The 288,358-nt window shown below is 39.9% G+C and overlaps 3 protein-coding genes across 6 annotated transcripts; 2 read left to right on the forward strand and 1 right to left on the reverse strand.

Moving 5' to 3' along the window:
- Positions 1-25,297: 25,297 nt before the first annotated feature.
- ZFYVE28 (zinc finger FYVE-type containing 28) lies at positions 25,298-176,885 on the reverse strand. Of its 4 annotated transcripts, none has more exons than XM_031048431.2 (14): positions 176,665-176,885; positions 101,735-101,875; positions 80,889-81,026; positions 79,623-79,825; positions 77,840-77,929; positions 76,268-76,357; positions 73,959-74,060; positions 66,653-68,014; positions 56,109-56,213; positions 40,839-40,990; positions 39,970-40,086; positions 39,054-39,158; positions 28,553-28,656; positions 25,298-27,604 (listed from the first exon to the last, which is right to left on the reverse strand). In XM_031048431.2, exons 1-14 carry the CDS (start codon positions 176,701-176,703, stop codon positions 27,473-27,475), a joined length of 2,880 nt encoding a protein of 959 aa, XP_030904291.2. In that variant the 5' UTR covers positions 176,704-176,885; the 3' UTR covers positions 25,298-27,472. The 4 variants fall into 4 exon arrangements, with proteins under 4 accessions (XP_030904291.2, XP_012984363.3, XP_030904292.2 ...); XM_013128909.3 differs by having other exon boundaries at positions 40,839-40,993; XM_031048432.2 differs by lacking the exon at positions 56,109-56,213.
- Positions 176,886-180,398: 3,513 nt separating this feature from the next.
- On the forward strand, positions 180,399-229,728 carry CFAP99 (cilia and flagella associated protein 99). Its single transcript, XM_034064856.1, has 15 exons — positions 180,399-180,524; positions 188,749-188,893; positions 191,760-191,854; positions 196,867-196,979; positions 199,101-199,275; positions 203,171-203,251; positions 205,356-205,421; positions 206,586-206,645; positions 210,551-210,639; positions 212,867-213,071; positions 214,160-214,301; positions 215,451-215,602; positions 218,990-219,195; positions 226,803-226,965; positions 229,286-229,728. Exons 1-15 carry the CDS (start codon positions 180,405-180,407, stop codon positions 229,451-229,453), a joined length of 1,980 nt encoding a protein of 659 aa, XP_033920747.1. The 5' UTR covers positions 180,399-180,404; the 3' UTR covers positions 229,454-229,728.
- A 3,127-nt stretch (positions 229,729-232,855) lies between these two features.
- On the forward strand, positions 232,856-246,875 carry RNF4 (ring finger protein 4). Its single transcript, XM_031048439.2, has 8 exons — positions 232,856-232,895; positions 238,996-239,163; positions 239,634-239,754; positions 240,847-240,926; positions 241,513-241,522; positions 242,961-243,126; positions 244,785-244,833; positions 245,175-246,875. The coding sequence occupies exons 2-8, from the start codon at positions 239,155-239,157 to the stop codon at positions 245,322-245,324; spliced, it is 585 nt and encodes a 194-aa protein (XP_030904299.1). The 5' UTR covers positions 232,856-232,895; positions 238,996-239,154; the 3' UTR covers positions 245,325-246,875.
- The last annotated feature ends 41,483 nt before the right edge of the window (positions 246,876-288,358 follow it).

Genomic DNA, 288,358 nt, shown 5'->3' on the forward strand with positions numbered 1-288,358 from the left:
TTTGGGACCAGCCGTCCTCACCCCACGTGGCTTTGGCTGGGGTTTCCACTGAAAGGGAAGATCCTTTCTCTGTTGTGTACAGAAGACAGGGCACATCCTTCACCAGGCTGCAGTACTTGCAGTGCAGAATGCACTAATGCATTAGAAATAACCACAAATTCTGAATTAATTTACAGCTAAAAGGAAGTTTAAATCCTAAAAATGTCCCTTTTATCTTCCTTTAGTTCTCTGGATATTTAATACAAGAAAATCTCAGTTGAAACTTCTAAGATATTTTGCTTCATCTCAATTCTTAAATATATCCTAATCTAAGGGCAGTTGTGTGATGTTCATCCTATAGCATCTTTCAGGCTGTACTGCAAATTGCAAGGGTTGAAAGTCTGCATGAACAGCTCTTCCCCTGTACAGCCGCTCTCATGGACCTCCTTCAGCATCATGGGAGCCTGCAGCAATGGTGAAAGAAGGAAGGGTTTCTGATGTGAAAACCTAACTTTACAATTACTGCTGGTACCATAGGCACTCACAAGATGCCTGTTGGGAAGGAAGGAAGGAAGGAAGGAAGGAGTAGGACATGCATATGCATGCAGGGCACACCAGAAGGGATGGGTACTGGAGCTAATGTAAACAGAGCCCTCCTGAACATACAGGTTTAACCATTTGTCTGCATTTTTCGAGCTTTTAAGCACCTGCATTTAAATAATTCACACCATATTCTTTCAACTCTGTCTCTGTTTCAACATCTCTTAAATTAAGGAATACAAGGGTAACACAGTACAACATATTAAGCTATTTATTTATTTAACTGGGCCCTGGGTTTGCCTCCTCCTGCCTTGGACAGGTCCCTGCCATGCATCAGCTCCTGGGGGTTTACTTCTGTGGTCTGCACCCATCTTCCCCTCTCCTGTTTAACTGACAATTTATAAAATGCTGTTTCTGCAGTGATTTTGTCATTTTCCTCTGAAATGAAACATGGAAAGAACTCATTGGCTGCACCAATACACGAGGTAAAATGGATGGAGATTGCAGAACAGCAAAATAATAAAACCAAAGACACCAAAACCACCCTTAAAACAGAAGAGAGCAGTATTGGGTAGGGAAGAGATAAGCACCTAGTTCTATATACTCCCCAAGTGCATTTTCTTTGGGGAGAAAAGAAAAAATTAGAGTTCTGGATCCTAATACTCTCATGGGGACATTAGAAGATCATTACACTTGTAGACTTTGTGTCTTCCCTAGTCCATTAACATCCCATTCCCACACCTCCTGCAAGATTTCCCTGGAGACATCACCTTCTTTCATCACATCTGATATCTAATAAAGACATGAGAGAATTTAATAACAGACTGCACAGGGGAGACTTCTGCTCGAACAGCCAAGGCTGCTGCTGATGTGTTGTTATTAGAGATGCTGAGGAGCGATAAGAGTGACCAGGAAGCTGTGGGGTGTTTAGTTTTGGAGGTCATGATGGTGAAGCCTCTGATATCACCCAGCCACCCCAGACTTTGCACTAAATGAGGCACAAGACATTTCTCCAGCCTTTTCAGCTTTGCCTGATCAAGTCTCATTCCCTGTCACTTGGCTCTACACATTCTGGAGGGGGAAGACCTGCTCTGGACCTTGAGACAACACAGCAAGTGAAGGAGACCAAAGTGGTCAGAGTGAATTTGCACCCAGTTTAATCACACTCACTGCATTTAACAGAATATTCCTGGGTTGCCTAAAGTATCTGCTGCCTTACTTGAGAAAGCAGCCCCAAAAGGTAGTGTTTGGTCTCCTACAAGAACAAGTATTGCATGAAGAACATGGTGCTTTTATGGCCCTGCTCTCCCAGCCACACTATAGTTTCCACAGCCAAATTTTTCAGGAATGACCATTGGTTTTGTGTGCACAAAGTGAAACATCTTAAGAAGTTAATTCTTTTTCTTAATCTGGAGATGAGCGAGCGCTTTCACAGCAGCCGGCTTGAATAAAACCACTTTGAGTGGGAAAGCAAAAAACCAAGGCTGCAAAAATACCACATCACTTCTGAAAACTGTGGCAAGCTACAACAAACCATACTGACCTGATGGCTGGGCCTTGATGTTCTTATGGGGCTTGTTCATGCAGTGCCTGCCAGGTCCTGTGTCAGTCAGTCCTGGTGCATCTTTTACAAATCCATGTTTGCATATATTCATCTTACAGAGATGTGCTGGGACATCTGTAAATGCTTTGATTGCTGGTGACAGGTGATTGGCTTCACTGCAGATTGTCCATGATTCTTCTCAGGTACGTGTTTGAATAGAGAAGAGAATAAGTCAAGTACAGACAGACGCTTGGTTACAAGTATATTATATACATATACACTATGAGGTAAATATAGACAAGAAATGGAAGATGTCTATTTGCTGAGAGCAGAACCAGGTACCCAAGGGTGATGTCAACTGTGCCCTTTAGAGCTCACCTCTCAATTTTGGCACTGTTTTCCTGAGAAGGAGATGCATTCAGGATACACTGGTAGCTGCATCAAGGTTTTTAGTAAGCAAAGAACTTAGAACCTTTTCACTGCCTCTTTCTCACTAAATCCGTAAGTTTGGGTTTTGCTACACTAAAAACATCTCAACTTCTTCTTTTTAACTATTTAACCTAAATTGCAAAATTTCTTACATGCTTCAGGAGATTCCCTCCAAAATGGAGTACAGTTGAGATTCATTTCCAAGCTGTTTTCTTCCAGCAACATCACTATATTTTTCATGTTCATGCACACGTTTGTTGCTTCCCACACTTGGTGTTCTCATTCTGCCTATGGAGACCCATCCACATGGACCTGCTGCATCACCCACTCCTACAGCTCCAGATAGTCCCCACCACTTTGCTGTTGGAGCAGGGACCCACAAGGAAGAAGATGTTTGTGGAGTCCAGAAATAATCTTAGGGAGAAACAAGGAAATGCTGAGTGTTGGTTACTTGGCAAAGGCTGCATGTTTGCTGCCGCTGTGGAAAACGCCTGGGAGGCACCATTAACCTAAAGCTCATTGCTACAGCTTGGCTTGTGTCCACACCGCTAAGGACCAGCACTCTCTGAAGGGCAATGGTTGCCTTCATGCTGTGAGCTCCCTACAGAGCCCCACACACCCTGGGTCAATAATTATTGTATCAGGAACTCCTTTTCTTTAAAGTTTAAATTCCCCAAGTGATGGAAGGACTGGGTGGCAGCCTGCCAGCAGGATGGTTTTGCAGCTGGATGTGAAGGTGTTTGAGGCCCTGAAGCATGGCATGGAGGTTGGTGGAACATGATGTCTCCTGGGATGGTTGGAGGATTGTCCAGGGTAGAGTTCAAGCCAGCTCAGGACAAGTTCTGCTGTCTGTGCAGCCTTGGGAAAAACAACACTGAGAGCCATGTCGAGGTTTCTCCTTGGGAGAAACCAGTTGGTTTGCTCCAGAGCAGAGACAGGAGGGAGCTCATATGCATGCCGTGGAGACAGCCGGTGAGCAGAGCCTGGGGGAACAGAGGCAGCCAAATTGGCTGTGTAGACAAAAGGTGCTTTCATACCCCTATCGTGGTCTCACCAAGTGAGATGCTAAATAGAACAAGCAATGCAATTTATGCTCACCATCAGCCGGGGCTGGTCCATCACTGCTTGCTCACCACAGTCACAACCATCTGTCTGGAGGTGTATATGGTCCCTGGTTTTTCAACTGCTGTGAACTCCTAGAGCTTGGCCAGATGAGGACAATTGTAGTGCATTGGCTCTGCAGCTTTTAAAAGTTAATGTGACTCAACAGCAGCTCTTCTTTGTCTCATTCAATTGCCCTAACCTTTGATTTTGGGCCTGTAGAGGAGTTTAGGCTCAGTTTTAACCTTGAGATATAAGATACGTAAAACACTTCCATAAAATCAGATTAAATAGCACACAACTGACTGATTCCAACAGTTCCCTATCCCATTTATAGTCCACATTTTCACTAATGCAGCTGTGGCTGAAAAGCAGTATAAGACAACCTCATTCTCTATTGTACATAGTCCATTTAGAGCAATACATGAAAATGTTTACTTTAAAATATAAATGTAATTATAAAGGTATAATTACAGATAAGACTGTGCCTCTTGGAGCCACCTCAAATTATAGCTTCAAATTATAACAATAAAATAGGGTCAAATAAATGACCTCAATTAATTTCATTATAGAGTGGAGCAAACACCACTCGGCACAGGATAATCTTACAGTGCCTGACCTCATTTCATCTGTCCTCATCCCCTGCCACAGAAGAGTGCCTGACAGCACATCAGGTGAGCCCTTCTTCCCAAAGATGTTGCTAAGCAATCAGCTGCAGTGTTATAAATGTGGAGTGCTTAATATACAGTACATGGGAGTAGGGATTAACTTTAGGGTTTTTTCTTTCCAGGTGCCGAGGGAACTAGGATGTCTCAACTGAACTGCCCTGAAACAGTTTGGAATCAGAAATCAACCAGATTTAAAGCAGTCATCAGTATTTGCGTACAGATCGAACTGATTTATCGTGCGTGCTATGTGCTGAGTTGCAAAACCTTACTGTATTAGTGATTTAACAGGAGGAACAATTTGATTTGTCATTACTAATAGGGATGTAACCAAATTAGTCTCCCACATACTTTATGCTGATGAGGTCATGCTTAGATTTCCCTTTGTAGATTTACATTCTCCCTAGCTTTAATCACAGCTAAGAAATATATCATCTGAGTAACACTGTTATGAAATACTGAAGTATTTTCAGAGGGGTTTAGAAAGCCAAGAAAATCATGGAAGTAAAAATCAAAGATAAGCTTTAATATTCAGCCCTATGTGGTACATTTGATTAAATATTAATTCACAGCCATGTGTTGGGTACTTACAACCAAGCTCTCTTGACCCATTTGAAATGCACGGTCACGTTTATAAACTTGGCATTTGAAAAAGGACAGGTCAATGCTGGAGATCCTGCTTAAACCTTTCCTGCAGTTCTTGCTTAATTAGTGGCCTAACTCTACCCTTATAAATTGTTGACTTGATCGCATTTGTGGAGTTAGGAAAATATTGCCCTGAGACAGAGGCTTTGAAACATGCACTCTCTGCAATACTTTGTTTTGTTGGTTTTCCTAGCAAAGCAACAAGGGATGAAAGGATGGCAGCTGAATTCTGGTTTATTCAAAGGATCTGACTATTACAGAACTGCCATCTGAATGAGAACATTGGGGTTGGGCTGCTTTGTAGTTAAAGAGAGGAAAAAAGAAATAGCCACTGGGTACAGCAGCTTCCTGAACTACACAGTGGGATACAATGTGGGATAAGAAGCAAGAGGCTTGTAGTGTGAGCTGGGATTTGGGAAGAAAGATGGTGCAGAATGCTGCCTCTGCTTCTGCCCTGCAGCTTCCCAGATGGTACCTTACATCCTTGACTATGGCCAATACCTCCATAACTATCAGTGAAGGATTTGTTACCATCAGCCCCTGCTTTGATCATCAAATAAGGCCAGCTCCATCCCACAGAGCCAGCTTTCCCCCATCCACAGCCATTGCTTGGTTCCAGCATCTTGCACTGAAATGTCTTGAAGGTGTTTGCTTGTGCAAAACTCTTAGCGTTTCATTAGGTATCAGGGCTTTGATCTCCCCACTTGAATACTGCATTAATCCAGAGCTCCCCTGGGTGCAGGAGTTCACAGCATTAGTTAACCTCTGCTGGAAGTCCCAAACATGATTTAGAAATAACTCTGTGCATTGTGACAGAAACAAAAACTCGTCCTTAATTAAAGATATAAACAAAAGGGACTTCTCTCCTTAGCCTAACCGGAATCCAGACACCAACTCTTTGCACTGCTTTTGCACTGCATTGAAGCATAATTGCATGATCAGCCTACAAGTCTCATTTGTGGTTGGAAAACAGGACACGCTCCTGAATACCACCAAGCACCTGTGAGCAATGAGCTAGCTAGATCCTTAAAAGATTCAGATGCAGAGCTGGCTGAAGCCTGAGCTTTCCACCTCTCTTCCCAACAGCTATTAAGTGTGTCCCAACCACTAAAGGGGTACATGGTGACTTTATCACCCAGCGCCAGAAGGCAGCTTTTTGCTAGTGGTGGTGGTCACTTCTGTGTAGGACTCCAGTCTGTACTTGCTGGGGTTTGGTTGGTTGGTTGGTTTGTTGTTTTGGTTTTTAATCTAATTACATTTTTATGTTATGTTTCCAGGTTCTGATCTGTAACATTCAATGGAACGCTGCAGTCACTAAGGTCTGTGCTTGGTTTCATGTTCATCCTTCCACCCCCATGATTCTTACCAGCCTGGGCAGGATTCTGTGGGGTCAGCCCTGCAACCCTCTGACCATGTCCATGGGCTGGCAGAGCCTAGAGCCCACATCTTCTGGTCCAGGATGGGTCCTACCAGTGCTCTACCATTGCATGAAAGCAAGGCGCATCACCACTAACACATATAGCTTTCTCCTACCACCGTGCCGCTAAGGTGGCCTGAATCCTAAGTTAAAGCCACTACCAATGTCTCCTTATCATCTCAATGGAGAAACAAACCCCTCTTTTGAGTGGACAGGGCTGCCACCTGGAGGCACCCCAGTTTTCCTACATAGTCAGTGGAAACGAGGAAGTGCCAGTGCAAGACGGACTGCAGGCTCCAGAGGTATTCAACTGGTCACATAGGACATCTAAGCATCCATTTATGCAGTCAGGAGATGGCAATTTTGGCACCTCAGTTAAGCAGATGTTCTGTGCTAGCACCTCTCTAGGGCTAAGGATTCAATCATGGAGCAGGGTGGTTATTTGCTCCCAAACCCTCAGGGGGTTTCTCCCCAAGGCCTGGGTTCAGGAAGGATCCTCACTGCCACCTCCCCACTGATGTAACACTGTTAAATACACCAAGATCTAGTGCACTTCCATCTTCCCCTGTGACCACAGCCCCCTCACAACCCCCTCATCATTAACTCTTTCCTCTGGTCATTACCACACTCTGACTTGTTCTGCAGAAGTCTTGGTGTTACCCAACAGCACCAGCTTCCCACGGGGACCGGCAATGGGTGCAGCAGGGCTGTGACAGGGCTTGTGACACCACGGTGCTGTGTCAGACCATGTGCTGGCCAACATCAGGAGCTCTGAGCAAGAGGAAGCAGCCTCACAAACAGGTTTCTTGAGAAGTCAGTGGCAAGGCAGAAACTGAAGATGAAACCCAGTACCCAGAAATTCACCCCATCTGCACACAGCTGCCTCCAGCCCATCACCCCTCTCCTGCCTGCACCAGGGGATGGTCAGCACAGAGCTGCATGGGGCTTTTCTGTACAATGTTCTGGGCAGCAAAGTAATAGAGCAAGGAGGTGGAGGGGAGCTGTGGTGGGGCTTGTTGTCCCTAACACCTCACCTGGTGTGGTGGCCAGGGTGTTTCCTCCACCTCTGTGTCCTGCCCCTTTTGCAGTACCTGGAGCAGTAAGTACCTGTTCAGCAGCAGTAAGGAGAGGGGTAAGGAAAGGAGGGAGCCTCCCAGGAGAACACAGGAGATCTGTGATGGGAATGGAAAACCCTTCAAATGTTCACATCCCATTAGAAAGCCACCACCAGCCTCCACCATTCAGGGGCATCCCTGGGAGATGCACCCAGTGCAGCCACTTCAGCAAAAGGCTGTTCCCACAGAAATGTGGCTCTGAGGGTTGATTGTGGGTTTTTTCCCCTAAATAACTAATGTGGGGAAAAGGCAAGTGTAACCATGGAATTTCCAGAATCCATGGAAACACCATCATTTTGGCACCCATTTCTGTTTCGTGTGCAACATGGGGCAAATAGACCCTGTTACCTTCACATGTTTTTAGGCTGTGCCTTACTCCGCAGGTGACGTTTTGTGCACTGTCTGTCAGGAGATGCTCTAAATGAGCAGAGATGTTGCAAGCCATCACTTGGCAAACAAATCAGTGGCTGCTTCTTTGGTTGCCCAAAGAACAGATTTATTTCCCCATTCCCAAAACATTGGATGAATAAAAGTTTTCCCTCAAACCTCACAGTTTGCATGACTTGACAGGGACCTATGGCTCTGTTCCCAGAGGAGAGGCTGTTTTAACCCATCTCCTCCAAGCCTGGCAGTAGGAAGCTCTCCCAGCAGGAAGCCAGCCATAGACCACCATGATGTTAGCAAAAACAGAGGGGGGAAAAAGAGCATTTTCCAAACCTGTCTCATTTTCAGTTTTCAATAAAAATGATGAAGGACGTGAATTTTTGGGCAGCCATCAAGTAAATTCACTAAGCTGGTGATGGGGTTCAATTCTGACTGTTTTACTTGCCTTACCCAGAGCAAATCTTACCTTTTGTCTTCGCTGCCCCTTGCCTTGCTCCTAAGTTTTCTGTCAGCACCAGTTTCACCATGGGAAATTTCCCCTCTTTCCCTGGGTGGATTTCTTCAGTTTGCCAAGGATTCTGCTCCTTGTGCTAAAAAGTCCATGTGGAGATAGAGAGCTGAACTCAACCCAGCCAGCAGCGAGGGGTGGTTAAGGACTCCAAACCCAAACCTTCATTTGAACATTCACCACCACATCCCTTCCTGCAGAGGCAAAAACCTTCTCAGCTAAAATTGCTTCTTGATGGCCCCACTTTGCCCCTTGTATGTGGAGGGTTGGAGCAGAGGTCAGTTTGACCCCCTCACTAAATGGAGGAACTTCAGATGAAGCAGAGGATGTCAAATCATAATGTTAAACCAGATAATAGACTAACTCCATCCTGGTCTCAGCTCAAGGTGACAGCACTGTTGCATCCCTGGCAATGATAGGTAGCACTGTAATGTACCACAGAGCACTAAAGAGCACACTTTGCCCACCAAAACACCCTCTCTCCAGCTAGTACTTCACTACCCTCTTACAGGACTTTCCGACATGAATTGCTCTGCTGAGCAATAATCTTATATACAGCCATTAAGGCAAGGTTCTTCCTGTCTGTCCCAGGGTTTATGCAGCGTTTCCACTGCTCCTGCTAATGCTGCAGCTCTCATTCAAGCACCCCCCTCTTCTTCACTCAGCTCAACGCCATCAAAGTCCTTCTCACACCAAACAGCTGAATCTCTGCACCCAACAGCAGAGTAACCCATTGCCAGCAGGATTTTACCCCTCATGCTCACACACTGTCAGTGTGCAAACCCCGAGTTCTCCAGTTTGTTTGAAACCAGTCAGTGCCTTTTCCATCATTATTTCACATGGTTTGTGGATCACTCCTCTCAGCATCTCACTGGGGCTGGTTCCTCTCTCTTCACTGGCAAGCACTGCCCTTGCAGCCAGGGTCTTGATGCTAATGCTAAAGGAGAAGCAGTTTTAAATTCCCTTTCTATCTATCCTGAAGATGGGATATTATGGAAATACAGAAATATAAAGGGAGTGTAATACAATAGCATGCATGGATTTGGAGAGCAAGTACCAAAACAAATCTTATTCTGAAATACATTTACCAAGTTCTTTTAAAAGGAGTGAAGATTTCCCACCCCATTAGAGCTTGCATCCTGGCAGCAGCCCTCCAGGGGAAAATCAGAACATAAGGGGCAAAATAAATAGTATTTTTCCACTCAAAATAGGCCAATGATAGAAGCTTTATGCTCTATTGCATCCATGCGGTAAAGGCAGGTGCCCAGCCTTTACTTGCCTTTACCTAGAGCAAATCTTACCTTTTGTCTTCCCTGCCCCTTGCCTTGCTCCTGCTGTGTTCAAGGGACAGTTGTACCATTTAGCTTTGCTGGTCTGGAGGTTTAGTCATTCAGCAAGTGCAGTTACTTCCATGAATTAAAATAAACCAGTAAAAGAAAAGGTGCTGTTATATTCCTGCCCCAGGGTGAGGGGTGGGTAATGTGATGCTGCCGATCGGCCCCATTGAGTTTTGTTGTGAGACACTGTTTTCATCCTGTCACTGCACTGTGGGGTGCCCTGGGGCAACGTGGCCACATCAGGACAATGCTACGAGATGAAAACCCTAAGGCCATGCAAACACCCTGTCTGGGGCTGGGGATTTAACATTCGGTTTTCCACCATTTTTACCTTAGCCACATCCACAGGCGTTTGGAAAACCAGCATGAAACTGTCCTGCAAGGATGCTGCTGGATGTATTCCACAGAGGAATGAATCCAGCCACATTCAGTGCTCTGTGGAGATGCCCCTCTTGCACTGTCCTTGCAGAGGGTGGGCTCACTGCACCAGGCTTTGATGGGCAGGATGGAGGAGGGATGCTCTTCAGATGTGAGCTGATGTGCCTGAGCAACGGCAGCAGCAATGGCCTTAAAAGACTTTTCTCTTGTTTAAATAACACATCAAGGTTACATTTTTTCCCAACTCCATCCCGTCTTAGAAAGAAGCCCCTGTGTAATTTCCATGCTAATCAGATGAAAGCAAAACACATCTCCTTCAAGATGTAGGGGCATGTATTCAGTTAATTCCAGGTGACCTGTGAATCTGACAGTGACACACACCATTTAAATCCATGCAAATGAAAACCTTGCCCACGCCACAGGCACACTCCTTGCTTTTCCCATGCTGCTCACATGGAGCTGGAAACATTCGATGAGTGAAGCCTTAGTGATGCATTCAGCAATAATTCATGTGCTATACATAATTTAGGACCTCGCTGCAATCCCCCCCCCGTAACACACGTTGTACAGCGTGTACACACAGGGGCAGACAGCAGCTCTAAGGAGGCTCTAGGCGTAATCCACAGCAAGAAGAGGTTTGATCCATCTCCAATTTGCACCTGCCAGATCATGAAGAGAGCTAATTGGATTAAAATATTGTAATTATCATTTCATTTATGTGCTCCAAAACCTTAGGGAAACGTTTTAAATGGCAGAAACTTTGAGGATGCAGTCTCTGATGTCTGCTTCATAAAAGCCTAATGCTCTCTCCCTCCTCCATTGCCTGAGACTGGAGTTTTATTCCTAGGAAGAAGTGAGCTTGATGGGTGATGTGCATGTAGCTGGTGTAGCTCACAGACCACAAAACACTGCTTGGTTTGATCATGGTCATATTTACCAAGGCTACTTGGATGCCTTTGATGATATCAGTTCACAGTGACTGTGCCCAACTCCCCTTGCTGCCCCTACTCAGGCAAAATCAGCTTTAGAACACTCATAAAGGGCTTGGCTCTCGAGTCCAATGGACACCAGTTGCAGGGGCAACTGTAAGTATGCTACAGTAGCAGCCCCATGTCTCCACAGACAGTCGTTCTGGGGCCAAAAAGCTGCTCCTGGATGCCCCAGTGAGGGTAAACCCAGGAGCAGCACCCAGCCCCACAGACCTACCTCACAAGTGGGACACATCTCCAGATGGGGCTGGAAAACCACCTGCCTGGCACATCTTCCAGGAGGAATCCACCAGGTCCCCCCAGCCCAACACTGCCACAGCCTCTGAAACTGTGGGGAACAGGGATGATGTGCTGCCTCTGTGCTGATGGATATCACCAAAGAGCAGGGAAACTACTCACACGTGGTGCTGTGCAATCAGTTTCAGAGAGTAATGAAGCAGAATACAAGAAAGGCCAAAAACAACCCAAGCCCATGTCTCCTCACACCTCTTTTGGGGAGATAACTTTGCGTAGGGCAGCAGATTTGCCTGGCAGATTTACAAGCCAGACTTGGGCTTTCCCCACTCCTGCATCAGCCTGGATCATGTCTGAAGTCACTCCTGTCAGCTTGTTCAGTGGTAAGTTCTGTGTCAGAAGACATCTCATTAACTTCTGTATTTCTTCTGTGATGACAATTCAGGAATAAGCAGTCACGGCCATCATGGGAAACAACATGCAGTGTTGCAATGCTCGTGTTTTCACAATAGCCTTAGGGTCTGCTCTGGTTTCCTGTGGAGCTAACATGGAGCTAATGATCAAGAGCAACTTTAAGCTTCACAGAATGGCCAGGCCTAAGTGTGCAGGGGTTCGTGTGTTTTATGTTGTTCATCAACAGCAGAAAGGTGACAACAGAAGAATAAATAGCACCCTTACAAGGGGAAAAAACTGGAAAGAAACTCCATTTTAGAGAGTGTATTAGCCCTTTACATGAGGACACGAGGCTTGGACAAGTCTGGTTTGTAACTGAGGTCCTGCTCATGTCGACAGTGAAGCTGGGGAGCACACAAGGGCAGCTTTAGCAGATGCGTCAGCACCTTGCATGACTATTGGCAGCCTGGAGCGTGCCGCTGACACATTTACCTGATCTCAAGGTTACGGTTTCTCATTTCTGGGGCAGCCAACCCAATACACAATACAATGGATCTGATTTTCAAAGGGCAAGCACCCCACCCTGTCTGGAAACCGGAGACTTTGTAAGACACATCCTATTAGACAGGCAGAAATCAATGCCTGCGCAGGCATTACTCATCTGGAAACTCTGTCCTGTGAGTCAGCCAAGGCGCCTGGTGTACCTGGTGAGCTGGAAGGGAATCCGGTTTTGGGATTGTTTTTCTTTCCATCACCCCAAAGTTTCCAACCGGAGCTGCACAGGCAGCAGTCAGCATCCCTGGGAAACTGCCTGGCCAGAAACGCTGTATGAAACCCATTTCTGGTCTCACTGCATCACATCTAACATGTCCAAAGAACATCAGGCTGATGAGTTCCCTCTCTCCAGAAAAACAGCAAACAAGCAAATCTGACAGGTCTAGACTGGATTTCTGTTCTCCAGCTGCCATCCCAGAAAACCATCTGATCTGCCCATTTCCAACAGGTATAGCCCGCTGTGGACTACAATGGAAAGCTGAGCAGCATAGTTCTTGTTAGCAGAACAAACACAACTGCCATGGACATACGCAACACGTAAAGGTATCTTACAACCATGACTGCTTACTGCTGAACTTCCTTGCCTTGGCTGGACACAGGGAAGGAATTTCACCATTCCCAGGTTTAAGCCACCAATACACCTCTGTTCACAGTCAGTGCAGCCTCCAGGGGCTGGAGCACCCAGCAGCTCTTTTACATCCCCACTCAACAGGCATTTGCCAGTTCTGTGTCCCACTTGCACTATAAATACATGTTTGGTCTTTCAGGTCTCCACACTTGGACACTGTTGGTATAAAACTGTCTTGGCTACAAAAGACAAAGCAGGTCAATGGAAATAAAACTTTCAACGTTTAGCTGTCAAATGCATGCTGATCATGACTTGTAACCCTTGCATTTCTATGAACCTAGGGATGTGACCTAGGTGCTTTGGAAAGGAGAGGATGGCAGCCCATCAGCACAACTGTTGTCTTAGTTTCCTTGAGACACAACAGCAAGTGCCCGTTTCAAAGCACAGTCTTCTGGTGCCCAGCAGAGCTGCTTAGGTGAGCATCAAAGCATATGGGAAAGCTGACATAACCCTGAACGTCAGGGATCCAGCACAGCAGGGCTCTCCCAGCTTGGTTCAGTATCACTGCACTGGACCATCCAGTGGCAGAACTGTCAGGGAGCCACAGTATGACTGACTCTCCCTGATAGTGGATGGCTGCAGAGCCAAAGGCTGTAAAACGTCAGTGCTGTGCTGTTCTAGACATCCCAGAGCCAGTGGTGGTGATTCGAGCGCTGCACTCACGAGGATACAATTGCTATAAAGAATCATCTGAGATTTATGCCATGATAATGTTTCCACCACCGCTGGCTGTAGTGAGTTCCATTGCCTGGCTGCAGTCCCAGCCAGGATCAAGGGACCATTTATTCACAGATGCAATGATGCTGTGCAGGGCAGAGCCTCGGAGCACGTGCTGCTTTGCCTCACTAATGACACAGCTTGCCTGCTGTGCTGGCTGCTGAGGGATGCTTGAACAAATCTTTAAACATCATTAAGTCTTTAGCACGGCTCAGAAGCAGCCGAATCTTTTCTTTGTGCTGTAATATAGCTCAATAACTTTTTTCACCATCCTTAGCATTTACTTAGCAATGAGACTTCCCCACCTCCTCTTTTTCGAGGGCATCAGTCAGATCCCCAGGAGATTGCTTCACCAGCAGTGCATTTATACACTGTGAAATGTGGATTCTTATGATGGGACAGGGAAAGGAGGTAGGATACAACTGGGACCTGAAAATAATATTCTTTCACATTGAAAGGAAAATGTGACAGCTAGAACAAGACTTAGCCTCCATCTAGGGATATGGGATATGATAGGGCTACGATCCAGCTCCAAGCTGCAACAGAGCCCTCCTCCTTTTCACAGGGAAGGACGAAGAAGTCTGCTCAAAGAGACACAGGTGGCCAACCCTGCTCCTCTGGGCTTCAGAAAGGACACAGACATGACGAGGGAGCCGCTGTCTGCTACCCCACAGAAGCATTTCGCTCACAGTGCGGAACGGATCACTCAAGGTTAAACTGGACTGAACAGTTACAGCTCCACTTTCCCACGTGTGGTTTAAGTTTAAAGGATATACATCTAGTGGAGAGCTATTAAACCCCTCCTGGCAAGGAGAACTCCTCTCTGGAAGGAAGAAAAATGCTCTCCAGGTTTGCAAGCCCACAGGGAAGCCTGGAGCAAAGTTATCAGTGAAGCTTCCAAGCAGAGGTGTTCAATCAGTGGTGTCAGAGCAGGAGCCCTGCAGAGCAGCCGGGCCCTGCTCTGCCCTATCAGCTGCTCACCAGGTTCATCGTGGTCAGTGCCGTGGTCCCAGGCGTTGTGCCCAGCAGCACAGATGCTCTGGAGCAGAAGCTGAGCACCGCTCTGCATGGTGCATTTAGAGAGAGCAGAGCCTTCTGGGCTGGTGCATGGACACGTTTGTGAGTACTTGTCAGTGTAAATTAACAGATAAGCAGCATGGGAGGCCTGGAAATGTTCTTCTGTGAAGTCCCATCCTTCTGTAAAACCTCATCTGTCCAGTTTCTCCAGGAATCTTCACGTGATGTAGATGTAGAACGTTACAAGGAGTTTTGGTATAGGTCACACAGAGATGATCACAACTCTCATGCACATGGATGGCCAGTTCTGTGTGGCTACTGCTCCCTGCTGGGAAAGGGAAGCCCTCCAAGAGGAACATCTTGCTCTATTGCTTCCTGAACCCACTGACTGAAAGCAAACAACTGTAAGGAAGAAAGGCCTTGTCCAGGTGTCTGTGCAGGGCAGCAGAGCAGCAGACCTTCCTCCTGCTCCCCAGTCCAGGAGGGAACACGGAACACCGGCCGCAGCAAGGACAGCACAGCAAACACTTGTTCTGTGCTCTCTGAGCTCTACATCAAGCCTCAGAGGACTGAGCTGCAAAATGTTCAGAGCTGGTTTCTGTTCCCAGCTGTCACAGCCCAGCAGGAGCAGCACTGGCCCACGCTGTCCTGCTCCATGCACTTCCCAAGCCTTGCACATGCTGTTGGAGCAGATGTTCACATGCCACTTGGGTCTCTTCCATAGCTGAGTGGTTTTCCAGCCTGAGGTCTCCCTCATCAGCCCATGTGGGCATGGCCATCATCTGTGAGAAAATGAAGCACAAAGCTCCTGCCCTCGTCCTTATGCAGCCAGCAAGGAGATGAGGCAGCCTTGAGTGCTGCTGGCTCCACACAGCCAGGACATGGAGACGAAAGAGCGATCACTTTGGCCACTGAGTCTTGACTGACCAACCCCAACTGCTGATTCCCATTTCAAGACGTGCTGACATTGGAAGAACACTAACCTACCTCTCACCTCCAGCTGTAATTCCAAGGGGATTTAGAGGCCTGGCTACTTACGGGACTCACTGCTCTTTGCCCCATTTAAACGCCACAGTCAGCACAGGGAACCACGGGTCAAACAGTGCTGGAACCTCTGCTTATGGAGGGGCACCGCTAGTGGCTTTGTGGCTATATGGGCTCAGGGACTGTTGGAAGGAGTAAGGTGAGGGCCAAGCTCTCAGATCTGGGCACTGGAGCCCTGTGCTCAGCCAGCAGTGATTAGCTGGGGAGCATCAATCCAGCCCCGGTGTCAGAATGCACCTATTATTATTATTGTAATAATAATTATTATTAATAGTCATTAATTATTATTGTTGTTATTATTATCATCATCAACACGGCTGCAGGTTCCGGGGCTGCAAGGGCTGAACGCAGCGGTGTTTCGCACTCGTTACCCTCTCTCCCAGCACTACACCGGGCGGCCGCACGGTGTCACACTGAGCCCGGCTCCCGGGGTTTAGGGGCCGAACCATCCAGCTCCAGACCCGGACGGTGCGGCTGGGCAGAGGGGACAGGAGAGAGCTGCGGTTTGTTCCAGAGGGGTTCGGTGCTGCCTTCATCCTACCCGGAGTGATGCTCCCTGCCCCAAGGGCTCGGTAGCGTTCACGGCGCAGCTTGTGGTCTCCAATGGGTTCACGGAGCATTAGAAATCACATGGAGTGTCTCACTTGAACAGCAATCACAGGGGAGCCAGGGCTTCCTTCGGTGGCATCATCAGGGAAGCAGAGGCTGCTAAGGTGCTGGTGCTTGTGCCAAACCCCACAGCCACAATGCTCCAGCACAAACCGCCCCACAACCACACTAGGGACAAGGGCTGCCAAGAGCCTCGGGGGAAAACTTTATCCCTGTTAATGTGCCAGGTGGGAAAGTTCTCAGGACTTGAACCGTCTGCATTTGACTCTAATATTGTGCTTTATGTTCGAGTATGGAGGCGTTAGCACTCCCGTGTGGAAGTTAAGCAGAGAGTGGAGGATGGGGTAAGGAGGTGGCTGGTCTGTTCTCCCAAGTAACAAGTGATAAGACAAGAGGTAATGGCCTGAAGCTGCATTAAGAGAGGTTTAGATTGGATATTAGGAGCAATTCCTTTCCCCAAGGGTGCTCAGGCATTGGAACAGGCTGCTCAGGGCAGTGGGGGAATCACCATCCCTGGAAGCATTCAGAAATGCATAGGTGAGGCACTTAGTGACATGGTTCAGCAGGGGACTGGCAGTGCTGGGGCAATGGTTGGCCTCAATGACTCCAGGGTCCTTTCCAGCCTGGTTGTTTCTATGACTCAGTGACTCAGTACCCACTCCCCAGTGCAAGCAGCTTCCACACTGCTCAAGCAAACCCTGGCACTGTGAAGGCAGGTAAAGCAGGCTGGGTTATGGGAGCACTGCCTGCTCCCTGCCCTGAGCTGCTGGGCTGTTACAGGAGAAGCTGTGATTTGGCAAGACTTGGCTAGGATAGCTTTGCTGCAACTTAAACATGAAACGTTTGCTTTGTTGGAAGGTGCCAGACCAGGCCTTAAAACCCTTCAAAGGTCCCAATGGAGAAACTATAAAAGAGAAAGAAATAAACCTGGTAGCTGCTGGATGCAATCAAGTCATGCCCCAGCAGAACAGGGGGTGATGGTGGAGCTGGGAAGGGAAGCAGTTTGCACATGGCAGAGTTGAAAGGCGCACACGGATCTGTCAGGGCAGTGCAGGGGGCTCTGCACACCCAAAACACACCAGAACAGCGAGGAACCGCGGTGGGAATGACACAGCACAGCAGTAATGTGCTGACTCAGCAGCACGACCTCCTGCTCCTGTGGGTATGGAGCCACAGGAGCACGGTGCTGTGCTGGCAGCTCCAGTGCTCGGGCATCCCCCGGAGGAGCCGGCGCTGGCACAGGCACCTTCCACTCTGCAAAGCGGTGCAGGAAACATTTAGCACAGAGGGCTGGTGAAACAAGGAGATAAAACACGTTTGGAAAGCACAAACCAAGCCAAGAAGGAAAACTGAGTGTCCTGGGAACCGAGACAGCTTGGATGTGCTTACACAGCCTGCGATCTGCGGGACAAGCCGCTCAGATGCTTCCCCGAGCAGCTGGGCAGAGCCAGCCATCACCACATGCAATTAACTGCTTCATTACCATCTGAGCAAAACAAACCCATCAATCTCTGCTGCCTTTACCCAGAAAAGAGACTGGCATCGAGACAAACACCACCCTCCAGGCTGCAGCCGTGACCAGCAACCTCCAGCCTGGCTCTCTCTGGCACTCCTGGGGAGCAGACTTTAGGTGTCCTCCCCTCTTTCACACCCCAGCAGTGAGCCAGTGCTCAGCATCCCCATGAGCTGAGCCGCCTGCAGTGTCAGCAAATACCTGCTGAGATGGAGCTGAGACCCAGTGCGATGTGATGAAGATGAGAGCAGAATTCAGCCTTCAGACGTGCACCCTGACCACCAGTGCCTGTGCCTGATGTGTCCAGCAGGTCTAGGAAGCTTTAACCAGACAAATAAAGGTCAGAGACTGCTTTTAGGATGAGAAAGCAGCCTGCCAAAGGGAAAGGGAACCTACAGCACATCAATTGCTTTCAGAGGACCAGGAGAAGCTGTGATTTTCAAGCTGCAGCCCAGAGGTACTACAGGCCTCAGCTTACATGGCACAACACTTCTTTTACAGCAGCTTAGATGTTTCTCACAAGCTCTCTTCTTCCCACCAGACCCATCTCCAGATAAGGGTCCAGATGACAAGCAGAGAGCAAAAACTCCCCTGGCATACAGGAGGAATGGGGAGGACTCCAAGATCCAAGGTTAAGCTTCAAAGAGCCACTAAAAACAGACTCTGGAGACTTCAGCGTCTAAGGCCTTCAGTCTACTGAGAAGATCAAGTTCTGAGTACAGAGAAGAAAACCACACTTACCTCTGTGATGAGGCACAAGTGATTCATTAGAAGGATTGTTCCTGGTTGTTTGAGATAGCAGGATCGGATGATCCAGTCTGGTGTTTCCAAGTCTTTTAATAAACTCTTCTGTAGGACGGAGATAACATACCCACAGTGATGACTTTGGCACTACGGTTAGCAGGGGAAGATAAGGGGCACTGTGCATTGTGCGGAGTTGAGGGAGGCATCACTCTACAATATCCTATAGACTCCATTACAGCACAGTATTGCAAAGCCCCTGGTGTGGGGATGCCCAAACCAATGATCACAACAGTCCCCTCAGCCTGAACATCTCTGGAGGAAAGGGAATTGCCCATGGGTTGAGACAGGGGTTTGGCAGCAGTGGTGCAGGTCCAGCAGTCTGCTCCCTTGGGCAGGGGAAGGGCCAGTCCCATTGGGCTGAGGTGCTCTGCTGGGTGAGAATATGAACAAATCCCTTTGGTGTAGGATGTTGACTTGCCTCTTCTGCTGTACCTCGTGTAAGGTCTGTGCAGGGTTGGCCACTGTGTTCTGTGCCTGGCTCCTCACACAAAAAAGCTCCCTGCTCTGTGACAGGGGAAACTGAGGCACAGAAATGATTTTGGAGTCTGAGGCAGTGACCCTGGAAGTGGCTGCAGAGGCTCTGCCTGAATCCCAAAACTGACCTAATTCACATGGGGAACAGGGACATGACTCAGCTCTCCAGATCTCAGCTCCCTGCCTTCATCGCCCAGGGCACAGCTCCAACAGCTATAAGGGCAAATGAAGCAGCAGGATAATTTCTTCTTTAGCTGCAGGCTGGGCTTGGGAACACAGTGCTTTTACAGCCCCTGCTCAGCTCCCCATGTGGCACACGGACAGTACCCACAGATAGTACCCACAGACCAGCTTGGTTGGTTGCATGAGTGACGCTTTCAGTGTGACACCAGTATTGTCAAGTGCTAAGGAAATCGCAGCCAGCTCACAAGGATGGGAGAACTGCTGTTGGCAACCTGGGAAGCAATTCCTTTAGCTAATTATGAATTGCACATAAGGGAATTTTTGTGGTCAGGGAATCTCCCTTCCCCTTTAGACACTGGGCTCATAAATGACAGCGTTACTTCCCCCTGCTTCCTTCCTCATAATCAGAATCTTAGAATGGTTTGGGTTGGAAAGGACCTTAAAGCTCATCCAGTTTCAACTCCCCTGCCACAGGCAGGGACACCTTCCACTAGACCAGATTGCTCCAAGCCCCATCCAGCCTGGGCTTGAACACTTCCATCTTCCTTGTGTTTGATCTGTTACCTTGTTATAGATTCTAGTGATCTTAAGGAGAGAGTTCACACAACGTGAGTTCACTCCTTCAGCAGCTGACCATCCACAGGAGAATTAGCCTCTTCTTCCTCATGTGTTAAAGTTGGCTCAACTTTTAGCTGTTGGTTCCCATTAGACACTTGCCAGCCAGATGGAGGAGCGCTGTGTATCTGATTAGTGCACCCAGCACAGGCATTTACAGGGCAGTTGTGCTGTGTGTGCAATTAGTCTTCTCTGATACACTCAATATGTCGCAACCCTGAGGATTTCCAATCCCTTAGTCATTGCCATGGCTTTCCCCTCACAGTGAAGCACTCCAGAATCACTGTTTCTAGCAGCACTCCAGCTCAACACCTTCCCCCCTTCAGCCACATCTTCCTTTTTGGCAGGTGCTTAAACCAGTTTATAAATACCACAAATGAAGCGGCCCTGCAGAGGCTCTCAGAGCATCAGTGCTGAACCCCAGCAGCACACACAGCAGCAAAGGAGATACGATTTGGCAAGAAGCAATTTCCTCTGGCAGCTAAAGCCGTGACAACATCTGAGCCTTGGGAGGGCACTGGAAAGCCTCCAGGAGCAGCAGAGAGGGTTTTATCATACGGTGCTGGTGTGCTCCATGGCTCCTGAGCTGTTTGTGTGCAGGGGAAGAGATTTGTAATGGCTTGATTTAGAGTGAATGATTTTTCTGTTTAAAACCAAACTAATATGAATGATTGGTATTTATTTGCACTATGCAATTAGATCACATTATGAGAATTATTTGTTGCATGAATGGGAATTTGAGATTAAGAAATTAACACTGTTTGTTTTTCTTTTCATTTCTTATTGCAGCAAGCAAGGAGGAAAAGGATTAAAACTATGATCACCAAGCAGAAACCAGCAGCCTCTCTACATCCCCTGCTCCTGCCAGGAGTGGATGAGGGATGAGTGGATTTTCCCTGGAGCTGCTTGAAAATGCCCTCAATGCAATAGTTAAGAGAGCATCGCATTCCTCCAGGGATTTGATGTTAGCAAAACAATGGGGAAAGCAATCCCCTTGGGTTGTGTCCCTTGGGATGGTGGCTCCTTGCTTCTCACTTCAGCCTGGCCAGGGTCCTGCTGCTGCTGCCCCACCAGCCCCCAAGTCACAGCTCAGGGCTGCACCCCTGCAGGCTTGTACCTTGGGGTGGCTGAGCTCAGCTCTACTTGGGTGACTGCAGTAACCAAGTCTCTGCCTAAGAAGCCCTAAGCCTGCCTGCTTTACACCAACTGATGTTTGGTTTCTTTACTGCAGTAACTACTATGCTCTTGTTCCAGTGTCAAAAGTTGTGCAGCAGCAGCACCTAAATGTAAATCTGCATCCAAAACCTCAGCTTTTCGCAGTGGAAGTTTTTGAGACTGACGCTAGTCAGAAAACAGCCATGTTCCAAATGCTGTCTATGGGACAGAAACAGGGAAGTATTTTCCATGAGACTAAAGTCTAACTCCAATACTTCCTTTAAAGAGGAAAAAAAGTAAGAAAAAAGGCAGAAAGGAGCATGTGAGTAATGACCTGATGGAGAAAACCTCTTCAGTACAGATGGGCAAGGTTTTCCTACTTTGTTCTCCAGAAAAAGCCAATGTCCTGTCCTGAAACCAACTCAAACCTGTGGCAATTAAGAGCTATAATATTGTCACTGAATGAATTTGTGGCTGCTTTATATTCTTTTCCAACACACCTGGAGCAAGTTAGTTGAATTTCTGTATTTGAAGGCAGCTTCTTTACATGGGGAGTACAGCAGTTTGCTTCATTGGTTTGCAAAAGGAAGACTTACTTCTAGGCAAAGATGAGCTACAAACACTGCCTTAAACTTTCAATATTTGTTCCCTTCTAGAGAGACCATTTCCCTCATTAGATCCACATTACCCTTTCCACTAGTGACAAGAAGTCTTTCCAGACAAAAGCAGACAGTTCAAAGACTGACATCCAGGACTTTTGAACCACTTGGGGTTCCATCTCCCAGCACTTGAGACTCAAAGGATCACAGGGTAGTTCCCTTCATAAATATAACTTGCAAAAGTGATGATTTTTCTGTTTATAGCAATTATTAATTTCCAGCTTTCTGCAGATAAAGCCAAAGAAAGTGGAATGAATTTAAAGAAATAAGACCAAAATAACCCCATACCAGCAGGCTTTACTGCTGCACAATAAACAGAAAAGCTGCTAATGAAGCATCAGTCACAAATGGTCTTGGACAGAAAAAACCTATTATCTGTCAAATGGCTCAAAACGTGATCTCAGATGCTCCCCAAACACAAAGGGAAGTATTATGGTACACATCCTTCACTGATAAAGCCCAGACAGTCTCGCTGCTGTTCATACTCTTGACAGGCAACTTCTCAGGACTGAGGATCTATGTCTGGGACAACCCATGGTGGAGCCGCCATCCCAACCCTCAGAGATGACTTCCTCCAAACAGCTTTAAAAGGCTGAAACACTTGAGCATCATTTTCAGACACATCTTTTAAGACTGACATTTTGCAGGACATCAGATAGAAGCCAACACAAATGCTATTCAGGACTATTTCTTCTCAGCATCTTCCCCCAGTACTGACCAGCCCATTGGTACTGCAGCCTAATTCCAGCTAAAAACCTGAAAGTTGGCCACTGCTCAAATATAACCTAGAAAACACTTACCTCAGCACCCTCCCTGCTGCTGTTTTATTTCTTCTTCACTATTAACTCAGTGAATAAAAGTCATGGTGCTAATAATGTTTTACTGCTCTGTGAACAGCTATGTAAAAGTGCAAAAATAGATTAAGTCTTTCTAGAGTAAGACATGAGTTTAGTACCTGGCATGAGGTTGTTTGCAGATAATAAATCTCTGCAATATCTAAGGTACTTAGAGCTAAATGCTGGCTGGTTCTGCCATTCCCAGGCACCATGGTCCTTCACATCATGGGCTGTGTCAGGCATCTCATGCTCCTGAGAAAGAGCAACTGGCAGCATTGCTCAGCAACTGGACACAAGCAACAGACCCTTTGCAGCTACCCCATGCTTGGGATCATTGGAAGCAGAAGGCAGGAGGCCTAAAGGCCCCACGGTTGGCTGCATCAACTTTGAATGCAGAATTCCCTCTTCTGCAGACAAGCTCAGTCACAGACTTAACAGGCTGGTGGTTCTTTGCAGAGAGAAGCTGAGAAGACAAATCAACTTCATACCTTTGAGTGAAACATGTGGGAAGTTCATACTTTACACTTCAGAGCCTTCATGTTTAGTGAAAACAAGAAATGAAATGAGTTCATGAAAGACTAATTGCCCAGTTTGTTTTATGCATGAGCCCCAGCATTCCTAACACATGCAGTTACAGCTTGTTTTCAAAGAGACCAATTACTTCATTAAAACATCAACTTCACACTCGCAGATTTGCTATAACAAGTCTTATCCTCGTCATCCTTTTTGGCCTAATATTTTGCCTTTTTTTTTGGTTTAGGAGCAAAGAAAAGAGAGCCAAATAAACAAATCAGTCTTTGCAGTTAAGTTACTAACAGCTATTAAACCCCAGGATTTAGGATCCACCCCTTCTCCATTAAGTAAAGGACCACTGCAGGACTTCTAACGCCTTGGTGCAATACCCATGGCAGCTCAGGCAGCCAGGAAGGACCATTGTGGCAAGATGCTCTTGCAGGTACAAGGACACAAATGAGGGTTTGAAAGGAGCCTGTGCCTGGGAATTCAAAGGGCAAGATCAGAAAGCAACAGGGATGTAAGCTCCTTGAATTGGCTAATATTTCACTATCTGGAAGATACCCAAGGAGGCCACATAAGACATCAAGTTTATGAACAGCAGAAACTGAAAGCTGGGTAATGGGGTTGGGGTAAAGGGTGAAAGAGAAAATAGCTAAAGAACCCTCAAAAAGGAAGCCTACTGAGATTTCTTCCAGACAAGCAATATAATTAAAGCAGAATTCAGTAAAATTTTATCATCAGAAAACAGAGTTCACAGTAAGCACCTGACTGTGCAGCATAAATCTTCGTGACAAATAAAGATGTTTGAGTGATCACAATCCCTGACGAAGCAGAAAGCAGAACCCTGTGTCCCTGCCTGTGCCGGGCTGGAGTGCTGCAGTCTTGGCACTGGGGGAGTGATGCTATCGGGGGGTTGCCACGGAAACTGGAGGATGCAGACCCAGCAGCTCTGACTTTGCATGAACAACAGGAGTTCAGCTGGAGTCTGGTGGTTTCCCCTAGTGCCCAGGAGGATTGTGATGGGGCTGTATCTGAAGCTTTCCTACAGCCAGGTCTCCTGCTTCCACAGCCCAACCTTTCACATGCCCCCACCTTCACAGGCACAATCACACACACACACACACAACCCTGCTCTGTAACCTCCTGGGTTAGGCAACACAAAGGTCATTTTCCTCACCCGTTGCTTCCTTCCAGGTTCCTCCTCACAGAGCTGCTATGTGACAGCTTTTAAGTATTTCTGAGTTTTCTGGACAGGGGTATAGCCTGGAAGCAGAGGGGATGTTTCTATTGGTGTTCCTCTCATTGCAGAGGGAGCCCATGTATCCCATCTGCCTTTACCAACCTGGAGTGAGCAGGAAATGCCGTGTGACTTGCACAGATCTAGAAAGGATCACTTCAGAGCTCACTGTGATTTTGTTTTTCCCTAAAAAACAGCCTTGATTCAGAGGGGTCACACAGGAGGCTCCAATACCAAGTGAATTACTGTCACCTTTGGCAATGCTGATCTTACCTTATTATTCTGTATTGCTCCTGTTGTCATATCCTGAACAGGACAACTGCTGTGGAAGACACTGTTGTAGTTTGGAGAAAAGAAAACCCCTCCTTCCCCAACTCTGAAGTGATATAAATTTAATATAAAAAGTCCCTTTAGGATAAATTCCTACCATTCATTTATTTATGCACACCTTAAGGCAGCACTATTTCCCATAAACATTATGTATATTAATTCAAATGCAACTTCAAACATGCGTGCAGGCTTCCCATAGAATTTTCCTGTTGTTGCACCACCAAAACTCTAACCTCTCAGAGCTGTAATATGGTTTTTCTTCCGTGAAATGGCATCCCAAAGCCATGCATTAAGTCCTCAAGGAAATAAAAGTTAATCATAAAACCTGCAACAGTTGTATCTCACACACGGAGCAGAAAAACTCAGCACTGGGCATTTATGCTTCGTAAGAATAACTGTGCAGCTGTTTTAACTGCAGATTTGTATTCCCCACAGAAAAGATTATGCAGATGCCACAGGGGCAGATCAAATATGCCTCAATGCGAAGTGGCCACTGACACAAGGGATTTTGGGAAGGGACATTTCCAGCCAGTGGCAACAGATAGCACGAGGCAGTAAATGACGGGCTAGTGCTCCAGCTCTGATTTACCACCCCTGTGCTATATGGGTGACTTCCATTTTCAAATCCAAACTCATTTCTTTCATATTAGTTTGCAAAGTGAGAAGGACTCAAGGCCAGCTTGTCTGACAGGATGGCAGCTGTCACTCCATGTAGACAGACCCCGAAATGAAAGAGCAACCCAGCACGTGGAAGTAGAAAGTCCTGACACTTTAATTATCTGAAGAGATTACAAGATGAAAGCCTTCCTCAAGGCAAATGTATATTAGTATTGATATAGTCGTTGTGCTTTTCAGTAAGAGAAATAGGAGTCTGTATTTACATAAGAAACTATAGTGTCTGAGATCTTTAAATATCATATTTATGGAAATGATTCTGAATTACAGCATTTACAAAATAAAAACAAGCTTGAATAAATATTTAGTCCATTAAATAAGATTTTCTTTTTTCACAGAAGCAACTTTTTGTGCATATTTATTTCACAATTGAAGTTTGTTGTATTTTTTTATCCTATAAAAGAAGCATTAAATTTGTTGTTTATTTTTTTCTTTATTTTTCTCTAAAAATAAACCTGCAATAATCATTGCAATGTGAAGCCTGAGATTTAAGCCTGAATAAGTATCATTGCTTGCACCACATGACCCACCTCCCACCAATCACCCAACTCCACACCTTTCCAAACTCTGGTGAATGCTGACACTCCAATTCGAGGAATCCATGGGAAGGATTTCAGGGAAATAATAAAAAGATAACTAAGGTGAGGATAACACATCGTAGCTGACATTGTCTACAAACAGCATCATAAGGCTTGTGCATTACACATAAACTAAGTGAAGCTGTTTTATCTGGTTCAAAACGACAGTAGTGCCAAACTGTTGTACCCTTATATGGCTCATTAACACTGAATAATAAACCACTTAACAAAGGGAATATCCCCCAAAAAATAAATTAACAAAGAAAAAATCAACACTGGCCAGTTTTGCTTTATGATTTTGAATGACAGCCCCTCTCAAGCACGATACTGCCAACAACGTCCTCGTCCTTTTTTGTATTTATCGCTTTGAAACAGTGTGTACCACTGTGAGTCAGGAAAGGGGATACAGCAAAGAGCTCTTGATCTCATTTCCTCTGTAACCACAGCACACACTGTCTCGCTTTTCATGTGGCTAACTCAAAGCATGTCCAAACGCCTTTGAAACCTCAGTGCTCAGGGTGCTCTTACTGCAAACTGTTTGTGCAAGATCATAGCACGAATCCATGAGTCTTATTTCTTTCCCCTTCAAGTGGAGATGAAAACTAATCCCTGGTGTTTCAAATAAATACAAGCGTCTTCCGAGCTGTTAGCATGAGTGAAGTAACAGTATGCAGTATTTTACACAGTTACTCTGCCAAATGTGGACAAGAAGTACCCTTCTCTGGCTGACTGCTCTGTAAGACCTTTTGAATCTATCACTACATATTTGCCTTTTAAGAACCATTTAAAAAAAGCAATACAGGAGAAATTATTTGTCACATCTACTGAATTTTGCTGCTAAACTCTTTCAAAAATACGTATTTTAATATTTGGTAACCTGAATATTTGGTAACTGAAGTCTGTTAAGTTTGAAATACTGATATAGAAACCAAAGCTCTCTGTCAGGCTTTTATTCATGGGATTTAGTATATTTTATGCAGATTACAAATACTTCCAAAAGCCCAAAATATGGAACTGGAAGTTGTAAAACTGAACTTTAGAAGACGACTTGGAGTTATTGCTCTGCTCAGTACATGAAAGGCAACAGACATATACTGCTTCAGGACCTTCAGTGCTTCCTATGTGATTCACAGAAGATTTTGCCTTTTAAGTATAGAATATGGATTTGAAATTGTTTTCCTTTAATTCTAGCATAGGTAGCAAAAATCTAGTAATGGGAAAGTTAAACCGCAGCAGGAGGGAGAGCGCTGACATCCACAGCCATGCTGGTATTCTGGTGAGCACAGAAGTGTCGGAGCTTTGGGACTGATTTGCTGGGATGGACTGGTTAACTGGCTACTCTGTTCCTAGCGTGTAAGGTAAGCAGCAATGCTTGTTCGATTCTTGGAGCCCTATTTCCTTCCACACAGTGCATTTGTTCTGCATATGGCATCGTAACATCAATGTTATAAATTCATGGAAGACTGTACTTTAGCCTTAGAGCTACAGTCGCTTCATACTTCCCTTTAGCAGCTTAGTAAAATGCAATAAAAACTGTCTGTACAAAATTTATAATAATGGATGTCAAAGCCTACATGCCCTCACGGGATCCCTCTTTAAAGTTAATACTTGGCTTAGGTCAAATATATCAGTCCGTGTAAGACCCCATGACACACCAGTGGTTTAATACATCAGATACCAGCTTTGTCACTATAGAAAGGAGTGACATGGAACACGTAACAGTGAGTGCAAACACGGACAGGCTTCATCTGACCATAACGAGGTAATGGAGCAGAGTGGGAGGAACAGCGGGAACAGAAGATCTGAAAAACAAAAGGGAGATTTCACTTTAGTTCCTTGTAAGGGCTGGATGGGACAAAATGGATTTCAAGAAAGGGCAGAGAAGATGCTGCTGGACTTTTGTGTACTGGCAACACCACCCTCCTCAGCACAGCAGATGAAAGCCCTCTGCAGACAATTCATAGCCCAATAGCCAATTAACCTGACTGTGCTGAGCCTCTCTGACACAGGTACCCAAGCACTGCCATTAGCCAAGGCAGGCCTGTCTGGCTCTGCAGGTCACGGAGGAAGGCAGCTCCACCACAGATGAAAAGAAGCATCTCTCTCCCTTGGTTTTAAAGAAAGACTAGGAGAATATTTGTGATGTGTGTGTAATCTCCAGGGTTCCTGCTCCTCCAAGCCCACTCCAAAGTTAACAAAAACAGCTTCTCCACCCTCTTCATTTTTAAGCTGTGCGGGAGCCAGCAAGCGGAACAGGACTGCAGGTCTCTGGCTTCCTGAGGCACATGACTGCTTTTTAATTCCTCACTCCCTCTTCCTCCCCCACAAACTCACAAAGCAGCAGCTCTACACACCGCAGTCAGCCTGCAAAGGCTTAGGAAGAAAGCAAAGGGACACACCATCCGTGCAGCTGAGCTGTGTACCACCCCTCACAGTGGAGGCTGCTGTGGCTCATGAAAGCTTACAGCAGTAGCTCAGAGTGCCTTTGGATTTGGGGTGTTTGTTCCAGGGTCTCAACAGGGAGTTCTGATTTTTAGCAGAGAAGTGCTTATTGCTGTATAGAAGTCAAAACCTCCTCCCTACTTCCTAAACATAACCCGAGCAGTTGACAGTCAAGACATATGAAACCACTTGTGACTGGAGAACGCTATGGAAGTGCACCCATTCTGCTGTGCAGCCGAGTTTTGTTGTACACATTAATTTGCTGTTATCTTTGGCAGACTTTCTCACTTGTTTGACTGAGTCATTACCTTGCCACAGCTCCGACAGTGGTGCTTCCTGCGAATGACTGTGAAAGGAGCCTTGCACGCAGTGCAGTAGCTGCAGACTTCATCTGGAACCCAGTCAGGAGGATCTGTCAAAAACACAGCAGCAAAAGGGAACATAAATCAAAAGGGAATAAAACCAAACTTGCAATTACCAAATCCTCAAGGGACTAAGGAGAATAAAATGTAACAGCAGCTGCTTTCATTTGAGCTTCTCAAGGTGCTTTGTGAACAGCTGGGTGAGATCAGGATACCCAGGAGGGCTCAACTCCCTCTTTTCTGCCAGGCTCTCACCTCTGGGCCAAGCACAGCAAGCACTGAAACAGAACACAGCAGCTTTGCAGTCAAAATGAAGTATATTCTATTCAAATGAAAGTGGCAGGGAAAAGGAGATAAGCAAAATGAAGTATGAAGACAAGAAACTATTAAAACAGAGCTGGATCACAGGTGTTTTTGTCAATGCACCCAATGCATCAAAATGAGCTTAGAGCTGAGATCATTCCCAGTCTCTTCAGCCATCCCTACACAAGAAAGGCTGACTGCTTCTCTGCAATTATGCAAGCAACCCCACAGATAATGAAGTCGAAGCCTGATTACTGTCTGCTGAACTATTAGGACTCTTACTGGAAGCCACCAGTAACTATAGAAAAACCACGAAATCAAGTGTACAAGACTTAGCAGAGAAAGAATTTGACCATTATCCCAAACAACATGTTTCAGTTGTCTATTTCTCCTGTGAGCTCTCTAAACTCTCATTAAAGCCAAGCAGGGAAATGATTTGGTTTTGGCAAAGCAGAAGGTATTAGGCTCACTTCTGTTGAGATGCTTCTGCTAGGGACAGGCTGACATGACCTCAGAGCATCTCAAATTACAAGAGAAGAAATGACGTAGTCGATTGCTTAACTAAGTTGTTAAAAATCTAATGAAGGGCAAAGCAAGTTTTATCTAAGAGCAATCCAAGGACACAGCAAACACAACTGCTGGATGTTATTTACTCAAGTTCCCTATATGCATCTTCTGAGTGTTATTTACAGTATGCAACCCATGCAATTGCTGATTTATAAACCTGACAAGCAAAATCTCTGCCTCAGGGAGCATATTATCAAGCAACAAAATATATGGTGCAGTTAATGCAAAGGTCAACAGGACTACAGCTACAGGCAGAGAGAAGATAATTAAATGAAAAATCCACTACATTGTTCAAACATAACCACGAGCAGTTTTCATGTGTTTGTCATACTGCAATGTTTGCCAAATTAAAAGTAAGAAGGAGCTAGCATTCGATGCAGAAAATGTTCAAAAAGCAGATTAATAAAAACAAACAGAACTCTGAATCTTGACTCAGCTTTTACAGGCTCCTCTGAACTATTTTGGAAACTGAAGTAGTTCAAAGAAGCAGTCTTTCACTTAATAAACAAACTGGTCTGATAAAGATCACAACTGTAGGGACAGCAACCAAAACCAAAGTCTGTGTGCAAAGAGATAACCGGTGTGGTGAAAAAAGGCCCAGAGATTGCACAGAGCAGCTTTTACCTCATCCCTGGGAGCAGTTCATGAGAAAAGGTTTTGTGGGGACACAAGGCTACAAATTCCTACTTCAAACGCAGGCTCCCTTCAGCAGCAGGGAGGAGCAGGACTGCCACATTAAGTCAAAGCATAAAGAGCAAAGAAACCAAGATGTTTTCCTTTCCAGGTCTTGTCCTTCTCTGTAAACTCACTAGCCAGTACATAGGAAGTGAAACTTATTCCTAATACTAGTTTAGGATGCTGATTTTGAAAGCTTTCCTGATTCACAGGAATCTGATCTAAAACCATGGCAAATCTGATGGCCTTGAAGCATCTCCATGTTCTCCATCCAGGAAGCTCCTTGGGTTATCACGTATAATCTAAACACACTGAGCCAATAATGATATTCATGTTTAAAACGTGCAGTTAGACTACTTAGCTATGATCATGTTTTTCAGGGATTTAACTATCCCATTGATACCCACTAATTTTAAAGACAGCAAAAATCAGAAAGTTACTCAAACTCTATGCTATCAGGTTTCCATCCCAGATGAACGCAGAGCTGATAGAAGCAGGTTTGGTAAGATGATTACTTTGCTACCGATGCTTTACCAACTGCATTATCAAGTGGGCTACCATGTTCACCTGTACCTAGGTTCCTGATTTTAATATTCGTAAAAAAGACAAAAAACACAGGCCCTGCAACACGCCAATATGAAGTGCAACTTCTGCAGCAGCCAGTACCTTAATCGCTCCTTCTCTTAGATCCTAGTACAGACACATCATAAGCTAACAAAACTCCATCACAAAGACTCTGGAGCTCATCAGAAAACATTTTTCTACTCAGGTATTTACCATTTGGGTTTTGCTTTATTTTTTCTTCTGTTATTGCCCTTGAAGTGCTGCATTGAAAAAATTATTTGTTTAATTGACCTTGCATGGGTCTATCTCCAGTGCTAAATAAAACCTGCACCCCCCGTGAGAAACAGCAAAGTTATTTTGATAAATAACAACCTTATAAACTGATAATAATCCTACAGTACCCAGTTCATAGCTCATGGTTGCAGAATTACTTGACTGCCAGATGAATTAATCAGCAAACTGTATTTATAACTGCATTTTTAAAAAACCACAACTTAGTGGTACTTGATGTATAAAACCAGTATAACCCTCTCTACTGAATGTTCTCCCACATTAAAGGGCCTCTTTCCACCTCCACACCGGTGTCATGTCGGCTGATTCACTAAATTAATACATCAGTGGAGTGAGCTAAAGGGCATGTGTTAACCCAGACAGTGAGTCAACAACAAAAGGCCCTTTGACAGGGTTACATGACCAGCCCCATACCCTGCTGGTTCTGGGGTTTAGTGCCCTCCTAGCATTCCAATTGCTGTTACCAAGATCTGCTGCACTGCAGCACACCCCCAAATAGTAACACTTGGTTATATAACAGCTTTTAACATTCAAAACGCTGTACAAACGTTAATTGCTTTGCTCCTCATCACCCAGCTACAGTCACTAAGCGTGTCGGGAGAAATCAGGAGAGAAATGTCTTGCCCAAAAATCATACAGCAGTGCAGCCTTGAAATAACATTCAAAATAAGAAACTTTGGGCCATTAGCCCTATGCCTTTGCATCCAGTCATGACTGAAAATGTCCTTACACTGAATACAAACAGACTTCAATTTGAGAGTATGCACTTGGAAGTTAAACACAATCCTGGCTGAAGCCAGTGTGCTCACAGTGGCAAGAAGGATGAAGCCTGAATGACTCAGTCTCTGAGCCAGTGTGAGCCCCAGTGGCAACAGAATCCCACCCTTTGGTCCCCCTCACAGGCCTCACTCAACCTTAGGAGCAGCCCTTCTGACTTAACATATATTAATGATTGAGTCATCAGGCTTTTTATAGAACAGGTTTTTGAAATACTCTCTGAAGAGCAGTCTCATGAGGGGATAAAGCTTCAATACAAGGAGCAGAGTGAGTTACAGATTAAACCCTTAGCATGAGCCTGAAGACATGCTGGAAGCAGGGCAGCAGCATTGCACCCGTAGGCTTTTATGTTATAGTCCTTCTCTGGGCTATGCTGCTCCATTAGCTCTGCATGCAGCAGCAAATGGAAACATTCAGTCTCTACAGCACTATCTGCCTGTGCTTCAGGGATTTGTACAAAGAATAGAGGGAAAACCTTGTTTGTGGGCTAACTGGCCCACTGCTTTATCATGCAATGTGAGTTAAGAGAAGTCTGCTGGGAAAAGGATGAAGACCATTGCACAAACATCAAAGAGGAGGAGGGAGGGAGGGAAGGGATTAACAGACAGAAAGACTGCAGAAATAAATTTTAGGAAGAAACATTAAAAGCATGTACAGGCAAAAAAAAGCCAGAGAAAGGAAAAGAAACAAGTATTTAAATGAATGAGAGACAAGTTTTGAGAAAGGAAAAGGCACAAGATGAAATTAAATAGGGCAAAGACTAAAAAAACACATTTTAAAAGGAGAAACAGTATTCCCAACTCCTAACTATTAAAAAAGCCTGGCATTATGATCTCTCGTAAAGCATGGAATTTTATGGTCTTTTTTATTAGATTTATGCTATAGTTTTTACAATTCACCTTTACACATCTATGCAACCTCATTAGCTGAAAAAGTTCTCTTTAAAAAGTTAAAAATCTCACATAAATCCAAGATGCTGGAGCCTTAAAACACACATCATCATGATTTAAAAAATCACAAGACACTGTAAACTGTTAAAAAGCACATGTGACTTAATGTTGCTTAAGCATGTGCAACAGACCTATTGCTGTTTCATCTAATCCTATAAAAAACAAGGAGAAATCTCAGTGTCCCAGAACACGAGAGGAAGAGAGCTTGGACTCAGGTCCCTCAATAGTGTTGACTGAAACAACATTAAACCAGAAAGCTTAAGTTCACTCAGTGGTGCTGAGAAACAAACTCAGGTGAGGAGGAAACAATCCCCACAGTTGTTGGAGCTTGCAGAAAGTTTAATGTAGCAAATCTAGACTCTGGTACAAAACAAATCAGAAGACATGCACACCACTGATGAAGAGCAGTTATAAAACCCTTAGCTTGTGCATTGTCACCAGACAACTGACAGAAAAGACCCTTCCTGCATCTTTTGTTTTGATCAAATATTCCTAATGCAGATAGCTCCTCCTGCATCGATGTGCATTAGGCTTTAGTGCGCTTCCATCATAACCCTGATTATGTTTTTACCAAACTAACCTGAAGAGGGCTGCTCAGCAGCCTGTGGAACTTCCACTGCCACAGCCGTCAAAGCACATTACCCTCACAGCTGCAGAAAAGGTCAGATGGGCTTGCTGGAGCTCTTCTGATGAAAGCAGGAATTCTCACAGTTTTAAGTATAGGAAGTAGAGAGCTCAGGTGATGTGACTTTACCTCTCACTTCAACTGCTACAGTAAGATGAACCTTTTTGTCCCTTATCACACGATTTTCTACATGTCATTCTGGTTAATCTCTGACTTTCATATAAGATTTCTGGGAGGCAATTGTAGCAAAGTAATCTACCCCTGCACAGTAGATTCACCGTTGAGTACAGCTGGCTTCAAGTTTTTCAATAGAAATAAATTTTCTGCTTCAAAAATATTGTTTGATGAAAATTTCAAGGGTGAGGAAGAAAACAGGCACAGACTTAATAGCTTCAAGTATAGCTTGTACCAGACAGCTTTCTTAGCATGGAGCTCTGCAGACTTGAGCTCAAGTATCTGCTCTAATTCAACACAACCTTGAACGGCAATGTCCTGTGTCAGTTCTGTACAAGTACATGATGAGCAGCTCATTCTTTGGCCAAAATAATTATTGATGTAAAATGGAACAACTGAGATAGAAAACACTGACTTCCACTGGGATATGGTTCAAATCTTTACTTCAAATCAGATGGATTGGAGACTTGGATCTTCCATACAAACATTACTAGGGGTCTTTCTCTGTTAAGAGCTACAAACCAATATAAACTAGAAGCAAGTTGATAATGTAGGCCTACTTCTATACACCAGAAGAACAGTCAATATATGTATTTTCAGGACAGACTAATACAAACCTGATCAAAATCCCAGTTATGACATTGTGGAGCTGAATAAACCCATGCTTTAAAGTAAATGTACAGTACTCTAGAGAAAGTTCGTAAAAAGTAAGTCAGATCAAATTAATGCAATACAACCTGAATTGTGATCAAAATTTGATAAGTTTACATGCACGAGTCAATATGTCTGGTTGATTGTAAAACATCGCCTCAATATAGAAAACTGGATGCTAGATTATTCTCTCTCACAGTGAGCAGAGCTGCTGGATAAGAAAAGAGTAAAAACTGATGTGGACAGAATAGGTTTGGCCATTGAACTGTGCAACAGTTTAACTTCTTTCATTGAGGAGGTTCTGCTGGTCATCATTATAAATAATAGATTAGCCATTGGCATATAGGGGAGGAAAAAAACCCTGAAGTATGCCACTAGAGTTGAACAGCTAATTCTAGAGTCACCGTGATTAGATTCTGCACATACAGTAGCATGGGTGGGATTTTTTGACCCTGTGACTTCTTACTGCAACAAGAGCTCGAGCCTTGTGAATATAAATTACAGAATTATGCTTGTGCTGCTGACTGGAGAGCAGAGAGGACTTGTGGCTAGACTAAAATGGGTGGGCTGGAATATTACGACGTGGAAAGGGATCAAGAAGAAAGAGCACGCTGTTGCACAGCAAACAGATCCTAACACCACTTGGCACAAACAGATTCTAACACCATTTGGCACAAACAGATATTTGTACTGGCAGCCACAGCAAATCCATTATAGCTGGAGTTATGACTAGGTGGTAGCAAGCAAAGCAGTTCTGTACGGATGCTAGAGGGATAAGGAGTGAAGATGAATGTATGGTTGCAGAGAGAGCCAAGATGCTACAGCAAGTATTTTCATAGAGCACCAACAGCTTCATAATGCTTTCTGTTTTCCTTTGAGAAAATCTTGTGATGCTTATTCTTAGACAAGAAATGTAAATCACTTTCTTAGCCCATCATGATATTGACCATTAAAAACATTCAGCTTCTCTCAATCGCAACAGATGAATCTTCCTGAGCAGTAAATTACCCTAAACCACATGTACGGTCAAACCCCCAGTTTGCTAAATTTCACTATTAAAAATCATCAAGCTCACAAAGATAAAACATAATGTTCTCAAATATGGGGAGCAGGGACTTAGGCTTGATCACATTTACAAACTGATGAAGAAATGAATACATAAAACCCCTTATCAAGACCAAAAAAAAAAGCTACTCAGTGTGTGTGCATATCTGTGCATATATATAGGAACCTGTTGGCAAATACAAAGCAAGTTTTGTGCTGGGGTTAGAGACATGATACCAAGCACCTAAATGGCAGAAGGACAAATAAATATGCCTCCTCAAAAAAGTCCTAGAGCACTAGGACAGCACAGATGAACACATACATCACAGGCTCAAAAATACTTTTGTTTGGAATGCCAATTTATCTGTAGTTTATTGTATTTCAACCTTCAGAAGGTCACAAGATTTAACTCTTACACCCTTGCCCATGTGAGCTGTCTCATAGTAAACATTCATATTGGTTTTACAAAGCAGACCAGCTGGTGGGTTTTGTGTACAATATAAATTGAGAAATCTGACAAAACCAAGTGATTCATCTTCATAATCCGAATATAGGCTGGAACCTTCAGTAGAATCTCAAAACCATTTATTTTTTCAGGTTGCTGGGCTTGCCTTTTTTAATTACCATTTATTGTACACAGTCTAAACATTCAGCACTTTTGGTAAGAGATATTTATTTGATAACTGGCAAATGCTTTCCTGGCAGGTTGCTTGTTGGACTTTCTCAGTTTGATACATGCTCCTGTTCTACCACGATGGCAGAACAGAGAAGCTACTGATATGTTTATTTGCTTTAAACTGGTTTTACTGACAGTTGAAATCATTGAGTGATGTGAAGTCTAGAAATGACGTACCAAAAATGATATAATTAATTTTGGTGCAACACTCAAGAATTTGAGATGACTCAATTTAGGGTGATAACTGCAGACTCCCATACTGGCCTGTGCCCAGATTTGGTCTGAAGGACAAAGCTATCAGGCTTGCTACAAGAAATAGGGCACAATGCTCATGCAGCAAAAGTTGCTTCAACCACCAGACATCTTCCACCTGCATCCAAACATCCGCCAGTATCATGGGCTTTTGCTTCCACAGTTACCAGCAAAATGAGGTAATTAGGAAGGTGATATAAGGAGGAAAAGACACATGGCTGTTGAGGTCAAAATACTGCTGTAAGTTTATACCTCATACTGGCTGCCTTAGGGACAGCAAAGCCATTAGCTTTCACTGCATATCTCGGCAGGAAAAGTCTGTACTGTGCTGCCAGCAGTGACAACTTGTGACCTGAAGGGACAGGGGCCTGGAATGTACTGTGGGTGAGTGGACAGACTGGGTGTTTTTATAGATTTCACAAATTCAAACTGACCCCCTTCAGACACCCCTTTTTGTAGACCTTCTACGGTTTGTTTTGGTTTGGAGGGTGGAGCTCATCTCTATGGTCCCCAGCACCCTCTGCGATACAGAAAATTTCTGCCCATCACCAAATTTTAAAGCCAAGTAAGAGTCTTACTAGTGTAGTCTTACTCCACTAGCCAGTTTACATGGTCAGAAGAGCTGTACTGATTTGTCCAAGGAGGTAGTTACAGCATAACTACTTACACACAAGCCAAGTAAGACCCCTAGTGAAAGCCTGCAAGATTGATTCAGACTTTCCAGTGATCAGGCACGGATATCAAAAGCAGATGACCTGCAGGCACGCTGGCTAAATGGCTTTGTTTAGAGGCTGTGTTACAGCATGGGAAAACATTGTGCCAAGGCAGACAAGCTTGTTCTGGCATCCATGTCTACTTATTCAAAAGGGACTTGGTTATGCCACGAGGCTCTGCTTTCTATCACGCAGGCATACATGAAACACCTGCAGGCAGGGGGCTGGTTTTGCTGTAGTTACCTGCATATGCTATTAATACTGAAGGCTGGGTTTTACCATTTGCTTAGGGTCATAACTGATACACACTGTCTGTGCACTGCAGGGACCCTTGTAACTCGAAAGACTGCCTCTTACCACACTCCTGTGTGGCCATAACACCACCTAAGCACCCAGACTGTTGTACTCTATTTCAATAGACAACATCCTAAGCCATAGGCTATGCTTCTCCAAACATAAAACCTTCCCCGTGCCAACAGCAGATGCCATGAAGAGCTGAATAAGATGTCAGGGAAGTGAAGACTGCCTTGACAAAATGCACATCCACTGTGAGAAGTTATTCAGCATCCTGCAGTTCAGAACACCTTGCTTTCAAGTTCTGCAAGTCAAATTCACTGACAGCATCAGGCATCGATCCAAAACAAAAGCATATGAACTGAAATGGTAGAGAATTATTAATCTCCTGCGCTCTTTTCCAATACAGCCTATACATGGTAAGGATTTGCTTAAAGATTTGTTCTTTACTGTACCTTCTGTGACATTCTGAATTATGACACAATGGAAAAATCAATTAAAAAGACTACTGAATAGCTCTTTATCTGCCACCAAATCATCTTCTTCCAGAAGAGAGGATGTTTCTACACTGCATTATACATGAATTAGCCCTGCTGTTCAAAACAGATTAGAGATCCTTTAGCCTGCAGCTTCAGAAAAAGGGTGAGCAAGCAAACCATGGGGTTTATATAAGCACAGAATAAGTTATGTAGCATTACTCTAAAACCTAATCTTGAAGAGCTTCCCCTGCCCCCATGATTTCTGATCTTTATTACAAACGACATGAACCAGCATTTCTGTGGGTCACCCTCCCATCCCCTGCTTACAGGCAGAGACAGCTTACCACTCAGCTCTCAGTTATCCTGCACTCAAAACCTCTCACTGGAAGAAAAATACTGTTTGTGGACAAACAGACAACAGTAGATCAAAGTTTTAAAGCACAGGGAAATTACTGCACACTTGAATTTCTGGGAAGCTCAGATACAGTTTCACAGTTGATGGTTTTCTTGTATTTCACACTTGACCACAGAGATACCACAGCTCTGATAATTGGACTCCTGGTGTGCTGAAACCACCACTTAGCCCTGAAGATCCAAGCTGATTGCTTTTTTGTTTGCTCCATCTCATACATCTACTTCCTTTTTTCTTATTCTTTGGCTGCAAGCACTCCAATACATTTTAATCCCCTTTTTTTTATACATTTACCATATCAGGGCTATAATCCATAACTGACTCTAAAGCGCTCCTGCAACAGCTCAGATTAAAAACCAGAGAAACAAAACCTTTAAGCTCTCAGAATTGCTTGAATCTCAATCAAAACTCCGAGACTTACATATGCACTTCACTTTTAACATGTATTCGGCGAGACTGGAGTAACCTCAGCTAACTTACCTAAAACTAACTTTTTCATTGAAGTAATATAGTGAAGAATATGAAAACAGTAGCCAAAATATTTCAATCAAACACAAAGTGAAGGAAATATGAGATGTACTTCTACCATGGGAAAAAAATATTCCACATATAGCAAATGATAGAAAGATCTCTTTAGATTTGCCTGAGAGGACCTTTCTTAAGGCTTTGCATCTTACACAGACCTCAAACTTGTCAGATGTTATACCATATACTGTATTAAAGCCTCTTCTATACAGAACTTTCCTCTACTGATACAAAGGAATTCATAGTGGATATGACAGTTTGTAGATGAGCTTCATGAGGCTGTTCGAAAAAACTGGAAACAAACATGCTTGAGTTCATCATTTGACTTTGTCTCTAAACCATACCATGACAACATTTTATAGTCACTTTCCAGAGCCAAACATTGAAAGAGTTTTCTTCTCATTTTAATGATTTTTTTATATATATGTACATACATCACTTGCCTCATTTTATTTCACAGAAAAAAAGAAAGTACCTTCAAAATCCCCATCTCTGGCTTTTGCTGCAAGTTCTGAGGATGAAATACTTTCTTGACATAAAGCACAATCTTCCAATGCTGCACTTCTTAAACCCTGATTAACTGCAAAACAAACCAAGAAGTACTTGAATTCTTCTTCTTCCAATTTGCACTCAGAGCATTCATGTTAGGACATCTGGATTAGATTATAGTAGCATCTATATGCACCTTCTTAGACATCTTGCTTTTTTTTTTTACACTGACAGAGAGTGATATAAAAGTCTCTGCTACTTTTCTTTGGAATGACAACAGAAATGAAAGATGCTGTTATTACAGGACATGCAGTCCTCTTAATTCTAGCAGTTTTGCTGCATCCTGTATTTTATTTCCCAATTCTTAACTTGGATCCCTTATAAAGAATATATTATGAGAACCAACTAGAGATTTCCTACGTGAATCACACACATGCATATCCCAAAGAGAAACTTCAACCCCCGATGAACGACAAGAATCCCTGACTTTTATTTATGCTGTCATTTTGTTTACTTTTGTCAACACCTTTAATTTTAATGTAATAGTCCATCCATTAGAAATTGGTCCAAGCAAGTACTATTGACTAACATATATTTCCTAGTGATAATTTTTTACAGCTCCGGGGTTTTTATTACTCTCATTTGAATGTTCAGGAGCTCTTTGATGCTCTCTTGAACAATTCTATCTAACCCTATTTTTTCCTGTCAATAAAAATCTCCAGTTTCTTTTTACATCATGGCATCCTGCTACCATAAAAATGTGGCAGTTTCAACCACAAATGATAGAGGACTGTAATTCATGTTGTGCATTATCCAGTTGCAGAGTTGGATTGGATCAGAGGTTTGTCTGCTAACTTAAACCAAAAATTCACTGCAGAAAACAAATGTTTATATGTCTTTACCTTTCTTATGCTTTTCCTTGTCTTCCGTTTCAGGTTTGGTAGCCATAACTTCAAACAAGGTCTTTAAGATACTTCTCAGATCACTAGCATAGTTTGTCTGCAGCTGGTCAGCAACACCTTAGGAATTTGAGAAAACAGATAAACCATTACTAGACTCTTACACCAGCCTTAAGAAAAGTATTTAGATTTGCCTGCAGCTATCAGTAATGGCCTTCTATTTATTTTTGAAGGGAGAATTTACTCATGTTATGAATAAAAATTAAACATTTAAACTAATTTTTCCCAAAGGCAAAGTTACATTCTGGCATTCATGCTAATTTGATACGTATCTTCTTTGTATTTTGCTAGGAAATCCTGATTCTTTTTGCATCAAAATACAACCACTACATCAAATTCTTCCCTTGAACACATAGGGCATCACCAAGAAAAAGAAAGCACTTTAAAGTCAAACCTGTTGCACGCCCTAACTCTTTATCACTACAGGTTTAAGATATCTGCATCTTGATTCTGCAAGTTCCCATCAGTCAACAGGTCCTTCTAGACCAGTTTGCACGTAAGGCCCTAAACCAATTTTCCTGCAAGGTCATCTCTAGTGTATTCTATCATAACTTTACATGCAGCCAAAAAAAAAGAAAGATTAATAGCTTTTATATTTACTGTAAGGGTGCTGAGGCACTGGAATGGGTTGCCCAGGGAGGTAGCAAATGCTCCATCCCTGGCAGTGTTCAAGGCCAGGTTGGATGAAGCCTTGGGTGATATGGTTTAGTGTGAGGTGTCCCTGGGGGATTGGAACTTGATGATCTTAAGGTCCCTTCCAACCCTGACTATTCTATGATTCTATGATTCAGAACAAAAGGCAACTCTCATACCTGAGATACAGACAAAAAGGCGGTGAATAAGATCATTACTGCCATGAAATCTGGATCTGATCTTTTCTCGTGTGGCAATTTTAGCAGCCTGCAAAGCGAGCTGGATTTCTTCCTGATCGATGTCATCAGATGAACAAGAACTTGTCATTAAACTGCTGTCAGAGGAAAAAAAAAGAAGTGAAGAAAAGTAATGTAAATCTTGGCGCAGTTGTTCAGGATGTTCAGCAAATCCTAAGGGGTTTATGACTCAGGGAAGGCTCTATAGCAAACTGGAACTAATTGCTGTAAATTCTTGTTGAAGTTAATCAACATGCAACTGATCAGCATCAGGTTTGATTTTCACTCTGTGGCATAGCTGCAAAAAAACTTTCAAGTAGAAAATCACTTGTCTGTATTTTATTGCATTTTCCTTAGCAATCACAAAGTGCTGCACCATTCTTCACGTTAACTTCTAAAAGCTCAGCCCTCAGACCATAACTCCACCAAAAACCTGAAAGGGGAGAAATGACCTAAAAATGCGAAGGCCAGTTGGGAAGTCAACTTCGAAATTTATTAGTGTGGAAGCTAATTTGAAAAAAAGGATTTCTGAATTATGTTACCTTGAAAGAGTGAGAATAGAATCTAAATATAGCCTTACATAAAGAAATATGGGAAGAACAGTGATAAAACATAATAGACACAGTAGAGAGGTAGATTAGTCTCCTTATATACCTAACTGAAGAAATTATTGAAATGTCAAACTGTTGTAAAAGAGTGGCTCATCTGCTCCGAAGAGATGAAAACGTGTCGCCAAATGTCTCCTACAGCCTTAAATTTTCTTTTAAAAACCAAATGCACAGTTACCAGCAATTTCCACCTCTTGTTCCTCCTCCACCTTTTTTGGAGAGAAAGCCTGAAAGAACCCAAGACCCCAGGGAAGCTTTGGTAGGAATCCAGTTACTTCAAATATCAGGAATTATCTAAATCCTCTGTAAATCAAGATTATTTTTATTTAGTTAGTTAGTTATTTTTAGTTAACTTAGGAAAAAGTAGCATTTTGCTGATAGAAAACCCCTTAAGTGGGAGTAAAGCACAGGATGGAATTACACTGAAGCCCTAAGGGATTCACTGTTGACCAAAGGAGGTATGCCTTTTCACTCTACTGTAGTCAGAAACTGAGGAACACTAAACCATTTTCCCACATACTGGAAAAAATGAATCTTACTAATAATTACAAAAATAAAATACTTATAATTGCACTTGGGCTGGCCAAAACTCCAGGCTCCAGTTTACTATGCAGACAACAACTATGTTAAAAATAAGTTACAGACTGACTAAATAGTGTGCATAATGAAGGAAATAGTTTCTAACACATTCCGAGTTCAATCTGCTCTTATTAGGTGCCAAAACATTCAGTACCTTGCAGATCCCATCTCTACGGCAGCATACATGAACAGTTACTGAAGGATAAAACACACAGGTAACATCTGTACTTATTTATGGGCTACAGTTTTGGAATTCAATATGTAGTCTATGCAGATAATCCTTTCAAATGTAAAAGGGGAATGACTAGACCATACAATCTTAAAAGCACTAGTAAAAACAGAACTGAAAAGAAATAAATACTGGAGATTAGTTATTAATAGAAATATCAATGGAAGATGTGCAGCGTAAGTACATTAACTGGCTTCCAATTCTTTCAGAGACACAGGTCTGCAAGCGACTCATTTTGTTAATGTTATCTATTGCTAACAACAAAAGCAAAACCTTGTAAAAAGATGCTAGCTCTGTTTACAGTTCCTTCAGCACCATGACTGATGAGATTTATTAAAGGTACTGAGAACTGCATGAGAATTCTCTCTTTCAATTTTTCCTTTGCTTTTCCATAGGGGATATATAATAGTAAGCCTGTCTGTGGAGAAAGATCTGTGTTCAAGACAATGAAAAGGTCATGTAAGAACATGGCTTATGAAGGAGTAAAATGGAAGGTACTAAGAGCCAGGAAGGAATTCCTGATTTGTGATGGTATGTAGTCAGATGATTGCCTATTCACCCAAATGCTCACATATGCAAATAAAAAAGCTTGCTCGCAACACAGCCAAGTAAGGCTTACTTTTTTACCCCTTGTATTTAAAATAATTGATATTACAATGATATACACATTTGCACTACAAACTGCTCTCCAAAGCAAGCATGGACCTCACAGCAGAGACAAATGCAGTCTGTGTCTCTAATTCTACATCCCCAGCAGAATGGTCTCTTTGAAACTCCCCACAAGCAAAAAACTTAGTGCAGGGGAAAGCTGGGGCACTGATTCAAAGATGACTCTTTCCCCCAAATCACAGTTGAAGAAATATTTCAAAGTAAGGTGTTAAGTGGGCAGAGAGCTGTGAAGAGCGCTTAAGTATCTAAACTACTTAGTCCTTTTCTGTTCTGCAGAAGAGGAGAAAGGCTCATTCCACAGCTCTAAGCTCTGAGCATTTTTAATAATAGTGGTTGCCCTTCCAAGCCTCCTCCAATTGGAAGGAATGAGTTTTACCTACTTCCTACTGCCTCCAAAGAATGTGTTTTTATCTACTCCTGTTCCAGAGGTTTCTGCATTAGATTTTGTGGTGTGTCATTGGGACTGCTCGTGTCACACAACATGACTGAATGGAACTTTTTGATCTAAAAATCCCTAAAACAGAGCACATATACATTGCTTCAGCACTGTGGGATGGAAGGTCAGCAAGTAGGCACACTCACATTTACAAGAGACATATGTGCAGTCATAAGTAATGTCCATATACAAGAGATTCAAAAAAGAGGATATTTTGTATTCAGCATCACTTATGCCACTGCAAAGAGAGAAGCGAACACTCCAAAATGATTTAAAACTGAACCTAAGAACCACTACAGAGCTGGAATCAAGTACTCTGTCTTTACCAACAGGACCAAGTCAGATTTAGACAAAAATTACTCTCAAAGAATGAGTAATGACCATCTGTTTTTTTACTTTAAAATACGTCTTTAATGTTAAAGAATGCAGCCAGAAAATTATTGTAGAGGCAATCAGAAACACTGTAAGAACAGAAACTTTGCAATTGTTTCAAATAAGCAGCAAAAGAGACAGCTTTTCTTATATCAGGGCATCCCAAACAGCAGTGACTGAATCTGTACAAATATTAAATATTCTTGTGATTTGAAACTGGTATTATAGAAAACAAACCCAAGTTTTGATCTACAGAGTTCAGCTTACCTTTTCTCCAAGTTACTCTTTCAAACAAGTTATTTTTTTAGTTCTATAAGGAATACTCTCCTATTTTGCTTATCTAACATGCATAATTTGGTTCAAAATTCTCAGCTGATATGAGATGTATAGGAAGCATTTCACTAATGTCAGATTACACTCATATCTGGAATGTTTCACTACCTATATCTGCAGAATCAAGTATCACTGCAGAATACAAACAGCCTTAGTAACTAACTAGAGATAAGTCCGCATTCTCTAAACTTCTGCGTTACCCAAGGAATTAGGTTAAGATGAGATAATACCAAACAAGCATGAACATTGTCAAATGTTTATCACATAAAAAATGCTTACCATGTATTTTTCTAAACATTGCAAAGTTAACACATCTGAAGGTGAATATCAAAAACAAGTTACGTCAAAGTTTCATTCCAACAGTAAGTCTGAAGGAACAGATACCCTTTGGCAGTTACAATGAATTAGCTTTTTACCTAACTCAGCCAGCATCTATCTAGAAACTTTAAAATTATTCTCCATTTGTCAGAATAGAAGAATAGCAAGACTCTTTCAACGCTTTAAAGATGTATCTCTAGATCCTTGCCTGGCTTGACTCTGAAATTTAGTCAAATATGTACAGGCAAACAAAAGCCAATACCATGTACACAATACCATCTTTCACTTGTGAAACCAATCTGCTTTACAGCTTTTAAGTTCCAAAGGATAGTTGTGATCCACGTTAAGCAGTAGTATCCATACCAACAGAAAACAGGAACAAGAAGGTTATTACTGACATTTTCAGAAGTGGCCAGTCACTTTAGGGGAAAATGCATGATAACATAGGCTTGGTGCTGTATGTGTTGGTCATTGACACTCATTCAAAATCAATAAAAGCAGCAAAGTCAAAACGAACCAACCAAGATCAGTTGATTCAAAGTTGGTCTAAATATAAATATTTTACACTTGTACTCAAAAATACTTAATGACATAGGAATCTGTGACCACTCAAATATTTCTTTCCAAAATTGTCTAGAAGCATTTGGTTCATTAAACCTGAAATTTGCTCTGAACTGAATGCAGAATGCATGAGAGAGTCTGAAAGAATTTCTCATTACTCACAAACAAATCCTCAGAGTATCGTAAGCATGCATTAAATACAAAGCAGTGGCAGATAAAAAGAATTTAAAAGCTCACTGTATTGAATGAACACAAAGAAATAATGTTTCCAAAAGAGTAATAAAAAACTTTTCAAAAAGTGGTTTTGTTTTGTTCCTTTGCCTTTAGAAATCTTAGATCAAAATCAATAGAGAGTCACTACTTGCAAAGGAGAAAAACCCAACATACCTATTCCACTGTATATGATGCGATTTTCTCACCAAACTTAAAAGGAATGTAAGACCAGTCTGTAAGTCTCTGATTTCAGGAAAGGTCTTTGACTGCAACTAATTATCAGGTACAGATTTTAGAAGTGATAATTTTAAACTGAGAAAGCCCAAGTTCCAACAAGGCAAAATCATCCCAACCAAGTCTAAGAGCCAACACTTAGAAACTGTATGAATGATACTACAAATATTTATTAGGAAAGTGTTAACACATAATTCAGTGACTATCCTTACACCACTTGTTATATACAAGTACCTGTGACATCAGTGATTGCTATTTACTTGCCCTGGAAATCTTCAAACTACACAAGCATATGCATAAGTAAAACACAACTATTTGCAACCAAACAGTTAACACCTTCCTGCTGTTGTGTGAATTCAAAGCTTGTAAATCCACTTCATAGTGAATTGAAACCCCATGTATTGAAAATGGTACTATTCTGATGCAGAGGTTTACCCATTTTGCAAAACTAGAAGGATACATTTTGAGACAAAGCTGCTCTTCAGGAAAATTTCGTGTATGCTATACAGTATCTGGTGAGAGCCCTTGGACAATAGCGAAATGTGAAAACTGCAATAGGTTTTTTTTTGCTTTCACACCTTCCTACTTCCATAGAACACCACTGCAATTATAAACCTGCTCAAAGTTCTTACAAATGGAGAGTTGTCCAAGTCTTAAATATCAATGTACCTCATTAAAAAGTTGATGAGAGACTGCCCACAAATTATAAACCAGTGCAGTTCCTTGGACTTCAGTGACATCAGTTCATTTGCACTAGTTGGCCTTAATGTATTTCTCACATCCATTACTTAAAATGTCACACATTTTGACCAACAAAGATAAAGATAAATACATGCATGGCTATACCTCATACATGAACTTCCCTATATACATGTGTGTATATTTGGAATATTCTAGTTCTTACAGTATTTCTCAAAAAACATAAATCATGAACTCCCATAGCTTCCATCTCTGTTCATAAAGAATTTAGCACAATGACCAACTTATGCTCAGTGTTCAATAACATTTTTTATTCAATATGTGGTATTTAAGGTTTTTTTCCCCCATTTGGATTTTTTTCATACTTTAAAGTAAATAACAAATAAAGCAAACCCAAAGCTTTTTCAAGCAAATCTATGTTATTGTCTGCCCAGAATTTCTAAAGCTACCTTAGTAACTGATACATGCAACCCACTGTTACTCATGCAGGCTGTAACTGGAAATCCCAGTGCTAACCTGTCAACCTGTCTTTCCTAAGCTATTAGTCTTACAGTTCACAAGGCTGTAGTCAATTCTGGGTTCCAATTTGCAAAAAAGAACAAAACTACTTCAAAGGCCATGCAAAGGATCAGATGCAATAGCTGGGGAAAGACAAAGACTGCATGCATGAGCAGTGGCAAGAGGAAAATTACAGGGGTTTGGGTAAGAGAAATGTAACCCCATGTCAGTAAGGAAGAAAAAAAGCTGAACAACAAACTACTTCTCATCCTGCTTTTTGCAGTACCTCTGGTGTTTCTTTTTCGATACTCTAACAAGAAACACAATGAAAAGCAGGTTAACCCCCTTTGGTTACTAACATGTACTAGTTCTGATGTGGCTGGGAGGAAAACTATGAGAATAATGGCTTCTTACGATTATTTCAAATGAAGGGGGTGGCCACACACTCAAATTTAGAACAATCCAGAACATGTCTTATTATAAGGGTAACAGCACACAGTTATTATGCTAAGGACTATATTTGAAGGAATGACCCCAGAAGCTGCATTTAAAGCAGACTAAAAAAAAAAAAGCTTTAATTTAGAACTTTATTTCTTGTCTTTCGAACTCTAATATTTTATTAAGTCAAGTGGGCTTTAAAATACAATCCTTTAGATATTTTCTCCCTATTTTAAAAGAAAAGGCTAATGAGAGAGAAAAATACCCAACCACCAACCAACCCTGGAAGCATTCCCAAGGCTTCAGCTTTGTCTCAAGAAACAAATAATACAACTACATACAAATCCCTCTACCAGGAACAATCTACCTAGGCACCACCGAAAGAAGTGGCTTTGACTGGATTACAGTATTATTAGTACCCATGCTAGAACATGAGCTTGAAATCCTCACCTGCTGTCAACCTGTTGAATTCCTCAGTAGGGGGAGTTATTTTTCATACACCATATGGATTTGCAGAAGCTCCCTTCTTTTGGGCCAGTGGAGATGGGCAATCTGAGGTTGGCTGATTAACATGAGGAATTTGGCTAGTAAGACTAGCCATGTGTCCTAAATGATACCTTCAATCAGAAAAAAATCCTGAGCTTTGAAAACTACTGAATTTGAAATCAACGGCAACAACTTCTGCTCCGTACCCTGGCAGCTTCTGCAGCTGTCCACTCCATTGGAAGACATCATCTTGAATCCTTCCTCAGCTTTTCAAACCTCAAACTGCAGAGCACAGCACTGTACTTTGCATGTTGGACTTCTCAAAAAAACAGAATTTCTAAAGCTACTTCAATAACTGATACATTCATCCCACTGTTATTTGTGTAGGCTGTTAACTGGAAATCCCAGTGCTAACCTGTCAACCTGTCTTTCCTAAGCTAGTAGTCTTACAGTTCACAAGGCTGTAGTCAATTCTGGGTTCCAATTTGCAAAAAAGAACAACCAACTACTCCAAAGGCTATGTAAAGGATCAGATGCAATAGCTGGGGAAAGACAAAGACTGCATACATGAGCAATGGCAAAAGGCAAATTACAGGGTTTGGGTAAGAGAAGTACAAAGACACAGTTAAAGCAGCATCTTGCAAAAGAGATCCACCATAAGAAACTCTACATAGAAAACTGGCTTATTCAAACTCATTACCACTCTGGCTTGAGTTTTACAAAGAAGGCAAAGATGCTGTTATTTCAAATGGGAATTAAAATAAACAGCATTGGCGATGCAGGATTTATCAACATTAACTTTGCTCTCTCCCAAACAGCTTTTTCAGTCATAAGTAAAACTTCTATAAGAGTCCTTATGAACAAATGACAAAAACACTAGTAATCAACAAGGCTCCTTTCAAACCATCAAATTTAAATGTCAGATACTTGCAAGCTACTACATTTACCATTTCTTTGAAAATCTAAACCAAACAGGAATAAAACGGGAAGATAAAGTTACTGTAAAATTCAAGACAAAACAGAACAGAAAAAATGTTAGAATATTTCTTAGGTTCTGCTAATATTTTCTCAATTCCACCATGACATTTATCCCCCTAATGCTTCCCTGTAATCAAACATTCATTTAAAGCTCTCAAATGTTCATTCCCACTGCAAAAGGGCAAATAATAAGATTAAAGCACAGAAATATTTGAACTTCAAAAAAATTACGCCTGAGCTGGAAAAACTGAAAGTGAAAAATTGAAAGAGTATAGCACTTATGAAGGATGGGTATGTAACATCAGCCCTGCTATCTGATACAGATAAAGAAAAGCATCAGTCCCAGCTTTTACACCTTAGCCAGAACTTGACACAGGAACAGACCTGGATAACTAATGCTGGATACAAATAATTCCAAGGGCATAGAGTGATTTCATAGAGCTCTTCAGCAATGTCCTCTGTGATATGCAAGCAAATATTCTGTATGGCATAGTAAAAAGTGAATTAATTGTGCATCCAATTCCAACAGATGCTCTTGAGTTACAACTCCTGTGTGTGGCAGAAACGGAGATGGAGAAACAGCAGTGAAAAACGTTTTCCAGCAAAAGGAACTCTGAGGCATGGGGAAACTTAGCACAATGTTCGCATATTGCATCCATCAGTTCCCTCACAAAGTAATACAGAACAACCATCTGAAGCATTAAAGCATCCTAGGGTCTAGGAGGACCCCACAGGAATCTGGTATCCAGCCTTGGGAGTCAAAGCTGAGGAAAGCTAATTGAAGTATTAGGTGGACCCTTAAAATTTTTATTAGAAAATAAAGCTTTCTCTATTTTTCACCTTCAATTGCTGCTTCAATGTATGAGGAAATCCTCTCTTTTTCCTCCGATATAATTGGGATTTTACAATACATATTCATTTTAGGCATTGACAAAAGCTCTGCAAAAAGTGCAGTTAGTATAGTGATTGTAGTTAATTATACATAATCTCAAAACTCCCAAACATGCTATTCTAAGGGTTTTTTTGGCAAAAAAGAAATCTGTAAAATAAAATCTAATTTCTGAAAGCCAGTAATTTTTGTTCTATTAGTACCACAGGGAACACTAAGTGACATTCAGCACCAGATTTTTACACATCATTGAAATGAACACTGTTATAAATGTGGACAAATTACTAAAAACGAAAATTACAAGTGAGCTATGTAGAAGCAAGAACACGAACCCATTATGATCACTTTGTCTCAGTCTCCAGCCAGATGATATGCAAATTTGTGGATGTATACTACTGTTACTAGAACAGACTTATTACCTCTGCCACTGATGCTAGTCAGCTTAAAATCCTGCCCTATTTCACTTGCTTTTACACAACTGAATTTTCACCTTCCCACTGTAAGAAGCACTTGTTAACAAGCAGTTCACACAAACTGCCTGTGTTATTCCTTGAGAAAATAAAATCTGCATCAATTACTCGTTAGAGAAGACAGATATGCATATAATATAGCAAAAAGTACCTTGTAGAACTTCCTAAAAGGGAATACTCTAGCTCAGAAAATGCTGCACCATTTGGAGATTTGACTTTTTTTTTGTCTTACAGGAGAGTGAAAAAGATAGGCATGAAACACATCAAGAAGAGTCCTGGCGATGAAAAACCAGACATCTGCTTCAGTCACATATGTCTCGTTAACTAAAGTCATAAGCAAAAGCTGATAGACCTCATCAACACTGACTTTTTTGTTTTGCTGGTACTGCTCAGCTGGTTGCTAGGGCAAGGGGTTTTGCAGCAAAGCAAGAAGATTGTGCATAGCAGCCTGTTTATGACTGTGTTAATAGTGCCCTCACACTGCTTGAGTGACAGCGCCGTACAAATCAGCACAGAGTCAGTGCCTAGAACATACACAGACAGTCTGCAGTTCAAAATCATTAGGCAGGAATGGCATCTGTAATGGAAGTAATTCTGATATGCTCAAGGTATAAATCCCTTTTCCCCCAAGCTGTTCTCACTGAGATCACAGTACTTGTAAAGCCATCACCACCAGCATTCTGGTTCTAAGCAGTCTTTCTAGAAAGAAGAGCTCTACAGAAAAGAAGGGAAAGAAAATCTACAGGAATTAATTGATCAAAACAAAAATGACAGCACCAAACATTAATGCAAAATTAATCTGTCATTTTGCATAGCTTAAACAACTATAATCTGACCAGGTTAACTGCAGAACAGCAGATCTGGAAACACAGCTGATTAGGTAGACTGTGACACAGCAATTAAAACACATTGTTACTGCATTTGTTGGCCTCCACACTATTCTCTACAAGATCCCCAGAGTAGTTGTAACCTCTTTATTAAAACTTGTGGACATGTAATTTGTGCTTTAGCTTTGATCTTGGGACCATGAGATGAAAGAACTGTATCCTAGTATAATTCAGAGTCCTGGCAAATGAACAAGTTATTTTTCCTTCTTGCATCGCCTGTGAGGCACTGAGTTCTACTGATGGAAAAGCACAATATAAAATCTGTGTTTTGTACAAAACTGTCCACCCATAAGCAGTTTGCTTGGTCTGTGAGATGGGCAAGAAACCAGCTTACAGGTCACACTCAAGAGAGTGCTGATCAATGTCTTTTTACTCAGGCTGGCAGCCTGTCACAAGTCAGGGATCCCCAGGATCATCAGTTGGCCCCACCCTTGCTGAAAGGGGCCTGTGGGTCCTGGTAGACAACAAGCTGAGCAGGAGTCAGTGCAACTGCAGCAACGAAGGCAAACTGGATCCTGGGCTGCATCTGCAGTCTACCAAGCACTACCCCTCTACCAAGCCCTGCAGGCCACACCTGGAGCACTACTGTGTTCAGTTCTGGTCTCCAGAACTCAAGACAGACACAAACTGGACAGGGTCCAAAGGAGGGACTTAACCCTTCAAGAAGAGACTGAAGGAGTTGGTTTCCACACACCACATACCCCCCCAGAAGAACCTCATCAGTGTTCTATTATGTAAAGAGTGGCTACCAAGAAGACAGAGGTTCTCTTGATACAAGGAGAGGACAAGTTGCAGTGGGAGAGGTTTCACCTCAACATAGAAAAGGAATATTTTAAACTAAGAACAATCCATCACTAGAACAACCTTGCCAGGTATGTGGTAGAGACCCCATCACTGGTGGTCTTCAAAGTGCGAGTGGACAAGATGCTAGAAAAATCTCATCTAGGCTCCCTTTCCCAGGACAGGTTGGCCCTGATGATCTTCTGAGGTCCCTTCCAACCTGGGCTATTCTATGGTTCTATGAACTGACTGGCAAGGTGGCTTCAGTCTCCTGCAAAACACACTCTATCTCTGAAGCAGGTACTAAACATTTAATCTTATCTATATACTAAGATAACCTTCCCTGCCTTTTTTCACATGTGTGTTAACAGGGATATACTCAAAATATGTAACAAAATAATCTATAACCTCCAACTACATCCAGCAAGCCAAAGATCTTGGGCTCTGCCCACATAGAATCATAGAATAGTTAGGGTTGGAAAGGACCTTAAGATCACACAGATATCCTAACACAAATAGCCAGATAAATATCGCACTCTTATTACTGGCAGAGTCTTGTTGCTTTGAGTCACAATACACTGCACATAACCTCTTTTTACAGACTGTCAATAACAGGCTAAAATTTCACTACCAATTTTTGTAAATGCCTAAAACTGTAGAAAAAGATACCATAAACCACCAATATTTAAGCCACAATGACATATCTAAGAAGAGTACCCACTGACCAGGGAAGGCATCTATTATATCATTAAGGTTAGTTTTAAACGTGTTTATATTTAAAGTTGTCATTTATTAGTTCATTATAACCTTATAATGAAGAAGTAGGCTTTTCCACGTACTCTAGGTAGGCAAACTCCTGAACACAGATTCAACAGTATTTCTTCCTCCTTGTACTCTTATACCACGAATTCCAATAAGGCTACTGCCTGTACTGCTTCCAGCACTCAACTAGGTAAGATTCCAGCAGCCTATATTACTAGCTGCCTACTTACAATTCGGTGAGCTATATCAGAAAAGATTCTAAAAATGATATTTATGAAAAGAAACCATTAAAAAAAGAAAATCTGGATGGATTGTTTCCTGAAACTAATCTGAACAATAGACCAATTGCCACTTCCCTGCTGTTATAAACTTCTCATTTTCACTGCAGTCAGCAGCATTATTAGAGTCACATGGACGTAACATAAGACTTCTGCATACTATTGCAAGTTCGCATAAAACCAGCTTCTCTGAAACCTTCTGAAATACATGGAATCCATGTATCCTTGGCTGAGAAAGCTGACTATTGATCTGGGCATCTCAAGCATGGCTACTGCTTAATGAACAATTTGTAGAAAATCATCTTCTGAAGTGGGCTGAACTTCTTGATCATCAGACCTCTGAGACAAGGAGGAACCTTCTACACAGATCAGGTATAGAATCATAGAATCATAGAATAGCTAGGGTTGGAAAGGACCTTAAGATCATCTAGTTCCAACCCCCCTGCCATGGGCAGGGACACCTCACACTAAACCATGTCACCCAAGGCTTCATCCAACCTGGTCTTGAACACTGCCAGGGATGGAGCATTCACAACCTCCCTGGGCAACCCATTCCAGTGCCTCACCACCCTCACAGTAAAGAATTTCTTCCTTATATCCAGTCTAAACCTCTGCTGTTTAAGATTCAACCCGTTACCCCTTGTCCTATCACTACAGTCCCTAATGAATAGTCCCTCACCAGCATCCCTGTAGGCCCCCTTCAGATCCTGGAAGGCTGCTCTGAGGTCTCCACGCAGCCTTCTCTTCTCCAGGCTGAACAGCCCCAACTTTCTCAGCCTGTCTTCATATGGGAAGTGCTCCAGTCCCCTGATCATCCTCATGGCATCAATGAAATAATCAACCTTTCCTTCGCAGAACTATTTGAGAAGTCCTCTGTACCTTGTTTTTTCCCCCCAGTTTGTGCTCTAAAACCCTTGAAAGTTTTAAAATGTGTTTCAAATTACTGCGTGAGCACAGTCAGTAATCAAAGTATGCACCCAAGGTTCTCATTTAACACTGAAAAATCTTTGGCCCAGACACATTTCAACAAATTACATGCTTAAGCAAGGCTTCTTCTGTTCTGCATTGACTAAACGGGGAACCTTCAGCAACAAAACTCCTAATTTAGATATATCATTTGGTGCCTAAAATCAGGTGGGATGATTACAGCACTAAAAATTACACAGCAGTGGCTGGTGATAGAGAACATCTAAGGTAGTAAATCACAGGCTGATGTGAAGTAGCCTCCTTTAATAGGTTCCAAACAGTTCATACTGTTCTAACAGCTTTTTCCTCCCAATTAAAACCAAAATGGCAAGCCATGCCCCATGGCTTGAACAGTGCTCTGGGATCCAAGGAGGGCAAGTTTTCTCCCTGGGTCTGCATTAGGAAAACAATAAGTGCCTACATATAGTAAATTCCATATATACAATACCTTATTGTTTTAAATCCATTCTGTCTATGATATTTAATAAACTCATTCAATGTTCCTTCAACACACTGTGCTACTCTGCCTATGCTATTTTGCTACCAGACCCCACCTGTTTGAAGGCACTTGGGTATTTCCAAAACATGCTGCAATCTGACAACACCACTGTCAGCCTCAGTATTGATTATTTAACAGCACAAAGGAATCACTTATGACTCAAGGGAGGTTGAAAGGCCACATAAATGCATTTCAGGAATTTTATGTTTAGCTAAATATTTTTCAGATAAAATTGCAAACGTTACATTTAAATTTCTAATTGGCTTTAAGCAAGAACAGTAAGAAATAAGTACATTAAAATGGCATATTTCAGATAAAAAATAATAAATCCCCACAATTTAGCTATTATTTTGGATACACACATGACATCAGGGAGAACTTAGTTATGTCAGAAAAAAAGTCCTTTAAAGAGGGCTAAAGAGATTGTCTTTGCAAGGAACATGCCTGTTGTAGTAACCAAATGGACAGAACTCTAAAGTAGCTATTTAATAGCCAAGACAATACAAGATAAACCAGGGGAGCCACTTAAAAATAACATATTCCAAAATATAATAGAAACACCGAATATTGTATTTCTATGCACATACATCTAGGAACATACTACTGTGAAGCAGTCAGACTTCTTAGCTCTTTTTTCCCTTCTTTAAGTTGTTAAAAGGAATTTAAGCTTTTTTTAAACTAAGTATTTTGAAAAGGGGAATTCATCAGTGTAGTTAAGTGGGTACTTAGGTTTTTTTTAATTGGTCTATAAAGTACAATAGCTAGATCTCTAGTAATATCAGATACAGAAAAATACACAACAGACAAGAAATCTTGCATGACACCAAGGGGAGATACAACTGCAATACTATCAGAGGCAGTACATGAAGGCCTTGAAAAGAGGTGAGCACCTAACGAAGACTTATTCTCACTGCTCTAGTTATTCCTGAAGAATAACTGAGGTTACTTCTATTGTCTGTTCAAACAGGCCTGTGTGAAACAGTCTTTAATATACATAGTATTAGAAGAGAGCAACTTTTGCGTGCAGGTGAATGACATTTAGTTTGAATAATAATCAAAAGGAAATATTTCAAAATTAAAACCATGAAAAAGTTGTAGCTGCATCTTTTTGACCTGAAAAATGTGAAACAAACAAACAAAAAATCGAACCTGAAGATGGGCACATCCTCCCCAAAATATGTATTATTATATGTACTATTTCCTCTATCACTATTAGAAAAAACATTTTCCCCCTCTTTCCAGCCCTAAAACTAGACAACACTCAGAATTCCTGAAGTTCAAATGATGTGCTGGGTAGAGATAAACAGGTGAAAAAGGGAGGACAAGCAGCAGTGAAAGAAGATGTACCTAGACTGAAACAGTGGTATTTCAATCTGCCTGTACCAGAGCAAAAATATTATTGCATGCAATGCAATAATCACATACATGTATGTTATGCAAACACTATAAAACCCAAATAATTTGTAATTTTGCTTTATTGTGGTTTTTTGCCCTAAACATTATTCTTCTACTACTCTCATTAAGCACTCTGAATAAAACTAAAGTTAGGACAAATTCTCATGCAGTTTTGGAAGATGTGAACATAAACTAATATTCTTACAAGTTTTGGCCAGCACCACTGTGGAAGTTAAATGACTGTTAACTGGAACCTCCCTTCATTTTAACAGGCAAAATAAACCAGAAAAAAACATATTTCCTAGAAAGCCAGGACCTAGTTAAGACAAATATTTGGTACTTTTCAAGTTGAAACCTGAAGTCTCTCTTAAGAAATGCTATATGGAGAAATAAATGGGAGAACATGGACACCGATAACTCATTGCTGTAAGCACTGAAACTTTTCTGTAAGTAGTTGTCTCTCAATTGGCACAGCACTGAAGAAAACTGCTGGGGAAAAAAGGCAAAAGCATCTGCTGCTCAAAAGGAAGAATTCTCAGAAGTGTTGCTGTCACTTCATTGTTAGTTCAATGTAAGTTTTTAACCAAGCATAAACCAATACCATTCGTCAAATCTGACTGCAAGTGATGTTATTACCTCAGAGCGTATATGCTGGAGAGACTACATGTAGTGACAGAAACACTCTCATAGTCACTGCTGGAGGTGGAGCTGAGGGGGGAATCACGTAAGCCATCCTGAGAACTGAAAAAACACATGGAAACAAAATGAACTGCTGAAGCCAACAAAGGTAAAAACAGAGCATGGTGATAACTCATGGCTTGTCATGGCTCATACAGAAATAAGAGTAAACCTGTAGTTGTTTTTTTTACTCTTCAGAAAACGATACAAACCTATTCTGCCTTCTTCCCAAAAGGACAGACAATCTGGCAAAGTCAGCGGGGATGCATCTTGTAAAAATCTTCACTTTAAATCATGTCATACAGTTAAAATATTCAGAAAAGAACCGAAGATCTTACATTTTCATGGGTTACAGCATGCTCATGCTGCTAATGTGTGGTTTAACGTTAGAGAAGACTTAACAAAATGGAAAGTCCATGAAGTTGCTGTGTGTTTCGAGCCAAGACACCTTAAAATTAAGCTTCAAGAACATCTGAAATATTGTGACAAGTCTGAGCTACATTTTATTTCAATGGGAAACACCTTTACTCCTCAGGAAAACACCTGAGAAAGCAGACGGCTGATTCTTCAGTGAAGCAGATGAAGATTAATACCCTAACCCTGTATTTGCTCAGTCCCTATAACTGCCATATATGTAGCTCAGATTTGGGCTTTAAACCAATACATGATCAGGAAGAAGCAGTCCAATGGCAAACCACTGACAATTCATTAGAGGAAATCCACTAGCTGCTAAGTAAAAGGATATGAATAATTTACATGAATGGTACACAACTTGTCTCTGCCATCCCTAGTCTAATGAAAAGCCTTTAAATTACATGTTATTTTAGATCTTACATCATATTATCAACAAAAATTGGGATTAGAAGGTAAGAAGTAGTTTCACAAGCACTGCAGAACCATATGAAAAGACCAATTTTTTGTTTCAGTAACAATTTACTGTTCAGCTACTGGAAATTCCACAAGCTGAAAAATATTAAATTATACTAGATAAGAAAATACGTGATCTTGAGCAGAGGTATCAAAGCTGTATTGGCTCTAGGCAGTGTGGAAGAATCATTTGAGCCTGCTGAACTCAAATGTTCAGTCAACAGAAATCTTTGGACAACGCAGAGAAATCTAAGAAACATCTTCAGTTAACAGAGAGGCAGTTATATAGGTCACGATTGTTTTACCTTACTTCACAATTACTAGTGGATCTTTTTATGCTCTTTTGATTTGTAGGCATTTAAGTGGTTCATATTCAAACCAGATATGTTCAAAATTCTTCTACCAAATTTACTATTGTAGATATTTTTTGCAGCTGGAAGTCTGGAAGAATGCTGAAGGGATATTCTTCAAAGCAGTGCGCAGAAGGTATGTGCACTAATCCCACTAAGAAATAATAGGATTTGTTTGCATACCTCCCCCTAATTACTTGGGAAGCATACCCCTTCTTGTTCCTCATTTCTGATTGCCAATTTGAAAATAAATCCCAAGTGTGCTGTGCTTTAGTTGAAATGGGAGCCGTCAGAACTGGGAAATAATTTTATCAGACTTGAACAAAAATCTATTTAACTTTCATTCGTTTTATGTAATTTCCCTTGCTAATTCTGCTCATTATGGAGAGATCTATGCATTTAAACAAAGGCTTACTCTTTTATAGCTCATCACCTTTACCCATCCAATCTTACAATATGGTCATGCTACTAAAATGTACTTTTACTATCTGTTTTATGGCAGCTAAATGATATTAAAAAACCCATTAGCATGTGATTTCACAGCATGATTGAGCAGGTGTGATGGTGCGCTCCCCCTCCTCCCCTTTTCTGCTTAAGCAATAGCCACCAGCAGCAGTTGCAATGGCTGCACCCCGATTAAGTTGGACTCTGGGGAGACAGACAACACAATAGCAAAGAACCATGTATCTTGCTCAGTGACTAAGGACTAGCTGAGCATGTGCCAACCAAAATACGGCTGCTCTGCAAATATAACTCTAACATCTTACTCGATGAATATTGGCCAGCCCAGGGCCTGTTGAGCTCTCCTGCTCAGCAGTGGGCTGCAAAACAGGATCTCCCCTTGAGTAGGGATGCCTCTCAAGGTTACTCCTCGGGGTTCAGAGATTTGGTAAGTGAATTGGGAATAAGTGTGTTAAAACATTAAAATCGTAGCTACGCGACATAAACAACTGATTGTGCATATATAATGCTTAGACAAATTGTTGATCAAGCCACACCTAGACTCCTCTCTTGGAAGAAGTTTGGAATACAAGGGGGCCCTTTTCTGAGCCCCATGACTCAATGGAATGGTCTCCCTCACAGTTCTGACCTTGTCCTATATGCAGCAAATACTCAAGTGTACCTTGTCATCAAACCTCGTTAAACCACTGTTGCAATTACCACTGAGCTTTAACTGTTTTAAAACTCATTGTTGCTTCTCTCTTGAGGGTGAAGTGCATCATTCTTTCCATGACAGCAGGAGAAGCTGTCTTGCAAAGATAAAATGTGTTGTTCAGAATAAAGTAATCTTTGAATAGCAGAACCAGGAAACAAGAACAACTAGCAAACTCAGCATCTTATTCTCACATCCCCACCATTCACAGATTCTTGCAGTGTTACAGTCCTGCCAGCTGAGTTGGGCAGTGACACTTGCTCTGACAGACATCAGGTTTGCTGTCCTTCAGTGCTTTCTGTGAAGCCCTGTCTGATGTATTTGAAATCAAGTCAAAATATATGTCACAAATAAGACAAAAAAAATTATGAAACTATTTATAAGTCACCATTTTCTTAGGCTTTGGTTTTATAGATGTTTTGTTTTAAAGAGTTGGATGCTTTCAGCTCATGCATAATGTAAAGGAACTACAAGAACTCAAAATTCTCATACATTTTTGGAGGGTTAAATGCTCCAAGTAAAAACAAAACCCAAACAAACCACCACCCTAAGTACCATCTCTCTATTAAGAGTGGATATTATTTATTCTCAACATTGTCCCAGGTCAGTCAGTCTCTCCTGAGCTAACGTGGAGTGGACAGTCCAACACAAGAAGCAAAACAATAAAGGCAGCACAAAGCGTTGGACCTTGACGACAAGTAAACCTGATGAGTAATCTGAACATTACGGCACACAAGCAGCTTACACTATCAACAGTCTCAGTGCTATCTTCATTTTCATCTTCACAGATGTTCTCTGACCAACTTACAAGCCTCACCTCATACCTCTTCTCCATAAATCTTTACCCCTCATTTGAATCCTGTCTGACCTCTAACCAGCCACTAGCTGCATACCTTCTCATCAGCTCCACTATCTCATCTCTTTTTTTAAGCCTTCTCTTAATGCTGTTTGCCATTCTGACGTGCTTCATAAGCGCCTTTGTTTTCCACTACTCCATCTTTTACCTGGTGCACAAACCTGGCCATGCTGAGCCAACCACTGATTTCAGGATTAGATATCCATCTGTTCAGTCATCATTTGGCAATGTAAACTGATTGGATGCACTTGACAAAGCATGCTCACAGAGGTTAGTTTATTGTTATAAGGGATGTCTAGTTTAGATAATTACAATGTGCAAACACTTTCTTTTTTTCACTCCTGTGTACCAATACAGATTGAATTTTTTTGGTACCAGAAATCATATTTATGGTTTACAGTGTTTATTTCTGGTTCCTATTCAGGCTGTAACTCTTCAAAGAAGAAATCTGTGTTTATTTAGTACCAATAAATAGGAATGCAGTAATGGTGACTTTGGTTTATATCTTCTCAGTGTTGTACTAAATAGCTTTAAAAAAACAAACAAACCCTAATCTCATCCGACCAAAAAAACAACCAACCAACCTCCAAAAACCCACTCCTTACTGCATTCCTTCTCTGTACACAGACTCAGAATTAGAATTTTCTTCTCATTAGTGTCTGCCTGAAGATTCGCTGAGCTTTTCAAAGATGCTGGTAGAACCTGAGGTGAATTGACCTGCTTTTCCCAACTCCTGATTCCTGTTTTCAGCTTATGATCACTCAGCACGCATGTTCATGAGCACAACAGCAAGAGAAGGGATGTGCATATGGACACATCCTGTAGCTAACAGCAGCTCACCCTTTCTTCCCATACCTGCCCATAGGTGACCTGACCTTCACATCTCATGCTCATTTGAAACTAATGCCATGTTGGATTGGGTGGGATTCATAGGAGTTTTCAAACTGTGTAAACTGGCAAAAGTTTGCTTCATTTGTGAAGTCTCCAAGGCCAACAGTGCTATAATTAAAGATTACATTCTAGCACAGGATAAAGCCACCATCCATGTTCATCAAAACAGAATTCTTCAGTACTTCTGATAAAAAGTACAGAATAAAGACTCGAGGCAACAGATTAAAGTGACATGGGGTAATGTGGCTGCCTCTTCATGGAACACTGGCAGACTGAACTAATGAACCATTTAAATAAAGCTGTTAGCCATTTTTTGTAACTACTCGAAGTAAACCACCAATCTGTATGACACCTTTATCCTGGTGTGTCTGCTCTTTTCTACCCTAATGTGTTTCCAGCCTCTCACGTTTAATAAAACCTCGGGCTGTTTCAGAGGATAGTTTCTTCATGAATATTAGTACTTGAGTTACAATTACATTCCACATTACATCAGTTAATTAGCACAGATCTCTGCTTATCTCACTACATGAGCTGACTTTAAAACCTCATATCACCTGCACCAAATTCACTCAAGTAAGTGGCTTTTAAAGCTGTTTTACCTGCTACACTCATTTCTGGTTTCTGTATATTGAGAGCTAATGCACTTCACTGTTGCTCCATTTGATATGTGGACCTAGTAAAAGGGAAGCTGGTATAAAAAACTGACACCTTTTATTTGCATGCTAAGGCTTCATAACAGCAGTTACATTACCGGATGCAGCACAAAAATCTGTGTTCAACAGGCGAGTTCAAACACTGACACTTTTAATTTGAGACTTGTGTTGTTAAAAAGAAGGGGAGGAGGGACTGAATAAACTCATTTACACTGAATGTGAATTTCACCAGTTGTACAAAGAAGGAACAGAATACCAGAAGGGGAACAGAGAAATTTCAATCAACCACAAATAAATAGCTGCTTAAGGGAAGTTTTGCAGTTGAAAGGCTGATATTTTGTTCCCAATCAGCTGTTTCCTTCTTGCTAATGAGAAGTTTTCTTACTCCTGAATAGCTAGTTAAAAGACTAATCAGTACAAGACACTAAGCAGACATGGTTTTGTTAACGTGAACATGCACAGCTGTCCATTCATTTTTATAGAAAAGGCAACTGTAAATTTTCCTAAGTCTTACTGTGATGGGAGTATTATAGGGAAAGCATGAATGTAAAACATTTAATCAAGTTAATTTGCATTGTAATATCAATTAATCTAGTTTTGATAAAGAAGCACTTATAGTCTATAGCATTTGGTTCTACAAGACAAGCTAGAAAGGTAATTTGTGTGGGTCTCGTTTCTTAAATGTAAGTGCTAGCCATCCCCAAAATACAACTGCTTCTCTCATGCATTTTTAAAGGTGGAATGGCTTAAAGTTACTGTACTGAAAATGTGCACACACATCACATGTTGCTAAGGAGCGAACAAAATGAAATACAGGCAGAAGAATCAAAATTAAAAGCCAACTGCATAAACCAGGGGTGTTCATCTTTTTACAAAGTCTCATCCTAAGATGCCGAGGAAATAAATTTTAAATGTAGTACAATATAAACTATTCTCATATGTAAATATATTACAATACATACAAATCTTGACTACAGAATTGAAACACTAAGAAATGGAACAACTTGAATACCAAGCTGGAGAAGAATAAATTATCCATCTTATTCTAGAATTGCAATACCAATCAGCAAACAGCAAAATGCACTTTTCCAAGGGTGCCTCATTCCTCCTCCTTACACTGCAAAAGCACATGGCAAAAGATTCTATTTTTTAAGCCCCCACAAATAAACGCTACCAGTGCCAGCTTCTACCAGCTGATGGACGCAGCTAGAGCTTGCAGAAGTTCTCACTACCAATTTCAGCTCCGTTTGCTAATTCTCTTGTGCACTAGAAAAGGCTTCAACAAGAGTACACTCACCAAACGGATCAAGGAAAATTACAAAAAACAAAGTAATTTATGTTAGACAGAAAGGAGAGCAACTACATTTAGCAATGGGTTTATATCAGAACGGTTTTAAGGTCAGTACGTAGATAGACAAACACACAATAGATTCAGGTATTTAAGACTAAACCATGAAAACAAGTAGCATTACGTGACAGTATGGAATAACCTGCTGAACTTCAAAAAACATGCAGAAGAACTGGCAGTTTTACAAGGACTATTCAACTCTGGAAAGAACAGAAAGCCAAGTATCTCAAACCAACCAATACCCCACAATACTCACTCTGCAATTTTCTTTGACCTGGCAGAAACTATGACAGAACAAGCATTTTAAACATCTGTATAGCTTGCTTCCAGTTGAAAAAGAAGGAATACTAGATACAGACCTAAAGATAGGTTTTGTTGTTCAACTTGTATGTTTAAGGTAGAAAAGCATGCAAATACTGCTTTGTCATAGTTTTAACTTATCTACTATTCTAATAATATTTCCCCGATTTAACAGTTTTGCTCCATGCAAAACTTACTCATCACACTGTCCCTTCAGTAAATCAGATACAGACTACTTCTTTGCTAATGCTTTTCTCATACTTCATCTCAGTAATGCTACTGCCCAAGACTCTGTGTGCCCTTCGTGTTTTATGTTTTGGATTCTTACAAGCAAGTAACAGAGAAAAACATCACATCAACTATGACTTAAAAACTAAAGTAAGGACACATCAACACCCAAATCTTAAGTAGAAGAGTATTTAAACTGTACTTTAAACTCCAATGAATATTGAGGCTACATAGAGAAGCCTGAAATACTAGGTATTTCAGATTTAAGGATTAATTACAGTAAACCTGTCCACATCATTGAATTATACCTATAATGTCACACTGCACAGTATAAGAACTGATTTACTAAAAGAAACCATTTGTGTCACAACATATACATTTGACAGCTGATTCAAACAAGGGAAAGAAAATTTTCTTCTAGTTGGTGACTTACAGTAACTAGAAAGTAAATACATTTATCAATTTGATGAACAAGCATACCCTGCAGCTATCCCACGTGTATTAGATTGCTTATTGTTCTAGCTAATGGGTCCATCATACTGAAAATAATCTTGTCTCCAACATTTCCCCCTATGGTTAAATTGGCATTCACAAGCATGTAACAAGGAGCAGTCGCAGAAGCCTAATGTGATCTTCCAATTTAAAAATACCACTGAAAGAAGCGATTAGTCACCGCCCAGGCAGCATGAGTAAGAAAAGGTCCACAAAGTTCTGTTTTGTAACTGAATTCTCTCTTTTACCGATAACATGACTAGTGATTCAGAGGCCAGAACTAAATCTATATATAGATATGAGAAAATAAGGATCTACACATACAACTTTTTAATGTAGCCCTCAGTAGATCCCCAACATCTCCATCTTTCACAGAATATAGTAAAGGACTTAATATTAGAATGCTTCCAAATAAATCAGCAACAATCTGTTAACAAAATACCTCCACCCATGTTTTTCCACTTCTGCAAAGATGGAATATTTGCAATTAATAACAGATGTAATGTAGTCTCAGTAACAAATAGAGAGAATGACATATAACCAACAAAGTAACTGTGCAACAGGCTATGAAGAAAACAGACAAAACCCACTAAGTTGTTAACAAGACATTCAGAACCATTCACCCAGGAGTTTTAGGAGAACATGAGAATGAATCAGATGAATTATTAACCTCTCATTTTAAACTTCCTTCATGCCTGGAGTTTCAAAGGTGGCAACTTCTAAAAATAAAAAGGACTGAGGGGACACAAACAACTCTAGTTCTATGAGCCTGGTGTTCATACCAAGCAACTTAATGGAATGTATCAAATGTTAAAATAGGTAGCCAATAGTGAGAAAGTCTGCCTGAAGTAACATGGCAAGGGAACCTCTTGGGAGCCTTCTGAAGGGGTCAAGCAGCTTGTGAAGAATGGCAATTCAACTGGTAGGCTCTGGAATTCCCAATAAGTTCCGTCAAAATACCTCACTAAAGGCTTTTGAGAAAACCAAGGAGTTATATCACAAGAGGAAGGAACCCAAACGGAGAAATAATTCTTAACCATAAATAGGGAGGAGCTGCTGAACAACCACTTCTCAGAAGCTTGGGATGTCACTGCTGAAGTTCTTTAGGACCTCATGTGTTTTGTTTTCACATTCAATCTGAAAAAATGGGAAGTGCAATGAAGTCTGAAAGGTTGCTACCTGTGCAAAATTATTCAGGGTAAAAGTATCAAGAGCAGACTGAAGAACTGCACAGGATCCTAAAGTCTGAGTAAGAGGTAACAAAATGGCAAGATGTGGATCAACTGGGAAAAACATGGAGAACAATATTAGCATCAGGTAAAGAATAACAGCCCCTGAGCTCAAGCAGGGTCTTGGAGCCCAGGCAGACAATTTCAATAAAACATAAGCTCACCACGTGACAGAAACCCAAAGTCAAATACTGGGAGCCACTGGAAAAACAACAGAAAATAATTACACCACTGTGCAAATCCATGGCTTGTTTATATCTTCAGTAAGTGTAGTTCTGATTCACCTACCACTATAAGGAAATACTGCAACTGAAAAAGATTCAGAACAAGACAAGAGGAATGACCAAAAGTACAGACAACTTCTGATCAAGCAGGCTGTGACTTTCCCAGCCTGAACAAGTACCCGTGCATGTGAAGTGTGACCGAGTTCTACAAAATCACAGCTGGTGCAGAGAGGCCAGGCAGCAACTAGGAGCTGTTTGATGAAGCTGTGAAAAGTCAGATCCAGAGCAAACAGAAGGACAGGGAGGAACACAAATCTACAGAACTCTGTGAAAGGACAATTCTCATGCACAGTTTTTACACAATATTAAGAGAGGCTGGACAATTACATTGACATAAGAGTTTATTGCATCCACAAACCATGGCAGGCTGAAAAAGAAGCTTATGTATAGTTTTATTAATAATTTATAATTTTATTTGCAGACTTATTCTCACAAATTTCACTTAAGACCTGACCCAACCCAAGGCAAAAATCAGTAGGCAGACTGTCAGTGTCTTATGAATGATCTATGCATTAGCAGGACACTGATTAAACATAGAGTAACTACATCTAAGCAATATCCCACTTGAAGTGTTGCAGAAGCGTGAAATGTCAACGGGATTTGTGAATGTAACTTTAAATGAAGTTCATTCAGAAACCCAGTTGTAAGGCTCTGAATATGATCATACTTATAAGCTTAAGTTTGCAAATACTTTGAATAAGAAGATAAACTTGCCTTCTCTAAAGATGAGTTTTGTGCATTTATGTTGTGTTTTACCTCTAAGAGGAATTGATTTCCATGCAGAGAACTCTTGATTCTATTTCCACTACCAGAAAATTGTTTCACAATTCTACTGGCATGTTATTACACAAATGTTTATTTCTGTAGCCTTTATATTGTGGAAATGCTTCATAGTTCAAGCTACCCCCACTGCATTATCCCGAACTCTATACACATGTAACAGACAGATCCTGCATCTCTCACACAAGCCCCACAATACTAACACAGTAAGGCATGAAGGAAGAAAACTGACACAGAAATACAGCAAACAACAAAAATTATTTCATTTCTTCCCTCTGCTTTATTATATTAATACTTCAGGGAAACTGAGGACATTAGTCACTACAAAACAGATTATTCTCTAAACAGTAAATGAAAATGAAGCCTGATTTCCTACTGATGTATATAGGATCACTACTGTCTAATCGAAGTTGAGCTGAAGCATGGCATTTTCTTTAACACAACTATTAGTAGTCTCCCCCTGTTATCCAGTTTCTTATTGTCATTAAATACATAAAACCTTAATCTATGACCTCTATTCTTCTATCAGCTTTGGCTGAAATGGTCCAATAGGTTTAAAAGTTGCTTCTGCACTCTATTAGACTCCTTCAGCACACAGACATTTACAAATACACTCATGCCCACAGGCAACATGATCAGATCCCCATGCTCTCAAATGAAGATAAGGTATGATGTGTTTAGATCCCAATTTAATTCTGTGCACTGATGCAGAAGTTAACTATTCAGTGTCTGCCACACATACTTTTCCTGCAAAACAGCAGTGTACAACAGAGGTAATGACCCAGCTAATGTTTAACAGTTCTTTGTTACATTAAACTGGCAATGTAACATTGATTTCAACGATATAGCAGCATCATTCAATTAGAATTCAGGTGTTTGCCAAATGTTTTCCCAAAAAGATGATGAAGTCCAATAAAAAGCTACTTGAATAAAAAAAAAATTCAAAAATTCTTTAATCCTGCAACATATTTTCTTTAAAATCAATATTAATTATACAGCAATCACTAAAGTACATGGATACAGGAATCTATTTACGTGCAAATTGCTACTAAAACACCAAGTTGCTCTTACCTTGAACTAGATCTTGACTTTACATCCTCTTTTGACATTCGTTCACTATTAGTATCTTCACTGTTGTCCATTTTTTTCCCACACAATTGTTTTCTCTTCTCCCACTTCTTTTGCTGATTTGAGATGCTTTCCGCTTCTCCTTGTGAGTCACCTTCTGCTCCTACCTGTGAACCTGAGGAATGTGCCAGGCACTTAGAGGAGGTTGGCAGTTTTTGCTCTTCTCTGCCAAAGTCTCTTTCTGCTAACAAAGCAGAAGTTTCAGGACTCAATGTTTCCTGTGCAGGGACTGAATTGTCCAAATTATCTACATGGTCCATTTCCTTAGACTTTACTAATGTGTATGAAGCATTTACAACACCTCCCGCAGAATGTTTAGTCTTTAAACCTTCAACACTGTCCTCCCTGCTGTCTTCACAGCTGCCACAGCACACACAAGAATTAATTAGACAGTTTGTGGCAGCTATACTGAGTTTATGAGATTCATCCTCCTCATTTGCTAATGGATTAGCAGATCCAGGAACACAACTAATAGCTGCCTCTGGAGTCATTACTGGGGATTCCGAGCTAGAAGGAGATTTAGGATTGAATATTACAGTAGCAGATATTTTCATTCCACCTGTCCTATGAGCTATGACTTCTGCCGTTTCTGCGTCATCAGCATACGCATCCCAGCCATTGAGGTATAACTGTGAGTCTGGACCTTCTAGACAGCTGCATGAATTCTGAATTGAAATACCAGACATCTGCTTGCTATCTTCAATATTGTTATTATTGCTTAAGTCACTTTCAGCATCTTTTAAAAGCAAAGTTTCCTCTGTCTGATGGCCGTTCTCATACAGCAAAGCATCTCTATATTGCAGGTTCTGCTGTGAATCATGGCAAGGGTTATTCACCCAGGCAAAAGTATCACTCACTGAATCCAACCCAGCAAGAGCTTCTCCTGCTCCATCTAGGTCATCCATAAAAAACACTCTATCCTCTTCATCAGTCAAATTGTCAAGATGGTGTCTTGTTGGTGAAGCTTCTGTGCTAGAACTATTTCTTAGGCTAGGTCTGTGAGCTGGAGACTGACAGATGCTTGGAGGGGAAAGCAGAGAAGACATTTCATCTCCAACTCTGTGTACCATCCTATTCAGCTGTTCCAGCTCCTGTTCATCATACTGCATAGAACAAGCCAGCTCAGCCTCTGTGTTTTCAGCTTTTGCTGAAAACTCCTTAGCAGGCAAAGTGGCAGCTATGACTGGTGTAATGACAGAGGGTACTTCAGGGTCCGCTCTGACAGGAAAATCCACATCTTGAGAGATGCAGAGGTTACGTTCCAGAGTATGCAGTTCATCCTCAGTTAATGTCTGAAGTAGATCCCTGAAAATACAAACATACACACATCACTTTGCATTTACAATCATAGGAAGCACTCATGTTACAGATTTTAAAAAGCTTTTCCTGTTACTACAGAAATCCAGAACTTGAGGGCACAGAGGACTTTCAGCTGCGTAACTCACAGCGCATTTGGCATTCGTATTCAGAACATGTGTGACTGCTGATGTGTGAATTTGACATTACTTATGCAAATACAGGGTACCAAACTATATACGCCCTTGTAATGAAGCCCAAAATAAATCAAAATACACCCAAACCAGACCTTTCCCCCTCCCCACCTACTTACAGTGAAAGTATTATCTGCAAATATATTTTGTCATTTGAATCACAGAATCCCAAGGGTTGGAAGGGACCTCGAAAGATCATCTAGTCCAACCCCCTGCAAGAGCAGGGTAACCTAGAGTACATCACACAGGAACTTGTCCAGGCGGGCCTTGAATATCTCCAACGTAGGAGACTCCACAACCCCCCTGGGCAACCTGTTCCAGTGCTCTGTCACTCTCACAGTAAAGAAGTTCTTCCTGATGTTAACATGGAACCTCCTATGCTCCAGTTTACGCCCATTGCCCCTTGTCCTGTCACTGGATATCACTGAAAAAACCTAGCTCCATCATCCTGACACCCACCCTTTACATATTTAATGTTCTAATTCAGAAATTTGTCTTTGAATAGCAAACCAATCTGTCATCCTTCACACTAAATTCTAGAAATTATTGTACAAAAGAATACCACAGAAGTTTCACACCATTATATTGTCAGATAAAAAGAGTTCATTAAAAATAGTAATATTGCTTGTGCAACACTGATGTTCTCAAGTCTGTTCACTGAAACAGGGATTGGAAATTAGCTCTCTCCTGCCTCAAACACCACAGTGTGCTGGTTTTGGCTGGGATAGAGTTAATTTTCTTCACAGTAGCTAGTATGAGGCTATGCTTTGGATTTGTACTCAAAACTGTTGATAATACAGGGCTGGTTTCATTACTGCTGAACAGAAACAAAGTAATGGGGGATTTTAGAAACAGTTGGGTTTTTAATTAAAACAACCCCCAACAAACAACAATGTAAGCATACAAATTCAACAGTCAACGGTTTAAGCTTGTCCCTCTGTAAAGATATGAAAAGCATTAGATATTCTGGGGTCAGGCCAGAAAGCCTGACTGCTCAGATCTGTCCAATACTGGTTTCACACATACACTGTAAATAAAGGCTGGAAATACATAGTTACTTAGGCTGCCTAGCTTCATTGACCTGAGCAATGAACTTTGTTTCTGCCAATAACAGCACCTCAAAACTTAAGGAACTTAAGGGTAATAAAGCTTTATTAAAGAAAATAAATCAATGAAATCAGCTGACAGTCCTCCTGTCTTCTTAGGCAAGTAGGATCCATATGGCCTCGCAAGAGCTGCTATACACAACCAGTGGACTACATGTGTTAGCCCACCAGCCCCATTATTTCAGCAGAGAAATAATCTTGCTTTAAATTCAAAATAAATATGCTCATTTGCCTAATTTAAACACCAGAAATTTTGCTGTTAACAAGTACAGATTGTGCTGAAAGAGGTCTGGACAATTATCTTCACTTCTCTGCATAAAGAATCTCACTGAACTGTTTGAGCACAGGTTTCCTTGCAAGGTGATGAATGTTTGATCAATAATCATCTTTTTGATACACTGTATATTAGATTCTACAGGATTCACTGCCAACATTAGGAACATGGCATGTTTTAAAATGCCTATTTATATATTGAGAAGAAAATTAAAGTCAATGACTATACAGAGAGAAAAGTTAAATCTCACTACTGAAAGTTTAAAACTAAACATTAGGCACCATTATTAAACCGTAAGATTTAACTAAGCTGTAGATACTTCCACAGCTCATTTCCTCTCTGCTGAAATGTCTGTAACTCATCACTGGTTCCAAGCAAGCACTGAGCTCATCTTGAAGAAAGCATTTCTCCCTCTCCTTTCATTTCAAGACCAGGTTGGATGAAGCCTTGGGTGGCATGGTTTAGTGTGAGGTGTCCCTGCCCATGGCACGGGGGTTGAAACTAGATGATCTTGAGGTCCTTTGCAGCCCTAACTGTTCTATGATTCTACGATTATTCAGAAGCCATGGGTTAAGACAGTGTTTGCAACCCACCCTCACAGCAGTGGTGAGCTTTGTTCTCACTGAGGCTTTATAAAACACTGAATTCAAAACCAGTACACACTGAAGTTTCACCTGCTTTTACTCTTTTTGGCACAGTATCACAGGAAGGCAATCTAGCCTTGAAAATATGAGGAACATCTTTCTTCCAGTGGCTACAGCCGCTGGCAGAAAAACAAGGCAAGTTCTTAAGATATATCCTGCTTGTCATGAGCAGCAGTAGAAATTTACTCTGCCTACTGCAAAGCCAATAAACATATTTTACTCTACTGCCAATATCTGGGGTGCAGAAATTACTTCTTTAAAGATCTGAGGCCAGATGTTTATTTAAAGACAAACTTGTCTCAATAGAAGGCAGGGCCACAAGCCCCAAGTGCACCGATCCTGCACATTCTCCAAGCCTCCTCCATTAACTTTGCTCCTATTCTGACCAGAATTTTGAGCTGTTTGTTTTTAGAAACAGCATTGCTGTTAATGCCAGCCCGTGCTTCAGCTCATGTTCTGAACAAAGCATAAACAACTGATCTTACAGAGCTGCCACTATAAGAACATAATGCAGGTACAGAAATGCAACTCCTATCTTCCTGCTTCTGCAGTGCTGAGTTAAGTTTAGCACAAAGTCCACCGATCTGCTCTGACAGATCAAGAATCAGAAACCCACAATGATATAAAATAGGTATCACTGGTATTCATTTACTGCAGAACTTTTAAATCAACTCAAAGTTTTAAATACAGCCATCTTGGAAAAACTAGCCAGTCTTACCCCAGTCATTGTGCACACTTTAAAAGCATGAGTTTCATTAACTACCCCTAAATTCTTTAACACATTGACACAAGTATACTACATTTGATTTCTAGTCAATGATACAGAAAGGTTTCAGTGTCTTTAAAATGGTATGACCCTCTGATTCTGCACCACCAAAATCCATAGGGACTCTGCCATGAATTGTAATAGTCCAGAAACAAGACCAGGTAAGCAGAGGGCTCTGATAAAAGGGCAGAATTGAGGAGTAATGCAGAATCCCAAATCTGCTCACCTCTAAAGACCTCTGTAGCAGCCTCAAATATCTATATAGTACAAGTAATATTTTAATCACAAGAACATTCAGTGCCCCAGGTATCTAAATTAAATATCTATGCATATACCAGATGATTTGCTTTGCATACTTACAAGGCAAATTACAGTAATTTAGCAGAAACGGTTTAAGGAGCCATGGTTAAAAGAAACAGAAAAAACACTACTATGTAACTATGCATTGGTTCAATGGATAAAATACCAATGCTGGTGTTTTCTATCTAAAATAAAAGTCAACACAAGCACCTGGCTTAGGTAATAACTAAAACATTCAAAATCACAATTTGCTGTTTGACCTTACCAAAACCTGAACAAGACTCCTTATTACTTTTGTTCAGAGAGTCTCCACAATATCTATTGCTTTCAAAGTTGCCAGCCACCAATGGGATACCAAAAATTTTCTTGGCCAATAGGTATTTTTCTCTAGTATTTCTGACACAATTAAATGGATTCACACAATACATTATTTTGTAGAATTACAGGTAATTTTTAAACTGTATTATCCTAAATAAATAATCAGCTCTGGCCTTTCTCCATGAATTAAAATATTTAGTTGGCTAAACACAGAACTTTAAAGAGAAATTCACTAGGATGTGAACATATTCTGCAGTAAGATGATGTTCTATATTCTTACATCAGGCACAGAACTGGAACAGAAGATGCAACTATTTTAACAGAAGACTACTCAAATCTGTTTTCCTGACTTAACTACTGGTGATGGGGACTGGAGAAACACTCCTGGAAAAATGCTCCTTTTTTTGCTGTAGAGAAGAAATATCAATATCAAATATCTCACTTCATCCTCCCTTATAAGGTTTCTGTGAACATGCTCATTAGGTAGCAAGTGCAGCCTGATGAGCTAAAAAAAAAATCTGTGATACCAAGAAAATCTAACCTAGACAGTTTAAGTGTTTTAAAAGTAACGTAATTACCTTACATGAAGTGTACAGCTATTTGTATCTGTTATTTTCATTCAATGTATTTTTCATTTAAGAATATTGCTAAAGTATCATTGGGCCCAGTTCTCTCAAGTATTTGAGTTCCTTGACATTCCTTCAATACAGAGATTTCCAGAGAAAATTTCACATACATTTTACCTTAAATTTTTGCTCTGAAAAATGATCTCAATAACACTTTGCAAACTTTGTCTCCCCAACAAGTGATATTGCATTTCTTAATGCTCTTTACAGAACAAACATGTCTTAAAGTATATCAGAACTGTCTCCAAAAATTAATCTGAAAGAGTATTCTCATTTTTTACACTTTACATTGAAATCTGTAGATATTGACCAAACAAGCATTTTACTAATGATGTTTTCAACTCAAGCATTAAGTTCAGAGGAAGTGAAAATTAAATAGACTAAGCAATAAACTGACTTCATTGATTTTCATTTTCTGTGTTGTGAAAAATAAGGAGTAAGCAGAAAGTACAGACTATGAGAAGTATATTAGCTTTTATATAGTATTTTGGCTTTAGCCAGCTGGTGAAAATTTCTGTCATAGTATTATATTGGGAATAAGGTATTTTAATGTAAACTTCATGGACTTTTTAAGCACCAGTACCATTAAGATTCCTCCCACAACTACCCCAACTCCTCAAATTATGTAGTTTTTTACTCATCGTTTTACAAAACCATACGACTCAAAAGACCCCATAAACCCAAACATGCTGATTCGTAAACTTGCATTCTGAGATTTCAAGATAAATATCATTAATACTCCTAAAAATAAAACTGTATCACTTCTAGAGAGAAATACTACAAAGTCTTCAAGGGACACAAAGGATGTGGTGTGGTTATTTACAAAAGCTAACTTCAGAAATAGGCTCCTCTCTGAACCATCGCTGATAGAGCTTGTATTATCTCTCAGGAGATGCCTCACCTGTAATGGGTGAGAGGAGATTAAACTGGATAAACTTATCTACATGAAAACTATTCTTATATCAAACTGTCATCATGGCATACCAGGAAAGTGATAAAGAGGTGAAAATTCAACACAGGAAAGAAAAAACTCTGCCAAATTATCTCTAGAGATTTCTAGGAACAAAATTTGCAGTTGGTATATAAATGTGAATTCTAAGAAAGAGAATATGAAGATCCTGCAAAGATACAGCTTGATTTCTCCAAAGTAACAGATCAGTCTTCTAAAGACATCAACTAAGAAAGAAATATTTTAATACCCTTTATAGCTGAGCCAAAGCCCAGATCTCCAATAGTTACCAAGACTGAAGCAGTAGGAAGAGAGGTGTGTGCATATATATCCTGTAAAACCAGATCCACAATATGAAGAACTGGTAGTCATTTCTATTAGATTTAAAATGATCTGAGTATTGCATTATAAACATAATGAGAAAAAGTAATAAGCCTACTTAAGCAGAAACAATGACCCTAATTAGAAACAGGATCTCCCAAAAATACTTTAGTATTTCAGAAATCATCCAACCATAAGGAAAATCTGAAATGCAATAAAATGATATTCAGAAAAAAAAACCCCAAAACCTATCAAAGAGATGAAAAGTTAAGAAAATTCCCATGAAATGAGAAACTACATTTGGTTATTTCATGGGTATATCAGGCAGATAGGAGGAAAATGCAGTTTATGATTAACACAAAACAAACACTTTTCTATGCATTTAAGAGCTCTTTTTTAAACATCTGACTTTCACTTCAAAAGAGAAGCAGCTGCAACCATCTTTTACTACTTGCCTTATTTTTCTTAGCAAAGTGTGAAAAGGTCTGAAGAGTTCAGACATATCTTCTGGTTTATGGTCCAAATTTAATGGTCCCTCAGAGTAGACAACAAGGCCACTGTAATGCAAACACATGCATGAACACACACAAAAATGACAATTTGATTACACATAGCAACTACTGAATAAGGAGTCAGAAAAGCAGTAAGCATTAGAACTACACTCAAGTTACATATTGTTATCTTACTTTTGTCTTGTTCACACACTGTTAGAATTAAATGCTATTTAAAACAATAGTAAAACCATCCCATCCCCTCTGTCCATCCCTTTAATCATGAGAAAAAACAACGGAAGCATAAGGGGATGAACATACATTTATTTCATCGCTGCAGCATAATGACCCATCAAAAAATAAAACCTAAGAAACTGATTATCAGTTAAGTTGGGAAAGGCTGCTGACTTGAGCGACTGCAAACGGCTTTTTCTTTCCAGTCTAAATGAGTTCTAGGTAAGATAGTTGACTCTTTAACTCCTATTTTTCTACCTTTAAAATAAATACAACCTGATATTAACATGTGGCAAATGCAGAAACATTTGCTAAATCACATAAAACACATTTTGGTAATAGCATGCTTCTAAACCAATTCAACACTGGTAGAAACTCCCCTGGGAAAAGGTTAGCTCAGGATCCTGAAAGCCTCTCTGTCCTTCATTGTAGACATCTCAACAGTTCCTCCTGACCAAATCACTACTGCCCAAACCTGTCTGTGGCAGGGATTAAACAAAATTCACCTTCCTCACCATATCTGCTGCATCATATTGTAATGTGTTTGAGAGTGGATTCCACCCACACCAGGCACCATTGCTTAAAACTGTTTAATCCTCTGCCCACTGCAAAACCAATGCATTTTTCTCAAAGGCAAATAGATCACACATTCTCACACTCCAGATTAATCTTCTTGACTCCCTCCCCCATGCCATTTTCTCCTTGCTGCCCTTACAGTCAGTGCTCAGCTACTCAAGGTACTTCAGACACATTCTTTTTCTTACACTCAAATCACATGTTGCTTCAGAGAGCTTCCTAGCTACTCTGCATCCAAATTATCCAGAGGAACAGGGACAGCTTTGCACTGCATCTGTCTTGCACTTAAAAGCTTCTCCTTTCACAGTCCTAGCAAAAGGCTGGCATTCCTTCCAGAAAACACTATCTGGATCGTGTAGTTTTTCTATGGAACTTCATATGGCGGTGACTTATTTTCAAATCACTTAGGAAACACTAATCAAATACTTAGGAACAGTTAAACTTTCTTCCTCTTCCCCCTTTCAGCTCTTCTTTGTAATCTGGAACTGACATGGTATATTTTCCAGACAGTACTCGGACTTCTGGTTAGTCATGATGTATTCATCATCGTGTCTTCCAGCAGCTTCAAACTGAGTTCCCACATTCCTGTTGTCTTTTGATAATCAGATTATTACTGTTATTATTTTTAGAATGAGTTACAGACAGTGTCCTATTTAACAGGAACAATGGGCCACAGGGATTTCCTGAGAAGAACTGTATTACACTCAGGATTTGAGGTTTCTTATTTCCCTCAATTACACTGGGTGCATTAGCTAACTTTAAAACATTCACCATGGTAAAATATTAAAAACACATGGGCTTTACTCCAGTTACTCAGGAGTAACTGCTACCTTATTAAGTCATGAAGACTCATTAGGAAAACTGCATCTGATTTGTTTGATACTGCAAGACCTGCATGAAGCAAAACCAGTGTTTTAATTTAGTTGTCTTGAGCGATCAACACACGAATCTACACATAAATTACACGTCAATACTTCCCTTAAAAAGCTCTAAGTCTAACTCTGGTCAATGCAATTTCTCACAAAAATTCCTTTTGAATGTAGAGTCATTAAGAAAAATTCCTGTTGAAAATTTCTGGTTTTCAAGACTCTTACCCTTAGCTCACACTCTTTTTGAGTGACAAAAAAGTGCTTTCAAAAATACTTCTGCCTATGTGACATTCCATAGACTGATGTTCTTAAATTTAATTTTTTTCCTAGAGAATGACTGATGAACTGATCCAGGTTCCTGCCTTCTATGTTTGAAATTCTACCTCCTTTTTCTTGTCATCTCTGGATATTCTAAATGAAACTGGTGAAGATTTCAAATAAAACATCACAATTTTGTTTGCTTGTTTGTTGTTTTTTTTAAACAAAAGTACAAACTCGGGTGAAAAAAAATGCCAAAATTCAGAACAAAGTTTTTGAAATCTTCACTAAATCTTTAAATGAGGCAGAGTGGAAAATAGCTAAAAAATTACTTACCATACAATGGCTAGTCTTGGAATTGTAAACATTAAAGCAGGTTCATAGTCATCTATCATATCTTGTGTGAGGTATCCAAGCCTTAAGGCTCTAAGCAGAAGAATAAAATTATTTAGTAAGAGATTAAACTTCTGAAGAACACATTTCAATAGGAAAAGATATTTAAAAAACCTGTTACAAGCCAAACAAAATTGACAGCATTTATGTCTTTGTCCTCTAATGACTTTTCAAACACCTTAGATCCCTTTTAGATGAAAGGCAACCTGTTTAGGCTTTTCATTTGGCTTTCCAGGTTTTCCAGATTTCTTCAAAATCTTTCAATATTCTCATAAGTTTCATAACATCCTGATATTTCTTCTCCAATTTGTCTGTATCAGTGCATAAAGTAACACCCAAAACAGCACTCAAGTCTCACTGACTGGTCCATGAAAGTGCAAACAACTTTTGCTTATTCCTTCTCAGAACTTGTGTTGCCAATGCTGCTGGTGGTGGGCAGCAAAGCAACCACAAAGCAAGCACTGCTTTGTACTAAAGGCAGATGGACTCAGTGTTTGGCCCACTCTCACTCTGCATTCCTTCCTACAGTTCGCTGCCAGATTATCCAAAGCTGCAAATGGACTTTGAACAACCTGGTCTAGTGGAAAGTGTCCCTGACCAAGGCAGTGGGGCTGGAAATAGATGATTTGTAAGGTCCCTTCCAACCCAAATTGTTCTACGGTTCTATTATTTTTCTTTTTTTCCTCTTACTAGGCAAATACATGTATATATAGTAGCTTTCTCATGGAAGGCAACTCCTCCTGCTTGCTGCAACCCTTGAGCTGTAATCCTGTATTTTAAAATGTCTGAAACACCTCTGATCTTTGTGTCACCTACACATTGTGGCAGTGTGCTCTGTACTCCTTCATTCCTTAATGAAAGTACTGACTACACCAGGTTCAGGGTCCTACTTCACAAGACATTAAAAACAATGCTTACCCCAAGTGTGTTTGGAGTGTGTGTGTGTGTAAATAAAAATTATCCAACACTGTCCATTCAAAACAAATTCACATTTTTCTTATCACCCTTAAGTCCCAAAAGAACTTACAAATTGCTGGTTGGGTTTTTTTTGACATTATCACTTCATACATAAAGAGTCAAGCTGCAGACCTCTTACGATTTTTAAGAGGCTTTACAAGTTGTTTATGATGATCACTAGAGGTTCACAGATGATTTGAATCATCTCGCCACATATTCTTGCATGAAATATCATTAAGTCTTGATGGCTTAAACAGATTTAGCTTATTTAAATGCTTTAAATTCACACACCTATAACTAGGCACACCAACAATATTGTTCTCACTGGATTAACAGCTTTTGGGTTTGTTTTTTTTTTGTCTAAAACCCAAAAAAGCACAGGATTGTGCTCTGCATGCATGCTTAATGCTTTTTAACACTATAGTTGTATACTTACTAGAAAAGCAAAATACCTGGTGTTTTATGATGCTTGAAGACTACAGTTAAAGTATTTCTACAACAGTTCAGACTGAAGGTAAACACAGAAAAGAGAATCTAGCACGTCAGTAAAACACTTACCTCTCTACAGTTTCACAGAAAAGAACAATCACCTCCTGCTGTACATAATATTCTTTTGGAGACTTCACAGGTACCATGGCCGACACGTAACTATGAAGAGTATAAAATAACATACTAGTGTTTTACATGCCTTAACAAATTGGATCATAAACAAAAAGCAAACCTAGGACAAACCATCTTGGAAACCTAACTTTCCTTGTATCGTTTTGTATTTATTTTGACAGCGCTCACTATGAAAATTGCAGTGTAGGAATATTTAAGAAATGCAGCTGATTTACCTATTGCAAATTGAGGCAATAGAACTCTGTAGTAATTTAGAAATATAATTACGAAACACATTTAGCCTTCAGAACTCCATACTGTGTGGCACAGAGAAGGAGGTCCTCAAAGGATCTTTATTACAACATCTTGAAGATTGTTTACTCTGCATCTCCTTAAGACAAAAACCCGCTAAAATGCACTTTTTATCTGGAAAAGTTTAACCTGAAATTATACTACTGAAATGCAGTTATGCAGCAGAGACAATTCAGATTTAAAAGTTGGCCTACTTTCTATGAGGAATAACATACAAAAGCACTAATTCACAAGGTAGAAAACACTGGTAAACATGGTTTTCTGTTACTGTATTACTTAATCAGTCATTCATGGACTACAGGAAGCACAGGAAAGGAAAAAGGTGTTCACAAAACAATGGCAAAGAAAAATGCTGAACGCAGAGAGTTATTACGGACAGGCTAGAAACTGCAGAGGCACCGTGAAGAACCAGTTACTGGCTGTCATCAATGTCTGCACCCAAAGCCACATTTAAACCCCACATTTTTAGCCAATATTTTTCAATTAAAGTGTTTTTCAATGTAGCAATATAGTGACAGTTTTATGAATCAGAAAAAAAAATGTTCACATGACTAAAATAATGCAGGAGAATATGAAAAACAAGGAAGGGCAAACCGTAATAGGAGACAAATCAAGTCTACGAAAAACTTTAAACCACTACCCAATTCTAAGAAACCTGTTCTGCTGAGGGTAGGACGAGCTGTATTAGATCCATAGAGAATCTTGTTCTGCATCCTGTCTGTAACTATGTCCACACCACAAACACCTAACAGATATGCAGGAAGCTGGCTTGAATTCTGAAACACGATGCAGGACCTGGTCAATGTGACCTCTGATCCAATAAATAGTTAACTTCCTCATCTCAAAAGTAGTTATTTTTATTTGTGCTATAAACCTCCAAGCCATTTTTCAGTCACAATTTTTAAAATCAGTCATTTCCTGTGGTTAATTATGGTTTGTGCAAGAGCACTTCCATCAGATTTCAATTTGCCTTCTTTAATTCACCGAGTGCATCTTGCTTTTATTTCTAAGCACAAGAGAACAAAACCTCACAATCTCCAGACTATGGTATCATATTTTTTTTAATATCTTTTGTCACCTTCTCTTCAACAAACAAAACATTAGGGGAATTGATTTACAGCTTTCTTTTGTGTCTTGGAAAACCTCCCTCAAATGCCATATGCTAGTATGCAAATGGCAGATTACAGTTCAGTTGGAGAGAGCAAATGTTGATTGCTAAAAAGTTATTTAGTTTTCTTTTGATTATTGCTACCCTGGAAAAATTTAACAATACAACAAATTCCTGAAGAATTCAAATACAATGATAAAAAAATGTACTTCTTCCACAAAACAGGACAAATTAGCCAGCTTCCAAGAAAACCGAACAAACCCCAAAGCAGTGATAGTAGCCAAGCCAAAGCTCACAACACATTTACTTTGTATCTTTTACCTTAATTCAAATTCAGCAAAAAGGACATCAAAATGCTTCAGTGAATCTTTCATTTTTTCTGTGTAGAAGTTCAAATCCCTTAAGGCTTGATCACGAATGATATTTCTAACTTCCTCTAGGCTTCGGGTCAGGTCCTTGGCCAACGGCTTCATAGCCATACTCTCAATTTCACGATTCATAATAATTGAACCAGCAGCCAAACACTATGAAATACATGGAGAGAAAATATTAGTTTTTACAAAGTTACTTTTATGCTTTAAAAAAAGCCCAAAATGTGGTATTTAATATCTGAACAAGGGCAGTACTCAACACTAATTTTCTGCAAATTATCAAACAAGGGAAAGTTTTAAGACTGACATGCCGAGAGTCATAAGCCTTCACACAACAGGTTAGGGAGCAGCTCAGTCAGGGGGACATGAGAACAGAGAGAGGTTCAAGAACCACTGAGCTGACAATAGAACTTAAAGCTCTTCTTGCACTAGCTAGGCAATAAGTATTGACTGGTAGGAGATATGCTCCATGTACACAAGGATTGCTTGCTTAAGAAGGATGTGAATCCAGCTTAAGCACGATCAATGGACTTTTGACTTGGGCTAGACTGTTCCACTATTCTATTCTAAATAAATATAGATTCTAAAAAATCTATTCACAAAAAGAACAGAAATTCTGTAATGGTAATGCCTTTTTTTCAGAAATACTGCCCATCAGACCAGGAATGCAGCTAAATGAGTATCCTGCCTCACACAGATGTGAATATATTTTCTAGGAAAGACCATAAAGACAAGGTTTCTGGAAAGCAGCTATTTGAGACACTCCTTGCCCCAAGAGTAACAGATGGACTCCCTCTGACCAGCTCCCCAAGACATCCATTAAAAGTACATTTTTACTGTAACACATTAATAAAATGTTTTAAAAATCATGCTATTAAACCCAATCTATTTACTAATCTGTACTGCTGGCTTTATTCCTTTATGATACATTGCAAGCCAACAAGTATTGATATAAATCACATTTATTGTATTAATGGAAATATTTTATTAACTGAAAAAATATATAACTTTTTTTCTAGTCTCAAAGTTCTCATATTTCTTCTCTATTTTTTTGAACTCACTCCATTTGCAGCTCTGTGTCCGCTCCCCTTTCCCCTGGACAGGAGGCATTTCTCAGCTCTGTATGGGGAACTTGCAATCCCAGCCCTTTCTCAGCAGCCTGATGCCACAAAAAATTGCCCATTAACACCAAGTAACACAAACATGAGAGACTTACTTCTGCTCCAAACCAAAGCTGTCCTGCAAGGTTGTCATGGCGTATTTCCTCTGGAAACTTAACACAAAAGTCTCGGTTGGCCCGTTCATGTGGAATGCACTCATCCATGATTTGATTTATGATGTTCAAAACATTATCCTAAAACAAAATATAGGATAGTATATATACTGCTCCCACAGATATCCTACAATTACAGTCTTTTTTTCTTTTAATAGAATTCTAGTGCAAAAGAAAATGCTGTATTTAACTCTTAACGGTCATCACATACACAGGGAAAACAGAATATTCATAGAAAGAAGAGTGGTAAACTTGACTTTTCCTAGACTATTCCTCAGATTCACTGCACTTTGACTGCTTTGGTGAGACTTCTGATGAGGAGGTATAACTTAAAGAGCTCATTACCGCCAGCTATCTGTAAATTATCAGTAAATAAACTAGAAGTACAAGTAAATTGGACTCCTCTCATTTCCTCTCACCAACCCCAATGATACGCACTTTATTCTTCCCAAAAGATTGCCTGAGAGAGTACCCTGGAGACTTCTTAGAAACTGCGTTATATTGGGAGCATTGGGGTTGAATAGAATTAATTTAGACTCATCCTGGGAGCCTAAAGCAGGTAGCTTCTGCACTTGAGTCCCCAGTGGGCAGGGGCTGGTACTATCTGCCATCTCAACCCCTGGCTGTCCAGGAGGGTTAAGGGGCACCACAAAAGCTACAGAGAATTAATAACTGCTCTGATCTACGTCTGCACCAGCATAAAGATCAAAGACCTGTAACCAGTTTCTTGATCTGCAGCACGTCATTTGTATTCATTTATTTGAAAAGATAATTTTCACATACCCCTGCTGGGAACTGCATGGAATTTGATTAACATAATAAAGGTAGGTTCAGAGCATGAAAAAGGCTGAGTGCTTTCATTAAAGATGTTTAGTCTGTCTCATGCTTCCTCTGCTATTTACAGAATACATGTTTCATTTAAAATATCTTTGAAACAAATAAAAACAAACCTTTCTATGCGGAACTGTTTAACAGGCAGAACTGCTTTAAGTCTACACTTCACTGCTTTATTTTCCCCTATGCTTAAAAAAATAATAGAAGACAGGAATTTTCAAGAAACCTGCCCCTTTAGTTAATGTTCCACACTGAAAAAGACCAGTGCCACACTTGTAGCACCAAGAAAGTTTCATGTTTTCTGTAACTTCAGTGCAAACTGCTGTAAATCCTGTTGCCACAAGATAACGTTAACATTAATGCTGTAATCACACTTGCCTCTATCCAAAATAACTTAACCTTTGGCAATATTTGTTACACGTTGGTATAAAGTATTTTATGCGTTAACAAAACATTTTTACATAAATGTATTTTTCACGAGTCTATCATGAGGTAACACATTTCATTTCAATGAAGTTGTTAAAAACAAACAAGAAACCCCGAACAACATCCTATACATTTAAAGCACTTTGGCAGACAACGTTAACCATCTTCTCTACAAACAAATCTGGAAACCAAAAGCTCTGTAGTTCCTCCATGGCATTCCACGCACAGATCATGGCCAGCAGGTATGAGAGGAGACAGGACAAGAGAGCTAGATTCACCCACAGAAAACAATTTTAGAGACGCACCTCTCTCTCTGCTGGGTATAACACATTGCCAGGATTAGTGGGGCACTTGGATCCCTAGGAATCCACAGAGATGTCCATTATAGAAACTGGGGGGAAAAACCAACCTCACGATATTCTCTAGTGTAACTGCAAGGTGATCTTAAGTTCAAATCCTGGAAAAAGGCAGAGCAAGGATGCCTCTGTTTTGGCAGTGCCATTCTAGACCAGTGGCTGAAGAACAAGCCAGCCGGCCACCACCTCTCCTCTCCAGCATAAAATGGCAATAAGTCAAGGAATCATGTGCAAATTAGTATGATGCTTTAGGGTGAGAAAAAGCAGACTAATGGCAAGTCTCCTATTTTCCTTCCTTCTGTTGCTTGATTCCTGGTATTGAACATTTTTCTCTCATCATTACTTAGCTAGGGCTAGCTGGGAAACAGAAGTATTTTGGAGTAGGTCCCATAGATGATTAACTCCTAAATCACTTCTCACCCAAAGTTACAGAGCAAAGAGTGAAAGTGAGGATTAAAGCATTTAAACTGAAGAAGTGCACGAGTCACTCAATGTATTTTAAAGCCATTATTACTGGTCTATTTTGAGCACAGGTGCTTTACCTGTAGCTCCCACTTTATCACCAGAGCAATACAGGCTGTCACATTAGGTTGAAAAAGCCAAATTCCTGTTTTCGGAGAATTAATAGACATTTGCAAAGATCTTTTAGCGTTGGATAGATACAGTGCTAACAAGTCATACTATCATACTACTGGTCACATACCAGTGAAATTTTACAAAAGCTGCAGGAAATACAAAGAAATATTAAGGCAGGGAACTCTGGGAAGAATTACACTTGAATCTGATTATATCAGATTCTAAATAATCCGATTCCATTTTATTTTAGGATATCTCCCAAATTATTTTACTTGCCACCAAATCTGAATATGAAAAAAGCAAATTTCATTCTTAACTTTTTTTAAACCCCACAGAATAGGATGAGACCCGTATTGAAAAACTTTCCTCTTCTTTATTTTAGTGCATTATTTTCAAACACAAGCTTATTCTACAGGAGCTACACAACGGATCAAATTCCCCTTTTACAATCACCTACATACTCGAAGTTCCTCATATATTGAAGAGTATTTTATGCAAATCAAGTAAAGCAACGAGATCAAGCAGCTGTTCTGTATTTTTATTCTGTTTTTCTAACCATTATACCTTGTAAAAAAATACTAAGATTCTGTCCAAATAATCTCAGGACATAATTATAAGCATCATGAAATTTTGTACCTTAATGCACTTAAAATCAAATATTGCAACTGAAGGCAACAGGATATAATAAAGACAACTTGTCTTTTTACAAAGCAAATATAATACTAATTCAGTATATCATTTGTTTATCACCTGAAGGATATTTAATATTCTTCCTCATTTCATCAATATTCCTATAATCTCTAGATGTTTCTGTTTCAGAACACCCAATAGCTACCAGCAGATCTCCATGGCTGCCAAACTTCCTGAGTCAGTTTAAAAACAAAGTTATTTTTAAATTGTGCAGTACTTAACCAGTATTTAAGTTAAACCGATAATTAACTTAGACCAATTGTCCAGTACTTAATTTAAACCATAGGGAATCAGAAGTTGAATACATATTTGCCTATTAAGATAAGTCACAATAGATCAATCTCTGCAATAGCAGCAGGTAAGGAATTACCTGGCTTCACACAGGCAGCTGGTCATTCTGTCAAAAAGCTAATTAAAAAGATTAGCATCTTTTCCTGCATACTCTAGTGGTGATACAGGAAGACTGAGGAAAGAACAGTTGACGGAACGTTGCCATTTAGTGTATAAATGCTGAAAGATTTCTACAAGGTGAATTCTTTGCTGTTTGCTGTGTGCCATTTCCCAAATTTTCTCATTTTCCACAAGGTTTATTTTATCCTACTACAGGAAAAACAACAAAAAAAACCCAACAATTCTCCATCACTTTCCATTCCTCTTCCTCGAGACAGCCTGATCAGAGCAACCTAAAGAGGAAATCTGGAATACTTGCTCCCATACTGATTTCAAATCTCAGCTGCTTTGAAACTTGGAAGGATGCCAGACAATTTGGACAGACTACCCAATGCACTGTAAGCAAATTAGTCTTTTCTTTAAAGAAGCTTCAAGAAACATTCAATTTAGTTAATTACAGTATTCTGCTTTGTAAGCTGAGAAGGACTGGGTTTGGATACACGGTAGCATTGAGGTTTTGCTCTAATTTAGGCAACTGAAATCAATTAGTTGGAATTGAAGTAGTAAATCTTTCACTTGATCAATTTTTCTACATAAAAGCATTTTTTTAGACATTAATGCATCCTTTGGTGGTTTTATCTGTTATCTTTTGGTTTATTTGCATAACGGAATGAGCACAGTTTTGTCTCAGCTGCTCTGTTTAGCCCTTCCACCAGCACAACAGTCATCCACTGCAGAGATTCTGCTTTGGGATTTACTCCAAGTTCCTCATTTCCTGGAAAACAGAGCTCAGTGTTTCACATAACGGAGAGCACTTACATTTTATTTTGGTAGGAAGCTAATGAGTGGTAGCAAGGCAACGCATGTAGTTAGCCACAGTAGAGGACAAAAAGTTGGTTTATTTTTGGTCGAGCAGTAATTGGCCATATACTCAATAATCAGAGCATAAAGCTAACAGCAACTGCTACTGCAGTATTGCTACTGCAATAGGTACAAAAAGAAAAGCAAGTAACTTCGTTTTACTTACGCCCTGAAACACGTGTTTAGATAAAAAAAGACAGACAATATCTACCCTTTTGTCCATGTCCTTGATAAAACCTGTGCTGCTTTTGCACACTATTAAATTCAACATGACCTTCCTCAGGTCTTTTGCAAGATTACTTCAGAGGAAAACAACTTTTCGTGCTGTTCAGTATCCTCTTTAATGTCCCTTTCTTGAATTACCAGTAAAATCTGGCCCAAGGTAACACAATGTGATAGCATCAACATGAGCTTAACAGACAGTATTTTAGCCTCTTCGTTTAAATATATCCTTCATATTTTTAATATCTTTTTAAGGCTTGATGTTAAGTTGCAGACCCTCTTCAACATCACATCTATAACAGAATCAACAGATGAACACAAGTCGAGACCAAAGATAAAGCAAGGTTTTGTTGTAATTAAAGCAACTAGCTAATATTCAGGTTTTTTACAGGTTACTTTCATGAACAGAAGAAACCAATGAGATGACATACGCTTTCATTACTTTCATGTAAGTAACAGGATTTCAAAGGACACCCAGAAGTCCTGGGTTGAGAAGCCAGTAGGGTCTTTACAGATGCCACTTAAAGATCCAAAGTGCCTCTTAAAACAGCAACAAGTTCCAATGCTCTCCCTCCAGCCTACCTTGTACAGAACCCGAAGACTGTGCTTTCAGTTTCTTTTTTGCTTGAACAGCTACTTGACTGTTTCCCATTGCCAACACAGATTCACAAAATGGTTCAGGTTGGAAAAGACTTTAAGACCATCAAGTCCAATCATTAACCTAACACTGCCAAGTGCATCACTAAACCATGTCCCTAAGTGTGACATCCACATGCCTTTTAAAACACCTCCAGGGGGTTTGGAACTACATGATCTTAAGGTCCTTTCCAATCCTAACCATCTATAATTCTATGGCAACTCAACTACCTCCCTGGGCAGCCTGTTCCATGCTTGACAACACTTAGTGAAGAAATATTTCCTAATATCTAACCTAAGCTCCCCCTGGTGCAGTAGAGGCTGTTTCTTCTCATCCCAGGTATTGTTACTAGTGCAAAGAAACCAACAACCACCTCACTACAGCCTCCTTTCAGGTAGCTGCAGACAGTAATACTGTCTTTTCTGAGCCTCCTTTTCTCCAGGCTAAACAAACCCAGTTCCTTCAGCTGCTCCTCATAACATTTGTGTTCTAGACCCTTCACTGGCTTCACTGGACACACTCCACCACCTCAATGTCCTACTAGCTGCAGGCCCAAAACTGAACATTGTATTTGAGGTGCAGCCTCACCAGATCCCTCTGCAGCCCCTTCCTACCCTTCAGCAGATCAACACTCCCACCCAGCTTGGTGTTGATTGCCAGCTTATTGAAGGAGTACTTCTAGATGCTCCCTAGTTCTAGTCCTTTCACTTCCTGAAAGAACTTAGGAATTTAGGTATGAACTTTTGGCAGTAGCTCCTAGTTTAACCTCACCCACTCCAGAGCAGTACCATATTTCTTCATGAATTAAACACGACATGGATCTCTAGCAATTCAAATGCTGTATTGCCCAATCCCAGCAACAATAATGCAGTTTGTGTTGAACTTCAAGTGCAAAGCTTCTTGTCCTGAACTGTCTTGCTAGTGCACCCTCAGCAGGGTACTAAGGACTCCAAACATCACACGTTTATTAATAGAAATTTTGATCTGACTTCCTGTATATATTCGAAATTTATTATGCATACACCGAATAATTACATCTCCCCAAGTGGAGCGACTGCTACATACTAAGGGATGAACACTGGCACACCAATTTTCAGACAGAAGAGGTTATAAATATTTGAGCACAGCTTCCATTAAAAATGCTTTTTTAACGACAATGGACTATTTATTGGCTAAAACAACATTTTTCCATAAAGCAGTATACACTCTTTTGATAAATTATCTTAAATTTAAGTTACATTTGTTCTGAGCATCTCTGTTTCTTGCATGAAGACCTAATCATAGAATTAATTTCCCCCTTTTCCTACCAACCAAACATAAACAGCCCTTCTGTAAATGGGGATTCCTCTTTTATTTGCTGAAAGCTAAGACCAACTTGAAAGACTAGATTAAATACAGCATCATTACAGGCCATCATCCTCTCTCTGCAGAAAAGAACATTTTCTGATCTCAAAAATCTACATATTCCTGATGATAAAAAATAATAAAAAAACCCAAACTATTCTACTCCTCTGTGCCAAAAGGCCATTAACTAATATCAAACATGACTGTTTAATGAAATTAAGTATACCTAAACTTGTACTGACTCTTCTTAGTACAGAGCTTTACAGCCAAGTGTCCCTTTATCAGTAAGGGATATAACTTAGGAACTTTGTTCACAGTGAATCAAAACATGACTAGATAAAGATCATGGATATAAGACATGTTCTTACAGCAGTGTATATGTACCGAGGCCTTTTCTTTAAAGACTCTAAAATCTTTGTTTTATATTTAAAAACATTTGAAAATAATCAAGTAACTTGGTACACTAACATCCCTTTCACATAGTTTCATAACAACAGAGTAAGAGACATTTGAACATGTGCATCTGCTGCAATAAACTTAAAATGGGCTTTCCCCTCCACCAGTACCCAGAAACTGCCTTCCTACCACACTACAGCAATCCCCAAGATTTCCCTAGCACAAAAGTATTTAAGCCTGGATTTCAGTCTAGCAGAGAGCTGGCACCACCTTCATTGTACTGCTCCAAAGCTGCTGCACAGCTGAGGCCACGAGCAGAGCAGAGGCAATGTAATCTCGATTTACTGCCACCTTTGCTTTGCCTTCGCATACTGCTGAGCGAAAGCATCCTGCATCCTCAACACGTGTGGTGCTGATATGGTGTGGAGCCAGCTTTCTTCCCTATGGTTCTCTGCTGCAAATTAATTCCCTGACCTGCAGTGCACAGCATTTTCAATCCACTCTGCCCACAGCCTTAGATAACAGGCAGTTTCTCAGAATGACCTATTTGATTCATGAGCAAGCAGAAACACATGAAAAAAAGCTTGTTAACATGGGAAACTAAAATTTAAGACTACAGTAGTCTTTTCAAATAAAAAAGTATCTTACTTTATTACCAAAGAAAAAAGTATCTTCCAATATTAATTTGATCTAAGATCAAATACAAATCCAAAACGCAGAAAGGAAACAAAATTCTTGTCAGTTGTGGTGTTGGTCCAGCTTATGGGCAAGCATTTTATATTTTCTAGCCATCATACTAATCATTCTATAATGAAAAGCAACAGAAGTGTCAGAAGTTTCCAAGCAACAATGAAAAGTTGCTAAACAGAAAAGATTTAAAGTAATTTATTATTGTATTTACTAATTAGAAATCTTTATTGCTGCATATTTGTTTTCAACCTAGCTGTATCATTCCACTGATCACTGAACACCTGTGGGGGGAAAAAAACCCATAAACTTAAGCTCTCCATTTTCAGCCTGAGTCCAACAGAAGAAAAATCAACTCTTCTAACACTTACATGCTATTTAGTGCATTCAGCACAATTACACTCAAATCCTTTTTTCCTTCATTCGCAGTGAAGTACAGTAAAAGCACATGAAAGGGTTGACAAGCCTGTGTATCCTCAGAAGGAACATTACAAGCTTTCACTCAATCACACAACCCAATACCAAACAGGTACCCAGCACTGACTGTTTGAAGATGTCAGGCAGCACAGAAGACATCTGTTGGAGCAATGCAGCTCAAACAAGTAATCATTACTAGGAGTAATGAGATGACAAATGTTATAATCAATTATAAAACAGCTGAACTGGAAATTCTATAGGCAAAACCTTACAAGCTTTATTATCACAGATAAATAGTACAACAGAAATGCGCACTGCCTGGAATCTAAGGTTAATCTTGACATCATCCCTTAATGCTTTTCTTTCACTTCCTTTTCTAAACTGGCACTGTCCCCACTTAAATTACATTGGAAGAGATTGTGTAAAAGAGAGCAATTTTCTTTGAACAAGGCTTGGCCCACTCTCCCATCAGTCAACTGCCCAATCTTTCTGGCATGAATTTCTCGCTTTCCTACATCTGCATCAAGTCTCTTAAATATAGACCTTGTAACAATTCCTCTAGAGCCCACCAGCTCTATTTTAGCAAAGGCTTCACAAACAGGTACAATACAGAAAATGAGCACGATTCCCTCCTTGCCACAGATCAATGAGCATTGCCCAGGTGTTCCTATACAACTGGATGGGCTGAACAGAATCTGCTTTTGTTTCCTACTTCTTCCCTCTACTATTCAAAAACACCTTTGTCACCTACAGTTTCTAAACTCTGGAAACACAAAGGTTTCTTTCAGTCAATTTCTTTACTTGATCTCAATAATTACCCTGCTGTCTCCTTCACTCACCTCCACTAACATAACTAATACAGCGTCTCAAGGGTTGCAAATTAAACAGGCTAGAAAGACTTGACCATTACTTTAGCTAAAAGTACTCCTGGCTCAATCCACACTGTTTAACCTTTATATCAATTAACAAAATAACATCAGGCATACATTCTTGCCAACTTCTAACCAATCATTAGATTTCAGAATACAGCAGGGAGTTTTTAACAGCTTTAGTCTAACTTGTCTCCTTTAATGAGATCTATTTCTGCCTAATTCTACAAGAAAATGTTCTTCAATGGACAGATGCAATCAAACATGAAAACCATGCACCTCTGAACTGCTTCACTGCTCACAGTGATTATGGTACATCCTCCCAGTTTGCTGTTGTCAAGAATGTTAATGAACACAATTAATATTTCTTAGTTAACTCACTGCCAACCCACTATGACACCAGCATTGTCCTAGGAGTTATTTAACTGCTCTTCACAAATACCTTCGTCATCGAGGGATGCTCATTAATGCTGACTTTCTTTTTAAGAATTGCTTCTCTGCAGCATGGATACAATTCAGATAAAGCACAGAATAAAAGGGCATTTTTTCCCCCCCCCTAAGAGATTCCTTATTCTCATACCCCTTAAATTTATCTGATCATAGGAGACACCTTCAGATAAGCTATGCCTTCTTTTTCACTGGAAATAGAAAACCACTTTTCATCAGAGGCAGGCACCAAGCAGCGCAAGGCCATTCCGCAGTGCATTAGGCAGCAAGGGCAACTTTCGAAGTCAGCCCCTTATCTCACCTTCTTTGCAGCTTTTGTTCTCACCTCCAGGCAGACACAGGCCTCACAGAACTCTCAACTTACTTGCACAGAAGCATTGATTGCTTTCAGTGCACTGATCCACAGTAACCCAGGCAATTTCTCTGTTAAAGTTCATAGAATGACTCTGCAAATACAAGCACCATCATACAGCTGAAGATGTGGTTTTCTAGAGTTTTAAAGCTGACCACAACTTATTTAAACTGGCTGTGGATAAGGATCTATACACCCACTGCTCTCTTTCCTCTCTGTCTGCAGACACTCCAACTTCATGTCAGCACTTTCATGCTAGGGTGCATCCACACACACAGTCAATAGGATCATTTGATTGATCAAAGCCTCCTCTACAACCAGACTTCCAGGTGATCCCACCCGCTCCATGACTGTTCACTCACTGCTGGAACAAAAACCAGGTTACTGGAGCATGTGGACTGGTGCTGGAAGGAAGGACAGACAAGGCTACCTACTTCTGAGGATAGCACAATTTCACATCAGTTTAAGCTACCACGTAGCTGCGCTTTGATGGGGTACCATGCTGAAGTGTGGGGACAGGAAAGAGAATAGAGTAAATTTGGAATGGAAAACTTTTTAACTGACACTGCCAATGGACCATGGAATTATGCCTAAGGAACTAACACAGAAACACTTGTTGTGAAGATTTTTTAAATAAATAACCAACATGACCAGGCAATAAGGTAAGAGATTCATCAAAACTAAAATGCTTATAACATTTCTACCAAGTGCCCAAGGGCTTGCTTGAAACAAAGACTGGGTGATCCACATGCAAAGCTGCTGCAGTTATCACAGGACTGTAACGAAACCCACTGAAATTTACATAAAAACATTTTGTTCTGAAATCACTCTATCCATTTTTATTGATACAGTTATAAAACCTAGTAACGTTAATCTATAGCACTGGTAGATTTAAAAGCCTTTACCTGCTAAGAAAGAACATGCTTTAGATGAAAAAACAATGGAAAATCTGATTTCACTGAGTAGAGAGTTAATTGAGACTTATGTTGCAGTTCTGCAGCTGCAGACAACAGAATAAGGCCATTGTGATATTATACCACTAATAGAGTTATACGATCATAAAATAGTTAGGATTGGAAAGGACCTTAAGATCATCTAATTCCAACCCCCTGCCATGGGCAGGGACAAAATACACTAAACCCTATCACCAAGACTCAGTTCAAATTGGCCTTAAACACTGCCAGGGATGGAGCATTCACCAGTTCCTTGAGCCCACAATAGTTCAACTCAAAATTGCAGAGCCCAGATCTTTAAATACCTCTATTCTAACACAGAATGTTCAGAGCTAAGATAATTTCTACTATCTGTATTTTTAAATGAGTTCATAGAGGATCTCCTAAAAATTTCCATAAAGATAATGCTGTCTTCTTTGTTAAGAGGGCCCTTAAAGTTTTCTCAATTATAAAATATGATGTACTTTCAGACTTATCTGCATTGCAGAATAAGCCGGACAACCACAAATGTGTTAATTAGTTCTACTGAGAGAACTCTTCACATTCCAGCTTCAGGGTTAAATTATTTTCCAGTCACATTTGCAAAACCCCTATGGAGGACAACAGTACAAATAATAAACAGGGCTGACATGGAGGCCAGAAGTTTGTAGCAATGTGTGAAAATGGGTAGTATTTTCTAATCCCAGTTACCACACAAGTCAAAAGTAGGTATCGCCCTGCAAGCCCACTGGAATTCATCCCTATTTGTTTATGATGCTACATCAGACCTACCCAGAGAAACAAAACAATACAACAAAAAATAAGACCTTCTTACAGTATCAGAACAATTCTAAAAACAAAAATTACAAGAGATTGTCAGTGAAACAGTTTCTCTCAGTGCCTCAGTTGCACAAATCAATTCAACCAGCTTTCCAGCCTAAAGACCACTTACATGTCTACATTAGCTACTGATCCATTTTGAGTAAGTGGAGCAGCAGCAACAACTTTAACAGTAGTACAGATACCCTGGGGTAACTGAGAAATCAAAGAATACAAATATCTGTTGCTTGTTATTTGCTCAAAGTAATATTCCTGCACAGAAAACTTATTCTCAGAATACACAGAAAATGTATTCTCAGGGTAAACCTAAGAATTTATATTGTGTACATCATACGGTAGTATCAAAAGCACTACATTTTTCAATTAAATTTGAGGATTTCTTCTGAACTATGGAAAAAGCAGTGTCAACATATAAGTTAGTTTTACTTGCTTCATAGTGGGAAGAACTGTGTACTTGGGGTTAATACTGCTGCTGTTCACCTCAACACTATTTTAAAAAGCATTGAAGAAACAGTACTATCCTTGAGAAACTGGAAATCCAGCAGGAGCAGACAGCACAAGGAAAAAGGTAAGCATGCTTAACCAACATAGCACACTTCCTGCATAATTCATTTCACATGAGTCTTTACTTCCTGAAGTCTTTATACATGTGCTAAGTAATGGGAAGTTTTTGCATGCTCAGGTAGTGCAAAAGCCTGTAGTAGCAAAGCCTACCACCCAACGCCTCCTCTCCAACATCAAAAACTTCTCCTTACTGCAAGCTATTCTCATATCAACCATTTCCAACTTTTTAAAGCAATACTAACTTCCTAAGAGGTAATTATTTCAAAAATGACTGTTTTTTTACATGACTGTCTTAAAGTCTGCATTTGAGACAGAAGACAGTCACTGTATTGTTACACCACAAATGGAACTTGGAGATATGATTGGACTATTTAAACTTCTCCTCTCTGTCTAATCATAAAGTTACAATGACTGAACAAGCTACCTGCATGGGTAAGTTTATTTTCTTTCCACACCTTGGACTCCAGCCACTCAGTTTAGCATTAAATTATATCCTAACAGTAACAGAGCAGTCTGAAATTCACCTGTTCTCTCAAACTCCCAAGTATTTTGCAATCTCTCATTCCAACATGTAGAAGTCCTTCTTGCACTCAGTGCAGAAAATATGTAGATGTAGCTATGTATCTACATAAACATCTAAATGCTTCATTTTATTTAATGAAAACTTATCACAACCTGACACAAGAGAAAACAAGGTTCCACAACATTCCACAAAATAGTTGTCATAATAATCCATTATTCATATTTGAAATAGACACACAACAGTAATTATATTATTACAATGCTGTTATATCTCTTGAAAATAGATGAAATAGTTAATAATTCATGAATTATTTCATATAGAAAGAGATAGCCTTTATTTTAACATTAAGGTCGCAAGGAAAATTAAATTCTTCTCCTAAGAACTGTCTTTAAAAAAATATGATTTGCTGCCTTGTCTGTCTTATCGTACTTCCCCAGCATTAAAGAAAAATGAAATGAAAAAGCTTCCAACGGAAGAAAACAGACTTAATCCCCAAGTACAGAAATATCACCAAATAAATAATTTGCAGGTATTGTTAAATTTGCTAATGTGGTGCTACCACGTGTGTGTGGAGGAAAAGATAATTTTTAGCAGATTTAAGTCATGAGACTACATAAACAATGCAGAGGCTGGTACTAGAATTTATCCTTCTTTGCAACAGTGAAAAGAAAATGTTAAAATGTAGCAAATTACAATACAGAAGAGCTGACAGCAATCCTCTGATGGCACTGGTGAAGAACTATAAAGCCCCCAGTAGTCAGGCATGTCACATTGCATCAGTTCCTATAGAACTGGATCTGGTATAGTCTCATACTATACAAATGCTGAGAAAAGCCAGTTTTAAAATGACCTGGCTCCATTGTCCTCATTTAGCCTTTGAATGCTCTGGGAATTACACCATTGTGTCCCAGGTCTACTATGTCAACATTCAATCAAGATACCACCCTGTCAATTTTTCTTAGTATAAAGAGTATGATCTAGGGCAGATAATCATGCTCTAAGAAATGAAACCTCATCTTCTAAAATAGAATGTTGCAACAGTTCAGAAACTCAGAAATTAAGAGCCTTTAAAGCCAGGTTCTCTTTCAAAAAAAGAAAATACTGTATTTTTATTTTTTTTTTTAATTTGTATAAAACTTTTAACAATTAGACCAAAACCAGACAAAACCCCTACTGTTTTTAATGAAGTACACATAAAATATTAATCTTGCTCTCCTGTTATTACCTCGTGTTCTAAATGGATGACTATCATGTTCACCCAAGATAGTACTCTCTCATAGGAGTGTACATGCAATTAAATGCAGCCACTGGAACCAGATGATCTTTAAGGTCTCTTCCAACCCAAACCATTCTGTGATTCTATCATCTTAGCATTTCACTCTGTGACAGAAGACATTTCCCAGATGGGCTCCCAGCAGCATTCTACCTTTTACTCACTGTTTCCCACAGATCATTTTCACCCTCTTTGCACACTCTACCATAAACTACTTCTGTCTGTAGGCTTGAACCTCTCTTAACACATATTCCTTTATGAGGGCCAAACTTTGGTTTTTGACACTGGACTCTCAACTGATTTCATAGTGATGCTTTCAGTTGTTAAATTGAACTGGAAAAACTATGGAAATAAGTCTGGCTGAAACACAGCATTTTTGATAACATTCTCCACGTATTTTATATTGCTACAGAAATTGAGACAGACAAGTGATAACAACACAACACTGAAATATGCTTTAGCTTTCTCTAAGGGCTCCAATTCCTCAGCAACATTAAGTAACACTGTGATAGATAAGGAGGTTCAGATTCATAGGTGTCTGCTTCTCACCCAGTATACGGAGGAGTGACCTATGCATGAAGCAACTCACTAAAGGCTACATTTGAAGCTTAATATTACAGCAAACAAACTGCTGACAGCTGACTTGAAAATGCAGAACTGCCAAATGCAGCAATTCAAGAGATAGTTTCTGAGCAGGCAAATAGCAGGAAAAGAGTGAAGTGCCAGTATAATATACCACCAGCAACCACAGTGTCAATCACTGCTATCAGTGAGACAGAAACAGTCATGTTTCTCAAATATCACAGATTTCCAATTTTACTGTGCTCTAGTACAGTGCCAGAGTAATACAGTCAGGCAAGTCCATGGTTTACTTCAGGTCAGTCCCCTAACAGGGGAAAATTCCTTCCTCGTGCACATTTGCAGCTCAAATTACCCATTGCTAAGACAACAATCTGCAACTCAAGGCATAGTTTTGATATAACCATGCTGGGAACTGACTTAGATGCTATTTCTAAGACCTTGCTACTATACACAGAGAAGTAATTCCCAGCATACCGAAACAGCAAGTACTACGATCCTGATGCTGCTTTCATGATGTCAAGTACTTATGCACAGGTTTGATATTCACCTGTCAAGTCCTAACCAAAACTCTGCTTTAGAGACAAAGGGTTTTTTTTTCTCTTTCCTCTTAAACAAAACCAATGAAGTTCTGTAATATGTAACAATAAATCTAGTTCCATTTAAATAGCTTAAATAATGTTTTAAACCAGTTTGTCAACTCAAGTTTCTTGTACGCATTAATCTATGTGAAAATAGCAATTTATTTAAAGAATTATCAATAATTCATAGGTGATTGATTAAAAAGCATACACAAACTACCATTACTTCAATACCCTATAATGTTGGAAGCAACTTAGAAAATGACACCTTATTAAACCACTAATATAAAAATACTTCAAACCAAACCTGAGCTGAACCATCACTGCATATTACTCAAGATTCCCTGATGCAAACATGCTTATGAAAAAAAGTCCTTTCCTTCTATTACCATCAACCAATTTCAACAAACTGAAGTATGACATCCTACCTATCCTTTTTTTTTCATTTAAGAAAAACTTACCATAGCTTTTCATCTGCACACTTAAGTTACTGTTAATTTTAACAGAAACCAGTAAAGGAAGAAGTGTTTTATTCTGTGGGCTAGTATTAAATAGACAAATGCAAAATACTTTATTAGTAGTATGTTATGTTCCACCACTGGCATGCAAACACCAAGTCAAAAAAAGAGATGTCATTTTTATACTAGGCTATCATAACTGGGAAGAAGTGTTATATCACATTAACATGAAAATGAAAAAGCAAAGCATTTCGTTACCTCGATTCTTACTCATAAATATATATCACTTAGCATCATAATATACAGTTAACTCACAGCATTTGAAATCCAAATTACAAGATCTCCGGAAGTTTTGAAAAGTTAATTTACTGTAAAAAGTGTAATTTTTATCATCAAGTAGTATTAAGGCAGAACAGCATAAGACAACCTTCTGACTTGCAGTTCTTTACTAAAGAACTGTTAACAGTCTTCAAAACTGAAGTCCTCTTGCATCACAGAATCACTTGTGTTGGAATGGACCTTAAAGATCATCTAGTTCTAACCCAGTGCCACAATGCACCATACCTTCAATCTGCCTTGAGTAATACTGGTGTATGCATGTATGTCCACTATAAAGCAGAATACCTCATTTAGGCCGAGTCCTTTTGTTTTGTCTCAATCTGTTCATACACTACGGTAAACACAGAGCTCTAACAATAGCACCAGAAGTTGAAAGAATAGACAAAGTCATAAAACTCAGCTCTTCAGATACGCTTAAGAGCCAATAGAATATAACCTCTCTTTAAAGAGAATCACAGTTTGTAAGACTTGTTGGTCTCTCAGAAAAACAAAACCAAAAACAAAAACAACACACCAATTCAAAGACATTTCTCTAGTTAATAAAACATTCAAATAAATGTTCTCTAGTTCATACAACTTTCCACAGAAAAAAATGTCAAAAATCTGTCAATCAAGTAAATTATCAGTAAATCTGAAATTAAGCAATTCAGGAACAATGAACTAATTTCAAAACCAGAAAAAAAGGCAGAAGGACAGCGATTCCAGAAATCTTTGCCCATAGAAAACACTAAAATTTGATAGAAAGACTATGCCTATAAACTTCATGGAGGTAAAAACTGGGTATAATCTGGGAACTTTAGTAATACATGGAATCATACCATAGTATACCAGGTAGGAAGGGACCTTCAAGGACCACCTGGTCCATCTTTTCTACCAAAAGCATGGTCTATACAACATGGCTCAGAAGCTGAATCTTAGGCGTCCAACGTTGGAAAAACCTATCACTTCCCTCGGGAGTTTATTCCAATGGCTGACTGTTCTCATTGTGAATGTTTCCTCCTGCGTTCAGTCAGAATCTCCCCAGGAGTAACTTGTGCCCATCACCCCATATCTTTTCCATGTGACTCCTTGTAAAAGGCAAGTCTCCATCTTCCTTGTAGCCACCCTTTAAGTACGGCAACATGGTGGTAAGGCCTGCCCTGGGCCTTCTTTCCTGAAGGCTGAACCAACCCATTTCCCCCAGCCTTTCCTCACACAGCAGGCTTCCAGTGTTTTATCACCTTTGTGGCCCTCCTTTGGACTCTCTCCAGCATGTCCACATCTTTTTTTGTATAGTGGGGATCAAAACTGAATACAAAACAAGGACAAAAAAAGAAACAAGAAACCATGCAAAGACTAGGAGCCTGGTGAACTGTCATGTGCTCACAAGTTTCTTTTTAAATGCATTGCTGGAAACATCAGAAAGAGCGCATTTCTAACTAAAAAAAGGTCTCAGAATTGCGTGACTGTGGTTGCAGGTGTCGGTAAAGTACTACACAAGGCAGCCGTTATTCCTGCTTTCAGAAGCATGACCTTCCATTATATCCAGTTTAACCTTAGGACTAGCTGTTAGTTTTCAGCCTACCTCAAACCTCACCATACTTTGGTCTAAAACTGATTTTTCTGCCTTACTATGCAATATTAGTCAACACCTACATTCTGAATCCTTACTAAAATACTGCTCCTCCTCGTTTGGCATTTACATGACAAGTTCTTAAAAGGAAAAGCCAAAACCCACCGCTTTTAAACAAAGTACTACAAAATAATTAAGTCCTAATTAGCAAAAAGCCATTTTTGACATGACATTTGACGATGATCTGACCTATTCTGCAGAAAATTAAACATCTCAAAAATAGCTACATGAGAAAAATAAACCCCTCTCCATCTTTTCTTTCAGTTCCAGCAGCAGATTGTTTTAGTAACAGCAATCTGCTTCACAAATGAAAAGAAGAAATTACCAGGCATCAGAAGATATTAAGTCACGGGGTGGTGAGTCACTATATAACAAGCCAAACAAACTGACCAAGGAGCTACTGGATCCTGCATTTCTTGAATTCCTACAGGTGAAACATTCAGAGAAGTTATGTTTTAAAGAAAACAGCTCTTCAGCTCTGCCTATACTAAAAAATAAATCAGAAAGCTTGTGCACCTGCCGAAATAAATTGTCATCTCCAGGGACAAGACAGCAAAGGAGGAGATTGTGTATCACAGAATCACAGAATCCCAGAATCCCAAGGGCTGGAAGGGACCTTGAAAGATCATCTAGTCCAACCCCCTGCAAGAGCAGGGTAACCTAGAGTACATCACACAGGAACTTGTCCAGGCGGGCCTTGAATATCTCCAATGTAGGAGACTCCACAACCTCCCTGGGCAACCTGTTCTAGTGCTCTGTCACTCTTACAGTAAAGAAGTTCTTCCTGATGTTCACATGGAACCTCCTATGCTCCAGTTTACACCCATTGCCCCTTGTCCTACCACTGGATATCACTGAAAAAAACCTCGCTCCATCATCCTGACACCCACCCTTTACATATTTGTAAACACTGATGAGGTCACCCCTCAGTCTCCTCTTCTCCGAGCTAAAGAGACCCAGCTCCCTCAGCCTCTCCTCATAAGGGAGGTGTTCCACTCCCTTATATTGTTCATCCACTAGTATTGTTAAAAAAGCCTTTTCTAAGAAAACAGTTTGGAAAATATTTGCCTAGAAAGTTTGTGGGATGTCCATTACTGGAGGTTTATAAGAATAAGTCAGATAAGTCACTCTCCACAAATATTTAGGTAAAGCTGATTCATCACACTGAAGACTAAAGTCAATGACCTTTCAAGATGACTCTCACCTTCATCTCCCCCCATCACTGAACATTGTCTGTTACTAAACTTGCAGTCTCCAGTTTGGTAAACCCTTAAACTCCACGTTTTTGAATAGGGACAGTCTACAGAGATATTCTAAGTAGGCAGAAGTATTAGCATTGTTTCTGACGAAAGTACTTTGACTGTGAACTCTCTGTAACTGCTCTTGAAAAACAAATGCACTTTTTAGTTTTCTTGCAAGCAAGCAAATACCTGACTTTTTTTTTCCCAACAGACTCAGCTAACTTGATGTGAATATTTGCTATAGTGATCAAGACACTGTTCTCCCAACTCATCTTAAATTGATTAGTGATGAAATTCTTCCCCATAATGAAGTTGGGTACATTTGATTATTAGTAAGAAATTCCAGTAAGAGCCCAGTCAAAATATAGCCTCTACAGTTAACTGCCATTTTTTTACCTGGTGGAGATGTGAAAATGATTTTGATGAGAAAATGAACATGAGCCAGCTGCAGTGTGTGCTCACAGCCCAGAAAGCCAACTGTATCCTGGGCTGCATTAAAAGGAGCGTAACCAGCAGGTCAAAGGAGGTGATCCTGCCCCTCCACTCTGCTCTTGTGAGAGCTCACTTGCAGTATTGTGTGCAGTTCTGGTGTCCTCAACATAAAAAGGACATGGAACTGTTGGAACAAGTCCAGAGGAGGCCATGAGGATGCTCAAGGGACTGGAGCACCTCCCATATGAAGACAGGCTGAGAAAGTTGGGGCTGTTCAGCCTGGAGAAGAGAAGGCTGCATGGAGACCTCATAGCAGCCTTCCAGTATCTGAAGGGGGCCTACAGGGATGCTGGGGAAGGGACTCTTCATTAGGGACTGTAGTGACAGGAAAAGGGGTAACAGGTTGAAACTTAAACAGCAGAGGTTTGGATTGGATATAAGGAAGAAATTCTTTACTGTTAGGGTGGTGAGGTACTGGAATGGGTTGCCCAGGGAAGTTGTGAATGTTCCATCCCTGGTGGTATTCAAGGCCAGGCTGGACAGAGCCTTGGGTGTCATGGTGTCCCTGCCCATTGCAGGGGAGTTGAAACTAGATGATCTTAAGGTCCTTTCCAACCCTAACTATTCTATGATTCTATGCAAGTGAATCTTTATAACTATGGTCTTTCCACTTCCAGTTCTCCTGAGCTGAAAGCAAGTGTTTAGTTTTCACACAGAAATCCTCCTACCAGCTAAGCATATGGTGTATTCTGGACTTGAACCTACTTTGGTTGAAAGTGTTTTTCTTGGGTGTGCTGGAGAGGAAGTATCAAAGCATCTGTGCAAGTACCAAGTGTACCACAAAAATTTCTACCTCCAAAAATTTGGATTTTATTATTGAAAAACTTGGTGTCAAATGGCATACAGTGTGACAGGGGAAGTTGTATTTTCCTCAAGGCTTTTTCAATTTCTGAATTGTTTTACTTAATAAATTATCCTAGTTTAATCCAGCAGGCAACTAAAACCACACAGCCATTCACTCACTTTCCTGCCCCTCAAATGGATGGGATAGGGTAAAATTTGTGGGTTGACATAAAGACAGTTTAATAAGAAAGAAGCTGAAGAGTCCTTGATCACTGCAGCTGAAGAGTCCTTGATCACTGCTTAGCAACAACTAAAAGAGTGTGTTAACATTATTCTCACCCTAAATCCAAAATACAGCCCTATACCTGCTACTAGGAAGAAAAGTAATTCTATCCCAGAGAAGACTAAGACGTTAATGAAATTGCAAAACCATCCAAATTAGAGAGCTAGACTTGGCTGCATTGGCCTTTGCTCTAATTCTTCTCCCTTCAAGTCTCGCTCAAAACACAGCCATGGTTGCAGCAAAGACTCCCAGCCATCTTTTTGGTTTAGGTGAACTGTATTACACAACAGGAACTTACAGACAGATTCCTACTTTTCTAATAATCTACAGATAAAAGCACTCTTTTGCTTGGTTCCTCAGTAGTTCCACTCATTTTCAAGACTATTCACAAGAAGCAGATAATAGTCTTTTCCCTAAAATCAGCACAGCTACCAGATGTCTTCACATTGTTCATTTACTGAGGAAAAGCCATCAGATTCATGAAGTATGAAAGCTGAGCAGCTACAGAAGAAATGGCTACTTCATGCTGCCTAACGTTTTGAAACAAGCAATTGGATGTTTGTTCTTTTTTAAGGGAATGCATTAACACTCTTCAGCGAGATGTAGTAGATTTAACTTATAGATAGTGCTTTCAAAAATATACACTTTAAAATTAGGAAAGGCATATATCTACCAAAGATTCATTTTAAAGGGACTTGACAATAAAAACTAACACAATAAATAATGTAAAACATTTCATGTATGCAAAAATGGCAATGAAGTCAGAAAGGCACCATTTTGATTACCTGACAAGAGCGAAACTGGTTGACCAGCAGTGTACATCTCTGTGGGTCTTTCCTTCCATCCAAACTGTCCAATTCAGCTGCTACTTGATTTAGTTCCTCATCAGCATAGTAGAACTGAGCAAGGAGCTGTGGGTCTGTTCTCTGTATTGAAGACAAAGAAATATACAATATTACATTATTTTTGCAAATAAAAACCACACTTATTAGAATCACAGAATGGTTTGGGTTGGAAGGGACCTTATTGCTCATCCAGCTCCAAAACCCTTGCCACAGGCAGGGATACCTCCCAGTAAACCAGGTTGCTCTAAGCCCCATCCAACCTGGCCTCAAGCACTGCCAGGGATGTGGCGGCCACAGCTTCTGTGAGCACTCTGTGCCAGCTAACTATTTTTATTGCTATTTTTTCTTCTACCTATAAGCCAGAAAAGTAGAGTGGCATCATGGAAAATAACTTCTTTATGCAGACTCTCACATAACAAACTTAGGGCGTTACTCAGCTACCACATCTCCAAAACCATCCCGGCGTTCTCACTACTTGTGGTATAATTATCTGGTGGAACAAACAAGTGAATCATGTTTTGTTTATTAAACAAAAGTACACTTCAGCTCTAGGCAAAACAAGAACAAAATGGCTTTCCAAGCTGAAAACCAACAAATGCAAACACCCAAATCTATCAAGCTCTGTGGTAACCCCTACAACATGATGCACAGCGCTACCTGGACCACAAGAATCAACTCACAGAAAGGGAAGGTACTGAGCCCACATTGCCAGGGATGAATAGATGTGAAGACTTCACAAAGCATGTAATAGGATTACATAAGGGATTAAAGAGAAAACTAATGTCTTCCAAAAACAAGTCTTCCAAGTGGAAAGAAAAGAATTACCACAATGGATTTGGAGCCACACTAAGGCAACACAGAATTATAAGAGAGTAGAATAATAAAGAAAGCTGTCAATACTTTTGATGCTGCATATCAATAATAGTTTACCTCATAAGAAAATTTTTTGTTATTAAATATTAATAACTGGAAGTTTTGAAGCCTATGAAAGCTTTCATCAAAACACAGGAAAAATAACAGATCAGTGTGTATGGAAGGAGGAAATATGAATTCTGACTGTTAAAAGAGTGGAGGTACAAGTGGGAGGAGGGAGGGAAAAGATTTTGCAGGAGCTAGCAACCTGGCAAAAGTTTCATGGGCTCAGATAAGCACAACATGATTCTTAAGTAGTAGTCAGTAAAACATACATATTTGCAGGAGATGTGTATAAAGTAAAACCAGTTTGTTTTAATCACAGTGTAAGAAACATTAAGACTATACTAACTGTAGACTGGGAGTTAGAATTGTCACTAGAAGAAAACAAACCCACACTGATACTACAGCTGCAAAGTATCTGAAATCATTTTGTTCTTCAGTGCCTTAAGAATTAACAACAAAATACTTTCAGAAGGACCAGATTATGTCTATAACCAGTAAAAATAAAGACCAAGTTGCATGGAAGCAAGTTAGAGACTTGGAAAAAAAATAATCCATTAACATAGGAAAGACCTTCCAGGTAAAGAAAGCTGTTAGATACAAAGACATCATTGCTTTTGTACACTGAAGAAGAAGTAGCAAATACCTAGAGATTATTAAGATGCAACACATTTTAAATTACAACTAATGAAGATGTACAAGATAAGTACATCAGAGCAAAACATGTACCAACAGAAACAAGTGTAATGCAGTGAAGAAATTAGTCAAGAGCAAAACAGAAGATAACATCACTTTAAAAAACATCACCAAATTGCAACACACAGCCAAAGACAGAAAACACTGAGTGTATAAGGAAGTATATGTTGTGAACCATAACATTTTCTATCTGAAACCCAAAATATTTCTACTACTGGAAAAGGATAGAAACCATTGTTTTTAAGGGATGGGCACACAGATACAGTGGGATCAGAAATGCTGCCATTAGCAAACCACAGGGCTTAAAGCACTAATAGAGATGGTAAAGGTATATTGGACAGCTGAATGTCACTCCTCACACACCCCCCATGCTACAGCACCAGGCCAGAAGACACGAGCTCTCCGTGATCACACACAAAGATTAGTAGCAAACCTCTGCCAACAGCAACATGGGCTCAGAAGTGGTGAGAGCACAATAAATGCCAACAGGAATACTTAGAAAAAAAACCCAAACAGTTATTTTTGCTTTAAAAAAAAAAAAACAACAGAAGGCACCACAACGTACTGTTAAACTCCCTGTTTTAGTCCCCACAAGATAAATATCCTGCAGAAGAATCCTTCCTAGTACAACAGCATTAAAACCTGCACTAAACCTTATTTAGTCCCTGAAAAGAAACAAGAATATTAGCACCTTCTGAGAACAGTATATGTCCTCCACACTTGACAGAATCAAGGAGTTAACTACTGCAAACACTTTATTGCTGTAAGATTTAAGGAAAAAGATTCAGTCTTAGCAGTGATGCTAAATACGCCCTCAGTGTTATATGCTGAATTGGTGCTTCTCAGTCAGCAATTTAATGAAACAACAACAATCCTCCCTGAGAACAGCGGCACTGACACCCGCTCATACATGCCTTGTTTGGGCTGGAATATAGTGAATTTAAGGCTACCTTTAACATTGCTGTGAGCCATCACACTGCCCAGCAGCTTCCCACATTATACTACTTCACACCAACCAAATTCTGAAGGAAGTCAGAAATAAAACATGTTTTCAGGCAGTTGAAATGTAGTAACAAAGTGTTAGGGATTTTTTTTCTTCTTTAAACAGGCACTTGCTACAAAATAGCCTTTCCAACTATAAGCTTCCATCTCTTAATCCTTTTAATGTTGTCCTTTATTAAGCAGGCTCAGTACCCTAAATGTGAGCTGTCAAAAATTTAGTGTCTTGAATAATGTATTCAGTATAGCCTTGATAGTTCCAAGGGAGGAGGATAAAGCTTGTGATAGCTGGCCAGGGAAATAAACAAAATTCAAACTGAATGATAATAACGGGGACTTCAACTTTCAGCATTTCCCCTACCCCGTTATTTTCATTTTTTCTGATTTTTACATTTTCCTTCAGCATTTATCCACATTCATTAAAACTTTCAAGACAAAGCTGTTAACCAAAAATTCAGGAGTTTATGTGTGGAATCATGGCAAAGCATGACTGCTGATTTATAAGCAACTAAATTGCGCTGCAGAAGCAAAACAAGGCAGCTGATTAAGGCTGGTCTCAAGCAAAACAAAAGTAATGCTGAGATACTTGGCTCCCATGTGGCTTATCTTTTAAATTGGAGGAACAAAAGTTTTAGTCAAGTTCTCTACTGTATTCTTGGTGTGTTATTAGTAGCATGATGTTTTGATTAACTGTGTCGGTTGTACATGGTCCCTGGCAAGCTGAAGCTGCATAAAACTCTAAATCTCTTAGCAGGGGACCATTTAAAGCAAATCACCACAACTTTCTAAATTCAATTTGTTATCAGATGAAAAGATGCTGTTCTCACATCTTGTAAAAAAGCTGCTCTATGAAAACCAGAAGCTGTCACTAAAAAGTGTCAACTAACTGGAAAAGGAAGAAATTATAGCACAGACTTCTCAATGCAGGAGAGAAGTAAATAGCTAGACTGAAACTAATGCTACCATGAGAAGCGAGGGTGCTGACAGATCAAACCATACAGTAACTCTGGAATTTAAGAATCACCATGAAAATCCCATTTCCAGAAATAAGGATGCTCCTTGGAAAGGATTTCCTCCTTTTGAAACAGAACTGCCACCATCTTTTGCATGAATTTTAACAGCAGCTTTCAAGTATCAGTACTGCTTTTCAAGTAACACAAACTACGCATATCACCTTGTAAGGATAACCTACAGCAGCCCGTCATTTGAACACTAAAGGGAATGTTTCCCCCAGGTTTCCATGAGGGAGATATTTCCAAGAGAAGTACATATATTGTTCAGGCTTTTTCTTCTACAGGAACAGAGCCCCTACCACCACAAAGAGAGAGAAAAATACATCATCATCCCAAAGAGGCCAAAGAACAGACAGAAGCAAGGAAACCATGCAGATGAGCAAGATTCCAGTGAGTGATATAATTGTCTTCTGACGCCTGTCAGTCACCCTCTGGAAAAATCATATTCATCATTTTTAATTGCTGATCTACAGGCTTCAGAACAACAGTGAAACCCCAACCCTGCTTAAAATAAAATCCATGAACCTGAGATGAAAGGCTCCAGATCTTCCTTGTTCCCTGTCCCTTTTCCAGCACTAAGCATTTACATCTCCCTCACATGCTCAAAAAGCCTGACTTGATCCCTATGGAAAGAAACTATACGGAAAAGCATTAATTATGTGCATTTTGCTGATGGTAAAGCCAGACTGCTTTTTGACAACGGAACAAACCTACATCCATGGGGGTATCTTTTCATGCAGTACTTTGGTAATGGAAAAAGGTACATTTTAAATACATGTATTTTATTACACACTGCAGCAACTGCATTCACAATCATAGGACCATGTTGGGTGATTGTCCATGTTCAATACTTAACTGAAGTAGACACCACGTGACACTAACCTTCCTTAGCCAGGAAGGTTAACAACTGCCTGCTCAGCAATTTCTGTTCTGCTACAACTCTAACAGCTGAAGTGAAAAGCTGTAGAGAAAGGCCATGGCACTCACATCAGTGGAACTGTCTTTCATTTATGAAGCTTCCTTTATTCTCCCTTTGGTAAGGGAAAGGGTGGTATAAAAGTCTCTATTACTGAGGGCCCAGTTGTTCCTAGTCTAAATCTGCTGCATTTTGGGGGAAAAGAGAGCATTGTCACATACTCAGATAAAGAGGGTCAACCACAAACTTTCCATTCCCTGAAATAAATGCTTACCATTAGACAGTAGCAAATGCAAACAATTACTGCATAGCACAGAAACCAGGAAAGGGACTTCACATGTGAAAGCACACTCTTTGAGATGGGAATTCAGAAAGGCTATAGGTTAGGAACTTGATCCTACTCGGCAGAGTACAGAAACGCTGCCTAACGTTTTGTGAAGCAATTCACTGTATGAACTGATGTGTTCTGTGCACAACGCAGAATTAGATCCTAAGCATTTTAAATATGAGGCAACATAGCATTTTAAAGCTTACAATTGATGTGCATGTAACTAGATTTAAGCTAATTAAACTTCAGTAAGATTTACATTGCATTATCAGAAGGAAAAAGTGTTTTGTTCAAAAGTAATAGAATTTAGGCAAGAAGTCCCAAGTTTATCCATTGCCAGTGGAAAAAAAAATAACATACTGAGACTGACAGACACTTATCCAACTGAAAGCTAACTATACTAGTCACACTTGCACTAATAGGTTTAATTGCCAGATGACAAGTTCAAATATTTAAGGCATTTCTTCAGAAAAGGCTACCAGCAAGTTGTTCCATCGGTTCGTTTTTCACCTCGCATGTAAACAAATGTGCTCATACCCTTCCTTTGGACAGGGCCTTAGAATTTTTCACTGATTTCCAAATGCTAGCAAGTAACAGCAAGAAGCAATCACTCTCTAACAGGCAGGTGAGCCAAAATTTCTGATAGCTAAATTCCTATGCCAATATTCAGTGGCAAAAACATTTCTTCATATTAACTGGAAGAGGAACTCTGCTACTTCAAGTATGCCACTGTCTTGGGGGCTTTTTGATCTGGTTTGGGGGTTTAGTTTGGGGTTTTTTTTCACCCCTTTTAATCCACAGACTACCTGAAATGCTGTCCATGAAGTTAAAAAGGGAAAAAATTCCTTCAACATTCATATTTTGTAGAATGTAAGGAAGTCTTAACTGTGTTCACATGCAAAGAAGAAGGAGGACTCTGATGAATATGACAACTGGTAATTGGTCATGAGGATACATAAAAAACAATCACTGGGATAAAAGCTACAGCCCAGTTAAGGCTTTGCCAGCTGCTCTCTGTTTATCTACAGAGTATCATTACACAAGCAAGACAGACAGGCCAACAGCTTGCTAGCACAATAAAACCCTAGCAGGACCTTAAGGAAAAACATAGTGAGATCATGATTTATTGGGCAACAAAAATCAGGTGGAAGAGTTTTTGCAATACTAGCACGCTCCCCCCAAACACATTCCAGTTCTTCATTTTCCCTACAGAATAGTGTAACAGCACCCATCCAAAAAGTAAAATCAGAGTGGTTAACACTGAACTGAGTAGCAAATCTTTGAGACTGCCATGCAGGGGGTTTTCACTTATGAGGGATTAAGTCACTGTACAGAGTTTCTATTTTTGAGTGTTCATAATACTAATAAATTTTCTAATATATAATACTAATGTATTATAATGGTATATTATTAATGTTATTACTATAATATTAACCATATATACTAATTCTATACTAATTTATAATACTAATGTTTTATAATATATAATACAATAAATTTGGGTGACATGGTTTAGTGTGAGGTGTCTGTGCCCATGGCAGGGGGGTTAGAACTGGATGATCTTAAGGTCCTTTCCAACCCAAACCATTCTATGATTCTATGATTCTACTCTAATCTAGAAGAGCATGAGCTCAAATTCACGTTTTCTGGGGGCTGTACATAAGCATGTTCTGAACACATATTACTTAAGGTTTTGGACACGTACCCTGCTGATCTGCAGCTGAACCACAGCTTCAATTTCTAGGAAAGAAGATAAACTTCAGGAATAGGAAGGTGTTTTGCTACGGGGAAGCCAACATGCTAAGCAGGTGTGTAGAGTGATGGAGCAGCCACTTATCCCATGTGAAGAGCGGTTACCATGCAATACTACCTCCACACCCAGCCTATGGTAGGCTATTTTTAATTAGCAAGAAATTATTCTTCCCCAAATTCAGTCTGTTCTGCCCATGAAGGTAACTGGTGAGTGATCCCTGTCCTTATCCTGACCCACAAGTTTCCTCATCCTATTTGTCTTCACTGGCCTGTTGAGGAGAGTGAGAGGAGCCAGCCAAGGTCAACCCACACCAATGAACTTGTAAAACACTTCACAAAAGCCCCCTCCTCCTGCAGTTATTATCTCAGAGTCTGACCTTAAGATAACCACATTTCATTCTAACCTGCTGCAAGAACATCAGGTTTAAAGAACAAATATTTACTTAGAAACAGCAAATTCAGCTTGTTAAAATACACATTGACATGGACAAATGACTCTTGAAATGCTTTCCTGTAATTTATTTTACTTTGGATTTGTCTAGATTTTTGTATTGGAATCAAGCATTACATAAAATATTTTTAGTGATTTGTTACATATCAAGAAGAAAACAGTCAATTTAGCTCCCTGGGTTTGTTGATCCATTACATTCAGCTTCAGATCTACAGCATTTGGAAGAGGCACCCATTATTTTTCCTCCAATAACACAAACCCCCATCTTGCTATACTGAATGTCTTCCCAACTTGTTAATTAGATGTCTTTTTAACCCTCTATAATTATGTTATAACATGCCTTATAAGTATCTAAATATTTATAACAATATGACTAAATATTTATAACAATTCTTAAACACTTCTTGTACATGTCCGCAATGTTAATGTCTTCCTACTTACTAGCTCGCTATGCACCCTTTCTTTCATTCAGAATCAGACTTTTATAAAAACCTAAACCCACAAAACCAACAAACCAATGCAACAAGCAAAAACTCTCTCAAGACTCCCCTTTTTTGCAGCTGAGGGATTGCTTTGCAGCAGTCCTTTGCCTCTTTTCAGCTCCACCTTATTTTAGCACACCCATACCCCAGTGAGATATTTTTGCCTTCCCAGGTCTGTAGTCCCAGTATTATGCCCCTGCTTCACACACCTGTTAGAACACAAGTTTTGCCTCGCTGATCAGTACCAACCTCTTCTGAACTAACATATACAGCATTTTATTTCTGGATCAGGAAATAAATGTTTTAGTTGATCGGAGCATAGACAAAACTCTAGCAGAGGGAAACCTGACTCAATAACTAGTCCAAACTTGCTAACTGTAAGAGTTACTCCCTAGTTTTTCTCAGGTAATGACAGGCATAGCATATTCCTCAGGCTTCTTCATACTGAAAGAGCATCCTCATTTTTCTGTGCCTCAGCAAACTTGCTTATGATGAGTCTGAGGTGTTCTGTATTGTAATCAAAGCAGAGTCATCTGTGCAAAGTCGCTCGTACATAAGCTCATTTGCCTTCTAGGAGGCTTTCAATAAGCTTGGGTTGAACACCTTCCCAAATGTTCAGGATTTAACTACCCTGGCATCATATCACTAGCACAATCAATCACTGCAACAAAAAGATTTCATCAGAACTTTGCTCTGAAACGCATCCATTCAAGCCCAGGGACGAAAGAAACAGGCCTCGGCACAGAAACATTTCCCAGCTTTTGCCTTCTGACAGTAACTTCAAATGAACATCTGTGTAAGTAAATCTTTTGATCTTATTTCCACTATTTCAGCTAAATTATATAAACCAATTGCTTTCTGAGTGCCATCAGCAGGCATACGGGGTTTCCTGTTCTGTTTTCCAAGTAACAGCAGGCTTAAATTCATGTCTGCCCTGTGGAGATCAATCCGTGTCTGACAATGAACACACTCAAGACAGTTCTCCAGTCAAAGCATTGAACATCATCTCTCTTCCAGAAACTCTGCACCTCATTTTAGGCAAGGACCTACCTAAAGTTTTAGGAACTTTTAGGAACTTCATTACTTTTAAAGACTTGATACTGAGATTAGGATCCTTTCTCAAATCACACCTGAAAGTGAGTAGTAGCTTTGAAAATTTCCAGAAGATGCAAAGAAGAGAGAGGAGAAATGACCAGACAAACCAACAACAGGACCACAGGGGACTTGAAACCATGCTAAAAACCCTGGAAACAGTCCAATAACAATAAAAAATATATCCAAATACACAAAAAGCACGTATTTGCTGGAAGATGGTAAACTACCTGCATAACAGTGCATGGGAGAAGGTTCCCCTGTGCCCCTGCTCCCACCCCTGTTGAACTCAATCTTTTTGCTCAATTAGGCATTCCGGGGTCTTTTCAGACAACGCTCAAGGTTTGTCCTTGGTCTCCTGGTCACGCACGGAGAAAATCTCTCCTGGGAAACAAATGGGTTTGTAGAGCTATTCCTATTTTCTGTGCTAGCTCAGCACACAGGTTTAGTTTGACCATTTCTCCTCATCAACATTCACACTGGATAAGCTGCACCAGTCTTCAGCTATCCCCCACCTCTGCTGCCCACACCAGTTCCTTTTAAATCAAGACACAGAATGCACAAAAACGAAGCAGAATTTAAATATAATCACGAATGTTTTTCTGTTATATGTTTAAGATGGAGAGTTCTATATCCATTAATTGAGAGGGGAAAAATCAAACCAAATGAAAACACATCCACCATAATCCACTAGTCACTGCATATTAGTCATTCACAGGAGGATTTAGAAATCATGTATTGTCTCTTCTGGCAAGATCAAGTTTCTCAGACCTGTTTGCTGCCTGTTTAGGGAAATTTGAAAAAACCCAACACAATTATGGTACTACCTATTTAATAAAGAGGCCTTTCTTTCCCCACATTCCCAAAAAGAGCTTTCAGAAAAGCTATAATATATGCAATCTATTGCCTATTACTCTTTACTGATCTGCAATATCACTTTCATATTGTAGCTATACATGCTTGGGTTCTCCCCAAGTGCATCCTGCAAACTTCTGATTGTCTATTACTTTCTCTAGTATGCTAAGTGATAAGAGGCAAATTAATTACAGAACTGTTGTTAAAAGCAAAGAATTGCATTACCAGTAATGCTTACTGTAATAATATTTACAATGCTTTGGCAAGAACATGATTCAAATGTTTCCCTTTGTTATATTTAATAATGGCATCAAACCACAGCCCTACATTAGAGATACCAAAAAAGGGGAGAAATTGGATCTTTGAAAAATGAAGTATGCTAAAGTAATGCAAAATATATTAACTTTTAAGTGCACAATTCATTTCAAATTCATTGTAGACACGTACTGCAGGCCTTCACCAGCAGATAGCTGTAACTGTCTTCCACCACTGCTGAACTCCATTCTCTATCACCACTGCTCTACACCACAGCCAGGCTCCAAAAACAAATACTAACTGGGGACCATTCCAAAACCAGAGGTACACTCATGAACTGCCTCACATGTAATGGGGCAAAGAATTTCAGTGCTTCCAAAGCCTCGAGGAGGAACACTTGCTGGAGCAGCCGTAACTCACATTTCAATGGTATAATAGATTGAGTTGGTTTTACTATGAATACTACATTTGACAGAAGGTCCAGCATACATGTGGTCTTGGATCAGTTATTCTTCTCAGCTGAAAATAATTTATAGCCATCCACTGCAGCACTCCAGTTGTGCGAGTCATCCCTCCATGCTGCTGTAATAATGTCATGGTTTGCCTGCTGCACAACGGCTTCCAGCTCCTATTTGTTGCTCAGGCTTTAATGTAGATGCACTTTAGTTGGGCTACTGAAGTGGTGATCCCATCATCTTTTTTTGCGGGGAAAGGAAGGGGAAATGCCCTAATTCTTCTGTGACCATTCTCAGATGCTTCTGTGGTTTCTGACACATCAACAACCCTTGTGTCTTTGCTGCAGTAAGGATCTCCATCCCCTGCCTCCACCGAGATGGCAGACTGAAGGACCTTGCTAGCACAGTGTCCCTCAAACGTTAGCATGTTGCCCCCTGGGCTTCTCTCCAGTGAGCCCATTTTTACCTCTTCAGATCTAATTTAAAGCTCTTTCTGTGAGCCCTGCCAACTCCTGTGCAAGGATCCTTCTTCCCACTTGAGATATGCGTACCTTGTCTGTACTAGCAAGCCTGGTGTTGTGTAAAACCAATCCCCGATCAAAAACCCCGAATTCAAAGGTTCAAAGATGAGAGCTACAGAAAGACCCCTCTAGATCTGCCACGAGCATGGCAGTACAATTTCCTTCTGAAGGAAAGGCAACTGTTCAAACCTACTGAACTAAGAATCTCTTTTTTTACCCTTACTTGCTCCTTCAGATGCAAGCTGCCTTGCATGGGAATTTAGGTCCAGAGCCTCCAGCCTTTTCAGTTTTGCTCCCTCAGCAGTGGCTACAGCTACAGCAGCCCTGAGCCACAGCTCTGCTTTAATCTTTAAAAGCTAGTATGTCTGACATGGGCAAGCCTGTGGGCTGCAAATGCCTGCAGAACTCCAGGGCCTACCAGTGATCTAAAGGAATCTCAAGGCATTATTAAAAGTAAACCCTCCGCTTTTATATGACGAAGTGATTGCAAACACACTCAAAGCAATTAATCAACAAGTCTTACAGTAAAAGGCTTCAAGTTATTCCTCCAAGAAGCCAGCTTACCCAGCGAGGCAACAGTTTCCTCATGAACTGAGCATTTTACAACTTGAAAAGCTACATTGCTTTTCCTTATTAAAATATACATGTGAAATAGAGCAGATTTAAAACTGCAAATATACATGTCAATATAATGGAACTCAGATTTTTTCTACCTATTTGTTTTCTTTGTTATAATTTTTATATTATTTGTAATTACCAATTATATACAAAGAAAATAATTACAAGTTAGGTAAAACCAGAATATATACAATTAAAAGCTCTGTTCAGGAAGACACATTAACTTCAGCGGATGATGTTATCATATCCCAAAATTGCACTGGGAACACAAACACCATTCAAAATCATGACTAACATCCATAATTATAGTATGTGTTGAGAGATTTTTTTTTTATTCATTTACTTTTTTGTTTATTTATTTGAGAGAAAAAGGAAGTCCAGAATTTATCAACTGGAGATGACAGGCAGAAGAATATAGCCTGGAACTGATTGAATTTGGGGATATGCATGTATTTTGGAGGGGTATCAAAAATTATTTATATTCAGCAAAACACAATTATGTTTTTGAAATGGACTGAAAACACTGCAATGTAAATCAAGCTGGCATTACACTTCTCTCCAAGCAGCTACTGCAATTGCTCATGTTGCTACACACAACAATCTAAGGACAAGTCAGGTCCCAAATCAACCTACAATAAAGGAAAAGGCACTAAGTACAGGGGAGGGAATGTGTGTGTAATTACAAAAAGGTGGTAAAAGTACCAAGTGATTATAACATGACAACTCATTTTGGGGATATGCATTTATATATTTATTTCACATATAGCAAAATAATCAGTCAATGTTATGGCAAAAATTAATTTCCAGGAAGTACGTGAACTCAGATTGTTTCAGAAAGACAAGTTTGAGAAAGGCAGTTTCTGCATTTAAATTACTCAAAATCCAGATGTGAAATATAGTAGTTTTTGTTTAATATGTCACTGAATGCGTAAGTACTGCGATGAGGAAGGCAATAAAAATCTGAATACAGGATACAAAAAAAAGCACAAACAAAAGCACCCAGGCTAAGATAGAAGCTGAACAGGACAAATACAGGAAAGATAAATTAAACTGAAAAGATGGATTTAAGCTCAACACAAACCTCACATCTGAAAAGCATCCTCAAGTTCCAGGGTGAACCCAGCCCCTTTCCTCACTGGTAACTTCTGAGCACTAAATCTCGAAGCTAACTTCTAAAGCTGTGAAGAATGCAGGCATAAATGAGGCAACTTAAATTATGAAAATTCTATTAACAGTTCTTGTATATATGCAACTGTCTTTGTAAAAGACAATTCCAAGGAAGCTAAGCAAGTTATTTTAGGAAAAACTACACTACCTGTTAAGTAAGATTTGCTAAATTACCAGAAGAGCCACTGCAAACATCTTCATTTCCCAGGACATAATTTCATTAGACAAAACATGGAAGAGACAGGAGGCTGCTAGACTTCCTAATGATTACATATGAGTGTGTATATGTATGTACCACAAAGATCTTGGCACTTGTGAAGAGCAGATGCTTATATAAAAAGCCTGACTTACTGAGAAAGAAGATTTTAAAGGGAAAAGTTCTTTCTCTTCGTTCTGCCAAGGCGAACACCAATTCAACATTCCTCCTCATGTATCATCCTCGGCAGCAGATGGGAAAACTCTAGCAGAGCACCATTACACTGTAGCAATAAATCGTAGAAGACAACATAGTCTGGTACATTTCATTTCACATGCTGAGGAATTTATTCTGGCTTGCAATGGATGATGCTACAATAAAGCTTTGCCTCAGTGTACCTCACCACAGGCATCACTCAACACAGGAGACTACAATTTGGAAAGAGACACTGCCCTTACCAAACACACTCAATCATGTCAGCTTCGGGACCAGTAACAGTTAACAGTAGGCCATAGCAATACAATTGAAACTATACAAAGCAAGTTCCTCAGCCCTTCTCTGGAAGGCTCTAAAGTCTCTCTCAGGCTAGTGGAAGCCAAATGCACCTAGACTATATGCAGCCACAGCACACATGAATTTGCTTTGCCAGACTGGTCTTCCTTGCTCACTGAACCATCTCTATCCATGCGCAAGAAGCACATCTGCCTGTACTGTACCTCCAAGCCTTTCGACAGCACTCATCAATGTTCCAACCTTCTTCACACTGCCAGTACAAAGCACATTGCTCTTCAGCAAAGAACTAAGGCACTCGTGCTATAAAGCACTTGACAAAGTAAAATACAGAGGGATATTCCAGGGAGTAGTTTTACCTGGAGGTTATTTTAAAACCACTTCCTAAAAATAGTACTTACACTGAGAGCAACAGGGCATGAAAAGCAACATGAACATGCCAACTGAGGATGGGACCCAGAATGTCAGATTTCTTTCAGAGGGAATAAGGCACCCAGACAGTTAGAGCAATTAACACAAGAATTCATGTCAAACATGAAGTTTTCCCTGTTTTTGCTTTTAAAGTCAGGCCAAACCCCAGAACTGTACTCAAGGCTGATGTTCTGTTCTCGTATTCATCTAGCCAAGTTTAGGATACTCACCCCAAAACCTGCTATTTTTCCTAATACTGTTTTGTTACTAGCATATCTAGACAGAAATAAGTTACATTAATCTGGAGCAAAAGGAATAAAACCATAATAAAACATGGTATGTATTCACTGTACCTGACGAGAAATGTGTTAATGCATATTTACATATTAAGGATTGCTCCCTCTTTTTATCCGGAAATCCTACAGCAAACACACACACAAAGTTCAGCTCTCTTGTCATAATACAGGATCCTCTTCAGTAAAGACATCCAAGCATGGTAGCATGGTAAGACCTCAGCTACAAGAGCTTTTCTAAGGCCCTGGCAGCATTTTAGCCAGATGAAGCACAGTAATTTGCAGTTTTTAAAAGAGACTAACAAAACCCAGTAAAGTACAGTTCTTTTCATTTTGCATCACACCTCACTACATGGTTTTATTATGCTTTGTACTATTCACCCTGTTTATCTCAAAATTACTTGAAAGCTCAAAACAAACAAGCCAGAGATGAATCAGCTTAAGGAAGACACAACCCTAACCCAAGAGAGCAGCTTGCACAACTCCATAAAACAAAATCTAATCAGAAAGTTACCTACTCAAAAATGTGGCCTTCCACTAAACACACCTTGTACAAGAACTGATAAATGAGATGTTCGTTGGGAGAGATGAATTCAAAGTGTCAGAGCATCACTAGAATACAGAGAATAGTAGACTCAACATTTTAGTCTCTATATTTCAGTTGTATAAAGAACATGGAGTGCCAAAAGAAAGGACTGAGCGCTCTACAAACCTCTTATTTCTCTATCACAGATCACCACAAGTTTAGCATCCCAGTCACTAGTATTCTTTTGTATACTTTGAAGACATATGAATATACATGCTTGGTAGGAAGAAACTAAATCTGTCTGGGTTGCCTGACTAAGCTGTTAGTTTACTGCTTCATGTTTCCACCTGACATACTGAGTCCATATGGAGGTTTCTAGACCCTTATCCAGATAAGCCAGAAACACCACCTAGACTGGGATAACACGCTTTGAGGATTTTTTTCGCCATTCATAAAACTAGTGCAGTTCCTAGCTGGGAAGAGAGTCAAAAGTAGCAGACTTCAGACTATTTCTTAGGTTTGTCTGTCAGCTTGTGCCAAGAAAAAAAAAATCTTGCTTAGGCATAAACAGCCACAGTACCCCAGGAAAAGAGAGGAAAGAGCGTAATGCATAGCAGTCCACAGGAAGAGCGAGGTTTGGTACAGTCAAATCACACCACATTCCCCTAAGAACTAAGCATTAAGAATCTGGGCTTGCTTTCAAGCGTCATATCCAGAGACACTACTCTTCAAGAGAAAGGCTGCTCAGCCCCATGTGAAACCATGAATGCAAAGGAGAAAGACCAATTCTGCAAGGGCAAAGTACAGCCAGGCACCAAATATGTAGACACTGCCTTCAGAACCTTTCAGTTCTGTGCAGCAAATGGCTTAACTATGCCAAGATGTGTTCATTCAAGGAAACTCTTACTACTTGATTCCCCCATTTGTTCCCAAGGGTGAGGCTGCTGATGTAGCTCTCTGCTGATGTGTCATTTCTCCTCAGAAAAAGCATTTATCAGACTGAAGTGGAAAAGTACACACTATACATTATAGTTCCAAACTCCACATTGATTAGCAGCCTTGGATTATCCCCCAAAATCTTCCAGGAAAACAGGTAAGATGTAAAGAACCAAGGTTAATTTCAAGAACAATTAGTAATCACTTCCTAGGGAGATGGATATGCTACTTTTGCTGGCCAAGGTCATAAACTTGCTCAGATAGCTCTGCACCAAATATAAGATGTTTATGAATCAAGACCATATCCATGAATATTAAAACACTGGAAGGACAGTGATACAGAAAGAGAAGTGGCAGAACTAAAGAGAGAGAAGGATCTCCTGGAAACTGCATCTACAGCTGAGGTAAGGTAAGAATTCTCTTTTCCCTCCACATTCATGACTGACTGAAAACCTTGGGATTAAAACTCCATTCTGCCTGTAACTACAGCTCCACTGAATATGCTAAATGCAGTCTAAAAAACCTAATCCTTATTTATATGTTAGCAGTTCCTCATTCAAGACAATACCAATGTTTTGCATTAAGAAAAAAACCAAACAAAACCAACTGAAAGAAAACCACAACACTACAACCAAAAACCCTAGCAGGTCACGATCATCGCCATGGATTCATCAAGGAACTGGCTAGCGCAACATATGTTGCTCTGATTATCAGAAAGTCAGAAGAGAGAAGTGAAAAGGACACTGTGAACATTAGAACGTGCATGGCTATAAAACCCAGAAATATTTTAACATATAAACTTCTAATATGATTACTGCAAAATAAATTTGGAGAACACAATGACCCTATAATCCCACACAGCAGAAGTTCAAATACCAGTACTGGGGCTTCCAGACACTTCCAAGAATCTTGACATCTGGTTTCTATACCCACTAAGAGCTGTTCTGGTTATTTTGGCTCCCTTTAAAAATAAACTACTGAACCGCTGCAGCACACTGGGGAAAAGAAATGTTTAAAGTTAGTTTATGTGTAAAATGATATTATAATGTTGAATTACACATAAGGCTCCCCAGTGATTGTTTGCTTTACACAGGAAACATTAAATTGCTCAGAGGAACTGTCTCGTAAGCTGCTAGAAAATGAACCCCATTCCATTTTGTATTGTTAGCCATTGCCATTCAGACATCATACTACCTACTAAGATAAATATAAACTCCTTTGCATATACCCAGGTGAAACGTTACACTACGTAATGATAAACTACGAAGAAGCATCCAAAAAATGCTAATTCTCTTCTGCTCCAACATTCCAGAACATAGTAAAATACTTCAGCTTAAAAAATTGTTGCATCCCTGTTCTTTGAGCATTCTGCAGCATATGGATGAACAGCCAGGCTGAAGGCAGATTTTGACAGATTTAAAGATTCATATATGGGGGGGGGGGGTAATTTTTGCTGGTTGCCACTGGAAAAGTTCATGTAAAGCACTGAACTGACAGATTGAACTGGTTGCTGATACTGAACTGAAGAAACAGACAGCCTCTCCTTAACAAAGCTGAAACACAGCTTTTTAACTCTGCTTGCTCATCTCACATGCGCAAGGCAATTATTTTGCAGCACCTACTTTTTTAGTGGCATCCTGAGAGAGTGACAAAGTCACTGGCATAGAAGCAGCTCTCTCAACATGTTTAAGGTGGACACGCCATGTTTAAGGAGGACATGCCAACAATTTCTTAATGGCAAAAGAGTGGACATTAGCTGGTTTTATGCCACTCCTTATACTTCCTGTCTTTCATCTTCTGGTTATTAGCAAAAGAAGATCTTAATTTCATTCTAGCTTGGCAATATCTTAGGTAATTGCACTTTTCAAAAGCCTTCTGTGTCCCCTTCTACGGTTTCATAATCAAACTTAATATAAATATTACCATAGCTCTAAGCAGGCTTCAGCATGATCTGGTTATGCTGCAGTGTTCCCAAATCATCCTGAGAAACCATCTTTAGCCTCCAGGCTTCAACTTCTCAACAAGCTTTAACAAAGCAAACAAACAAGCAAACAAAACAGAAGGAAGAAGCTCAACAAACAGCAAGTAAATAACAGACTGCCTGGACAGATCTCCACATGACATCAGCTCCATGCTGCTTTTCCTCCCTTTCATTTCTGTAATACTGGTTGAAGTCCTTGTCTACTTGCTCCCTCCTCAGTTTTGCTCTTACCTCCTTTTAAGAAATAGCTTTCTTTACCTTTATGACAAATAAATGTAAGGTGTAACAGCATATTTTGAGACCTAATAAGAGATTTGTGGTAAAAAAAAGGCTTCTGCTTGTATGAGTAATCTTCACAACAATTTGTTGCAGAGTAACAAGTAATTTTTTTATTTTACTTTGAGGTTACACGGCTACAGGCATGCTCTTTTAACGTTTCGTAGCAAAGCAGAAAGAGTCCCAAAAGACAACTTAGTCACCTCTGTTTTCACACTTCTCCAGAAACAAACAAAACAAAAAACACATTACCTTCCTGTTGCATCAAGCACATGCTTGATACCATGTTCCTAAACTCAATGACAATAAGCAAGTCACAAGAATCACAGAATCCCAAGGGTTGGAAGGGACCTCAAAAGATCATCTAGTCCAACCCCCCTGCAAGAGCAGGGTAACCTAGAGTACATCACACAGGAACTTGTCCAGGCGGGCCTTGAATATCTCCAAAGTAGGAGACTCCACAACCCCCCTGGGCAACCTGTTCCAGTGCTCTGTCACTCTTACAGTAAAGAAGCTCTTCCTAATGTTCACGTGGAACCTCCTATGCTCCAGTTTACACCCATTGCCCAGGCAGCATAAATTCCTCCTTATTTTCTTTTAAATTAGAAAAGATAGAGCATTTCACAGATTTAAGTAGTGTTAGGACTATAGCACTACTATAACACGCACACATAAGTGTTGTAATATCAAATCTGAAGGTTATTCTTCAAATTCAAAGAAACTGATGTTCAGCTGTAACTGTGCCAGCAAACCAGCCATACTTTTCCAGAGGCGCTCTACACACAGCATGGGAGCACAGCCATTAACCATGGCATTCAGCTCACACAGCAAGGGGAGCTAACTGCTCTCTCTGCACTATGGCTATCTACTCATCATGTGTAGCACCAATTGCAACTAACAGCTGAGAACTATAATAGTAAGAACTCTGCAAACAGATTCAGCGTCTTCTTACAGGTTCTCTTAAACCTGTAAGTTGATAGACTGTTTTGGTTTTGGGGTTTTTTTTTAAGCATTGTAAAGAAGAACCCAAGTGTGTTCTCATTCCAAATGTTGTGAACAAGCCTTGATCCCATAAGGAACAGTGTCTGCCTAGCCCAGGGTCCCATTTTCAGCTATGGGTCACAGACACCCAAAGGCTACATGGATAGCTGGAGTTCAGAAAGTACTGCCTGAAGCTGAGCGGTGTCCATTAGTCCAGTTGCTTCCTGCAAATACTGCAAACACTAGGCATCAGCAGCATCCCAGGGCAAGGTGCTGCATTGGTCAATCATGTGCTGAATTAAAATGGTTCACCATTTGTTTGTTCTGACCCTGCTTCACACAAAGTGTCGTACTTTTTGTACCATGAGAAGAAACATGAATCTCTTCCCTACTTATCACAGTACTCTCACATAAGCATCTATCATGTCTCTTCTTTCTGTGTTTTGTCTCAAATCTAGAGCTAATAATGGGCTAAACAGATGAACCTCATGTAGGTGTTTACATTGAATTTGCCTGTTAACACACAGGTCTACAAGAAGGGACACTTCAAACTGGAACAGAGAGAACAAGCATTAGAGGGGGACTGGAAGAAGGTATGGGAAGCAGTGCTTACTGAGGAAGGTGCATTGTCCTGTGGCTAATGATAGCCAATAAGGCTGTCTATCATGCCTAGGATATCAGTAAGGATCCTTGAACCTTAAGGTTTCCTCCAGAAGTCTGTCACAAATCTTCAGTAAACATGTATATATTGAAATACTCAAGCAGTGGTTGGCTTTCTCCAGCAAATACTGAGTAAGAAAAATAAGCATTTCTTTTAGCAGCCAGTCTTTACCTATATCCTCTAAGAACACACTGAAAGGATGCTGTTGCATATTGTTTACATCACAGGCAGATGTAAATAGAAATAGCATTAAATACACACTGACCCTTAGGTTGTTACCTGCAGACTGAAAAGCTGATAAAAACCCATACAAACTAAAAAAAACCCCACAAAACCCCTCAAGAAATCAAGACAACAAACAGCAAGACTTAAGAAGGAACAAGTCTAATGAGTGTCTTAGCAGGGAAACAATACCCACCCAGCCTCATTTCACTGGAGCCTTCAGAGCAGACACAGCCAGACTGTCACCGCACAGAAAGACCTGGGCACGGCCAGCACGAACCAGCAGAAAGCACCGCTGTGACCCTAACACCTTGGACATTTTACCCCTGGAGCACAGTAGCACTTACACAGTTTATTAATAATCATACTGAGGGGTTTGCAGCAGCATTTGTTACATGCTTCAAAGCACAAAATAAAAACCATGACTCAGGAAAATGAGGTAAGAAGCAGACTTCCACAGCTAATGTGTGGTAATTTAATGCACCATAATCTTGTTCATGATCACATATTTGAATTGAAATGAACCTTCAAGACAACTAGTATTCTAAGAAATTTACATTTTTAGCACAGAAGCCAACAGAACTGAGAATCACCACCAACTGCAGAACTGGAAAATCCCATTTTCCTCACTGAAGGCTAAAACAGAAAAAACCTTGAATTTGTTTCTGAGTAGTGTGACTATAAAGGAGGAATTAGAAGAATAAAATACCCTGGGCAAAAAGGGTAAGAGAAATCTACATACACATTTGAAAAAGAGGGTTTCAAGGCAGAGGAGGAGCCAAACCCCAGACCTGGAAGAAGAAAGTTATAATCCAAACTGGGTTTTGCTTATTTTCTTATTAAGTTGCTTTCTGTCATAGAATAGTTAGGGTTGGAAAGAACCTTAAGATCATCCAGTTCTAACTCCCCTGCAATGGGCAGGGACACCTCACACTAAACCATGACACCCTAGGCTCTGTCCAACCTGCCCTTGAACACCATCAGGGATGAAGAATTCACAACTTCCTTGGGCAACCCATTCCAGTACCTCACCACCCTCACAGTAAAGAATTTCTTCCTTAGATCCAATCTAAACTTCCCTTGTTTAAGTTTTAACCCATTACCCCTTGTCCTGTCACTACAGTCCCTAATGAATAGTCCCTCACCAGCATCCCTATAGGCCGCCTTCAGATACTGGAAGGCTGCTATGAGGTCTCCACGCAGCCTTCTCTTCTCCAGGCTGAACAGCCCCAACTTTCTCAGCCTGTCTTCATATGGGAGGTGCTCCAGTCCCTTGATCATCCTCGTGGCCTCCTCTGGACTTGTTCCAACAGTTCCATGTCCTTTTTATGTTGAGGACACCAGAACTGCACACAATGCTCCAGGTGAGGCCTCATGAGAGCAGAGTAGAGGGGCAGGATCACTTCCTTTGACCTGCTGGTCATGCTTCTTTTGATGCAGCCCAGGAATGTTATACAACTTTTCAGATTCATTTAGAAGTGTCACTATCCAGCCAAAGTCCAAGTGTAAAGATGAATTGTGAATTTGATTATTTCTACATGCTACATAAGTGTCCTCAAATATTTACTCATAAAAGCAAATAAAAAGAATGGTATGCCAACTCTATAAGTAATCTGGGTAAATTCAAGTTTCACAAGTAACATTTTCCTGTTTGTAAAGTGAAAACAATCCAGGCTATAAAAGACTGCACCAGATCTCTGTATCAGAGAAAGATTTCTCATGTTTTGCAGCATTCTTCAATTCTTCATTATAGAGTCAACTTTACAGATCTTCACAAATACACAATGTTGATGCAGCATGAAGACCAGAGAAAACACCACCAACGCAACAAGATATCCAAACAAGAAGCCTTCATATTTTAGTGGCTTTCCCTATTTGTACAGAAGTGATCATGTGCATCTAAGGAAAAGCAGAACCTTTCAATCAAGAACATTTGACAAGAAGCTTTCTTATTCCTTCCCTCTTTCATAAAAGCTTGCTTATAAACTGCTGCATTTCAGTTTTCAGCTTTACTACACATGAGCTCCCATTTTGTTGAAACCGTGCCTCCAAGGAGCTTACTCCAATGATTCCTCATTTAAATAAAATTGTTTTTCCACTAAAGCTTGCCCAGGTTGGAGGAAAAAAAAATCATTAAAACATAATAAATGTTTCCTTACCAAGTTCTCTGCTTTTACAAATCCATTACTAAATGGCTATGTTGGGAAGGGATGAGCAAAACCCAAATAACTCTAGCTACAGTTTTCGGTTGATCATGTGATACAGATTGTAACCTGAAACATCACTAGGCTGGTGACATGACCTAAAGCAGCAGTAAGCTGAAAGCTGTATTGATTAAATAGGATAAGGGGTATGAAAATAGGGAGGTCCCCAAGGAAACAGCAGAACTTGTATCATCTTAACTCTTGTAGCTGAGCTTTGTAGCCTCATTTAGCGTGTTTTCTCTTACTGTTTTTCTTCCAGTTTTCTAATTTCTATTCAAGTGATTAAACACGAGAGCTCTTCAAAAGCTATTTTGTAACTTTTTCATTACTCAGAAGCTGTGTTATTAAAATAATAATAGAACAATCCAGATAAGATTGTTCTATTCTTATCAGAAAGAACCAATAAATGGATTAAATAAGGAATGGACCTCCCTGATCTTAATTCTATTTTAACATTCCTGCCTTGTGAATAATGAGAAAACTATCTGCTTTGGGGCTGGCAATGCTGCTGACTGTTTTGTGAATATCTGTTACCAGCGTCAGCACTGGATCCCTCTGTGACCATGGAACAGCAGTAGGCCTTCAACAAACATGGTTACAGCCTTTAATTTCAGCCTGCAAGTGTATGACTAAGTTGAATAAAACTGTGGTCTACCCCCTGATTCAAACAAGTCATCATGAGCATTTGCTGCACTAGACCCTTCTCACATAGGAAATTAAGGTAATATTTCATACTCCCAGCATTTATTTATCACAAAGCATTGCACTATGGAAGAACATCGTGAAAACGAACCTATGAGTGTTTATAAAGCACTTGGAGATTCTTAGATAAGCAATATTATAATTAAAAATTACTCTAAACTAGTGGGAGGCATTTTCCATCCTTCCCTAAGAGAGCTTATACCCCCACGCACAGCACCACTGCTACAACACTCCACACTTCCAAGGAGCCTATGGGACAGAACCCAAATTAATTCCAAAGTTCAACCCTGCCTGACATTACAAATCTGAACCTACCACAGATGAGGAAATTCAGCTTTTCTTATTGAACTACAGCTGAGACACACTAAATCTGAAGCTCTCAGCCTCATTTACCTCCAGAACCATATGTAACCCTTCAGTGAGCTGAAGAAGTATCGCTACCTTAACTTCTTACAATTTTAAACAACCAATACTTGAAGAATATCATGACTAAGCAGTAAGAAAGGTTACCAAGACATACAAATAAACAATTGTGAACACTTGTTCACAGGATTTTTATTATCATCTGGCTTTTTTATTACTTGTGAGACAAGTTAAAAAAGCCCAGCAAGCTTTGCTGAAACAATTCATGTACACAGCAATCTTTTCATGCAACAGAAGGGCTATATTTCACATTTTAAAGCCCTCCACATCTGAAACTCTACAAACACATTGTAATGGTCTCCATACTGAAAGAAAAATGGCTATAAGATGGTACTGACATCAAGAATTTATTGTGCAACTATCCAGATGTGTAATATTTTTTACCCTAGAAAGACTAAAACTCTCTTTAAAATGAGACTCTTCACATTGAATATGGGAGGACAGCTATAACCATAAAAATAACAGTTAAGCACATCAGCTACTGCATAATTTGGTAGCATCAAAAGTTATGCCTAACTCACCTTTATCATCAAAAGAGGTGTCACAAAAACAGCACCATAAGTGATCAGCTTGGTGAAGATGTTACCAGTAACTGTGGAAATGAATGGGGACCTAAATTCATTTGCCATACTTTTACTAGAAGCTTGAAGCCAGAGCAGTAAGTTGGCAAAATTATAATACCTAGGAAGTGCTGGTTACATATGCCACACCACATTTATTCAACTGCATTGGGTATCTCATATCATGAAGCATCCTTCAACAGCCATCTAAATAGAAAAGTCAAATAGCAAAGGTATAGCAATTGCTTTAGAACCAGTAAAAGCTTGAAGCTAGTGGATTTACAAATAACATGTTTCTTCTTTTGCCATCTAAATAGAAAATGCAAGTAGCAAAGGTATAGCAATTGTTTTAAAATAGGTAAAAGCTTGAACATATTATTTATATTAACAGTTCACAGAATCACAGAACAGGTTGTGCTGGAAGGGACCTTTTGAGGACATCTCGTCCACCCCCCCTTGCTGTGGGCAGAGGCATCTTTCACTAGATCAGATTGCTCAATAGATTTCCCTATTTAAAGCATTAAATTCTGTCCTAGCCTTGACTGGGCCTCTCATGTTTTCAGAGCATATTATTGCTGCCAGTGGTTGCATAAGAGAATTACTGAGATTTTCAGAAATGCCACCAAAAGCAAAACACATCATCCTGGGAACAAAATAGAAATACGATTATCTGCAACTTTTCCCAGATATTTTTCACAGTCTGGAATTATGCTGAATTTTAAGATGTTCCCTCTAAAGGGAAAATCCATATTAAAAAATCATTATGTGTTTGTACAATTTCAATTATCTAAAAATACACAACTCACTTTCTACAATGTCTGGCAGATAAAAACCAGACAATATATAAGGGGCCTGGTGCATTTGGGGAGTTCGTCCATCTTCAGCTAAAACAGAAAAGCTCAGTTAGGCTCCAAACAGAGTTCTGCTGTGAATCGAACGCAGGCCCTCTAGCAGCGAGATTATGTGATTATTTCTGGATGCCGCAGTCATGTGGTTGCACAGCAAAGCTTTTGTCGGAAGCATGACACAATCCCATTGCACTCAAGCTGCTGGCAGCAACTTGCAGCTTTGCATTTTCCCAAAACACACCCACAGTGACGGTAAAGCAACACCAGCTTTTCAGTGCTACGGTCTCAACCAGTCAGAGTTCATATTCCTTGCTGCAGTAAATCTAAAGGCTTGTTTCTCTCTTTTTTTTAACTGTGTTTCACTTCAGGTGCACATTCACTGTGTCCCATGAAATCACAGAGCATTAATACCCACCCCTCCAAGCCAGCCCTGCTTGAAGAAGCCTCGCTAAAGACTGCAGAGTAAGGAATCGTGAGTTTTGGTTGGTATTTATACTTACAACACCTTTCCCTCAGGTACAAACAATTCACAATAGCCAAACTACACAACACCATAGCAAAGGATACCCAGTACATGATTACCTACCTGTAAGGCATCTGTTTGGATACTGTACAATGTTAACCCTTCAAAGACAGGTATGTTTCTCAAACATGGCCATACATCCTTCACTGCAGTTTTCAGAAAAACACCAGACCTGCTAAAAATATTTCACTGTATTACACCTTGAAGAACAATTCACTTGTTTAGCTTTATTTAACTACTTCTGCTTCTCAAACTGCCTTAAACCCAGAATATTTACACATTCAAGTCTTAGAAACAAGGAAACAAATCACCAACAGAATCCTAAACACTAGGTCTGCAATTGACAACTTCTATACAAACTGACTACAAAATTAAGCATGTGAGATTCTAAATGAAACAATACATGTATAATAGAACTGTTGTGGAAATGCACATGACTCATCAATTGCTTTGTTTTACCTATAAATACCACATACTCACTGCTGGGCACATGGAGTACTAGGAAATACATGATTCAATTACCTGACTTTAGGATGTTTGGCATTTGGCCACCAAAACCAAATTGCGTATAATTCAGTACTCACACAATGCACTTTTGCAGCACTTCATTTTCTTTCTGAAAGCTTACAGAAGAAATGTTTCACAAGTAAAACCAATTCCCATCTAGTAAAGTTTAGAAAATGCTACCAAATACAGAAGCCTCATATTAACAGAAACCTACAGCCACTGTAGAAGCAGTCCAGAATACCTGGAAAAGGATTCTCTAATGAAGAAACTCCTATTCTCAGATTCAAATCAACTCATTTAATAACCTCAGGAGGAGTCAGTAAGGCTCTTGGCTGGAAGTGAAGTCAGAAATAATTTACAAACAGCAATTTTAATACGATTCACACTTCAGCCTTTGCTAATTCCTGTAATAAAAAAAGCAGTTATATTGGCAAAGGAAATGTTCTTTGCCCTGTTTCTGTAAGCAGACTGAAGGCCATATGCCACACCAACACAACCTTCTCCCAAAACCCACCCCACACTCCTTAGAAGGTTTTTCTGATGTTTGTTTAAACAGCAAGGTGTGTCATTCTATCCCACCACAGCCAACATCTGCAGGACATTAAGGCTCTGCTGGTATACCTGGCTGAACTCAGCACATGCCTGGATGAAGCAGCTCAGAATAGCATACACGGGGTGAGGCAGAGTTTAATGCACACTCAAATACAGCTGAATGCATGAGCAGCAATTTGGTTTTTTTCCTTGGGAACACACTAAATGAGCCAGGCTGTAATGAGCTCTGATCTAACTGGTTATTGATTTTAAACTCCACCAAACTCCAAATGAAGAACATCTGCATAATGAAAGCTTGAAAAAAAGTACTCTGCACTTCAGGTATCTGCAGGTCTCAGCTGCACAAAAAACTGGAGCTATCCAGTGCACACAAATAACAGTACACAACCATTAAGCTCTAAGTCTTAAGCTGGACAGCCAAGACTAGTGTCTTCTTGTATCTTTGTACAGCATCTATAAAGCCTTCTGTAATTAGAAATTAGAAACAATTATGTTAATAGAAATTCAGCTGTATGGCACAGACATACACCCCACCATTAAAAACCTTTGAAGTTACAAATATGGCAAAAGAAGCATCTTATTTATAGAATCATAGAACAGTTAGGGTTGGAAAGGACCTCAAAATCACCAAGTTCCAAGCCCCCTGCCATGGGCAGGGACACCTCGCACCAAACCATGTCACCCAAGGCTTTGTCCAACCTGGTCTTGAACACTGACAGGGATGGAGCATTCAGAGCTTCCTTGGGCAACTCATTCCAGTACCCTGCTACCCTATCAGTAAAGAACTTCCTCCTTATATCCAATCTAAACCTCCCCTGTTTAAGTTTTAACTCATTACCCCTTGCCCTATCATTACAGTCCCTAATGAATTGTCCCTCTCCAGCATCCTTATAAGCCCCCTTCAGATACTGGAAGGCTGCTCTGAGGTCTCCATGCAGCCTTCTCTTCTCCAGGCTGAACAGCCCCAACTTTCTCAGCCTGTCTTCATACGGGAGGTGCTCCAGTCCCTTGATCATCCTCGTGGCCTCCTCTGGACTTATTCTAACAGTACCATGTCCTTTTTTTTATGTTGAGGATTATGTAGCATTTAACCTGCTCACAACCACAGAAACAAACAAGAATATTTTTAAGACAAAAGCATGAAGTGTAGAGAAATACTGTTTTTCCAAGAAGCTGAAACAATACTTCAAAGAAGACGAATAGAAACTGGTAGAAGAAAAAAAAAGCAGCAACTGCTGCATTTCAAGAAACGTGACCACGTGTACCAACACATCATTAAATGCAAAGGTTCCCTTCCAGTTCTCAGGAAGGATTGTTTTCTTAAGTCTAAAAAGTTTCAGATACTTTGCAACTGATTCACACATTACCCTAATTCTTAAACCTTTTAAGATTTTTCTCCCACAAGAATTCTATGAACAAACTAAAGCTTCTTTATACCAATTCCTGACTGTTGCTCTTTGTAAAAAGAAAAAAAAAATAAAACCCTTTCTTGAGGTGCCAAATAGAGTTGTTTCAGTATTTACTGCACATTACAAAGGCTTTCAATTTAGAGTAAAACATCCAAACCTGTTATAGTATTTCACAACTAGCTCTGGACTGAAATACAAATCTGAAGACACAGTCTCTCAAGCAGGTCACCATTCAGGCCCAAGCAGAACCCTTTTTGACACACAGAACTAATGCTGACTGATGCCATAAATACCATTTTGAAACAGAAAGACCCTTAGAAGGCGGGACAATCTTCCTAATTCACAATAAACATTTAAATTGTGTGTGCTATTAGGATCAGCAAAACACTCCAAGCCTGAATGCAAGTGTCACAAGACTCATTTGGGACTATGCTGAAGTATTACCTGTGACTGAGGCATCTAATATGAATGTGGGGTTTTTGCTCCAAGAGTATTTGCCACTAAAAAAAAATCCAAATCAGAATCAATGTCCATAAAACAAACAGTATTTTGAATACTGCACTTCATGGTGGCTATTTTGTCAGGGCTGGCTATTAACATTATATCCACCATTCTAAGAAGTTCTCATTACACACACCACTCATAAAGAAATAATTACAGTATTAATAACCTTGCCAGAGATTACAGATTGCAAAGTGACTTTTTCATCAATATGTAGAAGGTATTGACAGTAAACAGCAGAAACACAAGAAAAATGTTTATGGTACTGTTTAGCTATTATGGACTCATTCAATGAGCAGATTTGTTCACTGTAACTCTTACAGTTAATCAGAGCCTTTGAAACTGCCCTGTGTGCCACTCAATACCATACTGTATAGAACTAAAGCAATAAAGAAGGTGCACTTCAGACTTCCTTTTCTCACTTTCAATAATTTCTCTTGACTCTGCTTCTGCCCAATTCAGTTTTCTGATTCCTGGACCTTCTGACTATAGAACTTGAGTTTACATCTTGTAAAGATGCAATTTTAACTTCAGTGTACATCTCTAATTATGCTGATATGGAGCAATATGGTACCATAACTCCCTCAAGTAAAAACTGATGAAGCTGCATCTGGTTCATTTTTAAGGGAACTTGAAGAGAGCACTAAAATGCATTGAGTATCTTATTTATCTCAGGAGGTGTTAAAATATGAGTGATAGAGATGATCTCCATTGAACATTTATTTATCCGTGGTCTGCTAATATTATTAATGTAGAGTCTGCTCACCAGCTTTAACTTTTAATTTTTCCCCATATTGAAGTAGAAGCTCTCATACATCTCCATTTATAGTTTAATGCATCTGCTTAGCCATGCAGAAAGACAGTTCCACAGTCAGATTATATCAATTTGCACACAAGAGATAGTCTGTAATTAATAATATCCTCCACTGACAAATTAAAACTGAATTCTCCCATTCTGTAACTCTCACCCTGTAAATCCGGGTTACACAGACATGACATTCCAAAGACAAAAATTTCCAAATCCTCAAACACAGTCTCTCCATTGGTTTATCCATTCAGCTGAGCACAAGAACAGTCTGACAGTCACAGTGGCATAGGTTTGTTATATAAACCCTTTCCAAAAAACAGCAGCAGATACCACTAGCATCAAGCAGCCCATTTTCACAGCTGCTCTACAGAAACCACACAGCTCCACTTTGTTTCTTTTCCAGAGAGATATGAACTTAGTTTAGAAGTCCTTCTTGTACCTTCAACACCACCAGCCTGATCAGGACTGGGGTTGGAAATCACACAAGCTATCACATACTGGTTTCTATGATGTGCATTCTAACCAGCCACCTTAAAAATGCTTAAGCATCCTGTACCTTGAAAGTCTCTTGCTAAATCCATGCCTCTGAGGAGCAAACTAAGTCCCTTCAAAAGGGTCTTCCCATTTAAGACAGGCATTTTTAAATACTTTTAAACATGTTAATCGCACATAACTTCCTTAGCTAAAAAGTCAGTAACAGTTTCTTAGAGTCATTTCACATCCTGCCTACCATGGACTAGAGAACCACGAATGGCAAGGGGAGGCTTGAGAGAAAAAGCAGACTCCCATATGATATGAAATGTGCCTATTTTGTTTTGTTGGAGAAGCTGTTGTTTAGTTAGTTAAAACCAAACCAAACAACTGAAAGAACCCTGGAACCACAAACCTATAAAACAAATTCATCATAAGACACACAGGCACTGCTAGGCAGAAAGTAAGACGAATGCAACATACTCCTTAGTAAAGTTTTCATTATTCATTCCTTCCAGTCCCATCACTTTTGTGCAAGTCACCTGAGGCAACTTTGGGGTTGTATTTTGGGTTTTATACTATTTTCCTCTTGCTTCTAAAGTTATGAAGCTGAAGACACTTTATGTTAATGCTCATCCTCTGAGCAGCAAGGGCACCTCAGGTGTGTATTAATCTGGCTGCAGATTCAGGTGCTTATTGGTGCTGTACTTAAAATGGCTCGAAGAGGCTCATAGTCAACATACTGATCCACACATTTGGTCATACTTGGTTAAGCAGAGGTTGCTCTCAAAACGTTCTTACTCAGATTCAATTTCCCTGCATGCAGTTACTGTCTTGAAGGACTTGTTCAGGAGAAGATATTCTAAACTTGCATTCAGTACAGAAGCCATGCATTAATGCTTGCTTCACAATAGGAGGATGTGGAGACTCAACCATCCGTAAAACTCAGACTCAGAGTTCTGTATGTATTTTAAGGACTCACCTTATTGTGACTACTTCCATAAGTTAATACAAGACAAGCACAAAACTTGGAAGACTTTATGCACCATCTGAGAACATATTACTATGAATCTAGGATGGATTCAATTTTGGAGTGAACCACACTGTTTATTGCCAATACTGAACTAAAAGCACAACAATTACATTAACGATTTTGCAATCAGTTGGCATATAGTTAATTCCCAGGATTTTTAATTAAAGTGGATTTGGAAGAGAAGTCTTAATCAAAAGTATCAAGTATCTGCTGGACAAACTAAGCAACTTCAGGGAGGCTTCCTTATAATGGACATTAAAGATTAAGTATAAGCTTTTACTTTTTTTAAAAGCATCTTTGCACCTTTTGTCTTCCACAGACCTGTAAAACCCTAAAGATGACAAACTATAAGATGACAGGGCATCTTTCTAAATAAACTTTGTCAGGATGCTTTTTCATTGTTAAATTCTGCTTAGCTAATGACAACCTATTCTCTCTCATTTCTTCCTTGAGCCGTTACCATCATAAAACGTAGTGACATTTGGAGCCAAGGAAACCTATCTGCTAGCACATGGACAGCTAGTATCTCTGACAGCCTAATTTTCATCAAGGACAGGAGAAGAAATGATCTCTTGCTAACACCACATATATCACAAATGAGATCAGCCTGTGTTTTTCATCATTCTACATAGATTACATTTGGAAAGGAAAACCTACTGCTGCATTAACACACCTCATTGTGCATCAACATCATTCGTAATTGTATGAGTCTGAAGGCAGAAAGAAGCACATAAGGGAAAAGGATTTCTTAGGGGAAATCACAAAATGAGTGGAAGATAAGCCAAACTGATGAACTCAGATTTGTAACTTTCTTCTCTGTCATGGGCAAGAGAAGCAACAAAAGCCTGTTAAAGCTGCTATGAGGATAAATGCATTTTAAAAAGACCAAACACCTTTAAATCCCCCTAAGGAACCACAGACAACAGAAATTCATATTGCTCAATTTAGTTCAACATGAGGATCATCCTTCATGCCTATTGTTGTGATTTAGACCCAGGACACCTATTCACACACAGAAAGCTAAATAAAGCATGTTTGGGATCACTTCTATCATCTTTCCCTGCAGCGGACACTGAAGAACACATTGCACATTTACACAAATTCCTTATGCCTCCTACCTGGGGAGGAAAGAGGGGCAATTATGAGAGAAAAAGGGACAACAATAGAAAATAAGATGTATTCAAGCGGCATACCAAGGGAAGAAAAAAACAAGCTGTATCTTCTAATAAACACGTTTCCTCTGCTCTCAGAACCTCTGCATTTACATTAGCTTAAACGGTCTGGTCTTTTCAATCTACAGCTTGACAAGAGCCTTGCTTTAGCGGCTGACATGCAGCTAAATGCCACCCCCAGAAAAAAAACAAATGTACCAGGATGGTAAATGCCATTAAAGTAAAATAGAAGGATGAGACAGATGGAACAGGAAATGTTTCTAAACAATTTGGTACCAAAACTGGCTAAGTGAAATTTTCCGTTCTTCAAGCCACCGTTTTGAGTTCCTCCTTATGTGCCTCATCCCTTCTCTCACAACACAGCAGTTCTTCTAGAGGAGCAGAATACTAACAGGTTAAGAAAAAACCTGAACATCGAGCACACCTGTGTTCAACGTAATATCCTGAGAAAGCTCTTGATATAAAGTTAATATACATATATATAAATATGTACATTTGGTCCTATTTGGAATACCTCTTAGGCCAGTAGTAAGTTCATACTTCTGGTTTGAAGTTATCCTTATGCCAGTATGGCATGAGACTCAATCAATTTTTAAAACAAATGAACTATAGACTTGAATTTCCAAAGTTACAATTACATGAAACACTGACAGCTTTTATGACTGATGTGGCAGTCAGGTTTCATCTATAATCTCGATTTCTCCTAGGAGTTATGGACATGCAAATTGAATTACATACATGAATCTGGAATTATGTGAACTAGGCACAGTGAATCTGTGACAGCCACTTGCACATTCAAAATGTGAATATTCAAAATGTGAATATTCAAAGTTATATCTTACAGACACACTGCAAAGTAGAGCAACGCGCTCCTCTCACTGAGTTCTATATTCGGCTGCTTAATAATCTTATGTAATTACCAGACTTTTAGAATTTGTATTTTTTCCTAAAGTGTGTTTTTCGACTAGGAAAGGCTCACACTGATGTTTCTTCCCAGTGTGCTCCCACTGAACAGCATGTCAAATATGCCATTTGAGATTTTAAATTTTTAGCCTTACAGTTTAAATTATTAGCCTTCAAAAGCCTGCATGTGGATTTATAAGTGCTGTCTGAACAATTCACTTGAGCAGCTTTAAAATACTCAGAAGGAGACAGCACAACATCTGTCCATGACAAGCTGCTGAAAACCAGGCAGCAAGCCAAGCACTCCCTCAAGTTCCAGCCCAGTAAAATCAGACAATCTTAAACAGCTGTAAACAGTAAAGCAAGAACAGCTTTTAACATTAAATCAAAGAAATAAAAGCTTGCAATAAGCATACAGCAGCTCCTTGAAGTTTACCAAAGAAATGAGGCACAACTTATCTAGTCCACAACAACTTATTACAGCTTATTACTACTTTACTGATGAAGATATAATTGCGTCTTTTAAAGTTGCATGAGACTTAAAACGTGGGCAGGGCTTCATTGCTTTGCAAAACTAAATTGATCATCCTCTTGGGCATTCACTAAGCAAATTCACAGGAGAACAAAACAGGCAGAGCAAACCTGTAGAACTAAAAAAAGAACAATCCACAGTAGACTTTAGGATGGTTTTGTCCATTAGGTTCATACCCTGAGCCTTTCCAGAGATTTCAACTGTCTTTTAGGGGTTTGTTTTATTATTAAAAAAACAAGAATAAAAATTATATTACAACAATGAGAACTACAGAGCAAATAGAGTCGAAAAGCTTGTAGGGTCAGAGATAAGCAGAAGGGGACATGAAAAAGAAAGGTAAAGGAAATTCTGAAAGGGGGTTTCTAAACAGAAATTCTAAAAGATATTTAACTCCTGGTGAAAGTATAAGGAAAAAAATAAAGAAATACAAAAAGAGCTTGGTTTTATTACTTAAAATAAAGCCAGAGTGCTTCAAGAGGAGAATGAAATCATCATTTCTTTCAATATCAAAATGACTCAAAAGGCTTTTTCGAACAATAACAAGTAAACATTTTAACATCCTGCATTAAAAATAAAATCTCAAAACGTGAACTGTTGAGCTACAAAATATACCTTCAGCAAAATTTTGTCTAAACATACACAGACCCTCAAAATAGTGTTCACTGATCAGACTTTTTCTTCTACATAGATTTAACTGTGTTTTAATGCCTTCTGCCAGAACACTGCCAATTCAAACATCATCAAACTCAAGGAAAAGAAAAAATGAATTCACACAATCTTCAGCTGTTTTCTTTAATGTGTGGTATCATATGTTAGGCTGCACAACAGCTGAAGGATGATACATTGGAAAAACAATAAAATCAGAGTAAGCCTTTAGGCTACCTTGGGGGTGGGCAAAGGGCATTTGACTCTCCCCTGCGCTGCAGACCTGCATGTCAGACGCACTGGCTGGAGTCATACAAGGTTTGAGAGGAACAGATATTGTAGCTCAGCCAAATGCAGAAGCCATCTGTGTGAGCCTGATATTCAAAGCGCCTGACACAGGAAGTCTGCAAAATATGCAAACCTGACTCTGTGGAAGAAGCTCAGTGCCATGAGATCTGGGAAGAAGTGATGATGGACCTGAAGGAGACCCCTGCAAGGCAGGGCTGTTGACAAGTACAGCTGAACAGGTCTGGCAACATTAATTACGACTACTATGTAAAATAAAGCATTTCTCAGATACATATCTTGACTTCTTGTTTATTTCCTGGTGCTTTCAAAGCTCTGACAGAGTCCTGTACCATTACTGCAGGAGGCTGCTACTGCTCTTGCACCATTGCTGCAGTAACAGGGTGAAGTGAGGTGGTTAAACCAGAGCTTCCAAAACACAAATGCTTAGTGACAGGCAACATGCTCAGGATGAACGTACAAACAGTAACTACCTTCTCTGTCCTTCTAAAACAAGTCAAGCATAATCTTCCAAAAATTGTACAAGGCCACCAACTTTATTTGTTCTTTATGTTATTGTTACATTTATTTTTTAACATGGGGTGGTATTTAAAAGGCTGCTCCATAGTTGTTCTGAATATCCTTCCTTGGCTTTATTTTGGCCATAAAAGGGAGAGTTTGTTATTGAAAACTTCATAATTTAACTAGTTTCCATTAAAAATGCAACAGGAAAGGCTTATCCAAGCTGACAGACAACTTGTAGGAAAGTTGAACTGCTAGTAGAGGGACACGGGAGTGCTGGGAGGGAAGTAAAGAGTGATTTCACCTTAAAAATAAGGATTATCGAATTTAACTCACGAGTGCCACAGAGTAAAGTACCAGAGAATACTCTTCTGAACATCATTCACCTTCAAGACAAATTATTTTAGTTGGAGTGCCATGGGAAACAACAGTCCTGAAGTGCCACAGTAAAAATAAAACCAGCAGCCACAGTTTTCCTCCTAATAGAGCAGATATTGACAAACTAATTGTTTTCTATTGATCTTCACAGGTTTGCACTACATCTATTGTGTATCTTCTATTGACCTGAGAACCAGGCCTATACCGATTCTAAGAATCATCATTTAAGTCACAATAAGCTGTGTTCAACCTTGCTCAGAGAAAACACACGTCATTATCTTAAGTCTTAAAGACTCAATGAAAATAAACCAGATTTCATACTACAAACTTCTTTGGCAAAATAATATTTAGAGTGGCACATATTTCCCTAATGGCAACTACAGAAAATGTGATATTTCAACTGTATTTATAATGTACAAGTGATAGTTTTCTTTTATAGAAGCACAGAATTGCTTAGATTGGAAAAAGACCTTTAAGATCATTGTGTCCAACTGTAGATACCTCAGACCTTGGACTGGATCTTCCAGTGGCTGATAGCAGGTTTAGATGAGAACACATCAAAGCATTTGAAGGCTCAACTTTCAGGATGTAAAAGCTTATTTACTTTCTGCCAGCCATCCCTATGTACACAACATCAGCTGACAGCCATCATCACATGCAGTCACTTCCAACAGGGCAGAGCCAAACAGCTCAGTGGTTTTCTTTAAGCCAAGCACCTCTGCTAGCAAAAGACAATTCACAGTACTCTTACTTGATCCACTGCCTACTTGTCTTTTTACCCAGCTGAGACTCAGATGACACAGCTGATGCACTCAGATTAATTATCATACAACATATCATTTATACTTCCATAAACTCAAGACATCTGGACTGTTACTCCTCACTCCTGTAACCTCAGGCTCCCCTGGGTCTCTGCCTAAGCTGCAGCACTTGTACACCTCTGCCTGCTCTTACACTTCCCTTTACTGAAATGAGATAGACTATTGTTTTCCAGTAGTAGTGAACAGACTCCTGAAGTCGAGAAACAGGAGACTTAACAAAGCTGCATGTAAGGCCACCAAACCAGCCTGGAGACAGCAGGGTAGCAGCCTTGTGAGGTTTTGTGTGCTACTGTGATGCTCAACTGTTCAAGCATGTGTGAGGAGCACAGGAAAAGATGTATGCCCCACAAAAAAAAAAAAAGTCTATCAAAAAAGTAAAATCTGAAAATACTTTATATATATTTTTTTACACATCTAAAATGACATTAGAGATGTTTTTATAGGATTAAATAATTTAACACCACACTAAAAAACTCCACAAACCCAGTAATTATCACAAATAATAACTCATCCAACATTAGAAAAGGGGACATTTCCTACAAACCACCATGCAGCTGGGTATTACATTGCAGGGACAGGTATAAGGAGTGGCCAAAATATATTTGGAAGACAAATTTCTCAATTAAATGCATACAGGTGTGACACAGAATAAGTAGGGATAAGGATACTCAGAATAAACAGTCTGCAATGGCCACAAAGAGCTAATCTTGCCTTGTTATCCTTCTATGTGTTAGGCATTACAAGCAAAATGATGATGGGAACTTATGACTTGTATATTTATCCATTACAAGACTGAAACTCTTGTCTTCTGAAACATGATGATAAACAACTATCACTATCTACCATCATCTCCCAGTCTGCAAAACTCGGTATAAATCAACGTATATTAGTAATACTGCAAAGCAGTTAGTTTGTTTTAAATGGCATTGAACAACATCATTTGGACAACTGTGGCTTCTAGGAACTACCATAATCATTATATCTTAATGCTGGTATTACTAGTGTGATACAAGATGCTACATCTCACTGTTTCAAAGATGAAACAAAACCAAAATCAAACAAAAAACCCCAACAGAACTTCTTAAATATTTGTAGCTACACACCAGGGGCTACAGAAGGGCTAAGACAAAAGTTCCTACTCAGTCAGAGAGCTGAATTTCACAAGGGATTTTCTGTTTATTTAAGGAAAAGGAAATACACAAAACAAGCACAGTCTCTTTTATTCAAAGGATCAGTCAGCAACTGCAGCATCCACTTTGCCCTGGACATCACTCAGGTGATGTTTCATAACTCACAGTATGAATAAATCCCCTCTCCCAGCTTACAGTACTTGTCTCATCTCTGCACTTTTGCTCATCTCTCATCTCTCCAGACTGTCCTTTTCTCTCCCAATGTACTGTCCACCTTGAGGTAGCTGTACATTGCTTTAAACTCCCTGAATATTTGGAGAGAGAATGAGCTTTAGGATTTTCACTTGTAAATAAGAGATCAAGATGTGCCTGGCGTGCTCATTAATCCCATAGGCAGGTTAGCTACAGCAAAGGTTTTATATGACTACATAGCAGGAGAGAAAAACCCCACCAGGAGTTCCCATTAGGTAGCAGGGAGGAAAGCAAATGGCACAGCCTGGGTATGACTGTCTAACTGCAAGTGCTGACCTTTCAATGTTAAACAAAACCTCCTACATATGCTGGAGTTAGGTATGGTGTGTGGCTCAGGAAGGAAAACAAAGAAAAAGAAAATAGATGTCCATTACAATAGGGAAGAGGGAAGCAATGGAAAACAGTATCACATAAATAGACATGGTCACAGTAACCAATTAGGGTATTGCTTTGAGCGACCGTATGAATTCAAATGAAAAGGTTAAAGTCTTTTTGTATAGTCAATAGAAGCTCTGGATAAAGAGAAACATGACAGCAGTCTGATCAAAGTGTTTTCTACCCGTAGATGTACAGGAAGGCTATATCATACTGATGCTATGCCAAAAGCATTTGCAAAAGAAGAGACAGATCACAGGTGAAGTTTACTCAGTCTGAAATGGCATAGTAGAGAGAACTAAGGGGAATAATCAGGATGGTAGGACTACCCAAGGAAAGATCAAGAAACATGGTAAGCAAGAGCTAAGGCAGAAAAACACTGCAAGGTACCAGACACATGTTGAAATTGAAATGCTCAAGAAACATTTGTCAGTATAGTGAGTTTGTTTACTCATCCTCTTCCCAGGACAGAAAAGGCTACAGGCAACAGACAAATAAAGCAAGGACATCCTCTTCCTTTCTAGGTCATCTCCAGCATTCACATTCTTTCTCAAAGTGGCACACCTGCTTTCAACACCTCTTTGTTCATGGTGCTCACACCTGCAGAAAACCCACCAGCAGACAGCAGAGGTGGACCCTGCATCAACCTCCCTGGGCCAGCCTAACCCTGGATGGGAAGGGGCTGGCTGCCACCTCTGCAGCCTCTCCCAGCAGCTCAGAGCTTGGGGCAGGCACCACACTCCCCTGCAGAGCAGGTTCTCTACAGTATTCAAAGGGGTTTGGGGGGTTTCTTGTTCTTGGGGTTTTTTTAGTACAGTGAAATTTCCTCCTTCCAGCTGGGTGCAATGTGCCAAGTTTATTTTTAAAATGCCTTTAGGGCTAAACCTCAGAAAATAGAGTTTTGCAGATGAGAATACCACTAGTTCTGTTAAAGGTGCATATGAGAAGCCACATAGTATTGGGAGGCACAAACAGGAAATCACAGAAGATAACGTTATCTTGGTAGAGTAATTGGACTGCTCAAGAAGACTAACACTACAGAGCACCTACCACACTATCTGCTGGCATTAAGGGAGTTTCAGGAATATTTCCATTATAATACTTCTGTTTTCAATTTATCACAACTCTCCAGAGCAGCTTGCAAATCAATACTTTGCAAGCAACATCTCTCAGGGTAAGCAATCTTCCCACTCCCCCAAAATAAAAGGTTTAAACAGAAGGAGTTCAGTTATGTTAAAGCAAGTGAAAGAAAAATAATTACCTATTCTCACAAAGAAAACTAACTCTCAAAATGTAAAACAATTCCAAGCAGTTCTAGCAGTAATAACTCCGAACTCTGAGAGATGAAGTCTGGCACGTTAATATCCACACGTAGAAAGGCCAAGAGACAAGCAAATTGCTCCACAAACGTGTCTAGCTTATTGCTCGCTATGATTTTATGACAGCTTATTGAAACTGTATGCTTTTAAAAAGCACAGAGCAGAAGCTACTGTGAAGCTGAGCTTTATTTTACAGGAATAATCACATTATTTTGCAACTTTCACAGTCACATTGCACCTACAAGGGAAAACCTGCCTGGCATTTGGACTTCACCAAACCACATTGCAAGGTGCACTTTTAGGGTACTCTTCCTGCTAAACATTCAAACATTCCAGTTTCCTTGCAGATATATCTCTATGAAATACAAACTCTTTAAACAATAACACAGATTCTGCCACAATAAAGAAAAAAAATCAACATGTATCAGAATGAGAATGAACTCCTGAATACTTTATAGAACTACCTCTGATAAAGGAAAGAAGAGCAGAAGACTCAACAACACTGAACAAAGGTTTTCAGAAGTGATGACTTGGGAAGCTGCTAATTTTGGATGGTCAACTTGTGATGTCTTTAAAAGGACATTAATTGAAATAAAGATGAACACTTACGTCTAGAAAATAGGATATTTGAGAGAAAGTTAGGCAGGTAATATACTAATATACCTGAATTTTCAGTCATTTGTTATCTCCTTGCTTATTCAATGGACCAAATGCTTCCTTTCCAGACCCTCTCACAGCTAGTTATAAGCAGCATAAAAGCAGGCATTCAGAAATCTTGTCATGTCCTGATAAAAGTGACCATTGCCAGCTTTCAGAAAGACAAGGACAAGGAAGAAAGGCTTGTAAGCCAGTCACTATATTGTCTTAGAATGATTCTAAACATTATTTTATTAAATACTTACAATGGAACCGTAATTCTATTTTTCTTTTTCCTAAGGTCATAATAATATCAGGGACTTTAAAAAGTGTGTTGAGTCTGCCAACTTTTACCAGCTGCTTCCTAAAATGAGGGTCAGTTCTTTGTACATGCCTCTTATTCAATATGCAAAACACTGCACACATTAAAGGTAACCATAAAGAGCTCTCAAATGTAATGGAAAAGATCATATGGTGCATCATTATTTCAAAGAGATTTCAAGGAACATAAACACTGAAATTAGTTATAGCAAAGATTCATGTTCACAGAATTCATAATGAAATATGAAAAAGAAATTCCAAGGCAGAAAGCTTTTCTTATCAAAGACCTTTTCTTATCAAGTAACACATAAGATCTTAGAGAGAATTCTCCCATCAGTCAATCCACAGAGGAGGGTATTAGATTGCCAGTCAATTTAGAAGAGCAACTACTGAGCAAGACTGATTAAGAGAAGCAGGTTACAGTTTCAGCTCAGCTTTAAGCAAGTCCTTTCTCCTCCATTTCAATTTTCCACTGGAGATTAGGTGTATCTTCACCTGTAGATATGAAAGCTCCTGAGAGAAGACATACTGCATAAGCTCTAATCAATAAGATGCAATTTAAAACTTAATTCCCCCAAAGTACATTAAGAAACACAGAAAGGGGATTCAGTTCTTCAAATCGAATTGCTTGCATTTATACTCTAAACTCAAGTCTCAAGATACAAAATAGAATCTTATAGGAAGACTGCTGACTTCTGTTTTACCTAACAAGCAGAGTCTACTAAATCAGACCACTAAGGAAAGAGAAGAATAGAGAACTACTTCATTCTTCATTGAAGCACACATAAAACCAATTAAGCCAGCAGGCTAACATCAATCCTGAGAAAGGCCATTCAACTTCAGGTAGTTTGTGAACCTCCTTATTTGTACTGCAGACTCCCCCTTAAAAATGAGGTGGGTTACACAGCCATTTCTCTGACTGAGAGAGAAATTCTCCTTTAACAAAACAAAGATCAGTGAACATGGAAGGCAAAACCAGAATGAGATGCAGAGGAAAACAACTGAACCAAACCTGACTTGCCCAAAACCTAAAGTGCAAATAAAAGCATGAGGTAACACCTCACATGATCTTCTTCCAGGTATCTGAATTTAAATGCTTGTAAGAGTAATGGTGGAAGAGTAGAAAAATACTCCTAACAAGCCAGATTCAACACAGTATGTGATTTGTGATCAATCGGATCCAAGTTTAAGTACTGTTACAACTATGATGTGATCCATTTTTACTTCAGACATTGGTCCTTGGAGTCTTTATTTATAATTACATTAACTGCAAATGAATGAAAGACAGGAAGAATACAGGTAAAAACATTATACCCCAGCATATGAAATCCCTTTCAGGTCATACAACTCCTGTGCCTGCTTGAGACTGGACAAGAGCTTCTTTATTAACTTTCTGAGCACATCCAACAGCTTCAAGATTCTGAGTGTTTTTTATTCTATCTGTTGTGTTGTACTTTTTCTGCAGCACTAAAGTATTAGAAGTATTAGCCAACTTGGCAAATTTTTCCAGGGTGTTTTCTTCGTAGATTCTTTGGTTGGTTGTTTTGGGTGGTGTGTTTTGGGGTTTTGGGATTGCTTGGAGTTTGGGGTTTTGTTTGGAGTTTGGGTTTTTATTTGGAGGGGGTAGAAGGAAGGTATTTGGGCTTGGTTGCCTCAGGTTTTTTTGGTCACAGGTATGTTGTTTCTTAATACTAAAAAAACTCAAAGCATGTGAAGAGCTGAAGCCAGAATGAGAGAAAAAAAACTTTCTGCTGATGCAGTTATACTAATGATATCCAAATCTGCAATATACATGGGACTATGTTAGTGCTGCACTGGAGGCAACTCCACAATCAAAATATTTGTCTTCTGTGCCTCAGTCTTACAGAGCACATTCTTCCCAAAACAGCTCCAGCTGATGAAGCTTTATGCTATTCATGCTATACAGAAAGCCAAGAAAAAGGTACTCACTGTAAGTCATGATAAATCCAATACAGGATCTGACACAACAAATCATCTCGCAGACCATCGTTTTGTACTGAATCCTTTCCAAAATTATAATAATTATGAAAGTACAAAGTGCTTATAATAGTCAAAGCTGGAATAAATATATGTAATTCCCTTCCCTCTTGCTGCAAAGCTGTTTCTTCAGTTACTTGTAATGTGCATCATTCAAACTTCCAACTTGGTGTTTCTTCAAACACCAAGTTCACTGTTTCTAAATGTAGTCTGCTTGTCTGAAATTTTTAACCAAGATACAAAAAAATCAATGTTATATAAAGCACTCCTTCCTGATACTGATGATGCATAATATGAGTCACCACTTCAAAGCCTCCAACACACCACACAAGCCACAATCTTTTTAAGTCACGAATAAAGCTAAAGTGGTTTCTCCTGTCTTGTTTCTAACGAAGCATTCTCAGTTCCCAAAAGCAAATTGTAACATTGTCAGTCAGGAGCAAATAAGCTCTACAAGCAGAAATGAAAGCTTATAAACAATACATACATCTCCTTTAACTCAAAATTTCCCAGACCTGTTATTTTTTAAGCTTTTAAAAAAGGCTTAAAAAAAGCCCCCCCAAACCACCAAAAAACTCAAGTCACCTGTGAAATGTTAATATTGTATCTATGTAAATTCCCTTTTCAGGATTTTTACACTGAATCTGTGGTGTGGTTTTAAGAGCTGTAAGAGGGGAAAGAGAAAAAATAAAGGGTCAGAGCATCTGAAAGGTTAGGCAAACAAACAAGTCAGTGCCTGTTGTCTGGCTTATGGTGACTGAGGTGCACACCCATACCCAAGGGCAAATGCCAGGCAATCAGAGGTAAGAATTCACTTAGGATTAAAGATAGTTAAGCTAAACAGAATAACTTCATTGTTGCCAGAATTACTAAACATCTGATGATGTGTAATAAGTTGTTGGTATTACTTTAGCCCAAAAAATCAAAGAGTAGAAACAATCTCATGTGAACAGAATAAGAATTGCTCAGGAAATGATCGTTCTTTCTTGGCTGGTGATGGGAGATACTTTCTTACTGAGTTTCAGGCACTTATACACCCTATCTATATGAGCTGTACATACACTTGCACATGATGTTTACTAATGTCCAGTCAGCCACGTTCTTCATCCGAGGCAGCAAACACGGCAAGATGTGGGCAATGAAGTGCCCAGCCCTAAGAGGCCACTGCTGCAGCGGTCCTATACACTCACCCAGATTCGTATGATTTCTTGAGTTTCTAAGTGACAAAATCTCTTCCCTTTTTAAAAAAAAATCCGGTGTTTCTGGGAAGCCATACTGCTCATCTCAAAAAACTCACCACTGAACAGGTCATACTCCAAGACTTTTAATTATCTTAGTAACTTCCCTACTTGGGCTGCCCCAAAAATATGGACTCGGGAAACATACACTGGAAGAGTGCAAGTAGTGTAGCATGGTGGCATCTGACAGTACAGTACTTCTGGCCCTACTTCTGAAGAAGTCAGAAGTTCTACAACTACATTTCATTACAGTACAGCTGTAAATTAAATAGCTTATTAGCCAACAATAAGGTTTGGAGAAATCTCCCAAGTAAACAGCCCACCTCAGGCAAATCTCAATTTCTAAGCACTATTCTGTTATTACAGAACTGTAACAATGTAGCCAATATATGGGTATGGATAAATGTGTACACCTGCACAGACATTCATTAAATCTATAAACAAATACACTCAAGGATGTCACAAGAGAAAGGCAACATGTTGAATGGTATTTGCAAACAACAAGAATGTGAAAGGATGCCCAGAGCAACGGAAACAGCCAGTGGAAAAGCAGAAAGTCACCATAGATCATCCGCAACTCACAGAACTAAGAGATTGAGTCCAAATGAGAGACAATGCTCCACTGGAAAAAGTAAATCTCAACAGAAAACAATGGAATTTCCTTTCCTAGGAAATTGTTTCTGTCATTGTTTGCCATGACAAGGACCAATGTTCACAAAGGCCATCTCTACATGTAAGGACCTAGAACAGAGAAGCAGCACTAGTGAGGTGCTTACAACTGTCTCTTTCCTCAGGAATCATTTTAGAAGAAAAAGCATGTAGTAAGAGTACAAACATTCAATCAAAAAGATGTTCTAACACATTTTCATCATTTTCATTCTTTAAGAAGAATATACTTTCAATTGGAGCAAGATCACTATTCCTCTTTTGATTTCCAGTGTCACAATCTATAAAGGTCTTGCCTTTTATCACTGAAGCAAAAATATCTGTGTATACTGGAATATCTCTGACAAACACTGATGGTGCTGTATGCTGTAGAAGCAGTTTTATTCTTCTTTCTATTTAGTCTATTGTGAAAATTTAGCAATTACATTTTACAGGTGTGCTGACAATGATCTCTGGTAAGGCCATCCTGAAAGCCATGTGAAATTCAAGGCTATGAAAAAAGAAGTACTGGCTTTTGATGAAATTAAATTAACAACACTTGTTAATTTAATTTATATTTTACAAGTATAAAATTGAAGGGTGGCTTTTTGGTCAAATACTATAATCCTTCGCATCCAAGTTTCTATTGTAATTGAGCCAAACCAGTGAAAAACGAGCAAGAGTCAGTACACGTCCACAATGAGCTATGACCACAGTATTAGCACCTTGTGAATAAAGCTTCCATCAGTTATGCAAAAGTAGCCTCACCAAAAATAAGTTGCAAATATACATAAATCTGCTGTGAATGGTAGTAATGGCAGTACCAAAGTACTTATCTTCAGTATGTTGACTGCAATGAGTTTTATGAGGAGATCGCCACATTTCTAGCCACCAAATGAGTGTGTGTGTGGGGAGGTGTTGGGTTTTTCTTCCCCCCTTTATTTTTTAAACTAAGAGTTAAGCAGACATAATCTTTTAGTGCAACCAGAGCACAGGTGTAAAGCTACCTGAGATGCCTAAGTTGCCTTTCTGCGTTATTCTAATGTGAATTTGTAATTTCACGATTACTAACAGGTTAAAGAACAATTCCTGCTCACTGTTTTCTTCCTTGATTTCTTCCTCAATCCCCACTCCCTTTTTGCTCTGCAAGCTAATTTCCAATTCAATTGTAACATCACTAGGGATGCAAGGTGCATGTAAAATAAAAATACAAGAAGGCTAAATACTCATTATTAATATGAGACCCGATACTGCCTTAGGAACAGAAATTCTGATTATGTCTGAAAACATTAGTATATTGGAACAAAAGACAAAACCAAACATCCCAACCCACAGAGTTTTTAACTCCCTCCATAGCAGAATCACCAATTCATTCCCCTATCCTAAACAGCTGGATGAGCATTAGTCAATATAACATCCTAAACTCTAACTTGTGGATACAAGAGTTCAACTTCCTTCCACTAGGAAGCACTGTTAAACCAATGAATAAATGCTTGGGATAAAGTGACCTAGCTCTGGCCTACATTCACTGAACCAGGCAGTACTGGTTTCAGTACAGCCATCCAGAAAAAGTCATGCCACTTCTCACTGTATAAAATGATGTGCTATACATAGCACTGAACTCAAGTCCTTGGTATACAAGAAGAAATCTGAAAGACTGATAACTAATGGACCTGTATTAGTATTCACAGGCTCTATACTGACAAGCTCTAGAAGGGGTAGATCTCAACTCCATCAGCACACAGAATGTGGTACCTCAGATCAAACTGAGAGAGCCAGCTGTAGATTTAAATCAACTACGTGCAGCTGGCATATTATGGACACAAAATGCCAAATTACAGAATTTACGACTATTACACTTTTAAAAAAATTTAGGCCATATCAGAAAACCTACTCCAGAATGACACAACACTACTAATTTAACTTAGGCTAAAGAAAGAGAAAAAGGCAACTGATTCCTCTGAATATTACCTACTAGGTTTACTCTCTCAGTTCCTGGATGGATTACTTTCTAGAATAACTGACTAGTTGAGCAGAAAGTGCTGCCAAATTACACAGTTTATGGGCATAGATACTCTGCCACTTTCAATCCCACTGAACACAAGAAATCTGCTGAGCAGGATACAGTGCTTGAAGTCAACAATCGTTTTCCTAGTACAGTCACTCACCCACTGAGGAAGCCTCAGCAATCACCTACACAGCTCTGAATGATATCCTTTTAACCAGAAATTATTAACATGATTATCAGCTAAATTCAAAGGACTTCATCTTTAGCTAAGCACATCAGCAAATTCTGCTACACAACACACCTCATCCAAGTCATCTCCCTGCAGAATGGACATCAGGTGAGAGTTACAGAGGCAAAGTATGTTAGAGTACACAAGCAATCAGAGGTTTCAACTAGCTGGTGAGACATGACACCTCCTCCTCCTTCAGAAACAGGCCAGAATGCAAGCACATCTGTCATGGTTTAAGCCCAGCCATAAATCAGAACCACACAGTCTCTCTCTCACTCCCCCCGCCCCTACTTCTGGAGGGATGGGGAGGAGAATAGAAAGAATGTAACTCCCACGGATTGAGATAAGAACAGTCCAGTAACTAAGGTATAACACAAACCACTACTGCTACCACCAATAATAATAATATGGGAAAAAACAAGGGAAGAAAAATACAACCGCTCACCACCCACCGACCGATCCCCAGCCCAACTGAGCAGTGACCCAGCCCTTCCGGGTAACTGCCCCCAGTTTTACATCCTGGGCATGATGTCCTGTGGTATGGAATACCTTTTTGGCTAGTTTGGGTCAGGTGTCCTGTCTCTGCTTCCTCCCAGCTCCCCTTCCTCCCCAGCAGAGCATGAGACTTTGAATGTCCTTGGTCAGACTAAACATTGCTAAGCAGCAACTAAAAACATCAGTGTTACCAGCGCTGTTCCCAGGCTGAAAGTCAAAAACACAGCACTGCACCAGCTACTAAGGAGAAAAACCATGACTGCTACTGCTGAAGCCAGGACAATAACTAGCATTCCTGTCAACACAAGCAGAGTTTCCCAAAGGCAGGGTTCCTCCCCAGAAAGCACAGCCTCCAGGAGGAGGAACTCATACCCCAGCTGCAACCAACAGAGGTGGCTCTGAGGAAGACGTTGTGTACACTGGGCTCATGAGGTTTTGCAGAACGCAGCAAGTGGTTGGAATCACAGAGTTACATCTGCAAAGAGCTTCCTCGATCAAATGACAGCCTTGACTTCAGATTCCTGGTTTAGGGAATAGTTTTTCACAGCATTCACTTCTTGTCACGGAAACCCACTTGTACAAATGTGAGGAAAAAAATAAATAATCAAATATTACAGTATAAATAATCAACATAAGAAAATATTACATCTTTCCCCACACTCTCTTCATGTTGAACAAAGCTGGAAGTGAGCAGAATAATGCAGAAACCTGGAAGTGTAGATGAAGAGGTCTCAAAAACAGCACCACTTAAATAAAAGAAACATCTGATAACCAAGCAGTTACATTCCTAAGTTTGGCCTTCAGAGGGCACATCTAATGGGTCAAATAAGCAGTGAGAGTCCAGAGAAAGACAACAGTAGCCAAAGGCATTGCACCAGCACACAAAGCACATTAAATTCCTTTAAGGACATTCCCTCCAGGAAGATCAACCTGGTAAAAATAAAACAAAGGCCATCTTCTCCTCTGCAAATCAGCATAATGAATTTTAACTTGCAGGCATTAATTTCTCATCTCTAGTTAATTGTATCAACTCTTCTGAACAAGACTGCATAAGCAATCCCTTAGACATACTAAATGGCATGAAAGAGCAAGCTCAAACACCTCAATAAATCCCTACTAACACTGTAGAAGACAAAAATACAAGATTTGAGTAGAAGCTTCAGCACTTTCACCTTCCAGGAAGAACAGTATTAAAAGCCTTTGTAAGGGATTACACAGCAGCATCCTCCAACACCTGCAAGCAGGGCACTGCCTGCTGGCAGCTACATGCAGGCTCTTCACTTATTGGCTTTTGTTATACATTATTTGAGAACTATAACTCCCCTTTGCCCCAGAAGCCCCCACCCCAGGCCCTTTTCAGTGGCACAAAAATGCAGATGAACTGATACAAGTTTTCAGTGCACCACAAGGTGTAATTCCCAACAAAAACAAATTTAAGAAGTTTAACCACGGTCTCTTGGAGTATTCATAAGTTTTATAAACCTTCACTGAGCTCATTTATTTTCCTTTGGGCAGCAAAATTATGATGATATATTTTTAACTAGATAGAAGGCTTACCATCTTCTAGACTACTTGATTCAGTATTAATACAACAAAACTACCACTTGCCTAAGGATAACATGTCCTTGGTATGTTCAGCCTTAATAAGTCAACTCACTTTGCTTTCAGAATCAGTTTATCACTGACAGTTCTACACCATCTTTAAGTAAAGACATTATCATTTCAGTGAGATGTCATGCCCTTCCTTTCATACATTTGAAACGTATCACACATTTTTATGTATTTAAGTTCTTATAGAGCTGACCAAAACCAATCAAGTGAAGGCCACAGCAGTGCTATTACCCTGACATTTGAAGTAGAGCTGAATAAACTAATGCACTTCTAGCTTCAAATAACGGATTTCACTAAGTTGCAGGTAGCACTAAAGCTGTTTTGTTTTATGCTTCAGTGTAGTTCAGAAATCACACAGAATTTTTTACATAAGCTCAGCTGGTGCTTTTATCCACATGGTTTAATAAACACGTTGACCAAAGTTCATGCAGTGATATTTTTAAAGATAAAAACTCGAATTAAAGTATTTGTCACCTAGTCTACCTGCAATGAAAAAATATACCCATCTCATGCTATTCTTTGCTCCATGTGATCTCTGTAGACAAAACTCAGAATGACGGATTCTTTTGGGCCACCCTTGCAAACTCGTTATACATGTTACTCTCCAACAGGCAGATAACAGGTCTATTTCTGTTCTGCTGATTCCAATGTTTCTCTTGCAGACAAGTCTTGTCATATTTGGCAAACTTTGAAAGCACAGCACACGGTACCAGAAAAATTTCGATGGTTCTAAATGTTTGAAGCAAGAAATTTAACATAATGTCAAGACTTATTCTGGAACCAAGAAGTTACTTAAAACCTTGTAGTTTGTTGGCTCTGGCTGCATGCCAGGTGCTCACCAAAGTATCACTTCTGTCCTCAACTGGACAAGGGAAATAAAATCTACAGAAGGTTCACGGGTTGAAATAAGGACAGAGAGAGATCACTCAGCAATTATCATCAGCATTGCTGATGAACTCAGCCTTGGCCAGCGGTGGGTCCATCTGGGAGCCAGCTGGCATTGGCTACATTGGGAAGCTTCTAGCAGCTTCTCACAGAGCCATCCATGTAGCACCCCTGCTACCAAAACCTCGCCACATAAACCTAACACAAGCCTTTAAGCTACTGCTGAACAACACAAAATATTATTTTCACAACATGAAAATAACAGATCATAGTTATTGTGAATGAATTATTGTATCTTCCTGCAAGGCTTGGGTTTAATCGTTCAGTCGCATTATATGCTGGTTTGCAAGGCCACTGATGACAGCAGAAAGTTAGGACTAACGCTGTCCATAACGAATGCAGGCTCTCTACAGTTACTTCAAGTGGTCTTTTTCAAACAGCATTTCTTTAAAGAACCTTTGCTGATTCATTTTTGTGAACTGACTCACCCTAAGCATGGACAACCATGGTCCAAGCGAGGGCTCTGCAGTGCCAGTGCCCCTCACCAAGGAACAGCACTGCTGCTGCTCAGCAAGTGAAACGAAATTCAGCTTTCTGACCTACTCCCAGGATACAATCCTCTAGTTTCAAACCATGCTTTCTTCACATCTATGCCTTGAAACTGTTACCAACTATATTCTGCCACAGCCAGGGAGATGACAGCTGCAGCTCCTCACAGTAGTCACACCCCTGGGTTGTTTGTTTTTGTTTGTTTGTTTAAATCATTGCTACACTATAAATACAAGAAACCATGCAGGAAAAACACTTAAAAAGAACATGATGCAAATTCTTTACACAAAAGCAACTGTATTAGTTACAATGACAATTTCTTATTTAGTCCATTTTAAAAGCTTCATCTAAAACAGAATTCACAGAAACACAACTTTGAGCCACAAACCAAGCGTGACAGCAGTCAGGTTTGTATTGGAATGGTTGTTGGTCATTTTGTAATTTTGGTTTGTTTTAAATAGCCAGAAGAACTATTTCTCTCAATCACATAAATTTTATCACTGCCGGGTTTCTGTTCCTCTATAAACAGCCTAAAAGGCACAGTTAAGCTTTAAATAAAATAAAAATAAAAAAAAACCCAAACCAGACACTGTCACAGGGCAGCATCCCCTTACCTCATACAAGGATTTCTTTCTTTCACTGATCACATTATTTGTTCTTAATTCATCACTTGCATATTGAAGTACCACTGCAAGGCAACTGCAATACAACTAAGGTCTTCTGAAAAATGACAGAAAGTAAGATGAGCAAGAAAAGCCAAGTCAGGATTTTCATACCAAATTCCTACCTACAGCTTCAGACCCTGTATTAAACACTTATTTCAAATAGTAGGATGTAAACTTCTTTGTTTTCTTTTTTGTCACTGAAGTATCACATTTAAGTACTAAAAAACCCTTACGAAAACTTAAATACAGTTATACAAAGTCAAACTATACAGTGCAGCCAACTAAAACCATTTGCCTATTTCTAGGCAGGAAAACATGATGATACACTGAAACAGTTGTCACCAATTACATTTCAAATTCTTTTGTGAAATTCTGTTGAGTCCATATTTCTTGTAATATTTGAAATTGTTCATAGAAGTTTAAGATCCAAAAGAGCCCATGGCTTATTTTGTAAGGCATACCAGACCCTTCCAACTTTTTACCATGTAGCCAATGATCTGACCGCAGTAGTCTCATCACATAGTTACTAACTAGAACAGTAAAGAACTCAAATTGCACCAAAAATATCTGGCATTCTCCTTTAATTAAAAAAATACTAAATTTGGAGGAAAAAATATATATGAAAGCAGACATAACTAGTCTAAATAATCTTCAAGCCAGACATATTAACCATAGTTTTCTTGGCAGCCAAACTACCACAATAAATCCTGCACACAGATTTATTTTGTTCATGTATTCCTCAGATTAACAAATGCAAAACACCTCAAACCAAGCACAACCAAAGAAAAAGAAAACATTAACAACTTCAGGATTTAAGAATAAAATTGTTCAGAACACTTGGAAAACGTAATAAATCTCATAGCGCTTGCTTTGACTTCCCAGATAAACCCAGTATTTTGAATATGATTGCTTTATTTCCCCTCTCCCTGTGTCCTCATTGCATTTTGATTAGGTGTTTTGCTCCTTTGAAAGCATAGGAAAGCTTAGGAAATATAAACTAATTTGAACTTTCGCATTTGATATTCTGCCAATATAATTTCTACATCTGTTGTCAACTTTTGAACGCTGAAGTAAAAAAAATTTCCAGATTAAAAGCAAAATTAAGAAAGGAAACACACATTTTATGTAAAATAGTACCTTGGACATTTCCCAAGTAAAGATCTGGTAAAGTCTTGAATATATCTGAAACTGTCCTAGAAGTTGGTCAGTCACACATGATGCAGTTCTAAGCACAGGCTCAAACAGGAGCTCCATTAGGTGCTTTGAAATACAAATCCCCACAAGCTGTTTCATGCTGCATACACAGTTCCTATAAACTGTGCAAAAAATACAGCCCATTACTAAATTGCAGCTAATTACCAGGTTCTGAATGTGCTCCACAAAAAGATCACAGAAAGATCATCTGACCTTTAAAGCAGAAGGAAATGGAACCATGAATGAGAATATTGCAGTAATTTTCTTTGCTGTCAAAGTAAAATACTCATGCCTTTGAGTAGATTCCATGTGGGTTTGACCCCCCCAAAGCAAATGCCTAAGCTGAAATTCAACCAGTTCGAAGAGTAACGGCTTTGATAATGCTGTGAAAGTTCTCAGTGGTTCTAATTTAATAATATCAACTTTTTTTGTGCAACATCAACAGCCAGAAACGTTAATTACTAATTACAGAGAGTACCAAAAAGTACGAAGTCAGAAAGCATCAAATTGTGCCTGCATGGCCAATTTTCTTTTCTCCTGTTGAAACTTATCCTGTAAAAAAGTTTTGTATCGGTTTTACTCAGTGGTAGGATTCCTCCCTATTCATTTGTACATATTTAAGAAAAGGAGATCTTGCTTCTGGGGCTATGTTTCTCAACACAAACTTTTAGAATAAGTAGAGAAGCCCAAACAACTCTTCTGGTGTGGGTTTTTAGTAAGCTATTTTCCCTAAAGTGCTTTATCATCATCCCCATAAAGGTGTTGGAGATTTTGTGTGACTCATCTAGAAACAGTGAAATCTGTTACAAAACCCAAGACCAATGTTCAAGAATTTCTGGTTTCTACTCCACATATAAATTAAGTAGTTTTAAACCATGCCACAGCACCAGCTTTAGCTCTTTCCTAGAGAAAACAAAAGAGCATAAAACACCCCATGTTGAAGAACACACTCTACCTTTAAAAAGAAGCTACAAATCCTTTCATGCCTTCTAGTATTTTACATAGCAATCAGACTCATAGTAAAGCATTTTTTTCCCCAATGTCTAACCTGACAGAAGGTAAATTTCAGTTCGACATGAGGAAAACGTTCTTTACTAGGAGGGTGATGAGGCACAGGATGCCCAGAGAAGCTGTGGCTGCCCAATCCCTGGGAGTGTTCAAGACCAGGTTGGATGGGGCTTGGAGAAACCTGGTCTAGTGGACCACATTCCTCACATTGGTGGGTTGGAACTGGATGAGCTTTGAGGTTCCCTTCCAACGCAAATCATTCTATGATTCTATATTATGCAGAAAAGCTGTTGATGTCAGAATCACTGTATGTAGCATTTCCAGCTAGATTTCAGAGGGATTGCCCACCTGTAGGTACGAACATCAATAAAAACCCATTCAGTAATTAACACAAACCAGTACATATTTCAACAGTAGATGCAAACTGTCTAAATAGAATCACAGAATAGTTAGGGTTGGAACAGACCTTAAGATCATCTAGTTCCAACCCTCCTGCCATGGGCAGGGACACCTCACACTAAACCATGACACCCTAGGCTCTGTCCAACCTGGCCTTGAACACTGTCAGGGATGGAGCATTCACAACCTCCCTGGGCAACCCATTCCAGTATCTCACCACCCTCACAGTAAAGAATTTCTTCCTTATATCCAATCTAAACCTCTCCTGTTTACATTTTAACCCATTACCCCTTGTCCTGTCGCTACAGTCCCTAATGAATAGTCCCTCCCCAGCATCCTTATAGGCCTCCTTCGATACTGGAAGGCTGCTATGAGGTTTCCACGCAGCCTTCTCTTCTCCAGGCTGAACAGCCCCAACTTTCTCAGCCTGTCTTCATACGGGAGGTGCTCCAGTCCCCTGATCATCCTCGTGGCCTCCTCTGGACTTGTTCCAGCAGTTCCATGCCCTTTTTATGTTGAGGACACCAGAACTGCACACAATACTGGAGGTGAGGTCCACCTGTAAAAGTCTGGCAAAAAGGCTAATTTTGAAACCAGGTAAGTACAATATTCAACCCTTTTAGTTCTGTATCCATTTATTTAGAAAATACTCATTCAAGTTAGGAGTTCCAGTACAGTATGAGGTCTGATCTATCCTAGCATCTGCTCTTTTTAGCAGAATGAAAAAGAGAAAATACATATGGCTTTAGAATAATTTCACCTGCAATTACCTTAAGCCATAAGCTGCTTAACCTTAACCTAACCCACTCAAAAAATTCACCATTGGAAAACCAATGCTAAAACAATACATTCTCTCACTTCGCTTGTTTGGAACTACCATGTTACCATGAATTCTTTTAACTGAAATTTGTAGAAAAGACATTTTCATAGGACCCCCCTACTCCATGCAACTGTTTTAAGTAGCATCCCTAAAAATCATATTACAGTTTTATGTGGAAAATGCTAAAATGTAAAAGTACAGTGTTCTAACCCAGCAGTGAGACATGGGTATGGTATAATTTCCTACCACTCTGGGCATAAGCTTAAGTCACATCCATGCAGCTAGGACCAAATAAATACTTAAGCCAGAGTAACAAAATGTTTTAGAATGGAGTGTAAACGTAGTCAAAGAAATAAGACCTATTGTTAACACTACACAAACAAGCATCAAAGTGCACTGGCACATGTGCATTAAGTACTTCTCAACAACTGCTGGTCTGCATAAGAGTTGCATTTACTGTAGAACAACATCAGAAACCGATATTTACCAGGTTCTTACCTATTCAAAATAGAAGATGAAATGTTTCTTCCAGCAAAAAAACACTGGCATTCAGTGAACAGAATAATGTATTAGCAGCTTTTCCTTATTACATGTATTTCACATGACAGACCTCGCTGTGATCAAGTCATTTTTAAGTGTCAAGACGGATGCATCAATGGTCTATCACATTTGCTACAAGTTACACAATGTATAGTTCAACATTTCAGGCATACTGCAGTCCCTCAAATATCAAAGAATAAAGTCGAGTTTTAGCCGTTTGTGATCACACATATCTGTAGGGGCAACAAGTCTTTTGGGCTTGGCAACCCAGTCAGGTCTATAATGAAGCTTTGTAGAACTTGGTTGGAAGACTCCACAGCTATCAACAAACTTGTATTTTATTTCTCCAAAGGAGAACAATGACGGAGAAAAGACATTGCATTTGAAGGATTTGGGGCAGTGGAATGTTGATGTTTTGATTTCTTTACTTTGATTATAAAAACCAAGTCATGCAGGATAAGAAGGTAACATACAAAAATGCATCCACATGGCCTGACCTTGTCAACAAGTGGCCTTTAGCTCTGTACATGTATCAGTAGAGAGATTCTAACCAGCTATAAAAATGTGCTGCTTATTTAAATAGACATGGGAAAAAAAAGAAAAGAAGACAATTTATGAGTACTCTTTATCTCCATCTGCTGCTCAGCTAAACATTTCAGAGAAGAATAATAATTCCGGAAGATATTAGTAGAAATCAGTTTAATAATAAGTTTATATATCTACAAACTTTAATTTACCCAATTCTTCTATACACTGTTTGAGCAATGCAGTATATTTTGATTATAATTTGCTAGGTTATTCTGCTTATTCAGTTCTCACCCACAACAATCTCTATACCTGTGAATATATAGTATTAAAACAGGTAATACACACACCAAACCTGGTAAAGACTCATAGGCAACAGAAGAATCTATACCCAGTTCCCTGCAGTCTTTGCTACCTGTACAAACTCCAGGCAAAACCAGCTTTGTGCAGATATTCAAGTTGCTGGAAACACTTCAAAGAAATCAAAACTGAGACACTCCTCACACACAAACACACAAACTGATTCTCAGCAACGTTGTTCTAAAACTCCATGTTGGTTTATACTGCCTAGTAACAGACTTCTGCTGCTAAAATACAAAAGTGACATTCAAGTTTCTACCTGTTGTATTATATCTATTAAAACAGTTAAAACACATTCCTAAAGCCTACTAAAATCTGCACCTAAAACGCTAAATCATGAGTGGAAAAAAGGGGTTTAAGAGTATATTTTCAGCTTTGTTTCCAAAAGTTACCTGGTTCCCCGGTGCATGTTTGGATGTATATTTCTTCCAGTATTTCTAGGAAGTGAAAATCCACACGAAAATTGACTTGTTGCAATTATAAACTATTTTCTGTGGTTTTTTTATATGTTAAGAAGCAGAGCATGCTAATTATTAAACTGTTGTTAGACATCCAAATGTTTCTGCTTTATAAGTTATCACAGAATGGTTAGGTTGGAAAGGAACTTCAGATCATCTAGTTATGAAAGTTTCTTCGTGGAAAAAATTGTTCAGACAACTAGTGACAGGCACCAGTGCTTTTCAGCTAGCAATGACACACTACACATAGTAAGGGAACAGTGAGAATATTTGATTAGAAGCATCATTCCCTGCTGAACTAGTTCAAAAGTATTTCATGTCTGGTTGTCAGCACATACATGCAGAGTCACCTCCACTTATAATGTGCATCCAGTTTGTGTAACAAGCACTTTTTAAAATTAATTACTATATTGGAGACTAATTACTTATGGAGATTTACATGGTAACTATTAGAAAACACCTCTGAGAACAGCTAAAGCTGTTCGACCTCACTGCTGGAGTTTAGAGAACCTGTTTCTGCACATCACAGCAACTCCAGCTGATGCTGCAGAACTGAAAATACTTCAATTGTCTGTACCAAAGCTACAACCTGTGTGAGGGATGCCATGTAAGGGATAGAAAAGCTACTGACAGCTCAGTCCCTGGGCAGGTCAAGCATACAATTGTATTTATTTCTTTTTAAAGAAAGGAAAGAATAACTAGGCATGCCTGTGGCCAAATAAAGGAAAATATAAATAACTACATTTCTAGTCATATTGGAGAAAGTTTGGTCAGAGGAAAAAACAAGCATATATAGAATCATAGAATAGTTTGGGTTGGAAAGGACCTTAAGATCGTCCAGTTCCCACTCGCCTTCCATGGGCAGGGACACCTCACACTAAACCATGTCCAACCTGGCCTTGAACACTGCCAGGGATGGAGCATTCACAACTTCCCTGGGAAACCCATTCCAGCACCTCACCACCCTTACAGTAAAGAACTTCTTCCTTATATTTAACCTGAACTTCCTCTAAGTTTGAACCCATCACCCCTTGTCCTGTCACTACAGTCCCTACCTATATCTATCCCAAAGTCTTAGTCAGCTCATACTCTCCAAAAGCTGGGCATGATTTTTTTTTTACCATCAGTGAAGTAAAATACAGAGTTCCCTTTGATCTGGAAGAGCATTAAGATAACACTGATTGAATATGTATTTCTTCATTTGTTTAGCACAATTTAGTGCTGAATTATGGCACATCTAGTCTTGTTGGAAGAAAGTAATAAACCGTGATTCCTAAGAAACTTAATTTCTTGAAAAGGCTGATCTGATCATTTTAATGTAGTTCAGAAGAAAATTAAACTTATGAAAAAAGTAGATAAAAAGATATTCCTAAATTAAAAAAAAAAAAACAAAACAAACAAACAAAAAAACCCAAACAAATGGGAACAACATTTTACCCTAAATTGATTGAAGGGAAAAGTATAAGTGAAGTGGAGCCCGTAGGTATTCAAGTTTGTGATCAGTACTCAGTAATCAGACTAGTTCAAATCCGAGAAGCAAACTTCAGCATTTTTCATATGACAAATTGAGGTCTCTGCCAAACCATGTTGACAATTCAAGTTGCAACTTGAGTCATGTCCCATTCTCAGAAGACTTTTTGCCTGAGGTAACCAATTCTTTAGAAAAAGCTGCTAGAAATATCAGTTAAAACTCAGATACTGCTGATGTTCTAGAAGAGTGAGGCAATGGGGATTCAACAGGGGCTAATCCAGCCACTTTGCATAATATGATTTATTCCCCACAGTGGTTACTTTACAAGTAACAAGGTTTACAAGTTAATACATGAATGCAAAGTACTGTAAAACCCTGAAATCAAAACAACTTCAGTACACTTTGCTTTTAGAAAAAGGCCTAAATTTTACAGAAGTCTTGAGCTGGCCATGTATAAAAGGAACTTTTATGTGACATTCACCTACACAGATGATGATCATAAAGATAAGTGCTGTAGATTGCTGGACCCTTGCTAGCTTTAGCCCAACTGACACAGGCAATGGAAATGGAAATTAAGATATTGAGGAATAGAAACCCTAAGAGAAGACAAACAAAATGCTGGAAACCATTTCTAGGCTTACGAACACCAAGAAAAAAAATCACTAGGAGTAATCAGCATGGATCCAACCAAAGGCAAGTAATCCTTGACCCCTTTGATGAACTCCTGCAGTTAAAGTGATCAGCCTGATTGGCAAGGGGACAGCAGTGGATGTTGTCTACCTGGACTCCAGTAAGGCCTTTGACACTGTCCCTCTAAGAGGCTCACAAGCTGTTGCTGAATGGCCTGAATGAGCAGACAGAAAGGTGCACAGACAGCTGACAGCAGCTGGGCCCAGAAGATGATGGTCAGTGGTGCATTCTAGTCGGAAGCCAGTGTTGTACCCCAGTGGTCAATAGCTGGTACAGTCCTGTTTAACACAGAATGGTTTGTGTTGGAAGGGACTTCAAAGATGATCTAGTTCCAACTCTCCCTGCCATAGGCACCTTCTACTAGACCAGGCACCAACAAAAACTCCATTTATAAAAGCTGTATGAAAGCACTCAAACCTAAACCAAATTATGGCAAAATTTACTGAAAAAGCTCTTCTAGCAAATCTTTTATTTTTATTGTTGAAAGCCAAAATACCTTTAAAACAAAGGTTAATGGTAGCTGATGCTGCTCTCATGAGAGAAAAGGACTAAGTCAGAAGAGGAAAACAGACTAAGATAACAAGATCTAATGGTGAGACACTGGCACAGGTTGCCCACGGAAGATGTGGCTGCCCCATCCCTGGCAGTGTTCAAGGCCAGGTTGGATGGCGCTTTGGAGCAACCTAGTCTAGTGGGAGGTGTCCCTGCCCATGGCAGGAGGTTGGAACTGAATGAGCTTCGAGGTCCCTTCCAATGCAAACCATTCTGTGATTTTACAATCAGCATTATGAATATTCTCTTACTGTCAGGCTTATTTGAGTTTTCTTCTTACAGAAGAACATGACTTTAGGAAAGGTCAGAAACTGCAAGAATCCCATATCGCATATACATACTCTTAAAATTATTGCTATGATGCATACCTATTCTCTGATGTCTCTACAACTTAAAAGAGAACAATTATTTTATGTGCAAAACCCAGAAGTACCTCTTATGGAGAAAATAATGCTACTTCAAATGCTGAGAGCCAGTTCCTTATCTCACTTCAGGAACACCACGAAGAGTATTCACAGAAACTAGACTTGCAGGAACGTGACTTGCCCTGCTTAGGAGTCAGTAGAGAATAGGAGACAAGTGCTCTTCTAGGTGGCAAGTCACACAAAAAATTAACTACAGATGCTACAGACTGTCTCCCACTGAAGTGTCTTTCACTTCCTTGATGTGGGAAGCAGACTAGCTTCACTAGGCTAAAGTTAGCTTTCGAGTAGCTTTGCAATACCTCTTCCCTTAGGAAAAGGAGGCAATGTTTCTCCTTCTCTGCAACTCTTGTAAAGCCTACATAATTGCAAATACTCTCAGACTGTTTGCAAATGGAAAAGATAGAAAACGTCAATATAGTTTTGTTCTATAGCTTTATGGTTTTAGAAAATAAGGTGTGCTTTCTGACAGCAGCACACAGACACTAAACAGGAGTCTGGCAGAGGCTGCAGCAACCCTGCCCCAGGCTCTTTTCACATGCAAACATCTCCAAAGGAACTACCTATGAAAAGGTAGAACACTTGAATGCCTTCTTCATTGACTTATGGTCGCTTCTGGAAACTTCTACTACCATACCACATATGAATAAATAGCTCCACTCTGGACTTCAGCTACTTTCATTATAGAAAGCAAACCATAACTTTCTCTTCGGGGAAAACTTCCTCTTTTGAGACTCTTCTAAGAATAGCCTAAAGCCTATCCAACTTCTCCTGAAAAGGAAACCTTTCAGTATGCCACAATAGGTATTTTAGAAGCCAAAGCAGACCACAAACTAAATCAGCAAACGTAGCTATATTCAAAGTATCCAGAGTCACAGCTTCTGTGTAAAAAAAAAAAACAACCCTGTTTTCCCAGAGGAATTTTCCCCACCAAAACTGCTGATTCTTAATTTAAAAACCCTACACCATGTCTGCACACAGAAATCTGGCAAGACTAAGAATGAAACAGAATTAACACTTTTGCAAGGTGTAGAATCTAGTAATCAAGTATCAGCCACTGAAGATCAAAAGTTACCTGTCAAAACCTGTCCTTCCTCAACAAAGGATAAAAAAGAAAAATTAAAAATAAAATGTTTCACCTTTACATTTTGACATTTTTTAAAGGAAAAAATAAAATACATTAATTTTATTATCTCACTCAATAGCTTTGGTTACTTCATGTGTATGTAGGGTCTCTCTCAGGTCTCCGTTCATCTGCTTTTGGCCTGAGGCAGTCTCACTCAATATGGAAGAATGCAAGGGTTTTAGTTGTGCTTTATAAGAAGTTAATCAATCTATAAGCTTGGAAGCGTTCATTTATAATGGGCTCAATTTCACTGATAAGCTTTAATGATTTGCTGTTGCCAGCAGAGTATTCCCATTTCTGAACCCTTGTCCTGCATCCCTGAATACCTAGCTGCAGCAGGTAGCATGTCTGCAGCAGGTCAAGAGAGGTGATCCTTTTTTCCAGTCAGCGCTAGTGAGACATCTGGAGCACTGGGTCCAGTTCTGGACTTCCTAGTAAAAGACAGGCATGAACATACTGGTAAGAGTCCAGCAAAGGGCTAAAGAGATTATTGAGGCTTCGGAATATTTGTCATACTGAGACAGAGAGAACCAGAACAGCTCCGCACGGAGAAGAGAAAACTCAGAGTAAATGTTATCAATGTGAATAAATACCTGATGGGAGAGCACAAAGGAGACAGACAGATTTGTCCTAGTGATACCCAGTCAGAGCAAAAGAGGTAATGGATACAAACTGAAATACAGGAAGTTTCATCTGAATATCAGGAAACACTTTTCTAATGTAAGCATGACTGAGCACTGGCAGAGGTTGCCCACAGAGGCTGGGGGAGTCTCCATCCTTGGAGGCATTCAAAACATGACTAGACATGGTCCTGAAAAGCTGAGGGGGATGGACTGGACAGGCTCCACAGGTCCTTTCCAACCTCTCATCCCTTCTACAATTCTGTGATTTTTGCACAGCTACAAATCCATCTACGGTGTACATAAAGCTATAATATAATGCACAGCATCACCCAAAGCTACACACTTCTACAAGGACACAGCAGAGGAAACTCCCATGTGCTTCATCAGTGTCACTAGTTATCATTACAGCAATTTGAACGAATGCCTTAAAGACAATGAAGAAACACAAAGAAGGCTTGACATATTAAAAAGAATTATCATTGTACATCAAGAACAGCATTCATCTATGAAAACAAATCACAAGTCGTTTATGGCTCAGTTGTGCAGTCTTGAGTGCCTGCAACACACTATTCTGCAACCTGCTGTGGCTTATAAGTTAAGGAAGGTCAGACTTTATCAGCAGATGAGAAGTAACCCAAATGTTCACAAACAGCCCACAGCATTGGAAATAAAACTGGCCACATGGTTCTCCAACCTGACATGAACCAATGTCCCAGCATGACACCAGTAATTAGTCTGTGGCTGAAGATGAAGCCCCCAGATGACTCCTAGGTAACCAGATCCTGGAAACTTGTGATCATAAGGCAATAAACTGGCAGTTCCAAAGGGGAATAGGTCTTCAGCTTTTCTCCCCAGTTTATTAAATAGCATTATCATTTGCCTATCATACAGAACTAATACTCACACAATTCCTACTGGACATGCTATTCTTTACTTTTCAGTCTGAACTTCAGTGAACTTATAGCAACTGCTGAGAGTTTCCTTTTCAGGAGAGGTTCAGTAGGATAATAGATACAAAAGGTCTGACTGCTTTCCCTAAGGATCTACCATTCTATTTTGATGGGCCTGTAGAGCAGTATAAAGCACCTGGATACTTAATTTTCTTTTTTGGATATTCATACCATTAATCTATCACCAGAAACATACAAAGCTCATTTAAATATTATTATGAGGCTGCAGAGGGTGCTCCAACACTGCTTTATAGACAGTTTCTATTCAATCCCCACATTCCTCAACAAATCCATCACTGATTTTCCAGAAGTAGTTAAAATTTTGAAATAGCTTTGAAAGCAGGTTAGAGTTTACCCAACTCTTTGTTTTACCCAGAAAGGTGACATGTATTGCACTAAAGTCTTTTCACCCCACCAACAGAAAGTGTTCTGAGTGGGAATAATATTTAGGAAAGCAGCATTTACGAGCACTACCTTTTTCTGCACCCAAGATGTGAAATACCTAATTGCTCCACATGGATCCAACTGACTGGAAATGGGGAAGTGGGCACATAGGTATGGAAACATACTTAAGTATCACCATCCCTATTACTCCTAAGACGCTAAGGCAAATAGCCTCCCTAGAAGAAACTATGGTGCTTTAAGAGCAACAATGCTTTTAGCTCTTTTTGTGACCACTCAACACCACACACTAAAGCTCTCCCAGCACAGAACGCAGTGACTTACAAAGACTTTTGCTGATGGTGCTTTACTCTGGGTAATGTCGGAAGAGGAATCCACAAAATAAAAGTGCCTCTATTTGTGTATCCCAGATCTTGCTTTTCTGAGCAGTGCACAAGTTTTGTTTGCTGGCTTTCAAGTAATCAAAGTGTACATTTAAAAAAATAATGTAACTTCAGCTAGAACTAAATACCAGAATGTGTACTTCTTACTTACAGTTCTTCAGTCTCATTCCAGCAAGCACACAGTGAGAAATGTTACACTATCTGACAATGTGCTGAGTTTGTATGGCAAGGTTTTGGTAGCGGGGTCTATGGGGTGGGTTTTGTGAGAGCTGCCAAAGCTTCCTCTATGTCCCATAGAGCCAACGCCAGCCGGCTGCAAGACACACCGACCGCTGGCCAAGACTGAGCCAATCAGCAATGGTGGTAGCACCTCTGCAATAACATAGGTAAGAAAGGGGAAAGTAAGTTGCTGCATGACAGCAATTGCAGCCAGAGAGAAGAGTGAGAATATGCAAGAGAAACAGCCCTGCAGACATCCAGGTCAGTGCAAAGAGGTGCTTTCAGGGACCAGATTCCCCAGGGAAGGCCTGGCACTGGAGCAGTGTGTGAAGGACTGTCTCCTGTGGGAGGGACCCCAGCTGGAGCAGGGAAGAGTGTGAGGAGTCCTCCCCTGAGGAGGATGGAATAGCAGAAACAACATAGGATGAGCTGACCACAACCCCCATTCCCAGTTCCCTGTGCTTTTAGGAAGGAGGTAGTAAAGTGAAGCCCGGGAAGAGGGAAGGGTTGGGGGGCGAGTTATCTCTCCCTGTCCTTATCTTAACTCACCAGGCTTTCCCTGCATTTTCTTTCCCCCATCCAGCTGAGGAGGGGGAGTGATAGAACAGCTTTGGTGGGCACCTGGCTTCTAGCCAGGGTCAACCCACCACAACTGCCATTTAAATATATTAATTCTGAGCCAGCTGATGAAAATTAAGTAGAAAGAAAGCTTTAAAGGCTTTGAAATTAATATATTCCAATAGTGTAATTAGCTGATCTTTCACTTTACTGGCTCCAAACCCCAAATTAGCAAGTTCTAGGTTTGACAATTTATATATATTGAACTTGAAACAGAGAACTCAACAGTGCATTAACCAAATGCCTGCACAATTCTTTCTGTAAAGAACAGCTAGCTCAAAGCATCAGGTAGTTCAAGAGTGAAACCTCTGCCCTATGCATAGCTCACTGCCTTGTCTCACTACTTCTGCAGAATCTTGTTTCAAGCAAATATTATCTGTGCCTTTGTCACTGCAAGATTACTTGCATTAACATTTTATACAAGGTCAGCACCTTAATGTCACCTAAAAATACCTTTGGGTGAGCCTGCTTTATGGTAAAGAATTGAATCAAAAGTACAACTCTCAGTCCCACATGACTTCCCCTGGGTTTTCAACTGCTCCTTGCATTATAGGAGCTACCATGTTTCATACATATGAAAGAGCAACAGAATAGATGCAATTTGGATTAGGTTTTGATTTTACCAGTGCTGATATTATGAAGACAACATAAAACAGAAGCTCTAGAGACACTGAAGATGCAACTCTATCATTGGTGCAAGGCAATATACAGACTATACTGACATCAAAACAGGAGTACATGCAGCCCCTCTCCCCAGTTAAGCTGAAAATTGCAAAGTTACGTGAACAATAAGCAGGTTTCCACCTGTGTTTGAAAGCTGCTCCAATGCAAAACATGGCCACACAACATCCAGTACTAACAGCAGCAATTTAAGACAGGAGCATATGGCTGTAAATTGAGCATTTCTGCACTTTCTGTACTGTCTTGGTTGACTTAAAGTTCACAAGGAAAACATACAAAGATTCTTGGAAGGAGTCATATGCTCTGCTCTGAAGGGATTATTACTGCACTAATATATTTCATCATATCTTACTTTATAGATTTAGATTGTTACAATAGTAAAGTTACCTAATAAGCAGCAAAAGACAGGAGTCATAAACCATATATGGTAACAGAGTTAGTTACCAGAGATGTGATATGGAGTAACTAAAACATATGCTATCAGAAAAGCTTGCAGCAAACAAGTTCAAAGGTTAAATTTAGTAATTACTGATAAAACTTTTATCCACCACTGTAAAAGCTATATACATCATAGTTGCCACTGTGATTTAAGAGACACGTTTAAGAGAAACTTCTAATTCCTCTTTTATTATGTGGCATTTATCACATTATCAATTTCAATTTACGCAAACCAAATATGCTGCAAGCAAAATACTCCACCTCGATAAAATGGATTTTCTGTACTTTGCACTTGGGACTCATGGACAGCTATTGACCTGGAGGACACTCCCCACCCTCACAAACTCAACAGCCTTTCAGTAGATGAAAACCCTTTTTTCCCCTCTGGAAGCTTTGCACGTCAGTATAAACCAGTGAAGGCACCACAAGGGGGAGATGAGACAGACAGACCTGACTGGAGGCATGGTGAGTGCAGCATTGGTTTAAACATGACTAACAGTTGAAAATCACCATTACCTATCTCCCATATGTTCTCATTTGTAAGCAAGAGTTGGACAGTGAATCTTAACATATGGCAACAGTAAGTTTCACTCCAATATTCGAATAGCAAAGTACATACAATCTGGTTCACTGCTTCATCTGAAAATGTTATTGCACAATAACCTAAACTGAAAAATAATCTCATATAAAGTAGTGGACTGGGAGAAGCTGTGAATAAGAAATAAAACGGTTAATAAACTCCCAAATTAAGCTCTTCCAGCTAGTTTAGCTATTGGCTTACATTTAAGGGCACTGAACACCCTCATCTTCATGCCTTGGTCCCCCATTTGGAAGCTAGGAAGAATAAGTATTTGAAAGATGCACAGATGACACACACATTTTGGACCACACACAACACACAGGCACACAGATACACACATATATATATCTATACACACACACACAACAAGAGAGAAAGGAAGAGAAATAACTATAAAAAGAGCCAACCTCACAGCATTTCATTGCTTGACCTGGCTGATAACAAATGACTCCAGGCTTAAGCAAAAATGACGCTTAGCTTTCTTATGTCACAACTAATGTTTCCAGTAAAAAGGCTGCCACCTATTAACTCTTCAGGAGCACTCATGAAGTATTATTTATGACAGTCTCACACAATTTATATTTTTTCAACAAGCATTAATATCTATCAGATACATATTTTTTCTAAACTAATTAAAAAGCTTATTACCCACAGATGGAGTCAGTTCAATTTAAACAATGGACTACCTCTGTTACATGTAGGAAACAAAAGCAACTAGGAACCTTCAATGCACCTACATTTATGTCTTCATACATAGTATAAAATTTGTTAATACATTAATATACTATACATCAGAACAGTAGGTTATATATGTGGATGTGTATCTGTACATATAGATTGACATACATTTAAGTACATCAAGAAGTTACCAGAACACTTGTAGAATAAAAATTCTTTTGAATATTTTATGCTCAGAAGTATGTCATGGCTTTTTAAAGATGCAGTTATTTTTCTAAAAGACACATCTTGATTCCATATCTAAAACCACTTTAAAATTTAGAGGTATGGTTATTTTAATATTAACTTACAGGTTTCTTGTTATCAACTATACCCATCACTGTCTACTATGAAAGTGCCAAACTAACTCTTAAAGTTGAATAGCAAAAGAAGAAATCAACTGAAAAAAAAAAACCCAGATACAGCTGAAGACTAAGGCTTTTTTAAATGAACTGTCAAGGGAAACACTGTGGCTGATTAATTGAGAAAACAGTCCTTTAGAAATAACCAGACAAAAAGAGTCAAGGAATATATGCTCCGAAATAAAGACAAATGCCCAATAACAAGCCTTGCCTCCTTGCCTCTTCTAGTGAGAGAAGCAGAAAGAAAAAAAAAAAGCCTATTGCCTTTCTACTTCAGTACCTGTCTTCCTACTGTCACCACTGCTGTCAGGTATAATATTTGTCAAGTATTTTGACTGAAATCAAGATAGAAAAAAAAAATTGTAGCAAGTCTGCAATGATGTACAAAACAACCCCCCCAAAAAAAAAATCTAGGGGAAGTAATGTTTCTGTTAGGGAAACAAACTATTGCAAACAGCAAACCAAACTGTTGCATACAGAGAGGTATAATATAGCCTAATAAAAAAATAATAATCATTAAAAACCCCAACAATACAAAATCCACAAATGAAACCCCACAAAACCAACAGCCAGTCTTACTAGTATCTATTTGCTCCGGACAGAATTTATCTTCTTCAAATACAATCAATTCACTGCGGAGACAAAGCAATTAGCAAAAGAATAATCAAAATACAGTTAAACTCCAAAACTGCCCTTCCATAAAACACCTCAAGCACCCTCCATCTGAAATCTGAAACCAGATTCTCCAACATAAATACATTCATTCTGAAGAAAATGCTCAATGATCACTTCAATATAAAGAAAGTATTGACCCAAATCAGCAGTTACACCAATGAATACCTGCCAGTAAAAAATACGCACTTTTTAACATAAGGTACATCAAATAAGCTGCTTTCTTCCAATGATTTGCTGCTGACAGTGACATCACATGCTTATGCTCACTTTTATACAAAAAATTTAAGACAGCTATGAAGTAAAATAACCCTCTGCTACCTATAGTCTTCAAAACAGACTTCCAGAACTGGCCAAACTCACCAGCAGACACACACATGTCAAATAGAAACACACATACTAAAAAACTCAAACAACACAGCACTTTCCAATCCTCTTTACAGCCACCCAATGGAGCGTATGTACACACTTGTAAAAATGCAATACATTTCACTCATGGCACTATATGTCCTTACAGGACCTACTCATGTAAACACGCAACCAATCATTTTTAAGGTTGAACATGCACCAGTCATTACCGAGGGACACTGGAAAACCTAGTTTCCATTTCCACTTCATCTCACACGCCTCAGTGAGGACATGCAAGACGATTTAAAATACAAAGCAAAATAAATCATGGGTTCAAGATGAGATTTGTTTGATGACTCTTTGCATTTTTTTCCTGCTCTTTACATATTAACCTTTCTTTATTCTACAAGATTCTTCCATCTATTTTGCACCATAAAATAACATCACATTAACTGCATCAAGGTATTTTCATATGGCTGTCAACTATACTGAGTGTATTTGTCCAGCTTTACAAAATAATACCTTAAAAAGACATTAAATATTATGTTCAGTAGTGCAGGCACTCTCTATACATATATATGAATGTTGAAGACAAAGTAAAAGCAGATAGTGCTTTGAGAGGATTTGGAGGGTTTTACAGGAAGCATGCGGATACATTATCATTCATATGGTAAGAGCACACAAAGTTCAGTAAGTGGACTAAGACAGCAAGGTGAAATTTCCATCAGGAAATTGGTGCCTACAGAAGCAGAGAAAGAGGCACTGATATGAGAGCCCATACCATTTCTAGGCAACATTCCTAGCTGACAAACATCCAAAAGCATCTTAGAGTCAAACATACAAGACACTTTTCACATTCCGTTCCTTTCACGGAAGGAAACAATAAGGTGGATAAAGTGGGGGTCTGAACATCCGATGAACTTCAGAATGTCCGGAAACATTTCCTACATTGAAAGGCTTACAAGGAAGCTGATAATTAGAAGAAGGCAAAGCAGAATTGCAGAACACCCTGAGCATCCGGTTAGTTTAGCTTCAACCACCCATAATTCTCAGAGATCAAAGTGCCAGTCAATGGCAGGAATTAACACATTCCAGCATAAATACCACCAAATTTAAACTGACCTGTGTCCCATTTGAAAATAAAGAACACATGTTTTTAAATACTATGAGAGTAATACCCTCAAACTATTTTTCTTGCATTTTTATGCAAGGCATTTTCTTCCATCCTATCTTCTTCACATCTCAACCCTTTAGTGTTCTCCTCCCCCATTTGCTTTCCTTTCACTCATTCACCCAGGGAGGACAGGGTGGTGAATGCAGAAGAATCAGAACAAGAACCGCTGCTTATGGGATCAAAAAGATCAAGAATTGCCAGGCTAGAGGCTGGAGGAAGTAAGACCAAAAAAAAGTCACCGACTACTAGAGAGAAGGCAAGTCCTACAGCCTGCAGGGCAGAACAGAAACACACAGATAGGATGTAGTAAGTCTGACTCTCATCACCAAAATAAGTAAATAAGAGCAAGACCTTTCAGTTATGGCAGCAAGGTATACTGAGACAGAAAGGCTATACCTTTATGTTGTTTATCTCCCCAAAACTCTTTCCCATATCCTAAATCTAGACTTCTATGAAAGGCATTACAACTTATATATCACTCACCTGTTTTCAAATAGCAGGTAGCTGATACTGCCTTAAAGAAAACTATATCCTATTACACTGAGCTATCCACCAGCCCTCAGTTAAGTGCTTTGCTTTAGCTGACTTAGGGATAGCTCAAGTTTATAGGATTCAACAGCTTCAGCTAGCATAGGACACAGCAATTCACTTCCTGAGTGCAAGCAGGGGACATCATGTCCATTATACCAAGATCACCAGTTTGGAATTTTAGGTACAATGAAGAGTTGCAATACTTTGTACTTTAAAGATTAAAACAGTCTGAGCTCAAGAAAGGGAAAAGAGATTCCAATTTAGCAGCATCCTCCAGTAAAACAACCAAGCTAGGGAAACTTGCTCTTTCTTCCTGCACTATGAAGGTTGGTCATTCTTCAAACATGAGCCAAACAAACATACTCAGACTGCAATTAACTTATTTCTAACATCATTACTTAAAAATAGCTTTACAGAATTCATTTAAACAAATGTTGCTGGCACAACCACCAGGAAAGCAGATCATGGTAATTATTAAAGCAGTTAAATGAAGCACATCGAGATTATTTGCACTGTTTATTTTTCAGTTAGTTCAGTATGGAAATACCATCTGTGGTCAAACGCTGAAGGTTTTTTGGTGGGTTTTTTTGTTTTGTCACTCTTCTAAAATAACCTAGGAAGAATTAATTGTGATCCTTAAAAGTATTGTTTTCAAAACGTTATTAAGTACCATTACATGGGGAAGAGAAGAACAGAATCTAAATGTTCAAATCAAATTTCCAAGAGAAAGAATGGAAATTAGTCTAGAGGACAATATGTATTAGGTCACACTAATGGCTGCTTGAAAAACTTTATAAAGAAAACACCTCACTAGAATGAACCTCAGCTTTAAGCACTATGAAGCCATCATTATGGAGACCAGAAATATAAGTGAATTGAAAACTGATTAGACATTTTGAGAAAGAGTGTTCACAAGCTATTGAATTATAAGAGTACAATCTGCAGCTCAGCAAACTCCTATGCTGCAGACTATCATAAGCTTAAAACAAAGCCCAGGGGAAATATCAGTTTCTATTCATCTCATCTTTTTCCCTAGGCATGCGTTATAGGACACAGAAAAAGCTAACCACCAGACATCACACCAGACTAGCTGGACCTGTGATCTGATATACAATGACTCTGCTCACAGTAATCAACATCAAAAATAAGTTCATAAAGGTGTATGTATTTCTCTCACATCAGAAGAATTAAGTACAGCTGAGCAATTCTCTTTTAGATAACTGCAATAGTTTCTCACTTTCCTTCTTCAGATACAGGTAAAATCAAAGCTAAGAAACAACATGACTGCAGGTAATGGTCTTCAGCTAGCAGCAGAGCCAGAATAAAACAGTGAAGAATTATTAGTTTCCACTCTTGTGTTCAAACCACTAGATGGTGCTTCTAAAATGAAGCAGTTCAGTGTGCAAAACTCAAACTGAATAATGTATGGACTTAGAATCATAGACTTACAAGTTGTCTTCCTCAGGATTGTTATCAATAATGCTGATTACAGCATTCAATCACTGCAGCCTCTGACCAGACACCAGCAACAATAATTAAGCCAATCATTGAGATCAAAGAGCTGATCATGAAAATAGTGAAGATCTCCAAAATCTTCAGTCACTGCTGTTTCCCCAAGTAAGAAAAATTCTTCATTCTGCTGTCTGAAAATCATTAGAAATTAATATAAATATTGCATTAAATAACAACTTTTGTTCACGAACTGCTGAGCCCAAAGGCTTTGATCTCTATATGGCACCAATAAAAAGAAGCTTTATGCTACAAATAGCATTTACTTCTTCTTTCACTCCTTATTCAAATAGTTTTCTCCAAGACATTTTTTCCAACACTGAACTCACTCCTCTTCTTTGAAGAAGAAATCCTTCACTTGTAAGATTTGGAGATGATAGCTAAAATAAGATACCAACTGCTTTCTACATATCATTGTAAAATCATCCTTCCTTTTTCATTCACTCCCCCAAAACTAGTCTCAATAGTTGCTTGGCTATGTCACTAGCTTTGTCCTTTTTCCATTTCTGAACATCTCCACCCATCAATCAAAACACTGCTTAAAATAATTCCCCCTCTTCCTGCATCTCATTCGACTGACCCAACTCTGAAAATGCTCTTTACAGTATGTTAAGCCAATAGTTGACTGTGTGATCTTTTTACTACTTTCCATTCTTCTAATTCTTCTAATTCTATTAATCATTAAAGATCCCTTCTTTTTCTACTTGCAATCAATTTTTCCTACAAATATTCCTGCAAACATGTTTTTTTCTCTTCCTCAAAATAAAAAAAAATGACTATTTCCTATTGTATTTCCCATCTTTCACTTTGAGTCAGCTCTGCCACTAAGCAATGCCAACAATACTGCTGAGAAAAATTATTTTATGTGCAGTTTTTCCCATTCACTCACCTTTTTCTTTTTTTAAACACTTCTTGTGCAAAGTAATGCAGAAGATCCAGGAAGTCATTTGGTTATTTATTTGTTGCCACTGGCTCTCATTCTTCTACTTTACAGGGTTGCTCTTGATCCCCTAGGAATGTTCTCTCTTACTTGCATGAGAACTTCTTCCAAGATATCCATTTACTGTTTCTTGGTTTAAGCCTCTCTTTAAATTAGCATACCTGTCCCTTTGTTCAAAGGCCCTTAACAACTACCATAAGTAAAAATTATTACCAGCTATGGCTTGCTTTTGTAAAATGCAAGACAGCCCTCAAAAAAATTAGAGAAAGGCACTGTGCACAAACACAGTGCCTCTCCAGGCACTCTCCAGGACCTGCCACTCCACTTACCCCTAAATGCTATTTCTGATTAGACAGCACCATTGCAGAGCCATGTTAACAGACAGCAAGAACCTCTTGGCTTGAGGTATCCCCTAATCCAGCTGCAGAAAGTAATGACAATTTAAAAAAGAAACCAACGAAAACTACTTCAAAACAAATACCCAGGAATGTAGCAACTGCAATTCTCAGCATCTCCAAGCACTCCAGGGGGAGAAGATGCATATCCTCTGAAGCACGTGAAAGAGGTCTGCTGAGAACCTACTTCTCATAATCATTGACTCCTAGGCAATAGCTGGGGCCATTTCCATAACCTGTCTTCACATCTCCATGCAAGTTAGAACAGACACTTAGGGCTCAGCTCCACCTTGGTTAGTCTTGGAGCAGAGGGCTATTAAAGAAAAAAACCTACACAAACCCGCCAGGTTTCTGCAAGCCTTGTGAGCATTATTTAACTGGGACAAAGCATTCACAAAGCAATATATTAACTACCAATGACTATGAATTTTGTGTGGATTACAAATTCTTCAAAGTTCACTGCAAGAAGTTTGCGTTTTTTTACTATGCAAAAAAAAAAAAAAATAGGAGCAAAAGACCAGGTTAGTGAATGCACAACTGAAATAATTACCTAAAAAAGGTTAGGTTCCAGCTTAATAAAAAACAACACAAGAAAAGCCAAACCAAAACATATTCCTCAGCTTTTATTCTCCAGGTAAAGATTTATTCAGTTTCACAAACAAAAACACAAAACAAGCAGTACTTTTAAACTGCTAAAAATGTTAAAAATAAACATACACTGAGGAAGTTTCAGTCTGTTCTGTTAAACAGATTGAAAACATCTCAAAGTTGTGGTTAGAGGCCTGTCAAACACTAAACAGTTGTTTCAAACTATCAAACTCTAGCTCAATTCTGAAGAGCTGAGCTAGTTACCCAGTTTTTTTCAAGGTGGTCTCTAGATTTAAGCAGCAACATTCACAGGAATTATTCAGAATACACTGGATATCAAATGCATTTCAAACCTCCACAAGAAACAGTCCAGTTCCATATTTTCACTGAATGCTCAAACCTGCTTGCAAGCAGGTCCTGATCTGACACCTGTGGAATGCTCCAGCAGCAGAAAGTACCAGATAAATTCCCTGCAGTGACAGGAGATATTATATCTTTGCAGACAGCCAAATATTTTGATTTAGAAGGGATCATCCTTTGTCTCAGCCTCCAGTGTCCTGAGGAGGTCACACAGAGTAACTATTGTTCCAGTATTCTGCAATTCAACAACACTATTGCATCAAGTCACTCCTCTGCATTTTCTCCTGATTCAAAAGCAAACACTAGTCTCCCGCAGAAAACTTAATGAATTGAATCTGCAGTCCCCAAAAGGAAAACATATCTTACAGACAATATTTTCAAAACTAAGTAATAATCAATGTGGCACAGAGGCTGGAAACAATCTTGTCCCTGCTCCATCTCCAGTACATCAGTTCAAAGTCTGCCTCCTAGCAGCTACACAGAGCACATCACTGCTATTCATTTCATCCTCTGGTTACCTCTACCCGCAGCACTTGATCCCATTTATTAAAATCCAGTGCATCAGCATACCTGAAGAATAGGGCTGGACAGGAAGAGCACTGACTGCACAGGGATCTAGGGAAGTCCTGCTGCTCTTGCTACATGCTCACAACATTAGTCAAGACTTCTACTTCCTATGCCCACATTCCCTCTCCCCTCCTTGGTATGTTTAGAGATGCAGCAGTTACTAAGTAAATATCTCTGCCTAGATGCAGATCCCTGCATCTTACAGTAACTTCATGATTATTCTGACGGTTCAATTTCATTTCCTCATCTCCCCCATTTACAAAGATTAAGCTGAATTAATTTACATATTTTGGGATTGGATTTTTTTCTTAGGAGGAATCATGAAATAGTTCCCCTGGGATTAAGCTAAAACATTAAGCTGTACTCAGAATTTGCTGCATTCTGATGTCATCCCCCCCTGCCTTCAGAAGTACCTCTGGCAGTCAAAGCCATAGGCCAAATGCCCAGTACCATCAAAATCTGCTGCCATGCAGAAATCCTATTTTATGGCAGTAGTATTTGGAATACTTCAGAAGAAGCCTTCCCTGTTATTGGTAGTAGCAAAATCTAACTGATAAAATGGACCTAGCATCCAGAATACCCAATGGAGGATTATAACAAAGCGCCGTCACTAATGATGACAGCCCCACCAGAATAAGTGCCATAAATATACAGAAAAGTAATCTTCAAAACACATTATATTCAAACCCATTTCAAAACAGACTGTGAAACCACTAATCCTACAGATTCCCTGAAACAGGGAAGCAGGTGGTATATAACCAGGAAGGGTACAGTCTCTAAATGTGAGCTCCTCCACCTTACTTTGTTCCAAAGAATTGCTAGTAAACTTCTACATATTTAATTATATTATCCATACTGATCCAATAGGCACATCTGGAAAAATACTTGTTTCTGAAGGAACATACTCTATTACAATTCACCAGTAGCCCATTCTGAACACAGGCACAAATATGATATAGTAAGCTATTGAAAGTAGCAAAAAAACTATTTGCAAAGTACAAATATACAGTAAGAAGGACACAGTGCTGACTTTAACTGCATTAGATAATACTGATTTGCAAGGCCTATTGCCATGTAACAGGCTTAGAAAGTTCATTTATCACAGAAAAGTCACAGAGAAATAGGTGGATACACTGCTTGATTCAGAGCCTGGATGCTGAACAGGCAGCAGAGAAAAAGGAACAGTATATCAGTAACTGAATTCTACCATAAAAAGATTAATTTTCCATTTGAAAGTACATTAACATGAAATCTATTCAATTTTGATAAAAATAGTGACAAAGCTGTATTGGCAATGATTTCTCCTGTGTTTAAGATTACCAGTATTTCTTTTTGTTTATTAACAGTTTCTTAGTTGTTCCTTGGCATAGAACACAAACAAATAACAAAGTTCACTGAAAACTACCTGTAATTTGTTACGTACTTTCAGTTTCTTAATATCCACATTATTTTCCTATGGGTTAACTAACAATAGTATCAGACAAGTGTGCGTTCTCCAACAGCACTCACCAGGGTTACGGCTACAGGCAAAACCCATAAAGCCAGCATAATCTGAACTTTTATTTTGCAGTCTCACCGCACCTCTTCAAAGAAAACACACCAAAAAAACCCACAAAACATCAGCAATACCGGCTGTGATCCGGGAGAATGCACTGTGTGCTGGAGAGGCTTACAAAAGTAAGACTTAACACTATTACTTAAAACACAAGGAGAAACGGGTATTAGTAACAGAGAAGGGCAAAAATGAAATCAAATACTTCATAAAGTGAATAACTGGCTGCTGTAATGCCTGGGCAAAAAAAAAAGGGATGCTGTAGATGTTCAAAACGAGTGATGCCCTTGATATAGGAGCCGAACGTCACATGTGAGCCAAGATCACTCTCCAGACAGTTGTTATTTAACTCGTGCCACAGAATGGTAATTTCATTACAAAGCAAGCTATGATTCCTGGATTCCTTCCAAGAATTTCAAACCGAGAAGAAGAAGGCGGAAAATACGCACCCACCGAGCACCATTCAACTACGTATTTAAGTTCGGAAGTTCTCAGGTGCAGGTGGGCAGCATTAACCGCAGACCGGGGACAGCCGAGCAGCCTGTCTCCGGATGCAGACCGCCGGGACAGCCGCCAGCAGTACGGCTGCGAGACGCGGGCGAGGGAGAAGCTGCTCCGGTGCCCGCCGGCAGCTCCACAGTGGCTGCGGAGGCTCCCGGGTGCCGCCGTGCGCCCCGGGCCGTGCTCTCGCCAGGTCCAGCCCGCAGCACGGCACACGCTCTGCTTTGTCATCTCTGCCTGCGCAGCGGGCGAGCGCTCCGCGCACACCGGTAAGAGCTGCACGCCCGCCCCGCTGCCTCGCACACCCCCGCGGAGCCGCCACCGACCGCGGTCAGCACGACCCGGCCAAAGGGAACCGCACCGAGCCCCGCTCCGCGGCTCCCGGCTGAGCGAGGAACCGGTGCCAAACGACCCGCGGCTGCGCGCCGGGTCCGCGCTTCGACATCCCGACCGAACGGGGCGAGGGTGATCCCGGCTGAGGCGGCTGAGGTAGCGCCGGGCAGCGAGCACCCGGCGACTCCTCACAACTTACCTTGGGTTTGTAGAGCCACTTTCGGAACCTGTTCATCATCCCCGCGGCCGCTGCCACCCCGCCGCCGCCTGCCGCTGCCACGGGGGCTACCGGCTCGGGGGACCGGAGCTAAGCGCTGCCTGTCCGCCGGGAGGGAGAGCTCGGACGGGTCCGCAGCAGCCGCCACCGCCGCTCCCGCTCCAGCCGGTGCGGGGCGCGCGCTCCCTCAGCGCAGACAGCGGCCGCCGGCACCGCGCGCTGCGCGCCCCGCTGACAGCCCCCAAAACATTGCGCGGCCGGCAGCGGCGCTCCCCCCCACCCCTCCCACTCCGCGCATGCGCAGCCCCGGGCCCACGCTCGGCCTCCCCGCGGCATCTCACGCCCCCCACCAATCGGATGGCGGCCAGGGGGCGGACCCCTGGTGTCCTCGCCCCGCCCACTCGCTGCTTATTTGCGTAACAGGAGCAAGGGGGTGAGGGCACTACGTGTCCCAGCAGGCCTAGCGGCGCACATGGAGTCACCGTGCAGCGCGCCTTGGCGCGGGGCATGCCGGGATTTGTAGTCTTATTCCCCGGCAGCCCTGAGCGAGGTTGCTTCGGCACAGGAAGCCTCTGCCGATGGCAGCCGGCCCACCTGAGCCCGTGACCACAGGCGGAGCGATTCACAGCTGCTCCTGAGCGCAAAACCCGAGGAGGGGCGTAACGAATTGCCTGGCAACGGCAGCAAACAATCGCAGCCATCTTTCTTCCCGGCAGCGTAGTTCTTTGCCCCGGGTTGTGCAGTCCTGCAACACTGGAGTGGGCGTGTGAGAAAACTACAGCTCCCAGAAGCCCCCGCGCCCCTTCGCAACAGCGCCCGGCAGGTCCGCCACACGCCGCGGTCTCTGCGGCCGGACGGTCCGTGCCGCCGCTGAGGGAGAGGCGCCGGGGGCCCGGCGGGGCTGGCGGGGGCAGCCAGGTACGGGGTCGGGAAGCACCGGGCTGAAGGTGCCGCTGCCCGCTCGAGGGTTACCTCAGGCGGCGGCCCTCGCCCTGCCCCCGGGGGGTTGCACCGCTGCGGCTGCAACACTCCAGCAGGACCGGCTGTAGCCGGCTGTGAGACCTCGAAACACGGATGGGTGAAATGAGTGATGTGTGAAAGTGTCAGAAGCGCCGGGCAGGCTCTTCACTTGTTTATTGTGTGTTTATAAATACAACAGAAAAGGTCAATGGGGCCTGTGTCGGTCTTTGCTCCCACAGCTCTCATTAACTGTTGTGATTTCGGGCAGGCAGCCAGCCTTGGTGTCCTTTGGCTTACCGATCTCATAAATATAATACACTTTATTTGCAGAGGGTTTTGCACAATTAATATTTAATTGTAAAGTTCCACGAAATACCAGATACTGTGTCGAGTAAAATATTTGCAGTAGGTATGCAAACCCTACTTTGACATGCATGCAACTTAAAAATAAACTTAAGATCCAGGCTGTAGCTCCTCAGGGTGAATGTTCTCCATCTGATGCTTTGCTGCCCTACGGGAGCAATCTGCTGAAAAGAGGACCTGTGCCCAGAACTGCTCCTTGCTACGCTCGGGCGGCAGCCAGCGATGCAGCAGAGTAAAGCAGAATGGCAGGAGGCAGGCACTGGGACAGTTGTACCCTGTGCTCAGTGGTTCTTTTTCTAGCACACAGCTGGGTGAAATCCCCGTTCCATTTTGAGCAGTAGCGACTTGATCTGACCGAATTTTGCAGGGAGGCTTGGTTCTTTTTAAGGACAGCTTTCATCAGAGGGAAGGCAATCCCAGTGTTTGTAGGATAGGAGCACAGGAGCCAGTGTAAAACCTGAAAGCATCGGGTCGTTGAAACCAATCCCTGCACTTATGGGCAAGCTCATCCTATGCAATTGCTTGTAAAATATCTCCAAGCTCCATTGTAAGATAAGCCTAAATTGAGGTCTTACCTCCTGTAAGTGAAATCCTACATCTGATAATAGAAGAAAGTTTCTACCTTTTTGGATAGTATAAATGATAATGTTTAGTATAAATATAATTTTTATACATAGAAATTAGAATATTCCCCTAAATGTCTGTGTGGAAATAAGGGTGCATATCATAACATAAAGCATTTTATTCCTAATATGTATGTTTTAAAACACTGATTATAATAATAGCAGTTTGTTTAAATACAGTCACAAGTGAGGTTCTTTTTATTGAGAACCTCATATGTCCAGAGTTCTCAAGGCGTTACCATATGGCTTAGTTTTCATATTCCAGTTTTATGGATGGATTTAATGATTAATGAGGGCAGGGGTGAATATCAGCATTTACAGAGCGTGAGAGCTCAAACTTATTTCTACTATGCCTTAAGAAGAAATATTTGTCAGTGGCAGAGCTGCTGGAGTTTGAATTACGATTCAGCCTGAATGAGTACAGAGGTATTTCTCTCTCCCTTATCCAAAATCCTTTGTGTGTGTAAGAATTCTGACAGGTACAGAGAAACAGATCACGATTCTCAGAGGAGTGGAAAGATGGTGATTGCCCCTGTGACAGAGATGTGGTAGCACTTCTGGTTTTTATTTACATCCCTTGGCATGATCCAGCCCTATTTTTCTGGACTTTTTATTTTAATTAGACATTTTATCTTGGTCATACCAGGTAACTAAAAGTCTGTATCAAACATAATCAGACAAACTCTTTTTTTCAGCACTTTGAGGTTAATAACTAAAAGTGCTGTTAAGAGAGTTATTATTGAGAATGATAGTGCTGAAAGTCAGAGTACAAAACCACTGTATCTGGAAATCTTATGATATCCTTTTAAATCAAGAAATGGATTCTCTTTACCACAGTGGGAATGAATCATCTTGATCAAGCATTCTTTTCTAACATCAAAATATGATGATATATAAAATGTGTTAACAATTTTCAAAAATATATTTTTATTTTCTCCATGGAAAAATACTTCTGTGCTCATTTTTTCCCATTGCTAAAACAGATTAATGAGTTTCAGCCCTGATCATTACTGTCATTGGTCTTTCATACACAACAACATGCGCATGTATATGAACAAATGCATTGTAGTTCTTGTCATAGGAACATTAAGAGCAAGGTAGCCAGTTCTGCAAAGTCTCAGGCATACAGGTAAGACATCATTTGATATAGATGTCATCCAGTCATTTCACAAACACAGCACCAAGCAGGAAAGGTACCCAACTGCTGGGCCTTCAGCAACCTCGACAGTGACCTAGACTACTGATGTATTGCAACTGCTGCCCAGCTGGCTGACCAACACTGTTTGTTTGCTTCCTTATAATCCCTCTCTATTCCTATTCCTTTGTTGTTTTGGAAAATCAGGCTGCTAATAACAACATGTGATAAGATTTAAGGCTAAACTTTTGCTTTCAGTTGCATCTCATTTGGAAGAGCAAGGTATTGAGTAAGACCTTTACAGCACACATGAGAAAAATCATGCTTTTCTTATTAACTTTAATTATATTTCACCAAATAACCTGATTCAGAAACCATTTTAGGTACCATCCTAAAGATCATTTTGAGACACTTGCAGAATAAGAAATATGTAATTATGTCTACTATTTTATTGATGTTTGCACTGTATTCTCATTTCTCCAGCTAGCTGCTCCACATAACTGTGATTTTGAAAGCTTGACCTAAATGTTCGCTTCTACATTACTACAGTATATCTTCTCTATGAGCCTATCAACATACATTATGCTACAACTGAAGGAAGCATGAAAAATTAATGATTTACTATATTTATAGGATTCTCCATGGTGAAGATGGTCAGCCATGGAAAACATATTGCAATAATAATCCAACAGCTTGACAAATTTAACCCTGAAATTCAGAGCATGGAGGATTTCTTGAATGAATCAGCTAAACTGTTGAAGGTACATTAAGTTTCACTTCATCTTACATAGCATACTTTAGTTTACTATGTGATTTTAAATATAAAGGTATCTGTTTCCTAACATGTTGTGGTAACTTCCATTGATTTCTCTTACAAATTTCTTACGTCTATCACCAGAAAACAAGGAAATAAAGATCAAAGGGGTCGAAAAACTGCTTGGGTAGCAATAAAAAGAAGGGAAAGCAACAACAGTCTCAAATGGATCTGACAGTGATAGGGAAAGTTTCTCATCCACTTTGGACTAAGGACTAAGCTGTTTTATAGTTTCTTATCTCAGGTTTCTGTCAGCACCACCCATTTCTATGTATGAATGCAGTTCAGAAACTGGCTCAACAGATCAGATATTCTTGCTTTGAGGGTATGAGTGACCATCAGAAGAGCGGGATAGAACACAAGTGACAGTAAATCAACCTAGCAGATTTTAATCTAATACTGCAAGTAACCAGACCAAGATTTGCCAATATGCAGCTATACTGGCTGAAGCAGTTTCCATCTTTTCCTAACTGTAGCCTCTTCCTGTTTCTGTGTCCTCAGTGCCACCCTGACTTGGGCTGATACAGCTACTGCATCGTATTTGCTTTAGAAAATCATTCAGGGAAGGCAATAATATTACTTAGATTGCTATTACCTGTGCATGCCACGTATTATCAAACTACACTGGTGGAACACTGATTCTACACTGCCATGTAACTCCAGTGCTCACTTCCACTTCTAGTAATAAGGTCTAAAATTCTGCTGCTCCAGTTAGATAGTCTTTTACATTGATTTTGCATATATATGAATGACTACAAGAATACAAAACTATGGAGGTGTGATATGAAGATCAGAGGCTGAGCCACATATCTTGGGTTCTTACTTTCTTAAACAGCTTCCACTCAGACCCCTAGTTTCTGTAGCTGCCCTCTTGTCTTGTAGTACTGCCTAACTCTGTGCATTCATTTGCTGAATTACATCAAGGATCTGATCTGGGTTCAAAGTAATATTTTTTTCACCAGGCAGACAGCAGGTAAATTCAGCTACTTCTGCTGCCAAAATAAATATTTATAAAAAATTAGTATTCATAACATTGTTCTTCTCAGCCCAGGAAAGGTGATAGAAAGACAAAAGAAGCAGTAACTCCATTAGAGAAACACGAATGTTAAGTTTCATAATAAACCCTTTCAAAAGGGGGAGGGCAGGAAGGATAGCTGATGCCAAAGGTAATGCAAAAATCTTTCTCTGGGATATCTTCAGCTCACTTAGTACACAATATTTTTGCTGTGGATTTATCCAAGAAAGTAAAAAAAAAGTTCTGTGTTTATCTAAAATTCAGCTTTGTTTCAGTACCAAATGGGTGGTATATAATTAATCATGGAAAATTCACTTAATTTCTTTCTTTCATAATAGGCATATGATCCTAGAAATATTGTAGCACAATTTCCGGGCTTGGCCACTGAGCAACCTGCCATTATTAACAGACCCATGCAAAAGCTTCCTCCAGTTTGCATCCTGATTAATGCTATCACTTTAAATCACAGACAAGATTCAAGCCTGTGTGTCTCGTGCTAGCAGCATGACAAATATCAAACCTGGTGTTGTGTGCTACTGACCAGCCAAAAACCAGGAGGGTGAGATTCCATGAGCATAAATCTAAATAACTGCAAGACACGTCTCTCTTGATATTTATTTACTTACTCAGGTATTCAGTATATCAGACTTGTCTTTTCTATAAGTTACCATCCTGTCTTCTATCAGACTTTTCTAATTAATTACTTAATTAGTTTTACATCCCCCAAAAGTATAATAAGATCCCAATCGTTATCAACACTGTACATTTCATTAATATTATGTATCTTCATTTTATTTGGATGTTTTAAATTCTTTATAACCTCCTAATACAATATTTTACATCATGAAAAGAATTTCTATTTGTTGTTCTCAGTGAATGATCAGGCTTGTTCTTCTTCCAGGAAGATGATACATTTTGACTTGTAATTCAGGTATTTACAATCTCCATGTTTATTGTATTGTAAGTTATTAAGTTTCTAACATAATATTGGACTTGGTTTCAGTGCAAATATTTTCAGTAAGAACATAGGTTCATTAGTAATATGATACGTTACTCTGACTTGCAACAAACTTTCACCTTAAATCATGAAGAATCATCTTACGTTCTTGAAGTCTCCTGAAAACAAATAAGGGCAAATAAGTGCTTTTGCTTCCATGTTGTGGCCTTGTTGCTATTAAAACAGAATTCAGTGTGAATTATCCTGAACAACACATTAACTTAAAATAACTATTTTAGTCTCTCAGTTCTTTAAATTATTAGTATTCCCATTCAATTTTACATCTCTATTTCTGTTCTTCATTTAAATATTCAGACTGCTTCTCCTTGTTTATCTTCGTAATGTTTTATCAGACTCCTTTCATCAGACTGATGCCCTCCAGATAATATCCTCATTCTTGTGCACTAAATGTCCTTCTTTTTGTTAAATATTCTTCAATTAAATGAATGAAAATTATTCATATCCAGAGTGATACTCCATCCAGAATATACTGTACATCAGGATACGTTTCATCTGACCATTTATAGAGATGGACTGCGTCCATTGTACCTAACTGAGGCATCACAGGCATTTTTAATTCCTTGTGACTGTTAGAACCAAACTTTTGCTATGATGAGGTAGATTTTAACACTGAATTTACCAAGCAATGTTTGTGCCTTTCTCAATGCAAATAACTCACTTTATTTTCAGTGGAATCCTTTGTTTCAATTACAGTTGCAGGACCAGACCCATCACATTGACCTTTATACATCCCATCTACTGAAAAGCTTACTTCAGTAAAATCATAACTGCCACCCCAAATTCACTGCTTTCCTCTTTTATCCCTCTCATGTTGATAGCAAGATGAACCTATTTATGAGTTTTCCATTTTGCAAGAACATGGTGTAATTTGGCATAGTTCTCCCTAGCTCTCATTTGTGTTGGTTCAGCTGTGTGCCTCACACATGCCCACTCAACTGTGAATAAAATCTCCAAATGTCGAAAGTCAGAGATTTACTTTTAAATCTGAAAATATTCCAATGCAAGATTATTTTGATACATGTGTTGAAAAAAATCCTATGAAATTATACAAGTCTAATTTGTATTACTAGTTACTGACATAAATGCAGATCAGAATCTTTCTAAGGAAAAGATGGAATCTGATTTTTCTACAGTGTCCCATTCATTATTTCTTATTAAGTACAAGGGAAAATAACATTAACTGTACCTCTTCAAGATGGTCCGCATTATCACATGAAGATGAAAATACTAGTTTTTTGACTGCAACATGGACTGTGAATAGCAGAGAAAGGACATTTCCCTACACATACCCTAAGTTCCCAGGGTTTTTTCCTCTATGGAAATTACTGGAAACATTTTCACTGACTTCAGAGGGAAGAAGGTAACAGTTCTGGTAACTGATTCAAAAGTCAGTGAAGTCAATAGCAATATTTTCTTTCATTTCAACAGCATTTTGATTAGGCTCTTGGAGAGAACTACCACTGATATCTAAATTACTATAAATTAATCAGACTGCATCTGCAAATGTACACATTCTGCCCAGTAGTAGACAAGCTAAGTACATACTATTACTCAGTTCTCTTGGGAAGTGGAAGCTATTTTATCTTTTCATTAATATTATCTTCTTTCTAAAATGTTTGTTTCACTTTAAACTACATCCTTATCCTGAGAATCTCAAACAAGGTATGGCTGATGTTCCTTTCCTTCTCTCCAGACACAAGACCTTTTCCTTCTCTCTTTACCCATCTTTTTCTGATCTCTGACCCTTAAATAGGTCCTGTTGTAACCATTCTTATTACCACACACCCATGGTGGCAAAGCCTGCTTTTTGCAGATACTTCTCCATTTAATTCATGCTACCCATTGAAAACTGTCCTACGCTTAAGCTTTCTTACACAGTCTTTTCTCTCCTTGAAGAAACCTGACTGGTTCCCAGTTACAGCTGCGTTGGGGAGCAAGGAAAATATGTCCATGGAAGTGGGCTAAGGGCATTAGGGATTTCAAAAAAGGCGAGATAATGCCTATCAGCACATATTCAGGCTAGAGTCTTTTTTTTTTTACAGGATCATTAAGGATAATTTCAGGCAAGATCATTCTTTTACACCTTGGAAATCGAAAAAAGCTGAAATATAATGCTATAGAGAGAATACTTTCAGATACTTGTATGGGAATGACATTGTGATCGCATATAACTAATTATATCCAATGCAGTCATTGGTCAATGGAATAATATATAGGCTTCTAAGCACTAAAAATATAGAACCATCCAGTATTCATGCACAATAAACTTACTATGCTTTATGCTTACTATGCTTTACACAACAAAACAATAAGCTGTAATATTAGAGATAGAAAAGTTGTTTCCTGAGCACAGCATAGGCATAATTTTCAAGATCTGTTTTGTCTTCTGATAAATTTCAGTATTTGATGCAACAGGAGGTTACGTTTGCTGCACATGTTACTTTCACCTCTGAATTGTCTGGCCTTCCCCATGCCGAAGGACTCACACAACATACTTACAAACATAACTAACTGCTAGTTGTTTCAGAGAAATACATGAGGTAAAGTATACTTTAACAGGTAAGAAGATGGTCTGATGGGCAGAACAAAGGCTCACAAATTAGCATTTATTCATTGTTGTTGATACTAATAACTTAGTGCCTCACCTGGGGCAAATCTCTTATCTGCCCATATTCAATGTTCCTGCATTTACAAAATAATATTAGCCAAGGGGAATCTCATTAAACACAATTAATGCTATTTTTGACAGCCTCATACAGAAGGTGCTATAAATCTGTCATCATACTCTCCTGTTTCAGGATCATTTGACTCACTGACATAAAATGCAACATAAGGCCACACAGAAAGAATGCACTTAGGAAATGGTGCTAGAAATTATACCTACTCACTGTATTACTTTCCAAAAGCAATATGATTTCAGATACACAGATAAATTGTAAATATCCTTGAGGAAGTTTCTTCAGGACGTATGCACTTCCCATGCAGAGAGTATCCTAAATATTTTAAAGCACTGTTTATTGATCCAGTAGATTATCAAAAGGTCTTAACCAACAACTGGCTCACCTTTGAGATTTCTTATCCATGTTTCACCCTGCCCAGTCTTGTTTAGTTTATGATGAGTTCTGATGAGATCACTTCCTTAGATGACACAGCAGCAGGCTACTTAACTATTCTCAATTTCTATATATAGAGCAACTTAACACTTAGTATCATTTGTAATTGAAAGCAGACCTAATTGATAATATTTAGTGACTAGACTTTTTGGCTTGAGGTCCACAGAATTATCAATCAGTACTGATGCTGGGGTCACAGCTGTGCCCAGGCTGCACTTCCTGTCACCTTGTTGCTTACCTCAAGACTATGTAGTGGGTATGTACTTTCTTACTTGAGGAGCAGGCAAGAGTAAGCACTTATTTCTGTGTTTGTCCTAACAACTAACTTCTGACTTGTTAACTCAGAATGCTAAAAGTACTCTACTAGAGTAGAGTAAATGAAAATATGCAATTGAATTTTTATAACTGTCTCTACTGTGTAGGAGATACGATTTGGGCACTGGTGTCATCTTGTTACCTGTTTGCCTACTTCCTATCACCTCTCCAAAGTATGTTTGAAAAGCACTCATTTGTTGTCATACTTTCCACATGTACAATATATCAAAGTACTCAGAAGGTGAATTCAAAGATTGTAATCCAATAAAAAAAACTATATTCTAGCTTTCTAGTGGAGACAGTTGTTAGAGTTTTTGTTGGGCTTGTTTCCAGCTGTCTTGTCCAGTTTTACTATGGGCTTTCTGTTTATTATCAGAGCTACTATTGTCTGCAGATTGATCTATTCATGAACAATGGCATTTGTTCAAGGGGACTCATTGTTTTAGACTCAAAATGTCACAATCCTACTTCTACTGGAACTACTTCAGCCTCTCTCACTTTGCTGTTCAGGTATTTAGGTTTGCTTTTGCCTTTTGTGGTGAATTTTCAGATCTCTCAGATGTCAAATACATGATATGTATTTGAACATTTAGTATGGGGTTAGATTTCTGGATTTTCTCTGCCAGTTTTATGGAAGAACTTTCATGAATCTTCATCCAGAAAAGATACATTTGGAATGGACTGTGTGCCTCACAAGAATCCTCAGTGCTTAGCAAGATGGAGTCCATGCTTCCCATCAGATTAATTTTCTTGTGTATTTTCAGATACGTTCAGTCTCTTTCCGCTGCTCTTCCATTTGTGTCCATCCTATATCTAAGCCTTTCTGTATCTCCTCTTTTCCCCTGCTTTCCTTTTCACTCCTTCCTCTGTGCTCCTTCTTTGCCACCTCACTAAAGTTGGCTGTATTTCCCAAATGCATTACTGTTTATCATGTCAACCACAACTTGTAGGTTCTTCTCTCTCTCAAGTCCTGATTAAGAATGTAGGTGATTCTCAGCATAAAAGACTGAGTGCTTATTCACACTCAGTCTTTAATGCTGCTCAGCAGACTTTATGAAGCTTCCATGTCTCCATGTAATGATTAGTATGGTTACACGCTTGTTTCTTCTTACCCAGCATAGCTGGGCTACAGAATATATTGCAAGTCATATCTGATTACTTCAGTTACAGAAATAGAACTTTTCTGTCATTTTAACTGTCATGAGCCACAAACTGAGCTTGATTCTGTATGTGTATCATTAGTAATATTGTCTATTACAGTTCTGCTAGAGAGAAAGTCAGATGTATTAGTGTAACCCCAATGGCAACAAAGGAATTATAAGGATATATGTAGGTCTAAATTTGCCTGCCTACATGTGTGTGCATATATAAATATATTTGGATATGGTGACAATTATATGAAGACACTATATTTTTTTCTAGTGATGATGCACAAATTGGAAGGAATGAAGCCTGGCTTTTGAGCAGGAGTAGTGAAAAAGAATTATGCTTGCTCTGAAGGACAACCCACAAAAATACACTTGGAATGCTTCTGCATCATTTTTTACATTTGAAAATTAGAACTGTCATTTTAAAGTATTGCTTTGTTTTGTCTGAGTCTCAAAGCCCTTTGTAGTGTCACATACCAGAAAGCATACCAGCAGCCTCTAATACTACCTTTAAACTAGAAATTAATCACATTAGCAAAATAAAGCAATCAAGATGCTAGCAGATAGCCCACTAGGCAAGGAGAACCTCTCGTCCAGTATATTATGGCAGTTCAGTTGTTCCCACATCTCAGAGCTGTGGGAGAGATCATGCATCAAATGTGCATTACATGTTTTTCTTGTTGGCTTCTTGACTAATGCCCTTATGTCAAAGATTCGTTATTGTTTGTCATTTTGTCCTAGTGTGGCTGCCCTTTTCAATTCCTGTAATAAGAAACTGTTCTGGGCCTCAGATTTTACTGCAGTCTTTAAAGGTGGTTCATACTAGAAATTTATCTCATGTAGTAACAGATATTCCATAGGTTATTTATCATGACTGAAACTCTCTGTAAAGTTCAGAGCATTCCAGCTTTTTAAAGGGGTTTTGAGGTAGGTTCCAATGGTGTGCCATGTGCATCTGATCCTCCATTTTTCTGTTCTCTTGTGATATTGCATGATCATGAGTGATGGATCAGAAACAGCCTGCATTAACAAGAATCCTGGTACTCATAGGTTTAGTTTATATCACTTGTGTTCTCTAATATTAGGTTACAGTAGCAGTTAAGAGTCTTTTCCATAATTCCTGTCCAGCTTCTCCCTTCAATTTAATCTCCCCAAGGATCACAGATTTCACTGACAAAGAACAGGTTTCCCACTGGAAAAGCAAACTCTTAAGTGAACCTTCTCATACTGTTGACTAAGTTAATAATTTCTCATAGCTCAGAGACTTCAGATTTCCTTTGCATTAACTGTTGACATTCACACATCAAGACCTTTTAACTAAATGCATGTGTCAGCAGAGAAACTGAAAGTTTAACATTGGAGAAGGTTACATTTTACTTTACAAGGGCCATTAATTTCTTAGGACTGCCCATATTTGATAGTATTCAAAGTACATCAGCCCACCAAAGGCACTGCTCTTCATTTTTCAGGTTATCCAATTACTTCAAAATGGTTGTACTTCTTTTTGGACACAAATTTCTTTCCAGAATACATTAATCATTATTAATTTTGTATCTCTATAGACTCTTAATGTGACAGACCAAGAATTTGCATTGGATACACTAGCTGGATGCATAAAATATAAATCCTTACTGGATGTAGTAGTCAATGCCTTTTTTGTTCAGGATGGGAGATACTGCCTGATTGCTGAGCGTAACCTCTATATAGGTAAGGATTTTTTTACAGTACCAAATGTGTTTACCACAAAACATTAAAAAACATTATTTTACTAGTGTATTTCTTAATATTATATTACATTGGAAGCACTGACATTGTGCCCTAGGCAGTATGCAGTACAGGGCCTTTTTCAGTGGTCTTACAATGTAAAGTCTAAATCCTTGAATTATTATATAGTCTGGAGTCTCACAGGTCCTAAGTGGAATTTTACCTACAAAAATTCTGCAGAATATGCCCACAGACCAGGTAACATGCAAATGGAAGATAACATCAAAGGCTGGAAGAAGTATCTTGGAAGCTTAACCATCACTTTAAAAAATGTTCTTTAGTGATTTCCCTTTATTTTCTTCTGTGCAACCTGCTACCTCTGTTGTTCAGGTATGAAGCTGTATAGTAAAGCTCTGACTGCCGAGGAACACAGCATGTCTCACAATATGAAGATTCAGCTGTCCCCATCCATACATGGGTTTCTTCATTACTGACCACCACAATGACTTAAGTAGATTTCTGTCTGTCTCAATGAGTGAGGTCAATTATTTTCCTTTTATTAGTTACTTGGTTAGAATCAGTTACAATACAACTATATCTGATAGTGTGAGCTAGGTAATCAAAGTGGTTACTACTCCCAAAGTTATTTCAGACATTGAGAAGTACATTAAAAAGTAATTTAAGAAATATTTTTGTGCTATGCATTTAGTACAGATATAATGAAGTTGATTTATTAAGTCCCTAAATAAGTTGGAATCACAAATTGCACTAGGTTCTCTATGTCAGAAATGTTCTGAAGTTTTGTGGGTACTTTGAAAAATCCAGTCAATTTAATACAAAGTGGTTGAAAAATACAGAAAAAACACCCATATCTAATACATCAACTTTTTTATCTTTTAAAAGCTACTTTTTATGCCAATTCTGGCTGTGTCTGTCACAATCTGGAATGTTATAGAAATCTAAATCAAATAACAAATTAAAGGAAACATAAACTGTCAAGGATTAAATTAATAGTATATTGAGTTTATTCTAAATGGTAATGTTTCATTGTCTCAATTTCTCCAGAGCCATGTTTTTCAGTGTCTGGGGCACATAAATTATACCTTTAAGCTGAGTGTTGCTATAATTGGATTGTCAGGACTGGTCCACTCAAAAGCCTCCATTAATCATAGGCAGAGGGTAGGCCCCCGGAAAATTTTCCTTTATCAACAAGTTGAGAGTCTAAGGTCATGGGCTTACATTTTTTTAAGCTGCTTGTGATTCCCTTTGCCAAGCTGCATTGACACTTAACTGATCAAAGCTGCTTATAAAGGCTGTTGCTATGTGTGAGCAGATTTGGATTTAATAAAGCTTGTGGTAGATAAATGTATATTCTGCTAAGACTGCTTAAATACGTTGCTATGCTAAAGGACAAGATTGAAGACTAATGATAGACAGACCTGGCTGCAGCACCTTGGTCAGAATCTACTGCTTTTATCATTACTGGTTATTGGATGCTAAAACACTGCAGTACAATTGAAGCCTCATTGATCAAAGTGAATATGGTCAAATAAAAGCTGATAGAGGAGCTCAGGAACTTTACGGGTATGCAAAAATCCCCCAGCACTGACTGCGCTTCTTCCTTTCTTCCCCTCTGCATACTTGCCAGGGAGGTTGCAACAATCAGGTTTGGATATCCCAGTTTAAAACTTGAGTTTGTTCTAATTCAGAATGAAAAGAAAGATTACACCACTTTCTGCACAATGGTCACTTGCAAAATAAATACTAGGACATTTTATGTTTGACATTTTATGTTTAACATTTTTGATATGTAGAATTTTGGTATGTATAATAAATTATGATTTTGGAACAGAAGAATAGGAGCTATCCTCTCTGAAAGCATTAAAAACACAGAATGCTGAAAAATTCACTATCAAAACCTTTCACGTCTCTTGTTCACATTAAATTTTCTAAGAATAAGCTTGCTTGCATAAGTTTTGGTGACACTAAGAGCTGTTTCCAACAACATAATACTGTCAGAAACTTTTCAGCCACATCTTTTCAGGAGCCATTTGACTCCTATTCGCCTTGCCTTGTTGCCAAAGTAACACAACTTCCCATATGGAATATACAGATACATGCAAGCTAGTACTACTACCCAAAGAAACAATCTGCCCTAATTATCATCCCTATGTCCTATCTTCTCTTGAGTTAGAACTTGTGTTTTAACAGCCATCCAGTGAACTGATCAAGGAAGTGCTTCAGGTTAAATTCACCATCTAACTTGGCTGTCTGGGTGACTGTACTTGCCCAAGAGAAGAAATACCAGGATGCAAAAAGAGGGAATGGGAACAAGAAATTAGGGCTTGACAGAGCTGCTTGATTTAGGTGAGATGTTGGCATAATAAATGACAGTGAAATCATGACAAGATCTTACCTCCAGCCTAACAGGATTCCAAACACTGCTATGATAGTTCTCACAGTATTGCAAACAGGTATTTTCAGGTATCAAAATCTATGAATGACTTCAGATAACTACTTTAAATGTAAAGTTGCTTTACATTTTTTGTGTAAGTGGACAGATCCTCAGCTGATAACAGTTCCATAGAATTGTGTAGATTTGCACTGGCTTGGATCTAAATCACAAAACAGATAACTGATTTCATATATATATGTATATATTTATATATGCTAATAATGAGCATAGGTTAACATTATAACTTCATATTACAGTTCCTCATTGACAAGCATTATACTGCCCAGTTAGATAAACAGTATTGAAACCTATTTAAAATTAAGGTAACAGCCTAAATCCCAGAGTATGCTGAGGAGAGGGTACAGGTTTATTACAATTTCCTGCTGCATTTGAAATGTCTATATCTTTTGATAGTTATTTGTTACCTGGCTACTTTTCAACTAGAAGAGCTCGGTCTCCAGCACTTCAGCAGAATTGTGAAATCTCTGGACACTGCAAAAATGCAAAAGGTAATGAAAGTACAAAACATTTTTTAAATATGGATGAATGATTTCTTTATTCAGTTTGATTAATCAGATCTCTTTTGTCAAGTTTCACAATAATTAAAATTGAGAAATGAGTTATTTTCTGTTTAAATTTTAAAATTAAATTAGTATTTTATCACAGAAACCTTCAGCTACTATATTCATGCAGGAATTATCTCATATTCCATCAAGGATCAATTTAAAATGTGTTTTATGCAATCTGAGAAGGTAGAATAATCACATTATTTACAGTTCATGTGATTTACAGCTGTCCCTCTTGTATGTATACTTTTCTTGGCTCTGCTTGCATTCTTTCTTTCACTTTAGGCAGGAGAAGAAGCTTTTTGCATATGCAATGAATCACAGTTTCTGCTGATTAGCATTCTTTTTCCCTGAACAACCCACTACCACTTCCATTATCAAGCCTATTGTCCTTCCACCACTTTTTCTCCTTCCCAAAAACACAAGTGCTCATTTAGAGCACCCCCCTTACAACAAATGTGCAATTGACCAAACCATTGCTGCCAAACAGAAAGCATGGCAACAAAGGTCTGCCTGCCTTTCCCTCTCTGCAGTCACAAATTTGGGCTTTGTTCCACGACTTTTTTGCTAATTTTCATGAAATTTGTAGAAATATAAATATCTTCAGCTTCTCTTTCTCTTTCCTATCTTAAAAGCTATGTTGGAAAAAGGGGCAGATGGATAAACTGAGCAGCAGTGCTTTCTTATAAGACCTGTTTTCTTAGGAAAATGGGCTAAAAATTAAATTACTGGTGACACAGCATATGCAAACTTTGATCATCCAGATGTTTCAAAGAATAGTCAAAACATGGCATTTCAATAACTCTCATGGAATTCAAGAGATAGGCAAATTTTAGTAATTAATACTGGAAAGGCTGAGGTTTATCCTTATGCTGATTACTCTGAATGTTCATGGGGATGCCGGTGTTTTCTTGATGAGTATGCTTTCTTTGTAATATGTGGGGATAGAGTAGGCTAGGGTGTCTGCATAACAATTTTTGAAACATTCTATTTACTTTGTTTTGATGGGTTTACTATGGAATGGTTTTTATTAATTCCATTCAGAGACAAAAATGATATATTTCATTAACTGTTAGAAAGAACAAAGAGGTAGCTGGAAGAATTATCATAATCTGGTAGACAGACAAATCATTCTGTCTAAAATGCTCTCCCAGACCCTTCTTTGGTAAACATCTTAGATACAAGCCACTTGATTGGATACATCTTGAGCTCATTCAGCTAGCAACATAATTTTCCCAGTTCATGCCAGTTATCTCTTGCTGATGCTGTTCACCTAGCTTTACATGGCTTACGTGTCAGTGCCCTGATGTTCTATTTTAGATCATTTCTCCTTTCTTGTCTGGAATAACTCTTCAGATAGGAAAGTGCTACATTGTGCATGGGTCTGCACCTACTACCTTTTTTCCTGTATATGTAACTTTGTTTGCTAAAGTATCTTATCAGATCCTTATCACCATGGTACCTAGGTCTTCTCTTGCATTAGAAGAGGTTCTTTGTCTCCAAAGTGATGCTAGATTATATTAATGCACCTGCAGCAGAAGATTTAGAAGCAGCATTTTGTACCCCCCAGCAACAGAGACAAAAACAGCAGAAGGCAGATCTGCAGCCTTAGCAACAGAAGTTATCAGAAATTTGGGATTCTCCTTCAGGATGCTGACCTGTAGATTTTGCCGGATGACTATTGTGTCCCAGTTCAGTTGAAATGCAGAAAAATTATTCACATATATTTACTCAGAATGGATTTACTTTAGTTAAAAAATATTTTGTTCTGCACATCACAGACTGAATGGAATTTTCTTACTCATGCAAATGTATCTTACTCAAGTGAGTAGCCTTTAGTTAAATGAAATTGACTTATGTGAGTAGATCTTTTGAAGGCCTGCATGATAGAATCCATTCAAATCAAAGTCACAGTGTTTCCCTATGACTGATGCATACATTTTCATTTAGGCAGAATACCCAGGCAGAATAATAATGCTACCACACTCACACATGTTCATCTGCTTGAACAGAAAATCATAAGCTTTCATTCTACAATATTAAGAATACATGCAAAAATCTTTATGGTTTTATAATTACAGAACCATAAGATAAAACCCAACTTTGTAACTTTAGTGTGATTTTTCTTCTAAGAGCTTAGCCATGTATTGTTAGCTGAAGCCTATTTTTCTGTTCTAGTATTCATACATGTTAGTCTTTTATCTTTGCTGTAAAATTTAAGGGTTTGTTAGAGAGAATGCACTGTTGAAAAATAAATGTTGAAGTAAAAAGCTTTATGATTTCATAACTGCCTTGTAAAAAATACGAAATAACCAGTGTTTTCTTTCTAGCATTCAAGAACCTGTTTTGTTCCATTCCATGTTCTGATTGTTTCTAACAGCAGTTAAATCCTTTCTAAAGAACTTCTGAGATCTGCTAAGGAAAATCACTACATAAGATCTGGTTACTGTAATTGCTATTATGGTGAGGTAGGAATAGCAGGACAAGATTAGTAGGAATAGCGGGACAAGATTAGTAAGAAGTAGGACAAGATCAGCTTCATGGTGGACAGGGGGTAAAAAAAAGTCCCAGGTTGGGTCATACAGTAGCAGAAGGACCTGAGACTATGCTGGGACACTTTTCTACACGTTTACCTCAGGATCCTCAAAATAGTGTTGCGTGTTACAATTTATTCACAGGAAAGCCTTCTTAAGAGCTTCTTGCCTTCTTCTGCATTTCTCTGTTGCAGTTGAAAGGTACAATCTCACAGGTGGTTGAGTTGGCATAGCTGAATTTCTAAACTACAATACGAGGGAAAGAATCAGGAGGTGAAGAGAGGAGTGGACAGAAGCCTCCTTGACTGCATTTGCTACTACAGCAAATAGCTGTGGGTGTATTCTCAAGTGGCTGACCTGTATGGAGAATCAGAACCGGCTGTTTCTTGCAGTTACTTCCTTAACTCCAGAGTCAAAAGCTTATGTTGTGAATATAAGGATTTCAGCTCTGCAAATTACTGCAGGGATGTAAAGACAGTACCATATGAGGAAACTACCCATTTTCTGTGTTTATTTGGAAAACTGTACAATGCCACCGTGTGAAAATGACATTAAAATATTAGTAGGGCATGCTCAAATTCTTAAAAGCAATTCATTCAGCCCATCTGTAAAAATGCTTTACAAAGTAGTCTTTAGTTATACACACTTGTCTTACTACAGGCAGAGTGCATTAAAATAGTAAGAATGGGTACAGATTATTTCTGATGCAATTCCACCCCTTCTAGAAGAGAAATTAATCTTAGTTACTATGCTCTGTGAGTTGTGAAATTCTTGAAACATTCAGGACAGACGAGTAAGCAGAATAATGCTGTTACCAAAATGACTGTCCAGTGCCCTCTCGAAGGAGGCAGATGCTGGTAACATCCAAACAGAAATCTGTGAGTACTTCAAGTTTCATTTTGCTCCTACAAATAAAGCAGTGGCTGCTGATGTTGGGGTTGTCACCTGTGTCACATGTGGCCGAAGACAAACCAGAAATACAAGGGATTTTTCCTAGCAACTAGGTTCCCAAAACACAAAAGTTTCTATTGTTAAGCAATGAGATGTGCTGTGGCTTCATGGATCTTATTCTACCAACATTTGCCATCTGTGATACACATTATCAAAACCAAGACTGTGGACTTTGGCTCAGGCAGACTCTGGTCAGAAGCACAATAGATGAAAATAAGACTAAATTTAAAGGTTAATTCCTTAGAAATGGTCACATCAGGACTATAGGTTTCAAGTAGAAGGCTTCCTACACCTGTTGAACATCTGCAGCAAACACCTTGGGTCAAATCTGAATTGTTTACAGGTGAATTATTCACAGAGCTCTGGGCCACCTTGGGCTTAGCACCACCTGTGATATAAGAAGCAACATGGTGGTACTCCAGAACTAAAAACTCAATACAGCAACCTATATGATATATGGTTTCTGTGGAAACCAGCCTAAGGCAGAGCTGAACTAACAAGCTCTGCAGTCTCCATTTGTAGCTTCTCAAGTGACTGCATACTGCTTTCCAGCATCTCTCATCATGTCAATATTATTTAGTGTGTTTTTTTTTCTATTACTGGAGTTCTTTCAGCATGATCCTTACTTGTACTTTCATTTCCAAGAATTTTAATGAAAAATTTCGAGTTTGGCATTTATATTGCTGCAAAAGACACACGCTGAATCTGAGTGCTGTATTCTAAGAGTTTGTTTCAAAAGGCTATTTGAACTGTCTGAGTTTTAAAGCAAGGATCTTGACCTTCTGGTGAACTCCAGTGGGAAATGAAAGTTCAAATGTTAGTTGCTATTTTTCCAGTATGTAGAGCCCTACAATACGCAAGTTTGCCCAATTTTAGTCTTCTAGTTTAATGGGAATATGCCAGTTAATTATATTTCAATAAAAGAAGAAACCATATCATACAGCAGTTACAGTGTTCTCAGCAGTTCTCCTTGCCCAGTTCTCAGGGAGCTGAAGGGTATTTAAGTAATTCAGGTGCAGTGCCAGGCCTGACATGTTTCTGGGCACCAGGGATCATCTAGCTATAGATAATCAGGAGTTGATTGTAGGTGTAGTAGACTCTGGAACTCTATTGTATAATTATACTAAAATCAGTGTATTTCAGTAGAAATTAATTTTGAATAAAACCTTTTGTTTCACAATGTTTGAAGCAAATGAAAGGCATCAACATAACCCCATGTTTTGGCCCCTAGGTTTTTTTAGGCTACTAATAATAGTATCTATTTGTGTTTGACAAAACAGGCCTGAAAGACATGGGGCTGTCCTAACAGAACTAAGGAAAGCCTACAGATGCTGTGCACCTGTGATTTTAATTACAGGGTAAAATACAGGCAAGCTTTTCAGCAGTGTTTGTAGTAAAAGCAACTATCTTTTTGTAGTCTTACATACACCATACCTTCAGTATCCATGTTTAAAAGAAACCACTTCTTAGTTTCTTAGATTCTTCTTCAATCCCTTGTATCTGAACACATGGATAAAGGATGAATGGAGTCGGTTCTACGATTCACTGTATGTAAAGGAGAACTGGATTGATCCACTGCTGAGGTAAGCAGCACTTCAGTAGCCTGTGGCCACCTCAGAGTTTAAAAGCTGGGAAAGCTGCCTTTGAAAGGTCAATTTGCTGTTAGTTTCTCCCATTGAAGTCACTCAGAACCATCCTTGTCTTCCACAGGATATAGTAATCCCTTTTACTTACCCAAAGGCAAGGTTCTGCTACGGAAAAGCCCTTTCAGAACTGTTGTGCATTTGCTCCTCAGTGCCCCTGGACAAATCAAACATCATATTTTGATTAAAAAAAAATAAAATAGAAGGTTCAGATTATCATAGAGTTGGACTCATGCCTCATAAATCACTTCAACATCTGTATGATATTAAGCATTTAAAAAATGATGTTTAACTTCCCTGAGTCTGGCTTTGTGCACAGACTTGTTTATGGCAATGGTCATGTAATATCTTCTGAAAAAGTCAGATAAGCAAGTAAACAAGTATTTTAATATTATTACTTATTTACACAATTGCAGCATCATTTAACAGGTAAACGCTCTGAGGTGCCAGGTGTGTCCCCACGTTGGTTAGCTGGTGAGACAGGAGCTGAAATACCTTTGCCAAACTGGAACACTTTCATGTAGAGAAAGTAGCTCTGCAGTAGCTCTGAAGCCTATTGGGTCACTTTTTCATTCTAAATTTTACCCAGGACAAATGAATTAGGGCTGGAATTGGTACACCAATGTGGCTGCAGTCACTCATCCTCCTCACAGCAGTGTAGATTAACCCAGATGATGACAAACACTGTCAGTCAAAAATACACTACAAACAATGTCAGCTGAAAAAGAGTTTGCACCTAGTTCTGTCATATCTAAGTCAGTAGAAAGAATCCTTTCATCCTATGTAGAATATGCCAGATTAGAAAATGTATTGTATGGATTTGGCTTGTGATACTCCAAATTCCATGGAATTCTGCAGGCACTGCAAGGATAAATCTGAAGTCAGAATATTACTCAGTGTATTCCATCACAGTGATCTAATTATAATCGAATCTATGCTTACAGTACTATAAAGATACAGACAGAGATGTGTAGGTAGACATATACCCACATATCCACACAGGTTTTATATCTACATATGCAGGCAGGCAGGGGCTTAATCTGCTGCTTGTTTCACCAACATCAGCCTTTCTGGAGCTGTCCTTCACTGTCAATTGCATTCAACATAATGAACACATGTTTGGCCTAAACTAGTAAATATAAGTTATACAAGAATGTTAAAGGCCATATTTGGTTACCGGATTTTAAACTTCCTTCAGGGCTTGAGGATGCATTGATCAGTTTAATCAGTTTGGTAGCTTAAATTCTTATGTCTTTGCATTCCTCTTTTGAATGTCAGTGAGGTTAATATAATTATTTTAGTGGGCTGCATTATTGCAGAAGTTACTTGCAAGCCTTATCCCATAATGACAGTACAATCACAGGTAACAGCTACATAATTGAGTTACTGTAGATTTGCATTGTCAGCTGCTCTTTAAGTTCTGGGAAAGCTCTGTTGCATATCTAATACTTAAGGATAGAACACATATACGGGAGGAAAAACTGCCATGAAGCTGTCACCATAAGTAGCCCTCTGATAACTTGTTTGTGTCTTTGAATTCTGTCACTTCCTGCCATTCAATAGAAAAAGCCAAAATCTAACCACAGAGAAATCAAAATCATCTTGACCGCCCCACAGGGTTCCCTGAGAGTTCATTTGCTAATTCACCAAACTCCTTACATCTTGCTATTAGAACTGCCTGTGTTTTGAGACTGATTTATGTGTGCTCTGTCAGTTGGTAGAAGTGGTAATACTCAGACCACTCACTGTTCATATTCTCTTCTAAGTATGTTAAGTGTGTTCTTGGCTTATGGCAGCTGCTTTTCCGATTCAGTCTGGTCCTGCTGCAAAATGATAGTTGCTTATTGAGTAGAAACCGGCTATTTCACACTAGTTGTCTATCAAGAGATGAGGTAACACAGTCCAACTAAATAATGAGTGCACATTCACAGGTCAATTCTATTTAAATTCAGTGTCTGAAAGCATTACAGGATTTGCAGCAATGCCAACCTCATCTACTGCTTGTAAGTTTTTATGAAAGAAAAAATTAAATAAAATTGAAAAATCTGTTTTTATTTGAAGATGGCAGCCAAAAGTGCAGCAACTGATTGAGCAGCTCACAGATAAGTTAAGTAACCGCACCACCACTGTCAAGACTTCGATGGTCACTCAGCCAAAGGAATTTAATTTGACGGTACCCAAACCACGTGCCATTCCCATACCTCTGCCAATACCAGTACTGGAAAAAGGGCTGCCTGTGAGTTTTTTATGCATTAAGAGATACTAAGTTTTATGTATGCTTGTGCACAAACGATGATAAGGGAGCTAATAGTCTCTTTAAAGTAATAATACAAAATCTACAATCTTTGACAGATCAATGAGGATTTTTGTAATGTTCTGTGTTATTGAAGGTCAGGTTTTTAAAACCAACCAAACTAATTCTTTTTATTTCAGTGCGTGTTTTGTAAGAAAGGAAAGGGAAAAGGTTGGTTCCCATAGTTGCTTTGTGACTTTTGGAGTTAGAACTATACGATGGGTATACAAACTGATGACAGCATTGATACAAGTGTTTCTGGTAGTCTTTGGATTTGTAAGGTGTTTGTTTTGAATAATGAACTGAAGCAAGTAAGAAAAGAACATTAAAGTGATACTTTATAAACTTATATGTTTTGTAGATGAACTCATTAAAATAATGGCAAAGCAATTTCACGGGAGGTGAGATGGACTTGAGGTTTGCAGCTCCTCCTTGAGGGTGGAATTTTATTCCTATTTGTATTAATGATGAATCTCTAAAATTAAAGTTTTCCAGTTTAAATGTATTGCTCACATATAAATGAGACTAGATTTATCTTTGAAATGCTAAGCTTTTATTTTACTCATTGTCTAAGATTGCAAGTCAGTTACAGTGATACAGATCAGAGACACACAATTGGCTTTAAGTTAGCTCACTGCAATAAGGCAAACAGGATTTGGGATCAAGCTGCTATGACTAACTTAATAAAGGCACCAAAATCATCTATATTTAAATGCAGTGGGAAGTGAGTTTGGAAGTCATACTTTTGGACATTATCTGCCACCTTGTATTAGCACTTCAGGTTTTAAATAATACATGTGTTGAATGCTCTCAGAAACCATTTACATCCTAGGATGGCAGAGCAATTTAATGATACTGTGTTATACAGTTAATGGAACTTTATATTGAAACAGCTTAATACCAGGCTCTGAAAAACTGCATTTAATAACTGCTTAATCAGTATAGGAATGAGTCACATTGCTGTCATTTTAGTACCTTTATGCTGTGCAGCCCCTCTAAGAATAAATTTGCTTTAATGCAGATGCATTTACAGAAGTTCGTTTGTGTTGTTAGGATTATACTAAATTTGATTTACATTCTGACCAAGCCTGCAAATTTAAAAGCTTGTGTGAATCTAAAACTATTAGTGCAGTAGTGACATATGCTGTGCTTATCTCTGTACCCATCTCAGCAAATTAAGCTTCACTTTAATTTGCCATACTGTTGCCAGTATCACCATTTTAGATGCTGAAATGAATGGAGAGTGAAAAGAGAGCCCAGATGGCAAGAGTTAGTAAAATGAGAGCATGCCATAGTTTTGGCTAATGTATGGTGGAGAGTTGTAACTGAAAGCAACGCACAGAAATAAACCTTCTTCAGACTACATCCCATAATCTGCAGAAATGTTCTCAACCATTTTCTAACAAAGTTGTTTGTTTCATGAGATACCCATTTTTTCCTCAGTTCTCATGCATCTGTCAAAGAACTTGTCATGTGGCATATTAGCAGGGACTATTGTAGTCACAATAACTACAGGCGTAGTTACTCCTCAACTTTGAAAGAGCTGTATGAGTTCCTGTGGAGGCGTCTGGATTTTGAGCAATGCCTACTGATAAGTTATTGCATCCCTATGGTGAAATGAGTTCATTCTGATTAACAGGATTATTATTTTAGGTATTTCTTTCTGCTAGGTTGCATTCTATTTTCCAGTAGAGATAAAATGAGATGCAAGATGAGATGTACAACATACTTTGAGTTCAGGAGGTGGGGTAGTACTTCTGCCCTGTTCCTCTGGTGAAGGAACCTGTGTTCCTTCCTTCACCAGGGAGGATGAGAGATGTGAGATACTGCAGAAGGCAGGGTAGTTGTCTTGGTGATCTGTATTGAGATGGGATTCTCCGCTGACTTTGGCAAGTTTCCTCAGAGTAACATAGACCTAGAAGGATGACCATTCATCAGCATAAACGTTCCTTAGCAATGGGGGACACTAAGTGATACGGAAATAGACTTCAGACCAAATACTTGGAGTGAAATATTTCATTATTAAATTAAAGATTATAAATCCTTCTCTCCACTGTCCTTTGCACACAAGCACATGGATACACACACAGGCATGCACAGATATATACACACCTTCATAAATACACTTCTACAAGTTAACATAAGTGCTTCAGCTTGAAGTTTGCAAAGGAAACAAATGGAGACAGATGCTCAGAGCTGATAATATGCAAAATGATTTGGACACATTTAACTTCCTTGGATCATGGCCTTGGGTTACAAATAAAATCCATTCTTTTAATATCACCACCGTGTTAGAATAATAAGATTCTGCAATTCTTTTATTTTTAGATTTTCTGTAAACCAATCACCTAGCTTAAAAAAAAAAAAAGGTTGCACTGAGATGTTATTGCAACACCCTTCAGCCAAATTTAGCATCATTTTTTGATATATCCCTTATTATTTCAGCTGTGCTTCATAAGTGGAGTTGCTGATTGTTCAAAGTAATTAAATGGGTGACTTCATTTGGACAATACAGAAGATTTTGTTTGCAGATACACAGACCCAACAATATATTTATGATCTTGTTATGGATAAAAATAAAAGCCCTTAATACAATAGCATTGCATTAGTTTGCTCTTGTTTATCTTATGACAGCAACTTTAAACAAAATAAAGAGCAAAGACTACCAAAGTTAGAGTGATGATTTATTTAGGTCTTCCTTAAACTTCTTGTGGTACCTACTCCCTAAATAAACCTCTAGTTTCTGGACATCCAGAAAGCAAAGGGGAGCCTGACCACTGGCTGGAGGAGAAAAGCAAGGTTCGTGCCTCTTACTCCCAGCCCCCCTTTTTCACGTTAGGATGAAGTAGGAACAGTTTTGGCTTTTTGGTTTCTCTATTGCTGGCATTTTCAATATACTTACAGTGACTGATCCTCTTCCAGCAAGTAAGTAATTTCTGTATTGTCTATCTGCCTGCCTGATTGGTACTCATCACTGTAGTACCGGAAGGCTAAACTACAAGGCTAAGATCATTTTTGAAACAGAGCTGATTGGAAAGTCTCCTCCTTAAATTACTTGGAATAAGCAGAGCAGTTTCTGAGGAAGACTCTTCAGTTTACACTGTCAGATGAGCACAGTTTTGCAGGTAAAGCACATGACTAGGAAGAAGAGTGAAATAAACTGATACTCACTGCCTGTGCAACCCTTTTCAAATCCTCTGGGCTTTAATTTCTCCATCCATAAAAGCATAATAAAAATTCTTAGATACTGCTGGGAAATGCTTTCAGTTCTACCTCACTTAAAAAGCACACAAAAATACTTGAGCAGTCTCACCAGTGCATTTAATTGCTAGCTTCTTCTGTTTGCACATTTATGTTGTCTCTAGGTAATGATGTCAAATAGCAAAGGCAATGAAAAGTACATCACATTCATGAGAATTTCAAAGCATAGTTCTTTATATAGTCCAATAAATCTAGATGGGTTCCCCATGTTCCTCCAGTACAGTACAGATTATAGATTTTTCCCATTAATTCTTGAATTAATTCTGTAATTTCTAATTGAGATATGACATTTTCAGCAAGATAAATATTTAAGCAGATATCCAGTAAAGTGGCAGACTATCTCACCTACATAGCTGGATGAGGTATTACATTGGACAGGACTGAAAAGCCTGGGCAGTCCCAGCTAATTGGAATCTGTCCATGTCTTATACACTGGCACTGATAGAAAAAAATCAATAATTAAAAAAATAACTGCAGCCCTTCTATAGTAAAAGTGAATGTGTTTTTTTCCTGTAAGAATGTGTCACTTGGAATATTTTATACCCCATATTGTAGAGATTATTTCCTTTTAATATAGGTTCCTCCAAGCACCTACAAACCTCCAAAGGAAAAAAAGCAATTAGAGCAAATCAGAACTCAAAATCGCCAAAAAGCAGAAGTAAGTGTATTCTGTTCTTGTTCTGGTCTTCTCTTTCTTCTAAACTGTTTCTTCTGCAACGTTCCATCTTCACAAGTCTTAGAACTTTAACTGAAATGTATTTGCTTCTGCACCTAATAGCTCCTGGCTCTTTCTCTAGAGACATGAAGTTTGTATCCTGTATTCTGTTCTATCACCCCTTCTCCATCTTCTTTATTTTATTAATAATTGTTCTTTTATTCACAAGTAATATTTGAGAAATTATGCAAGTAGCCAGGTAAGGTAGCAGAAACACGATTACTCTCTTCTCTTCACAAGCTTGGGATAGTTTAATGGTTCTTTTACTCCCACAGGACATCTGGATATTTAAGGTATTCACTTAATATTTAAGGCTTCAAAATCCAAACAGTGTTCAATATTTTTGTTTGTTTTCTATAGTAACCGATAAATGCCCACGTCATCACCTACTGTTTTAAAATACCAGCAGATTCCAACTTCTTTTTTGTGCAGACTCCATACTCTTTCTATCAGCAGGCTGAGTGAGTGGGAAGTGTGCATGATTTGTAAAGAAGCAGAATACATGGTCTGTGTGTTAAGAGGGCAGGAGAAGGGAGGGCCTAGAAAAACAAAGAAACAGATCTAGTTATTTGATCCAAACTTTGATATCAATCCTGTCCAATGAGTTAGCTCCTACCATAGTTAAAGCAGATTGTTGTCATCTTCTCCTTGGAAGGGAATTAATTAAATGTCAGTTTCCACTTTCTTCCTTCCTCCCCATACTGCAGTCACCATACCCAATCGAAAAGCAGTATAAGCTTGATAAAGGCATGCGACTTGACTCCTTTTTATCTGCACTTGCCCACCCCCATTCTGAAAATGCCTTACTCGAGCTTTCACTAGCAGGTACAAGTTCATTTATCACTGTTTTGGGCTCTCCTCATGTCCTTGTGAAAGGAGCATTGGATGCTGCTATTAAACCATAGTAAATGCCTTGATATGGGATAGATCCTAGGGGATACACTTTGCATTCCTTTTGCTGGCCCATCACATTACTTGTTATTTTGTTATAAAACAATACAACTTTATTTTTTATCCTTTTATTATTTCCGTATTGTGGGTAAAATACACACCTATTTGTGTGGATGCTTATTTGTACATACAAACTTCCTAGAAAAACTGGGGAGGAAAAGCAAGATATCACAGTGCCTATATTGTCAAAAATCTATGACAACTATAGAACCACTTAAACCACCAGCCACATTCTTCAGTAGAGCAAGTGCATGAATACAAGGAACAAAGGAAAACCACCACAGAAATTATAGCTGCAATAACAGCAGGTTTTGTTGCCTCTGGAATGTTACAAAAGGCATCCAAAGCATTCACAAAGGTCAGTTCCCTAGACTGTTTGCTAAACAAGCTGAAATGTTGGCTCCTAAAAGAAATATGCATTAAAAAATTCCTTTTGTTTCATAGCATTTTTGCAGAAGCTATAGCTGTCACTGTATCATCTCTGAGCATCTATAAGGAGTGAGAACACTAGAAACTGTACTCCAGACAGTTATAGAAGCACTGATGTTATGGGCAGCTCCTGTCCGGAAAGCCATTAGAAAATCTATGTGTTTCATAGCTATGATTGGAGATTTGGCTTACAACCAAAAGGAATATCCCAAAACTAGAAATGTGGCTGCCCATACTCCCCACTTTAAACTGACCGGTAGGATTACTGCTAGGGTTGTGCCTACTGGAGCAACCCTCATAGTTCAGATCCTCCAGTCATGATCTTCATTGTTTGTTAGCTATGTAGAAATAATTACTACCTATGGTACTAATGTGCCACAGATAATTATGAGGCTTTTAAGTTGAATTCTGGATGAGCAACATGTTTCATATATACAGACCTGTCAAAGGCATGATGCCCTATGCAAAAATACAACCAGGCAGAACTATGTAGAAAATCAAGACTTGACCACTTCCAAGTCTTTAATCAGGAATGAAAATACTAGGTCAAGCTTTCCTTCCTTACAAACAAGTTAATATACTGAGCTGCAAGGCTTTTTGAGACAGAAAATTCTTACGACAGAATTTATGTGTACCACACTCTTTAAGCTAATTGCTTTCATTTTAGGATCTGCTCCTGAAAGCAAATGCTGACCGGTTCAAGTGTGCAATCATGAAGTCTGAAAAGGCAGAGGTATGCTACAAATACTTTATTGCCTAAAAATTTCCCAGCTCGAAGATGAAAAATTACTGGAGTATCTAAAGATATCTCAAAGTATTCAAAAATTTTTGTTTACTTGGGGTTAGGAATTAGGAATGGGTTGCCCAGGGAGGTAGTGAATGCTCCATCCCTGGCAGTGTTCAGGACCAGGTTGGATGAAGCCTTGGGTGACATGGTTTAGTGTGAGGTGTCCCTGCCCATGGCAGGGGGGTTGGAACTAGATGATCTTGAGGTCCTTTCCAATCCTAACTATTCTATGATTCTGTGATTCTATGATTTATAGTTGTACTGTCATTTCACATCCATATACTAGCATTTGCCTCTTTAGGTGCATAATGCACAACCCCTTTTCTTATAGTTCTTGTGCTGCTTTATTAGTCTCCTAATTTGAGAAAAGCAGCCTTCCTGTGATACCCCTCCCAACAAGTCCCCAAACTGGCCATTTTTCTCTAAACCCACATATTATTTTTCTATTAACTTTTATGCCACAAAGCAGACAAGCTGTGGGAATAATGGTCCCATTCATACAGAGTTCTTTCTTTGGTTGATTCCCAGTTCACAAGTATGTCACCAAACTGTGCATGTAATATATTCATGTATATTCATTTCAGCATCACATCTGCATATTCTATTCACTGTGTTCATCCCCATGGTACCAGACACTTCCACATCAGTATCTATAGCCAACACCATAAAATTAAATTAATAACCATCAGTAGAATTCTACCACTATTTAATATTTTCACAAAGTGTGCTTTGACACTCTAGTTTGTCTTCCCAATACCTATTTCAGTTGAGCTGAATATTTTAACATAGATAGGTAATATTTACTAGTCAAATAAAGCACTGCTGTTATTTTTTTAGCATTACTTTAGACAATAAATTTTAGTCAACTTTTGAATTTACCATTGTATGGTCATTTGGTACAAATTATTCCCTCTAAGTTGGAAATACATAGTAAGTTTTTGTGGATATAGCAATTCCAAAATAAGTCCCTTATGATAATATTTGTTACTCCAGATTAATATTCTAGGTGAATATTCAAGAAAGATTTTTGGTAAATATCTAATATTTTTTGCTGTGTACTTGAAAATCTGTCTCTGAAATGAATTAATGTATTTTTGGTTTGAACTGCAGAACACACAGTATGAAGACAGTATTAAGAGTAAATTTCAGGCTCAAAAGGTCCAGAGGAAGGTGAGTAACCTCTAAGGTACTGTTGTCAGATGTACTTGAAAACTTCTGAGTGAAAAACATGCAAACTCTGTGGTGCTGCAAACTCTACTGGAATCCATGTTTTTATACTGTAGCCAGGACCATGGGAATCATGGAGTCTGTGGCTCAAAAAGTTTGGCCTATGCACTGTTAACAATCCAAAAGATATGGTCAGGGAGCAACAAGTGTGTGGCAACTCCAGGAGGGAAGACAAAAAAGGAGCAAAGGTGATGAAAGTACAGGCAGTGTCCTCACCAACCAGGCCACAGCATCTGAACATGACACAATCAGTGGTAAAGCCAGGTTCTGCTGAGACCAAGTCATCATTAGACAAGCATGCTAAAAAGTCAGGTCTGTGGCCACCCAGGAAGTCCAGTCAGGAGGCAAGGCTTCAACAGCAACCCAAGTCCATGACAGCAGGAGACAGAGCTGGAGACAACCAGGAGCAGAATTACTTCCAGCATAAGGGAAAAGACTGAAGCCCACAACTGAGCTTAAGTGGGCTTCCCAGACAAGTGAGCAGAAGGTGTGAAGGGAGGTCCTAAGTGAGGATGGTCAGGGCAGCTAAGATATATTATTTCCCTGAGGGGCCTGACACTTAAGTCATGTGCAGTTGCACGTGACTCCACATGTAACTGTATTGCCCTGAAAGTGTTCTCAACTGCAAAGGGAGAAGATTTAATGTAAAATGGTAAGGACTGAGAATAGTCCACAGAAAAAAACAAAGCAAAGCAAAATAAAACAAACAACCCCTCAAAAAACCACAAGAATTGTAAACCCCTGGTTTAAGAGCTCAGCACAGGGACAGAAGAATATTGTGTCTATAAATCACTGTTTCAGAATGATATCCCAGAGGATGCTGAGTAGACATTCCAGGTAAGGACTGCCTGATACACAATATACAATCAGTCTGGATGTTTGTCTTGTTTCCTTTAGACACACATTGAGGTCATAAAATCCACTATACTGATTGCTGCTTTGCTAGAATTTCCAAGAATCAGAGAATTGTAAGCATGGAAAATGGGCTGTTCAGCCTTACTGCTACAACACATGAAAAGTGAAGTTGGTATTTCTGCAATAACTCCTAGAGTCTTCAGTCTTACATCATTCACCTTTCATTTTTTTCATACGTAGAATAATTTAATGTGGAAGCTGCCCTTGTATTGTGACCTCAAATATCTTCTGAGGAGGTCTACCTACTCTTTAGAACTATGTATTTACGTATGGCTCACACACACTTTGGTAGGACTGATTCCCTGTTTGGGGAATTGGACATCTGGCAACTGTTTCTAAAGCATATCTGGCATTAATGAAGTTATCTTTAATAACAGTATCACTGACTCAGTCTCCTTGCCTAGAATCCAGCAGCACTAAAATTATAGGAAAGCAGTAAGATCCCAGTGCCTTCTGCACTTGAAAGAAGGAAGGGGGGAGGGAGGAGGAACAAACCAGGAAACACTTAGTTAACCCAAATACATGTGACCTATAGTTATGTGGGCTTAGTTCAAGACTAGGTATATCCCACTTCCTTTTCTGATAATGTAAAGTACTGAAACCTTAGTGGGGGCTAATGAGAGTCAAGCCACCTCCTAACTGCATAAAGTATGGGTCTGGCATCTTATGGCATTGACCAGGGACAGTCCTAACAGCTGCTAGTATCTGCTCTAGGAGCATAGTCAGTTTTATCTCATCTGGACACATTTGCCTTAAAGGTTGGTTAGGTGATATCCAATATGCTGCTGTAACTTCCAAGCTGAGACAGGCATATTGTTACTGACTTTTAAAATACTTCTTATTCCTGTTACCTTCCTGCCTATGCACCTCTTTGAGTAGACAAATCCTAAGAGGAAGGTTTGTCCAAAATGTATAAATAGTATTATAATGTGTACTCAAATTAATGGAATTATATAATGTTTTCATCAACTAGTATTTTCCATTCCTCTTTTTAGAACATTCAGTGTATTAAATATATTTTTTCATTTCAGACAAATAAATTATGTGCAGCAGTAATTAGTTCTCATTGCTGCCACAAAACGTCTATTCATCCTTTTCACTGGAAGAATAAGACAGTACAAATGCATCATCACTGCCTCAATCTGCCTTTTGCTCACATCAGGCCTTGCTCTTCACATATTTATTAATATTGGTGAGCTATTGTGTGTTCATTATGTGGCAATAGTGAATACAGTTTTTTCCACAAGAATTCCAGAGTTCTGCCATTGTCCTGATTATTTCCATATGCTCATTTTGAAAAAAAAAAAAAAAAGGAAGATACTTCTTTGATACAACATGACATAAAAGAATCTATTCAGTCATTTTACTTATACCTGTCTTCATATGTCTTGGGAGTCCGAGTTATTTTGACTATCTGGGCTATCATACTTCATTCATTGCCATACAGTCATATTTCTGTTTAACAAAGTGTGAAACTGAAGTTAAAGTTATTTCCATAATCATTCTTTGTTCCGTTCTCTATCCCAATTATGGTTAGTAAATAAGCAACACGAAATCTGTTTACACCGGTAATTGCCAAAAATATAAACATTTTTATGTGTGTCAGAGAAAATGTCTACTCTAAGTAGGTATTTTGTACACAGGATGGTGGATAGAATACAGGCTGGGAAGAGATTATTTATGTAATTCAGGAGGCTTTGAGAAGAATTGAGTAGACGAAAAGGAAGAGTAAGTATAGTGAATCAAACACAAGAAATAAAATACACTTGTTTTGGTTCTTTTCCTAAATTATTCCAGTTATCATATTTTGTTCAAAATATACAGGTAATTAATTCTTGTGCCATCTCTCTGGAAAACACAGTAATTCTACTTAGTGAATTTCTAGGTGATAGCATATCCTTGTTATCCTCAACCTACCTAAGTAATATCAATTATAAAACATCCTTTTTCCAGTTAGCTTGTGTATTTCAGGTGAGTGTAGTACATATTTGTGCATACAATATTTGCAGTATATAGCTTGAGTGATTCTGTGCTCTGTTTCTCAACCACTCATTAAGCTGTTAATTTGGGATTTCAATACATGTTTGGATTCTGAACACATAACTTCTCTGGATTTAGGTCAAATGTGTCATGACGGAGCTTTGTTTTTTGCAGAAATTATCCCAATTCTTATCCCAACAGCGCTGCTTTGCCTCCATTCAAATCAGGTCTCTTATGAAGTCTGCCTGCAAAGGTGATGTATTTTTTTCTGAACAGCCGACCTGTACAGGGAACTTTTTAAACTGTTAGAACGGTTGTTCCCTTCCTCCTTCAGCATTTAGAAGTTGTCTTGGAGTTAGTCCTAAGGCAACTTTGAGGAACTGAAAAGCAGCCACAGGATCTAGTCCAACTTACACCATGAAGCCTGAAAGTCACTGAGAACTGTACTTCACCTCTACTAGCTAGAAAATGGATACAGCAATTGGTGATGCCAGCTGTCTTAGAAATAGTATTTTGAACTTCTAATAGTGATTAGAGACCTTGCTATGAAAAGTACTGCTTATGTTTGACTTTAATGGTTTTGGCTAACCTACCCTCTTTCAAAGAAGCAGTTTATTTTCTTTGTCCAAAAGCAGATGGAATCCCTGCTTACTATGTATATGAGCACTGAAAGAACTGAAAGGAAGTGAACACATTCTATGGGATTTGACATGGTCCAAGAGTGATTACAAATTTATAATCCACTTGGGGGACTTTGCTGATTTCTTAAGCAGCTTGAGTGGTTTATGAACAGCATGCAATTTCATTGTGAATGTCAGACTGATGCTAGATGAATGCTTTAAGCAAAATTTATGCTATCTTAGGTCAATTTATTTAACCCATTGAAATGTTCTTATACTCTGTTTTATGGTTTATATTACTAACTATAGTATATACATTCCCTTTCCTGACAGATTGACAATATACCCATTAAATTAAATGCTGCAGCTATTTTAAGAGAGGGTGCCCTCTATCAGCGGAAAATGGAACAGGAACTCAAGAGGTATAAGCACACTTTTCTCAGATTACTTTTCAAATCCCTGGGTAGAAAATAATTAACCACATTAAAAATAATTTAGTAAATTCCAGGTAAACGAAAATAATGGATCTGTTGTTAGGCATTAGGAAGCTATTCTAGAACACAGTTGAAATATAAAGAAAGAAGTAGAATGAAAGTCTACATTAAAGTCACTGTTCTACTGTAGATGCTGTGCAGTGGGGCTGTGTTCTCATTTAGCACTCTGGCTAGTGTCCACCTGCAAATTCCAAGAAGCATCACTTTTTGTATTTATTCCCATTCTCCAGAATAAATGATGACCAAAATACACATCTATTTCTCTGTCCATTATGAAATGCATATATATATTAAGACAAACCTTTTAATATATCTCAATTTTCTTCAATGGTTTCAGATCAACGACACAACAAATTTGATACTTTAATTTGTTTGTAAGAATACCAGTCAAATTGTGTCGCAGTTAGATTGGAGGATTAAGAGTGTGATGCTGCACATGATAAGCTAGGTGTTGAGGGTGGCAACAAAGCAGCTAAGGACAATGTCCTCACTGAGAGCAGCTCAGTTCCATAGTTCCCTGGCAAGACAGCAGAGCAGATTTAGTGACAGCTGGAAGGGTCAACCAATGGTCCAGTGATTGCTGTATGAGTCCATAGTGATGAGTCAGGGCTGAGGTCAAGCCAGGAAGCCAAGTCAACAAGGCAGGGTCAGCAAGGTGCTAGGCTGGGTGTAGCCTACCTACAGTGTAGCTTAGGCAAGGACAAAGGCTATTAACAGCTTAAATGTGGCTCCAAAGGAAATACTCTGTGAGCGTACTTACACACACTCTACTTAAACTAGCGGGACTTTTCATAGCTCTTCCTCACACAGTAATTTTCACTCCAGCCTGATACAATGTTACATGGTTGTATTGCATCTGAGCTGTCTTAAAACACAAGCAACTAAATCCTAGGCAAGGGTGGAGAATGACAGGTTGCAGGTCGTTTTAGTGCACTTAGGGCTCTAAGGAATGCTGATATAAGGATTTCTGCAATGTAACGAATCCTTACTCAGCAGCACAGGTTTTCAGCAGACATTAGCCCAGGAGAGGACAACTCCTGAATGGCTACTGTATTCTTCTAACTCAAATTACACAACATTTTCATTAATAATTTTAACAAAGATAAAACCTGTATTGTGTCATGATTTAGTATTATTTCTAATCCACCTAATTTAGCCAGCTAAGCACTAGATGTTGTTAAAATTTCAAGTCCCAGAATGACTGCCTAAGGCTGGATTTGGTCTTTGGACCTGGAAAATTTTGGTATATAGATAAGGATTTTAGCAGTAAGATATTACACATCCCTCAGGTTCTGTATCAGCTTTATATGTATATTGAGGTTCTTTTGTAGTATACGATACTGTTCACTCTATCTGGCAGAATTTTATTCCACTCAGCAAAACAAAAGATTTTCCCTGTAACTAAACACTATTTTATATTAATGAGTTTTAATCTTCTGCTGCATTTAACATACAACAGATACATACATATATATATATATATATGCATTGGGGAGCAGCCGTAAGATGCAGTTCACTGCTTTTTTGTGTCTCTGCCCTAGTTCTTGGCTCACTCACTCCTGTGTTGCGGGACTTTGATGGGCCAGCCCCAGGGCTTTGCTATGCTCTTCTCTCTCAGCTGAGCACAGAAAAATAAGAATGTGGCTTTTCTTAATAGCTGAATACTTCTTTGCTTCATTACAGCAATATTATTTAATTGGCAAAATACAAACCAGAAATAGAACTAAGCAGAAAAGTTGCTAGTTCTCTCTGTTAAAGTGGCCAAGAAGATTGTCAAAGAGAAAAGGTATTTGTTCACTCTAAGCAAAGTAATCCCTTGAGAAAATGTACATACCTGCAGGCTGATTCTTTCAGCTTCTTATATGAATCCATATGTAGCTAAAGTTTGCCCTCTCTTGGGGCTTTGTTTTACTAAAAACTCAGATCCATGCCCTCGTGCTCTTTCTTCCAGTCTGACTTTCCCAGGCTTTCCACACAGTAGGAGCTCCTCTTAGAGTGGAATTAAAATCTGTCAAATGACTTTTCAATGATTGCTTTTTTCTCTCAGAGATCAAACACCATATATCACAGCAAAATGCTAGAAATGTCTTATGAACCGAGGCAAGATTGCAGAACCAGATCCCTACAACAGGATTTGTTTTCTTCTCTCTTGCAGAATTGAAAATTTGCTGCAAGGGGCTAGAGACCCATCTGAATTCTTGGAATGGCAAAAACAGATGCGTGACAAAGATCTGGAAGAACAGCTGGCTGAAATAGAGTATAGGAGGCTTCGAGGAAAACTGAGTTATGAAGAGGCAGCTCTAGCCCATCAGAATGTAATTCAAGAAAATAAGAAGAAAGCTGATCTAATGAGAGAAGAGGTAATAGATGCAGCAGTGCTTAAATTTCCCTTACATTCAATCAGTGCACAATAAACCACAGATGATACCTAATATAAGAAGGTGTAAAACTTCTACACAGTGTCTTTACTCACTGGAATATATAAACAACAGAAAAACAGTGCTATAACTTTCAGATACAGCAATGCTTATACATTAAAGTACAAGATTTTCATAAAGACCATACTGCAAAAAGGAAACTTGCTTAATGAGTTCATTTTATACTCTATAAAATCTTTCAGTCTTTTTTGGCATTGAGTCTTCATGTCTGTTTAGACAGGCTGTAACAAAAAATGAACCCTACTATGTACAATTTGGCATAGCAAGATTGCTGACACTCATTCCAAAGTTATTGTAATTGTTATATTTAGCTTAATTTGAGAACATATGTGTTTTATTTGTTAACAGAAATGCCCCACACATATAGATTTAGGAATCTGCAAATCAGACTTGCTCTAACCTGATCAATTCCAGGCAGTTCCCTTTGCTTGCCAACAGATACCAGCAGGGCACTTCATCCATGTGAAGATCTCCAGAAGTACTGAGCACCAATTCCCCATTCATTAACAGTTGTCATGCTGACCCCCCTCCTTCTTTCAAAACTCTTGTCTTCCATCTAAAACAGGAAAGACAATAAGAAATCTAGTTTTCCATTTCCTGTTCATTTCCTGTGACAAAGAAAGGAACACGATAGCCAAAAGTGGACTTCTGTATGTTACAGAGATATGACTTAAGCCCAAGACTATTCTGCAGGCAAACAACCTGCTGTGTATTAGATTAGCACTCTTCCTGTTATCTCACAACCAGATCCAGAGATGGGGTTTTTTTGTCTGTTTTTAGAAATGTGGGAGGGAATCCTGGAAAATAGCAGTGCAAATGTTACTGGTAAATAAAACACAGGGAGGGGAGCTAAAAGTTGGGTCTCTATGTTGTCCCCAGCCAATGTCCTTGCTACTTTTGCAAATGATGTAGTACTTCAAATCCAATTTTCCTTACTGTATTTCAATGATTTGAGGCACTCAGATCACCAGTTAGCAAGAGTTTTATTCACCTCTTTGTTTGGGATTTAGAAAGCAGATCTGATGCACCAGTATGAAGAGAAACGTCTGCAGGAACAGCAAGAAGTGAGAGATCTGGTGGAGCAGGTCATAGAAGGACACAAGAATGCAAAGGAGGCAAAAATAAAGCTGCAGAAGTACAAACAGGAGATAGGTACTTATATATTGCCAGAAAAATGGAAGATGATGCCAAATGTCCCCAAATTACTTCATCTTTCTTTTAGTGGACCTTCTCCTTTTGAGGGAAAGATCCAGGATATACATTCCCATGAATGCATGATTATGAATTCCAGGAATAAGTTGGTAATGGGTAAATCAGAAATTCTAAGCTACTGGTTGCTTAAAAGGAAGAAATACAGCACTAGTATTCTCCAATTACTTTTCCTTCCATCTGAAAATAGCATATGTGAATGACTGTTTTTTGTCAAATCAAGTTACAAAGCTCAGATTCTTGTGATTCATATCAGTAAGAGAGGATTTGCCTAGCAAATGTGAAAGAATCGTGGCTCAAAGTTATTGTCTTCGCCAGACAATACAGACCAGAGAGAAAGACTGTAGCTAAGGAAAAAAAAAAAAACCACCATCTCCCAGAAAAGTAGTATCACAAGGGAGAAGAATGTAGCACCTCCAAAACAGACCAGTCATTAAAATGAAGGGAAATGTTACTCTTCCTCTGTTATTCTTAAAGAAAAGTCTTCAGTTGATACATTAGCTCATGAAGTGCGGGGAGAAAGCTGTTCTGGCTGGCATGGCTGTACATGTTCCAATGCAATGCCATGTTAATATATACTGCATGAACAGGCTGCCTCTAGCTGTGTGTATTTTGGTGAGCAGACTTTTCTCTGCTTATGTATACCTATATCGGTAAGTGCTGAGGTGGGGAGAGGGTATTAGCCACTCTGAAATGGGCTAGCAAAGCCTACCAGCAATTGCAAGTCAGTGAGTTCTAGGATATATATAGAGAGCTTGGGAAAAATATTAATATTTGCTATGTTTAATATCCTTTTATTAAATAATGAAACTATGCACAAATTAGAACAGATATTACAAAGCAGTAATTCAAAGTGTCTACTTTATGTATGTATACAGTATGTTTATGTGCTGAATAGACTGATAGATAGTGTAGGTGTGAGGTACTCATTTGTTTCTCTAATCATTCCTCCCACCAATGCCAGACTGTTCCCTCTAGTATGTTTAGATGAATATTATTATCATTATTCATAAATGCATATGAATTTTCTTCCAGATGGATTTCTTGTTAAAATATGCAACCAGCTAACAGAGATTAGTTCTTATCTTCCAGTTCAGAAAGTTTGTGAGGAAAAGAAAGAACTTCATCGGCAAGCCTTAGAAGAAGATGAGGAGAAGCTCAGGAAAAGATCTGAACTAATTCAACAAATACGACTTATTGGGTTGTTACCAAGCATCAGACACAAGTTTGTTGATTTAACAGAGGTAAGCTCAAAGCCTATGGGTTTTACATACATGTATACTTTACGTGTTTCACACATTCAGAGGAATTGTGTACTGCATGCAGATACATGACAGTCTAGATGTACAGCATTAAGTACAAAGGGACCCCATGACATAAAGGATCAATCTGAACTGGAACTTCAGAGTGTATAAAATGAAAAGTTTACCAGACAGAATATTCTGGTGGTAAGTGAAAACTTGTTCCCCTTGAACTTTCTTTGAATTTCACCAAGAGGCTCTGTGTTTCCTGTTATCTTTCAAAAAGAGACTGGCAAGTTACTACAAAATGTTCTATCCATCTTTACAGATTTGTCAGTCCTGGATAGGGACGGAATGAACACAAAGTTTGGACTGAGGTACAGTTGCTCATATTGCAGTGGTGACTGCCATGGTAATGAGCAAAATAAATTTCCTTTGTTTTCAAAATTGTCAAAATTCAGATACATGAAAGAGCCTGTCAAGAGAACCCAAAGCCTGCTGAGCTGTTACAAATGTATTTTGCATATGACTTGTGTGTGTGGTTAAGTCTACAGTAAATGTATCCCAGAGTTCTTGGACTTACTGATGCACAACAACTGATATGCCTGAGACTGGGCTTTGCAATGCCCACTTCTGCAGAATTTCCAGCATCCAGAAATCTGTTACCTTACCAGTAAATGGGAAGTAGTTTAGCTGAAAATACTCTTCCATTTTTCTTATCCACACTGAAAAAAGAAGGACAGGGAATCATATGAAATGACAGAATAATCCTTCTGATTGGGTTTTTTTTTCTTCCTTTCTTCCTTGAGTATTCAAATGTCGATCACAAATTAAAAACCATCTATGGCTTGTCTGCGAAAACCATACAGAAGGAACAGGTCTTTTCCTCTGTGGGGCTGTTGGAATAGTCAGTACGATGCTTTGGTTTTATGTCCTGTTCCATTGGTTCCAAAGCTACATACTAGCTTTGCAGCCACCCGTTAAATCCCACATTTCATTTATCAGATTCTAGAATACATTTAATGTTAAAGTATGAAGTAAGTGAACAAGAATAAGTCAGCTTAAGTGAAATTAAGGGTGTTTCCATAAAATTCTCATTCCCATAATTTTAAAGTACCAGTTCTTCCCTTGATGGCACTGAAGATTCTTGGACACCAGTATTATCTATTGAACGAGTATAGGACATTTCAGATTTTAGGAACCACATCACTGTCTTCACTAAGTATTTCTGAAATACAGAAAGTCAAAATATTTAGCCTCTTTCTATGCTCATAGGAAAACCTCTTTCCTAGACCTTTTTTGGTGTCTGTTTGCCATGTTCAGACACCACTGTTAGTGTATATGCCCCACTGCAAAACATTTTCCTGTTACTTCCCGTGAGTATAACTTGATGGCCATTGGCCAGTTTAAATTAGAGTCAAGGTATTACAGCACTTTCTATTTGCAAATTCACTCTAAAATGAAATCTGAGAATGAAATAAATGCTAATTTACTATTTCAATAACCTATGATAGTATGTATTTTTCAAAGATATGCAAAAAATAAAGATTGATTAATACTGAACTCTTTTATCAAGTCTTCTACTGATGCTCCTTGTAATCACTGTTTAGGTCATGTACACATGAGGAGCATGGAAGCAGCCAAAATGGAAGAATCAGAGCTTAGGTTTAAAAACAGTGATGATCTGTTCTTACTGACTCAGTTTTGGAGCTTTAGAAAGGGAAGCAGGAGAGACCCTTGCAAATCTTGGAGGAATCTCCAGGGATGGCCACCCAAGATAAATTCCCCTTCATTGACAAGTTTGTATCATTAGATTCCACAGACTAATTCAGTAATAATCCCTCATAAGCACCAGTGTTGTAACAGCTGAGCCTGGTTATTTGTTGTATTCTGTTTTGTGGATTTATCACCACTGTCCCCCTGCATTACTGTGTTCTTCGTCTCTCTTGGCTTTGCCTCTGTTTAATGGACCGACTGCTCTGAACAGGCAGGGGATGATCACTGGAGGATGAGTCCCTAACTACACTTCTTAGAAGGCATCCCAGGCCAGAGAAGAGGAACTGGACTCAGGTCAATTCTTGCAGCCAATCTGAGCATCTATGACACAGCATCCTTCTCTTTTCCTGGATTTTTATTCCTACCCCTTCATGTTCTGTTTTGTGAAGACCTCAAATCAGAAAGGCGACTACTATTCTGTCAACAATCCACTCACTGTTCAATACAAGGGCTTTTTTTTAACCTGTTAAAAAGGGTTTCTTGAAAAAATTAGTAATTTCTCTCCATTAAAAGGACTGTAATGAGTTTTACATATATATGTTTATCACTAGCACTTAATTTCAGTCTGAGAAATACATTTTAGAGGAGTGGTTCTTTCATCTGTGTCCCCTCGTGTCGTACCCCCCCCCCCAGTGTTCCACTCTTAATGTTATACAACTGTATAGCAAGTCACGTTAGCATCTTGGCTTCCTGCACCCATATATTCCATTGTAACATGACATGGTACAAGAGGTGCACCGCAGATTTGTACCAAAACTATGCTAAGATAGAGAAAAATTGTATTAGTTGGGGTGAGAAAGATTTAATTTTATAAAGAAAGCTACACCGAATCTCAACATTTATGTGGGTTTATGCAAGTTTTCCATCTATGCAGATGTATATGTGTGTAGATAAGAGAAAGGGAGAGTGTATATAACAACAAGGGCCAAAAAATTCAACTGATCACAAATTTGTTTAGAATTTATCTGTCTTCATGTGCAAATGAAGGTTCAGAAGTGTCTCGTTACATCTCAGAATCAGTGTTATTATCACTGTCATTCCAAAGTGGATATTAAAAAGCCTTCCTTCAACTTTCAGGTTTGGATATTTTAACTTTCTGCATTAAAATCTGAATTACTTGAGTACAAAGCATTGGTTAGTGCTGTCTTTTCAGATAAAAAAATAGATGCCATCATAGATCAGATCCATACTTTGGAAATACATAAATACAAAAATTGCACAGTTTTTAGTGTAAAGTCTGTTCTGGTTTTACTAAGTAAAAAAACCAAACAAACACAGTTTTACACATTTTAAAACTTCAAAGGTCTAATTAAAAGATAAGCCAGCTAGAATTTTTTTTTGGATAGCAAATATGCTACATTTATGATTAGCCTACTGTATATTTCAGTGCTTTTTTCATTAAATGTTTTAGTAACTGTGTTTTTACACATACCAAAGAGATGCTCTACAAATTAAAACCAGCTGGTAAGTAACAGGTTAGGGCCATTCCCGTATTTCATGAAGTCAAATATATTCAGCATGATTTGGAACACACTCAAAATATTCCAATTTTACACATTTACTCTCCCCTTGGTATTTGCAGTGTTATTCAAACCTATATTTCTCGTTCTCCAGACTGGTGGCCACGGTTTAACTTGTGAAATGTCAATAGTGGAACTACGTGAACGCCTCGCTCTGCTCAGAGAAGAACAGAAGGCAGCAGAGGAAGAGAGGAGAGACCAGATAATTCATGAAAAACAAGCTAAGGAACAACTTCTTCTAGACAAACTGGACCAGATTTTGGTATTCAGAGGAGAACTCAGCCGAGCAGCTGCTCTAAAGTCAGTATAAAACAGCATGTGACATTTAAGACATTGCAACTTTGTTAATATTTTGCTACCCCCTCCAGGAGAAAAACAAGTAGAGAGCAAAATACTGCCCTTCTAGAAATCACTGTGACTTTTGTCAAGGATTATACTGGGGCCAGCATTCCCTTTTTAGCCTGGAATAATTTGCATTAGACTTAACAAAGCTTTTTCATTATTTATGGTTGAAGAGGCTCTGTATGTTGGTGTTGACAATATTGCCCCAGGATTCAGAGCCAGTATTACATACTGAGAAAGAATTTCTGCCATTCTTCTGTTCCTTTTCAATTAATCAGAACTAATTTGATGTTATTAGAATTGTTCTAGCTTGCCACTTACAGTGCTTTCTCATTCTCATTTAAATCAATACGTTAGAACTATAGTTTTCTTCCTTCGATTTCATTTGGTATGTGGAAAGGCAGGCATTATTCTAGACGTTAAAGATATTTTAGGAAGGAGATTTTCTGATTACAATAATAAGTTATAAATTAAATATATTATAGCAGTAGATCAAAGAGAAAATTCTTTGCTAACAGGCTCTCTGATAAAATTCTGTATTCATTATTCATATTTATAATTCATTATCATATTTATTATTCATTGTTATAAAGGATCCATAGCCATCATAGATGCTTCACATATGCAGAAGATAGGTCCATTCCACAAGAGTTTTTAATCTAAGTTAAAGGTATTTACAAATAAAGCTGAGCAGGAAGAAAGCCTGTGTAAAAGTATAAAATACAGCACACCTCTTGATCTTCTGCCATTTTTACTGTATCTTGACTATTTGCCATTGTTTTCTTGCATATTGCCTTTCACCTTTTCCCTTTTGTGGGTTTGAGAGATTAGTCCCTGTCTTGCCATATTTATTTTACAAACAGCTGTTCAGATACTCTGAAGACATATTCTATCAGGCTCAAAACACTCGTCTTTAGACATGTCTCAGATTCACGTTCACAGCTGAGATACATAAGGTGGCTTCTCAGAGTTCAATTTATGTTGTTGACATCATCCAGTTCTAAATCTCAATTACAGAGGGCAGTATTGATGTGTTCATTTAACTAGTTTTCACTAGTCCCAACTCTAATTTGGTTTGTTACTAATAGTTAATCTCCAAAGACTGGCCTTACTGTGTTAGTACTTAAGAAGATAGTTTAATGAATTTAATGAATTGATCACTGCAGCTGCAGTGGATTGACTGCATAGATCACTGACCCTCTCTTCTATAGCATATATTGAGAAAAGATTTTAAGGCTAAAGAACCTGAAGTGAAGTTAGGGGGTGGAAATACACTCTCCTCATTAAACATTCAGTGTTGTGAAAGCCTGTGGGAGCAACTCAAGCCACCGCTTTCCACAAGACATGCAAACTAGCCATTAAGAATTTGTATTCTACATAAAACCTGTGTCACTAGTGGCCATTTAAAGAATCATTTGTTATGCCAGATGTGCCATCTGTGAGTTTTGTATAGTACTGGGATCCTTTAAAATAGATTCTTTGGCTTAATTCAGATCTAAAACTGTTCTGATCCTGAAATAAGCTCTGCTTGAATGAGAAGCTAATTTTGATTCACTTTTTGGTCCTGGCACTTGAAATGTTTATTTAGGCCAGACCACCATGTCAAAGATTGTAGAATCCAAATTCAATTAAACATTTAATTTGCAAGCTTCTACTCAGACTCATGATCAGTAATACAGTAATTTTAATGGAGCACTGTTTGCTCTTCAAATAAAGGAAATATAAATTTTCATTATAGATGTTGTAAGACATTTCCTTTCATGCCACCCAGGCAATCTATGTACATAACTCAGAAGCATCTACTACAAAGAGGCATCAGCAAAATATAACTGAATTGTTGTTCTTTAGGAGTGTATTTCATGCATTTTCACCTAGAATCCAAATCTATGGTGTTACTTCTGTTACTACAGGAATATGGCATGTTTTGGCTTGTTTACAAATGTTAGATACTTTGTTGCAGATTTTATTTCTCTCTAAACAAACTATAGGCTTCATGTGTTAAATCTGAGAGATCTTGAATCCTGTAATACCTATCAAGCCAGTGTGAGTGATTAATTGCTTGGGTTGTATTGACACACTGCACAAGAGATGTAAAAAGCAAATTTTTATGTTTACAGAATCAATTCATAATTACAGGGATAGAATAGCAAATCTTAGCAGTGGTCTTCATGATAGCCTTATGCATCAATATAAAATTACATGTTATTTCTTAAACTGTGTTATGTTGAAGGCTACTACTAATCAGCTAACATACAGTGGCAAAGCTTTGCTGAACAAATGTGCTTTCACAGTGTCAGCTGGAGTTTAATTGGGTCCCTACCAAGCAGGTTCCTTTCAGTATCATTTACGAACTGACATGCATCAACACAAAAGCAGCACATTGAGCAAACATATAATGAGCTGTATTAAACAAAATACAAAATGGAACATGAAAAATGACAGAGACATCAGCCTTTAGTAGACTGCAAGCCATGACATCCATCACAGCAGTGGCTTTGTGAGTGCTTGCAGAACACTCAAGAATCAGTTCAATATGTATGCAGGATATCCCATTAATTGCTAGAATTTCACAGTTTGAAAATCAGCACTGGCATATGAAATGGACAAACATTTGAGTTCTCAGCTTTCACACATAAGCACCAAAAGATTTATGTGTTTGAATACATGCTAATGTACTAAAGTTATGTTCCTGTATAGCTCAGGTGCAATTCCCTTTCATTCCAGTGAGGCTACAGCTATTACTGCAAGTAATTTAATGCACTAAGAACTGAGCAACCGATCAAACCAGTAGGTGCTGAGGCTCCCTCCATCCACATTATCTGTGGTGTGGTGGTTTTACTTTGATTTCAGTTTAGTATGGTGTTAGGACTGCATGCTCTCACCATTCGTGTGGTTCAAAGTTGTGTCAAGAGGAAAGTAATCTCAAAAAACTTCACATACTTAACTCCTGGTTCCTCTGCAAGCCCATCTAGTGAACATTACACTACCCTTTTTGTCTCACACAGATGACAGCAGCACATCCATGCCCCTACCTATGTAAGGCACACAGAAGCCAGCCTTATTTCTGTTCTTGCTCACGTTCCTGCCTTGTTTGTTTTGCTGCTCATTTTCAAGTGATGTGACAGCACCTGCTGCCTGAGCCTGATCCCCTCTCCAAGTCATGCCAACATCCAGATGAAGGTAGCAGCTGCAGTTCCTGACTGCAGGGTGACAGTCTGAACTGACACTAATACTCCTTGACTTGCTTGTATATGAGGAAGATATACAGACTCCCACCAACACAGATGTTTACCATATTCCCATCTCATGCTGTAGTAATGGTATAGAATGCTAGGCTCTCGGCACTGGCTTACAAACAATGATGTGTTTGCCAAGGTGGCAAAGCTTTAGCTTCTCTCCCTGCCACTGCCAGTGCTCAAAGCCCTCCTGAGAAGGGACACTGACCATACACCTTGCACTTGGCCTGAACTGGGGAGGGGTGGAAATAGTGTGAGGGAAGCCATGGCAGGAGGACAAGGCAGAAGGCTGGCTATGAAGAAGAGAACAAGTAGAAGGGAGGGTTATGGATGAATGGTTGTGATGGTCCTTTCCAAGCAGAACAAGCTCCCTAAAGCAGGTGTTCCCTGGAGTATCCAGGTCTGACTTAGGGGGCCAAAGGCCTTCTGGGTGAAGAGGGGAGAATGGAGGCACAATCTCCAAAATGCATAAGATGCCCTGGCAGCACACTCCTGTGATGCAGCACACAACTGAGGGAAGAAGGGGGCAGACAACACGTGGAGGTGTGATGATATAACAGGGGAACATGTGCCATGCTATCCCTATGTGTGGCTGTTGCTTTAGATATTGGAAAACATAGCCTAGAATAATGAACATCCCTCTGAACATCAGGAATCACTTCTTTTACTGTGAGGGTAACTGAGCACTGGCACAGGCTACCCAGAGAGGCTGTGGAGTCTCCACCTCTGGAGGTATTCAAAGGCCACCTGGACATGGTCATGGGCAACCAGCTCTAGGTGGCCCCGCTTGAGCAGGGGGGAATGAACAAGATGAGCTCCAGAAATCTGTTCCAGCCTCAACCATCCTGTAATTCTGCAAATGAACTCTGATTATACAGCTTCATAATCTTTATTTCAAATGAGGAAAACACTATTATGAATAACAATCACTTCCCCACCTAAAATTAAATGCTTAATAACTTAATTGTTTTGGAAGGGAGTCAGATTTTGGGTGCTTAAATCCCTCACATTAGTACAAAATAGTAATCAATCTAATAGTGTAGTGTGTTTAAATGTCAAAATAATGACTCCCTTAACAGTGAACTGTTAACAGCTAGATACATTAATTTTCCTCACTGCAATACCTAAGTATTATACAGTGCAGGGCAGAAAAAAGGGCAAAGTACTGTGAAGTACGAACAGCCTCAGTCAGTGGGACTGAGAGTATGAGGAAATTAAAAACCCCAAGGTTTATTGCACTATAAGGCAATCTTACTTCTGCTTTTAAAAATATATTTGTATTTATTGCACAAGACTCCATTTGGTAAGGTGATCTTATAAATACAGTCCTAGCTGCTTAAGTTGATACTGTAGTGCCTAGAATGATCAAGTAGCCATTTTCACTCCATCTCCTACAAGTACTGAGTCAGTTAAGAGCTGTCTCCTTACACTTCTGATGTACACCTGGAATTTGAAAATATAAATGAAGGGCAAAATGTAGTTTTCAGGAAGAATCCTCTGTGCAAATCTTCATATTCTCCATTTTGTAAACACAGCTGAGAAGACCTAATCCAAGATTTCCAAGTGTTTTCACTTGGAAAGGAAAACCTTTCATGCTGAATTGCTGCTGCTTCAGTTGTAAGTCAGATGGCCTACTGGACCTACAGTCCATTTGGCTGCATCCTAAAATTGCAGGGCAGATAGTTAAATAATTACAAGGGATATATAGGTAAAAAGATGCTAGACTTCCCAAAACTTATTAATTTTTAAAGTTCACTATATTTACTAAGGAAATAGTTGAGACAACAAATATGGGATATGAATTGCAGTATACGATGCCTGGAATATTTTTTAAACAGGAAGGTACTTCCATTTTACCCATCACTGATGGAATTATTCTGTACTTCATCTCAATAAGCCCAAATCTTTCTTCTGTTGACTGTATGCACAGAAAGTGAATAGAGAATGAAAACAGTGGTAGATAAATTTTCATTGTTTGCTTTCATGTCCATATGCTGTTCAATCTTTCATTAATCTCTTACTTTTCATCCTCTAAGTAGTTTTATGTATAAACCCCACACTACTACGAACTTCCATAAGCACATTCAAGAATCTTATCTAATTCCTTAACACTAAAAAGTAGTTTCTGACAAGGGCACTAAGAAAAAACTACAGTTTGTTAAACCATTTCAAATACATATGGACTTCAAAACTACTGACTGCTTTTTTAGTGTCTTTGGTAAGGAAATATTTTTAATTATGACAAACTTGCAGAGGGACAGACAACTCTTACCTGAGACCAAAATAAAAGGAAATTAACAAATTCTCTTTTGGACCAAAGATGTGGCATTACATCTTAGGAACTAGGAACTAGTAGGATTCTTAAAGACTACTGGTTTTCATTCAAAGTCCTCATTCAATACCAGTAGCTGGTAAATGAACTTAAAAGTAAAATTAAAATGGTTTCTGCACATTTTTTTTATAAGTTATCACATAATTTTCTGTTGAAGCTGGAGAAGATTTTTCTAACTCCATTCTGTGACTGGCTGTTACCGGACTTCCTTAGCCAATACATGGTTTGGGGTGACAGAGCTGCTTCTATCTTGAGTCCTTAAAAGTGTCAACTGACCATCACAGAAAAAAAGAATTTTGAAGTTTCTTTTTTTCACTCCTTTCCCTCTTTGAGTTTCTGTTATGATGTGGCAGCTGCAAATCTATGGGACTGGTAGCTTTGGGGAATAGTGTAGATGACTGGCGCATGACTTCATGTAGAAGAGGACTGAATATTACTCTGAGGATAAGTGACTATTTATCATGTTAATTCAGAAGCAGCTGCTGCTGCTTTATGATGTTAAACCTCTTGCTCTATTTCCTGTAATTGTATTTACAAGAATCTGGATTTGCATGTAAGGAAAGGTTTTATTGCTTATTCCCACTGAAAATATCTAATCATCATTTATTTACATAAAACCTGATTGTTACATTCTCCTATATCCCTTCTAATACAATGCTTGTTACAATGCAAACAGAAGTAAACCATGTTCTCAATTAGGTTAAGTGATAGTGCGTAATTTTTACATTTACAGAATAGTGTTAAAAATTGAGCTCAGTGTAGCAGAATATATCAGAGTATTAAGGAAGGTAAGGAAGTGTTATGCTAACCAGACAGCATGACGCAACCAGCAGAGAGGTTCGTAAAATGTCTCATGAAAGCAACTGGAAATGACAAGCTGAGCTAAACTATGCCCTTAGATTTCACAGTAACATCACATTTCAGAATGTAACTAACATGGAACAAATCTCCTCTTCATCCAGTTCCTGAGGATCTCCCAAGATGAAAGAAGTGTTTGGATCCCTGATACAGTAACTTTTTAAGGCAAATTGGTGGGTTTAACACCAGAAGGAACTTCCTTTTTCCCCTTCCTCCAGCTCCTTGAGAAAAGTGTGCCCTTTACTGAAAACAGTGTGATGTAAGACCCAAGAGATAAGGGAAGAGTTCTGTTACTAACTATTAAGGTGTTACCTACTTTCTTTGGTAGATCTAGCACTTCCTTTAGCTCTGAATTTGGCCAAAGGATCACATCTGCTCATGACATAATATTAATACTACAGCTTGATCATACTAAGCCAAATTCAAGGGCAGTGTTGAATAAAAAAGGAAGTCGGATGTTAAGTGAATCACTATGTAATGCGGTGTAACCTGTATGAAGAAACTGTGAGTATATGGTGCCAGATGAGTGAAAATAATCAAGAGTAGATAAAATGTAAACTCAAGGACAGAAAAGTAGCTACAATAAAAGGAAAAAAAAAAGGAAGACTATCCAATAACCTCTCTCTTATGCCTTAATTTTATGCTGCACATGGTGCTATCAATTTATGATCACCTAGACCAACTAACCTAAATTAATACATCATTATCCCATTGGTTCTGAATCTGGGCATGGAGATTACACAGGAAAGAATATCTTTCATTTTACAAGGAATATAGCAATTGAGATGAATATTAATGATCATACAAGGAAAACTTCGTAGTTCTCACAAGCAAAAAGCTGAAGTATTATCGCAGGTTTTACACATGTTTTTTGTAAAGAATGTCATGTCAGGCTTGAAATACTTCAGATATTGTCATCATGGCATCCCGTGGAAAGAAATTACTCTATAGTGTTTAGTAATGCTGTTTTGTAAACAAGAAGCAAGTTGTGAATACCATATTTGGGTTACATGACTTAAACCTGTTTTGAGTCCCAGAAGCAAGAGCAAATTCATTACTATCAAGGTATATGCTCAGATGGTTTTATTTTGTAGTTTGATATTACTTTACCTTCTCATTGCTTCTTTTTGTTTTTGCAGGAAAGAAGAAGAGAAAAGAAAGCCCCAGTCTGGTGAAAGGCTTGTGAAAGATGAGCGCATTTTAGACCTGCAGAAGAGGATTGTAGAAAAAAAAAAGGAGCGTGAAAAGCAAGAAGGACTCTCAAAGATTACCCCCCAGAAAAGCAGCATCGCTTCAAGGAAGGTCTGGAGTTACATAAGGAGAAAAGCTCTGCAATAGACCTGCTGTTCACAGACCTTTGCTCAACTGCCAGCACTGGCAAGGGGGGCAGAGGCAGATGGTGCCATAGATGACTGGCAACAGCAACACCTTGTGTCCTGCATAGGCACCGTTTCTCCAAACCATGGCCTTGACCTCACCTTCTTGTCACACAATCTGCTACCACAGAGCAGGGCTCATCTGTGTGACACCTAGCTTCCCTCTCTTATTTCCATAGACTCTCATTCCATCAAAGCAGCATCTTACCTCCTGTATTAACTCCTGTCTTTCTCAGCTTCCTATCACACACATCCCATTACACCAAACTGGGATGCTCTCCCCCTGTCTCGCCCAAGGCGTATTAAGAGTTGGTCATTCCCATGTATTTCACCTCAGCCTGGTCCCACGTTGTCATATGGAAGCATCAATAGGCTGTAGGCTTTATGTTGGTTCACAGTGGTTGTGTTTCCTTGGCAAGTGTCTGAAGTGGTGAGGAACTAGTGCTTCTGCTGCCACCTCAGCCACCACCTCAGGCATGCGTAACATTGAGGAGTGGTTCATATACCAGTAGTGTAACACAGCATGTGGAATGCTGCAGGGAAGCATTCATCTAGATGATCTTAAGGTCCTTTCCAGCCCTAACTATTTTATGATTCTATGATGGGATCACTTTTTAAAAGCTGTACTAGCTCAATCTAAAAACAGAACTCTCCCAATCTGCTAATAATAAATCTCTACCTGTTTTGTGAGAAATTTACACGAAGCTGATTTCAATGAAGAGAAAAACTGTGGTTTTCAAGTGTATATAGTTTTTAAAATTAAAATAGAGCAATCTTTCAGAGTATCAATGTTTGCTGCCTTCAGAATGCCCATTTCAGGCAAGTAAAACATGTAGGTGCTTCTACAGACAACTAGGTCTACTCCTTTTAGCAAAGCAAACAATGACCTACCTGAAGAAAGCATCTCCTAAATTGGATGGTTTTCTGAACACATGCTTAAACAGTTTGCTGAATGGAGTTCACAGTAAAGTGGAAGCAAAAATGCAGACTTCAAAGGAAAGCAGCCATATAATTACAATTGTGAGACATTTTTTCTTAATAAACAAAGAGAAATCATAAATTCACAACTAGAACTTTTACCTACCTGATGTGGGTCTGTATGTGTGCTGTGGTGTCATATGATTGAGCAAAAAAGCCAGGGTTTGAAAGCTGTTTTTTGATCTAGATTTACACAGGAAGTCTCTTAATCTACCACAGTGGTTTTGTTTATGTTCTGCTCAAATGTTAAGACATCTGGAAAAGAAGAAAAGAAAAAAAAATCAGGGTTATTATGAATTATTTAACTGTTTTGGTGTATCTTATATCACTGCTGTTCCACTCTGCATGACCCTATCCAAATGTTACTACAGAAAAGTAGCTCAATTCTGGTCAGATATGTTACTACATAAAAGTAGTATCCAAATGTTACTACAGGAAAGTAGCTCAGTTCTGATCAGATATGTTCAGCAGCATCTTTATTGTGCTTGAACTGCATTTTGCTGAAAAAGGTGTAAGTGTGGCTATAGGACAAAATTCTTCCCTTAGTTATAATACAGTAGTTATCTGGCATTCAGTTTGTACTGCTACTGTGTAGGTTCCTCAGTTAGTTGAGAAAAAAGAAGTTACACTTACCCCTTGTAATAAAGTTCCAGACTGTGGCTCTCGTAACATTTGTGGGGGCCCTTTGAGTCAAATTGGTTTGTGCTGATAAAAGTCAAGGCAAAGTTTATCTACAAATCACTATTCTATTCTTAATAAAACAGAATTTCTACTGCAATTTTGAAAACTAAACATAAGAAAAACTACCATTAATGAAAAAAATCTACGATTTTAAACAGATAATCTGGTGAAAAAAATAGCAGTTTTTTGTTTGTTCTGAGCTTTTGGGGGCACGCTCCCTTGTAAACGTGGTTTTTGGATCAACATACCACTAGAGTTTGATAGGATTTGTGCAACTGTTCATTTATGGCTTCAAGAATAAACTGCTGGCAAAGAAAGAATGTAACGTAGCAGCACTGAAGCAAACCATCCAGATGCAGTTTTATCTTGACTTAACATTCTGTGGGGAGTTGCAGCTGTGTTTAATTCATCTTGATCTGGGCAACCCACCCACGTTACCTTTCTGTTCATCACGCACAGTTTGATGTTGACAAGTCTCCCAATCATGTTAGCAAATAAACTCTGAAGAGCTTATTTAGTCTAATATGGTATCCTCTAAACCGAACTATATTATCTGCAGTCTGATCATCTGTGTCTCTTTTCTGCAGGATACTTTCCAATGGAAGCATTGGAATGAACTGGAAGACAGTCGGGAAAGACAGTTCAAGATCTTTCAGCATGGCTTCATGGCCAGAGAAACAGCTCAGAAAATGTCTGCCTATGAGGAAGCAAGAAATGGAGCCAAAGTCTGTATATTGCACTCTGAAGTAAAATAAACTTTAAATTCAGGCCTCCTGGAAATCTACCAGTGTGCCTGTTTACTACAAGGTTGAATTTTATTCTTTATTTCACCTTTTTAGTGTGATGAGAAAAATTTGGGTCATACAGGCACAATAGAATAAAAATGCATTCATGTTTTTTGTAATAGAATTTTATTTTTATGCTATAATGATACATTTTTTTAATTGTTAGAATCAAAAACTTTAAGAAACCAAACCTTACCATTACAGCTTGTACAGCAGAATGGCAAATACATGGGTAAGAATGCTGAGATCTGTATTTCTGTCATCATTGTATTCTGTGCCAATGGAGTTTGCTATGCTCATGTTTCAAAAGAATAAAAATGAGGGCAAAACCCAAGCAATATTTGCTTACATATGCTTCTTTCAGAAGGTATGGTCAGCTGAAGTTCCTCACAAGTCTTCTAACAGGACAGTAACTGTTGAAGAGGATCACCAGCTTCAACACTGATTTTAGAGGATGAGGAAAGAACTGTTTAGGAGGTTTAGATGATGTAATAGCCTCCAGGAGCCAGAGTCTAGATTCAGTCACCCAGAAAGAGCACTATCATGGATGTAAATCTCTGCAGACTTTAAAAGCAGAAAGAGAACATAACATTGTTTGATCTCTTTAGGGAGCTGCTTCCAGAAAAAGTCAAAATTCTGTTACTCACCTAAAAGATAATTTGTCCTCTACACAATTTCTAAATTGTGTAAAACAGCCTTTAAATCACAAGACTTACTCTAGGCACCAAGGCAAGAAGGATATAAATCCAAATTAATATCTGCACAGCAGTATGATAAATTTCTGCTTTATCTCAATGCCAGCTACTACATGTTTAACTATGGCTACTGCAAATATTTAAATTGAAGGAAAGTGTCGCTGACATTAGTCAGGCAGCTGCTTTTAATGCTCTCACAATAGTGAGAAATGTAATTCTCACTTTTTACTAAAGGTAGTCTAATGGAATTCTTTTGTTGCCATCTAGCTGTGAAGATCACTTCCACAATCTGCAAGCTGATAATGTGCTGTATATTTTAATCAAAGTAAACGTGATGTAGGGCTCATGTTCCATAGGAAGAGTTAAAGAACACAGGAGAGAGAAAAGAAAGAAGCTCAGCAAGAGAACTACAGAGAAGAGGAAACTACAACCCAGTGTCTAGTAGGGGATTGTAGTAACTTAAATCAATAAACTCTGGGTAGCAGGGAGTTTATATTCCACTGTGGTTGTTCAGCATACTGTTGCATTGTATTCCAAAACAACAAAGTGAAGTGGTGGTTGTAACACCTGTTTTCTAGAAGCTAGCAATTAACAGGGATGACAGTCATGACCTGGGATGCTGCATCGCCACATAGCTCCTCTTAAACTTTGTTGTGTGCCTGGCATTTAGAGATTTTAGAAAAACCCCAATCATTAAGAAAACAGATAGGCAGGTGTATTTGGGTAGGTAACATGGAAATGTTGCAACCCCATCATACTGCATGCCTCTTCCCCTCTGATGATGGAACCAGCTTTCAGAATTCTTACTGAACTGCAATCAAGCTGATTCATAATGATTTCCTTCTTCATATTTTCCCTGCTTTCAAAAGAAAGGACTGAGGAATAAAGGAATCTCAATAAACCAGCTGTAGCCTATTCCTACTTTAGGATCTGATGCATAAAGTCATCTTCAGAATCAATCTTCTGAGGAATGTAAAAGAATGGGAGTCTTTTAGGAAAAAAACAATATATCCCTAGATTGATATCTCTATGTCAATCCAGCCTATTGATTTTTCAGTGATGGCAGGTCTTGCAACAGAATACACACAATGACATTAAAAAGACCACATTCCTCCTGACAAACGTGGATAATGTGATGTTGGAGGCAGCAGATGCTACCCAGATCCACTCCACCCCTGGCCACCAGAGCATCTTCTCTAGTATTTCTGTTCCAGCAATGTGTTATACAGAAACCTGAGGTGATCCAATGCAGAGTTGGCAAAGGTCTGGTAGGACTTGTTAGTGTCATATTACAAAAGCAGCTGTAATGCCATTGGAACCAGGAGAACTGCATTCACACTGCTGCCTCAGCTGGTGTTTGTGGCACAGACCATCCACAGCCTGGTTACTGCATGATAATTGAGTCAGCAATGCCTCTACACTCATCAGGCTTTTGCAGAAGCACAGGTAAATAATACATGATTCATTCATTTACACATTTGTCACACTATTCCCAGCCAAGAAGACGAGCAGAAGTGAACAAGGCTCTTAAATCACCTAACAAAACAGACTTACAAAATCAGAGGGTTTACCTGTCTCATCTTAGTGACTCATTAGAAAACCCTTCTAGTGCAAAAACCTGCACATTCCAGAGGTCTCCTATTTCAGTGTAAATGTCCAAAGCTTTCACATGCAGCTAACAATGTAAGGAGGTGTAAGGAGGCCTAGATCACCTGAGGAAGATAGGGAGTTTCAGCCCTGTGATGAGCACCAGGTGCAGGGTGCTCCCACCTCGTGTAACACAGTCACTGATGGGTAGCACTGGGCTCCTTCTTCCAAATCAGCCCTTGCTCTGGGGCAAAGCCCATATTCAGTGACTTCCTGATGATCCAATCTACCCTAAAGAGTGCTGGTATTTTGTTATATACATGAAAACAAAGACACAGAGATGGTTATGTTGGAGTGGTGAGCAAAAAACCCCCAAAACCTAGTACAAATCTTGAGTGCTGCTCAACCATAAGAGAAAGCAAGAAAAATCCCCAGGAAAAGCTACGAGTTTATCTACAGTCAAGCAACCGGGCACAGAGCAGGAACATGCAGAAAGGCCAAGATGATCCTTGTGCTAAGGCAGTTGGAGAAAAAGCCCTTCTCAATGGTGAGGTAAGGGTGTCAAAACACCTCTTAAGTGTTTTTAACGAGTTACATGAAGGAGCTGGACTAATTATAACACAGGCAACAGGTCACAATCTTCCAACCCGATGGCTCTGTTGAATTTTGCTCTGTGCTTTGGAAACACCAAAAGATGGAGAGGTGTGTGTGTGAGGGACGGAAGAGAATGGACCCCAAAGCTTGCTCTCTCACACCCCACCCATTATAGAACACAGCAAAAGCCCTGCCCTGCCTCGGCCGCCCCTTCCAGGGTCCCCCAGGGCCGAACTAACCCCGGGGCCGTGGAGGACCTCACAATGGCGGCCAGCTCGCCTCAGGCCAGCCGCCGCTCCCTGAGGGGACTGCCACCCTGCCACACAGGCCGCGCTCCCTGCCCGCCCCCACCCACCCAGAAACTACAACTCCCAGCAAGCTCCGGGGCCGGATAAGAGGCGAGGCCTCGCGCGTCTCCCCTTCCTGATTGACGTGCGTGGCAGCCACTCAGCGAGCCGCGGCATCCAGCTCCTCCCAATGGCGGGGGAGCCAGGGGCGGGCGCTACCCGACACCACTGCCGGCCCGGGCGCTGAGGGTGAGTGGTGCGGGTTGAGGGGTTCTGTGCTGGGGGTGGGATCGGTGACCTGCAGCGGCACCGGGGCTCCCGGGACCTCCTTGTCCTTCTGGGATGCCCGGTGCGGCAGGTGAGGGGGGGAGCGGAGGAAAGGAGCCGCGCCCGGCCGCCATGGGGGAGGGGCTGGCTGGCGCTGAGGGGAGCCAGGGGCGAGATGGAGCTTCTTCCGCCAGTGCGCGGAGCTGGGCCCTGAGCGGTGGGGCTGCGGTGGCGCTGCCCCCTTCTCTGGGGCAGGGACGGTGAACTGAGCCCCTGTTCTCTGGCGCGGCCCTGCCCACGGCGGTGGCGGCCATCAGGGGCTCCCCTCACGCTGCTCCCGGCCTGCCCTCGCTCCGTCTGGGGCGCCGCAGCACAGGGTCCGGTTCCTCCCTTCCCCCCAACCCAAGCAGTGTGTTATTTGTATTTTTCCATCTCCGTCGCTCTGGGAGGCTCCGGGGCCTGCGAATGGCGCTGCCCAGCCCTGAGCAGCTCTGAGGTCGGGGGACGGCGGGGCCTGCGGCCGCTTCCTGCTCCGTGTTCCGTTGCAGACTGGCCGTTCTACCCTGTGGACAGGGGCAGGCTGCTCCAGCCTCTTGTGCTCCTTGGGTCGTAAACTGCATTTACTGCGAGGACAGTTCAGAGCGTGTCCTGCAGTGGCTGAAAGAGGCAAGTGCCGCTGGCGTTTCTCTGGAGATACAGGAGTGGTTCAGTGGGTGCAGCTGCGGGGGGTTAGTCTGTCCTTCCGTTCTGTGTGACAGCAGGAGTGGAGGGAGTGCTGCTCTCCTACCTCAGCGTCCCCCTACACTTCCATGACAGGGTGTTTAAATACTCAACTTCTTTTTCCTTCTGATTTTGGGACTATTGAAAGTAAGCTGTAGGATCTCTCGGAGAAACTAATGCACATGAAGCAGCAAGGAGCCTTTCTTCTGGCCAGTCTCCATCTGGATTTGTTGTTTCTGGAACAGGGCATTGCCCAACAAAAAGTTTTGGTGTATTTCATTCTGTGGGTGTTTTGTTAGCTTCTTTGTTTAAGCTTGGGCTTCTTGTCTGTAGATGCAGCTGACTGCTTAGAGCAGGCAGGGTAGTATGTCTTGATATCTTTTCTCTTTTTATAGTGCTTCTCTCCAAGCTTTTGTAGTATGGGATTGCTTGACCTAATTTGGATAAAATGCGATAGACTCAGGTTCTGTTTTCAGTAAAGTTACTGTAGTGCACCTGAAAAAAAAGGAGAATGCCTTTAAAGGTACTGGAGATACACGTGATAGGAAAGTTTTGAAGAGTAAAATGGGAGATTATTGCTCCCTGTGATGATAAAAAATGTAAGACTAGCACTTTAATTGGTACACACGTGTTCTGACCACAGAAGTTTTTTTTATACCTGCTGCATCTTTAATACTGTGTTTCCTGTTTTTAAGAGTGCAGAGAGAGGTCAAAAAAATAGTAGAAATGAGAAGCGAAGTCCTAAAGCTGTAGCATATCATGCTTAGAGAAATACAGTTTCTACTGTTCTTTGTCACCTGTGCCTTGCACACACCAAGCATTTAGGCTGGCTGCTTTCTTCAGGTAGTTACTTTAGTGTATTTGTAATGTTTAGGATGAGTATGGAGTAAAGTCTCATTTGTGTTAGTGAGACAAGAGTAGCCCGGAGGAGGGACATGGGGGTGTTGGTTGACCACAAGGTCAACATGACCCAGCAATATACACTTGTATCCTGGAGATGAGAAGGCTCTCAAGAGACCTTGGAGCAGCTCCTGGTACCTAAAGGGGCCTACAGGAAAGCCAGAGAGGGACTTTTGACAAGGACATGAGTGGTAAGACAAGGGGGAATGGCTTTAAACTGACAGAGGTATATTTAGATTAAATATTAGGAAGAAATTCTTCACTCTGAGAAAGGTGAGGTACTGGTACACGTTGCCCAGAGAAGCTGTGGCTGCCCCATCCCTGGCAGTGTTCAAGGCCAGGTTGGATGGGACCTAGAACAACCTGGTCTAGTGGAAGATGCCCCTGCCCATGGCAGGGGAGTGGAACTGGGTGATATTTTGAGTTCCCTTTCAATTCAAATCATTCTATGGTAAAAAAATATATACTTAAGCTAGTTTTTCTTAATTCATGCTGAGGATGTGGGAGACCAAGACTTTGTTTTCAGAGTGGTGTAAGGAAAGTTCTCAGGTAGTGTTGTCTAGTGAATCCATTATTTTGTATTATAATTCCAACATGTTAAATTAGGTCAACCTGAACTCAGTGAAATATAGAGGAAAAAAATTATTAGGGGACTTAAATTGGTAAATATGAACATCAATATTCTTTTACTCCTGGTGTAACTATTCTTAGTTTAAATTACTTTCTTTTTCTCAAATACCTACCTATACAGAGGAAGACTGGTGAATACAGTCTTTAAAATGCTTGTGAGTTAGCTAGTATAAATCTTGGAATGTTGTGAAGACTACACTACTTAAGCCCTTGGGAGAGCCCAGAACAGTACTGTACTGTGCACAGTAACTGCCTGTGCAGGGCTTTGCATCTGAGAGGAAGGAGGAAGTGTTTTTCCTGGTACTTTATCATCCTGCAGTGATACAACAGAAGGTCCATAAAAGTTTAGAGTATTTATTGGCTTGCTGACTTGATCTGCTAAGTTTTCACATTAAAAAGAAAGTCTTTAAAAACTTTTAATTCTAGAATTTTGAATTGATGTCTGAATGCATCTTGCTACAGTGGAATAGCTGAACTTGGAGCTTCAGCTGGAGTTATTTGATGCTTATGGGTTGAGGAGGGAGAGGTTGATGCAGTAAATCTATATACATTTGTCCAGTCTTGAGAGTCTTGTGACTGCTGGAGGAGGAGCATATACACTTTATTTAATCTGGGCTATCCAGTCCTGTATAACAAAACCTATTATTAGATAGAGTGGTCCTGAGGTTTTGAAAATCTTGAAGGAATTCTTCCTGATGAGTAGATCTCTAAATGTGCAAAACTCTGAACTCGTCTCTTTACCTCCATTCTTGACACTACTAACTTGATCTGTGTTGTGCTCAGGAAATTCAGCTTTGCTTTATTATTACTGTCTGTTCTAACACTTTGGGTCATTAACTTCTAGTTAAGCCAGTAGCATGTGGAAATCCATAACCCCACAGGAAAGTTTTATTAAAACATAGAAATGTTGCTGCTTCATGAGACTCTGACAAATTTCAGCAGTCTGATTTTTCTCTGCAAACATGACTCTCCCGAGTTGGGTCGTGTTGATACTAATGAACCTATGATTTATTTGAAGGTGGTTTTACAGTGGTGAGCTTCCCTATGATTATCCATTCTCAACTTTCTTCTTTTTCAGAAGCTTCTGAAGAGGATAAAATTTGAGCCATTAGCAGTTAAAGTATTTGTATTTTACATATAATCTCAGTGTTGAGTATAAAGAATGCTTACTGCCAGTGTTGTAAGATTCTGAAAATTAAGCCATCTAAATAGCAGTGGTGCTCTCTATCACTTGGTTCGAGGAATGTCTCTGTTGCGTGTTGCCTTCGAGGTTTGATAATAGATCCTCTGAGACATGTCATAGATAAATAATGTTAGTTTTTTTTCTTCAGTGATGGCTCTTCTTTGGCACTTAAACAACTTGTGAACAAAGAGAAGCTGTGCAACATTTAATGTTTGGAGTCATCCCAAGTGTTTTCTCCCCCTATATTTTTAACCCTTTCTAAAGATATTTTGTTAGCATACCATTGCACTGGGTTGTATGCAGTGTGAAATCTGAAAAGCACCAGGTATCATGAAACCTGGGTGCTTTGCATCCAAACCTGTGCTGTCTGTGAATGCATCAGATGTGGGTATTTCAGCAGTGCAGATACATCAGTGTTTCAGATTGCTTTCAAAGGTTCTATTTAATAACATGTCTGTCAACTAATAAGTTTATTTCTTTATCCTCCTCAGATGTGTGTACCAACCAACATTTTCCAGCTTTTTTGCCTCCAAATATATATATATATATTTTTTTTTTCCCAGATCCATATTTGAGGAGAATTGAGGAAAATGTCTCCTGGCTTTCTTGATGAAATAAACTTAGAAAGACCCTAATGGCACAACTTCTTGGTAGACCTCAGATGTTTCTCAGTCTTGTTCATTCTCCTGCTGTATGGAAAACTGTTTTGCAGAACTTGGTTGCGATTTCAGTTTTTTAGCTGTTAGAAGACGATGTTAACTTGATTTTGAACAACTAGTTTGAAAGAGCCAATGTGCTACATTTAGGCAAGATTCTCTCTCTTGCTGTGTGTCCTCCTTGCTTCATCTTCTTTGCCTTGTCTCCAAAATGTTCCAAATGTGTGAATAACAATTGTATGGAGTAAGGAACTTCTAGAGACCTAGAAAGTGTACGTACAGAACAGTGCTTCTGGTTTGATTTGTTTGAGTAGAAAATTAGGTATGGTCTTAGCTTAAAAGTTCTTGTTCCCTATTCTGAAAATTCAGTGAAATGAGTAAAATAGGATCTTCCCAAAAATGGTGAAATGAAAGCTAGATCTTAAGAACAGTGGGGTGAAGTGTGCAAGAGAACTTATATTACCTGGACACAGAATGATAAGAACAGGGTTGTGTAGGTGAGTCCTGAATTGAAGAAGCAGAGTCTGAAAGTCATTTTACATCTTTCTCTGATAGCAGATTTGAAGCCTTAGTCTTCAGCGTCCCAGGTGAGAACATAAGGTTGTTACTTACATCTGCAAGAAGAACTGTAGAGAAGCTATACATAGAAGTTTAGATATAAAAAAAAAATAACATCTTGAAACTATCAAAACCGAGTAGGCTCATACTGGGAGAAACAGTTAAGTGTAACAGTTCTCAAAATTTCATGCACTGTGACCAGAATCTGGCTATGGGCTCGCTGGGTATTACCTCTAGCATATAGCAAATGGTCCAAGTCAGAAAAGCAGGCTCACCTGCTTAAAGCTTTTGCAATCCAGTGATAGTTTTGAAATTAAAAAATGGGAGGAAAAAGAACTTGAGTGGCATATTGTATTGCTTAAAACTGTGCTGAAGTGTATCTTTGAGCTTAGTAAAAGTACCAAATTTAGCGTAAGGATTTTTCTTAGCCATGTTTTGTTTTAATAATGTCACAGTTCAGTGCTAATGGGTCTTTTAAGTAAGTGAGTTAAGAAGTATGGAGAGAAAGCTGGGTGGGGGGGCAGGGTGGAGGGGGGGAGGTTGGGAAATCGATCAGGCTTCCTTTAACTCAAGGTAGTGACTGCGTACCAGTTCCATTCTATCCCATTGTATGGTCTCAGTGTTTCTTGATCTAAGAATAGTTTAATAGTGTATGTGCTTGTCTTTTCAACGTAGATGATGGTCAGTATTGTGAAGATGGTTCTGCAGTGCTTGTTAAACATAATTGGGTTTTTTTACCTGATCCCCGCACTGTGTCTGTTCTGCACCTCCTTGTTGTGTGTTGTTCACATAATAATTGTACCATGAGCAAGGATGTGAATTTCGGTACCATATCAGCTACTCCTAACTGCTTTTATCCTCTTCACCTCTTCCTGCCTAGCAGTTCACTGTGTGATGGAGAGGGCCACACACACCTATAGTTAACCACAGTGTAGCTGAGTAGTGTAATCTTGTGTTCTCTTGCATATCCATGAATATTTCTAAACTGAAAATTCTTTGTTCCACTTGCTTTCCACACCTCTCAAAGTGTTCAGCTGTCACCTGTAGGAGTATGACGATGGGTGGTCAAACAGAACTGCTTATCTGAATTTTTTTGTTTTCTGAAGGTGGTTATGCATGATGCAATTCCCAGTGATTTCTGCCCACACACAAACATTGCTTTGATTGGTTGCTTTCAAAGTGAATTGGGATTTCTCAGTGTTTTTCTAGTTTGCTAATAAATTAGCTTATTCTACTGTTTAGTTTAGGAAATGGGTAAAAATGCCAGGGAATTCAGGCCCAGCTGCAGGTGTCTGAGGCTCAGTTACCAAATCTGAGGCATTCCCTCTAGCTTTGGACGTATAGTGGTGAGTCAGGAATGGGAACCTTGGAGAGAGGCTGTATTGACAAGGACACACATTACAGATAGGTAATCTTTTCTCTTCTTTTCTTACAGGTTTGGAAGAACCTTGTTCTCAGACAGTGAATGATCTGTACTTTTGAACAGAGTGCTACTTGAAGGAGTAAAAGGAATTGATACTTGTTGCTTTCTTCCAATTCTTTTTTTTCATACTTGAACTTATTCCTTTCTCTGGGTTTTCAATTGAGAAAGGCCATGAGCTCAGTAAGTATTTTAGTCCTCAGTGCAACCCTGGTTCCTGAAATGAGTTGTTTCTGGTAACTTCCAGAAATGCTTTGAAAGAGTTTGTAGTAAAAGCACAGGAACACAAGCCTATGAAAACTTCGTGTAACTGAAATTTCTGTTATACTTCGGTATTTAAATCTCTGGAGAAGCTAGCAGTAGGTCAGAAATGCTTAGAGTCTGAGCAGAAACCCAGCTCAACTGTGAACGAGTCTTTCTCTTTTACATGTGAGATGTTTTGTCTCTGTGACCTAAGTGGTGAGAGGTCTGGGGTGTCTTTTCCTTGCTGCAGTGTGTTCAGGTAGGAATGACCCATCCTCACAGTCGATGCATATGACAGCCTTTCTAGGGAGGGTTTTGTGTATCCTTGTGCACTTTCAGTGGTGCTGCAGAGATGAGGGTCACATGGAAATGACTCCTAAAGAAAATGCTCTGGGTTTGTTCTCTCTTAGGGTCAACGCAAGCGCCGTGGAGGAGCAGTTAATTCCAGGCAAGTTCGGAAGCGAAACAGGCTAATGGCTTCTACAGCAGAAATGGCTTCAGAAACAGAGCCAATAGAGCTTGAAGAAAGTGGTAAGCTTTCTTTTGCACTTGGTCAGATGCTAAACAGCTTCTGGAGGCTTGGAGTCCCACTTGAACTGGTTTTTTGCCAGTTGCTAGGCCCCTTCTTGGAGACGAAGGGAAACCTTGGATTCTACCAAGTGTCTAGTGCCCATGGCAGGGGAGTGGAACTAGATGATCTTAAGGTCCTTTCAACCGTAACTGTTCTGTGTTTCTGTGGAATCTACAAACAAGCAGCGTACTGACAACTGACTGAGTTTGATACTGAGATACAGTACATTCTCCACTCTTGATAGATGAGTTATGTAAGAAACGTGCTCAAATGCTGCTCAAACTCAGTTGAGGAACTCCCAGCTTTTAGAGAGGTAATCAGGTCTTTGTCATCAGTGGTGCCCCCTCCCTCAAACGAAGATTTGTGGCATGGTACTATAAAATTATTAGTTTCTATGGAATTCCTGTTTTATTCTGTGTGATCCAGATTGTCCTACATTAGATGAATAATCTGTTGCTGTGTACCTATCGATATCTGTTGTCATTAGTAGCACCTTGTCCCTCAAGGGAGAAGCAGGTTCTGGTCAAAAAGCCTAGAAAAAGTGAAACTAAAAAGTCTCGTTGACTTCTTAAATGGAATTTTACATTGTGTTCTGAAATCTTAGGAAAGATTAAAATTAACTATTGGTCTCCTGGTTATTACATGGAGCTTTGCTGTGCATTTGACTGTGGAAGTTTGGAGAAGACATGAGAGAGGAACTTGTACAGCTTGGTACTGTAGTTATTATATCCTATATGATTCATGTTTTCTACTGTGTGATAAACATTCTCCTGTGTGAGATATTAGATAATCTGCCTCCTGCAAGCTGTGACTGCACAATAGAATTGTATGAGGTGTTCAGATACTGTTCCTTTTCTGCTGCAACTTGCAGAAGACTGGTGGTAACACTCTATGAGGGCTCATGAGGGCAAAGCATGACTGAAATCTTGGTCACGTTTATGAAGAGAAGAGGAATAGAGCAAGGCTGAATCATACCTCAGACTGTTATGAAGCAGCAGGCAATCTTATTCCTCTGCGATCTCTGATCTTGCTTCTAATGTTCTGTTTTTAAGCTGGTGAAGAAGTAGTAGACCTCACATGTGAATCTTCTGATCCTGTAGTCGTTGATCTCACTCACAATGATTCTGTTGTGGTAAGTAGTGAATGATGCTTACCTAAATCTTATAGGCAGACTGGGTTTGTATTGTACTTCCTACAGAATCCTACAGAATCAGAATTTAAGGACAAATGGAGTGGTATCTGCTGCTGGAATTGTTCCTGAGCCTTTGCAAATAAGTGCCTCAAACTTTACGACATAATCCTCATGAAAATGGACAATGGGTTTGGGTTTTTTTTCTTCAGCAGCTGTTAATCCAATAGGAAGTATATGTGGATAGCATGCCTGGATTGCCCTGTTGGGGGGGGGGGGGGGGGCGCAGAAGAGGGAAAGAGTCTTATCTGATCTAAATCCAATTAGGGGATACTGAAACTGGGGAGCAGGGAGGAGGGCTCTGGTGCTTCATAAAGTGCCTCCATTTCTGTCTCTTTATGGCAGTGTGTGCAGAAGCACCCTCATGTTTTCAGAGCAGCAGCTAATCTACTACTACCATTAATATTCTACCATTCTTAGCTTTTGTTGTCATTGCTTAGCTTAGCTGGTTTTTGTATACAGTAGTAGGAGTGCACACCAAAATCTAATTGTGTTCTTTTCTCTTCCTTCCCATATCTTTTGATGCAAGATTGTTGAAGGTGAGTTGACATTTTACAGTTGATAATGGCATTGTTCCAAAGTTATTTTTTGTGTGTGTGTTTTCCAATGAACTTGAGCAGCATAGATTGAAACTGCCTTTTCCAAAAGGCAAAAAACAGTGCTAAAGCATCATGTGAATGAATCCAGTCTATGCTTAATAGTCACTGACAGAGCTTGTAGAGAGTATCTGAAATAAAATCCATCAAGGCTGCTGAAAATATATTTTGTTGTTTTCCAAGTACAGAAGTTCTTTAAGGGCAGGGCTTATAATATTCTGAATCATCACTGGCATATCTGCTTTGAATAAAAAATGTTGAAAGTTTTTCTTAGCTTTTATTGTGAAGAAGGAAGTTAAGATGGAAGTTACTGATGGTCATAATACTTAATTTCATTATCTGGTGTAACATGCCTCAAATTTGATAATAAGTATTAAGAAGTGTAGTTTTTTGGGGTTTGGGTTTTTTTTCTAATTTAAGTGTTACAATAGTTACAGGTGTAAAGAAATATCCTTTACACCTGAATACTTGTGCAGGAAGGAACTTTAATTTTATGGCAATTTATGTAATTTTGACTGATTAGTTAGTGCTTAATTATTTTTACATGTAAATGAAGTCGCAGAGATAATTATTACATGTGGTTTCTGATTGTTGAAAAGTAGACAGCAGTTCTTTAACCTTTGGATGTTCCAGACCAGGGAATAAAAAGTACACCTTATCTCATTTTATCTTGGGCAGTATAATTCCATTATCAAGTTTTCTTGACACAGGAGGAAGATGATGAAAAGACACTGCTTAATACATTATTCTAATTTCCAAGTACTGATCTAAAGAAGATTAATTTTATAGAAACTGCCTTTATGTATAGCGCTTTGACAAAGAAAGGAACAGTTTAGAATCATACCTGGATAGAGCAGTGAGGAGCCACAGCAGCTCTATAACTTAAATATTTAGATGCAGGCATCTCTTCCATAACTTTTGAAGCTCTCTGAAACAGGCACACTTGTGTTTCACCAGGCCTTTCTGTTGTGTATGTGCTCCTGTGCCATGCAACTTGGAAACTTCAGTCCTCTGAATTTCTCAACATAGTATAGTAGCATTCTCTGTTAGTAAGAATGAAGAGAGGATGCTTCCCTTTATGGGGGAGATCTCTTCACAGGTAGTGTAACTGTATGAAATTTATGACACCAAGAATCATTATGGTCATGATTCAGCAGTCTGTGAATAGAGCAAGTTTTTTATGTTGATATGCAGCAGAATATTTACAGTGTTTGGAGGTGTTCCACTGTAATATTTAGGAAACTAATTTATTTTTAAGCCAGCTGAGTATGGTCTATTTAAAACATGAACCATTACAGACTGGTTTTACTCATGTGTTTTATGTATAGCTCCAAGGCTATATATCTTATACTGTGTCTAACTTAATAAAATTAAATTACAGAGAATCAAGGACAAAGGAGAAATCTGAGACTCAGAAGCCAGCGACAGTCAGACAGCTGTGTGTTAAGTAGCGATGACGAAGATGAAACAAGAGACAATGATGTGTATGTGACACATAAACTGTCTCGAGAATTGGGACCACTGGAAGATGAAACTGCAAGTTCAAAGTATGTATGCTTTATGACCTACCCAAACATGGAATTTTGCTTTTCTTATGCATACAGGACTAAGTTACATTCCTGTTGCCTGGTTTATCTTGGAAGTCTTGCCTTATTCCAGTTAATTCCTTCTGTCAGTGAGGGAACTTTTTTTTTCTCATCACATGTCGCATGGTGACCAATGATACCATTTGCACTTAAGGATAAAATGACAGCCTGAGATAGATGGCAACTTTGCATACAACCTTAAAGATGAGCATGGGGATATAGCAGGGAAGGGGGATTGGTCATAAGCCATGGCTCATTTACTTTTCATGCAAAGCCCTAGTAGTGATGTTAGATATAGAAATATTTTCATTACTGTTGATGGGGCTTGCTATCATGAGACCATCAGGCAGCAGCATGGCAAATTTCAGTGAAAACTATTATTCACTTTTTTTATGCACTCTGACAGTTAACTGCCTTTTTCTCTCAGGGCAGTAGCCATTCTTCCCAAGGTATAATTGCAAGGCAGTTGTGGACATAATACTGTTACAGGCACATCTTGTTCTGTCTCATGTATGTCATGACACTGATACGTTTGCCTGTAAGGTGGAGATCTCACTGTTAAGGATAGCAGCCATAAAAAGGACAGTAAACTGCTATAGGAGCACAGCATTATGTTGAGAAGGATGCATGTATTGGGCTAATTAAATGAAATCAGGTGACCATTTGACTAGGGAATATGAAGAACATGAGAACTGTGGTACAGAAATTGCCTTTGTTTTTTCAACTGTTAGGGAAGGGAATAAGGATTTTAATAAACTAATGTACTTGAGCTTTTACTGACAGGCAGTGAAAGAGAGAAATTGGGCATGAAAATTTTTATGTCAGGCATTTCATGTATGTAAGATTACATGGATTAATGAACAGCAGAACAAATTTATAAATGTCATAAAACATAGTGCATTGTGCCAGTGCATTTATTAATTTTTAAGTCACAGATTATTAAAATAACGTGTATGTGACTGGTAGCTTAGTTTTCTAAAGCATAAACAGGGATGTACCATAGAAGCAAGTATTTTTCCGAGCTTTTGAGTTCTGCTTTATTAATACATGAAAAATTCAAACCTAAAATGTAATTAAAATAGAATAAAAACCAAAACCAAACACAAGGTTTAGTTCTGTTATTCATTATTTCATGTAATCTTACATACATGAAATGCTTTTAATACCTGAAAGACATACAAGATACCTGAAGATATGCTTCCTATCATGACAGATTTGATAAGGAAGCAGTTCTTGGAATGAATGGTTTCTGAAGGACAGCTAGATGCTTTTGTCAGAAAACTTTGATTTCTGACCTGTTGAAGGCCAGTGCTGCCATTCGTGTGCTGCACTGTACTGCAGACTGCTGTTACACGTAATAGTAGAGCAGGGGGACTGTCTGCATCGTCTCCCTCATGAGAAGCAAGACCTTGTTTCCTTTACGGCAGGGGCACCTTAACTGCTTATTCCATGCAACACATGGAGAGAGTGAAAGGCATGCAGGGACCTTCAAATGAAATGCACCATGGCCAGCCTGTGCAGTTGGGTGATGACAAGGCATTTTGGGTAGCAGTGACCCTCAATGCACGCTGACATTAATGAGCATGTGTTCTTTCTGCTTTTGTTCTCTCTCCCACAAGGCCGTCTGGTACTGTTAGCTGTCCAATTTGCATGGATTTCTACTCAGAGGTAAAGATCTGCATCTTCTCATGGCTTCTTTTTTGCTGGAAGGAGAACAGGATGTGGGGTGAGCTGAGCATCTATGCTGGGTGCTGTGGGATGCTGCAGACAGCTGGCTTGAGGTACAGACCTGGCTGGGGAAGTCCAAGTGGCTTGGAAGTCAGAGTTATTTGTTGGTGGTGCCCATAGTGCCAGAAACACTTCCCAAGGTGGCACGGAAAGACCTTTGGGTTCCTTTAATCAGTCGTGTACTGATTCCAGGCACCCAGGTCCTCTCTGCTTGGTACCAATGGAGCAACAAAGCAGAATTCTTCACATCAGGTTCCTCTTGTGTTTTCTTATTCTTCCAGATTGTGCAAAGTGGACGACTGATTGTGTCAACTAAATGTGGCCATGTCTTCTGCAGTCAATGTCTCCGTGATTCCCTGAGGAATGCCAACTCTTGCCCAACCTGCAGGAAGAAACTCACTCACAGACAATATCATCCCATTTATATATGAGTACTTCATTTTCTCAGGACAGACTCCACTGGGATGTTGAGGAATATGTCATGGGTTCACAGTTCTGAAGAATTAAAGAGCGGCAGGTTCTGCAAATCCAAACTGTTTTTATTTGCGAATAACTTGTACATGTATAGACAGGTTTTTTTATTGTCCAGGCTACATCTTGTAATGTCCCTGGTTATAATGTTAAATTTAGGACTGGCTCTAAATTAGACCAGTGGCCTATATCAGAAAGGAAGCAACTAATGTGTTTCCTTCCACTTTTTGCGTAAGTAAGAGAGGTCTGAATATTTTGTTATTTCTTCCTCTTAAAATTATTCCCACCCTCACATATAGCTGCGGAAGAGTTACCATTCAAAACAGACAAGCAATTTGCCAAATCCTTATGCTTTTGCTTTTATCCTACCACAAGCTCGTCACTATATTGCTTTCTGCTATTCCGTCCTTACCTGAGTAGAGGTCTCTGTTAAACAGACAACAAGGGTAATGCAATAGAATCACCCCTGTTAACCAGCAGTCAGGTCTTTTAAGCAGAAGTCTTGAACACGTGGATGTCCTTACAAACTCCATGAGATCTAACGTATGTAGACAAATTGCAGCATGGGCAATGTGAAAATACTACTTGGAATGTGTTCCTATAGTGGAATCACAATGCTGAATTTCTCTACTAATGTGATGAGGTGGTCCCCTGGGTTTTTGCTGTTATATAGCACTCTCTCCTGATAACTGAGGAGAACATAGACGTCTCTTGGCTTGCTAGTGACGCATAAGAATCAAGTTTGTCTGCTGCCCTCTTGTCAGCTAAATCCCAAAGTACCCACAGATCTTGTACCATATGAAGTGTCCCCAGCACAATGCTTCAAGTTCAGTGCAATTGCTTGACTGTTCTCTTTAGTTGTTACAGTGACACCTGATGATTTAGCCTTTAGAAAAGGACTCGGAGACATGTACCTGGAGAGAGCGTTCTTCTCTTGAAGCAAGGCAGGAACACAGAGGTTTCTGCACTGTTATCCAGACAGCTGGTCTTGCTTTTGTTCCCTACAGGGCTGAGTTAGAAATGTCTTCTTCAAATCTGTTATAGGTAAAAGCTGCAGGCTGCGATGTCGAATCCCAGAAGATCTGATATAAAGAGGAGCTGATAGAAACAAATCATTCTATGTAGGTGACATGACTAAAATTTGTACTCTATGATCCACATGTGCATCTATGAAAGGCTCCAAAATTAAGCTCAGGCCCCTTTTGGCAGCTGGTTGCGCCAGACAACCAGGATTAGCACTGTTCTGCGCTCTGGACAGCACAGTTGTAGGATGTGTTTTGGTAGCGTTGGTATCTGAAGTGTCTTAGCTCACCTCTCTGAGGGATCTGTGGGAAGCCTTCAATGCAGACAGCTCTTCTAATGAGGTGTCTCAAGTTGTGTTTTAAGACTGCAACTCAAAAGTAGAGTGTTTTGCTTTTTGAGGACCTTTAGAGAAGTTTCTGGATGTAGTCAGGCAGAGCTTTTTTTCCATGATGGCTCGCTTAAGAACAGCAATATTTTCCCCCCCAACCTTCCCCCCCCCCCCCCCCAGTTTGGAATCTCTTTGTCTCAACGTTATTATCTGGAATATGCAGTTTGTGCATTGTGGCAGTCTGAAAATTGCTCAAGTTAAGCACATTTAGTTACTGTGTGCTCCCCAAGCAAGGACTGCCAGAGGCCTGACGATAGTGCAGTGACTACAAGGTGCTGGTGCTTGAGTCCCCAGAAGCAGAGAATCAATGGAACAACTCTAGACATAGCTTCCAGCGATAGCTGCCTGAAGAGATGCAGCCCAGCGTTAAAGCTGTCGAGGTGCTTTAGGGGGCCACAGAAACCTGGTAGCTTACAGAGAGAAAGAGGAAGAAAAGGAAAAGAGCAGCTTTCCTTGGGTGCTCCTGCACGAGAGGGATGAGAAGCAGAGGATTTAGTGGGTTAGCTCTGGGGATGAAGGGTGGTCATGTCCCTGTGCTTCTTTCAAAGTGCACTAATGGAGCCTAAACTGACTTTGCACAACTCCCCCCACGGAAATACCACTTTGTAGGTAGTGTCGCCAGAACTGGATCTAACTGAAATTCAGACACCACCAACTTGAGACTATTTCACAGAGAAGGCTTTAGCTTTTGTGGAGCCTGTGAAGTGCCACAAATGTTCTGCAACGCAGGAGAGACTTTTAAGTCTCGGCCTGTGGAGAAAGACTCAATTGCATTACAGGCTTTCTTTTGGAGTGGTTGGGAAGATCGACAAGAATCCTCACTAGATTGGAGTTCCAGTGAAGTTTCACACAGTCAAGAAATTACAGGGAATATAAGGTTTGTTTTCATTATGTAAATGTATCTCTTCTTGTTGTATATAGATTGTTTTTCCTGTATTTAATGGTATTCATGTCTGTCTGTCTGATGTCCATTGGACTACTGACAGGCAAACAGTTCTTTCACCAGGTGGAAATAAAACTATTGATTTGATGAACTGGAAGTTTTGGTTCTTTTTATCCCATCCCAATGTGTTATTGATTAAGGGTGCTCGGAAATTCTACTTTCCCTAACTTTGAGTTACTTTTTCTGGCGTATCTTATATGGGGAAGGGGAGGGAGGTGCTGCCTGGAGCATGTGCGTGATGATCGCTTGCACCTGAAATCATCGAGGAGCCCTGCTGGAAATGTGACTTCTGTAAGTGGTCCTAGAAAGTGGTTTGTGGTGGTCCTGAGCAGCTGCAGTGTTTGTAAATGTACTTTTCTGACTGAGGGCAGTGCTAATTGAGCTCCTTGAGTGTCTATGTTTTCTAGAGATTCCTGGTTCTGGCTCTGTTCTATCTCAGGGTCAGTGCAAGCGCCGTGGAGGAGCACTTGCTTCCAGGCGACCACAGAAACGAGTAAGGCCGACGGCTTCCAGCTCAGCAAGAGCTATAGAGGCAGAGGGGATAGAGCTTGGAGAAAGTGGTAAGCTTCCTTTTGCCCTTGGTCAGAAGCTAAACGGCTTCTGGAGGCTTGGGGTCCCACCTGACCTGTGTTTTTGCCAGTTGCTAGGCCCCTTCCGGGGGGCAAGGAGAACCTGGGATTCTACCAAATGTCTAGCGTGGGATCTGCAAACAAGCAGCGTACTGAGAACCAATTGAGTTGGGTCCTGGGGCATGATACCTTCTCGTGCCAGATGAGTTGTGTAAGAAAGGTGCTCAAGTGCTGCTCAAATGCCTGAAGGATGGGCCAGAAGAGCTGGGAGTCACTGCAGCGGCCCCTACAGAGAGTGGCAAACTAAGCTGGGGTAGTGCCAAGCTTTAGAGTTGCAATCAATACCTTGTTGTTAGTGGTACCTCATTAATCAAGGGAAAATTTAAGGCAAGGTACTGTGAATCCTCTTGGATTCCTGTTTTTTTTTTCTGTGTGATCCACACTGTCCTACATTAGATGAATAATCTCTTGCTGTGTGCCTACTGCCAAGTAGTGATTTGTACAAGTACTGACTGTACTTGTCGTACAGCAGAAGTGAATGAGGAGCTCAGCCACACTTCCCTTGGCATTGCAACTTGCAGAAGACCGTTCTAGAGTGATAGGAAATTTTATCCCTCTGCGATCTCTGATCTTGATTCTCACATTCTGTTCTGAAGCTCCTGAAGAAGCCTTAGATCTTCCAGGCCCATCTTCCAATCCTGCAGTCGTCCGTGTCACTCCGGATGATACAGATGAGGCAAGTAGTGAATAGCACACTTCCCTAAACTTGGAGTCAAATAGGTTTTCTCTCTTTGTTCCTCACAGAATCCATTCTTAAGGAAGGGTTTGAAGTTCAAAGTTGTGTTGTCAGTGCTCCTCTTTCCCCACTCTAGAGGTGATCAGATGCCTTTTTGTAGAGTGGACATGATGAGAAATGCATTTGGTGCACAACATTGTCTCAGGAGCAGACCCCTCGTTCACTGAGTGTTAGCCCAAGCCTCAGAGAAAGTCATGGTAGTGCCATGAATGAATTCTACTGATAAGTACTCAGCTTGAGGGATCTGGAAGCCTGAATGCTGGGGCATTGAAGATCTGTCTGGTAAAAGTAAACGGAGGTCATGAGTGCAGATGTGAAACGTAGGGTTGATTCTGAATCAAACCAGGAGTAGTGAAAATGATGAGGAGAGAAGAGTGTGTTCTGGTGGTTCAGAAGCTGCCTCCGTTTCTGTCTCTTTGCAGCATCATGACCAAAATCAGAAGCAATCACTTGTTTACAGAGCAGCAGCTGATTTCCTATTACTTCTAGCAGTATTCAGGAAAGTGAGAGAGGGATATCCTCCCATTTCTAACCTATCTTGTGGACGTTGCTTAGCTGATACATTGTTTGTATGCAACACGGGTGTGCACACCAAATTCTAATTGTATTTTCTCTCCCTTCCCATATGTTTTCATGCAAGACCGATGAAGAAGCAGGTGAGTTGAAGTTTTACAGCTGATAATGACATTGTCCTGAACTTAATCTTTTGGGCACGTGTTTTGCAATGAACTTGAGCAGCGTGGATACAAACTGCCTTTTCCAAAAGGCAAAGGTCCGTGCTTAGGGATCTGATGAGTGGATCCAATCTGTGCTTGATAGTGACTCTCAGAGCTTGTAGAGATTATCCAAAAGCAAAGCTGATATTAATTTAATCATCATCCTTACCACTGGAATATCTGAATATGAATGTTCCAGAAGATTACGTTTAGCATGCATTGCAGTGAGGAAAATAAAGCAGTTACAAACTGTAGAATCCTGCATTTTAAGGAATGTTCCAGAGCTATATATTTTATTACTCTTTCTAAAAGAGAAAAATTCTGTCCCTCCGACACTGCAGCTTGCACAAGTGGCAGCCAATTGTATTCATCTACAGTCTCTGGTCTTGATTCTCACATTCTGTTTTCAAGCTCCTGCAAAAGTAAGAAGTCTGTCAAGTGAACCAGCTGTTCCTGAAGTCATTGACCTCACTCAGGATGACTCTGATGAGGTGAGGAGCGAATGGCACACTTCCCTAAACCTTGTAGTCAAGTTAGTTTTCTGTTGTGCTTCCAGGGGAATGCGTTGTTAAGGACAGATATTACATTCGAAGCTGAGTTGTCAGTGCACCACTTTAAGCAGTCCAGAGGTGATCATTTGCCTTTACATAGAAGAGGAATGATGATAAATGCATTTCAAGTGCAACACTCCTGAGGATGTAGACCCCCTTTTTCATTCTGTGGTACATATAGGGTCAGATGACTACTCCTAGAAACGCTTAAAAAATCTGATTTTTGGTTTTTAATGCTCTTTTTGAAGCTAGAATAGTATTTGATCCATTCGATACTGCAGTTTATCACATCACCTTTATGATGGCACTGCTAGCTTGCAGAGCAGAAGCAAGCAGCAGAAATCACATGGGCAGGTACCACCTCCAGGGCTTCTTCTTGAGCCTTGGAAAAGAAAAGGCCTCAAACTTGAAACAATAATCTGCTTTCTCCTTGGTTTAGTACCACCAGGCACTATAGAGGGCTTGGAGTTGTGGGTCTTGTCTTCTTTAGCAGCTGTTAGTCTGATAGGGAGTTTTTCTGGATATCACATCCAAATTGGCCTGTTTGAGGGAGAGATGGGCAAAGAATATCTTCCAGCCTAAATCCAATTAGTTGGTAGCGAAGCTGGGGAGGTGGGAGGATGTTGTCCTTGTGGATCATAAGCTGCCTACATTTCAATCCTTCTGCAGCAGTATGAGCAAAAGCAGAAGCAACCAGACGTGTTCAGAGTAGCAGCTCATCTACTGCTACTTTTCACGTTCTTCTGCAAATGGGAGGGGGGTCTCCTACCCTTCTTTGCTTTTTTTTGACATTATTTAGCTGATGTGTTGTTTGAATGTGACACCATGGTTACACACCGAAGTCTAATTGTATTTTCTTTCTCTTCCCATATGTATCGATACAAGCCGGATGCTGGAGGTGAGTTGATGTTTTACAATTAATAAAGGGATCGGCTTGGAAATATTCCCTTTTAACCCACACTGCTCTATGTTTCTGTGGTTCTACAAACAAAAGAAGTTGCAGACTCTATAGAATCCTGCATTTCAGAGAATATTCCAGAGCTACATATTTTTTGCTCTGTCTACCTTAGCAAAATTTTGTTCCTCTGCCATTGCAGCTTGCAACTTGCAGAAGATCATTCTGCAGTGGCAGATAATTTTATTCTCCTGCGATCTCTGATCTTAATTCTCACTTTCTGTTTTCATGATCCTGAATCAGATGAATCTTCTGATGCTGAAGCCCCTGCTCTCACAATGCCACCTGGTACCATAAGGTGTCCGGTTTGCATGGATTTCTACTCGGAGGTAAGGATCCGCATCTTGCCACAGCTTCTTTTTTGTCAGAGGCAGACCGCGTTGCCTGGTGAGCTGAGCATCCATGCTGGGTTCTGTGGGATGCTGCAGACAGCTGGCTTGAGGTACAGACCTGGCTGGGGAAGTCCAAGTGGCTTGGAAGTCAAAGTCGTTTCTTGGTGGTGCACGTAGTGCCAGAAACACTTCCCAAGGTGGCACTGAAAGACCTTTGGGTTCCTTTAATCAGCCGTGTACTGACTCCAGGCACCCAAGTTCTCCCTGCCTGGTACCAATAGAGCAGCAAAGCAGAATTCTTCCCACCAAATTCCTCTGGGGCTTTCTTTTCCTCCAGATCACGCAGAGCGGACAACAGATTGTCTCAACCCTGTGCGGCCACATCTTCTGCAACTGGTGTCTCTATTATAGCCATATATATACCAGCCGTTGCCCAGTCTGCAGACTGGACACTGGCAGACTATGTCATCCTCTCTATATATGAGCACTTCTATTGCTTAGTTCAGGCTGCACTGAAAGTCTGAGGAACAAGTCATGTTTTTCAGTGCTCTGAAGATTCAAAGGGCAGCAGCTTGTTCAGTTTGTATTTGTTCACGGTTATTTATTTTTGGTTTATTGTTCCAAATAAAAATGGTTGGTTTTTGCAAATAAGTCGGATGAGTCTGGCAAGCTTTTTTATGGTGCAGGTGGTTTCTTGTAGTGTTGCTGCCTAGAATGCTATAGTTAGGACCGTCTCCAAATTAGACCTGCAGCCTGTATCAGAAAAGAAAGAGCTAATGAATGTATTTCCTTCCACTTTTTCATGCTTAAATAAGAGGGGTCTGAATTTGTTCTTATTTCTTACTCTTAGAATTATTCCCACCCCCACATACAGCTGTGGAAGAGTTGCCATTCAAAGTGCAGACGATCAGTTTGCCAGTTCCTTACACTTTTGCTCTTATCCTATCAGAAGCTCGTGACTATTGCTTACTGCTATTACATCTTTTCCCGAGTAGAGGTAAGTTCTGTAATGATGAATCATAGTTTATATGTATATAAAAAATATTCCTAGATCTCTTTCCTTTCTTATATTGCATGAAGAAAACATTAACATTAAAATCCTTACTCAGAGAAATCATGGGTTATTCTATTGACATAATACAGAGACAACAGGGGATGAATGGTCTTGGAGAACTGTTTACACAAACAATTGCAGGCATCCATTTAAAACACATTTCAATTATTTATATGGAAACTCCTTTCCTGGGAAGTGCATAAAATGCATCCCCAGCTAGTGATGGATTCTATTGCTGTCCTGGTGAAGGTGAAGCATCTGTGCTTCATCCAGTAGTCGTTTATCCCTTGTTTCCTTCAGCAATGATTCATTCCTTCAATATCTGCTCTGATACCCTCTGCCTTTCCCAATCACTGGTGTCACATGTGGTGGCACCAACCCCTGCTTCAGTGCCCAGCACTCCTGCCAGGTTAAATTTTCTCCCTACCACAAAGTCCTCACCTGAGGCAAGGCCTCGCTCTGCTCCCTGAGATCACACTGCTCCTGATGACAGACACAGAGCATAGGTGCCTCGCGGTTCTGTGGGATGGGGTAGATTGAGCAGCATTATTTTTTCATGCAAACCTCAGGGTACCTTGTTTTGCATATCTTGATTTGCAGCATTGTTACCAGTAGGCACTTTAGAATTAACACGATTCGAAGTGCACACATTGCAGGGGAAGGGAGCTTGTAAATTAGGCATTCAAACTCTGCTACAAGGAGGTGGTGTGCTACCTTCCTTTCTTTTGCTATAAATTCCTCCACAAATCTCACTCCAGTTCTGCTCCATGGAGGAAAAAGTAGGAAGCTGTGGCTATTTCAGTGACCAATGTTCCAACACCAGTTCCCCAAATCATTTATTAACAGCCACAAAGATAGTAGCTTGTTTCTAACTAAATCAGCCATCAAAGGTTTGTACATTGCTCATGCATATATTTGTGCCTTCCTCCTCACTGCAGTGCAAACTTTTAAAAATAGCCTCAGGTGAAGGTTTAAGCCATTCATTTTACAAGGCTCTTTAAAAGCTTCTTTTCTAACCTGCCAAATTATAGAATGGTTATAATTTGTTTAAGTCTTTCAAGATTTAAGAAAATACCTGACATATGTTGAAGCATTTAGTACCCCATAGCTGAGCATGTTGAGTGTGGGGCTGTGGAAGCAACCAGGGCTCATTGGGAAGAGAGCTGATTGCTCAACAGGAGGCTTCAGGAATTGCAATGAGCTAATTAGAAGAAATGCTTACAAAAGACTGATTTTCTGGCTAGAACATATTTGAAGTGCCTTGGTCTCTGTAAGTAGAGACAGCATATTAGGTTTGAATGTTCCTTTTGCTTTCACCCTCTCCAACCTCTTGTATTTCAAGGCAAAGAGCACTGCAGGGATAGCTGTGCTGCTCACCCATGTGACTTTCAGCATTACTCAGAAAGAAAGGGGGTTTCCAGCTGGAGCTGCTTGGATCCTAAAACCAATTCCTACTGTTATTTTGATTCAACCAGGAAATATCGTCCAGTTCCGTAAACTTCTACAGCCATCAGCAGGAGCTGCAAATTATCCCGCAGGGTTCCAAGGGGAGCAGTAAGGAGACATTTGAGCAGCGTTGTAGGTTTGGTGACTTGAGAAATGCCTCCTGGCTACTAGGTGTGAAGCCAGGCAGAGCCTTCATTGAAGAGTGTCCTGGGTTCAGCAGTAGCAGTTATTTTTTCCTCCTTCTTAGCAGCTGGTGCAGTGCTGTGGTTTGGACTTTTGGCCTGGGAACAGTGCTGATACCACCGATGTTTTAGTTCCTGCTCAAATGTTTAGGCTGATCAAGGACTTTGTGAGTCTCATGCTCTGCCAGGGCTCTCCTCATCTCCATTCATCCTTCTCCTTTCAAGTTTTCTGGACTTCAGGACTTGACTGTGATTCAAACATCCATGCTCTATTGCTGGTTATCATCTCCCAGCCTTTAGTTTCATCTTGAATTCACAGGACTGGGCAAAACTGCCCCAAGAAAAGCTGTCCTACAAACAACCCTGTTCAAAGCCCAGGCCTGATATTATCAATTTCCCTTTAACACATCTGGCATTGATTGCTCAGAGGCAGAAGGCAGCCCGCATGAGGTGATGGTCTAAGCTAGCTGGGTACCAACACTACCCTGCAAGGATAGATTTTAATGTTGTAGAGAAATGCCCGTTACATCCATACGTGCACAGGACGTGCTTTCAGTTCCACCATGGAATTACCAGAAGGAAAATCAAAAAGGAGAGGAGCATCTTCTGGGGTCAACTTCTGTTTTTTTCCTTAGGACACTGACTGAAATGTGGCTATTAAACCAAACCACCACTGCTGGCAAAACCACAGGGGGCTATGAAATTCTGAGCTGAAGGAGGTCGGCGAAAGACTCCAGTGAGGGTAAACCAAGCCTAAAGTGTGGCAAAGCTCTAGAGAAGAAATTCCAGAAGGATATTTTAAAGTTTAGAAAAGGTTCCACAAGATTTCAGGAAGTCCCAAAGGCAGCACAGGGCTAAGTGCTGCATCCACAGTGCACAAGTCCCTCGTTTAAGGAGCCCACAGAAAGGAACATACACTTTTTGATTTATAAAGCTACAAACCTTAAAACAAGAGTCTTCCTCAGGTAACTCAAGACAATCTTAGGCACAAACAACAAATGTAACTGTCACCTTAGAAGACAGACATAAAAATGATCAAATGATTTTGTTGTTTACAATGTAGGTACCATGCTCATTCCAGGCGCAAGGACTTGAACTGCATTAAAAAACACCATCTCAGACAAAAAATACCCTAATTTATATTTTACTTATCAATACTTAAAAAATTATTGCAAATATATCTTTTTTTCCCAGTCTTTTTCCTACCTCCATTCAAACAATGGCCCGTCCAAGGTCATCTCTCGGCTATAGCTGCTGCTACCTGCAAGAAAATACATAGCAGGCTTCACCTCTAGGCATCACCTTGGAAACAGCAGAGTGGCTTTATGCAGTGTCCAGAGGAGAGCAGGATGATTGCAGGGAATGAAAAAGGCATTGCCCTCCTCCAAAGTGCTCTCAATCTGTTGTCTGTGGTAGGTAACAGTACTCAGGTGGATGACATCGACATGGGCTGATGCTTGTGGCTGTCAGCATTGACTCCAGAGCCCTGAGAGCGGTGGGGTCAGCGGGGTGAGCGCAGTTGGCTGAGCACAGCTCTCTCTGTTCGCAGTCCTGGAACGCTGTTTCCACAACTTGTGTTAATGTAGGCAATGGAGGTCTGTCAAGCACGTCTCCCAGCATCTCCTTTGTTATCGCAAGGAGGAGCCTTTGCGCTGCGTCAGAATGCTCTGCACGGTGGAGGGAGCCTGTGGCTGTTGCAGCAGTGTAACTCCAATTACAAGGAGTTGCATCGTGCTAAATTATATCACATCCTCCACGGGCTGATGTCACTGTGGAAAGGAATGGCCTCATAGCCTGCAAATCTAAGGCTGTTAATGGACAAAATAGCAGAACAAGCATGAGGCTTCTCACAGAAAGGATTTATTCATTAAAGACAAAGCAGAAAAGCAGTAGCAGTCTCTGTAGGAAAAAAAATAGGTGAGTGAAACAGACGCTTACAAATCTGCTGAATGAAGTCAGGCTGTTGCTTCTATCTTTCCTTAATCACACCTTATCCAAACAGCCTGGTATTCTCATCCACCCTCACTCTGTGCACATGAAATAGCTCTGCTGACTGCCACAGGGGCAGCTGCAATGACTCCATGATGCTTTGGTCACCCCAGAGATTCCTTGCCACACACTATCATAAACAGGGCAAAGTGAAGGCCTGGGAAGGCACCTGTGGTGTAGGTCAGTCTCGCAGCATTTGTCCTGCTGCAAACCAAAAGGATCCTGCTTGTTTTATCCACTTCCTGGGTAATTTTGCAAGAGCCATCCTGTGCAAAATTGCTGGGGAAGATGCCACCGTGCTGGGGGACTGATGCAGGCTGCAGTGGTGTGACAGCTGCATGTGCCCCTGGCTGCGCTGTGTATCTCATCTCATTGGTTGAGCTGTAGTTTGCAGCATTTTCACAGCTAAGCACAGTATTGGGGATGCTGGTGAGAGGGAAGCCAGAAAAACTGCAGAAGGTCAGCAGAGATTGTGTGACTGGGGCTCAGAGACAGCAAGCTCTATTTTTCTTCAGCTTCTCAGCTCTCTGTGACATTTGTATGTACCTTTCTTTCTAGAGGTGGCACGGGGATGCTGTAAGAATCAGGACTGCTCCAGCCTGAAGGCAAAAGGATGCTTTTGCTAAAGATGAATTGCATTGAGAACATTCCTGACGCTGAAAAGGTATTTTCCTCCATGCTCAGCCTTGATGAGACAGAAAAGCTGCCTGTGTCAAAGGTGGAGATGCCGCATCTGGAGTGGAAATCAAGCTTGTCCCTACTTACTGCTTCCACTGGAGGTGAATGACTCACTGCCCACTCCAGGAGCTCACACATGCAGCCTTCAGCACTCAGTGCTGCAGGCAATGCCTCCTGGTGCCAGCAGCCACATGTGGCATCAGCAAGGACAGCAAAACGCGATGCTCAATTTCCCATCATGGATGGAGGCAAACAGGACTTCAGGACTTCAAATCCCATGTAGATAAAGACAGGAGAAGCTGTCACCAGCGGATGGAGCAGGGCTGTGTGCATGCTGGTGGTCCCTCTGTATCTCCAGGAGCCTCAGAGGAAAGATGTGGCACACGGAGCAGCTCGGCAGCCACACAGGATGACTATAAACCATACAGCAGGCAGGTTAATTCACTCTCTTGACTCCTGCAGCACTACCTGCTCCCTGGTGCTGCAGCACAGCCAGGACTGGCTTCCCTGGCTGTGGCTACAACTCGGGGAGAAAACCACAACATGGGTGCTTGGTGTTGCCATGGTTACTCTGAGGCTGGACTTGCTGAGAAAGAACACCAGGTTACAGTTAGTTTGATGTACCCTAAGCATTAATTGTTAAGAAAAGGCTTCTCCTGTTTTAGTATTATTATTATTAAGAGAAAGATTTCATCCTTTGTGTGCAGAGGGGACACAAATGAGCTCCCATCTCGCAGTGGGGCACTTTTCTACCCTTGGAAAATCAAATTCCTAACTGTTTAAACCTGCAGCCTTCCCTTACTGTTATTCCAAATCATTTGGGTGCCATCCCTGACGAAACGCGAAGAAGCAGAAGGAAAACTTATACAGAAGAAGAAAGATGGTCCTTCTGTGTCCAAGCTTGCCAGTATATGCGGGGGAACAAACAGGCAGAAATCAATGGAGTGATCCACAGTGCTTTAAAGCTGCATTTACAGGCTCCGCCTTCGTATGCTCTGTAACTGGTAGTATTGCATGTGCTAAAACATTTGTGATGTCCAGTCTTTTCTTCTTCCACCCTTTTCCCAAAAAATGGCATGTGGTTGATGGCATGATGCACTGTCTGAAGGTGGGTGTTTTAAAACAACATCAATTGTGCCCTGATTTCTCTCTGGAACTAAAGATAAAGGTATGCTTAAATGTGTATGCTATATGTGACCATAGTGGTTAAGTTCCTTGTTACTTGTATACTTGAACAAGTCCATGCACTTGTCATTTTTACTTCTTAAAAAAAAATAAGTAGATAGATAGATAGGTAGACAATAGATAAACTAGATCAGCAAAAGCCTTGAAACCCAGCAACTGTAGCCCAGAAACAGTGGTTTGTGCCCAGAAACAGTTTACATTAACAAGCCCATCTCTGCTGAAGCTTTTGATGTTGCTGTTGCACTTGACAACCCTGATACTGAAGTGGCTCAGAAACTGTCTCTGCTGGCCTTACTAATGCACAAAATGCCTCCTTGCACTTAGAGAAATTCCTCTTGCAAGCACATACTGTGCAAGCATGTCAGTGTTTTATTAAATCTGGGGATGAGATGTGGAGTGGCCTCAGTCTCCTCTGACACCCAGGCAGACAATGTTCCACTCCTTGCAGGATCAGCTCTTAGCTGGTAAATAATGCTATTTTCCCATCCTTAGTCAAACAAATTCCCTTTCCCTGGCAATCATAGAATCATAGAATAGGATTACACACTCTTGGAACAATGCCAGCTTTATCCAAATGTGACTGGCCCTTTGGGGACCTTCCTTGAATATTCTAAGAGGGATGAGAGAAACTCCGAATTATGACACCCTATATTCATATAAATACTATGGAATGGTTGTTTACAGTGAACTGCACATTAATCCAGCAAAAAGCCCCACTGTGCAAATGATGTGAATTGGTTAGAATAACAGGTAGCTCTTAAAGGACCTGCAGCTAAAGCCCAAACATATTAATACTTCCTGCTATGAGGTATCTGGTGCACAGCATCTTCTTGGATTACATCATTATATTAACTACTCAAGTTTTCTAAGGATTAAAAGACCTGGTTTGGACTTCAGAAGACAATATGGGAATGATTCGACAGTCCAGGGGCAAGCCTAGTCAGTTCCAATAATCCCTTCAAGCAAGCTAAATATTTAAGTTGGAAGTACAGACGTTTATTGTGGTAAGGAATCTGGTCTGGACTGGGATTTCACAGCTGGTTTTGGTCTCTTTGATCTTGGACCAAATTCTAGCCCCCAGCGCCCCAGGCTTGGAAGCAACTCGGCAAGGCCACCTCTGAATCTTAGTCTTCACTGAAATATACTGCTCTCTGAGAAGTGGAAATGAAGCTTCCCACGGGGCTGGACTCTGCATACCCACATTCCTTCCTTTCCCCTCCCAGCTTTCTCATTTCCTTCTCTGCATGGCCAGGAAAGGAGCAGCATCTTTTATGCTGTGCCTGAAGTTACTCATGGGCTGACTGGCTAGTGGGTTCTTGCCTGTCATTACAGATAAGAGACTGAAAGTGTTTTCCCTTTGTGGGGCTATGCTGGGGATGTGAAAGTTAATGTCCACCTAAAACTTGTAGGATGCCATATCTGGAGACCTCTGCCTCAACCAAACAGGACTAAAAGTGATCAGCGTATTAAAAAAAGCACTTCTTAAGCACGTCAATGAGACAAGGTGGCAGCATTTGGTTTGGTTTCCTCTGCATACTACTGCTAGAAACAGCTTCTAGAAATCAGCTTTTCTAGCTTACTGGCATACTTCTTTTTTAGTGCTTAAATTGATATGTTTTTTGCCCCACAGTGAGACCTAGTGAGACCTAGACGTTCTGCTCCTTGCAAAGGTGAACTACAGTTATTGTGAGCACTGAGTCTTTTTTGCTTGGATTTGATCCATGTGTTGCTTTTCCAGCTCACTCTCCACACACAGAATCACAGAATCCCAAGGGTTGGAAGGGACCTCGAAAGATCATCTAGTCCAACCCCCTGCAAAAGCAGGGTAACCTAGAGTACATCACACAGGAACTTGTCCAGGTGGGCCTTGAATATCTCCAACGTAGGAGACTCCACAACCCCCCTGAGCAACCTGTTCCGTAATAAAGGATGGGCAGCACCCTCACTTTGCTGTTATCCCTTCCCTTTTCCAGGGCGATCATGCCCAGGGAAGAACCCACATGCTTCTCATTCAATAAGCAGGGAAGCTGTCAAAATGTGCAATGAGAAAGTAACATGTTCCAGATGCATGAAATGACACTGGGCTTCCCGTAGACAGCAGTGGACAACATTTCAGCCCACCTGGCCTTTGCACCACTAACACTGCCATTTTGCACTGCCAGGCAAGGCTCTATCCAGCAAAGTCTGGGATGCAGAAGAGTTAGTGGCATTTGGTAATTTGCTTCCTCAGCTGAACTTTTTTTGTGACCACATGTTCTCTGTTACTCAGTATTTTTTAGGTTAATACGAGAGATCTTTAAGAAAACAATGCCATCCAGCCCAGACGATTTGGGGTCAACCCAATAATAAGTGAAATGTTAAGAATTATGTTGAAGGTGTTAAGGAAATTGGGCTTTTCTAGGCCTAAGGGATGCCTGTAGCATCCTAAGGCCCCAGTTCTTCCTGTTCAGACAGAACAGACAAAAGATGCTGTCTGTAACTGTTGCTAATTCCCCAGTATTGTGCTGGTGAGGAGATTTTCCCATCTAGGACTCCTTCTCTTCTGCCACCAGAGAAAGGTGACATGAGCCCATAAAACTCCTCACTGTCACTCTGGATTCCACTGCTCTATAAATAGCAATTAAAATTCATGAACTTGACTGTTCAGAGACAGGAACAAAAACTGGCAATTTCTACCCCTGTTCTCTGCTGGATTTCTCAGACATAGAGTAGAAACCTGGGTGATCCGTGAGCTCTGTTGACTATCCTCATGTTATGATGAGATCTGCTACTACCACCACAACTCAGTGATAGTAAAAAATAAATTAGTTTGGATATCTTGAGGGAATAGCAGACAGACAAGTGATGAGATACTCTTTTTTCTCCTGTGGTAATAAATTTACAAGGCAAAGAAGTGGAAAGATAAACGGTAAGAAAGATTCACAAGCTGCATTGTTCACCCTGATAATGTTAAAAATCTCCAGATCAATAAGTGCAAAAGTAGAATATGTGTCTGTTGGCACAGCTTGCAAGGAAATTGGATGTGTGCTCATAGGTACTAATGGCTGCCAGGAAGCAGGTTCAGATCTTTCAGCTGTCATACTCTGGATTAAAACTGATGGATAGATCTAGCATCTGTTAAAAGGTGAAATGGATGGGTAAAAAGAAGTCCGATTTTTGTTATACAGAGGTAGCTGGAAACAGGAGAAACGCGACTAGAATAAATCTGATGCCACTGGCAGAAACAACCCAAAATGCTGGGAGATCTCTCAGCAAATGGCTGACAGTGCTTAATTTTAAGGGTTATTTGCAATAATAACAGAACGAAAAGGTAGGGAAGTTGAAAATCTGCAGTGATCATGGCCTTCTGAGGGAGCAGAGAGAATGGGCTCCTTGAGGCGCTGGGCTGGCTGGGCAGGCAGGACTGGAAACTGAGCAAGGAAACTGCTGCCATATTTTCCAGCTGTGCAGGGACTCTGTGAATAGAGAAGATCACACTATGGAAATATCCTCTTCACTCCCCCAGCACACCAACAAAGCTCAGAATGTGTAGGTTAACACCTATGCTGAAAGGTGGAAATTGGATTTTCTTCCAAAACTGTAGCTGAGAGACTAAACTTTATTCCTCATACATTTTATTTCAAAGTTTTGAAAGCATCTAAGGGCAGATGTCTCCAGGCTGCTCTTTCATTTTGAACTGCTGCTGGTACTGCTTTTAGGACATCCTCCAGCTGTGTGCCAGCAACCTGCAGCTACACCATATACATACCAGTATTTCTCGTGCTTTTTGTTAGGAAAAATGGGAATCAATACAAAGTCTTCTCTGTGGTCTTAGTGTTGATATGTAAAGAGTTTCTTTGTAGCTGTTTCAATAAGCAACAACAGGACAGCAATGTGGCTTTTTGATGCAAAAAGGCACCATATTTCATTTTGTAAAATGTCAGCTCACAGAGAGTAACATTACATGACATAACCATATTTCAGTGTTCAGAATTAAGCAATGCTTTATAAAATGGAGGTTATGGTCCAAAAGACAGTCTTCAGAATAGGCTGAAAGAGTTTACCCTGAAGGGGAAAATGTTGAGAATCAAAAGAATATTGGGGAAAATAGTTGATGAATTGAGATCAGTTCAGCAGACATACAAGTTCTAGCATTCCCATTGTAAGAAGCGGACCTTCATTCAGTTTACTGAGGTATTTGGAAGGAAATAAATAATTTTCTTGCTTCTCTGCCTCTGTACTTATTAAGTTCAGCACAACACAGGAGTCTTTCAGCACTGAGAACAACAACCCAGGACTCACACGTCTCAGCTACAGCAAGTACGAAGTCAAGGTTTCCCTGGGATATTGTTCTCCATGGTAGGAACTCTGGAGCAAGTCCAACTTTCTGCAAGACCTCTGAGCTGTGAAACAAATTCCAGAAGTGATTAGGTGAAAGTGAATTTGGCCTTCTAAAGGAAAACCTGCAGTCCTTTACTTTACAGAAAGCCTTGCTAGAGGAATGATCTAGTTTGCATCATTCTTCAGTTCAGTTTCACCAAGCAACAAAAAACTCATTCAACCTTATCTTGAGAACATTTTCTTTGTTTGAGTAGGATGCTGTAACCAGGACTCCATGAAGGCCATCCAGGAACCTGCTGCCAATATCCTTTGTATGTAGAAGGAGCTCAGATTTTCTGGAATTGGGTATGAGAACTAAAGGCGAGGTGATTAAAAGGTATGCTGTGTAGATATTTGCTGTGATGCTGCTTTAGTGATCTGTGTGCCAGTTTTAATCATGATTCTATCGCTGTGTAACCACAGAGAGAGCTCTTCTGTGAGATCTTGGTCAACTCCAGGTGCTTTCCCGAAGTGTGGTGGGATGTGATTTTGATCTGTGGATCATGCAGGGTGTACCTCACCGTTATGATGACCTTAAAGTAGTAGAAATGCAAAGCTAGAAGGTCCCTATTTAGTCCTCATGCCATGTTGTGGCAAGGTCCTGTACAGTAGGACCTTGTACTGCCACAAGAACTACTGTACTGGGCCTGCCACAGCATGGCACAAGGACCAAATAGGGATCTTCTAGCCTTGCATTTAACCCAACCTGGGGAAAAGGCAGAACAGCCTCTGGAGGTGAACAACATCAACCTCCAATGACACAGCCCCTGCCAGCACTCACATGAGACAAAGTCTCTGGGCTCTATATTTCCTAAGTGTAACTTATGTGTACACATGTTACCTAAGTGTAAACACATCCCTCTCTGCTCACACACCTGCATGTTCACTTTCCTGTAGAGAAGCCTTTTAGAAAAATGAACATGCTAGTAAAATGCCAGCTTGTTGGACAGCAAAGACAAATTACTGCTGGTTGCAGAATAATTGCACTGGCAAATTGCTTGAGCTGTTTAAGGTCAGCATCAGTAAAACTGTAGCAATACAGGAAAAAAAGTAAAAAAATAAAAAAATGGGAGAGAAAACCAGGACCTCAAAATAAGTTTTAGAAATGTAAATACAGCCATAGTTCTGTGAATTGTGGTAATTACAGAATGGTGGGGAGCAGAAGGACAGCTTTAAACTCTTCCTGGGGCTCTCTTGCATGCAAGTTGCTCTCTGACTTCAGTCTATTAGTAAAGTCACTAAGTAGCACTTGCAGAATTGGGAACTAAATGTGTAATTACAAACCCCATGAAGCAAAAGAAACCATCAATTTTAACCTCCCTGGCACAGAGACTATTATTTCAAGAACAGTAACAATTAGCACATCTCTTATTTTTTAATTGAAGTTACAATAACAGTTCAGTGTATAGATTCGTTACATCACTGTGTCCAATGGGAGGCCAGCACAAATACTCCAGTGAGGTGGTAAAACCATACTGAGTTTTCCCAGCCACCTCTGTATCTTGAAAGCACAACTCGAAGGTAACTGTGACCTGCACAACTATCCATACACCCTTTTATTGACTTTATGGCTGACAGAGAAAACAGCAATGCTGCTGGAGCTGGGCTGGTTCAAAGCAAGAGCATGGTAAAGCACTGTGCTGTTTATGCAGTGAGGTTTTATAAATGTCATTCCTAGAAAATCTGTCCATTTTTCAGGGTATAAACAATGTTTCCCTCCAAAGGGTTTTGAAGTGTAATGCCACGCTTTAACAATGAGGTAAATTAAAGTTATCTTGTTCAAATGGCTGAGTTTATTTTCTTAGGGCGAGGTGGAATATTTTAAGTAATTTGATTCAAGTAAGGGCAAGAAACTCAGTTGTAGGTCTTCACAGCAGTCAAATTAACTTCCTCTCCCTTTTGCTCTGGTTCATACAAGTGTTCAACTCCACCACCAAAGTGGCAAGTTCATTTCTAAAACAACCTACTGGCTCAGCAGCTAATTGTAAGTTAAAAACAAGGTGTGGTAGCTGAGTTCAGTTCAAAACATAAAAGTACTTAATTTCCCTGAGCACTGGTATTTACTTGCAGGTCTTACATAGTGAATTTTCTCTAATATTGAAAAAATCATCTTCATGGCCCTTGTTTTCTGAAGTGTAAAAGGAAAATGTTTATGTTTCTATAATGAGAGTATGGGAATTTAATGCTGTGATGTCAGACTAAGCAGCATTACTTTAGCTCCTGTACAGTTGAGTGATTTTACTATAATAGTTTCTCATAATACTGCTTTTTATCTGTAATACATAGGGGATAGAGAGACTGACAGAGCTGTAATCTTTCATTCAGAAGCATGTTGTTAAATGAACAGGGGCCAAGTGAAAGTATAATTCTGAAAGGAAGATAAAGATGGTCCAATGTAAGGCTAAAATCAGACATGTCACCATTTCTAGTGAAAGATGTTAGCTCTGAAAATGATGCCACATATTAAGAAGAGATGTCATAAGAAGTTGACTTCAAAGTTAAACTACAAGGCCTAGAATTTATTTGTTTGTGGCAAAAGTCTTTATACAATACAAGAGTTTTGCATAGCCCCTACTCTTGCCACTGTTATTTGCTGCTTTTTCAGTGCTGTGTGTGTGCTGAGCATTGTGAACATTTATGAAGACTAAAGCCCTGCCTCAAAACCCTCATCATTTACTAGACCACAGAATGAACAAACATGTTCTCCTGGTTTCACAGCTGCCTGTGTGTACATGCAAAGCTCCTCCATGTGTATTGAGGCAAACAAAGCCTGGAACAGCTTCAGCATGGATGGTAGCTTCTAGTGGAGCTGCTAACCACTCATCAGGACAAGCTGAAATTAGTGCCTTCTTCCTGTTCTCTCCCAAAACTCCTGAGCTGTCTTTTCCATGACCTTTTAAGCCTGTATGACCATCAGCGAATGAAAGGCAAATATGCTGGTGCTCCTGAACTGTATCCTGACCCACCACTGTTACCATGCAATGCCAACATTTTAACTCTGCAGTAAGATTTTGTAGTGCTGTAAGTTACCCCTGGGTTTAATGTGCTCATAGCTATTACTTTACATCACGCCGCCCAGTCACATCAAGTGATGGAATCATCACAGAATCACAGAATGGTTTGGGTTGAAGGGACCTTAGAGCTCATCCAGTTTCACCTCCCTGCCATGGGCAGGGACACCTTCCACTAGATGAGATTGCTCCAAGCCCCTGTGTCCAACCTGGCCTTGAACACTGCCAGGGATGGGGCAGCCACAGCTTCTCTGGGCACCCTGTGCCAGCGCCTCAGCACCCTCACAGGGAACAGCTTCTGCCTAATGTCTAACCTAAATCTCTTCTCTTTCAGTTTAAAGGCTATTCATTGCATTTTTCCTGGGCCCATATGTGTGATTGTACATTGTGGAAAACAACCTGGGGAAACTATGGCAGAGTAGAAATTCAGTGCAGCCCTGCAGAGAAGGATTTGGGGGTGTTGGTTGATGAGAAAATGAACATGAGCCAGCTTCAGTGTGCACTCACAGCCCAGAAAGCCAACCGTATTCTGGGCTGCATCAAAAGAAGCGTGACCAGCAGGTCGAAGGAGGTGATCCTGCTCCTCTACTCTCATGAGACCTCACCTGCAGTATTGTGTGCAGTTCTGGTGTCCTCAACATAAAAAAGGACATGGAACTGTTGGATCAAGTCCAGAGGAGGCCACGAGGATGATCAGGGGACTGGAGCACCTCCCGTATGAAGACAGGCTGAGAAAGTTGGGGTTGTTCAGCCTGGAGAAGAGAAGGCTGCGTGGAGACCTCAGAGCAGCCTTCCAGTATCTGAAGGGGGCTTATAAGGATGCTGGTGAGGGACTCTTCATTAGGGACTGCAGTGACAGGACAAGGGGTAACAGGTTGAAACTTAAGCAGGGGAGGTTTAGACTGGATATAAGGGAGAAGTTCTTTACTGTGAGGGTGGTGAGGCACTGGAATGGGTTGCCCAAGGAAGTTGTGAATGCTCCATCCCTGGCAGTGTTCAAGGCCAGGCTGGACAGAGCCTGGGGTGATATGGTTTAGTGTGAGGTGTCCCTGCCCATGGCAGGGGGGTTGGAACTAGATGATCCTAAGGTCCTTTCCAATGCTAATCATTCTACGACTCCGTGATTGCAGAAGTGGTTAATAACCCACTATCAGGTTATGGTGGGAGGAGTAGCAGGCCGGCTGCTGTGTTTTATGTCAGTTCACCTACAAGAGACCCTCTTTTGGGAGAAGCTCATTCCTCCGGGCATGAAGAGCATCCAAGAGCCTCAGGACACTTCAGTGACCTCAGGCACCAGCCTGAAGGGTGTCACACCCCATTTTGAGCCTGCCTTGCCCAGCTGGTGGCGTGCTGAAGGCTCTGGTGGGGGGCAAAGCCAGCCGCAGGGAGCAACACCCAAGCAGCCCCACATCGAAGCGCTGTGTTCTGCCAGAGCGGCTTGTCCCCGCGGAAGGGGCCACAGCCCATCCACTGCTCTGCCGAAACAACTCCCATTGCCTCACCCCTTTACGGGACCTGCGGCCCCTTTAAGGTGCGACGACTGGCGTCACGTGGTGCTCGCCTTCTCCCGGGCGGCGGTGTAGTCCCTTGACCGGGGTGGCAACGCCGGCCGGCGAGAGTAACGGCACCGGAGAGGACTATAATTCCCAGCCTGCACCGCGGGGACGGATGAGCTCACCGGCCGCGCCTCAGCGGGCCTCGCAGAGGATGACAGGAGTTGTAGTTCATTCTGTCATAGGGTGGAATGGTTGCTTCGAGGTGCGAAAACTGCACATCCCAGCATGCTCCGCGGAGCGGGTTCCCGTCAGCGCAAGGGGGAGCCCCCCGACGTAAAGGGGGATCACTTTCCCCTTGTGTCCGCCATATTGGACGGTAACTCTGGTCAGCGGCGCTGGGGCCGAAGGAGTCCCCGTTGCCGTGACAGTCGGTGCTCTCTGCTCCGAGACGCCCGGGGTGGACCGTGCCCCGGCCCTGCCCGTTCCCTCCGCTCCCGGGCGCTCTCGGCGGCCCCGCGCTCCTTCCCCTCCTTCCCCTCCCCGCTCCCTCCTCCCTTGCCCGGGTGTCAGGCACGATGAGTCCGGCCGACGCCAAACGCGGAGCCAAGCGCCGGAAGAATAAGCGGGGCGGCGGCCTCGGCAGCACCGGCGGGCAGGGCCCCAGCGGCGGCGGAGGTGCCGGCGGCCTGGGCAAGGCCGGGGCGGCGGCGGGAGCGGCTCCTCTGAGGGCTGCGACCCAGGCGGCCGCCGCCTCACCGAGCGCGGTGGGCGGCCTGCTGACAGCGCCGGCCGCCGGCAACGGAGCCCTGGGCGGCGCCGGGGCCGCGGCGGGACACAGTGAGGTGAGGCGGTGTACGGGGCCGGGGCGGGCGGCGGTGACATCCCGCTGCGGCGGGCCCGGCACACACCCACGCGGGCGGCGGAGGTAGCCGGGAGGGGGTGGGGGGCTGCCGCCGCACCATCCGCTCACTCCCCCGGCCCTTATCGGTGGGAGCAGACCCCGGGGCCTCGGCGGGGCGGGGGAGGTGAGTGCTGGGCCCCTGGCAGTGGAGGGGGGCAGCGGTGGGGCTGGGCAGTGTCCGCCGCTCAGTGTCCGCCGCTCCCCACCCTTTGTGGGGGAAGGGCATCGCTGGCTGCTCGGGGCTGTGTCGTCCTGGGGCTTCTCCTGAAATCCCGTCAGGAGGCGGCTCCAGGGTCTAAGTCCCCGGGGGTCTTAGGGCTCGGGCCCCACCTTGGTGAAGGAGGTGTAACAAATAGGTGGGCAGGCCTTGAAAAAGCAGAAATACAGCTTTGTATGTCTTCCCCCCCCCCCCCCCCCCCCCCCCCCCCCCTTCCGTTAATATTGAGTCCTTTTTGCACTAGACAACTTCATTAAACGTAAGAGGTTCATTATAGCTCGGGCTGTGGTTTGCACTCTGGTGCCTCAGAATAATTTAGATCTGTTACGTTCTTTCATAATATGGTGAAATTTATTGGGAGCAGATTGTGTGGTTTAATTAGTCTTTTTTTAAATAAAAAATTGCTCAGGGATTAGGCCTTTAGACAGGTATCCTGCTGGCTCCAGTGACAGAAGAGTAAATAAGTTTATGTTCCTTTCTCTCACAAAGGTTACCTCAGTTTCTTTGTTATCTGTGCAAAGCTTGCATTTAGGTGTCATATTTACAAAAGCATTTCCTGCTGACAGCATCTTCAGACTTCCACGTGTATGTCACACAGCCTGCTCTGTTTCCTCTTGCGCTCTCAGAAACTTGCGCACATGAGGGCAAAATAGAAGAAATGGCTTTTGTGTTGTAAAGTGTCTGAAATATGATGTAAAAAATGGTTGGGCTTTTTTTTTTTTTTTCTCCATGTGATTTTGTGCCTATTTTGTTAAGGTCAACAAGCAATTTGATGATTGTAGATTTGTTTTGCTTCCCCTGCTCTTTACAACTTGTCTTTTCTACTGTCTCATACTTGGTTACCCAAAATCCACAGTGCCATAGATTAACCACTTCTGTGTATGTCTTCAAATCTGACACTTACTTCAGGCATAATTTCCTTTTGGGACAGTAGCTGTTATGTGATTCACATATCCAGAAGAACAGTGTGCATAATGGTGAAGAGGCGTGCAAATTTGTATTTGTAACTTTGCAGGTCATCACTAAACAGTTTCCTGGTTAAACCTTATGCAGAAAGATGGATCTTGTTTTACGTCTTAGACTGTAAGCTTTTCCAGGACCAGATTTCTTGGTATTGTTGGGATAAACATGATAATGCCAAGGGAAGTAAGACAAGCAGTGGAGTGATATGCAGAATGGGACATTGTTATGATTGTGAAATAGTGAAGTCTCCACTATTTTTACATTTTGATGTTTGTATCTTGTGGTTAGGGGTAGCCTAGGACTTTAGTCCTAACCTCATCACATTCTATCAGAAATTCATCTTTGAAGGGCAACATCACTGCTTGTCTCCTTATTTCGTGTTTCTTCTTTCTTTTACACTAGGTAGTGCCTAATAAAATTTCTCAGTCTTCATGAGTCTGCACTTAGAAAGTATAACTCATATCTCCAAAATTAAATACAATATTACAGTACCAAATTTCTGGGAAATTATATGTACTGGTATATTATTCATACTCTCATAATCATGCACAATATGTTATTTTGAATACATTTGTAGCTTTGTCTTAATTGATCTTTTTTGCTTGTACTTTTAATTTGTTTACAATTTGTCAAATGTTTCCATTTCACTTGAGTGTGGTAGAAGTGCTTCTGAAGACTGATGGATAAATGAAGAATTAAGAAGTTAGTTGAGGTGGGATAAACCTCCAACTTATTTAATCAAATGATAAACATGTTAGAATTACATTTTGAGAACAGATAAATCCCTGTGCTGAGTTTCTGAAAGGTAAATGCTTATACTCTGTAATACTACTTTAAAGTTGGTGTTACTTTCTCCATACTGGTTTCAGTGACCTTTTTCTTGACATTTTCAGTACTTTTCCAGCAGTGGTGACATATGAAAGTTGCCAGTGCTTAAAAGTTAACTGATAATCTTGTTTAAAAGATGAAAGCAAAAGTGGAATCTTAAAGCATCATTACATGACTGTTACTTACATGAAAATGGGATCTCCTTAATGGTTAATAATTTGCTAGTTAAGGGTACCTGGTCAAAACAAGACTTAGTTCTTTGAGTGAAAGACCCAAAGAGTTGTTTCTGGATGAAGTTGAGAAAGAAAACTGGGTATTTTACATGGCTGATCACTTCTAAATTAGGTGCAGTATTTATTTTGGCTGGCTGGAGGGTAAGCAACGCATTAGTAGCTGTAAAGTAGTAACCAGAGTTGGTTTACTTTAATCTTACACAGAATATTGTAAAGTTCCTGTTAGTGGGTAGAACTCATCACCCAGTTCTGTGCTGGACAAATGTGTTTTTAATCTCTGAAAATACAGAATATAAAACTCCCATGAATTTAATATTTGCAGCACAGCACAATGTTTGTAATTATTACCGTGCTCTTTGTTTCCAGCTTTTGTCACTTCCCTGGTTTTAGGGCATCCACTCTGGATGTAGTGGTCACATCCTTCTTCTACTAATGTTCTGTTAGATACTTTTCCAAAACTTGTCTAAAATAGAATGAAAGAAGATGCTTAAGGAATAATACTGTTTGCACTTTGCATTCTTGTGTGTCAATAATTGCCCAGCATTAGGTATACTTTTAACATGCATTAAACAACAGGTTGAGCAGAGTTTTAAAATGGCTATATTTATGGTTGAAACTAAAAGTACACCTGCAAGTATTGAAGTTCTAGCTAAGCCTCTTAGAGCTAACAGATATACTTTGTGGATTTTATATATCTTATCTGAAGGTTTTTTGAGACTTTAGGCTAAGTTCTGCATCAGAGTACATGTTGAGTCTTGTTCTAGGATGCAAGTGGGCAACTCCTAATGGAATCTTCCTGGAAGCTATATTGCCCCATGTGCATGCTTTATAGCATCCAGATTCATCCTCTCTAGCGCTGTCAGATGTTTTAGAATGATAGTGAAATTAGGGATGCTTTGGCAGTGTTTCAGTGCAAGGGAATATCTCGCTTTTGGAAACCTGTAACTGCTTCAACTTTAACTGGAATTGGAAACTAATTAGTTGTGTGGTGTTACTGCAGGATTTCCTAGTTTGATTTTTTTTCCTTGCAGAACTGTTCACAGCAATGTTATGAAGAGTCAAGTATCCTTTAAGTCATTTGTAAGAATAAAATAAATATTTTGAAGTTTAATGTATATATTTAAACAAATAGGTCTTGCTTTCTGTTGTGGTGCTTTGGGATTTTTGTTGGTTTATTTTATTTGAGGATTTTGTGTTGTGTGGGGGTTTTTTGAGGTTTTTTTTGTTTTGTTTTTTTAATCAGTGATGCATTGCATCAGGCCTTCATAACTTGATCCCATCACTTTTTGACTGATGGTTAGCTTATTGATGCTGTGAGATGCATCTGATTATCAATCACTGCATAACTCTTATACTGTAGTAAAATTGGCTGTTGCTTAACATGTTCAGGTGCTTTGGAGTGAAGAGTTGTGTGTCAGTGGCTGATCAGCTACAATAGTAGTTTTTGTCACAGGCCTGATTGGTCTTGTGTTATTAAGGGGAATAGTTTAGTAGCCATTTTACAGCTCTCTCATTTGTTTTTTTTCGAAGTATTGTCTGTCAGGTGTACTAATGTATTAACTCTCCTTACAGTTGAGAACTGTATGTTTCGGAATTGTCATAAAATATTTCACTGGATTATTTATTATGAGATATTCCTTTCTAAACAGAGATTCTATACATAGCAGACCATATATTGCTACCTTGTAGACTAATTTTTTCAGTAGCTTTGTATTTCATTATATTTTGCTGATATCTGTGCTTGATTTGTTGTTTAAGATTTTCCCTTTCTTCTCTTCTCCTTCCATGATTCAAATATCCAAAAGGAGTGTATAAAAGCGGAGCTTTGTCAGGAACTCAGAATGTCAGCAAACAGCTAGCTTTTGTACTTCTGTAGTACTTTTCTAGGGCCTCCTCTTCTCCAAAAGCACACTTTAGCCAGTTTTTGTCAAGGCTCAAGTAAACTAGAAAAATTCCAATACCTAAAATACTTTTTTAACTTCTACTGTTCAGGCTGAAGAAGCAGGTATGTCTGAGCACGTGGTGAAAAATAGGTCTTTTTGACAATCTAGTAACACGTGTATTCCTCTTACTAAATGCAGTTCAGTCTTTCTTGTTTTTAAACAGACATGCAGGCCCTTCCCTGAAGAACTTAATGCTCTGCTTGGCTTTTTAATATAAGGAGATGCAACAGAATGTGCTGAAGCTATTAGGACTGGGTTTAGGTGGTATGGTTGAGTTAACTCACTAATTTAGGAAGACAATCTATTGTGATTTAAATGAATCTACCTAGAACATTTCAAACTTTAAACCAAGCTTAATAGTTGCATAACATTCACGTTAATAGCTCTTTCTTGGCTTCTTCCCGTGATCAGTTAAGGTATTTTTCAGCTAGTAGAGTTGAGACCACAGGCACTGTGTTAGTGGTACCTTCAGATCATGTAATACTGCTCCTGGGAAGTGTGTGCCTGTGTGTACTCATGACCTTGATGTATATCCAATCCCTGGGTGCTCCATTTCTCCCCACCTCCTGCACCTGCTGTACCATGGTCAGTTCATAATGAGAATAATAATTTGTGAATTGTTAAATGAAACATATGAAAAGTGCATTAAAAAAATGGCATTTGGTTCAGCAGTGTCTGATCTGCACTAGTGAAGTATCCTCTTACGGCTTTGCTATGGAATATTTGATTCGGTGTGAAGTCAAAGGATGTGTTTTGTTTGGTGGTTGGTTTTTTTTTTTTCCCTTGCTGTATTGGTTGCAAAATGGTTGAGAGAGAATGAGAGAGAGATAAATATTTTGCTCTAAAAAACACTGACTCCCTTCCTCTCAACACTTCTGTTTCCTGACTGTGAAGACGAAACCCTGTTGATTTGGAACTAGATTAATATGTAAAGATAGTTCTGAAACATATGAAATGTGTGAAAATTCTCACATTGATGAGAATGCTCAGGCTTCTTGTATAGTTCTTATCCTGCATCTTTTTGATCGCAAAGGAATACCTGAAGCTTCATCTGGTATTTTATTTAATATCACTGTATTTTGGTGATATTTGGCATTTATCGTTTCTAGTCGCATCCCACCTTGAGGGAAGCCCCTCAGATCCCTTCTGACACAGCCTGTGTCAGGAAGGAATCCAGGCTTATTCTCTTCCCCTTGTCTGGCAAGGAATGCCGAGTGGATGTGGAAATCCAATTTGCTGGTGTTTGATGCATGCAAGACTGATGTTTAGTTCCTTATGCATGCGTAGTGAGTGTGCTCCTTAACGAATACAGGTCTGCTGAAGATGTGTTGTGGAGAAGCTATTAGGAGAGGTAACTGGGAACTGAACTTCAATTGCTTAGGATGTAAAGGGCTTCATGGATGTGCTAGGCAGTGTTTCAGGTTTCTATGGATCTGGGTAATCAAGGAATATTTAATATTTGTTTGTGCTCCTTCCCTGGTGGGAAAGGAGGTCATATATCCCATTTTATTAAGGTAATGAAAACAGTTCCTACATTTTCCTTTCTTGTCAGAACTTCTATTTTAATAGCAACTGAGATAGCTTTGGACTGCTTTGTTCCAAAAAAAGAGTATTTGATATGTGAAATTTTCCTAGGATAATTAAACAGAAGGAACAAACTAAGTTGAATGGTTAGAAGAATGCTGCAGTTGAGGATTTGAGCAGAGAAAGAGAACTTATCTACAAGTTCAGAATTTCTTGTGCTGCAAATGAGTTCAGCTGGGACATGACATTTATGATGCTGCTTTTAATGTTATTAGGGGAACTGTCCAAATTGAGACTTGTCTGAAAAGGCAGTAAAAATAAATATGCCATTATTTTTTTGACATGAGAGTTACTTAATTTTATACTGTAAAAATTCAAGGCAGCCTATGACATTATTGACCTTTACTTCTACCCATGTGAGGAAACACACCAGGAATGTTATTAAAGGTAGGTCTGAGCAACGTGGTAATTTTCTTGGAGTATATATTTTCTATTTTTTTTTATCACAGAATGTGCAGTTTTAGTGGTGCAGAAGTTAGTCTGAGCACTGGTTTATGAAGTGGATTTTAGGGGGAAAAAACCAGCAGGGCAGCTTGTGTGCTTGTTTGAGGCTGTTGTACTGAAGTTGTTCAAGTTGGGCCAGTGATAGTGCTGGAGAGAAGCTTTTTTGAGTGTGAAGTTTAACCATGTTCTTAAATAATCACCTTACCACGTGTTGCACAAGCTGCAGATGTAGTTCTCTCCATCTCAGAATTCTTAGTGATGATAGAAGACACTCAGACATCTGAGAGGGAGGCACTCCTGTTCTGCTGCTATGTAGAATGGTCATATCTCTCCACTCTTCTTAAAATAAGTTCTGAATGTCTTTTGTACAAGCTGGGTCCCCAGAGTTGGATAGTGCTAAAAATTTCTGTATGAAGCTGTGCTTAGCTTCTAGTTGCCTATTCAGTTGTGGCTTCTTCCTTTCAATAATAAAGAAACCAGCCGAAAGCTGAAGCTCAGAAGGGTTGAGAGGCGTGGTCCCCTGTGTCATTTCTTAAAACTCAAAGAATAGCTGCTCATTTATAGGGAGGAAATGAAAGATTGACTCCATTGTGCGTTTCTCAGAAGAAAAGCTCTGGCTATTTCCATAAAATACTGTGACATAGTGTCTCTTCTCAGGCCTAGAGAAATCGAATAGAACACTCTACAAATGCCTCTGTAGGGTTACTTAGGTAAAATGTCACAAAAGTAAGGTCTCATGTGCAGTAGCTCTTCACAGAAGTCATCCTTTAACACACTGATCTGTTGAACTGGTTTGAAGTAGCTTTGTCAAGTGTTTGCTTCTGAAGGCAGCTTCAAAAACATGAGACCACAATCATCCAGATAAATAATTAAGTTCTTAGAGGATTGTGGAAGTCAGTGTTTTGAAGTCCAGAGTTTTGGAGTGCCTTGATCTAGAGCAGACTTGTCAGCCACAGCATCAGAGTTTTAGGGATTCTCTTATGGTCTCATCTTCTACTTGTTTTTGAAGGTGGCTGTGGGAGGTGGATTGCTGGTGGTGTGACGAAGCAGAGGTGGGAGCCCCGTGCTGCAAAAGGCAGCAAGGACTGATGTCAAGGAGTGTCCATGGCTGGCAATTGGTCTTAGAAAAAGCTGGGGATTTTATTTTTTTAACTGCTTTGGCAACAGTTCAGTGGTTTGTGTTGAGCTGTGAACAGATGGAGGATGTGATCAGCTGTTGGGGCAGTGTTTGCTGCTCTAAATAGCTGTTCCTTGTCTTCTCCAGGAAAGGTTAGCAGGCGGGATAGAAGTGTCCAGTTGGCAGCCTAGGGGGCTTCACTGTACTAGATCTAAATTTTCACATGTCCATCTTTATTCTTCTAGCTACTAATTATGCCTAGGTATCAGAAGTGTTAGTTTAGTCATGGTTTGCATTCTGGTGTCAGCTTTGCTCACTTTGATCTGTCAGTCATTGTTGCTCTTTTTGGAAGTAACAGCTTCTCTGCTTAAAACCAAACAGTGTAGAGAACTGGGCAGTGGTTGATTTACGTCCCGAATCTGTGAATATGCTGAAGAGGTAAGCTTTCTAAAGATTGTGCAAAAATACATGCACCACTATCATATAGAGCTGTAGTGACTGATATTAAATATTATACGATTAATATGTGTAGCTGTAGTGAGTAAAACCAATACTTGACCTGTAAAAATCTGAAGGGCTCCATGGGCCCATAACTGTCTGTAGTTTTCTGAGTTGGGAATGTAAACACTGGCAAGTGAATTCTATGCTAAGGCTTTTAAGTATTTAGACTTCTGTGGACAGCAGTGAAATAATTAAGAGGAGTTTTTGTGTAGTTATCCTTTTACCTCCCCTTCAAGGTCTTGTTTAGGAAATCTACAAGTATAGCAGCACTAACTGCTGAACTTATTCCCAAAAGTGGGTGGTGTACAGTAAAGGTGCATGTTCCTCTACAGCATCAGAAGCTAAAGGAGGTTTACAGTAATGGGAAACTCATTTAGTTATAGCACTCAGAAAGCTGTTGGGAAGAGGGGCAAATGCATACAGACCATTCCATCTGAAATTGGTCGAAATTGGTCATTTAAGCTAATATATGATCTGGATTCATGGTGGACTTAAAACGGGTGTGTGCTGGCATGGCTGTATTGCTTTAGCCAGAGCTGGTGCATAGTAACTCTGAATTAGTGTTCAGCAATGTCCATCAAATGTTCTTCATGTACTACCACCAGCTACTTAGTAGTTATAAACCTGGGTATTTACCAACTGGACCAACATCTGAGCAAGATCCTGAAACAGCACCTGGATATACTTTGTATGTAGCCAGGTACTGCTTTATCATGGACTGCTTGTCTTTGGTCTACTTTTATTCTCCCCATCTGTCAGAAGAAACAGGGCAGTTACTGATCTGGTAAGTTAAGAGAAGTCTGTGGTCAGCAAATAAGGATGGAGTCTTCAGAGGAACAGAATAAGACTAAGTGCCTTTTTCTTTTTTCTTGGAGGATAAAGGAGATGAGTTAATGTGGATGAGGGGAGAAAAAGCTGTAAAAGACCAAGCATTATTGGTGTTAAGGAAATATGCTTAGCCTTTTGAAATGGGAAAGTAAGTTAATGAAAGACAGGAACTTTAACAAACTAACTGAGCATGACATTATGTAACCCTTTTTTTTCTTTTTTTTTTTTTATTTTTAACTTGACTAATAAGTTTTGGTCAAGTCGTTCATAAGTTTTCACTGTCTGTCCTTAGTGACATCTAAAACAAACTTAAAAAACCAAACAGCATTGTAAGGTGAGGGAAAGAAAAGAAGGCTGTCAGTTGAATCTTGAATCTACTAATCATAGAATAGTTAGGGTTAGAAAGGACCTTAAGATCATCCAGTTCCAACCCACCTGCCATGGGCAGGGACACCTCACACTAAAGCATATCACCCAAGGCTTTGTCCAACCTGGCCTTGAACACTGCCAGGGATGGAGCATTCACAACCTCCCTGGGCAACCCATTCCAGTGCCTCACCACCCTTACAGTAAAGAATTTCTTCCTTATATCCAATCTAAACCTCTGCTGTTTAAGTTTTAACCTCTTCCCCCTTATCCTGTCACTACAGTCCCTAATGAAGAGTCCCTCACCAGCATCCCTGTAGGTCCCCTTCAGATACTGGAAGGCTGCTCTGAGGTCTCCACGCAGCCTTCTCTTCTCCAGGCTAAACAGCCTCAACTTTCTCAGCCTGTCTTCATATGGGAGGTGCTCCAGTCCCCTGATCATCCTCATGGCCCTTCTCTGGCCTTGTTCCAACAGTTCCGTGTCCTTTTTATGTTGAGGACACCAGAACTGCACACAATACTCCAGGTGAGGTAATGTCTATTAATGCAAGCCATGACACTTTAAAATCTATGTATTTCTTTATTAGGGCCCATCCCATTGTGGGAAGTGCTGAAATATGTTGGAAACCGTTAACTGTAATGTACACATAATGTTCTTCAAAGTGTTGTAAGGATCTACCTTGACTCCTGTTGCATCGGACTACATCAATGACCGCTCATTACAAACAGAAGAAATGTCTTTAGGCAGAGGTGCCTGACTTGAATGCTCTCTGCCGCCCACTTCTCTTAGAGGTTTTTCTTAGAACTAGTGCAAACAGCTGTATATTGATGTGATTGGAGCCAGTACACTAATTGTGGGCACTGCGATCTTTTGGATTGTTTTTGGGACTAAAGTAATTTTGCTTTTAAACTAAAATGGTCCTCTGTGTGTGTTTATGGGGGTTTTTTGTTTGTCTAGTTGGTTTGGTTTGTTTTTGGGGGGCGATAGTGATGGTGTTTTCCTGTGTCCAGAAATAGGGGCTGTAGCCTGTGGAGCAGAACTCATCCACAGCTTAGAAGGAAGTGCTACCACTGAACTGTTCACAAGGGTAGTTCAGCTGTTTTCTAATATTAAAGTGTTTTTAGGTGCAACAAACTAAAGTGTGATGTAACAATGCCTCAAGTAAACGTGTTTTCATAGACTTTGGTTAGTTTGTGAATATTTCAGGAGGTTACCGAACCTCTTTCAAGCTCTGTAACCATGTAAAGGCAATAGTTGACTGTTCCAAACTTGTTGTAGGGAGTGTTTCACAGAGATGGATGTGAGGCTGTGAATTTGGATAACGCTAATGTTGACTGGCGCAAGCCCAGAGACACTGTCATGGACAAATGCGTGGCTGAGAGTATATGTGTGCATGCTCATACATGTGTGTGCATGTATCCAAGCGTTTGAAAACATGTCATTTTTGAATGTGGATTAATGAGGTTGTTATATAAGTGTAGGCATGAAGTAAATACTTTGTATGTGTGGACGTACATTTCGTTTGAGAGAGGAGAACAGGTACGTATGTGTTGAGGTTCTTGGACAAAAGTAACTGAGTAAATATTTAAAAGTTCTTCACCACACTGGGTCTTGTAGTGAACCTAGTCATTGGGAACAGAAGAGTTTGTTTTAAAAGGCAATCCTGGGGCACAGGACAGTTCTGTCAGCCTTTAGTGTTTAATTGGTGCTGGAGTTAATGACCAAAAGATTTCTTAATTGCTGTAATGCTTCCAGGCTGCTTATCTTCAATAAGCTGCTGCCACAACAGATGGCAAGTTAGTGGTTTAGCTGGGGTTCACTAGAAGTTTTTCACGACTTTATGTTAATGGCCATAAGTTATCTCTGTGGCCATAGATAATGCGTAGCTGAAACCAAATCGTCACTGGAACAGGCTTCAGATGAATTAAAAGTTTTATTTTGTCACTCAGCAAAAGATATAACGCTCCTTTACTGCAGTTTTATCTGTGTGATCATCTTTATTTTATCTTGACTGCTTTCTTCTGGTTACGCCAGAAGAAAGTAAAGATTCATCTCTACTAGACTGTCATTCTCTGCTTCTTTTCAGGGAGTCTGCAGGGAATTGTAGTGGTGTCTACTGTGATTTGAGGCAGTAGCAGACTAAAACAGAGTGGTTTGGAAGGGTTTATTTGGGGTATTCTTATTTTGGGGTTTTTTTTTGTTAGTGTCATAACTGGCTAAGTCTGAATCATGTAATTAAACATGGACAAAATTAAACTTCCATAATTTTCAGGTATATATTGCTTAAATAAACAATTCTTATTAATTCAGTGGAAAAAAAATAATGATTTTTTTCCCTCCTGAAAACAGGCTACCATACTTGTACAGTATTCTCCACTTAGCTATAAACTTGAAACCTTATGTAGGAGAAGGAGGAACTTTGTACTGAGGAACATTGCATAGTAACTAAGTTAAATATTAATTATTATTTAAAGTTTTCAGAAGTGCTGTCATTGGCAACCCAGCTTTCTGCTTTTTAGAACCATGAGGAAATCATGACACTTAATCACACATACCTTGAATATTATTTAGACTGCTTGTTGCATGTTTGTTAAACTTCATGGCTGTGTCTTATGTCTTCATAAGAAGAATCAAGAGGAATACGTTTTGTTAATATATAAAGTAATTTTGAGCCTATACTTTCATTTTTAGTCAGGTGAAAAATCTAGTAATAGTGTAAGGTATAGGGATTGTTCTGATCCCCAGGAATGTGTTAAAACATTACTAGTAATAGCCTATGGGAATTTATTCCTTGAGTGCAAAAAGAGCTTTCAGTAGGAGCCGGAATGAGTACTTGGCTTGTGACTAAGGACACAGAAATGTAAGTTTGAAAGCAGTTCTGAAACAAACTGGAGTCAGCAGGTTGCACCTAATGATTTTACCTGTTAGTGAGGTTGTCTCAGCCTCACAGTCAGTAAGTATGTCTGACAATTTGACAACTCGGCAGTGAAAGCTTGTAGTAGTCCGTATCTATTTTCTGTTAAAGCCTAAGGGATCCTGAGCAGTGCTAGACCTGCCTTATGCTGAAGACACTAAAAATACCTTTTAAAGTTATTCCCACTTCTGTTAATATTTGTGATTATCTTGAAAGTCAACATCCGCATCGTTAGCTTTTTCTGTGATGTCTTGCCTTGGTGAAATGGCTGTTCATAGTCTGCAATGTTATATAATATGAGGATACTTGATCTGATTGCCCTAATATTAAAAAATCATTTTCAAATAATTGTATTTTTACATTTTAATTGTTTTCCCACAATGATGAATTCTTCCGAAGAGAAAATATTTTCTATAGTTTGACTCATATATTTCCTTCTTCTTGTCACAGGAAGTCAGTCTTCACTGTTTTATTTTGCTTCCATTGTCCTAAATGTGACACTTCTGCTGCAAATACATTCTTTTGTATAGTTTACTTGAATAATTTAACTTTCTGAAGCTATGTGCAAAGGGGATTTTTAGTGTTTGTATTAACTCATGACTGGCTAAAGAAGTTGATGCAATGGACTCTGCCTTTATCAATGCTTTCAAGGCTTTGTAGTTATGACTACTAATTTTTTAGTGTCCTTGTCTTCATCTTTTTCACCAAACTGGATATTTTGTAAGGGGGCTGTCTATGACATGAGAGAGTTTGGATAAATAAAGGGATAATCTATTAATAAGTGTTAGTACAGGGAGGAGTTGCATCTGGTGAGTAATTCTTTTGTAGGTGTCTGTGAGTAGTGGGGTTGCTGGGGTTTAGTGGAGCACGAATCCCTTTCGTTAAACCATGGGAAGATCTCTGGAAGAAGATGTCTTCTGGCACCTGTTGTGTCTGACCCTCCAATAATACATGGCAATCCTTCCTTTCCTCTGAAGCAAAATTTGATTGACATCAGTGAACAGGGTGGATAATGGTAGCTCCTCATTCTGGCAAGCCAGACATCCTGATCTAGTTGGCCTACTTGTAAGCCTATCCAATGTAATTTCCTTTCAACTTCACTGTGACATTGGTGGCAAAGGCATACAGAATGGCTGTTGTGTCCCGCCGCTGCTGGGTGGATTTCTTCTTCTTATTGGGCTTTTTTTCCCACCTTCCTTGTTGGGAAACTTCCCACCTTCCCACCACCCACCTACACTTGTACATTCATGAGGGAGAGCATGCACTTGGGTAACTGGTGAGCAGAAACTGAGCAGGCAGGCAGTCTGAGCACAGAGGTGTATTGGGGCTGGGTAGCTACCAGGGTAGTTTTGCTTTGTGGCACTGTTTTTTTCCCTTTTGTGAAATGCCTTGGGAAGACTCCACAGATTATAGAGCTTTTTATCTTAATTTAAAATAGTAATGGGCAACAGTATTGGCCAGTATCTACCTTGATGCGAGGCACTGGCACAGATTGCCCAAAGTAGTAAATGCTCCATCCCTGGCACTGTTCAAGGCCAGGGTGGACAGATCCTTGGGCAACGTGATCTAGTATGAGGCATCCCTGCCCATGGCAGGGGGATGGTAGTAGATGATCTTAAGGACCTTCTAACCCAAACCATTCTATGACTAGTGTGAAAACTGCAATTAATTTTCTTCAGTACTGTTTTGGGTTTTTTTCCTAATTTTTTAATAATTTTTTAATTTTGTAATTGCACTCAAGGAACCAGAGACAAATGCAAGCTATCATCTTTCAGAGCACTGCTCGTAGCCATGCTAATTGAGCTGTGCTTGCTTTACCTCACTTAAATCTCATGCTAGCCAAGTAGCCAGGCCTGCAGCTACTCTGCAATAGCTGCTTACTCTCTGCAAAAATGCTCTGCTACAATCTTGCTGAAATACCTGTCTTTAACTTCATGTCCAAAGGTATCCTTCCTGTATGGGTCATGGTTCTTGGGGATTTTTCTTGTTAAATAGCCCATTAGAACCTGATGTTTTATTCTTATGAAGGTACTTGTTTACTGCAACAACTGCTTTTTTACTAATCAAAACTCATTAGACTCTCAATTATTCTTAGCATGTGTGCTGGGTCTCTGTTAGTTCTTTGGTTTCTTCTACACTTTTTAAACTCTCTTAAGTTCAATACCAGAGCTAAATGTAATATTCCAGAATCTCTAATCTAAGATACTGTTGTCACTTGTTTGTCTGACCTGCTCTAAAAATGACTTTGATGATGGAGACTCCACAACCTCACCAAGCAGTCTTTGTCCTTACAACTTCGCTGTTAGTTTTCTAGTGCACAGAGAAATCTCACTTGCTGCACTTTTTTGCTTGTTATGTTTGTTGGGGATACAGAGGACTGATTCTGCCTCTCTTTGGTGTATCTGTAAGCTTGGTGTCCCCAGGTCTTCCAGCCTTTCCTGGGAGGTAATATTGGCTACATCTGGTAGTTGTTCTCTTGTGGCTTTTCTGCAACTGTTCCTGTCTGAAGACCTGTGTTCAGAACGGTTTGCAGTTGTTCCTCTGAGACTTACTGGAGCAGTATTAGGTGGAAGGATTATGTCATGTGTCACATAAGCTATACATCCCAAGGTAGCATTAGCTTTTTTCCAGCTGTCTGACCTTGTTGACTCCTCTTTTGCATATAGTCACCTATGTCTCTTTGGAAATATTCTTTGGAAAAATCTCTTTGGAAATACTTGGTAGTTCTAGTAAAATCCTGCTTTTTAGTTTGGCCATGAGAAAATCTCAGTGATTAAGACTGAGATTAACATGTTAATCAAATGTTAATCAAATAAATGTTAATCAAATAAATCATGACATTTATTCTTTCTCCCCTGTTTAACTGTCATGGAAGAAAGTTGTACTGGTTTGACATGGCTCATTTTTGACAAATCCAAGGTGGCTGTTCCTCATCTCCGTATTTAAGTGCGTAAAAAGACTTGTTTGAATACGTTTGATTAACTTCTCTGGGAACTGAAGACAAGCCAGTATTATTCGTCAGGTGTTTCTTCCCTTCATAGTCCCTTTTCTCTCTTGGGTTTTTTTTGTTTTGAGGGGTGAGGTTGTTTTATTTGCTTTAAGAAAGCTTATATGGTTTGCCTTTTCCTAAGCTTCTGATCTCAGGTATGCTCCGTGAGTTTCAGAGATAGGATTATTGGTTTTGAGACAGCTCAGAGGATTTCCTGAGCAATTTGGCTGAATGTTATCAGATCCAGCCAACTTGAAAAAAAAAATGTAATTATGGCTATTTCCAAAAATAGGCTGAGTCTGTGTTGGTGTTTTTACCCATTTATTTGTGCTGATTTTGCTAGTCACCTGCTTGCAGTTGCTCTCTTTAGTGAGGAGTTGTTCTTTGTTAGGGCAAATTAATGAAGAACAAAAAATGAACTTGTTCTTTAATCTGTTTGCCCTCTTCATTCAGTAATGAACAAATTCTCTTAGCAGTAGCAGTGTACTGATAGGATGATTTCTTAGCTGTCTCAAGCTGTTTTGTGCAAATCACTTCATTTTTTCCCTGTAGCCTTTTCCATTGGTTCTCTTGCCATTGTTATACTTGTTAATCCCTTTCTGTGTGTGTTTTCTGTCGTTGTTCTCATGCTATGTTTTTTAGTCTCTTGCTGTGCTTGCTTTTCTTGAACTTGTTTCTATTGTGTCATTTGAGAATTAGCTTTTCCTTGCCTTAGTCTTGCCTTCTGTGAGCTCTTATTTAATGATGTTAAATCTGTCTCTTGCTGTTCTTCCTTCCCTTCCGTCTTAAGTAACCATTGACTTGATGGTTCACTTCCAGTGAAACTGTGTCTCATTGTTTACTGTCAAACACTTCTTTCTTGCTGGCTGCAGCTAAAGGAAGAGTCTGTGGTTGCTTTCTATGTTTTAAAAAAGTTCCTTGAACTCTTGCTGGAGTTCTGCTATGTTCAGTTCTCAGTAGGTGCCTAGGTTCTTAGTATCTCCATGTAACAAAAAGTCCTGTGCTTTTCTTCACTCTTCTGCCTGCTCAGAAAAGTCATCATCTGTCTGTCCACAATTTTTGATGGTTTGCAGTAAGCTTGAAGCTAGATAGCACCTACGTGCTTTACCTCTTTTTTATTATTTGCAGACTTCCAAGATACGTCTCTTTGTATTTGTGATGTTTATGCCCTTCAGATTAAGGGCATGACACTCATGGGCACTTGAATTTGTTTTGCCTTGGTGATTTGTTTTTGTGTTCTTTAGTTTTGTTTTGGGTTTTTATGAACTGGCTGTATCCTCTTTCTTTTAGTATTCCAGCTGGGGATCGACTTTTACAGAGGAGATGATAGTCTTGATCACATTCAGAGAATTCTAGCTCCTTTCCTTATGCTTCATGCATTAGTATGCACGCCTCTAAGAACAAGGGATTAGTTGCTTGTTTCTTACAGACTTTGTGTGAATAATTACTTGTTCTTATTTTAGGCTCTTGCTCAGGTTGCCCTGGTATATTGTCTCTGGACTCTCGATATTTTGCTTGTGATCCAGTTATAAAATATTCTTCATTCAAGTTAACAAGTAGAAAGAGCTTCTTACATGTGTTAATCCTTTGAAATCTTCCATTCTCACCAGCAAGTGGAACCTCATTACGTGATCAGGGAAGCCAAAGTTATCCTCTGATCACATTTTCAAACACACAGGGCTGTCTGCAGGATGAGTTTGTTCCTGACAGTGTTAGGAAATGGAGGGCTGATTGGGAGTTGCTTAGTCATTCTTGGTGGGTACTCGCAGTGTAACCAGTACCCGTGTGGAAAGTGATGAATGAAAATAAACATTGAACAGCTTTCTGTGACACCTAAAATGTGGTGCTCATCTTCCTGTTGGTTAGACCTGATGTATGTGATTTCTGCTCCTCTAACAAGTTGCTTCAGACAAGCACTTTTGTTTTCTGGGATCTGAATGACTGGAGCAATATCCCTAGGTAGGATCATCATACAGCTTGTTCTCCATGGCTCTTTCTGTGATACAGCTGTTTAGCTGCCTTTGTCTTTGACGGTCTCTTCATAGATCACCCTAAAGACTGTATGATCACAAATGTCTCAGCTCAGCTGCCCCTTTCTTTTCCTTAGTGCCCCAAACCCTCAAAACCATTTTCAATCTATAATGAAGGATTTACTGCACTGGGTGTTTTCCTTGTCATCCTCGTAAGTATAGGAAATATAAACAAGTGTTCCTACAAATCCAGTCTAGGACTTAGGTTTGGCTCACTATCTGGATACAGTCCTTGTATCTTTGGGTCAGGAAACATTTGAGATGAGAGTTTTGAAGATGACACTTTTTTTTATTCTGGTTATGAATGTTGGGATCATGGTTGGCTTTCTGCTGTGACCACCCCTGCCTTTTGGTGAGGAGATTCCCCCGAGTTCTCTCATCTCTGCTTCTTAAATTGCAGCATTAAATCAGTCTCCTATGTTGGAGATATTCAAGGCCCGCCTGGACAAGTTCCTGTGTGATGTACTCTAGGTTACCCTGCTCTTGCAGGGGGTTGGACTAGATGATCTTTCAAGGTCCCTTCCAACCCTTGGGATTCTGGGATTCTGAGATGCTTGGGTCAGAGGACTTCAAGATTTACATCTCTCCTCAGTTAATACAGTAAATTTCTGACCCTTCCCATAGTGGTAGTTGAAGCACACCCTGTGTTATGCTTAAGCAGTATATTTCATGTGGACATAAGAAATTTAATGCATGATGTGATGTATGTGTGTCCCGTGGACATGTAGAGCTGGAATAATGAAGTGCAAAGGCTGAGGTAATCTGCTGTGGCTATTAGTTTAACTTGTGGTTTTATTAAGTTTGTAGTGAACTGTTAGTAACATGACCTTTGAATGCAGCAAGTAAGCTTTAACATCAGAGCTGTCTACTCCCATAGTTTTACTGATTGCTCTTAAGTCTAGCTATTAAATTATGACTTTGCTTCATACTGATGCTGGGTTTTGCAGAATTAAAAGGGCTTAGAATTGGAGAATTATTTCTCTGCCATGTATTATCTGTGTCATGTGAGTATAATGTATGCAATTTGCCCGACATTTCTGTTTCTCCGTTATGGGAAAAACATGGCTAGCTTTAGAAATAATATTTGGTGGATCCTTCTGAAAATGTACGCTCCCATTCATGGCTTTACTTAGTGTTTTAGGAGATTTTGCCGTCATGAGTGAGTATGTTTAACCCTTTACCAGATATCAGGAGAGGTAATTTTCTTGTAACGTCATTTGTGGAATAGAGCATCTACAGTTGTGTCATTGAAGCTACATAGTCAAGTAACTTCTAAATGTTAGGAATTAATTCATCCAAAGGTATCTTAAATTTGCCTTTGGATGAATACGCCTTACTGTTCATATGGAAAGTGCTGGCACGTTTTAGGCTTTTTTGTTTTGCATATTCTTATTAATTTAACATATTTCTGTTCAGGATTAAAGTATAAACAACAGATTATATCTCTAACAACTCTCTACTAGGAAAAAAGTGTATATGCATGGTTGTTACCTGTTAGGGCTAGTTGAGAGAATTTTAGGGGCATTCTAACTACCTGCTCAGAATACTTTTGGCCATTATACTGGGGAAAAGAAATGCTTGAATCATCTTCATTATTAGCTTTTGGTATTTCTTTTTTTTTGGGTTTTTTGGTTTTGTTTTTTTTTTTTAGCACATGTGGCTACCTAAGTGCTGGGAAAATGTTGAACTTTTTTGGTTTTTTTTTTTTTTTTTGGTACAGGAAAGGCAGAATCCTGGTAGGAAGTGGGTTGGCTCAGTTCTGCTATGTCATATTTAGCTACAAAGAAGAGAAGTATTGCATTTGAGATATGTGCTCCTAAAGAATTTGTGATGTGTGTTACTAAAACAAAACCTCCTTCCCTCCCTTTTCCCCTGCAGAGCCTGGGTTCTTGGTGGCTGCACCTCTGGGTATTACAGACCTAAGTCTTTTTTTTTCCCACTCAAGTCTAAGCTTGTCCACACGTAAATTAGTTCTGTTATTTTGTATTCCTTCTGGAATTTCACTTGTCAACTAGGGAATAGCATTTAATGCCATGCAGAAAACTCTTTAAGTACAATTAATTACTATAATTCAGCCAGTAAAAGACATAATTTCCTCCTCCTCCTCCCCTTATGGCTTAATATTAAATTTGACTTTAATTTGGTTTCAGGTTTTCAAGGTTGCTTTATATTGCAAATTGTCCATATCTTTACTTAAAACTTAAAATGCTATTTTTTTTCTTTCCCCTCCTGCTTCTTAAATGCAGTGTTAAAAGAAATATAAGAACCTTATCAAAACTAGGGTAGGCAAATTTCCCTTCATCTCCCCTCCTGTGAAGAAAAACACCCAGAAGACAAAGGCAGTTCATACATTACAACTGGGTTGCTAATGTATTTGGGCAACTACAAAGCTTTTCATGTGAATGGTGATAAAAATGTGAAGGAATCTGGGTAGGTTTTTTGGTACTGCCTATTTGTAGAAATACCATAAAATGTCTTTCATTAGCTGATTCAACTTCACTTGAAATATATCTTCACTATCTCTATTTTCAGTTCTGCTTCACATCTTTTGTGCTGTGACTGGTAGTCTTTTACTTGTTTGAATGAATCCTAGGACATCTTTCTTTGCTTTCCCGGTTCTCAGTTTTAATTGTCGTCTTCTACCCATGCCCAGTGCATTCAGGAGGGAACTTCATTGCTTCACTAAACTAAACGAGCCTCTTGCTGACAACCCTATTTGGCTGTCACCATGTCTATTCCAGTTAGTTGTTTCTTGAAGGTGGCTGACCAAATGAGGTCTCCTCCAGAGGGCTGTGAGGCAGCACTAATACTTTCCAGTGTCTCTTGAAAACAGTGGGATGCATCTTGGAATCTTATTTCCTTTTCACAGTCTTAGGGATGAGAGTAAGCCATTGGTGTAACCAAATCCTTCCTCTCCATTTGCTTCCGAATCTTCATAGAGAATTAATCTCAGAAAGGATATTTGCTGGCAAATACATCACGAGACACTTGTCAGTAGCTCTGATTATTATTATTTTTTTTAAATGTTCCTTTAAGATATGAAATTGCTGGATTTGGAACTAGGAATTCAAAAATTCTGACAGTTGAAAATGTAAAGTATGAATAATTATTTGAATAAGATGAAAGGGAAGAAGTTACAGAATTATCAGTACAAATCATTAAATATGCATGTGAACAGTGTTACTTTTTAAAAAATACCTAATTTATAATAACATTTTTCAGTTTACATGCAGTACCTTCGATCAGTGGAATGCCAATATAGAAATTAAGATAAGGATATTAATCCATGCTGGCTTTAATCTGAATAACTGGTCTTATTTAGCCAAGTAGTTGGTTGTACAAGAATAGGCATGCTGTAGTTTCATGGTTGCACACAATTTAGGAGCTGAGAGCTTCATACTTAGTGTAGTTTGGGTTTTGTTCTGTTTAAAAACAGATTTCTTTGAGAATAATGAAGGTATA

Source organism: Melopsittacus undulatus, chromosome 7 (genome assembly GCF_012275295.1).
Source record: "Melopsittacus undulatus isolate bMelUnd1 chromosome 7, bMelUnd1.mat.Z, whole genome shotgun sequence".
NCBI lineage: Eukaryota > Metazoa > Chordata > Aves > Psittaciformes > Psittaculidae > Melopsittacus > Melopsittacus undulatus.

What these genes read in the sequence shown, in the direction of transcription:
- RNF4 (XM_031048439.2), top strand. An exon ending in GATGAAACTGCAAGTTCAAA is followed by an intron (nt 243,127 to 244,784) that starts GTATGTATGCTT and finishes CTCTCCCACAAG; the next exon opens with GCCGTCTGGTACTGTTAGCT. An exon ending in GCATGGATTTCTACTCAGAG is followed by an intron (nt 244,834 to 245,174) that starts GTAAAGATCTGC and finishes TTATTCTTCCAG; the next exon opens with ATTGTGCAAAGTGGACGACT.
- ZFYVE28 (XM_013128909.3), bottom strand. Translation starts at nt 176,703, where the DNA reads ATGATGAACAGGTTCCGAAAGTGGCTCTACAAACCCAAG. An exon ending in TTCTGTGAAACTGTAGAGAG is followed by an intron (nt 76,358 to 77,839) that starts GTAAGTGTTTTA and finishes TCTTCTGCTTAG; the next exon opens with AGCCTTAAGGCTTGGATACC. An exon ending in TCCAGCATATACGCTCTGAG is followed by an intron (nt 40,994 to 56,108) that starts GTAATAACATCA and finishes TTCCTCTGACAG; the next exon opens with CAGTTTAATGACAAGTTCTT.
- CFAP99 (XM_034064856.1), top strand. Translation starts at nt 180,405, where the DNA reads ATGGTGAAGATGGTCAGCCATGGAAAACATATTGCAATAATAATCCAA. An exon ending in ATGGAACAGGAACTCAAGAG is followed by an intron (nt 210,640 to 212,866) that starts GTATAAGCACAC and finishes TCTCTCTTGCAG; the next exon opens with AATTGAAAATTTGCTGCAAG. An exon ending in CTGATCTAATGAGAGAAGAG is followed by an intron (nt 213,072 to 214,159) that starts GTAATAGATGCA and finishes TTTGGGATTTAG; the next exon opens with AAAGCAGATCTGATGCACCA.